Source organism: Dendrobates tinctorius, unplaced genomic scaffold (genome assembly GCF_039654945.1).
Source record: "Dendrobates tinctorius isolate UK_male_01 unplaced genomic scaffold, ASM3965494v1 ptg000189l, whole genome shotgun sequence".
NCBI classification, from domain to species: Eukaryota; Metazoa; Chordata; class Amphibia; order Anura; family Dendrobatidae; genus Dendrobates; species Dendrobates tinctorius.
This window is the reverse complement of record NW_027361856.1, coordinates 6,450,068-6,662,140: the sequence shown is the minus strand read 5'-3', so window position 1 is coordinate 6,662,140 and position 212,073 is coordinate 6,450,068. Positions and strand designations below refer to the sequence as shown.

The following is a 212,073-nucleotide window of genomic DNA, read 5'->3' as shown; positions in this document are numbered from 1 at the left end:
TGTTACTTATGGTAGGCCTTGTTACATTGGTCCCAGCTCTCTGCAGTTCATTCACTAGGTCCCCCCCGCGTGGTTCTGGGATTTTTGCTCACCGTTCTTGTGATCATTCTGACCCCACGGGGTGGGATTTTGCGTGGAGCACCAGATCGAGGGAGATTATCAGTGGTCTTGTATGTCTTCCATTTTCTAATTATTGCTCCCACAGTTGATTTCTTCACTCCAAGCTGGTTGGCTATTGCAGATTCAGTCTTCCCAGCCTGGTGCAGGGCTACAATTTTGTTTCTGGTGTCCTTTGACAGCTCTTTGGTCTTCACCATAGTGGAGTTTGGAGTCAGACTGTTTGAGGGTGTGCACAGGTGTCTTTTTATACAGATAACAAGTTTAAACAGGTGCCATTACTACAGGTAATGAGTGGAGGAAAGAGGAGACTCTTAAAGAAGTTACAGGTCTGTGAGAGCCAGAAATCTTGTTTGCTTGTTTCTGACCAAATACTTATTTTCCACCATAATATGCAAATAAAATGAAAAAAAAAACAGACAATGTGATTTTCTGGATTTTTTTTTCTCAGTTTGTCTCCCATAGTTGAGGTCTAGCTATGATGTAAATTACAGACGCCTCTCATCTTTTTAAGTGGTGGAACTTGCACTATTGCTGACTGACTAAATACTTTTTTGCCCCACTGTATATTCTGGCCGACGCCACATTACACCCCTCCAGGCCAGAATATACCCCCTGCCCGGGGGGTGTAAAATAGCCTGGGCTAGACTATGCCCTAGGTTAAAGTGGCCTAGGCCAAAGTATACCCCGGGTATATTCTAGCCTAGGCTAAACTATATCCCTCCAAGCCCAAATATTGGTGTGTTTTTCCCGCTATAGTTCTACAGAATAACTACAAAGACACAACGTAGGGCTACACTAATAGTATGTATTGGAGTTGCATTACAGTGACAGTAGATGGCGCTGTTCCATCAGTGCATAGTTAATATTATGTTGTATTGTAACTTGGTACTTACGTTTCTCTTTGCGCTCTATAATATGCACTCATTTCTCCAGTGTGAGTTCTTCTATACTAATAAGATATGTCATTTGGGTAGGTGAGCAGGAAAAACACCAATTTTCAGGCTTGGAGGGGTATAGTTTAGGCTAGGCTACAATAAACCCTGGGTATACTCTGGCCTAGGCCACTTTATCCCCGGGCATAGTCTGGCCAGGCTATTTTACACCCCCAGGGGATATATTCTGGCCTGGAGGGGAATAATGTGGACTAGGCCAGAATATACCCCAGGGTATACTTTGGCCTAGGCCAGAATATATCTCGGGTATACGCTGGCCTAGGCCACTTTAACCCTGGGCATAGTCTGGGATGGGGTATATTCTGGCCTGTTACATCAGGTCCAACATGAAAAAATATCCTGATCCAGAAGTATGGAAACAAGGGTGCTGAAAACGGTGTTCAAACAAGCGCTGAACAAGCTGGGAACAAATGAATGATGAGGCAATGAGGTACAAGTACTGTCCCTAAAGATGCCTGCATAACGACGCCCATGCACACAAAAGGTAGCCAAAACTGCTAACTTTGAATATTAGGTCGACCATCATTATGATATATGCAAGTGATCGATCATTCCTTTGTAGTAGACGCTAGCCTGTCTGCCAAAAATGTGATGTCGGGCAAGTTTTTGTCTGGTTTCAGATGAAAATATAAGCATATGGCACTATCGAACAAATGTGGCTGAATGATTGCCACCTTGATAGTAGATCCAATGGACCAGTGATCAGATACCTTGTGGCCACTCATGGTCCTGTGTGTATAGCCAGCTTTAGAACCACACTCTGGAGTCATATACATAGACCATCGTCATCAAAGGCAGATATCGTTAGTTAGACTCAGCTTGCCTTACACACAACATAGCTTTATTATGAAGAATGAGATCTTTTTTGGATCCTTATTTCCTCAATGCTTGTTCCAGGCAACCATGAGAGGACAATGACAGCCTGGTGGAGGCCTCGTAAGTCTGATTGCTTGTATGAACATGCTCGATACCGATCATTCCTATGTAATACTGGCATTAGACAGATGACATTCTCATGGACAGAGCCGAGTGATTCACGCTGCACAAGACTTCCCTGGGTGTGACAATAATAAATATATTACACAATACAAATGCTCCGTCTCTGACAATGTCCTTTATTAAACCACTTTAAAGGGATTGAACAAAATGAAAATCCAGCAGGTAAGTGACGATATACCAGACATGGTCCTCATGTGACAGGAACATCCCTGTGTGATGAGGAACTATTTCCTGAGAGAAAAAGTCAACTGCCATGCAACATCAGAAGACATGTCTGCAGCCATATAAACAGATGATCCTTACCAATCCGTGATTAGCACTGCATCTGAAGTAATGGAAATGATCCATCCCGACCAGGCGATTGTTCACCACAAAGCGTAACCGTGCCTTTGCCAAACAATCTGTTGTGAAAATGAGCGCAACTAGTCCATCCCTGCAGACAATCACAATAACTGGTCTATTCTGACCAAACACTCATTACAGAGAGCACAACTGGTCCATCTCGACCAGACGCTTGTTCACTACAAAGCGTGACCATCTATCCTGACCAGATGACTGTTAGCCACAAAGCATAACCAATGCATCCCGACTAGACGATTGTTCACCACAAAGCGTAACCTACCCATTCTTACTAGACAACTGTTCACCACAAAGCATAACAGGTCCTTTGCCAAACAATCTGTTGTAAAACGGAGCATAACCGGTCCATCCCTTCAGACAATGTTATCACACATAGCGTAAGCAGTTCACCCCGACCAATCTGTCATCACACTGAGTGTAACTGGTCCATCCTGACCAGACAGTTAAAGGGGGCTTTACACATAGCGATATCGCTAGCAATATTGCTAAAGCGTCTCCGATTTTGTGGCGCAGCAGCGATATCGCTACATGTGATACTTACCTCCGACCGGCTCCCCCACTGGCTATGGCTGATTGCGCGAGATCGTCCTGGGCCGTTTCTCGTCGGCGGCTTCCTGCTGGTGCCGACGAGCAACGCGTGGACGCGGGCGGAGGACGTCATCGCTGCGTCTGACAGGTAACGACCGCTGCTGTGTCGCTGGTGAGATCTGCCTGTTTGGCAGCTCACTAGCGACCATTTAGCGATGCACCAGCGATCCTGACCGGGTCATATCGTGGTCGGGATCGCTGGTGCATCGCTAAATGTAACGGGGCCCCATCACACAGAGCATAACCATATAGACAAAAGAGAGAGCAGCATCCAATCCGGGTGAAAAAAGTGACCATAAATTTATTCTGCCATTACCAAATACAACGTTTCGGCCATGTTGTGGCCTTTTTCAAGTAGTTGAAAAAGGCCACAACATGGCCGAAACGTTGTATTTGGTAATGGCAGAATAAATTTATGGTCACTTTTTTTTTACCCGGATTGGAAGCTGCTCTCTCTTTTGTCTATATGGATTTTTCTGTTCATCTGGGTTCCTGAACTTGGAGCGTGCATCCTCAATATCCCTGCTGTGCTGTCGGCTGTCTTTTTATATACAGAGCATAACCAGTCTATTGCGAACAGAGAATCTGTCATCACACTGTGCGTAACCGGTCCATCCCGACCACACAATCTGTCATCACAGTGAGCAAAACCAGTCCATCCCGACCAATTTGTCATCACACTAAGCATAACCGGTCCACCATGGCCAGACAATTTGGCATCACACTGGACATCACTGGTCCAAGCCTCCAGGCAATCAGTTATCACAGAGCGTAACCGGTCTATTCTGAAGACATTCATTACAGTGAGCGTAACCGGTCCATCCCAACTAGACATTCTGTCGCCACACTGAGCAAAACCAGTTCATCCTGACCAATCGGTCACTATGCTGAGCGTAACTGGTCCATTCCGACCAGACGATGTCATCACAGAGACCGTCACTGGTCCATCCCTGCCAGAAAATATGTCATCACGCTGAGCGTAACTGGTCCATCACCACCCATACAATCATTACAGTGAGCGTAACTGTCCCTCTCGACCAATCATTATAGCGACTGGGTCCCTTCCAACGAGAAGCGGTCATTACTGGGAGCGAAGCAATCCATCCTTGCCAGTCATTACATTGAGCACAAGCAGTTAATTCTGACCAGACAATGTGTCGTCACACTGAACGTATCCTATATACACGAACTAGATGAGCAGTCATTACACTGAGTGTAACTGATCCACTGCCAGTAAATAGGTGATTATACGGAGTGTCATCAATCTGTCATCACACTGAGCAAAACCATATGGGCACAAACCAGAAAAGCGATCAATACGGTTACATTGAGAATTCGGACATCTTCTTTCAGTTGGTAGTCATGATGGTTCCTTCGCTAATGATTCCAGTGTGAGGTAAGTCATGGGACAGTGTCAGAAACAATCGTTATTCCCGATTTCTTTTCTCTAGATCAGGGGAATGACCTAGGGGTGCTACGTTACACAACCTTCACGGCAGTGCCCCTGCTTCTAATGTAAAGGTTGCCACACACAATCAGACTGCTTACGCCCCCTGGTTTTGGCAAGTGTCGAGAAAGAGAAGCATCAATCAGTTGGATCTTAACATAGCCAGTCTACATGTTTTTTGGGGAGAAAAGTATCTGGTGATTTGTGGCTGCGGCTTACTCCCTATTCTGAACATATGGATACCATGGCGATCCGAACATGTGAGGAGGTACTGATTGTTGGGCCAACAGGTATTCCTCAGCAGCTGTCTAGTTACTTCATGATGGACAGCTGCTCCGCTGATTAGGGTTGAGGACAATGCGACTGTGGCTGAATGGACACGTGTATCATGGTCACTTCTGTCTTGGACAATCAGACTTGATCTGTTGATCTTTAATTTGGACAGCTGCTTTGGTCGTGGATTATCCTCCAATCTCCTGCGCTGAGTGGCAGGGTGCCATGTTCACAGCTGGCCACAGTCTAATTTACATAGATTACAAAGGTCACCCTGCTGGGAAGGAGCCCCCTCATAGTCAGCGGGTAATACGCAATGTGCTTATCATCCAAAATCACCCCCTCACACGTTTATCGTTACTTAAACCCATTACAGACACAGGCTACATGCACTGTAAATTGATTTAGGCTTTCTCCCTCCCCTCTCCTACTCGCTGTTCCTGCCACATTTGCCCCTACTCTTCCCATTTCTCCTTATTGCCTTTGCTTAAATTTTCTCCTAGACGCTTTCACTTCATTAGCGGCTTCAACCTCATTAGCCTTTTTCTCTCTGCTTCTGCCTTCTTTACATTCTCCCCCCTCCTCAGTTGTCCCCTCCTCCTAACAGCTTCTGCCTCGTTAGCTTCCCTCCTCGCCGCTTCCACCTTATTAGCCTCCTCCTCGCTGATTCCGACTTATTTGCCCCTTCTCCTCCTTGCCACTTCCACATTGTTTGCCCCTTCTCCTCCTTGCTGCTTCCACCTCGTTTGACCCCCTCTCCTCCTGGCCAATTCTGCCTTGATTGATCCCCTCACCGCTTCCGCCTGTTTTGCCTTCACTTCCTCACTATTTGTGCCTCATTTGTCCCCCTCCTCACTGCTTCAGCTTAGTTTGTCCCCCTCTCCTCGACGTTTCTGCCTTGTTTGACCCAGTCTCCTCCTCACTGCTTTCGTCTCTTTTGACATTCTCGCCTCCTCACTGCTTCCGTCTCATTTGACCCCTCTCCTCCTTGGCACTTCCACCTTGTTTGACTCCTCTCCTCCTTGCCGATTAAGTCTCGTTTGACCTTCATCTTTTCCTCACAACGTGTGCCCTCGATCTCCAACACCATTTCCGACTCTTGCCCCCCTATCCTGCTCGACGCTTCCGCCTCATTTCACCCCCTCTCCTTCACTGCTTCTGCCTTGTTTGCGCCCTCTTCTCCTCACAGCTTCCACCTCCTATGTCCCCCTGTCCTCACCATATGTGCCTCGTCTGTCCCCCTCTCCTCCTCACCATTTGAGCCTCGTTTGCCCTCCATCTCCTCTCTATTTCCACCTTTTACTCCCCTCCTCACCACTTCTACCTTGTTTGCCTTCCTCCCCATTTGTGCCTTCTTTGCCCAACTATCCTCTGCACCACATCAGCCTAGTTTGACCATCTTGTCTCCTCACCACTTGCACCTCTTTTGCCCCCTTCTCCTCGCTGCTTCCCCCTTATTTGACCCCCTCTCCTTCTTGCCAATTCCACCTTGTTTGACGGCCTATCCTTCTCACCGCTTCCACCTCACTTGCCCCCTTCTTGACACTTCCTCATTTGATCCCTCTTCTCCTAGCCACTTCTACCGCGTTTGACCCAGTCTCCTCCTCATTTCAGCCCCTCCTTCTCGCCGCTTCCACCAAGATTGCCTTCCTCTCTTTCTTATCATTGTGCCTCGTTTGTCCCCCACACCGCTTCCGCCTTGTTTGAGCCCTCTCCTCCTTGCAATTTGTGCCTAGTTGCCCTCCCTCTCCTCGCCATTTTCACCTTTTACTCCCCTCCTCCTCACCACTTCTACCTTGTTTGCCTTCCTTACCATTTGTACCTTGTTTGTTCACCCTGTCCTCACCATTTGCCTCGTTTCTCCCTTTGCTTCTTACGCCTCCATCTCTCCAACTACCTTATTGCCACTTTCACCTTGCTTGCCTTCCTCTTTTCCTCACCATTTCCACCTTTTTTTACCCCCTCTCTTTTCTCATCTGCCTTATTTGCCTTCCTCTGTTCCTCACCATTTATGCCTCCATTGTCCCACTCTCCTCCTTGCCATTTCCTCCTTGACTCCCTTTCTTCCTCGCCGCTTCCCCTTCGTTTGATCTCCTTTTTGCTAATTTCTCCTTGTTTGACCCCTCTCCTCATTGCCGCTTCTGTCTTGTTTTACCCAGTATCCTCCTTGCTGCTTCTGCCTTGTTTGACCCCCCTCTCTTCCTCACCATTTGTCCCCCTCATCATTTATGCCTTCCAACTTGTTTTCCTTCCTCACCATTTGTACCTTGTTGGCCCACCCTCTCCTCACCTTTTCCGCCTTGTTTTCTCCAGTCTTCCCTTGCTTCTTATGCCTCCCTCTCTCCAACTGCCTCATTGACTGTCGCCTTGTTTGCCTTCCTCTTTTCCTCACCATTTATGCCTAGTTTGCCCTCTGACTCCTCACCATTTAAGCCTTTTTTACCCCCTCCCCTCATTGTCTCGTCTGCCTCATTTGTGTTCCTCACCATTTGTGCCTTGATTGTCTCACTCTCCTCCTCGTCGCTTCCCCCTTGTTTGACCCCTGTCCTTCTCGCCGCTTCTGCCTCCTTTGACCTCTCTTCCTCACCATTTGTGCCTCGTTTGTCCCCCACACCATTTGTGCCTCATTTGACGCCCTCTCCTCTTTTAACTTGTTTGCCTTCCTCACCATTTCTGCCACGTTTACTCGCTCCCATCTTCCCTTGCTTTTTACGCCCCTCTCTCTCTCTCCAACTGCCTCATGTCCTCCCTGGGCTACAGAGACAATTATTGTATCTAATCTAACTTTCCATTAAAATCTCTCTGATTAGTTACCGTTAAGCCGCCTCAGAATGTAAGAGCTGGGGATGAGGGCCTCATGGAAACCCTGTGCAGTGGGATATATTAATTGTAGCGCCCTAAAGCTGCCGTCCAGAATAACACACAGAGTCGTGTCTAGAGGCAGACACTACAGAATGTGGAGCATTATACCCAGACCCCACAGTGCCTTTGAGCCGAGAACAAGCAGGTGAGTGGCCAAATCTGGATGTACAGGATGGAAACAAAACAAAGCCAAAGGAATGTTTAATGTGAAATGTTGGATGCACACGACAGGTGGAAGGAACGTTTAATGTGAAATGTTGGATGCACACGACAGGTGGCGGCACACTTTCTAGGACACGCGCTCCACCTTCATTATATTGGTGTAACCCGATCCCGGTCTCCAGCCAGTCAGGATGATGACAATGTCGTCCTTGTGCAGGAATCCTCGCACCTTCCCTGTCAGATAATTAAGCAGGTGAGTAAGAGGCAGCAACAGAGGTCCACCTTGTGCAAGCTTATATTGCCAACATTTCTGCCCCAAACCGAAACAAAGCCCCGCATTGCTCTGCCCCCCCCCCCCCCCCCCAAGACGGGATCAAAGCTCAGCCTGCTCTGGCCCCAAGACCGAATCAAAGCTCAGCCTGCTCTGCCCCCAAAGCCCCGCTTGCTCTGCACTCACAGCTCCGCCTGCTCTGCCCCCAGACTGAACTAAAGCTTTGCCTGCTCTGCCATCGCAGCTCCGTCTGCTCTACTTCTAGACCAGGGGTGGGCAATTAATTTTGCAAAGGGGCCACATAAGAAACTGGGACTGCTGTGGTGGGCCAAACCAGTTGGCTGATCAGAATTCTCCTTAAGGCGATGTTCACACGCAGCGTTTTGTTTCTGAAGCCAAAACCTGTTCTCTTGGCAGGAAAAATAGTGTTCAAGACGCCAGTTTTGCTGCATTTTCTTGGGTGTGGATTACAAGTGTGCTTTGTCTACATAACTTGTTTAATAAAGTTGGTTTTATTTCCCAAAAATGCTTAAAAAGTGCTGCTAAAACAGTGCGTATTTTGCAGCATTTTTGCACTTTCTCATATCTTTCCGTGGGTGACACAGTGGGAAACGCTGAAAGAACTGACATGCTGCAGACTAAAATAACGCTGCCGTTCTCAAATTCTCATCGCTTCGGCTCGTACTGTAAAATGCAGCTTTTAATTTGCATTAAAAAATCCCACTATCCCATATCCCATATGAACATAACTCAACACTGATTTTATCAGTTTATAAAAAGCGGTAAGTTATAGGTTTTTAATTTGCTGCTAAGACCCATAGTAACATGTATTAGCCGTTAATTAAAGGGGTTTTCAAATTTCAGAAAACCCTTCTCACTAGCTGCAGTTTTAGAAAAGTTTTTGCCTCCCCCTCCCAGGACCAGCGCTGAGTCTCTGTGACAGTTCCTGGTGCCTATTTTTGTCTGATTTGTTGCAGCCAGTCGGTGAGCTCATGGGCTGTAGGCGACTCATGGCGTCAGCCCACGTGAAGCTGCTGAGCTCAGGTATTGGATCCAGAAGTGTAGACATGGCGTCAGTTGTGCAGAAAATAACAGGCACCGGAATCAGCGGCTGAACCTGGGAAGGGCGAGTAAGAGGCATTCAGACGGACGGTTTATTCATGTATCAGAAGAACAGTCCTTGTTTCCTCAGTGATTCTGTTCAGACTTTCATCAGATCTTCCACAATGTCAACATTTCATCTGAGTTTGGTCTGAGTTTCATCAGTTTTTCTCCAATGAGAAACATCCCCCCTTATAGTTTCAAACATCCCCCTTACAAGGTGACTAATTACCAGGTACATATGTGCAAAAGCTGCTGGGGCCAGGCAGCGATGCTACAACAGCTGCTCTGCTGTGAGTGATCTCAGCAGCTCCTCACCTACTCCAGCAGAAGCGCTTCACCAATAGTAAGACATCAGGGCAGGGCTAATACCAAGCTGTGAGCTCACATGTAAGGTCCTGCACTTTCAGTGTTTCTGTCTGGGGGCCGGACAGAAACAACCAAAGGGCCGGATGTGGCCCACGGGCTGCAGTTTGCCCACGTCTGCTCTAGACAGAACCAAAGCTCCACCTATTCTGCTATCAAAGCCCTGATTGATCTGCCCCCAAGACCAAATCAAAGCTCAGCGAGTTCTGCGTCCAAAACCCCATTTGCTCTGCCTTCACAGCTCCACCTGCTCTGCCACCACACCATGCCCGATCTTCCCCGAAAGCCCCACCAACTCTGCCTCCAAATGTCTTTCTGCTCTGCTTCCAGATCGAACCAAAGCTCGACCTGTTCTGCCACTAAAGCCCCGATTTCTCTGCCCCAACACCAAATCAAAGCTCAGCCTGCTCTGCCCCAAAACAAAGTTCCACTTGCTCTGACCCAAAGCACCGCATGCTCTGTCCTCAATCTCATCCTTGTGCAGGAATCCTCGCACCTTCCTTGTTAGATAATGATGCAGGTGAGTAAGAGGCAATCATGGAGGCCCTCCTTGTGCAAACTTATATCGCCCACTCTTCCCCAGACCGAACCAAATCCCCACCTACTCTGCCCTCACAGCTCCGCCTGCTCTGCTTCCACAGCCCAGCCTGCTCTGCACTCACAGCTCTGCCCCCAAAGGTCCGCCTGCTCTGCTTTTAGACCGATCAAAGCTCTGACTCCAAGACCGAATCAAAGCTCAGTCAGCTCTGCCCCCAAATATCCTCCTCCAAAGCAATGTCTGCTCTGCCTCCAAAGCCATGCCTGCTCTGCCTCCAAAGGTGTAATGATAATGTAAAGTATCATGTATTTTTCCCTATTATCACACCTTCTGGAACATTCCAGAATTTTCTACTCACATACTGAACTCTGCTGTGCCAGTTGAGAGAGCTTGACCCTCCCCCCCTCCTTTCCTTAGCCTGCCAGCAGCTGCGACTTTCACTCACAGCCTGTGGTACTGTCCACCCACCTTTCTCCCCCCCTCAGCCTTCACAAACACTCATTGCAACCTGAGATACCAGTGCGTGATTTCCCTCCTCCCAGAAGGGAGTCCCTTTGTCTTTCCCATGTGCTCTGACTTCTCAGACTATAAATCGGAATCTAATCATTTGGTTAAAAAGCGACGTGAATTTATGATAGAAATGTGAAAATTACATATCCGGGACGTTCTTCGACGGGACTATTTAGCCAGTGTTTTTCCAAATTCTAGCTTCAGCGGAATCCGATAAGTGGATTCCTGCACAGCCGGGGCAGCCCGATGTTTCTTGTTTGGTTTTGAATGAACGCCAGCGACAAGCTGAATAAGATGATACTATGTGCGTTTCCATACGAGGTACCCTCTGCGAGATATGATTATTATAGTTTTCTTAGCCAGATTGTAACTCTGGAAGCAGGGGGAGGACTGCCACAAACTACAATATGCCCCTGCGGTAAAATGTTAGGGCAAGACTAGCTTGCTGTTTTTCATCACAGTGTGGCAGTAGTGGGACAACTAAGATAAGCCCCCCTGCGCATGTGATAGCCGTGTGCCGACCGAAGGTCACCCCCCTGATCGTGACAAAAGGTCTGCCTGCTCTGCCCCCAGACCGAACCAAAGCTTTGCCAGCTCTTCCCTCACAGCTCTGCTTTTAGACCGACCAAAGCTCCACCTGTTCTGTCACCAAAGTCCAGATTGCTCTGCCCCCAACAAAAAATAAAAGCTCAGGTTGCTCTGCTCCCAAAACCGAAAAAACAAAGTTCCACTCGCTGTGCCCCAAAGCAAGTCGTCCATGTGCAGGAATCCTTGCATCTTCCCTGTCAAATAATGGAGCAGCCTGCTCTGCCCTCTCCATCTGCTCTGCCTCTATACTGGACCAATGCTCCACCTATTCTGCCACTGAAGCCCTGATTGCTGTGCCACCAAGATCGAATGAAGGCTCAGTCAGCTCTGCCACCAACGGTCCACCTGCTCTGCCTTCAAAGCCCCGCCTGCTCTGCACTCACAGCTCCACCTGCTCGGTCCCAAAAGCCCCACCAGATCTGCCCTCAAAGCCCCGCCAGCTCTGTCTCCAGCCTGAACCAAAGCTTCACTTGCTCTGCCCTCACAGCTCCGCCTGCTCTGCCTCTAGACCAAACCAAAACTCCACCTGTTCTGCCACCAAAGCCCCAATTGCTGTGCCCCCAACACTGAATCAAAGCTTAGCCTTCTCTGCCCCAATACCGAAACAAAGTTCAGCTTGCTCTGCCCTCAAGACTAAAATAAAGCTCCACCTTCTCTGCCCCAAGACCAAACCAAAGCTCCGCCTGCTATGCCCCCAAAGATCCACCTGCTCTGCCCCCAGAGAGAACCAAAGCTCTGCCTGCTCTACCCCAAAAGCTCTGCCCCCAAAAGCTCCACCTGCTCATCCCCAGACTACACCAAAGAGCCGCCCTCCCCACCCCCAGCTATGCCTGTTCCAACCCCAGACTACACCAAAGCTCTGCCCCCAGGCCGAATAAAAGCTCCATTTGCTCCACCCCCAGATTAAATCAAAGCTCCGTTTGCTCCACCCCAGACTACACCATAGCTCTGCCCTGACCAAATCAAAGCACTGCCTGCTATACCCTCAGATTACACCAAAGCTCCGCCTGCTGTGCCCTAAGATTACACCAAAGTTCTGCCTTCTACGCCCCAAAACTACACCAAAGCTCCTTTTTATTATTTTGTCTTTTTGTAGGTTTTGTGTGCTTTATGGCCAATGTCAACATGCGTTTATATGTTGCATGTATACCATCTCAAACCAAGCTCAATTTTTGTGTTTTTTCTTTGTATTTTTGCATTCTGTGCAAGCCGGGGTGTGGCCTCCCTCTCCTGAGCTGGAAATTGTATTTAAAGGCTTCCCCTGACTGCTATTAACAAAAATAAAGTGCAATCATATAATCCCTTTAAAAATATGAAACTTTAATAAATTGAGGTAAAAAACACCCCCCTAGAGCAATAACACAATTAACAAACTCTATACAATAATAACCTATGATAGCCCTACACTAGCCTGCTATCCCTTCCTGACAGAGGAGGTTGGCACCCTAAAAGATACGATTTGGCGCCCCCACTCCGCGGCGGCTGTCCCAGACTCGCCCTGCTATTAACAAAAATAAAACAGAATTTTTTGTAAATGCGGCTTTTTACCGCTGGCCCAAGTGGATCACTATACTTATTTACTCATTTTACTATTTGTTTGGCTATGTGATTCTCACTTTGTTATAGTGGGAAATTTATTTATTTTTCCCTCAGTGGTTTCCACCAAGAAAATGTAACATCATTGTCGTAACTGTGTTTTTTATTTAACGCTAGCCTATGTGACTTGATACATTCATGGACTTTAATATGTGATATCCACTTTGTGCCAGATGAAAATGTTTTTGTTTTTTACTCTTTGCTCGGTTTCATGGCTGCTATAATGAATATATAATACCATGCGTATTCTATGCACAGCTAAGATATGCTCTTGCTTCTATGTCATGTGAAATTCACATTCTTGATTTTAATCATGTCTGTCTTCACCTGTCAGTTATTTGTGTCAATTAGTTATGCTAATTGTTTTTTTCTGGTGTGTTTTGGACTTCAGTATAAAAGTACTTTGCTAAGAAATGCTTGTTATCATGACTAAGGGTGCTGTGATACCTAAAACGCGTTGATAACGCAATTTTTTGTCCGTACTATGCTGAATTTTATCCTCTATTTGTGCAAAAATCTGAGTGAATAAAGAATTGTTTTTTCACTTCATCGTTGAGCTGGATTTTCTCTTCATTGACATCTTCAGACCCAAGGCGATACACCTTCCTATAGAAGCGCGCGTCATCACCATCGTGTCATGGCTTCCTATAGAAGCATGTGTCATAATTCATCTTCAGACCCATCGTTCCACACCTTCCTATACGAGCGCGCTTCATGCCACATCGTCAGACCCGTGGTTTCACGCCTTGCTATAAAGTGCATATCATGCCACATCATCAGACCCTTGGTTTCACGCCTTGCTATAAAGTGCGTTCATGCCACATCATCAAACCCGTTGCCTCACGCCTTCTTATACGATCGCGCGTCATGCCCTGTCTTAAGACCCGTGCATTCACACCTTGCTATACAAGTGGGCGTCTGCATCATCTTCAGCCCTATTGCCTCACGCCTTCCTATACGAAAGCACATCATGCCCCATCGTCAGACCAGTTGCGCCATGCATTTCTATACGAGTGGGCATCAAGCTCCATTTTCAGACCTGTGGCTTCAAGTGTTCCTATACGAGCACGCATCATGCCCCATCGTCAGACCGGTGGTTTCATGCAATCCTAAACAAGTGTGCATCATCCCCCAAGACCAAACCAAAGCTCTGCTGCCCAGTCTGCTTTGCCCCCAAAGCTCCGCCTGTGTTGGTCTTGGGGGCAGAGTAAAGTATCGCTTGCTCGACACCAAAGCACCACCTGCTCTGCCCCCACAGCCCAGCCTGCTCTACCCCAAAGCTCCACCTGCTGACCCCAGAGAGAACCAAAAGCTCTACCTGCTCTTCCCCTCAAAAGCTCCACCTGCTCTGCCCCCAAAAGCTCCACGTGCTCTGCGCCTAGACTACAGCAAAGTTCCACCCGCTTCAGTCCTAGATTACACCAAAGCTACGCCTGCTCCAACCCCAGACTACACCAAAGCTCTGCCTTCAAAGTTCTGCCTGTTATGCCCCCAAAAACTCCACCTGCTTGGCCCTCAGACTACACCAAACATCCACCTGCTCCACCCCCAGATAATACCAAAGATACGCCTGCTCCAACCCTAGACGAAATAAAAGCTCCAACTGTTCCACCCCCAGATTACATCAAAGCTGTTTGCTCCACCCCCAGACTACACCAAAGCTTCGACCCAGACCAAATCAAAGCTCTGCCTGCTACACCCGCAGATTACGCCAAAGTTTCACCTGCTCCACCCCAGACTACACCAAAGCTGCGCCTACTCCACCCCCAGATTACACCAAAGTTCTGCCTGCTCCACCCTCAGACTATACCAAAGCTCGCCTGCTCCATTCCCAGAGTACACCAAAGCTCCGCCTGCTCCACCCCAAGATAACACCAAAGTTCTGCCTGCTCCACCTCAAACTACACCAAAGCTCCGCCTGCTCTGACGCAGACAACAAAGCTCTGCTTGCTCCACCATCAGATTACATCAAAGCTCCGCCTGCCCTCATTTCTTTAACCCAATATAGCTCCCTCTTCTTGCATTATATTCATGCGTTATCTTCAGACCCAAGGCGTCACACCCTCCTATAGAAGCACGCTTCATGCACCATAATGTCACGCCTTCCTATAGGAGCGTGTCATGCATCATCTTCAGATCCATCGCGGCACGACTTCGTATACGAGCGCGCTTCATGCCACATAGTCAGACCCGTTGTGTCACGCCTTCCTATACGAGCGTGCACCATGCCCCGTCATAAGGCCTGTGCCTTCACACCTTGCTATACGAGTGCGCATCTGCATCATCTTCAGACCTATGGACAAATGCCTTCATGCCCCATCGTCAGACCAGTCACGTCACGCCTTTCTATATGAGTAGGCATCATGCCCCATCGTCAGACCCGTGGCTTCACACATTCCTATTTGAGCACACATCATGCCCCATCATTAGCCCGGTGGCTTCACGCCTTCATTTACAACAGGGGTCTGGAATCTTTTTTCTGCCAAGGGCCATTTGGATATTTATACCATCCTTCGGGGGCCGTACTAACTCCGCCCACAAAGTTCATCCTGACTTTGGCACTGGTGCATCATGCTCCAACATCAGACATGTAGCTTCATGAGTTCCTACACAAGAACGCATCATGTCCTATCGTCAGACTCGTGTTTTCACGCTTTGCTACACAAGTGTTTATGCCATAGTCAGACCCATGGCTTCACGCCTTCCCTTACAAGCACACATCATGCTCCGTCATCACAAACGTAGGTGCACGCCTTTCTATACAAGAGCACATCACGCCCCATCGTCAGACATGTGGCTTCACAAGTTGCTGTACAAGTGTGCATCATGCCCTATCGTCAGACCCGTGGCTTCATGCGTTCTTATACGAGCGCACATCATGCATCATCCTCAGACTAATTGCTTCATGTGTCTATATACGAGAGCACATCATGCCCCAACATCAGACCCGTGGCTTCACGCCTTGGTACACGAGCACGCATCATGCCCCAACGTTAGACATGTAGGTTCATGAGTTCCTATACAAACACGAATCATGCCCTATAGTCAGACCCGTGGCTTCACGCTTTGCTACACAAGTGTGCATCATGTCCGTGGCTTCACGCCTTCCTTTACGAGCACACATCATGCCCCATCCTCACACACGTGGCTTCATGAGTTCCTATACAATCCTTGGGGCTTCATGACCCCATCGTCAGACCTGTGGATACAGGCGCTCCTATACAAGGGTGTAACATGCCCCATCGTCATGCCCGTGGCTTCATTCCTTCCTATACGAGCACACATCATACCACATCGTATGATGAGTTCCTATATGAGCATGCATCATGCCCCATCATCAAACCCGTGGCTTCACGCCTTCCTATACGAGCGCGCATCATGCTCCATCGTTAGACCCATGCCTTCACGCCTTCGTATACGAACATACATCATGCCAAATTGTGAAACCTGTGGTTTCATGCCTTCCTATATGAGCTCGCATCATGCAAAGTCACATTAATAACTTAACATGAATCACGCCCCAACGTCAGACCCGTGTCTTCATGCATTCCAATTCAAGCAAACATCATGCCCCATTGTCAGACCCGTGGCTTCATGAGTTCCTTTACAAGTGCGCTAATGGATTCACACGTTCCTATATCAGCACGCATCATGCCCCATCATCAGAATTATGGCTTCACATGTTCCTTTATGAGCACACATCATGCCCCTTTGTCAGACCAATGGCTTCATGAGTTTCTATACAAGCATGTATCATGCCCCTTCGTTAGACCCGTGGCTTCATAGTTCCTATACGAGTGCGCATCATGCCCCATCGTCAGACCCGTGGCTTCATGAGCTTCTATACAAGCATGCATCAAGCCCCATCGTTAGACCCCATGGCTTCAAGTCTTCCTATACGAGCACGCATCATGCCCTATCATCAGACTAATGGCTTCATGCTTTCCTATACGAGCGCGCATCATGCCCCATTGTCAGACCCATGGCTTCACGCCTTTCTATATGAGCACGCACCATGCCCCATCGTCAGACCCGTGGCTTCATGTGTTCCTACACGAGAGTGAATCATGCCCCATCATTAGACCCATGGCCTCATGCCTTTCTATACGAGTGTACATTACTCCATGAAGACCACATGTCTGGCTAAAGTGATTCTTACCAATTTCAATTCCGAACTGCACCCTCCGGTCCACGTCGTCGGCCCAGATCTCCTGCAGTGACTCTCGATACAAGACTGGAAACACCCCTCGGTTCAGGTGAGCTTGACGTGCTACCTGCTGGCTACGGGTCACTGCTATGATGGGGGCGCGAGGGCGATAACGAGAGAGAAGCTGAGCAGATCTGGGAAGATTGAGGCACGACAACATCAACTTGTGACAAATCGTGACAGCTACAGCATGAAGTGGATGGGGGAGAGGATGCCTCACCTGCCTGATGTGGTAAGAACAATGATGGCTCCAGCACAACATTTAAAGGAGGCCTCCACTGCTCCAATAGCCGTCACCTCTGTGGGGTCCTGAGTCAGAGGGGTCACTCTGCGCAACTCCTCAAATAACTGCTGGTTGTAGATGGCAGCTTCTGCCTCCCGGGCGATCTGCGAAGAGAAAAAGGTGAGGAGAATGAATCACTACAGGTATAGTACACCCCTGTGCTTATAGAATAGTACACCACTCACCCCTGTGCCCTGTGTATAGTACATCCTTCGGCCCTGTGGTTAGTGTATAGTACATCCCACACCCCTGTGCTCAGCGTATAGCACATCCCTCAACCCTGTGCTCAGCGTATAGCACATCCCTCAACCCTGTGCTCAGCGTATAGCACATCCCTCAACCCTGTGCTCAGCGTATAGCACATCCCTCAACCCTGTGCTCAGCGTATAGCACATCCCTCAACCCTGTGCTCAGCGTATAGCACATCCCTCAACCCTGTGCTCAGCGTATAGCACATCCCTCAACCCTGTGCTCAGCGTATAGCACATCCCTCACCCCTGTGCTCAGCGTATAGTACATCCCTCACCCCTGTGCTCAGCGTATAGTACATCTCTCACCCCTGTGCTCAGCGTATAGTACATCCCTCACCCCTGTGCTCAGCGTATAGTACATCCCTCACCCCTGTGCTCAGAGTATAGAACATCTCTCACCCCTGTGCTCAGCGTATAGTACATCCCTCACGCCTGTGCTCCGTATATAGTACATCCCTCACCCCTGTGCTCGGCGTATAGTACATCCCTCACCCCTATGCTCAGCGTATAGTACATCTCTCACCCCTGTGATTAGTGTATAGTACTACCCTCACCCCTGTGGTTAGTGTATAGTACATCCCACACCCCTGTGCTCAGCGTATAGCACATCCCTCAACCCTGTGCTCAGCGTATAGCACATCCCTCACCCCTGTGCTCAGCGTATAGTACATCCCTCACCCCTGTGCTCAGAGTATAGTATATCTCTCACCCCTGTGCTCAGCGTATAGTACATTCCTCACCCCTGTGCTCAGCGTATAGTACATCCCTCACCCCTGTGCTCAGAGTATAGTACATCTCTCACCCCTGTGCTCAGAGTATAGTACATCCCTCACCCCTGTGCTCAGAGTATAGTACATCTCTCACCCCTGTGCTCAGAGTATAGTACATCCCTCACCCCTGTGCTCAGAGTATAGTACATCTCTCACCCCTGTGCTCAGAGTATAGTACATCCCTCACCCCTGTGCTCAGCGTATAGTACATCCCTCACGCCTGTGCTCCGTATATAGTACATCCCTCACCCCTGTGCTCGGCGTATAGTACATCCCTCACCCCTATGCTCAGCGTATAGTACATCTCTCACCCCTGTGATTAGTGTATAGTACTACCCTCACCCCTGTGGTTAGTGTATAGTACATCCCACACCCCTGTGCTCAGCGTATAGCACATCCCTCAACCCTGTGCTCAGCGTATAGCACATCCCTCACCCCTGTGCTCAGCGTATAGTACATCCCTCACCCCTGTGCTCAGAGTATAGTATATCTCTCACCCCTGTGCTCAGCGTATAGTACATCCCTCACCCCTGTGCTCAGAGTATAGTACATCTCTCACCCCTGTGCTCAGAGTATAGTACATCCCTCACCCCTGTGCTCAGAGTATAGTACATCTCTCACCCCTGTGCTCAGAGTATAGTACATCCCTCACCCCTGTGCTCAGAGTATAGTACATCTCTCACCCCTGTGCTCAGAGTATAGTACATCCCTCACCCCTGTGCTCAGCGTATAGTACATCCCTCACGCCTGTGCTCCGTATATAGTACATCCCTCACCCCTGTGCTCGGCGTATAGTACATCCCTCACCCCTATGCTCAGCGTATAGTACATCTCTCACCCCTGTGATTAGTGTATAGTACTACCCTCACCCCTGTGCTTGGGGTATAGTACATCCCTCACCCTTGTGCTCAGAATATAGTATATTTCTCTACAAGGTGCTCAGAGTATAGTACATCCCTCACCCATGTGCTCAGGGTATAGTACATCCCTGCCCCCTGTGTATAGTACATCCCTCCCCCCTGTGGTCAGTGTATAGCACATGGGGCAGACCATGGGGCAGATAAAAGGGATGATTGTGAGGTGCATGTTATTGGGGCACTCTGCTCACCTCATGCTGCATGTGGACCGCCTCCACAGGATACAGGCCCTTGGCCGTCTCTCCAGATAACATGATGCAGTCAGCTCCGTCCAGTACAGCGTTGGCCACGTCACTGCTCTCAGCGCGGGTGGGCCGAGGCTTCTTGATCATACTTTCCAGCATCTGTGAGGAGGGAGACTCCTGTAATTATACTGCCCCTCATGTGCTGCCCGAAGAAGAGAAGCTGCCTCCTGGGCGCAGCTATACCAGTATGTTCACACTTGTCATTTATTTGGTGTTTTCCATGTTTTTCAAAAGTAAGTCCCATACAAACAACTTTGGAGTTTTATTCTCGACCATCAATTCAATAAGTAACGGGCAACTGACTAACGAGAGATGCGAGTGTTAACTGTGGTGAAAGCCTCACACAACCCGTATGTAGGTGGAGACCCCAGCATAGATACACATGTGAACATCCCTGACTGCTTGAAGCAGTTTATGGATCCCAGAATGGTGGAATAGTGCAGTGACAATACTAGATATTCTCACCTGGGTGGCACAAATGACTGGTTTCCCAGCTCGGTTGCACTTTCCAATCATCATCTTTTGGGCCAGGAAAACCTTTTCTGCAGGAATCTCTATACCAAGGTCTCCACGGGCCACCATGATCCCGTCACTGGCCTCCAAGATTTCATCAAACCTTCATTGCATAGAGAGGGGTGTGAGCCGTAAAATGGCAGAGCAGTGTGGAGAATATGGGGAACACTCACCTCTTCACCCCCTCATGATTTTCTATCTTGCTGATGATCTTGATATTACGCCCCTTCTCACCCAGCTCCTGGCGAATGGCCAACACGTCCTGTGCTTTCCGGATGAACGATGCAAACACAATGTCCACACCCTGCTCAATGCCAAATTTAAGATCCAAGCGATCCCTTTCCGATAAGGCAGGAAGATCCACCTCAGTTCCCGGAAGATTCACCCCCTTCCTACTACACAGGTTACCTCCATTCTCTACCTCCGCAAGACAGTAATCAGGACCTGGCCAAGACAGATGACATAACGTTACCATCTGCTCGGAGAGTCACCAAGGTGTCCTATATTCATTCTCCAAGATGACCACCTACCCACCCACAAAATAGTCTACCCAAGTCCAACCACAGTCCTCCCTAAACATCCCATGCAGCCTTTCAAATGGTTATGATCCTAACATTATAAGCTTCTGCCACCCCCATTCCCCCTCCAATATGGACACATCCCAGCGACTCACCCATCTCTCTGACCAGCAGGGACATAAGACCGTCATCCACGAAGATCCTGCTCCCGACCTTCAGGACCTTACACAGATTTTTGTAGTCCAACCACAGTATCTTGTTGTCACACTTGTCCTGATATGCAGGGTCAGTGGTCACCTTCACGATCGTGCCCTTCACCAGCTCAACTTCCGCATTCTCCCCCTGTAGGATAAATGTGGCATGAGAGATGTACGCACTTCTTAAATAGGTGCCCGTCCCCCACATACCATGCCGATGACTCCTGTGCGAATCTCGGGTCCTTTGGTGTCCAGTGCGATGGCAACCGGACGGTAAAACATGGGATTGGTGGCAAAGCTTTCCGTGGCTTCTCGCACATTCTGGATGGAGCCTGCATGATACTGGTGGGAGAGGATGGTGTTAGGAAGACATGATAGATATGAGGGGCACAGACGTGGGGGTGCTCACCTCGTGCGTCCCATGGGAAAAGTTCAGACGAGCAACGTTCATTCCAGCTTTTATCATCTCTTTCAGCATATCCACGGAGCGAGAAGCCGGGCCTGGGACACACAACAGGGCAAATTACTGAGGGGCCTGGAATAATTTCAGGGGTGCTGTACTGAGGGGCCTTGAGTATGACTGTAATGTGCCCATAGTGGGGGCAAAGAGAGAGATGGGACAGCAGTAATCAGCTACAGAGGCGTTATACTGAGGAGCACCGAGTATGGCTGTAATGTGCCCATAGCGGAGGCAAACCGGGAGAAAGGAAAGGGGTAACCAGCTACAGGAGCGTTATACTGGGGACACCCACCACCTACAGGAGAAATATACTAGGGAGGAGAAGATAACCAGCTACAGGAGCATATACTGGGGACACTCACCTCCTACAGGAGTAATATACTAGGGAGGAGATGAAAACCAGCTACAGGAGCGTTATACTGGGGACAATCACCTCCTAGAGGAGTAGTATACTGGGGAGATGATAACCAGCTACAGGAGCGTTATACTGGGGGCTATCAACACCTACAAGAGTAATATAATGGGATAAGATGATAACCAGCTACAGGAGGGTTATACAGGGGACACTGACCTCCTTCATGAGCAATATACTGGGAGAAGATGATAACCAGCTACTGGAGCGTTATACAGGGGGCAATCACCTCCTACAGGAGCAATATAATGAGGAAGAGAAAATAACCAGCTACAGGAGAGTTATACTGGGGGCAATCACCTCCTACAGGAGTAGTATACTGGGGAGATGATGATAACCAGCTACAGGAGCGTTATACTGGGGGCAATAATCTCCTACAGAAGTACTGTAATATAATGGGAGAAGATAACTAGCTACAGGAGCGTTATACTGGGGGTAATCAACACTTACAAGAGTAATATAATGGGATAAGATGATAACCAGCTACAGGAGCAATCATCTCCTACAGAATTAATATAATGGGAGATGATAACCAGCTACAGGAGTGTTATACTGGGGGCAATCAACACCTATAAGAGTAATATAATGGGATAAGATGATAACCAGCTACAGGAGCGTTATACAGGGGACACTCACCTCCTACATGAGTAATATACTGGGAGAAGAGGATAACCAGATACTGGAGCGCTATACTGCGGGGCAATCACCTCCTACATGAGTAATACAGTGTCTACAAGTAGTATTCAAACCCCTGCAGATTTAGCAGGTTTACACATTCGGAATTAACTTGGCATTGTGACATTTGGACTGTAGATCAGCCTGGAAGTGTGAAATGCACTGCAGCAAAAAAGAATGTTATTTCTTTGTTTAATTTTTTTTTAAATTGTGAAAAGTTTATTCAGAGGGTCATTTATTATTCAACCCCTCAAACCACCAGAATTCTGTTTGGTTCCCCTAAAGTATTAAGAAGTATTTCAGGCACAAAGAACAATGAGCTTCACATGTTTGGATTAATTATCTCTTTTTCCAGCCTTTTCTGACTATTTAAGACCCTCCCCAAACTTGTGAACAGCACTCATACATGGTCAACATGGGAAAGACAAAGGAGCATTCCAAGGCCATCAGAGACAAGATCGTGGAGGGTCACAAGGCTGGCAAGGGGTACAAAACCCTTTCCAAGGAGTTGGGCCTACCTGTCTCCACTGTTGGGAGCATCATCCGGAAGAGGAAGGCTTATGGAACTACTGTTAGCCTTCCACGGCCTGGACAGCCTTTGAAAGTTTCCTCCCGTGTCGAGACCAGGCTTGTCCGAAGAGTCAAGGCTAACCCAAGGACAACAAGGAAGGAGCTCCGGGAAGATCTCATGGCAGTGGGGACATTGGTTTCAGTCAATACCATAAGTAACGTACTCCACCGCAATGGTCTCCGTTCCAGACGAGCCCGTAAGGTACCTTTACTTTCAAAGCGTCATGTCAAGGCTCGTCTACAGTTTGGTCTTGATCACTTGGAGGACTCTGAGACAGACTGGTTCAAGGTTCTCTGGTCTGATGAGACCAAGATCGAGATCTTTGGTGCCAACCACACACGTGACGTTTGGAGACTGGATGGCACTGCATACGACCCCAAGAATACCATCCCTACAGTCAAGCATGGTGGTGGCAGCATCATGCTGTGGGGCTGTTTCTCAGCCAAGGGGCCTGGCCATCTGGTCCGCATCCATGGGAAGATGGATAGCACGGCCTACCTGGAGATTTTGGCCAAGAACCTCCGCTCCTCCATCAAGGATCTTAAGATGGGTCGTCATTTCATCTTCCAACAAGACAACGACTCAAAGCACACAGCCAAGAAAACCAAGGCCTGGTTCAAGAGGGAAAAAAATCAAGGTGTTGGAGTGGCCTAGTCAGTCTCCTGACCTTAACCCAATTGAAAACTTGTGGAAGGAGCTCAAGATTAAAGTCCACATGAGACACCCAAAGAACCTAGATAACTTGGAGAAGATCTGCATGGAGGAGTGGACCAAGATAACTCCAGAGACCTGTGCCGGCGTGATCAGGTCTTATAAAAGATGATTATTAGCTGTAATTGCAAACAAGGGTTATTCCACAAAATATTAAACCTAGGGGTTGAATAATAATTGACCCACACTTTTATGTTTAAAATTTATTAAAATTTAACTGAGCAACATAACTTTTTGGTTTGTAAGATTTATGCATCTGTTAATAAATCCTGCTCTTGTGTGAAGTTTGAAGGCTCTAACTTATTTGCATCTTATCAAACCTGCTAAATCTGCAGGGGGTTGAATACTACTTGTAGGCACTGTATACTAGGGAGGAGAAGATAACCAGCTACTGGAGCGTTATACTGGGGACACTCACCTCCTACAGGAGTAATATACTGGGGAGAAGATGATAACCAGCTACAGGAGCGTCATACTGGGGGCAATCAACACCTACAAGAGTAATATAATGGAATAAGACGATACCCAGCTACAGGAGCATTGAACAGGGGACACTCACCTCCTACATAAGTAATATACTGGGAGAAGATGACCAGCTACTGGAGCGTTATACTGGGGACACTCACCTCCTACAGGAGTAATATACTGGGGAGAAGATGATAACCAGCTACAGGAGCGATATACTGGGGGCAATCATCTTCTACAGAAGTAATATAATGGGATAAGATGATACCCAGCTACAGGAGCATTATACAGGGGACACTCACCTCCTACATGAGTAATATACTGGGAGAAGATAATAACCAGCCACTGGAGCGATATACTGCGGACACTCACCTCTTACCAGAGTAATATACTGGGGAGGAAAAGATAACCAGCCACAGGAGCGTTATACTGGGGCCAATCATCTCCTACAGGAGTAATATAATAGGAGGAGATGATAACCAGCTACAGGAGTGTTATACTGGGGACATTAATATCCTACAAGAGTGATACAATTGAGAAACTGGGTCTGAGCAGAAAAAGTAAATTAATGTGCATGCAAAATGTAATTGCATATGAACACATGACCTTTACACAGAGAAAACCAAAATCAAAACACAAAACAAATATCCTGGAATAAAAAAGTAAAAAAATATAATTGCAAAAATTGCATGAAGGTAGTAATAATAGTAATAATAAGGGTATTTAGTTAACATAATTTTGATCAAAATAATGTAGAAGCCATCCCGCCACGTCACGGCAACCCTTGTGGGACAGTCCTAACTCTTGTATTTAAAACCTTTCCACTTGTCAAGTGACGTAAATGTGAACAAGGACAGAGGGACTGAACCACCAGTAATAGTATAGGCCAGACAGGATGGATTTTCCAACTCAGAAACAGGGCGGTCACACCCTTATATGCACAGAATGCACAATGAAACAAATGAGAAACTGGGTCTGAGCAGAAAAAGTAAATTTAGGACACTCACCTCCTACATAAGTAATATACTGGGAGAAGATGACCAGCTACTGGAGCGTTATACTGGGGACACTCACCTCCTACAGGAGTAATATACTGGGGGCAATCATCTTCTACAGAAGTAATATAATGGGATAAGATGATACCCAGCTACAGGAGCATTATACAGGGGACACTCACCTCCTACATGAGTAATATACTGGGAGAAGATGATAACCAGCCACTGGAGCGTTATACTGCGGACACTCACCTCTTACCAGAGTAATATACTGGGGAGGAAAAGATAACCAGCCACAGGAGCGTTATACTGGGGCCAATCATCTCCTACAGGAGTAATATAATAGGAGGAGATGATAACCAGCTACAGGAGTGTTATACTGGGGACATTAATATCCTACAAGAGTGATACAATGGAGGAATATTCATCATATACAGGAGCGATACACCGGGGGGGGGATATTCAGCAGATACTGGAGCAATATACTGTGGATATATACCAGATACAGGAGAAATACATCTGGAGGATATTCATCACATACACCGGGAGGATATTTATCAGATACAGCAGCGATATAATGGGGATATACACTGGATACAGGAGGGATATTCATCTTATACAGGGGCGATACACCAGGAGGAAATATACATCAGATACAACAGCGATACACCGGGAGAATATTTATCAGATACAGGAGTGTTAAATCAGAGGGATATACACCAGATAAAGGAACAATACACAGGCGTGATATCCATCATAAACAGGAGTGATACATTGGGGGAAATATACCAGATACCGGAACAATACAACGGGTGGATATTCATGAGATACAGATCCGATACACCGGGGGAATATTAATCAGATATAGGAGCGATATACCAGGGGGATATTCATCAGATACAAAAGAGAAACCCTGAGGGAAAATATACATCAGATACAGGAAAAATACACCGGATACAAGAGTGATAACCGGGGGTATATTTATCATATACAAGAGTGTTACACCGAGATGATATTCATCAGATGTAGCAGCGATATAATGGGGATATAGACTGGATACAGGAGTGATACATCGGGCGGATATTCATCAGATGCAGCAGCGATATAATGGGGATATAGACTGGATACAGGAGCGAAACATCAGCGGGATATTCATCAGATACAGGAGAGATACACTGTGGATATATACAAAACCTACAAGAAGCAAAATAAACATAAACCCTACTGTAACAAAATAAGTAAAAAGCATAAATGCATTTAACCCTTCTCTAACATCTGATGTGCTATCCCGTCCATGTGCCCTGGAACAATTTGACCACGGACAGGATAGCACGTCATAGCGATCGGCCACGCACTACGGGAGCAGGCAGAGGGCTGACAGCGGGGTCCAGATCGCTCCCATGGTAACCCGATGTCGTCATGACGACATCCGGGTTACCAGAGCTGAGAAACTTCCTGTCATGCGCAGTGCATGTCAGGAAGTCTCTCAGGTCAGTGTGCACGGAGTGCAACGCTGAAACGGTCAGACTGAAAAAAAAAAAAAAAGAGTGTCTCATAGTGGGACTAAGTGTAAAAACTAGAATGAAGTAAAAAAATTTTTTTTAAATAATTGTAAAAATAAATAATCAATATTTATTCTATCATTAAATCAATATTTAATACAAAAAAAACTAAAAAATTAAAAAGTACACATATTTGGCATCCCCAACGACCCGACCTATAAAACTGTTGCGCTATTTAACCTCTTGAGGCTATGTGCCCACGTAGCGTTTTATTCTGGTCACTAAAAACCAGACTCCTTCCCAGAAATCGCGTGTTTTTTACCGCGATTTTCATCTGCGATATTCAAGCACTTTCCAAGCGATTTGAAGCATCGCTTGGAAAGTGATTGACAGGTTGGTCACACTCGTCAAACATAGTGTTTGACAAGTGTGACCAGCTTTTTACTATTGAGGCCGCCTATGCAGCTTCAATAGTAAAAGATAGAATGTTAAAATGCTAAAAAAAAAATACAAATCGGGGTATATTTACCTTCCGACGTCCCGCGCTGCCATCCCGGGCCTCAGCGTTCCCAGCGATGCCTTGCGAGACCTGTGATGACGTTGGTCTCGCGTTACTATAGCGATCTCGTGAGACCACGTCATCACAGGACCTTGCCGCAAGGCATTACTGGGAACGCTGAGGCCGGGAATGCAGTGCGGGACGTCGGAAGGTAAATATACCCCGGTTTTTTATTTTTTATTCTTTTTTTTTTTTTTTACAGGGTATGGTACCCAGGGCCTGGAGGACAGTCTCCTCTCCTCCACACCGTGGGTACCATCCGCACATGAGACGCTTAACTTCGCGCATGGTGGGCATAGCCACATGTGGGAAGTAAGCGATTCTCATGCATTCCTATGGGTGCGGAATCGCGGCAATTCTTTGCGATTCCGCACAAAAGAATGATCATGCTGCGATTTTTTCCGCGGTGTAATTCCGCCGTGGAAAAAAGCGCAGCATTAGCACCGCATGTGCGGAATGCCATAGGAATGCATGGGGGGCGTTCTGTACACGATTTTTAAACGTTTTCACGCTAAAAATCGCGGCAAAAACGCTTAAAAATTGCATCGTGGGCACATAGCCTGAGTGAACACCATAAAAAAACAAGGCAAAAACCAATGCTTCATCACCATACAGCTCCATTACCAGAAAAATAAAGTTATAGTTCTCAGAATAAAGTGATGCAAACATACAGTAATTATTTTTTTTATTTAAAATTGTTTTTATTACATAAAAGCACCAAAACATAAAAAAAATATAAATGAGGTATCGCTGTCATCGTACTAACCCGAAGAATAAAATCGCTTTATCAATTTTACCACACGCAACAAAATAACTTCATTAAAGGGAATCTGTCACCCATTTTTAGTGATATCCGGTAAAGATATCACCCAATGGTGCGTCCCATAAGGATTCTAGTAGTACCTTTCATAGCCCCTGACCCCGCACCTTTGATGCAAAAATACCTTTTTAGGCTGAGTGCAGACGGAGTTTTGAGCCCTGCGGATTTTTCCGTGCAGAATGGAAGAAAACCGCAGGTCAAATGACCTGCATTTTTCCTGCGGATTTCTTCCATTTTTCACGCGGTTTTCATGCGGTTTTCCATTGCGGTCTTCCCCCTGCGGATTTGGTGACAGGGGAGATAGAAAACCGCACAAAAGAAGTAACATGCTGCGGATTTTGTACCGCAGGAAAACCGCACGGAAAAATCCGCAGTGTCTGCACAGCGTTTTTTTTTTTCCATTCATTTTAAAGGTACTGTACATCACAATGTGGATATGCAACGTTTCTGCGCGGTAAAATCCGCTGCGGAAACGCTGCATATCTGCATCGTGTGCACATGGCCTTAATCTGTCTTTTGATGTATGCAATACGCACTTGTTTCTTCTTATTAACCGGTTTGCTATCCGAAGCTTCCGGTGTAATGTGCAGGGCTTCAGTAAGATTTCCGGCACCAATGAACAGACAGCTTGCCTTGGAACACTTCCGGGGCATAGAAAGTGATGCAAAATACCGGCACATGCGCAATACTAATTTTATGATTTGCCCACAGTTGGGCAAAGCATACTGCGCAAGAGCGAGGGCCCTTTTCAATGCGCAAGCGCGGAAACCCTACATGAACACAGTAATAAGAACAAACAAGTGCGTAGGGCAAGACAGGGGGGGAGAAAAAGCCCCGCCCATCGGACCGGACTGCGGCGATTTACATACATCGAAAGACAGATTAAAAAGGTATTTTTGCATCAAAGGTGGAGGGTCAGGGGCTATGAAAGGTACTACTAGAATACTTATGGGACGCACAATTGGGTGATATCTTTATCTAATATCATAAAAAATGGGTGACAGATTCCCTTTAATTGCTAGTTTTTGCTCATTCTGTCTCCCAAATATCAGAATAGGAAAAGATCAAAAAATGTCATGTGCCCGAAAATGGTACCAATAAAAACGCCAGCTCGTCCCGCAAAAAACAAGACCTCACATGACTCGGTGGGCCAAAATACGGAAAAATTATCGCTCTCAAAATGTGGTGATGCAAAAACTATTTTTTGCAATAAAAAGCGTCTTTTTGCGTGTGACAGCAGCCAAACAGAAAAACCCGCTGTAATGCCTCTTTCACATGTCCTGATATATATTTCTGGTACTGGAGATGTCAGTGTCCGTGTGTGTAAAACTTGCGGCACAAATGTCGCATGTGTGTGCCGCATCAGTACCACATGAATGGGCGTGAGGGAAGAAGCGTTGCAGTAAGCGCTGTTCCCCGGTGTCGGGTGCTGAACACGGCTCTCGTCATTCTCCCCTGCTCTGCCGGCGATCGGCGCGAGCAGGGGAGAATGAGGAGTTACATTTAACCCTTTAACCACCACCAGTATGCCTTTTAACGGCGGCAGTTAAGGGTACTTAAACCACTGCGCCGATTTTTAACGGAGCTGAGGTTTAAGGATATAGCACCCCCCAGCATTGGAATTTCTCTGGGGTCTCGGTTGCCAGGGGTAGCCGAGACCCCAGAGAACATGATTAGGTTCGGTTTTTACCGACCCCGGTGTTGCGATCGCCGTTATTAACGGTATAATAGCGACTGCAAAAAAAAAAAAAAGTCAGATTTTCAATTTCATTTCTTCCTCCTTTGATGTAATCACACATCAGAGGAGAGAGAGAAATAGGGTCCCCCGGTCCCCCCCACCGGTACCTCCGTTGTCCCTGCAGGCCCCACTAAAGTCCCTCGGGCCGCCAGCTTCTTCTTCCGGTAGAAAATGGCAGGCACCTGCGTAGTGCGCAAGCCGAGATATGCCGTCCGGCACCCGGCAACAATAAAATATTTATTACCATTTTCTCATTAGGGATAGAGTGGGGCTAAAGTGAGTTGGGCTAAAGTTAAGGTTAGGGTTGGGGCTGAAGTTAGGGTTAAGGTTATGTTTGGGGCTAGAGTTCGGGTTAGGGCTAGAGTTGGGGTTAGGTTTAGGGTTAGGGGTGTGTTGGGGTTAGGTTTGTGGTTAGGGTTATGGTTAGGATTAGGTGCGTGTTCGGGTTGGAGTTAGAATTGGGAGGTTTCCACTGTTTAGGCACATCAGGGGCTCTCTAAACGCGACATGGCGTCCGATTTCAATTCCAGCCAATTCTGTGTTGAAAAAGTCAAACGGTGCTCCTTTCCTTCTGAGCTCTGCAGTGCGCCCAAACAGTGATTTACCCCCATATATGGGGTATCGGCGTACTCAGGACAAATTGCACAACAAATTTTGGGGTCCAATTTCTCCTGCTACCCATGGAAAATTAAAAATTGGGGGCGAAAATATCATTTTTGTAAAAAAATATAATTTATTATTTTTATGGCTGTACGTTATAAACTTCTGTGAAGCACTTAGGGTTCAAAGTGCTCACCACACATCTAGATAAGTTCCCAAGGGGGTCTAGTTTCCAAAATGGTGTAACTTATAGGGGGGGGTTTTCCATTGTTTAGGCACATCAGGGGCTCTCCAAACGCGACATGGCGTCCGATTTCAATTCCAGCCAATTCTGTGTTGAAAAAGTCAAACGGTGCCCCTTCCCTTCTGAGCTCTGCAGTGCGCCCAAACAGTGATTTACCCCCATATATGGGGTATCGGCGTACTCAGGACAAATTGCACAACAAATTTTGGGGTCCAATTTCTCCTGCTACCCATGGAAAATTAAAAATTGGGGGCGAAAATATCATTTTTGTAAAAAAATATAATTTATTATTTTTATGGCTGTACGTTATAAACTTCTGTGAAGCACTTAGGGTTCAAAGTGCTCACCACACATCTAGATAAGTTCCCAAGGGGGTCTAGTTTCCAAAATGGTGTAACTTATGGGGAGGGTTTCCATTGTTTAGGCACATCAGGGGCTCTCCAAACGCGACATGGCGTCCGATCTCAATTCCAGCCAATTTTGCATTGAAAAGTCAAACGGCGCTCCTTCCCTTCCGAGCTCGGCCATGCGCCCAAACAGTGGTTTACTTGCATATATGGCGTATCAGCATACTCAGGACAAATTGTACAACAACTTTTGGGGTCCAATTTCTCGTTACCCTTGGTGAAATAAAAAAAAAATTGAATCTGAAGTAAATTTTTGTGAAAAAAAGTTAACCGTTCATTTTTTTTTAAACATTTCAAAAATTCCTTTGAAGCACCTGAAGAGTTAATAAACTTCTTGAATTATTATTATTTATTTATATAGCACCATTGATTCCATGGTGCTGTAGATAAGAAGGGGTTACATACAAATTCCAGATATCACTTACAGTAAACAAACTAACAATCACAGACTGATACAGAGGTGAGAGGACCCTGTCCTTTCGGGCTTACATGCTACAGGATGGTGGGGAAGGAGACAGCAGGTTGGGGGTTGCAGAAGTTCCGGTGTTGGTTGAGGTGATATCTCCAGTAGTGGTGAGGAGGTAGTGGGGTCATTGCAGGCTATAGGCTTTCTTGAAGAGGTGGGTTTTCAGGTTCCGTCTGAAGGATCCGAATGTGGTTGATAATCGGACATGTTGGGGCAAAGAATTCCAGAGGATGGGGGCTATTTGGGAGAAGTCTTGGAGGCAGTTGGGTGAGGAGCGAATATGTGTGGAGGAGAGAAGGAGGTCTTGGGAGGATCGGAGATTACGTGAGAGAAGGTATCAGGAGATTAGTTCAGAGACATATGGGGGAGACAGGTTATAGATGGCCTTGTAGGTCAGTATTCGTAATTTGATCTGGACACGCTGAGGGAATGGAAGCCAGTGAAGATATTTGCAGAGGGGAGAAGCGGATGAGTAACGAGGAGAGAGATGAATTAGTCGGGCAGCAGAGTTAAGGACCGACTGGAGAGGTGCAAGGGTGTTAGCAGGGAGACCACAGAAAAGGATGTTGCAGTAGTCGAGGCGGGAGATGATGCGGGCGTGCACAAGCATTTTAGTAGATTGAGGGTTGAGGAAAGGACAGATTATGGAAATATTTTTGAGCTGGAGGCAACAGGAGGTAGAAAGAGCTTGGATGTGTGGTTTGAGGACAGGGTAGAGTCAAGGGTTACTCCAAGGCAGTGGACTTCCGGTACTGGGGAAAGCGTGATGTCATTAATTGTGATAGATAGGTCAGGTAAGGAAGATCTGTGAGATGGAGGAAAGATGATGAGTTTGGATTTGTCCACATTGAGCTTGAGGAAGCGAGAGGAGAAGGAGGATATGGCTGATAGACACTCCGGGATTCTGGACAGCAGAGAGGTGATGTCTGGGCCAGAGAGGTAGATCTGAGTGTCGTCAGCATAAAGGTGGTACTGGAATCCATGGGACTTTATGAGTTGACCCAGGCCAAGGGTATAAATTGAGAAGCGTAGGGGTCCTAGAACAGAGCCTTGGGGGACTCCAACAGAGAGAGGTGGGATGAGGAGGTAGTGTGGGAGTGGGAGACGCTGAATGTGCGGTTTGAGAGGTATGAGGAGATCCAGGATAGGGCGAGGTCTTTGATGCCAAAGGAGGAGAGGATCTGTAGTAGGAGGCAGTGGTCAACTGTGTCGAATGCAGAGGACAGGTCTAGAAGCAGGAGTATTGTCCGTTTGCTTTGGCTGTAAGTAGGTCGTTAGTAATTTTGGTCAGGGCTGTCTCAGTGGAGTGATGGGGGCGGAATCCAGATTGTAGATTGTCAAAGAGCAAGTTAGATGAGAGGTGGGAGGAAAGTTCAGCGTGGACGTGCTGCTCCAGGAGTTTGGAAGCGAATGGGAGCAGTGATATTGGGCGATAGCTGGACATAGCGGTTGGGTCGAGGGTTGCCTTTTCAAGGATAGGCGTGATTGTGGCATGATTAAAAGCAGAAGGGAAGGTACTGGACGTTAGCGATAGGTTGAAGAGGTGGGTTAGGGATGGGATAAGTGTGGTAGTGAGATTGGGGAGGAGGTGGGATGGGGTCAAGTGCACAGGTTGTGAGGTGCGATTTGGAGAAGAGGCGATTAAGCTCCCCTTCAGTGATTTTGGAGCGGGAGGTTATGGGGTTTTCTTGAATGTGGTTTTGAGCACCTTCAGGGGTGCAGTTTTTACAATGGTGTCACTTTGGGGTATTTTCTATCATATAGACCCCTCAAAGTGACTTCAAATGTGGTGTGGGCCCTAAAAAAAATAATGGTGTTGTAAAAATGAGAAATCGCTGTTTAACTTTTAACCCTTATTACTTTCTAACCAAAAACAAATTTGGTTCAAAAATTGTGCTGATGCAAAGTAAACATGTAGGAAATGTTATTTATTAAGTATTTTATGTGTCATATCTCTGTGATTTAGGCTGTGTGCCCACGTTGCGTTTTTTTAAGCGTTTCCGCCGGCTCAGACGCTGCAGAAATACTTAAAAGAAGCTTCACATGAAATTGCATGCGTTTTTGGCTTTTTGTGCCAATGCATGCGTTTTAAACGCTCAGGAATCGCTTAGCGGCTAAAAACGCAGCATGCTCATTAATTTCCGCATTGCTGAGCGTTTTTAGCCTTTTCCAATGTTCCCAGAAAACGCTGGGAAAAAACGCATCAAAAACGGGCGTTTTGTGTGCAAAAAAACGCGCGGTAATAAAACACGCGTTTTCTGGGAAGGGGATCAGTTTCCCGAGCGTTTAAAAACTCTGGTTTATGCACTTTTTGCTTTTTACTTATTTAGTTACAGCAGGTTTATGTTTATCTTGCTTCTTGTAGATTTTGCATGCTTTATGGGCAAAGCGAACATGCGTTTATGTGCTGCATGGATAGCAACTTAAATCCAGCTCAATTTTTGTGTTTTCTTTTCTGTGGATGTATACCAGACACAGGAGCGATACATCGGGGAGGGACGGTATTCATCAGTTATAGGAGAGATACATCAGGATGGATATTCATCAGATACAGGAGCGATACACTGTGGATATACATCAGATACACGAGAGATACATCGGGTGTATATTCACCATATATAGGAATGATACAACGGGGGATACTCATCAGATACAGGAGCTATATACCAGGCGGAATATTCATCAGCTACAGAAGACCTGAGGAAGACGGCTGTGACCGTAGAAACGCGTTGTGGGTATTGGAGGAAGTATAAAAGCTGAGTTTTAAACCCCTTTTTTCTGGTTTCTGCCTCTCGTTTAGCGCTCCTATAGACCGCTTTTTTTGTTGCTTCACATTGAATTTTCCTCTCTGAGGATTAGCGGCAGGAGCAGCTTGGAGGGCAGTTGCTTGTGGGAGAACCTGCGATTGCTGGGCGGTGCTGGGAAGCTCCTGGACCCTTGGTGTTCACTTACGGCTGGGATCGGTCTCAACACCACGTCCGGAAGCCGGTGAGAAGGACTGACCAGGAGAGCGGAGGTTGCTGACAGCCACATGCAGTGCCCTTCTGGGCTGCGAGGACACGCTCCCCAACTACCATTCACGTTCACACCGTGTTTGTGCAAGGGTGGCACAACCCTGTAAGGTGAGCACCCTGTTGATTCAGTTAGGGAATTTAATTTTAACACAGGTACACTCATTGCGCCTCTCTTTGCATTTTATTTTTCTTGCGAAAGTATTTGGCTCCCTGGAACAATTCAACCTCTTCCCACATATCATGCTTCAAACATAAAGATACCAAATGTAAATTTTTGGTGAAGAATCAACAACAAGTGGGACACAATTGTGAAGTTGAACAAAATTTATTAGTTATTTTACATTTTTGTGGAAATTCAAAAACTGAAAAGTGGGGCGTGCAAAATTATTCGGCCCCTTTACTTTCAGTGCAGCAAACTCACTCCAGAAGTTCATTGTGGATCTCTGAAAGATCCAATGTTGTCCTAAATGACTAATGATGATAAATATAATCCACCTGTGTGTAATCAAGTCTCCGTATAAATGCACCAGCTCTGTGATAGTCTCAGGGTTCTGTTTGATGCACAGAGAGTATCATGAAGACCAAGGAATACAACAGGCAGGTCCATGATACTGTAGTGGAGAAGTTTAAAGCCGGATTTGGATACAAAATGATTTACAAACCTTTAAACATCCCAAGGAGCACTGTGCAAGCAATCATATTGAAATGGAAGGAGTATCATACCACTGCAAATCTACCAAGACCCGTCGTCCCTCTAAACTTTCATCTCAAACAAGGAGAAGACTGATCAGAGATGCAGCCAAGAGGCCCATGATCACTCTGGATGAACTGCAGAGATCTACAGCTGAGGTGGGACAGTCTGTCCATAGGACAGCAATCAGTCGTACACTGCACAAATCTCGCCTTTATGGAAGAGTGGCAAGAAGAAAGCCATTTATCAAAGATATCCATAAAAAAAGTGTCATTTAAAGTTTGCAACAAGCCACCTGGGAGACACACCAAACATGTGGAATAAGGTGCTCTGGTCAGATGAAACCAAAATCGAACTGTTTGGCATTGGCTTTACAGGCAACACAGCTCATTACCCTGAACACATCATCCCCACTGTCAAACATGGTGGTGGCAGCATCATGGTTTGGGCCTCCTTTTCTTAAGCAGGGACAGGGAAGATGGTTAAAATTGATGGGAAGATTGATGGAGACAAATACAGGACCATTCTTGAAGAAAAGCTGTTGGAGTCTGCAAAAGACCTGAGACTGGGACAGAGATTTGTCTTCCAACAAGACAATGATCTCAAACATAAAGCAAAATCTACAATGGAATGGTTCACAAATAAATGTATCCAGGTGTTAGAATGTCCAAGTCAAAGTCCAGACCTGAATCCAATCGAGAATCTGTGGAAAGAGCTGAAAACTGCTGTTCACAAACGATCTCCATCAAACCTCACTGAGCTCGAGCTGTTTGCCAAGGAAGAACGGGCAAGAATTTCAGTCTCTCGATGTACAAAACCCAAGCGACTTGCCGCTGTAATCGCAGCAAAAGGTGGCGCAACAAAGTATTAAGTTAAAGGGGCCGAATAATATTCCACGTTCCACTTTTTGAATTTCCACAAAAATTTAAAATAACCAATAAATTTCATTCAACTTCACAATTGTGTCCCACTTATTGTTGATTCTTCACCTAAAATTTACATTTGGTATCTTTATGTTTGAAGCATGATACAGTGGGGCAAAAAAGTATTTAGTCAGTCAGCAATAGTGCAAGTTCCACCACTTAAAAAGATGAGAGGCGTCTGTAATTTACATCATAGGTAGACCTCAACTATGGGAGACAAACTGAGAAAAAAAAAATCCAGAAAATCACATTGTCTGTTTTTTTTTCATTTTATTTGCATATTATGGTGGAAAATAAGTATTTGGTCAGAAACAAAATTTCATCTCAATACTTTGTGATATATCCTTTGTTGGCAATGACAGAGGTCAAACGTTTTCTGTAAGTCTTCACAAGGTTGCCACACACTGTTGTTGGTATGTTGGCCCATTCCTCCATGCAGATCTCCTCTAGAGCAGTGATGTTTTTGGCTTTTCGCTTGGCAACACGGACTTTCAACTCCCTCCAAAGGTTTTCTATAGGGTTGAGATCTGGAGACTGGCTAGGCAACTCCAGGACCTTGAAATGCTTCTTACGAAGCCACTCCTTCGTTGCCCTGGCGGTATGCTTTGGATCATTGTCATGTTGAAAGACCCAGCCACGTTTCATCTTCAATGCCCTTGCTGATGGAAGGAGGTTTGCACTCAAAATCTCACGATACGTGGCCCCATTCATTCTTTCATGTACCCGGATCAGTCGTCCTGGCCCCTTTGCAGAGAAACAGCCCCAAAGCATGATGTTTCCACCACCATGCTTTACAGTAGGTATGGTGTTTGATGGATGCAACTCAGTATTCTTTTTCCTCCAAACACGACAAGTTGTGTTTCTACCAAACAGTTCCAGTTTGGTTTCATCAGACCATAGGACATTCTCCCAAAACTCCTCTGGATCATCCAAATGCTCTCTAGCAAACTTCAGACGGGCCCGGACATGTACAGGCTTAAGCAGTGGGACACGTCTGGCACTGCAGGATCTGAGTCCATGGTGGCATAGTGTGTTACTTATGGTAGGCCTTGTTACATTGGTCCCAGCTCTCTGCAGTTCATTCACTAGATCCCCCCGCGTGGTTCTGGGATTTTTGCTCACCGTTCTTGTGATCATTCTGACCCCACGGGGTGGGATTTTGCGTGGAGCACCAGATCGAGGGAGATTATCAGTGGCTTTGTATGTCTTCCATTTTCTAATTATTGCTCCCACAGTTGATTTCTTCACTCCAAGCTGGTTGGCTATTGCAGATTCAGTCTTCCCAGCCTGGTGCAGGGCTACAATTTTGTTTCTGGTGTCCTTTGACAGCTCTTTGGTCTTCACCATAGTGGAGTTTGGAGTCAGACTGTTTGAGGGTGTGCACAGGTGTCTTTTTATACTGATAACAAGTTTAAACAGGTGCCATTACTACAGGTAATGAGTGGAGGAAAGAGGAGACTCTTAAAGAAGAAGTTACAGGTCTGTGAGAGCCAGAAATCTCGATTGCTTGTTTCTGACCAAATACTTATTTTCCACCATAATATGCAAATAAAATGAAAAAAAAAAACAGACAATGTGATTTTCTGGATTTTTTTTTCTCAGTTTGTCTCCCATAGTTGAGGTCTACCTATGATGTAAATTACAGACGCCTCATCTTTTTAAGTGGTGGAACTTGCACTATTGCTGACTGACTAAATACTTTTTTGCCCCACTGTATGTGGGAAAAGGTTGAAAAGTTCCAGGGGGCCAAATACTTTCGCAAGGCACTGTACACTCGATACAGGAGTGATACATCGGGGAGATATTAATCAAATACAGACGCGATACACGGGGTAGGATTTTAATCAGAAACAGCAATGATACATCCGGGGGAGTTATTCATCAGACACAGGAGAGATACACTGGGGGATATTCTTCAGATACAATATGGATACATGGGGGGGGGGATATTCATGAGATACAGGAGCGATACACTGTGGATACACACTGGATGTAGGAGCAATACATGGGGGGGGGGATATTCATGAGATACAGGAGCGATACACTGTGGATACACACTGGATGTAGGAGCAATACATCGGGGGGGGATATTCATCAGATACACTGGGCATATACACTGGATATAGGAGCAATACAGTGGGGGGGATATTCATCAGATACAACAGGGATACATGGGGGGGAATATTCATCAGATATAGGAGCGATACATCGGGAAATATTCATCATATACAGGAGTAATACACTGTGGATTTACATCAGATACATGAGAGATACATCGGGGGGATATTCATTATACTTAGGAGCTAAACACCAGAGGCATTTTCATCAGATACAGGGGAAATACATGAGGGGGATATTATATACCGGGGGATGTTCATCAGATACAGGAGCGACACATTGTGAGTGTACACTTACATCGGAGGTATAGTCATCATAAAGAGGAGTGATACACAGGGGATATATTCAGAGATATACAGGGGAATATTCATCAGAATAGAGTGATACACAGGGGGGATATTCATCAGACACAGGAGTGATTCACCGGGGAGATATTCATCAGACACAGGAGTGATATTCATCAGATACTGGATAGATACACAGGGGGGATATTCATCAGACACAGGAGTGATACACCGGGGGGATATTCATCAGATACTGGAGTGATATTCATCAGATACTGGAGATATACACAGGGGGGATATTCATCAGATACTGGAGTGATATTCATCAGACACTGGAGAGATACACAGGGGGGATATTCATCAGACACAGGAGTGATACACCGAGGGGATATTCATCAGACACAGGAGTGATACACCGAGGGGATATTCATCAGATACTGGAGAGATACACAGGGGGGATATTCATCAGACACAGGAATGATACACAGGGGGGATATTCATCAGACACAGGAGTGATACACCGAGGGGATATTCATCAGACACAGGAGTGATACACCGAGGGGATATTCATCAGATACTGGAGATATACACAGGGGGGATATTCATCAGATACTGAAGTGATATTCATCAGACACTGGAGATATACACAGGGGGGATATTCATCAGATACTGGAGAGATACACAAGGGGGGATATTCATCAAACACAGGAGTGATACACCGAGGGGATATTCATCAGACACAGGAGTGATACACCGAGGGGATATTCATCAGATACTGGAGAGATACACAGGGGGGATATTCATCAGACACAGGAGTGATACACCGAGGGGATATTCATCAGACACAGGAGTGATACACCGAGGAGATATTCATCAGACACAGGAGAAATACACAAGGGGGATATTCATCAGATACAACAGGGATACATACTGGAGAGTTACACAGGGGGGATATTCATCAGACAATCGGAAGATACACGGGGGGGGATATTCATTAGACACAGGAGTGATACACCAGTGGAATATTCATCATATACAGGAGTGATACACCGGGGGGATATTTATCACATACAGGTGCGGTAAAGTGGCGGTATAGTCATCAAATACAGGAGCGATACACTGGGGGAATATTCATCAGATACAGGAGAGATACATTGGAGGCATATTCATCAGATACACTGGGGAGAGGGGGAAGTCACTTACCAATGGTGCAAACAATGCTGGTGTTCCTTGCAGTCAGTGGCTCAGAGTCAATGTCCAGAAGACACAGATGTTCCAGGAATGTGTCGGCCATGGAGGCGCTGAGTTGCTGCTTCTGAAAAAACGCTGGACCAAGATCCTGTGCTAACTGCGCCATATTCTCAGAGAAACGTCTGCGATTGACTAATATGGAAGAAAAGAAATGGCACTATATAAAGCTGTGCAACTCCTGGACAGCATGAGTTGAAATACAGTCATTAACTGGAACAGAAACAGTTGTGACAGACGAGTAACACTGAGTGAAGTCCAGCTAAAACTGCTATAAAGGTGAAGTTGTGGAAAAGAGTATCATGTCAAACACCATGGCAAGACTGAGCACAGCACCAAGACACCAGGTAGTTATACTACATCAGTAAGGTCTCATCCAGGCAAATATTTCACAACAGTTTCAGGATGTGCCGTTTTGAGAAGCATCAAGAAATGGGCAATGTTTAGGACCATAGACGTAGTGGTCAGCCAAGGAAACCATCTCAGTCTCCTGACCTCAATTTCATTGAGCCACTCTGAGGAGATCTCAAACGCGCAATTCATGCTAGACAGCCCAGAAATTTACAGGAACTGGAGACTTTTTGCCAAGAAGAGTGGGCAGCTTTACCATCTGCTGAAATAAAGAACCTCATCCACAACTACCACAAAAGACTTCAAGCTGTCATTGATGTTAGAGTGGGCAGTACACGGTATTAAGAAATGGGGTGTGTGAACTTCTGATCAGGGTCATTTGGATGTTTTGGGTTGTCATTATGATTTAAAAAGAGAAACCACAGTAGTTTGACAATAATTGGCTTCCCCAATCAATAACCATGATTGGAGAAAAAGTTATGGTATTATTCATATTCTGTGGAAAAAGGCCAAGAAAGCTAACATTTTGCTGGGGTATGTAAACTTTTGAGCACAACTGTATATCAGGATAGCCCCCACATAGTTCCTATATTTCAGGATACATCATATAGCCCCTATATCAGGATAGTCCATATATATCAGAATATACAATACAGACTATATATATCAGGATACACCACACAGTCCATATATATCAGGATTCACCATGCAATCCCTATATATCAGTATTAGTGATGAGCGAGTACACTCATTGCTCGAGTCTCCCCGAGCATGCTCGGGTGGACTCCGAGCATTTTGACGTGCTCGGAGATTTAGTTTTCGTTGCAAGAGCTGCATGATTTGCGACTGCTAGACAGCTTGAATACATGTGAGGAATGCCTGTTAGGGAATTCCCACATATATTCAACCTGTCAACAAGTCGCAAATCATGCAGCTGAGACAACGAAAACTAAATCTCCGAGCACGCCAAAATACTCGGAGATCACCCGAGCAATCATGCTACTCGCCCATCACTAATCAGGATACATCATACAGACCCTATATATCAGGATACCCCTTACATTACCTATATACCAAGATATCACCACATACAGTCCCTATATATCATGATACTCCCCATTAGTGATGGGCGAGCAGCATTGTTGCTCGGGTTTTCGTTGCCTCAGCTGCATGATTTGCAACTTGTAGACAGGCTGAATACATGTGGGAATTCCCTAACAAAACAGGCATTCCTCACATGTATTCAAGCTGTCTAGCAGTCACAAATCATGCAGCTGAGGCGACAAAAACCAAATCTCCGAGCATGCCAAAATACTCGGAGACCACCCGAGCATGCTCGGGGGAGACATTAGCAATGAGTATACTCGCTCATCACTACTTCCCATACAGTCCCTATATCAGGATACCCCCATACAGTCCCTATATATCAAGATACCTCCCATACAGTCCCTATAAATCAGAATTTTCCATGCAGTCCCTATTTATCAGGATATACCCCATACAGACCATTATATTAGAACACTAACAAATACAGTCCATGCATATACAGTTCCTGTACATCTGGACAGCCCCCATATACAGTCCCAATACATCCGGATAGCGACCATACAGTACCTATACATCCGGATAGCCCCCATACAGTCCCTATAAATCAGGAAAGCCCATATACAGTCCCTATAAATCAGGATAGCCCATATACAGTCCCTATAAATCAGGATAGCCCATATACAGTCAGTCCGTATAAATCAGGATAGCCCACATACAGTACCTATAAATCAGGATAGCCCTTATACAGTCCCTATAAATCAGGATAGCCCTTATACAGTCCCTATAAATCAGGATAGCCTCCATACAGTCCCTATAAATCAGGATAGCCCATATACAGTCCCTATAAATCAGGATAGCCCATATACAGTCCCTATAAATCAGGATAGCCCATATACAGTTCCTATATATCAGGATGCACCATACAGTCCCTATATATCAAAATATTACCCCATTCCATCACTATATATCAAAATAATACCCCATACAGTCCCTATATATCAGAATACTTCTCATAAAGTCCCTGTATATCAGGATAGCTCCCATACAGTTCCTATATATCAGGATTCACCATGCAGTCCTTATATATCAGGATAGCCCCCATACAGTCTCTATACATTAGGATACACTATACACACCCTATATATCAGGAAAGGCCCCATATAGTCCCTATATATCAGGATTCACCATACATTCCCTATATATTTGGATAACTCAAAAGAAAAAAAAAAACCCTCTAAGACAGGGGTCCCCAACCTGTAGCTCGCCCAAGATTTGTGGCTTTCGGCTAGCTTCCAGCTTGGTGCATTACAGCAACCAGCTATGAAGAGAAGGTCTCCAGATGTTGACTTCTATGAGTAGCCCCACACAGAAGAGAAGAGCTGGATGTGCATGTTGTAAACTTATGGAGGATGAGGGGGAAAGACAGAAATATAGTAAGCTAGAGTTGATCGTATTAGTTAGAGGGAAGCTTGACGAATACCAAATGAGGTTAAAGTGGTAACTCTTGGATGGTATTATTCTGCCTATATGGGCACAAGGCCTCTGTATGCTTTCTGTGGGGAAGCTTTGGCTGTCATTATCTCTGTAATGGTGGGCTTTGCGTGTCACTACTGTGGGTTTGCTTGCCGCAATGTGGTTGCGACCATCTCTCAGATTCAAATGTGGCTCTCAAGGTAAGAAAGGTTGGGGACCGCTGCTCTAAAATACACCTTTCATTTAATAATTTCTAATAAAGCATCTATCTCCATAGACTAATCTCGAAGGGATGAACATAAGGTCAGATGGCAAGTACAATGTCTGCTTTTTGGTCAGCATTCACACTAGAAACATTCTAGGGAAAAGAGGCTGATTGTCCGTTCCCCTACCTGCCAGCGGAGGTTGGCTGCCTATGGAAAATGGCTTTGGCGTTCCCGCTCCTCGTCGGCTCACCCTAACTGACCCCGATAGGGATTCCCTTCAAAAGCCACCAACACCAGTATAAAGTGCTTAAGTGCTACACCAAGGTTCTTGAGACCTACTGCTATATGTAGCTGTGTGAGTGCTCGTACAAAGTACAATAATAAATATATGAGATCACTTGGTGTATTAGATCAATCTCTTTCTGATAGGCTTCTTCTGTGGCAATAAAGCCTATGACAGATACTTCAGGTGTTCTGCTCTCAGATGACACCACACAATGGTGGGTTTGCTTGGCTTATCCACACGTGACACTTTCTTATAAGCATCTATGTGCAGGCAAAAGCTCAGAAATAACACTAGATGTAGGCCCTTCGGTCTGTCTGTAATGGAAATCCCACCTCGCTGATTGTTCGCGGCAGTTAGGCCGCGACCAATCAGCGACAGTCGCTTCGTTGTCGGGCAAAACGGCCGCATTGCTTATTGTACAGGCACATTACAGCCGTTAAAGGCATCACTGCTGCGTCGCTCATTACACAGGCACAGTCCTGTACATATTCTGGAGTACAATACATTAGGTAATTAGGTAACAGTAGAACAGTGACTGCAGATCTGGGTGTAACTTGCGTACAATACATTAAGTGACAGCAGAAAAGTGAATGCAGCTCTGGGTGTAACTGGAGTACAATACATTAGGTAAGATCTGAACAGTGACTGCAGCTCTGGCTGTAACAGGAGTATAATACATTAGGTAAGAGCAGAACGATGACTGCAGCTCTGGGTGTAACTGGACTACAATACATTAGGTAAAAGCAGAACAGTGACTGCAGCTCTAGGAGTAACTGGAGTACACTACATTAGATAATAGCAGAACAGTAACTGCAGATCTGGGTGTAACTGGAGTACACTACATTAGGTAACAGCAGAACAGTGACTGCAGCTCTGGGTGTAACAGGAGTACATAAGGTAACAGCAATTGCAGATCTGGGTGTAACTGGAGTACAATACATTAGGTAACAGCAGAACAGTGACTGCAGCTCTGGGTGTAACAGGAGTACATTAGGTAACAGCAATTGTAGATCTGGGTGTAACTGGACTACAATACATTAGTTAACAGCAGAACAGTGACTGCAGCTCTGGGTGTAACTTGAGTATAATACATTTGGTAAGATCTGAACAGTGACTGCAGCTATGGCTGTAACAGTAGTATAATACATTAGGTAAGAGCAGAATGGTGACTGCAGCTCTGGGTGTGACTGGACTACAGTACATTAGGTAAAAGCAGAACAGTGACTGCCGCTCTGGGATTAACTGGAGTACAATATATTAGATAACAGCAGAACACTGACAGCAGCTCTGGGTGTAACTAGAGTACAATACATTAGGTAACAGCAGAACAGTGACAGCAGCTCCGGGTGTAACAGGAGTATAATACACTAGACGGTGGTCCGATTCTATCGCATCGGGTATTCTAGTCTCTAATAAAATAAAAAATAGTTATATACTCACCTTCCGACGACCCCCGGACTCCGTCCCTCCTCTCACCACGCTCCCGGCATCTTCCGGTCCCAGTAATGCTTAGCAAGAAGGGCCGGAAATGACGTCATTCTCGCGAGAGCGCGACATCATCAGCGGTGTTTCGTGCTAAGCATTACTGGGACCGGAAGATGCCAGGAGCGTGGTGAGAGGAGAGAGTCCGGGGGCCGTCGGAAGGTGAGTATATCACTATTTTTTATTTTAACAGAGACTCTAGAATACCGGATGCGATAGAATCGGTCCACCATCTAGTCTACTATATAATTATCTAATTCTGTCTGTCTGTCTGTAATGGAAATACTGCCTTGCTGATTGGTCACGGCAGCAGTTGCTTTTTTTTTATGCGTTTCCGCCGCTGTGTAAATGCTTAAACAATGCTAATAAAATGCACCACCATGCATTCCTATGGGATTCCGCAGTTACTGTGCCAATGCTGCAGATTTTTCCGCTGCGGAATAGCATAGCGGTAAAATACACAGGATGTCCATTATTTCTGCGGAATCGCCGCGATTCCGCTGCCACGGGATTGCATTGAAACGCTCACTTTATGCATGTGTTTATGCCCATCATGCGTAAAGTGAGCGCTTCATGTGCGGATGGTACCCATGGTCTGGAGGAAAGGAGATTCTCCTCCAAGCCCTGGCTACCATAATCCTGTAAAAAATAGAATTAAAATAAAAAATAGTGATATACTCACTTTCTGGCGGCCCCCAGAATCCTCCCGCCTCTCAGCCACACTGCCGGCCTCTTCTAGTCCCTGGGATGCATTGCACGAATCACCTCTGATGACGTCATGCTCTCGCGTGATGCTACGTCATCAGAGGTCATTGTCGCTGCCAGCGTCATGAGGGCCGGGAGGGCTCCAGGGGCCAACAGAGGGTAAGTATATCTCTATTTTTTGTATTATTTTTAACATTCTATCTTTTACTGTTGATGCCGCAAAGGCAGCCTCAATAGTAAAAAGGTGATCACACCACTTGTCAAGCGCTATGCTTGTGTGTGACCAACCTGTCAATCACTTTCCAAGCGATGCTACAGATGGCTTGGAAAAGCTTGTTTGCCGATGATATGATACTAACCCTATCAGACCCCCATTAATTCCACTGCTTCTCTTCTAAAATTAACCCCTTAAGGACCGCTGATACGCCTTTAACGGCGGTAATTGAGTGTACTAAAACCACAGTGCCGTTTCTCCACAGCGCCGTGAATTAAGTACATAGCGCCCCCCAGTGTCGGATTTTCTCCGGGGTCTCGGCTGCCAGGGGTAGCCGATACCCCAGAGAACATGAATCGGTCGGTTTTTACCGACCCCGCTTTTGCGATCGCCGTTATTAACCCTATAACAGCGACCACAAAAAAAAAAAAAGCCACGATTATGCATTAAATTTCTCTTTCCTCTGATGTGATCGCACATAAGAGAGAAATAGGGTCCCCGATCCCCCCCGGTACCTCTCCGTGGTCCTCTGTCTCCTCCCGGTGGTCCCGTGTCCCGCCGGCGTCCTCCGATGGGTGCCGCCATCTTGAAAATGGCGGGCGCATGCGCAGTGCGCCCGCCTGGAATCTGCCGGCTCCGGCTGGCAGATTCCATTCATTATTTTGATCACTATGATAAATGATCATAGTGATAAAAATAAAAAAAATAGTACATAACCCCCCCGTTTATCACCCCCTTATATAGGGTTAGGGTTGGGCTAGGGCTAGGGTTAGGGCTCGGGTTAGAATTAGGGTTAGGGCGAACTAGGATTAGGGTTAGGCTAAGTGCACACGTACCGGAACTCTCGCGGAAATTACCGCGAGAATTCCGGAATTCCAGTCCGCGGGAAAATCGCATTTTAAATTCCCGCGATTTTCCCGCGGAAAAACTAGCATTTTGCAAGCGTATTTAGCTTGCAAAATGCTAGCGTTCTCCAAGCGATCTGTAGCATCGCTTGGAGAACTGATTGACAGGTTGGTCACACTCGTCAAACATAGTGTTTGACGAGTGTGACCAACTTTTTACTACTGAGGCCGCTTATGCGATGACGTCGCGCGAATTACCGCGAGACTTCGCGATCCCGCGAGATCGGACGCCATCGCGGGCATTTTCGCAAAGGACTACTGGGAACGGGAGCGTGAAGAGAAGCGGGAAGCCTGCGCGGGACGTCGGAGGGTAAGAATAACAATATTTTTTATTTTAAAATCTATTTTTTACAGGGATATGGTACCCAAAGCCAGGAGGACAGTCTCCTCTCCTCCGGACCATGGGTACCATCCGCAATTGTTCTGCTTACTTTCCGCATGGTGTGCACAGCCACATGCGGGAAATAAGCGGAACAATGCATTCCTATGGGTGCGGGATCGCAGCGATTCCGCAAAATAATGAGCATGCTGCGGTTTTTACCGCGAAGCGATTCCGCCGCGGTAAAAACCGCAGCATTAGCACAGCATTGCGGAATCCCATAGGAATGCATGGGATGCTTATTTTTTGCGCCACGTGTGAACTCAGCCTTAGAATTAGGATTAGGGTTGGGATTAGGGTTGGGATTAGGGCTGGAGCAAGAATTGAGGGGTTTCCACTATTTACCAACTTTGGGGATCTAAAAATTGGGGTCTAAAAAAATCACTTTTGTGGAAATAAAAAAAGACTTTATTTTCACGGCTCTGCGTTTATAAACTTCTGTGAAGCGGTTGGGGTTTCAAAATGCTCATCACACATCTAGATAAGTTCCTTAGGGGGTATAGTTTCCAAAATGGGGTCACTTGTGGGGGGTTTCCACTGTTTAGGCCCATCAGGGGCTCTGCAAACGCAACATTATGCCCGCAGACCATTCCATCAAAGTCTGCATTCCAAAATGGCACTCCTTCCCTTCTGAGCTCTCCCAAGCGCCCAAACAGTGTCCCCCCCACATATGGGGTATCAGCGTACTCAGGACAAATCGCACAATAACTGTGGGGGTATGATTTCTCCTGTTACCTTTGTAAAAATAAAAGTTTGGGGACGAAAAGATCATTTTTGTGGAAAAAAAATGGATTTCTTATTTACACGGCTCTACGTTATAAACTTCTGTGAAGCACTTGAAGGTTAAAAGTGCTGACCACACATCTAGATAAGTTCCTTAATGGGTCTAGTTTCCAAAAGTGGGTCACTTGTTGGAGTTTTCCACTGTTTAGGCACATTAAGGGCTCTCCGAACGCAACATGGCATCCGATCTCAATTCCAGCCAATTCTGCGTTGAAAAAGTCAAACGGCGCTCCATCCCTTGCGAGCGCTGCCGTGTGCTGAAAAAGTGGTTTACCCCCACATATGGGGTATCGGCGTATTCAGGAGAAATTGTACAACAAATTTTGTGGTTGATTTTCTCTTTTAACGCTTGTGAAAATAAAAAAAATTGGTTCTGAAGTAAATTTTTTGCAAAAAAAAGTTAAATGTTAATTTTTTCCTTCCACATTGCTTTAGTTCCTGTGAAGCACTTAAAGGGTTAATAAACTTCTTGAATGTGGTTTTGAGCACCTTGAGGGGTCTAGTTTTTAGAATGGTGCCACTTTTTGGTATTTTCTGTCATGTACACCCCTCAAAATTACTTTAAATATGATGTGGTCCCTAAAAAAATGGTTTTGTAAATTTTGTTGTAAAAATGAGAAATCGCTGGTCAACTTTTAACCCTTATAACTTCCTAACAAAAAAAAATTTTGCTTCCAAAATTGTGCTGATGTACAGTAGACATGTGGGAAATGTTATTTATTAAGAAATTTGGGTGACATCTCTCTGATTTAATGGCATAAAAATTTAAAATTGCAAAATTTTCGCCATATTTCCGTTTTTTTCATAAATAAACACAAGACTTATCGAATAAATTTTATCACTAACATGAAGTACAATATGTCACAAAAAAAAAATCTCAGAATCAGCGGGATCCATTAAAGCGTTCCAGAGTTATAACTTCATAAAGGGACAGTGGTCAGAATTGTAAAAATTGGCCTGGTCATTAAGCTGCAAACTGGCTCTGTCGCTAAGGGGTTAATAGATTTGTTCTGTTCAATTTCTTTTTTCAAAATAAACAGAAAGAAATCAAAACTGGTACAACTCAACTTAAGCGACCATATTAACAAAATTTTGAAAAGATTAACAGACTTCACCTGGGAAGAAGAAAGGATTTCTTACCTTGGAATTCTTTTCGCTAAAAAAATCACACTCTACTATAAAAGCAAATTGTGATGCCATCTTAGATACTATTTCAAAAGATTTCCAGTCCTGGAGCAAAACTGGCCTTACATGGACAGGCAAAATTCTAGCAGTCAAATCAATTGTACTCCCTAAAATCCTGTGTGTCTTTAGGGCACTACCTTTAATCTTCCTGACCTCTTATTGAAACAATGGCAGGCACGGTACCGCATAGGGAACGGGCCTCGGACTACGTAGCCCCTATGGCAAAGTTAGGAGAAAACACCGTGTAGTGCCATTCCCTCCTCCCACTACTCCCCCAGGTGATGTTTAGGTGGGATGCCCAGCTGACCAACAGGAAGGAAGAGGAAGGGGCGTCTGGCCACACCCACAAGGGTTAAACCCAGTCGCCGGGGTCTGTATCTTCCTCATTCTCCCCAGCTGACCCCTTGGAGGCAGTTGTCCTCATTCTCCCCGGCTGACCCCCTTGGAAGCAGTTGTCCTCATTCTCCCCGGCGGACCCCCTTGGAAGCAGTTGTAGCAGTCGCCCCGGACCTCCCGATAACCATGTCCGAAGCTATGATCGCAACCCTGCGGCAGAGAGCAGCACAGGAAGGTGAGCAATGGGTTATAGACCTCTTATCTGGCCTGGATGCTCACCCTCCTGTGCCCCCTCGCGACCCCCTAGCCCACCCTCAGGCCTCCCCATCGTCCCCCGGGGCTCCTCTCCCATCCTGTTTTCGGGTCACACGGGGAGTTTCTCCAGATCTTCCTCTGCCCCCTCCACGTAACTGCCAGTCCTCCCCCCTTCGGGCGAGTACTTGCCTCCGTCCAGCACCGAGACGACAGGCGGTTCATCCGCAACCGACTGGTCCAGGGTGACCGACCGTCGTGCCCCGCAACCGATGCAGTACGTATCAAGCATGCGCACAGTCGCACGCAACAGGAACACCCCAATAATAAACGGTGCCCCGCCAACTCCCCCACTCAGTCTCAAATCGGTTACAGTCCTACGCCCTCCCAAGCCCCCTCTGTCACACCCCACACGTCCCGCCCCCCGCTTCAGCGCCATCACGCCCCACACCCCCAGTCGCATACCACGACCAGCGCAACGCCCCCCCCTCCCTTAGCACCGAAAAAACTGCCACCAACACATTCCCTAACCACGACAGTCGCAGGCATATACGCCGCAGACCGTCCCCATCCTCCTCCGGAGACTCCTAAAACCACGTTCGCCGCCCCTCTAACTCCCAATATTCCCCCCGGCGACGCAGATGTAGCACACATAGGTACCACCACAGGTCCCGGTCCAACAGGTGGCGCTCACCGTCCACGTCAGGTTGGTCCGACAGTTCCGGGAGCCACAATAGGCGGTACCGTAGAAGACGGCGGTCGTCCCGAGGACGCATCGCCGGGGCCGGAGCAACACCATCCGCGGTAACCGTTCAGGCACACGACGAGCCCCCGCTGTCACGTGCCCCATCCGCAGCTGCCGGCAGGGGATACCCACCCTCATCTCCCCGGGCCACCGGCCAACATTAACAATCCGCTGCAACGGGAGCCCAGGCGTACAGCTGCCTACAACCTGGTGCTGCGTCAGTGGCTACCTGCCAGGGAACCCCATCTCCACCTCCCTGGGCTTCCTGCACACAAGTCGCCACGACGACGGGAGTCGGAGTCCCTCCACCACCGGGAGACACTCAGCCTGCGTTAGACAGCGGTAAGTGTTCCGAACTCAGCGAGCACCACGCCATACACATCGCAGGAGAAGGCGAATTAGCTTCCACCATCAGGGCGCTAGTCCACCAGCTGACTCGCCCTGCCGGATCAACCGACGCAAGGACAACTCAATCAGCTAGCCTTCACAAAGACGCTTTTTTCTGCGGTATTAGCCCCCTAGGTACACATGTAGATCTAGAGATAAAACAGAAAATATGGGACAACGATTACGTGGATATATGGTCGCTATTATCGGCAGACAAACAGTCCATAGTCAAGGAGAGGGGGACAGGGTACGAAAGAAACAGACCAAAAGTAGCCCAAACAATGAACAACTGGCTCCAGGCCTTCGCAGTCCTAGGCTGATAATTCATATAAGTCTCACGGCGGTTCAGCTTGGAAGCGGTACGACGAAGAATTCCGCAGGCGGCTGGCCATGCAACCTGACCTCGGCTGGGGCGTAAAAGCGACGGACGTTTGGTTAAGACTCATGCTATCCCAAAAACAGCCCCCCTTTTCGCCGTCGGCCACTAATTACCCAGCCACCGCAGGCCAAAATTCAGTGGTCATACGGAGACCAGGGGCCTGCCTGCTATACAACGAGGGGTACTGCTACTTCCACGGGGCCAGTAAATATAAGCACGACTGCTCCGCCTGCGGAGGCGGACACCCCGCAGCAAGATGTACACGCCACGCATCTAAAAGGCATAACCCTGGTGAACAACCCCTGGCTAAGCCTCTACCCCGATAGACAGGCAGCGCAGCACCTTGATCACGGTTTCAAATTCGGTTTCTTTATCCCTTTTAATTTTAGTCGCGCTCCAACATCGGCGAATAACCTGAAATCCGCTCGCGAATTCCCCAAGATTTTACGGCAAAAAATCGAGAAGGAAGTAGAACTAGGCAGGATGGCGGGCCCATTTACATAGCTGCCATTCAAAAATTTCAGAATCTCACCCCTAGGCAACGTCCCCAAAAAAGAACTGGGAAAATATTGGTTAATACATCACCTCTCATACCCCAAAGGAAACTCGGTTAACGACTCAATACTCCCGGAAGAAGCATCCGTAACCTATGCTTCATTTGACAGGGCAGTCGAACTCATGCGATCAGCTGGGCCGGGTGCCCTGCTGGCAAAATCGGACATAGAGTCAGCATTCCGCCTACTACCCGTTCACCCCGAGTGCTTCCACCTTTTAGGTTGTAAGGTAGACCAGCTCTTTTTCTTTGACAGGTGCCTACCGATGGCCTGCTCCATCTCCTGTCATTATTTCGAGCTTTTCAGTACCTTCCTGGACTGGGTAGTACGTTACGAAACCGGCAGCAATTCTACGGTTCATTACCTCGACGATTTTTTGTTCGTCGGACCAAAAGTCTCCAAACTTTGCTCCTTCCTCCTCCAAAAATTTAAGTTCCTAACCAGTCACTTCGGCGTACCGCTCTCTACCGAAAAAACAGTCGGCCCGTGCAATGTGCTGCCTTTCCTCGGCATCGAAATAGATACCATCGCAATGGTTTTTAGATTGCCAGAGGATAAATTGAAAAGAACTCGGCAAATGGTAGAAGATTTCTATGGCGTTAAAAAAGTCACCCTTCATGAGATGCAGTCCCTGATAGGGTTACTCAATTTCGCTTGCAGTGTAATGCCGGCGGGCAGAGCCTTTTCACGCCGTTTATCCCTGGCAACGAAAGGCATCTCCCAGCCAGGCCATAGAATTAGGCTCACTCGCACACTGAAGGAAGACTTGCTAGTCTGGAAAACATTCCTAAATTTCTACAACGAACATACCTACGTCATGGCTCGAGAAACGCTAAGCAAAGACTTAGGACTAGCAGCAGGAGGAACTCTCAGAGATGGTTTTGTGGCAATCTACCAAGACCAGTGGTGCAAAGGCAGCTGGCCAGCACTATGGATCACAGCCGGCTGGGGCCGCGACCCAGCACTGCTAGAAGTCTTCGCAATAGTAACAGCAGTTGAGCTCTGGGGCGCACAACTAGAGAACAGAAACATCAGATTCTTAACAAAACCCCCCAGCACAGCAAAGAGCTTAAACAGCATGTCTTCTGCATCCCCACCTTTACTTGCTCTCCTGCGCCGCAAAGCATTACTATGCTTAAAACACGTCTGGTGTCGCGCCACAGTAACGTTAGCGGTCGATGATAACCTTGTTAACTCTTTGCTATTTTCCAACTGGCAGGCCTTCAAAGCTCTCCTACCCAATGCGCAACCATCGGGCGTCCAGTGTCCAGCACTCCTCTTGGACACAGTAGCCAATCAATGATGCCATTGATCCGCGCATCGGTTACTCCAGCTACCTGGCAGGGTTACGGTAAGGCGTGGCACGAGTGCTGCTCTTTAATTAACGGAAGACCGGTCGATAAGTGCGATCGGGCAAGATGCGAGGTGCTGGTCGACCTCTTGAATCTGCTCAAAGAGGCGCATCAGAACGTCTGCGCAGCGGCATCTTTCGGGAATAGCCTTTTTCTTCCAGCTAATAGGGTGGGCAGACGTTACAAAATATTTTTTCATCAGACAAGCCGTTAAAAGGCTGGAATAGACTTCATCCTAGTCAGGAGTGTCGTCGTCCCATTTCTTTGAGGCTTTTGCATGATATAATTGCAATTTCCCCATCAGTTTGCAAATCCTAATAAGAGTCATTCCTATTATCAGTCGCGTTCGCCATTGCCTTTTTCGGAGCGCTTTGTATTAGCGAGCTCGTGCCGCGGTCTAAAACTTCGTCGGAAGGCGGCCTAATCAACGAAGACCTCGTCGTATGCAGCGACGCACTGCGCATTAGGGTGTGCAAATCCAAATGCGACCCCACGGGTAGAGGGACGTGGGTCCTCGTTAAGTCGGAGGTTGGTTCCGTATGCCCACCTAACATAGTAAAACGTTACATGGCAGTAAGAAACGCAAGTAGATTCTTTCTGTCACATACAGACGGGTCCCCCCTTACTAAATACCAGTTTCACACAATTTTCAATCGGTCTCTCAAGACAGTTGGCGTCGACCCGTCGGAATACGGCACACATTCCTTCCGAAAAGGGCCGCTACCGAAGCAGCTAAGGCCGGGATTCCAGAGGCCGAAGTGCAGCGATTGGGTCGATGGATATCCGCATGCTTGCCAGATACATAAGACCCAACTTGCTCAATTAACATATCGTGTCTCTTTCAGGCGTCCAAAAACCAGTAGTTTGGGTGGTCGGACACTCGTACGCCCACTGGGCTAAGAAAAGGACCGAGCATCGGCTGGGCGGCATGAATTTAGGCTTCCGGAACGTAGAGATCAACGGGAGAGGGATAAGAGGGCTACAATGGCAAAAGATCTTCCCAGAAGTAGTCGGCATCGCTAAGAGGGCTAAAGCGCCAGCGATACTAGTCCTGCACGCCGGCGGAAACGACCTGGGTAAACGGAGATGTGTCGAGCTCAGTTCAACGATGACTGCTGACATCGAGCATTTTTTCTATCTGCTACCGGAGATGATATTGGTATGGTCGGAGATACTGCCACGAGCTGTCTGGCACGGAGCCAAGGACCCAAAAGCAAGATTCATAAAGGCAAAATACGGCATCGTAGTTCGCCACCACCAACTGGAAGGCGACAATTCAGGGTTACTAAGGTCCGATGGCATTCACCTCACGGACATCGGGCTCGACATATTTTTGTCAGGACTGCAGGACGGAATCGAACAGGCCCTGATGCTGATGGGTGGGGGTCGGAGTCACGTGTAGGTAGTACACCTGATCCTCCATGGCGGAATTTGAGGGAGGGGCAAAGGTTCGTAGCCGCTCATTGGCTGCCCGCCTGTCCGTCGCGGACTGGGCCCCCGGCGGTGAGCACGTTGCGAGATGTAATTGCCCCTCCCCGCTTATCAAATTAATAAACTGTGACCGACCTGCTTCAACCCATCTAGGCCTGTTTTGCGTTGTCAATTTGGGATTGGTGGGATGGGGGAAGGCACCGTTTACGACACACGGGTCTCCGCAGTCATTCCAATCCTCTGTGTTCTCTTTAGTCTGGAACGGGAAAAAGGCAAGGGTGGCCAGGGATGTTCTTTTTAAGAGCAAATCCAATGGGGGGCTTGGATTACCAAACATACAGGCATACTTTTGGTTGAATCTAATAAAACAAAGCATATATTGGGTAAGGGAGAACACACTTCAAGCTTGGATTGAACTAGAAAAGTTTCATGTCAATTAATCATATTTTCCAACTAAATCGTTATAAATTACTTCATCCTATCTTCCAACCCAAGCATGGGACAAAATTGCTAGACCACCTAAGAAACATAATAAACTGGCTAGCTTAAATAACTTCCCACTCTCCCTGATTGCAACCATTTATAAATTTCAAATCCCAGAGAGATGGACCCAAACAGGCTTTAAAAAAAAAAAACAAAACACGGTGATATTTATGTCAACAACAACTTTGTTAGTTTTAGCGACATTAAACTAAAATTTAATATTCATCCATCGGACTTTATGCACTATTGTATTCTGAAAGAACACGTTCAAAACTTTATCCATAAAGTGCCTACAAAGGCAGAAGCTGTACACTTATTACTCAGTAATATAGGGCATGGGGTCTTCTGGAGCACCAAATACTTATACAACCTTTTCAATAAGGACAATAAATTCCAAAAAAATATCTATATGTCCAGATGGGAAACGGATCTACAGATCTCAGCAGGTCCAGATCAGTGGGAGGATGCTATAAAATACACATACTCCTCTAACATATCCCTACCCCTTCATGAATCCTTTTACAAGATGTTAACTAGATGGTACTTCACCCCAGTAAGACTATAACGCATCAACAGCGACCACTCACACTTATGTTGGAGGGGATGTGGTTCCAGAGGAGACCTGCTCCACATTTTCGGGACCTGCCCAAAGATAGCACTATTATGGAATCAGGTTTCCCTACTTATCAATAATTTCCTTAATAAAAGACTACCCTCTCACTCCGCAAACAGCCTTGCTATCTTTGGGACTAGAAAACATTCATCCTTCCATGAGATACGTTTTGATACATATCCTTCTAATAGTCAAAAATCGGATCGCCTTCCACTGGAAACAACCTGATACCCCACAAATTGCTGACGGTGTCGACAGACTTCACATCCACAACTCTTTGGACCTCAAATTCGCTAGGATCAACGGCTGCAGTAATACATATGAAAAGAAATTGAGCCACTGGAATTCAATGTTTCCCAAACCCTAAACATAACCTTAATCCTTTTACGGGCTTCAGGTGCCTCAGGATACTTTATTCAAAAAAATGTTTGTTTGTTTTTTCACTTGTTTAATATGTGTTGCCTAGAATATGTAAAGTTATTTATTCTGAGTTCTCTACCCTCAACCCAGTCCCTTTTACTCTTCAATTACCCTTTTTCCCAAAGACCCTTCCCATTTCCCTTCTGCACAAATCATCTAGAACAGATATAAGGCGAAAATGTCAATACGCTTTGATAAAATTAATTTGTTGACTGTTAAAATATACAAAATGTTAATAAAAATTTTGGAAAACAAATTTTAAAGAAGGAAAAGCGCTAGCATTCTGCAACTAAAAACGCTTGTGTTTTGTGGGAAAAGGCATGCGAATTCCGCCGGTATTTTACCCGTGGCGGGAAGTTGCGGAAATACTGTGGACATTTCCGCAGCATTTTGGCAACGTGGGCACTTAGCATTAGGGAGCCAACCTCCGCTGGCAGGTAGGGGAATGGACAATCAGCCTCTTTTCCCTAGAATGTTTCTAGTGTGAATGCTGACCAAAAAGCAGACATTGTACTTGCCATCTGACCTTATGTTCATCCCTTCGGGATTAGTCTATGGAGACAGATGCTCTATTAGAAATTATTCAATAAAAGGTATATTTTAGAGCGTTGCTTTTGTCTTTTGGTTTATTACTAATAATTAGACCCTATCTATCTTCTTTTTGTCCGTTCCATATCAGGATACCCCTCAAAAAGTCTCTGTATTATCAGGACACACCATACAATCCATGTATATCAGAATAGCCCCCATACACAGTCCCGATATATCAGAATACACCATACAATTCCTATATATCAGGATACCCCCCATGCAGCCCCTATTTATCAGGATTCACCATATAGTCCCTATATATCAGGATAGGCCCCATGCAGCCCCTATCTATCAGGATTCACCATATAGTCCCTATATATCAGTATAGGCCCCATCAGCCCCTATCAGGATTCACCATATAGTCCCTATATATCAGGATACCCCCCATGCAGCCCCTATTAGGATTCACCATATAGTCCCTATATATCAGTATAGGCCCCATGCAGCCCCTATCTATCAGGATTCACCATATAGTCCCTATATATCAGGATACCCCCCATGCAGCCCCTATCTATCAGGATTCACCATATAGTCCCTATATATCAGGATACCCCCCATGCAGCCCCTATCTATCAGGATTCACCATATAGTCCCTATATATCAGGATACCCCCATGCAGCCCCTATCTATCAGGATTCACCATATAGTCCCTATATATCAGGATAGGCCCCATGCAGCCCCTATCTATCAGGATTCACCATATAGTCCCTATATATCAGTATAGGCCCCATGCAGCCCCTATCTATCAGGATTCACCATATAGTCCCTATATATCAGGATACCCCCCATGCAGCCCCTATCTATCAGGATTCACCATATAGTCCCTATATATCAGTATAGGCCCCATGCAGCCCCTATCTATCAGGATTCACCATATAGTCCCTATATATCAGTATACCCCCCATGCAGCCCCTATCAGGATTCACCATATAGTCCCTATATATCAGTATAGGCCCCATGCAGCCCCTATCTATCAGGATTCACCATATAGTCCCTATATATCAGTATAGGCCCCATGCAGCCCCTATCTATCAGGATACCCACCCCCCCATACTGTCCCTGTGTATTCGGATACCTGTCAGGCAGTCCATAGTGATACCTGTCAGGCCGTAATCAGTATCCGGCCAATGAGCTGTGAACGTCAGTATAGCCGGAAACCACGTGATGGGCACAGAGAGGGCAAAGGTCCAACCAAGACTCAGGAAGTAGCGACCCTTCCCCAACTGCAGGACGTCACTTACTGATGCCATCATTCACTACAACTCCCAGCACCCTCACAGGCAGAGGATGGGGGTAATGGAAAGAAAATAGCAGAACCTTCTTGCATTGCACAGAATGGAGAAAATCCTGAGCATTATAGTCCATATGATGACCCCCATTATCACATACACAATTACATGCTGTACCAGAGGCCCCAAAAACTGGCAGAAGAGAGATCACTTGGAGTGTAAAGACGTACCCTCCAGCACCTTACACACAGACACGCCAGTATCTAATACACAAAGACCCCCCAGCACATTCCCACAGCACCTAATACAGAGACCCCCAGTACAGTCCCCCAGTATCTAATACACAGAGACCCCCAGTACAATCCCCCAGCTCCTAAAACACAGAGACCCCAAGTACCTAATACACAGAGACCCCCACTACAATCTCCCAGTATCTAATACACAGAGACCCCCAGTACAATCCCCAGTATCTAATACACAGAGACCCCCAGTACAATCCCCAGTATCTAATACACAGAGACCCCCAGTACAATCCCCAGTATCTAATACACAGAGACCCCCAGTACAATCCCCAGTATCTAATACACAGAGACCCCCAGTACAATCCCCAGTATCTAATACACAGAGACCCCCAGTACAATCCCCAGTATCTAATACACAGAGACCCCCAGTACAATCCCCAGTATCTAATACACAGAGACCCCCAGTACAATCCCCAGTATCTAATACACAGAGACCCCCAGTACAATCCCCAGTATCTAATACACAGAGACCCCCAGTACAATCCCCAGTATCTAATACACAGAGACCCCCAGTACAATCCCCAGTATCTAATACACAGAGACCCCCAGTACAATCCCCAGTATCTAATACACAGAGACCCCCAGTACAATCCCCAGTATCTAATACACAGAGACCCCCAGTATCTAATACACAGAGACCCCCAGTACAATCCCCAGTATCTAATACACAGAGACCCCCAGTACAATCCCCTGTATCTAATACACAGAGACCCCCACTACAATCCCCCAGTACAATCCCCCAGTACCTAATACAGAGACCCCAGTACAATCCCCAGTACCTAATACACAGAGACCCCCAGTATCTAATACAGAGACCCCCAGTACAATCCCCTGTATCTAATACACAGAGACCCCCAGTACAATCCCCTGTATCTAATACACAGAGAACCCCAGTACCTAATACACAGAGACCCCCAGTACAATCCCCAGTACCTAATACACAGAGACCCCCAGCACAATCCCCCAGTACCTAATACACAGAGACCCCCAGCACAATCCCCCAGTACCTAATACACAGAGACCCCCAGCACAATCCCCCAGTACCTAATACACAGAGACCCCCAGTATCTAATACAGAGACCCCCAGTATCTAATACAGAGACCCCCAGTACAATCCCCCAGTATCTGATACACAGGGACCCCCAGTACAATCCCCATCTAATACACAGAGACCCCCAGTATCTAATACACAGGGACCCCCAGTACAATCCCCAGTATCTAATACACAGAGACCCCAGTACAATCCCCCATCTCCTAAAACACAGAGACCCCCAGTACCTAATAAACAGAGACCCCAGTATCTAATACAGAGACCCCCAGTACAATCCCCAGTATCAAATACAGAGACCCCCAGTACAATCCCCCAGTATCTAATACAGAGACCCCCAGTACAATCCCCAGTATCTAATACACAGAGACCCCCAGTACAATCCCCAGTATTTAAAACACAGAGACCCCCAGTACAATCCCCCAGCTCCTAAAACACAGAGACCCCCAGTACCTAATACCGAGACCCCCAGTACAATCCCCCAGTATCTAATACAGAGACCCCCAGTACAATCCCCCAGTACCTAATACAGAGACCCCAGTACAATCCCCAGTACCTAATACACAGAGACCCCCAGTATCTGTACTGGGGGTCTCTGTATTAGATACTGGGGGTCTCTGTGTATTAGATACTGGGGATTGTACTGGGGTCTCTGTATTAGGTACTGGGGGATTGTACTGGGGGATTGTACTGGGGGTCTCTGTATTAATCTCCAGTACCTAACACACAGATACCCCCAGTACAATCCCCAATACCTAACACACAGATACCCCCAGCACAATCCCCAGTGCCTAATACAGAGACTCCCAGTACAATCCCAAGTACCTAATACACAGAGACCCCCATCAAAATCCTCAGTACCTAATACAGAGACCCCCAGCACAATCCTCAGTACCTAATACACAGAGATCCCCAGTACAATCCCCAGTACCTAATACACAGAGATCCCCAGTACAACCCCCCAGTATCTAATACAGAGAGACCCCCAGTACAATCCCCCAGTACCAAATACACAGAGACCCCCAGCACCATCCCCAGTACCTAATACAGAGACCCCAGTACGTAATACAGAGAGACCCCCAGCACAATCCTCAGTACCCAATACAGAGACCCCCAGTATAATCCCCAGTACCTAATACACAGAGACCCCCATTGCAATCCCCAGTAACTAATACACAGAGACCAAAGGACAATCCCCCAGAACCTAATAAACACACACACCCCCAGGACAATCCCCCAGTACCTAATACAGAGACCCACCAGTACAATCTCCAGAAAATAATACACAGAGACCCCCACTACAATCCCCCAGTATCTAATACAGACACTCCCAGTACAATCTCCCAGTATCTAATACACAGAGACCCCCAGTACAATCCCCCAGTATCTAATACAGAGACCCCCCAGTACAATCCCCCAGTATCTAATACACAGAGACCCCCCAGTACAATCCCCCAGTATCTAATACACAGAGACCCCCAGTACAATCCCCCAGTACAATCCCCAGAAAATAATACACAGAGACCCCCACTACAATCCCCCAGTATCTAATACAGAGACCCCCAGTACAATCCCCAGTATCTAATACACAGAAACCCCACTACAATCCCCCAGAACCTAACACACACACCCCCAGGACAATCCCCCAGTACCTAATACAGAGACCCCCCAGTACAATCCCCAGAAAATAATACACAGAGACTCCCACTACAATCCCCCAGTATCTAATACAGACACTCCCAGTACAATCTCCCAGTATCTAATACACAGAGACCCCCCAGTACAATCCCCCAGTATCTAATACACAGAGACCCCCCAGTACAATCCCCCAGTATCTAATACACAGAATCCCCCAGTACAATCCCCAGAAAATAATACACAGAGACCCCCACTACAATCCCCCAGTATCTAATACAGAGACCCCAGTACAATCCCCAGTATCTAATACACAGAGACCCCCAGTACAATCCCCAGTATCTAATACACAGAGACCCCCAGTACAATCCCCTGTATCTAATACACAGAGACCCCCAGTACAATCCCCAGCATCTAATACACAGAGACCCCCAGTGCCTAATACAGAGACCCCCAGTACAAACCCCTGTACATAATACACAGAGACCCCCAGTATCTAATACAGAGACCCCCAGTACAATCCCCAGAAAATAATACACAGAGACCCCCAATACAATCCCCCAGTATCTAATACACAGAGACCCCAGTACAATCCCCCAGTATCTAATACACAGAGACCCCAGTACAATCCCCCAGTAACTAACACACAGAGACCCCCAGTGCAATCCCCAGTACCTAATACACAGAGACACCCAATACCTAATACAGAGATCCCCAGTAGAATCCCCAGTGCCTAATACAGAGACCCCCAGTACAAACCCCTGTACATAATACACAGAGACCCCCAGTATCTAATACAGAGACCCCCAGTACAATCCCCAGAAAATAATACACAGAGACCCCCACTACAATCCCCCAGTATCTAATACAGACACTCCCAGTACAATCTCCCAGTATCTAATACACAGAGACCCCCAGTACAATCCCCCAGTATCTAATACAGAGACCCCCCAGTACAATCCCCCAGTATCTAATACACAGAGACCCCCCAGTACAATCCCCCAGTATCTAATACACAGAGACCCCCAGTACAATCCCCCAGTACAATCCCCAGAAAATAATACACAGAGACCCCCACTACAATCCCCCAGTATCTAATACAGAGACCCCCAGTACAATCCCCAGTATCTAATACACAGAAACCCCACTACAATCCCCCAGAACCTAACACACACACCCCCAGGACAATCCCCCAGTACCTAATACAGAGACCCCCCAGTACAATCCCCAGAAAATAATACACAGAGACTCCCACTACAATCCCCCAGTATCTAATACAGACACTCCCAGTACAATCTCCCAGTATCTAATACACAGAGACCCCCCAGTACAATCCCCCAGTATCTAATACACAGAGACCCCCCAGTACAATCCCCCAGTATCTAATACACAGAATCCCCCAGTACAATCCCCAGAAAATAATACACAGAGACCCCCACTACAATCCCCCAGTATCTAATACAGAGACCCCAGTACAATCCCCAGTATCTAATACACAGAGACCCCCAGTACAATCCCCAGTATCTAATACACAGAGACCCCCAGTACAATCCCCTGTATCTAATACACAGAGACCCCCAGTACAATCCCCAGCATCTAATACACAGAGACCCCCAGTGCCTAATACAGAGACCCCCAGTACAAACCCCTGTACATAATACACAGAGACCCCCAGTATCTAATACAGAGACCCCCAGTACAATCCCCAGAAAATAATACACAGAGACCCCCAATACAATCCCCCAGTATCTAATACACAGAGACCCCAGTACAATCCCCCAGTATCTAATACACAGAGACCCCAGTACAATCCCCCAGTAACTAACACACAGAGACCCCCAGTGCAATCCCCAGTACCTAATACACAGAGACACCCAATACCTAATACAGAGATCCCCAGTAGAATCCCCAGTAAATAATACAGAGACCCCCAGCACAATACCCAGTACCTAATAAACAGAGACCACAGTACAATCCACCAGTATCTAATACAGAGACCCCCAGTACAATCCCCCATTATCTAATACACACAGACCCCCAGTACAATCCCCAGTACCTAATACAAAGAAACCCCCACTACAATCTTCCAGTACCTAATAAACAGAGACCCCAGTACAATCCACCAGTATCTAATACAGAGACCCCCAGTACAATCCCCCATTATCTAATACACACAGACACCCAGTACAATCCCCAGTACCTAATACAAAGAGACCCCCACTACAATCTTCCAGTACCTAATACAGAGACCCCCAGTACAATCCCAAGTAAATAATAGAGACCCCAGTACAATCCCCAGTACCTAATACACAGAGACCCCCAGTACAATCCCACAGTACCTAATACACAGAGACCCCCAGTACCTAATACAGAGACCCCCAGTACAATCCCCAGTAAATAATACACAGAGTCCTCCACTGAAATCCCCCAGTACCTAATGCAAAGAGACCCCCAGTAGAATCCCACAGTACCTAATAAACAGAGACCCCCAGTACAAACCCCAGGTACCTAAAACACAGGGACCCCCATTACAATCCCAAGTAAATAATACAGAGACCCCCAGCACAATACCCAGTACCTAATACACAGAGACCCCAGTACAATCCACCAGTAGCTAATACAGAGACCCCCCCGTACAATCCCCAGTACCTAATACAAAGAGACCCCCAGTACAATCACACAGTACCTAATACACAGAGACCCCCAGTAGAATCACACAGTACCTAATACACAGACCCCCAGTATAATCCCCAGGAAATAATACAGAGACCCCCACTACAATCCTCCAGTATCTAATACACAGAGTCCTCCACTAAAATCCCCCAGTATCTAATACACAGAGACCCACAGTACCTAATACAGAGACCCCCAGTACAATCCCCCAGTATCTAATACACAGAGTCCTCCACTGAAATCCCCCAGTACCTAATGCAAAGAGACCCCCAGTAGAATCCCACAGTACCTAATAAACAGAGACCCCCAGTACAAACCCCCAGTACGTAAAACACAGGGACCCCCATTACAATCCCAAGTAAATAATACAGAGACCCCCAGTACAATCCCCAGTTTCTAATACACAGAGACCCCCAGTACCTAATACACAGAGACCCCTAGTACAATCCCCAGTACAATCCCCCAGTACCGAATACACAGAGACCCCCAGTACAATCCCCCAGTACCTAACACAGAGACAGCTAGTACAATCCCCAGTAAATAATAGAGACCCCAGTACAATCCCCCAGTATCTTATACACAGAGACGCCCAGTACAATCCCCAGTAAATACACAGCGACCCCCACTACAATCCCCCAGTATCGAATACACAGAGACCCCCAGTACAATCCCCCAGTACCAAATACACAGAGACCCCCAGTACAATCCCCCAGTACCTAATACACAGAGACCCCCAGTACAATCTCAGTACCTAACACACAGATACCCCCAGTACAATCCCCAATACCTAACACACAGATATCCCCAGTACCTAATACAGAGTCCCCCAGCACAATCCCCAGTGCCTAATACAGAGACTCCCAGTACAATCCCAAGTACCTAATACACAGAGACCCCCAGCAAAATCCTCAGTACCTAATACAGAGACGCCCAGCACAATCCTCAGTACCTAATACACAGAGATCCCCAGTACAATCCCCAGTACCTAATACACAGAGATCCCCAGTACAACCCCCCAGTATCTAATACAGAGAGACCCCCAGTACAATCCCCCAGTACCAAATACACAGAGACCCCCAGCACCATCCCCAGTACCTAATACAGAGACCCCAGTACGTAATACAGAGAGACCCCCAGCACAATCCTCAGTACCCAATACAGAGACCCCCAGTATAATCCCCAGTACCTAATACACAGAGACCCCCAGTACAATCCCCAGTATCTAAAACAGAGAGACCCCCAGTACAATCCGCCAGTGCCAAATACACAGAGACCCCCAGCACAATCCCCAGTACCTAACACACAGAGACCCCCAGTACAATCCCCAGTATCTAATACAGAGAGACCCCCAGTACAATCCCCCAGTACCAAATACACAGAGGTCCGCAGTACAATCCCCCAGTATCTAATACAGAGAGACCCCCAGCACAATCCCTAGTACCTAATACACAGAGACCCCCAGTACCTAATACAGAGACCCCTAGCACAATCCCCCAGTACCTATTACACAGAGACACCAGTACAATCCCCAGTACCTAATACACAGAGACACTAGTACAATCCCCAGTACCTAATACACAGAGACCCCCAGTACAATCCCCCAGTACCAAATACACAGAGTCCCCTAGCACAATCCCCCAGTACCTAATACACAGAGACACCAGTACAATCCCCAGTACCTAATACACAGAGACCCCCCAGTACAATCCCCAGTACCTAATACACAGAGACCCCCCAGTACAATCCCCAGTACCTAATACACAGAGACCCCTAGTACAATCCGCAGTACAATCCCCCAGTACCGAATACACAGAGACCCCCAGTACAATCCCCCAGTACCTAACACAGAGACAGCTAGTACAATCCCCAGTAAATAATAGAGACCCCAGTACAATCCCCCAGTATCTAATACACAGAGACGCCCAGTACAATCAAATACACAGCGACCCCCACTACAATCCCCCAGTATCGAATACACAGAGACCCCCAGTACAATCCCCCAGTACCAAATACAGAGACCCCCAGTACAATCCCCCAGTACCTAATACACAGAGACCCCCAGTACAATCTCAGTACCTAATACACAGATACCCCCAGTACAATCCCCAATACCTAACACACAGATACCCCCAGTACAATCCCCAGTACCTAATACAGAGTCCCCCAGCACAATCCCCAGTGCCTAATACAGAGACTCCCAGTACAATCCCAAGTACCTAATACACAGAGACCCCCAGCAAAATCCTCAGTACCTAATAGAGACCCCCAGCACAATCCTCAGTACCTAATACACAGAGATCCCCAGTACAATCCCCAGTACCTAATACACAGAGATCCCCAGTACAATCCCCAGTACCTAATACAGAGATCCCCAGTACAACCCCCCAGTATCTAATACAGAGAGACCCCCAGTACAATCCCCCAGTACCAAATACACAGAGACCCCCAGCACCATCCCCAGTACCTAATACAGAGACCCCAGTACGTAATACAGAGAGACCCCCAGCACAATCCTCAGTACCCAATACAGAGACCCCCAGTATAATCCCCAGTACCTAATACACAGAGACCCCCAGTACAATCCCCAGTATCTAATACAGAGAGACCCCCAGTACAATCCGCCAGTGCCAAATACACAGAGACCCCCAGCACAATCCCCAGTACCTAACACACAGAGACCCCCAGTACAATCCCCAGTATCTAACACAGAGAGACCCCCAGTACAATCCCCCAGTACCAAATACACAGAGACCCCCAGCACAATCCCTAGTACCTAATACACAGAGACCCCCAGTACAATCCCTAGTACCTAATACACAGAGACCCCCAGTACCTAATACAGAGACCCCTAGCACAATCCCCCAGTACCTATTACACAGAGACACCAGTACAATCCCCAGTACCTAATACACAGAGACACTAGTACAATCCCCAGTACCTAATACACAGACCCCCAGTACAATCCCCCAGTACCAAATACACAGAGACCCCTAGCACAATCCCCCAGTACCTAATACACAGAGACACCAGTACAATCCCCAGTACCTAATACACAGAGACCCCCAGTACAATCCCCAGTACCTAATACACAGAGACCCCCAGTACAATCCCCCAGTACCAAATACACAGAGACCCCTAGCACAATCCCCCAGTACCTAATACAGACACCAGTACAATCCCAAGTACCTAATACACAGAGACCCCCAGTACAATCCCCAGTACCTAATACACAGAGACCTCCAGTACAATCCCCAGTACCTAATAGACAGAGACCCCCAGTACAATCCCCAGTACCTAATACACAGAGACCCCCAGTACAATCCCCAGTACCTAATACACAGAGACCCCCAGTACAATCCCCAGTACCTAATACACAGAGACCCCCAGTACAATCCCCAGTACCTAATACACAGAGACCCCCAGTACAATCCCAAAACCTAATACACAGAGACCCCCAGTACAATCCCCAGTGCCTAATACACAGAGACCCCCAGTACCTAATACACAGAGACCCCCAGTACCTAATACACAGAGACCCCCCAGTACCTAATACACAGAGACCCCTAGCACAATCCCCCAGTACCTAATACACAGAGACCCCAGTACAATCCCCAGAGACCCCCAGCATAATCCCCCAGTACCTAATACACAGAGACCCCAGTACAATCCCCAGAGACCCCCAGCACAATCCCCAGTGCCTAATACACAGAGACCCCCAGTACCTAATACACAGATCCCCAGTACAATCCCCAGTAAATAATACACAGAGTCCTCCACTGAAATCCCCCAGTACCTAATGCAAAGAGACCCCCAGAACAATCTCCAATACCTAATACAGAGATCCCCAGTACAATCCCCAGTACCTAATACACAGAGACCCCCAGTACCTAATACAGAGATCCCCAGTACAATCTCCAATACCTAATACAGAGACGCCCAGCACAATCCCCGTACCTAATACACAGAGACCCCAGCACAATCCTCAGCACCTAATACAGAGACCCCCAGTAAAATTCCCCAGTACCTAATACACAGAGACCCCCAGCACAATCCTCAGTACCTAATAGAGACCCCCAGCACAATCCTCAGTACCTAACACAGAGACCCCCAGTAAAATCCCCCAGTATCTAACACACAGAGACCCCCAGTACAATCCCCCAGTATCTAATACACAGAGACCCCCAGCACAATCCCCCAGTATCTAATACACAGAGACCCCCAGTACAATCCCCCAGTATCTAATACACAGAGACCCCCAGTACAATCCCCCAGTATCTAATACACAGAGACCCCCAGCACAATCCCCAGTGCCTAATACACAGAGACCCCCAATACAATCCCCCAGTACCTCGGGCAGCTAAAACCACAAACCAGGAAATCACATAAGTTACTTCAGATCCATCAGCGCCCCCTGCTGGAAGCCACACCCCTCGCTCCTCCCTCTAAGCGGCCATGTCATGTGATCCATCACCGAGCTGTGCTCGCTGCCTCTGCCATATCTGTCCTTATTACTACACCCCCAATACTGAGCCTCTGCCATATGTGTCCTTATTACTACACCCCAATACTGAGCCTCTGCCGCATGTGTCCTTATTACTACACCCAATGCCCCAATACTGAGCCTCTGACGTATGTGTCCTTATTACTACACCCGATACCCCAGTACTGAGCCTCTGCTGTATGTGTCCTTATTACTACACCCGATACCCCAGTACTGAGCCTCTGACGTATGTGTCCTTATTACTACACCCGATACCCCAGTACTGAGCCTCTGCCGTATGTGTCCTTATTACTACACCCGATACCCCAATACTGAGCCTCTGCCGTATGTGTCCTTATTACTACACCCGATACCCCAGTACTGAGCCTCTGCCGTATGTGTCCTTATTACTACACCCGATACCCCAATACTGAGCCTCTGACGTATGTGTCCTTATTACTACACCCGATACCCCAGTACTGAGCCTCTGCCGTATGTGTCCTTATTACTACACCCGATACCCCAATACTGAGCCTCTGCCGTATGTGTCCTTATTACTACACCCGATACCCCAATACTGAACCTCTGCCATATGTGTCCTTATTACTACTCCCCAATACTGAGCCTCTGCCGCATGTGTCCTTATTACAGCACCCGATACCCCAATACTGAGTCTCTGCCGTATGTGTCCTTATTACTACACCCGTTACCCCAATACTGAGCCTCTGCCGTATGTGTCCTTATTACTACACCCGATACCCCAATACTGAACCTCTGCCATATGTGTCCTTATTACTACTCCCCAATACTGAGCCTCTGCCGCATGTGTCCTTATTACAGCACCCGATACCCCAATACTGAGTCTCTGCCGTATGTGTCCTTATTACTACACCCGTTACCCCAATACTGAGCCTCTGCCGTATGTGTCCTTATTACTACACCCGATATCCCAATACTGAGCCTCTGCCGTATGTGTCCTTATTACTACACCCCAATACTGAGCCTCTGCCGCATGTGTCCTTATTACTGCACCTGATACCCCAGTACTGAGCCTCTGCCGTATGTGTCCTTATTACTACACCTGACACCCCAATACTGAGCCTCTGACGTATGTGTCCTTATTACTACACCCGATACCCCAATACTGAACCTCTGCCATATGTGTCCATATTACTACACCCCCAATACCGAGCCTCTGCTGTATGTGTCCTTATTACTACACCCCCAATACTGAGCCTCTGCTGTATGTGTCCTTATTACTACACCCCCAATACTGAGCCTCTGCCGCATGTGTCCTTATTACTACACCCGATACCCCAATACTGAGCCTCTGCCGTATGTGTCCTTATTACTACACCTGACACCCCAATACTGAGCCTCTGACGTATGTGTCCTTATTACTACACCCGATACCCCAATACTGAGCCTCTGCCGTATGTGTCCTTATTACTACTCCCGATACCCCAATACTGAGCCTCTGCCGTATGTGGCCTTATTACTACACCCCAATACTGAGTCTCTGCTGCCGTATGTGTCCTTATTACTACACCTGATAACCCAATACTGAGCCTCTGCCGTATGTGTCCTTATTACTACACCTGATACCCCAATACTGAGCCTCTGCCGTATGTGTCCTTATTACTACACCTGATAACCCAATACTGAGCCTCTGCTGTATGTGTCCTTATTACTACACCCCCAATACTGAGCCTCTGCCGCATGTGTCCTTATTACTACACCCGATACCCCAATACTGAGCCTCTGCCGTATGTGTCCTTATTACTACAACTGATAACCCAATACTGAGCCGTTGCCGTATGTGTCCTTATTACTACAACTGATAACCCAATACTGAGCCTCTGCCGTATGTGTCCTTATTACTACACTCCAATACTGAGCCTCTGCCGCATGTGTCCTTATTACTACACCTGATACCCCAATACTGAGCCTCTGCCGTATGTGTCCTTATTACTACACCCGATACCCCAATACTGAGCCTCTGCCGTATGTGTCCTTATTACTACACCCCAATACTGAGCCTCTGCCGCATGTGTCCTTATTACTGCACCTGATACCCCAATACTGAGCCTCTGCCGTATGTGTCCTTATTACTACACCTGATAACCCAATACTGAGTCTCTGCTGTATGTGTCCTTATTACTACACCCCCAATACTGAGCCTCTGCCGCATGTGTCCTTATTACTACACCCGATACCCCAATACTGAGCCTCTGCCGTATGTGTCCTTATTACTACACCTGACACCCCAATACTGAGCCTCTGACGTATGTGTCCTTATTACTACACCCGATACCCCAATACTGAGCCTCTGCCGTATGTGTCCTTATTACTACACCCGTTACCCCAATACTGAGCCTCTGCCGTATGTGTCCTTATTACTACACCCGATACCCCAATACTGAGCCTCTGCCGTATGTGGCCTTATTACTACACCCCAATACTGAGTCTCTGCTGCCGTATGTGTCCTTATTACTACACCTGATAACCCAATACTGAGCCTCTGCCGTATGTGTCCTTATTACTACACCTGATACCCCAATACTGAGCCTCTGCCGTATGTGTCCTTATTACTACACCCGATACCCCAATACTGAGCCTCTGCTGTATGTGTCCTTATTACTACACCCCCAATACTGAGCCTCTGCCGCATGTGTCCTTATTACTACACCCGATACCCCAATACTGAGCCGTTGCCGTATGTGTCCTTATTACTACAACTGATAACCCAATACTGAGCCTCTGCCGTGTGTGTCCTTATTACTACACCCAATATCCCAATACTGAGCCTCTGCCGCATGTGTCCTTATTACTACACCTGATACTCCAATACTGAGCCTCTGCCGTATGTGTCCTTATTACTACACCCGTTACCCCAATACTGAGCCTCTGCCGTATGTGTCCTTATTACTACACCCGATACCCCAATACTGAGCCTCTGCCGTATGTGTCCTTATTACTACACCCCAATACTGAGCCTCTGCCGCATGTGTCCTTATTACTGCACCTGATACCCCAATACTGAGCCTCTGCCGTATGTGTCCTTATTACTACACCTGATAACCCAATACTGAGTCTCTGCTGTATGTGTCCTTATTACTACACCCCCAATACTGAGCCTCTGCCGCATGTGTCCTTATTACTACACCCGATACCCCAATACTGAGCCTCTGCCGTATGTGTCCTTATTACTACACCTGACACCCCAATACTGAGCCTCTGACGTATGTGTCCTTATTACTACACCCGATACCCCAATACTGAGCCTCTGCCGTATGTGTCCTTATTACTACTCCCGATACCCCAATACTGAGCCTCTGCCATATGTGGCCTTATTACTACACCCCAATACTGAGTCTCTGCTGCAGTATGTGTCCTTATTACTACAACTGATAACCCAATACTGAGCCTCTGCCGTATGCGTCCTTATTACTACACTCCAATACTGAGCCTCTGCCGCATGTGTCCTTATTACTACACCTGATACCCCAATACTGAGCCTCTGCCGTATGTGTCCTTATTACTACACCCCCAATACTGAGCCTCTGCCGTATGTGGCCTTATTACTACACCCCAATACTGAGTCTCTGCTGCCGTATGTGTCCTTATTACTACAACTGATAACCCAATACTGAGCCTCTGCCGTATGTGTCCTTATTACTACACCTGATACCCCAATACTGAGCCTCTGACGTATGTGTCCTTATTACTACTCCCGATACCCCAATACTGAGCCTCTGCCGTATGTGGCCTTATTACTACACCCCATTACGGAGTCTCTGCTGCCGTATGTGTCCTTATTACTACACCTGATAACCCAATACTGAGCCTCTGCCGTATGTGTCCTTATTACTACACCTGATACCCCAATACTGAGCCTCTGCCGTATGTGTCCTTATTACTACACCTGATACCCCAATACTGAGCCTCTGCCGTATGTGTCCTTATTACTACACCTGATACCCCAATACTGAGTCTCTGCCGTATGTGTCCTTATTACTACACCCGTTACCCCAATACTGAGCCTCTGCCGTATGTGTCCTTATTACTACACCCGATACCCCAATACTGAGCCTCTGCCGTATGTGGCCTTATTACTACACCCCAATACTGAGTCTCTGCTGCCGTATGTGTCCTTATTACTACACCTGATAACCCAATACTGAGCCTCTGCCGTATGTGTCCTTATTACTACACCTGATACCCCAATACTGAGCCTCTGCCGTATGTGTCCTTATTACTACACCTGATACCCCAATACTGAGCCTCTGCCGTATGTGTCCTTATTACTACACTCCAATACTGAGCCTCTGCCGCATGTGTCCTTATTACTACACCTGATACCCCAATACTGAGCCTCTGCCGTATGTGTCCTTATTACTACACCTGATACCCCAATACTGAGCCTCTGACGTATGTGTACTTATTACTACTCCCGATACCCCAATACTGAGCCTCTGCCGTATGTGGCCTTATTACTACACCCCAATACTGAGTCTCTGCTGCCGTATGTGTCCTTATTACTACACCTGATAACCCAATACTGAGCCTCTGCCGTATGTGTCCTTATTACTACACCCGTTACCCCAATACTGAGCCTCTGCCGTATGTGTCCTTATTACTACACCCGATACCCCAATACTGAGCCTCTGCCGTATGTGGCCTTATTACTACACCCCAATACTGAGTCTCTGCTGCCGTATGTGTCCTTATTACTACACCTGATAACCCAATACTGAGCCTCTGCCGTATGTGTCCTTATTACTACACCTGATACCCCAATACTGAGTCTCTGCCGTATGTGTCCTTATTACTACACCCGATACCCCAATACTGAGCCTCTGCCGTATGTGGCCTTATTACTACACCTCAATACTGAGTCTCTGCTGCCGTATGTGTCCTTATTACTACACCTGATACCCCAATACTGAGCCGCTGCTGCCGTATGTGTTCTTATTACTACACCCGATACCCCAATACTGAGCCTCTGCCGTATGTGTCCTTATTACTACACCTGATAACCCAATACTGAGTCTCTGCCGTATGTGTCCTTATTACTACACCCAATGCCCCAATACTGAGCCTCTGCCATATGTGTCCTTATTACTACACCCCAATACTGAGTCTCTACCGTATATGTCCTTATTACTACACCCGATACCCCAATACTGAGTCTCTGCCGTATGTGTCCTTATTACTACACCTGATGCCCCAATACTGAGCCTCTGCCGTATGTGTCCTTATTACTACACCCCAATACTGAGCCTCTGCCGTATGTGTCCTTATTACTACACCCGATACCCCAATACTAAGCCCCTTCCGTATGTGTCCTTATTACTACACCCGATATCCCAATACTGAGCCTGTTCCTTATGTGTCCTTATTACTACACCTGATGCCCCAATACTGAGCCGCAGCCATATGTGTACTTATTACTACACCCCAATACTGAGCCTCTGCCGTATTTGTCCTTATTACTATACCTGATACCCCAATACTGAGCCTCTGCTGTATGTGTCCTTATTACTACACCCGATACCCCAATACTGAGCCTCTGCTGTATGTGTCCTTATTACTACACCCGATACCCCAATACTGAGCCTCTGACGTATGTGTCCTTATTACTATACCCCAATACTGAGCCTCTGCCGTATGTGTCCTTATTACTACACCCCAATACTGAGCCTCTGCCGCATGTGTCCTTATTACTACACCCAATACCGAGCCTCTGGCGTATGTGTCCTTATTACTGAAACCTGATACCCCAATACTGAGCCTCTGTTGCATGTGTCCTTATTACTACACCCAATGCCCCAATACTGAGCCTCTGCCGTATGTGTCCATATTACTACACCCGATACCCCAATACTGAGCCTCTGCCGTATGTGGCCTTATTACTACACCCCAATACTGAGTCTCTGCTGCCGTATGTGTCCTTATTACTACACCTGATAACCCAATACTGAGCCTCTGCCGTATGTGTCCTTATTACTACACCCGTTACCCCAATACTGAGCCTCTGCCGTATGTGTCCTTATTACTACACCCGATACCCCAATACTGAGCCTCTGCCGTATGTGGCCTTATTACTACACCCCAATACTGAGTCTCTGCTGCCGTATGTGTCCTTATTACTACACCTGATAACCCAATACTGAGCCTCTGCCGTATGTGTCCTTATTACTACACCTGATACCCCAATACTGAGTCTCTGCCGTATGTGTCCTTATTACTACACCCGATACCCCAATACTGAGCCTCTGCCGTATGTGGCCTTATTACTACACCTCAATACTGAGTCTCTGCTGCCGTATGTGTCCTTATTACTACACCTGATACCCCAATACTGAGCCGCTGCTGCCGTATGTGTTCTTATTACTACACCCGATACCCCAATACTGAGCCTCTGCCGTATGTGTCCTTATTACTACACCTGATAACCCAATACTGAGTCTCTGCCGTATGTGTCCTTATTACTACACCCAATGCCCCAATACTGAGCCTCTGCCATATGTGTCCTTATTACTACACCCCAATACTGAGTCTCTACCGTATATGTCCTTATTACTACACCCGATACCCCAATACTGAGTCTCTGCCGTATGTGTCCTTATTACTACACCTGATGCCCCAATACTGAGCCTCTGCCGTATGTGTCCTTATTACTACACCCCAATACTGAGCCTCTGCCGTATGTGTCCTTATTACTACACCCGATACCCCAATACTAAGCCCCTTCCGTATGTGTCCTTATTACTACACCCGATATCCCAATACTGAGCCTGTTCCTTATGTGTCCTTATTACTACACCTGATGCCCCAATACTGAGCCGCAGCCATATGTGTACTTATTACTACACCCCAATACTGAGCCTCTGCCGTATTTGTCCTTATTACTACACCTGATACCCCAATACTGAGCCTCTGCTGTATGTGTCCTTATTACTACACCCGATACCCCAATACTGAGCCTCTGCTGTATGTGTCCTTATTACTACACCCGATACCCCAATACTGAGCCTCTGACGTATGTGTCCTTATTACTATACCCCAATACTGAGCCTCTGCCGTATGTGTCCTTATTACTACACCCCAATACTGAGCCTCTGCCGCATGTGTCCTTATTACTACACCCAATACCGAGCCTCTGGCGTATGTGTCCTTATTACTGAAACCTGATACCCCAATACTGAGCCTCTGTTGCATGTGTCCTTATTACTACACCCAATGCCCCAATACTGAGCCTCTGCCGTATGTGTCCATATTACTACACCCGATACCCCAATACTGAGCCTCTGCCGTATGTGTCCTTATTACTACACCCGATACCCCAATACTGAGCCTCTGCCGTATGTGTCCTTATTACTACACCCGATACCCCAATACTGAGCCTCTGCCGTATGTGTCCTTATTACTGCACCCGATACCCCAATACTGAGCCTCTGCCGTATGTGTCCTTATTCCTACACCCCAATACTGAGTCTCTGCTGCCGTATGTGTCCTTATTACTACACCTGATACCCCAATACTGAGCCTCTGCCGTATGTGTCCTTATTACTACACCCGATACCCCAATACTGAGCCTCTGCCGTATGTGGCCTTATTACTACACCCCAATACTGAATCTCTGCTGCCGTATGTGTCCTTATTACTACACCTGATAACCCAATACTGAGCCTCTGCCGTATGTGTCCATATTACTACACCTGATAACCCAATACTGAGTCTCTGCCGTATGTGTCCTTATTACTACACCCAATGCCCCAATACTGAGCCTCTGCCATATGTGTCCTTATTACTACACCCCAATACTGAGTCTCTACCGTATATGTCCTTATTACTACACCCGATACCCCAATACTGAGTATCTGCCGTATGTGTCCTTATTACTACACCTGATGCCCCAATACTGAGCCTCTGCCGTATGTGTCCTTATTACTACACCCCAATACTGAGCCTCTGCCGTATGTGTCCTTATTACTACACCCGATACCCCAATACTAAGCCCCTTCCGTATGTGTCCTTATTACTACACCCGATATCCCAATACTGAGCCTGTTCCGTATGTGTCCTTATTACTACACCTGATGCCCCAATACTGAGCCGCAGCCATATGTGTACTTATTACTACACCCCAATACTGAGCCTCTGCCGTATTTGTCCTTATTACTACACCTGATACCCCAATACTGAGCCTCTGCTGTATGTGTCCTTATTACTACACCCGATACCCCAATACTGAGCCTCTGCTGTATGTGTCCTTATTACTACACCCGATACCCCAATACTGAGCCTCTGACGTATGTGTCCTTATTACTATACACCAATACTGAGCCTCTGCCGTATGTGTAAATATTACTACACCTGATACCCCAATACTGAGCCTCTGCCGTATGTGTCCTTATTACTACACCCCAATACTGAGCCTCTGCCGCATGTGTCCTTATTACTACACCCAATACCGAGCCTCTGGCGTATGTGTCCTAATTACTGAAACCTGATACCCCAATACTGAGCCTCTGTTGCATGTGTCCTTATTACTACACCCAATGCCCCAATACTGAGCCTCTGCCGTATGTGTCCATATTACTACACCCGATACCCCAATACTGAGCCTCTGCCGTATGTGTCCTTATTACTACACCCGATACCCCAATACTGAGCCTCTGCCGTATGTGTCCTTATTACTGCACCCGATACCCCAATACTGAGCCTCTGCCGTATGTGTCCTTATTCCTACACCCCAATACTGAGTCTCTGCTGCCGTATGTGTCCTTATTACTACACCTGATACCCCAATACTGAGCCTCTGCCGTATGTGTCCTTATTACTACACCCGTTACCCCAATACTGAGCCTCTGCCGTATGTGTCCTTATTACTACACCCGATACCCCAATACTGAGCCTCTGCCGTATGTGGCCTTATTACTACACCCCAATACTGAGTCTCTGCTGCCGTATGTGTCCTTATTACTACACCTGATAACCCAATACTGAGCCTCTGCCGTATGTGTCCATATTACTACACCTGATACCCCAATACTGAGTCTCTGCCGTATGTGTCCTTATTACTACACCCGTTACCCCAATACTGAGCCTCTGCCGTATGTGTCCTTATTACTACACACGATACCCCAATACTGAGCCTCTGCCGTATGTGGCCTTATTACTACACCCCAATACTGAGTCTCTGCTGCCGTATGTGTCCTTATTACTACACCTGATACCCCAATACTGAGCCGCTGCTGCCGTATGTGTCCTTATTACTACACCCGATACCCCAATACTGAGCCTCTGCCGTATGTGTCCTTATTACTACACCTGATACCCCAATACTGAGCCTCTGCCGTATGTGGCCTTATTACTACACCCCAATACTGAGTCTCTGCTGGCGTATGTGTCCTTATTACTACACCTGATACCCCAATACTGAGCCGCTGCTGCCGTATGTGTCCTTATTACTACACCCGATACCCCAATACTGAGTCTCTGCCGTATGTGTCCTTATTACTACACCCAATGCCCCAATACTGAGCCTCTGCCATATGTGTCCTTATTACTACACCCCAATACTGAGTCTCTACCGTATATGTCCTTATTACTACACCTGATACCCCAATACTGAGTCTCTGCCGTATGTGTCCTTATTACTACACCTGATGCCCCAATACTGAGCCTCTGCCGTATGTGTCCTTATTACTACACCCCAATACTGAGCCTCTGCCGTATGTGTCCTTATTACTACACCTGATGCCCCAATACTGAGCCGCAGCCATATGTGTCCTTATTACTACACCCCAATACTGAGCCTCTGCCGTATTTGTCCTTATTACTACACCTGATACCCCAATACTGAGCCTCTGCTGTATGTGTCCTTATTACTACACCCGATACCCCAATACTGAGCCTCTGCTGTATGTGTCCTTATTACTACACCCGATACCCCAATACTGAGCCTCTGACGTATGTGTCCTTATTACTATACCCCAATACTGAGCCTCTGCCGTATGTGTCCATATTACTACACCTGATACCCCAATACTGAGCCTCTGCCGTATGTGTCCTTATTACTACACCCCAAAACTGCGCCTCTACCGCATGTGTCCTTATTACTACACCCCAATACTGAGCCTCTGCCTCATGTGTCCTTATTACTACACCCAATACCGAGCCTCTGGCGTATGTGTCCTTATTACTGCACCTGATACCCCAATACTGAGCCTCTGTCGCATGTGTCCTTATTACTACACCCAATGCCCCAATACTGAGCCTCTGCCGTATGTGTCCATATTACTACACCCGATACCCCAATACTGAGCCTCTGCCGTATGTGTCCTTATTACTACACCCGATACCCCAATACTGAGCCTCTGCCGTATGTGTCCTTATTACTGCACCCGATACCCCAATACTGAGCCTCTGCCGTATGTGTCCTTATTCCTACACCCCAATACTGAGTCTCTGCTGCCGTATGTGTCCTTATTACTACACCTGATAACCCAATACTGAGTCTCTGCCGTATGTGTCCTTATTACTACACCCGATACCCAAATACTGAGCCTCTGCCGTATGTGTCCATATTACTACACCCAATGCCCCAATACTGAGCCTCTGCCATATGTGTCCTTATTACTACACCCAAATACTGAGTCTCTACCGTATATGTCCTTATTACTACACCTGATACCCCAATACTGAGTCTCTGCCGTATGTGTCCTTATTACTACACCTGATAACCCAATACTGAGTCTCTGCCGTATGTGTCCTTATTACTACACACCAATACTGAGCCTCTGCCGTATGTGTCCTTATCACTACACCCGATACCCCAATACTAAGCCCCTTCCGTATGTGTCCTTATTACTACACCCGATATCCCAATACTGAGCCTCTGCCAAATGTGTCCTCATTACTACACCTGATGCCCCAATACTGAGCCTCTGCCGTATGTGTCCTTATTACTACACCTGATGCCCCAATACTGAGCCGCAGCCATATGTGTCCTTATTACTACACCCCAATACTGAGCCTCTGCCGTATTTGTCCTTATTACTACACCTGATACCCCAATACTGAGCCTCTGCCGTATGTGTCCTTATTACTGCACCAGATACCCCAATACTGAGCCTCTGCTGTATGTGTCCTTATTACTACACCCGATACCCCAATACTGAGCCTCTGCTGTATGTGTCCTTATTACTACACCCGATACCCCAATACTGAGCCTCTGACGTATGTGTCCTTATTACTATACCCCAATACTGAGCCTCTGCCGTATGTGTCCATATTACTACACCTGATACCCCAATACTGAGCCTCTGCCGTATGTGTCCTTATTACTACACCCCAAAACTGCGCCTCTACCGCATGTGTCCTTATTACTACACCCCAATACTGAGCCTCTGCCGCATGTGTCCTTATTACTACACCCAATACCGAGCCTCTGGCGTATGTGTCCTTATTACTGCACCTGATACCCCAATACTGAGCCTCTGTCGCATGTGTCCTTATTACTACACCCAATGCCCCAATACTGAGCCTCTGCCGTATGTGTCCTTATTACTGCACCCGATACCCCAATACTGAGCCTCTGCCGTATGTGTCCTTATTACTACACCCGATACCCCAATACTGAGCCTCTGCCGTATGTGTCCATATTACTACACCTGATACCCCAATACTGAGCCTCTGCCGCATGTGTCCTTATTACTACACCCCAATACTGAGCCTCTGCCGCATGTGTCCTTATTACTACACCCAATACCGAGCCTCTGGCGTATGTGTCCTTATTACTGCACCTGATACCCCAATACTGAGCCTCTGTCGCATGTGTCCTTATTACTACACCCAATGCCCCAATACTGAGCCTCTGCCGTATGTGTCCATAATACTACACCCGATACCCCAATACTGAGCCTCTGCCGTATGTGTCCTTATTACTACACCCGATACCCCAATACTGAGCCTCTGCCGTATGTGTCCTTATTACTACACCCCAATACTGAGCCTCTGACAAATATGTCCTCATTACTACACCTGATGCCCCAATACTGAGCCTCTACCGTATGTGTCCTTATTACTAGACCTGATGCCCCAATACTGAGCCGCAGCCATATGTGTCCTTAATACTACACCCCAATACTGAGCCTCTGCCGTATTTGTCCTTATTACTACACCTGATACCCCAATACTGAGCCTCTGACGTATGTGTCCTTATTACTACACCCCAATACTGAGCCTCTGCTGTATGTGTCCTTATTACTACACCCGATACCCCAATACTGAGCCTCTGCTGTATGTGTCCTTATTACTACACCCGATACCCCAATACTGAGCCTCTGCTGTATGTGTCCTTATTACTACACCCGATACCCCAATACTGAGCCTCTGACGTATGTGTCCTTATTACTATACCCCAATACTGAGCCTCTGCCGTATGTGTCCATATTACTACACCCGATACCCCAATACTGAGCCTCTGCCGTATGTGTCCTTATTACTACACCCCAAAACTGCGCCTCTACCGCTTGTGTCCTTATTACTGCACCCCAATACTGAGCCTCTGCCGCATGTGTCCTTATTACTACACCCAATACCGAGCCTCTGGCGTATGTGTCCTTATTACTGCACCTGATACCCCAATACTGAACCTCTGTCGCATGTGTCCTTATTACTACACCCAATGCCCCAATACTGAGCCTCTGCCGTATGTGTCCTTATTACTGCACCCGATACCCCAATACTGAGCCTCTGCCGTATGTGTCCTTATTACTACACCCGATACCCCAATACTGAGCCTCTGCCTTATGTGTCCTTATTACTACACCCCAATACTGAGCCTCTGCCGCATGTGTCCTTATTACTACACCCGATACCCCAATACTGAGCCTCTGACGTATGTGTCCTTATTACTACACTCCAATACTGAGCCTCTGCCATATGTGTCCTTATTACTACACCTGGTGCCCCAATACTGAGCCGCAGCCATATGTGTCCTTATTACTACACCCCAATACTGAGTCTCTGCCGTATTTGTCCTTATTACTACACCCGATACCCCAATACTGAGCCTCTACCATATGTGTCCTTATTACTACACCCCAATACTGAGTCTCTACCGTATATGTCCTTATTACTACACCCGATACCCCAATACTGAGCCTCTGCCGTATGTGTCCATATTACTACACCCGATACCCCAATACTGAGCCTCTGCCATATGAGTCCTTATTACTACACCCCAATACTGAGCCTCTGCCGTATTTGTCCTTATTACTACACCTGATACCCCAATACTGAGCCTCTGACGTATGTGTCCTTATTACTACACCCCAATACTGAGCCTCTGCTGTATGTGTCCTTATTACTACACCCGATACCCCAATACTGAGCCTCTGACGTATGTGTCCTTATTACTATACCCCAATACTGAGCCTCTGCCGTATGTGTCCATATTACTACATCCGATACCCCAATACTGAGCCTCTGCCGTATGTGTCCTTATTACTACACCCCAAAACTGCGCCTCTACCGCATGTGTCCTTATTACTACACCCCAATACTGAGCCTCTGCCGCATGTGTCCTTATTACCACACCCAATGCCCCAATACTGAGCCTCTGCCGTATGTGTCCTTATAACTGCACCCGATACCCCAATACTGAGCCTCTGCCGTATGTGTCCTTATTACTACACCCGATACCCCAATACTGAGCCTCTGCCGTATGTGTCCTTATTACTACACCCCAATACTGAGCCTCTGCCGCATGTGTCCTTATTACTACACCCAATGCCCCAATACTGAGCCTCTGCCGTATGTGTCCTTATTTCTGCACCCGATACCCCAATACTGAGCCTCTGCCGTATGTGTCCTTATTACTACACCCGTTACCCCAATACTGAGCCTCTGCCGTATGTGTCCTTATTACTACACCCCAATACTGAGCCTCTGCCGCATGTGTCTTTATTACTACACCCGATACCCCAATACTGAGCCTCTGCCATATGTGTCCTTATTACTACACTCCAATACTGAGCCTCTGCCATATTTGTCCTTATTACTACACCTGGTGCCCCAATACTGAGCCGCAGCCATATGTGTCCTTATTACTACACCCCAATACTGAGTCTCTGCCGTATTTGTCCTTATTACTGCACCCGATACCCCAATACTGAGCCTCTGCCGTATGTGTCCTTATTACTACACCCGATACCCCAATACTGAGCCTCTGCCGTATGTGTCCTTATTACTACACCCCAATACTGAGCCTCTGCCGCATGTGTCCTTATTACTACACCCAATGCCCCAATACTGAGCCTCTGCTGTATGTGTCCTTATTACTACACCCGATACCCCAATACTGAGCCTCTGCCGTATGTATCCATATTACTACACCCGATACCCCAATACTGAGCCTCTGCCATATGTGTCCTTATTACTACACCCCAATACTGAGCCTCTGCCATATGTGTCCATATTACTACACCCCAATACTGAGCCTCTGCCATATGTGTCCTTATTACTACACCCCAATACTGAGCCTCTGCCATATGTGTCCTTATTACTATACCCAATACTGAGCCTCTGAGCTATGTGTCCTTATACTACACCCGATACTCCAATACTGCGCCTCTACCGCATGTGTCCTTATTTCTACACCCCCAATACTGTGCCTCTGCCATATGTGTCCTTATTACTACACCCAATACCCCAATACTGAGCCTCTGCCAAATGTGTCCTTATTACTACACCCGATACCCCAATACTGAGCCTCTGACGTAAGTGTCCATATTACTACACCCGATACCCCAATACTGAGCCGCTGCTGTATGTGTCCTTAGTACTACACCTCAATACTGCGCCTCTACCGCATGTGTCCTTATTACTACACCCCCAATACTGTGCCTCTGCCATATGTGTCCTTATTACTACACCCAATACCCCAATACTGAGCCTCTGCTAAATGTGTCCTTATTACTACACCCGATACCCTAATACTGAGTCTCTGCCGTATGTGTCCTTATTACTACACCCGATACCCCAATACTGAGCCTCTGCCATATGTGTCCTTATTACTGCACCCGATACCCCAATACTGAGCCTCTGCCATATGTGTCCTTAGACTGCGGAGACCCGTGTGTCGTAAACGGTGCCTTCCCCCATCCCACCAATCCCGAAATGAGAACGCAAAACAGGCCTAGATGGGTTGAAACAGGTCGGTCACAGTTTATTAATTTGATAAGCGGGGAGGGGCAATTACATCTCACAACGTGCTCACCGCCGGGGGCCCAGTCCGCGACGGGCAGGCGGGCAGCCAATGAGCGGCTACGACCCTTTGCCCCTCCCTCAAATTCCACTGTGACTTAGTAATAGTAGTATTATTATCGTTGGTTTTAAATTTCAAGTGTTAACACAAAAAGGAAAAACAAAAGCAAACAACATTTCTCATTATCCTAACGAACACAAAACATCGATGAAATATGTAAGGGAGGGAGGGTGGGACAACTGCTTCCAAGGGGGTCAGCCGGGGAGAATGAGGAAGATACAGACCCCGGCGACTGGGTTTAACCCTTGTGGGTGTGGCCGGACACCCCTTCCTCTTCCTTCCTGTTGGTCAGCTGGGCGTCCCACCTAAACATCACCTGGGGGAGTAGTGGGAGGAGGGAATTGGCACTACATGGTCTTTTCTCCTAACTTTACCATAGGGGCTCCGCAGTCCGAGGCCCATTCCCTATGCGGTACCGTGCCTGCCAGACTGCGGAGACTCGTGTGTCGTAAACGGTGCCTTCCCCCATCCCACCAATCCCAAATTGACAACGCAAAACAGGCCTAGATGGGTTGAAACAGGTCGGTCACAGTTTATTAATTTGATAAGCAGGGAGGGGCAATTACATCTCGCAACGTGCTCACCGCCGGGGGTCCAGCCCGCGACGGGCAGGCGGGCAGCCAATGAGCGGCTACGACCCTCTGCCCCTCCCTCAAATTCTGCCATGGAGGATCAGGTGTACTACCTACACGTGACTCCGACCCCCACCCATCAGCATCAGGGCCTGTTCGATTCCGTCCTGCAGACCTGACAAAATTATGTCGAGCCCAATGTCCGCGAGGTGAATGCCATCGGGCCTTAGTAACCCTGAGTTGTCGTCTTCCAGTTGGTGGTGGCGAACTACGATGCCATATTTTCCCTTTACGAATCTTGCCACTCTCAGGTTGACCTTTCTTCTTGAACATTCTATGGCTTTTGGGTCCTTGGCTCCGTGCCAGACAGCTCGTGGCACTATCTCCGACCATACCAATATCATATCCGGTAGCAGATAGAAAAAAACGCTCAATGTCAGCCGTCATTGTTGAACTGAGCTCGACACATCTCCGTTTACCCAGGTCGTTCCCGCCAGCATGCAGGACTAGTATCACTGGCACTTTAGCCCTCTTAGCGATGCCAACTACTTCTGGGAAGATCTTTCGCCATTGCAGCCCTCTTATCCCTCTTCAGTTGGTCTCTACGTTTCGGAGGCCTAAATTCACGCCGCCCGGCCCTTTTCTTAGCCCAGTGGATGTACGAGTGTCCGACCACCCAAACTACTGGTTTTTGTATGCCTGGAAGAGACATGATATGTTAATTGAGCAAGTCAGGTCTTATGTATCTGGCGAAGCATGCGGATATCCATCGACCCAATCGCTGCACTTCGGCCTCTGGAATCCCGGCCTTAGCTGCTTCGGTAGCGGCCCTTATTTGGAAGGAATGTGTGCCGTATTCCGACGGGTCGACGCCAACTGCCTCGAGAGACCAATTGAAAATTGTGTGAAACTGGTATTTAGTAAGGGGGGACCCGTCTGTATGTGACAGAAAGAATCTACTTGCGTGTCTTACTGCCATGTAACGTTTTACTATGTTAAGTGGGCATACGGAACCAACCTCCGACTTAACGAGGACCCACGTCCCTCTACCCGTGGGGTCGCATTTATATTTGCGCACCCTAATGCGCAGTGCGTCGCTGCATACAACGAGGTCTTCGTTGATTAGGCCGCCTTCTGACGAAGTTTTAGACCGCGGCACGAGCTCGCTAATATGAAGCGCTCCGAAAAAGGCGATGGCGAACGCAGCTGATAATATGAATGACTCGTATTGGGACTTGTACACCGATGGGGAAATTGCGATTATATCATGTAATAGCCTCAAAGAAATGGGACGACGACACTCCTGACTAGGTTGGAGTCTCTTCCAGCCCTTTAATGGCTTGTCTGATGAAAAAATATTTCGTCACGTCCGCCCACCCCATTAGCTGGACGAAAAAGGCTATTCCTGAAAGATGCCGCTGCGCAGACGTTCCTGATGCGCCTCTTTGTCTGAGTAGATTCAAGAGGTCGACCAGCACCTCGTATCTTGCCCTATCGCACTTATCGACCGGTCTTCCGTTAATTAAAGAGCAGCACTCGTGCCACGCCTTACCGTAACCCTGCCAGGTAGCTGGAGTAACCGATGCGCGGATCAATGGCATAATTGATTGGCTACTGTGTCCAAAAGGAGTGCTGGACACTGGACGCCCGATGGTTGCGCGTTGGGTAGGAGAGCTTTGAAGGCCTGCCAGTTGGAAAATAACAGAGTTAACAAGGTTATCATCGACCGCTGACGTTACTGTGGCGCGACACCAGACGTGTTTTAAGCATAGTAATGCTAGGCGGCGCAGGAGAGCGAGTAAAGGTGGGGATGCAGAGGACATGCTGTTTAAGCTCTTTGCTGTGCTGGGGGGTTTTGTTAAGAATCTGATGTTTCTGTTCTCTAGTTGTGCGCCCCAGAGCTCGACTGCTGCAACAATTGCGAAGACTTCTAGCAGTGCTGGGTCGCGGCCCCAGCCGGCTGTGATCCATAGTGCTGGCCAGCTGCCTTTGCAACACTGGTCTTGGTAGATTGCCACAAAACCGTCTCTGAGAGTTCCTCTTGCTGCTAGTCCTAAGTCTTTGCTTAGCGTTTCTCGAGCCATGACGCAGGTATGGCCGTTGTAGGAATCTAGGAATGTTTTCCAGACTAGCAAGTCTTCCTTCAGTGTGCGAGTGAGCCTAATTCTATGGCCTGGCTGGGAGATGCCTTTCGTTGCCAGCGCTAATCGGCGTGAAAAGGCTCTGCCCGCCGGCATTACACGGCAAGCGAAATTGAGTAAACCTAGCAGGGACTGCATCTCATGGAGGGTGACTTTTTTTAACGCCGTAGAAATCTTCTACCATTTGTCGAGTTCTTTTCAATTTATCCTCTGGCAATCTAAAAACCATTGCGATGGTATCTATTTCGATGCCGAGGAAAGGCAGCACATTGCACGGGCCGACTGTTTTTTCAGTAGAGAGCGGTACGCCGAAATGACTGGTTAGAAACTTAAATTTTTGGAGGAGGAAGGAGCAAGGTTTGGAGTCTTTTGGTCCGATGAACAAAACTCGTCGAGGTAGTGAACCGTGGAATTGCTGCCGGTTTCGTAACGTACTACCCAGTCCAGGAAGGTACTGAAAAGCTTGAAATAATGACAGGAGATGGAGCAGCCCATTGGTAGGCACCTGTCAAAGTAAAAGAGCTGGTCCACCTTACAACCTAAGAGGTGGAAGCACTCGGGGTGAACGGGTAGTAGGCGGAATGCTGACTCTATGTCCGATTTTGCCAGCGGGGCACCCGGCCCAGCTGATCGCGCGAGTTCGACTGCCCTGTCAAATGAAGCATAGGTTACGCATGCTTCTTCCGGGAGTATTGCGTCGTTAACCGAGTTGCCTTTGGGGTATGAGAGGTGATGTATTAACCGATATTTTCGCCAATGTTGTAGCGCGACTAAAATTAAAAGGGGTAAAGAAACCGAATTTGAAACCGTGATCCAGGTGCTGCGCTGCCTCTCTATCGGGGTAGAGGCTTAGCCAGGGGGCCATTGCGGTTACGTTCGCTGGGGTTATGCCTTGTAGGTGCTTGGCGTGTACATCTTGCTGCAGGGTGTCCGCCTCCGCAGGCGGAGCAGTCGTGCTTATATTTACAGGCCCCATGGAAACGGCAGTACCCCTCGTTGTACAGCAGGCAGGACCCTGGTCTCCATACGACCACTGAATTTTGGCCTGCGGTGGCTGGGTTATTAGTGGCCGACGACGGAAAGGGGGGGAGCTGTTTTTGGGATAGCTTGAGTATTAACCAAACGTCCGTCGCTTTTACGCCCCAGCCGAGGTCAGGTTGCATGGCCAACCGCCTGCGAAATTCTTCGTCTTACCGCTTCCAAGCTGATCTGCCGTGAGACTTATATGAATTATATACTAGATCCTGGTAGATGAATAGCTCGGAACAGCGTTCCGGGTGTTTCTGACCCATAATGCAGCCTAGGACTGCGAAGGCCTGGAGCCAGTTGTTCATTGTTTGGGCTACTTTTGGTCTGTTTCTTTCGTACCCTGTCCCCCTCTCCTTACACTGTGTTCCAAATTATTATGCAAAAAGAGTTTCGGAGTGATAAGGTTAGAATTTTTTTGTTTGTTATTTAAACTCATTGATGGTGATGTGTGTCAGGGCTCTTTATATCACTGAAAGCAATTGCAGATACCTGTGCAAGTTAGTTTGGCAGGTGTGTCCAAATAAAGGCAAGACTACTTAAGAAGGCTGTTCCACATTATTAAGCAGCCTACATTTTTGGCTAAAATAGGAAAGAAAAAGGATGTGTCGGCTGCTGAGAAGCAACAAATTGTGGAGTATTTAGATCAAGGCATGACTACAATCAACATTGCCAAGACACTTCATCGTGATCAGCGCAGATGATCAAGAAGTATGTAGCTGATTCCCAGCACACACATGTGCGTGCTGATAAGGAAAAATTGAGGACTCTTTCCAACAGGCAATTGCGTCAGGTTAAAAGAGCAGCTGCAAAAATGCCTTGTCATAGCAGCACACAAGTTTTTGAAGCTGCTGGTGCCTCCAACGTCCCCCGAACAACAAGATGCAGGGTCCTTCAGAGGTTTGCAGCTGTGTGTAAGCTATCCTGTCGACCACCTCTATCCACTGCACACAAGCAGAATCGGCTCCAGTGGGCCAAACGATACATGAAGACTGACTTCCAAACTGTTTTGTTCACCGATGAGTGCCGTGCAACGCTCGATGGTCCAGATGGATGGAGTGGAGGATGGCTGGTTGATGGACACCCCTGAAAACACGCCAACAAGGAAGAGGTGGAGTAATGTTTTGGGCTGGAATCATGGGGAGAGAGATTGTCGGCCCATTTAGGATCCCTGAAGGGGTAACGATGAACTCCATAATCTATGTGGAGTTTCTAAAACAGCACTTCCTGCCGTGGTTCAAGAGGAAGAACCGTGCTTTCCGCAGCAAGATCATTTTCATACATGATAATGCACCGTCTCATGCTGCAAATAACACATCTGCATCTCTGGCTGCTATGGGCATAAAAGAGGACAAACTTATGGTGTGGCCACCATCTTCCCCTGACCTCAACCCCATTGAGAACCTCTGGAGCATCATCAAAAGGAGTGTCTATGATGGCGGGAGGCAGTTCATATCTAAGCAACAGCTCTGGGAGGGTATTCTGTCCACATGCAAAACAATTGAAGCACAAACCATCCAAAAACTAACATTCAATGGACGAGAGTTCAGAAGCTTCTTTCCAACAAGGGGTCCTATGTGCAAGTGTAACATCACCTAGAATAAAGTTTTGACTTGAAAACTGTTTGATTTCATTTTGTAATAAGCTGATAATGCTTATAATTTCACAATTGACCATTTTTTTGTTCAAAATAAAAATAAAAAGGTTGAAAACTCTGCTGTGCATAATAATTTGGAACATGCATTTTGAGCGTTTCTTATTTTTAAAAATATACTGTTTTCATAGGCAGTTTGTTCAAAAACATTGCAATTATACTAGAATAGTAGATGACTGGAAAATAACAATGACTGCAATTCATATAGGTAATTTAGAGAAAATATGAGGAAATATTATTTGCATAATAATTTGGAACACAGTGTATCTACAGACGGTTGGTCTGCCGATAATAGCAACCATATCGCCACGTAATAGTTATCCCATATTTTCTGTTTTATCTCAAGATCTACGTGAGTGTAAGAAACCATTGCTGTCATAAGTGGGATCCGAACCCACGCCTCTAGGAGAGACTGCTGCGAAAAACTTTCACAGGACTTGAACTCACATTTTCTATTCCATAAACCAGAAACTTAACGATTCAGCCATCAACTCATCAAGGGGGGAAATAGGATGTGGGATCTGACCCACGTTTTCTATTCCATAAACCAGTTGCTTAACCACTCCGCCAACAGCTTAACAGGCTGGGCTAATACCGCAGAAAAACATCTTTGTGGAGGCTAGCTGATTGGTTGTCCTTGCGTCGGTTGATCCGGCAGGGCGAGTCAGCTGGTGGACTAGCACCCTGATGGTGGAAGCTAAATCGCCTTCTCCTGCGATGTGTGTGTCCTGGTGCTCGCTGAGTTCGAAACACTTACCGCTGTCTGACGCAGGCCGAGTGTCTCCCAGTGGCAGAGGGACTCCGACTCCCGTCGTCGCGGCGACTCGTGTGCAGGAAGCCCAGGGGGGTGGAGATCGGGTTCCCTGGCAGGTAGCCACTGATGCAGCGCATGGTTGTAGGCAGCCGTACACCTGGGCTCCCGTTGCAATGGATTGTTGATGTTGGCCGGTGGCCCGGGGAGATGAGGGTGGGTATCCCCTGCCGGCAGTCGCGGATGGGGCACGTGACAGCGGGGGCTCGTCGTGTGCCTGAGCGGTTACCGCAGATGGTGTCGCTCCGGCCCCGGCAGGGCGACCGCCGTCTTCTACGGTGCCGCCTATCGTGGCTCTCGGAGCAGTCAGACCATCCAGAGGTGGATGGTGAAAGTCACCTAGCCGACCGAGACCTGTGGTGGTACCTATGTGTGCTGCGTCGCTGGGGGGAATATCAGGAATTAGAGGGACGGCGAACATGGTTTCGGGAGTCTTCAGAGGAGGATGGGGAAGGTCTGCGGCGTATATGCCTGCGACTGTCGTGGTTAGGGAATGTGGCGGGGGCGGTTATTTTGGGGCTAAGGGGGGGTGCTCCGCTGGTCGTGGTGCGTGACTGGGGTGACTGGGGAGGGCATAAAGGTGTAGTCGCTTTGAGACTGATTATTGGGGGTGTTGGCGGAGCGCCGTTTATTGGGGTGTTTGTGTCGCGTGCGACCGCGTGTTTGCTTCGTACTGTATTGGTTGTGGAGCGCGATGGTCGGTCAGATTGGACCGTCATTGTGCTCCACGACCGCGTTGGTGGATGTATGGCTTGACCCCGCTGCCCCCCCGTGCGGATGTTGCGGACACGTCCGCGGGGGGGCGTTGCGGGCCGAGTCGTGGACGGCTAGCGGCCTGAGCTGGGGTGGGGGCTGGGTGAGCGGGACCTGAGGCCTGCGGGAGATGGCTGGGGGGGTCGTGGGACATGGCCTGTGCTGCGCCACACCGGGTGGGAAGGGCGGAGCTCCGCCAGCGCGCTGTGCCCCCAGGTTGGATGCTCTGGCCTGAGGGAGTGGGCCGTAAGATGATGGGCCGAGGAAAGGGGCTTGATAGCGCGGTCTGTGTGCGGTCCGAGGTAATGGAGTGGAAGTGGGCGGGGCTTCCCTGGCTTGTGCTGTGCCCTGGGTGGCAGCGTGTGCCTGTGGGCTGGAAGTGGGTGGGGCCTCCCAGGCTCACGCTGAGCTCTGGGTGACGGTGCGGGCCTGTATACCGGAAGTGGGCGGGGCTTTCCCCGCACGTGCTGAGCCCCGACTGGAAGTGACCGGGGCCCACGCAGCCGAGGAGGGAGCCAGGCGCGGGCCCGACAGCCGGTAGTGGCGCCCGGCGTAGACCCCGCGGTGTCTGCCGCGCCCCCAGAGCAGTGCGATGGGTTGCAGGAGCGCAGTGACTTGGGAGCGCCGGCCCCCCCGCCGACACGTAGGCGCTCGGGAGGGCGGGAGGAGTGCGCTGAGTATCTGCCTGGCGGTAACGTTGTCGGTGGCCGAGGATGGGGGCCCCTGCGTGGCGGTGGAGGATCGGTTGCCCATCGCCTCTGCGGTGGATAGCGGTGAGTACCTGGCCGGGGGAGGGATGACTGGCAGTCCAGAAGAGGGGGAGGTGGGAGCAATGGAGACGCTGCCCGTGTGCCTAGAAAAAAGGATGGGAGAGGACGGAGCCCCGGAGGACGACGGGGAGGCTAGGTGGTCGCGAGAGGGCACAGAAGGGTGAGCATCCTGGCCAGATAAGAGGTCTATAACCCATTGCTCACCTTCCTGTGCTGCTCTCTGCCGCAGGGCCGCGATCATGGCTTCGGACATGGTTGTCAGGATGTCCGGGACGACAACTGCTTCCAAGGGGTTCAGCCGGGGAGAATGAGGAAGATACAGACCCCGGCAACTGGGTTTAACCCTTGTGGGTGTGGCCGGACGCCCCTTCCTTCCTGTTGGTCAGCTGGGTGTCCCACCTAAACATCACCTGGGGGAGTAGTGGGAGGAGGGAATTGGCACTACACGGTGTTTTCTCCTAACTTTACCATAGGGGCTCCGCAGTCCGAGGCCCGTTCCCTATGCGGTACCGTGCCTGCCATTACTACACCCAATACCTCAATACTGAGCCTCTGTCATATGTGTCCTTATTACTACACCCCAATACTGAGCCTCTGCCGCATGTGTCCTTATTACTATACCCAATACTGAGCCTCTGGCTGTGTCCTTATTACTGCACCCGATACCCCAAAACTGCGCCTCTACCGCATGTGTCCTTATTACTACACCCGATACCCCAATACTGAGCCTCTGACGTATGTGTCCTTATTACTACACCCCAATACTGAGCCTCTGCCATATGTGTCCTTATTACTACACCCGATACCCCATTATTGAGCCTCTGCCGTATGTGTCCATATTACTACACCCGATACCCCAATATTGAGCCTCTGCCGTATGTGTCCTTATTACTACACCTGATATCCCAATACTGAGCCTCTGCCGTATGTGTCCTTATTACTACACCCGATACCCCAATACTGAGCCTCTGCCGTTTGTGTCCTTATTACTACACCCGATACCCCAATACTGAGCCTCTGCCGTATGTGTCCTTATTCCTACACCCGATACCCCAATACTGAGCCTCTGCCATATGTGTCCTTATTACTACACCCCAATACTGAACCTCTGCCGTATTATTATTATTTATTGTTATAGCGCCATTTATTCCATGGCGCTTTACATGTAAGGAGGGGTATACATAATAAAAACAAGTACAATAATGTTAAACAATACAAGTCATAACTGGTACAGGAGGAGAGAGGACCCTGCCCGCGAGGGCTCACAATCTACAAAGGGTGGGTGAGAATACAGTAGGCGAGGGTAGAGCTGGTCCTGCAGCGTTTTGGTCGATCGGTGGTTACTGCAGGTTATAGGCTTGTCGGAAGAGGTGGGTCTTCAGGCTCTTTTTGAAGGTTTCGATGGTAGGTGAGAGTCTGATATGTTGTGGTAGAGAGTTCCAGAGTAGGGGTGATGCGCGAGAGAAATCTTGTATGCGATTGTGGGAAGAAGAGATAAGAGGGGAGTAGAGAAGGAGATCTTGTGAGGATTGGAGGTTGCTTGCAGGAAAGTACCGGGAGACGAGGTCACAGATGTATGGAGGAGACAGGTTGTGGATGGCTTTGTATGACATGGTTTGGCTTTTGTACTGGAGTCTCTGGGCAATGGGGAGCCAGTGAAGGAATTGACAGAGGGGAGAAGCTGGGGAATAGCAGGGGGACAGGTAGATTAGTCGGGCAGCAGAGTTTAGAATAGATTGGAGGGGTGCGAGAGTGTTCGAGGGGAGGCCACAGAGCAGGAGGTTGCAGTAGTCAAGGCGAGAGATGATGAGGGCATGGACTAGGGTTTTTGCAGATTTTTGGTTGAGAAATGAACGGATTCGTGAAATATTTTTGAGTTGAAGTCGGCAGAAAGTGGAAAGGGCTTGGATATGTGGTTTGAAGGAGAGATCAGCGTCAAGGATTACCCCGAGGCAGCGAGCTTGTGGGACTGGGGAGAGTGGGCAGCCATTTACTGTAATGGATAGGTTTGTTGGGGGGGTCACGTGAGATGGGGGAAAGATGATGAATTCTGTTTTGTCCATGTTAAGTTTCAGAAATCTAGCGGAGAAGGATGAAATAGTGGACAGACATTGAGGGATTCTGGTTAGTAGGGAGGTGATATCTGGTCCAGAGATGTTGATCCGTGTGTCATCAGCATAGAGATGATACTGAAAGCCATGAGATTCTATCGGCTGTCCCAGGCCAAAGGTGTAAATGGAGAAGAGCAGGGGTCCTAGGATTGAACCTTGTGGGTATCATGAGATCCAGGATAGGGTCAAGTCTGTGAGGCCAAGGGATGAGAGGGTCTGTAATAATAGGGAATGGTCCACTGTGTCAAAGGCAGCCGACAGGTCCAGGAGGAGGAGGACAGAGTAGTGTCGCTTGCTCTTGGCGGTTAAGAGGTCATTGGTGACCTTAGTAAGGGCAGTTTCAGTGGAGTGGTGTGACTGGAAGCCAGATTGTAAGCGGTCGAAGAGGGAGCAAGAAGAGAGATGGGAGGACAGTTCAAGGTAGACGTGTTGTTCCAGTAGCTTGGAGGCATAGGGGAGAAGTGATATAGGGTGATAGCTAGATACAGAGGATGGCTTTTTGAGGATAGGTGTGATGGAGGCATGTTTAACCCCTTAGCGACAGAGCCAGTTTGCAGCTTAATGACCAGGCCAATTTTTACAATTCTGACCACTGTCCCTTTATGAGGTTATAACTCTGGAACGCTTTAATGGATCCCGCTGATTCTAAGACTGTTTTATCATCACATATTGTACTTCATGTTAGTGGTAAAATTTCTTCGATAAGTCTTGTGTTTATTTATGAAAAAAACAGAAATATGGCGAAAATTTTGAAAATTTTGCAATTTTAAAACTTTAAATTTTTATGCCCTTAAATCAGAGAGATGTGTCACACAAATTTCTTAATAAATAACATTTCCCACATGTCTACTTTACATCAGCACAATTTTGGAAGCAAAATTTTTTTTTGTTCGGAAGTTATAAGGGTTAAAAGTTGACCAGCGATTTCTCATTTTTGCAACAAAATTTACAAAACCATTTTTTTCAGGGACCACATCATATTTAAAGTAATTTTGAGGGGTGTACATGACAGAAAATACCCAAAAGTGGCACCATTCTAAACACTAGACCCCTCAAGGTGCTCAAAACCACATTCAAGAAGTTTATTAACCCTTTAAGTGCTTCACAGGAACTAAAGCAATATGGAAGGAAAAAAATTAACATTTAACTTTTTTTTGCAAAAAATTTACTTCAGAACCAATTTTTTTTATTTTCACAAGTGTTAAAAGAGAAAATCAACCACAAAATTTGTTGTACAATTTCTCCTGAATACGCCGATACCCCATATGTGGGGGTAAACCACTTTTTCAGCACACGGCAGAGCTCGCAAGGGATGGAGCGCCGTTTGACTTTTTCAACGCAGAATTGGCTGGAATTGAGATCGGATGCCATGTTGCGTTCGGAGAGACCTTAATGTGCCTAAACAGTGGAAACCGTCAACAAATGACCCCATTTTGGAAACTAGACCCATTAAGGAACTTATCTAGATGTGTGGTGAGCACTTTGAACCCCCAAGGGCTGCACAGAAGTTTATAACGTAGAGCCGTGAAAATAAAAAAAATCCATTTTTTTTCCACAAAAATGATCTTTTTGCCCCCAAATTTTTATTTTTACAAGGGTAACAGGAGAAATCATACCCACACTGTTATGCGATTTGTCCTGAGTACGCCGATACCCCATATGTGGGGGGGGAACCACTGTTTGGGTGCATGGGAGAGCTCGGAAGGGAAGGAGTGCCATTTTGGAATGCAGACTTTGATGGAATGGTCTGCGGGCATCATGTTGCGCTTGCAGAGCCCCTGATGAGCCTAAACAGTGGAAACCCCCCGTAAGTGACCCCATTTTGGAAATTAGACCCCCTAAGGAACTTATCTAGATGTGTGGTGAGCACTTTGAACCCCCAAGCGCTTCACAAAAGTTTATAAACGCAGAGCCGTGAAAATAAAAAGTCTTTTTTTATTTCCACAAAAGTGATTTTTTAGACCCCAATTTTTAGACCCCCAAAGTTGGCAAATAGTGGAAACCCCTCAATTCTTGCTCCAACCCTAACCCCAACACACCCCTAACCCTAATCCCAACCCTAACCCTAGTTCACCCTAACCCTAATTCTAACCCTAGCCGTGACCCGAGCCCTAACCCTAGCACAACCCTAACCCTAGCCCAACCCTAACCCTAATGGAAAACTGAAAAAAAAAATATTTTCTTTATTTCATTATATTGGCCTATATAAGGGAGTGATAAACGGGGGGGTTATGTACTATTTTTTTTATTTGGATCACTATGATCGTTTATCATAATGATCAAAATAATGAATGGAATCTGCCAGCTGGAGCCGGCAGATTCCCGGCGGGCGCACTGCGCATGCGCCCGCCATGTTCAAGATGGCGGCGCCCATCGGAGGATGCCGGCGGGACGTGGGACCACCGGGAGGGGATGGAGGGCCACGGAGAGGTACCGGGGGGGATCGGGGACCCTATTTCTCTCTCCTCTGATGTGTGATCACATCAGAGGAGAGAGAAATTAAATGTAAAATCGCGGCTTTTTTTTTTTGCGGTCGCCGTTATAGTTAATAACGGCGATTGCAAAAGCGGGGGTCGGTTAAAACCGACCGATTCATGTTCTCTGGGGTCTCGGCTACCCCTGGCAGCCGAGACCCCAGAGAAAATCCGACACTGGGGGGCACTATTCACTTAAATCACAGCTCACGGCGCTGTGGTTTTAGTACCATTAATTACCGCCGTTAAAAGGCGTATTGGCGGTTGTTAAGGGGTTAAAGCTTGAGGGAAAAACACCAGTTGTTAGCGATAGGTTGAAGAGATGGGTTAGGGTTGGGATGAAGACTGTGGTGAGGTGTGGGATGGGATCTGGTCAAGTGCACAGGTGGTGAGATGTGATCTTGAGAATAGAGAGTCGATCTTCTGTAATGGTGGAGAAGTTGGTTGTGGAGGGCTGGGAAGTCGGGAGGAGGGGCTCTGGGGGTTGTTGACCAAAACTGTCTCTGATGTTATCAATCTTCTGCTTGAAAAATGAGGCAAAGTCTTCAGCTGAGATGAGTGGGGAGGGAGGAGAGAATTGAAGGTGTTGAATAACTGTTTAGGGTTGTGAGACAGGGAGGATATGAGAGATGAGAAGTAGGTTTGCTTAGCTGTGGCGAGTGTGGTCTTGATAGTAGTGAGGGACTGTTTGAATGCGATGAAGTGCTCGGTGGAGTGGGATCTTTTCCAACTGCGCTCAGCAGCCCTGGAAGCTCGCCTCAGCTCTTTGGTCAGGCTGGTGTGCCAGGGCTGTCTGTTGATTTTGCGAGTTTTGGTATGTGTAAGTGGGGCAGCAGATTCCAAAGCTACAGCTATTGTGGTGTTATATAGAGAAGCAGCGTCATCCGCATTGTGTAAGGAACTTATATCTGTGAGAGGGAGGAGGGATTCAGAGAATGAGTGTAGATCAAGATGTTTAAGATTTCTGCGAGGGTGTGAAAGTTTGTGGGGTGGGGATTGTAGACATGGAGTGGAGAGGGAAGAGAATGTGAGAAGGTTGTGGTCAGAGAGGAAGAGGTGAGTTAGAGAGGTTAGATAGGGAGCAGAGGCGGGTGAAGATGAGGTCCAGTGTGTGGCCATCTTTGTGGGTGGCTGTAGAAGACCATTGAGTGAGGCCGAAGGAGGAAGTGAGAGATAGAAGTTTAGTGAAAGCTGAGAGGGAAGTGTCAATGGGGATGTTGAAGTCGCCCATGATGATAGTAGGGATGTCCGCGGAAAGGAAATGAAGTAGCCAGGTGGTGAAGTGGTCAAAGAAGGTGGTGGCTGGCCCTGGGGGGCGGTAGATGACAGCCGGTTGGAGGGGGAGTAGATGCGCACAGAGTGCACCTCAAAGGAAGGGAGGGTAACAGAGGGTGGCAGTGGGATTGGGGTGAAGGAGCAGGTACCTGACAGGAGAAAACCAACTCCTCTGTCATGTTTGCTGCTGGGGCGGGGGGTGTGAGAAAGGTGGAAGCCACCATAGGAAAGTGCAGCAGGAGAGGCTGTGTCAGAAGGGGTGAGCCAGGTTTCGGTGATGGCGAGGAAGGAAAGTTTGGTAGTAACAAAAAGATCATGGATGTAGGAAAGCTTGTTGAAGACAGAGCGAGCGTTCCACAGAGCTCCTGTTAGTGGGACTGGGGAAGCGGTGGCTGGGTGAATGGGTATAAGGTTGGAGTGGTTATGGAAGGTTGTGATAGAGCGTGGATGGGAGGTAGAAATGACTGTGGGAATGTGGTGAGGAGGACCAGGATTTGGAGAGATATCACCAGCAGTGAGAAGGAGCAGAGAAAGTGTTAGCAGGTGGGAGCAGGCGAGGGAATGAGGGGGCTGTCTGTGTTTGGAGACAGAGGATTGTATGTTAAGGAACAGTTTTGAGGAGGAGGTGAGGTGTATGGGGAGGACTGAAGAGATGAACAGTTCCTTACTAGGATTAGGGGAATTAGCAGAAAGTGAAGGATTATAGGAGTGAAAGTGAAAACAAACATTGTTTACAGTGACTGTACAGTTACCTTCAGTTTCATTCTGGTTTTAATTCTAAAATTTATCTTCACACTTCTAGAACACACTTATAGGAATCACACTGCAGACTGAAGTCTATACAGACTTGAGCTATGCAATATATGTACAACTAAGTGCATTCAAGTGTGAAGCAGAGAGGAGTGGTCTCTGCTCATCTAGGTCAGACAATTAAGAGTGGACCAGATGCATATGATCCAGCCAGAGTAAACAAGGTAAATAAAGGTAAATAGCTCTGGGGTAAGCTGGGATTAGCTGAAAGGCATACCATGTGAATGCGAGGTGCAGAGGCAAGTCTATGTGCAAAGCTGGGTGATGTACTAGTGTAATGACAAAAATTTTTTTTATATGAAACCATGTGCTATGGAGGAACTTTTATGGGTTATTTAAGAATAAGTATTGCTTTTTTTGTTTTTTACAAAAAGTTCCCCATTTCATTCAAATGAAATAAGGCAAAAATAGTTTTTTCCCCCAAAAAAGGACATGCAATTTTGCATTATTGAAACGATAATAGTAATAACTAAGCAACTTCTATTATTCGTTTTTTAACAAATACGGTATAAAACAGTTAATTATAAGTACAATATGTACAAAAGAAGTGTTTAAAAATTATTTTTTCCTATGAATTTTAGATTCAAAAATTCAATTTTTTTCGATTTCGCATGTAGTTCCTCCATCAGTTTTACAGCATGTTCAGCATTTTGGTTAGATCTGGGAATGTCAATTAATGACTCCTCGACCAACCAGTGCGCCTTCAAACACTTAATTGCCTACTTGCACTGTGTCTTGGTGAGTGAGGTTAACAGTTCATTGAAGGATGCTTCGTTGTAGTGTTGCGACTGGAACCAGGCATTTGCCCATTCATAGCAGATGAAGTCGCATGCTATACCGAGGACGCGGCGCCACTCTGGTATCAGAAAAAATGCTATAACAGCATATACGGCTCGCGAGTTCCATCTTGCCATGTGCAGGTTTGGGAGTTTCTTCCAACTGATTCGAGGCCAACGTGATGTTGTTTTGTAATGACGATATGCCTGACATAGTTCATATAAGAACTTGAAATCATCTCGCCATCCAGGATTCTCGCCTGTGTTGACATCATCTGTTGCAACTTGGTGGTAATCAATCTGAAGTGAGGCATAGTTTTCTGTTAATTTGTCAATGAAGAAATAGAGTTCTGGTTTCTTCGTTGACTCTGGAATAAGGAAATTCATGACGTGCTTCAGTAGGAGGTCGAGTACATGGTGTTGACAGCCAATGTATTGTGGCTTCTGAAAGCCCTTTCTCAAGACATCATCCTGTATCAGCGTTACAATCCTGTTCAAACGGCCAGTATTTACTGCTGCCGTGTCACAGATTATCATGCGAATATTTTCCCACGCGTCGTATTCATCAATTAGCTGATGTAGTTCCTTGTGAACAGCTGTGGCAGAACCATTCTCACATTTCAGAATACTGAGTTTGATTTCGGTTGTGGTATTTTTCAGCAGAACTACTTGATACTCTTCCTCTTGGATTCTTTTACCATCAAAGTGGAGACAATAGGGATTTTTGATTTGAAGTTTTTCAAAAATTTTGGTTTTCATTTTGTGTCCTTCTGAGATTGTTCGTCTCCAGACACCCGACTGACTTGGGACCGGTACATCATGACCTTGTTCAGCAATGGTTGCAAGCACTTTATTTGCTTTATGTGTAGAAATGTTGTTTTTCAGTACCAGTAAACTCGCTGTTGTAGTGCTTACTCTTTTGTATTTCGGTGTGCGTTCAGGAGAAGATGACGCGGAAGAAGAGGTTGGCTTTGGAGTCTCGGGTAAAGATTCAGAGGGTTGCGATTGCGAAGTGCTGGCTTGAGCTTGAAATATTGATAGTCGGATTCGTTTTCTTGGATGAATTGATTCCAAAGGAGCTATTTTGAGCGTCGAAAAACCAACCTTGCCTCCACTCTCAACTTGCCTCAGGTAGAGCTCTTTATCCTCCGAGTTTTTCCATTCTCCATTAACGTTGGTGACATCAAATAACTGAGAAAGTGTTGCAGTGAATTTATCAGAAGGTTTCTTTTTGTTTTTGTCATTTAGATCAATCAGACGATTGAGTTTCTTTCTGATGAGTGCACTGGATAAAAGTGGGAAGTCTAGAGTTTCCCTCCAGAGCAATTCTATATCCATTATCATATTTTTTATTCGATCCAGTCGCTGTTTCTCGCTGTTGAACAGAAAACTGAAGTTTCCAAGAATTTGGCAGTTCGTTGGCATCCGCGTGAGATTGGAGAGCTTTTCAACATATGGAATACTTGGACCCCTTTTATGTTGAGAATAGGAGGGCAGATTCCTCGTCCAGATAGACCTGTTTGCCTTTACACTATTGCTGGAATTTCCAGAAGACCTTTTCTGAATGACCTGTCCTGCACTTCTTGATCGTAAAACTTGAAGCTTTGCACTGAAAATGAAAAGATAATACTAAATTACAAAATATTTTTAAAATTCCAGAATGTTCTAGATGTGAATAAAATACCACTTTTTGTTACAACTTAGAAAGATATTTTCTTTATAGATTAAAATTAAAACATGAAAAATCTTTTTTTTTTAAATTTTGAAATGAAAAAGAGGGGGAACTTTTTTGAATATTTTACAAATTTGATAAACTAATGTCATTTGTATGGAATTGTTCCAATGTAAGGGGTTTCATTTTCGTTTTGCAAAATTTTTAAAATAGTCATCACCCTAATGTGCACATCATGCCGTATGTGTCCTTATTACTGCACCCGCTTTGGTGCAGCTCCTCTCCTGTTGAGCACACACATACAGCAGTGCCTCCACTCTGGTGCAGCTCCTCTCCTGTGGAGCACACACATACAGCAGTCAGTCCAGCAGTGCCTCCGCTCTGGTGCAGCTCCTCTCCTGTGCAGCACACATACAGCAGGCAGTACAGCAGTGCCCCAGCTCTGGTGCAGCTCCTCTCCTGTGGAGCACACACATACAGCAGTCAGTACAGCAGTGCCTCCACTCTGGTGCAGCTCCTCTCCTGTGGAGCACACACATACAGCAGTCAGTACAGCAGTGCCTCCGCTCTGGTGCAGCTCCTCTCCTGTGCAGCACACATACAGCAGGCAGTACAGCAGTGGCCCAGCTCTGGTGCAGCTCCTCTCCTGTGGAGCACACACATACAGCAGTCAGTACAGCAGTGCCTCCGCTCTGGTGCAGCTCCTCTGTGCAGCACACATACAGCAGGCAGTACAGCAGTGCCCCCGCTCTGGTGCAGCTCCTCTCCTGTGGAGCACACACATACAGCAGTCAGTCCAGCAGTGCCTCCGCTCTGGTGCAGCTCCTCTCCTGTGCAGCACACATACAGCAGGCAGTACAGCAGTGCCCCCGCTCTGGTGCAGCTCCTCTCCTGTGGAGCACACACATACAGCCGTCAGTCCAGCAGTGCCCCGCTCTGGTGCAGCTCCTCTCCTGTGGAGCACACACATACAGCAGTCAGTACAGCAGTGCCCCTGCTCTGGTGCAGCTCCTCTCCTGTGGAGCACACACATACAGCAGTCAGTACAGCAGTGCCCCCGCTCTGGTGCAGCTCCTCTCCTGTTGAGCACACACATACAGCAGTCAGTACAGCAGTGCCTCCGATCTGGTGCAGCTCCTCTCCTCTGGAGCAGACACATACAGCAGTCAGTACAGCTGTGCACCCGCTCTGCTGCAGCTCCTCTCCTGTGGAGCACACACATACAGCAGTCAGTCCAGCAGTGCCACCGCTCTGGTGCAGCTGCTCTCCTGTGGAGCACACACATACAGCAGTCAGTACAGCAGTGCCTCCGCTCTGGTGCAGCTCCTCTCCTGTGGAGCACACACATACAGCAGTCAGTACAGCAGTGCCCCCGCTCTGGTGCAGCTGCTCTCCTGTGGAGCACACACATACAGCAGTCAGTACAGCAGTGCCCCCGCTCTGTTGCAGCTCCTCTCCTGTGGAGCACACACATACAGCAGTCAGTACAGCACTGCCTCCGCTCTGTTGCAGCTCCTCTCCTGTGGAGCACACACATACAGCAGTCAGTACAGCAGTGCCCCCGCTCTGGTGCAGCTGCTCTCCTGTGGAGAACACACATACAGCAGTCAGTACAGCAGTGCCCCCGCTCTGGTGCAGCTGCTCTCCTGTGGAGCACACACATACAGCAGTCAGTACAGCAGTGCCTCCGCTCTGGTGCAGCTCCTCTCCTGTGGAGCACACACATACAGCAGTCAGTACAGCAGTGCCTCCGCTCTGGTGCAGCTCCTCTCCTGTGGAGCACACACATACAGCAGTGCCCCCGCTCTGGTGCAGCTCCTCTCCTGTGGAGCACACACATACAGCAGTCAGTACAGCAGTGCCCCCGCTCTGTTGCAGCTCCTCTCCTGTGGAGCACACACATACAGCAGTCAGTACAGCAGTGCCCCCGCTCTGGTGCAGCTGCTCTCCTGTGGAGCACACACATACAGCAGTCAGTACAGCAGTGCCTCCGCTCTGGTGCAGCTCCTCTCCTGTGGAGCACACACACATACAGCAGTCAGTCCAGCAGTGCCACCGCTCTGGTGCAGCTCCTCTCCTGTGGAGCACACACATACAGCAGTCAGTACAGCAGTACCCCCGCTCTGGTGCAGCTCCTCTCCTGTGGAGTACACACATACAGCAGTCAGTACAGCAGTGCCTCCGCTCTGGTGCAGCTCCTCTCCTGTGGAGCACACACATACAGCAGTCAGTCCAGCAGTGCCCCCGCTCTGGTGCAGCTCCTCTCCTGTGGAGCACACACATACAGCAGTCAGTACAGCAGTGCCTCCGCTCTGGTGCAGCTCCTCTCCTGTGGAGTACACACATACAGCAGTGAGTACAGCAGTGCCTCCGCTCTGGTGCAGCTCCTCTCCTGTGGAGCACACACATACACAGCAGTCAGTACAGCACTGCCTCCGCTCTGGTGCAGCTCCTCTCCTGTGGAGCACACACACACACACATACAGCAGTCAGTACAGCAGTGCCCCTGCTCTGGTGCAGCTCCTCTCCTGTTGAGCACACACATACAGCAGTGCCTCCGCTCTGATGTAGCTCCTCTCCTGTGGAGCACACACAGCAGTCAGTACAGCAGTGCCCCCGCTCTGGTGCAGCTCCTCTCCTGTGGAGCACACACATACAGCAGTGACCCGCTCTGGTGCAGCTCCTCTCCTGTGGAGCACAAACATACAGCAGTCAGTACAGCAGTGCCTCCGCTCTTGTGCAGCTCCTCTTCTCTAAACAGACACATACAGCAGTCAGTATAGCAGTGCCTCTGCTCTGGTGCAGCTCCTCTCCTCTAAACAGACACATACAGCAGTCAGTTCAGCAGTGCCCCCGCTCTAGTGCAGCTCCTCTCCTGTGGAGCACACACAGCAGTCAGTACAGCAGTGCCCCCGCTCTGGTGCAGCTCCTCTCCTCTGGAGCAGACACATACAGCAGTCAGTATAGCTGTGTCCCGCTCTGGTGATGCTCCTCTCCTGTGGAGCAGACATACAGCAGTCAGTACAGCAGTGCCCCCGCTTTGGTGCAGCTCCTCTCCTGTTGAGCACACACATACAGCAGTGCCTCCGCTCTGGTGCAGCTCCTATCCTGTGGAGCACACACATACAGCAGTCAGTACAGCAGTGCCCCCGCTCTGGTGCAGCTCCTCTCCTGTGGAGCACACACATACAGCAGTCAGTACAGCAGTGCCTCCGCTCTGGTGCAGCTCCTCTCCTGTGGAGCACACACACATACAGCAGTCAGTACAGCAGCGCCCCTGCTCTGGTGCAGCTCCTCTCCTGTTGAGCACACACAGAGCAGTGCCTCTCCTGTGGAGCACACACATACAGCAGTCAGTACAGCAGTGCCTCAGCTCTGATGCAGCTCCTCTCCTCTGGAGCACAAACATACAGCAGTCAGTACAGCAGTGCCCCCGCTCTGGTGCAGCTCCTCTCCTGTGGAGTACACACGTGCAGCTCCTCTTCTGTGGAGCACACACATACAGCAGTCAGTACAGCAGTGCCCCTGCTCTGGTGCAGCTCCTCTCCTGTGGAGCACACACATACAGCAGTGACCCAATCTGGTGCAGCTCCTCTCCTGTGGAGCAGACATACAGCAGTCAGTACAGCAGTGCCCCCGCTCTGGTGCAGCTCCTCTCCTGTGGAGCACCCACATACAGCAGTCAGTCCAGCAGTGCCCTCGCTCTGGTGCAGCTCCTCTCCTGTGGAGCACACACATACAGCAGTCAGTACAGCAGTGCCCCCGCTTTGGTGCAGCTCCTCTCCTGTTGAGCACACACGTACAGCAGTGCCTCCGCTCTGGTGCAGCTCCTCTCCTGTGGAGCACACACATACAGCAGTCAGTACAGCAGTGCCCCCGCTCTGGTGCAGCTCCTCTCCTGTGGAGCACACAAATACAGTAGTCAGTACAGCAGTGCCTCCGCTCTGGTGCAGCTCCTCTCCTGTGGAGCACACACGTACAGCAGTGCCTCGGCTCAGGTGCAGCTCCTCTCCTGTGGAGCACACACACATACAGCAGTCAGTACAGCTGTGCCCCCGCTCTGGTGCAGCTCCTCTCCTGTGGAGCACACACATACAGCAGTCAGTACAGCAGTTCCCCCGCTCTGGTGCAGCTCCTCTCCTGTGGAACACACACATACAGCAGTCAGTACAGCAGTGCCCCCGCTCTGGTGCAGCTCCTCTCCTGTTGAGCACACACATAGAGCAGTGCCTCCGCTCTGGTGCAGCTCCTCTCCTGTGGAGCACACACAGCAGTCAGTACAGCAGTGCCCCAGCTCTGGTGCAGCTCCTCTCCTGTGGAGCACACACATACAGCAGTCAGTACAGCAGTGCCTCCGCTCTTGTGCAGCTCCTCTTCTCTAAACAGACACATACAGCAGTCAGTATAGCAGTGCCTCTGCTCTGGTGCAGCTCCTCTCCTCTAAACAGACACATACAGCAGTCAGTTCAGCAGTGCCCCCGCTCTGGTGCAGCTCCTCTCCTGTGGAGTACACACGTGCAGCTCCTCTTCTGTGGAGCACACACATACAGCAGTGCCCCTGCTCTGGTGCAGCTCCTCTCCTGTGGAGCACACACAGCAGTCAGTACAGCAGTGCCCCCGCTCTGGTGCAGCTCCTCTCCTGTCGAGCACACACATACAGCAGTCAGTACAGCAGTGCCCCCGCTCTGGTGCAGCTCCTCTCCTGTGGAGTACACACGTGCAGCTCCTCTTCTGTGGAGCACACACATACAGCAGTCAGTACAGCAGTGCCCCCGCTCTGGTGCAGCTCCTCTCCTGTGGAGCACACACAGCAGTCAGTACAGCAGTGCCCCCGCTCTGATGCAGCTCCTCTCCTCTGGAGCACAAACATACAGCAGTCAGTACAGCAGTGCCCCCGCTCTGGTGCAGCTCCTCTCCTGTGGAGTACACACGTGCAGCTCCTCTTCTGTGGAGCACACACATACAGCAGTCAGTACAGCAGTGCCCCTGCTCTGGTGCAGCTCCTCTCCTGTGGAGCACACACATACAGCAGTGACCCAATCTGGTGCAGCTCCTCTCCTGTAGAGCAGACATACAGCAGTCAGTACAGCAGTGCCCCCGCTCTGGTGCAGCTCCTCTCCTGTGGAGCACCCACATACAGCAGTCAGTCCAGCAGTGCCCTCGCTCTGGTGCAGCTCCTCTCCTGTGGAGCACACACATACAGCAGTCAGTACAGCAGTGCCCCCGCTTTGGTGCAGCTCCTCTCCTGTTGAGCACACACGTACAGCAGTGCCTCCGCTCTGGTGCAGCTCCTCTCCTGTGGAGCACACACATACAGCAGTCAGTACAGCAGTGCCCCCGCTCTGGTGCAGCTCCTCTCCTGTGGAGCACACAAATACAGTAGTCAGTACAGCAGTGCCTCCGCTCTGGTGCAGCTCCTCTCCTGTGGAGCACACACGTACAGCAGTGCCTCCGCTCAGGTGCAGCTCCTCTCCTGTGGAGCACACACACATACAGCAGTCAGTACAGCTGTGCCCCCGCTCTGGTGCAGCTCCTCTCCTGTGGAGCACACACATACAGCAGTCAGTACAGCAGTTCCCCCGCTCTGGTGCAGCTCCTCTCCTGTGGAACACACACATACAGCAGTCAGTACAGCAGTGCCCCCGCTCTGGTGCAGCTCCTCTCCTGTTGAGCACACACATAGAGCAGTGCCTCCGCTCTGGTGCAGCTCCTCTCCTGTGGAGCACACACAGCAGTCAGTACAGCAGTGCCCCAGCTCTGGTGCAGCTCCTCTCCTGTGGAGCACACACATACAGCAGTCAGTACAGCAGTGCCTCCGCTCTTGTGCAGCTCCTCTTCTCTAAACAGACACATACAGCAGTCAGTACAGCAGTGCCTCTGCTCTGGTGCAGCTCCTCTCCTCTAAACAGACACATACAGCAGTCAGTTCAGCAGTGCCCCCGCTCTGGTGCAGCTCCTCTCCTGTGGAGTACACACGTGCAGCTCCTCTTCTGTGGAGCACACACATACAGCAGTGCCCCTGCTCTGGTGCAGCTCCTCTCCTGTGGAGCACACACAGCAGTCAGTACAGCAGTGCCCCCGCTCTGGTGCAGCTCCTCTCCTGTCGAGCACACACATACAGCAGTCAGTACAGCAGTGCCCCCGCTCTGGTGCAGCTCCTCTCCTGTGGAGTACACACGTGCAGCTCCTCTTCTGTGGAGCACACACATACAGCAGTCAGTACAGCAGTGCCCCCGCTCTGGTGCAGCTCCTCTCCTGTGGAGCACACACAGTAGTCAGTACAGCAGTGCCTCCGCTCTGGTGCAGCTCCTCTCCTGTGGAGCACACACGTACAGCAGTGCCTCGGCTCAGGTGCAGCTCCTCTCCTGTGGAGCACACACACATACAGCAGTCAGTACAGCTGTGCCCCCGCTCTGGTGCAGCTCCTCTCCTGTGGAGCACACACATACAGCAGTCAGTACAGCAGTTCCCCCGCTCTGGTGCAGCTCCTCTCCTGTGGAACACACACATACAGCAGTCAGTACAGCAGTGCCCCCGCTCTGGTGCAGCTCCTCTCCTGTTGAGCACACACATAGAGCAGTGCCTCCGCTCTGGTGCAGCTCCTCTCCTGTGGAGCACACACAGCAGTCAGTACAGCAGTGCCCCAGCTCTGGTGCAGCTCCTCTCCTGTGGAGCACACACATACAGCAGTCAGTACAGCAGTGCCTCCGCTCTTGTGCAGCTCCTCTTCTCTAAACAGACACATACAGCAGTCAGTATAGCAGTGCCTCTGCTCTGGTGCAGCTCCTCTCCTCTAAACAGACACATACAGCAGTCAGTTCAGCAGTGCCCCCGCTCTGGTGCAGCTCCTCTCCTGTGGAGTACACACGTGCAGCTCCTCTTCTGTGGAGCACACACATACAGCAGTGCCCCTGCTCTGGTGCAGCTCCTCTCCTGTGGAGCACACACAGCAGTCAGTACAGCAGTGCCCCCGCTCTGGTGCAGCTCCTCTCCTGTCGAGCACACACATACAGCAGTCAGTACAGCAGTGCCCCCGCTCTGGTGCAGCTCCTCTCCTGTGGAGTACACACGTGCAGCTCCTCTTCTGTGGAGCACACACATACAGCAGTCAGTACAGCAGTGCCCCCGCTCTGGTGCAGCTCCTCTCCTGTGGAGCACACACAGCAGTCAGTACAGCAGTGCCCCCGCTCTGATGCAGCTCCTCTCCTCTGGAGCACAAACATACAGCAGTCAGTACAGCAGTGCCCCCGCTCTGGTGCAGCTCCTCTCCTGTGGAGTACACACGTGCAGCTCCTCTTCTGTGGAGCACACACATACAGCAGTCAGTACAGCAGTGCCCCTGCTCTGGTGCAGCTCCTCTCCTGTGGAGCACACACATACAGCAGTGACCCAATCTGGTGCAGCTCCTCTCCTGTAGAGCAGACATACAGCAGTCAGTACAGCAGTGCCCCCGCTCTGGTGCAGCTCCTCTCCTGTGGAGCACCCACATACAGCAGTCAGTCCAGCAGTGCCCTCGCTCTGGTGCAGCTCCTCTCCTGTGGAGCACACACATACAGCAGTCAGTACAGCAGTGCCCCCGCTTTGGTGCAGCTCCTCTCCTGTTGAGCACACACGTACAGCAGTGCCTCCGCTCTGGTGCAGCTCCTCTCCTGTGGAGCACACACATACAGCAGTCAGTACAGCAGTGCCCCCGCTCTGGTGCAGCTCCTCTCCTGTGGAGCACACAAATACAGTAGTCAGTACAGCAGTGCCTCCGCTCTGGTGCAGCTCCTCTCCAGTGGAGCACACACGTACAGCAGTGCCTCCGCTCAGGTGCAGCTCCTCTCCTGTGGAGCACACACACATACAGCAGTCAGTACAGCTGTGCCCCCGCTCTGGTGCAGCTCCTCTCCTGTGGAGCACACACATACAGCAGTCAGTACAGCAGTTCCCCCGCTCTGGTGCAGCTCCTCTCCTGTGGAACACACACATACAGCAGTCAGTACAGCAGTGCCCCCGCTCTGGTGCAGCTCCTCTCCTGTTGAGCACACACATAGAGCAGTGCCTCCGCTCTGGTGCAGCTCCTCTCCTGTGGAGCACACACATACAGCAGTCAGTACAGCAGTGCCCCAGCTCTGGTGCAGCTCCTCTCCTGTGGAGCACACACATACAGCAGTCAGTACAGCAGTGCCTCCGCTCTTGTGCAGCTCCTCTTCTCTAAACAGACACATACAGCAGTCAGTATAGCAGTGCCTCTGCTCTGGTGCAGCTCCTCTCCTCTAAACAGACACATACAGCAGTCAGTTCAGCAGTGCCCCCGCTCTGGTGCAGCTCCTCTCCTGTGGAGTACACACGTGCAGCTCCTCTTCTGTGGAGCACACACATACAGCAGTGCCCCTGCTCTGGTGCAGCTCCTCTCCTGTGGAGCACACACAGCAGTCAGTACAGCAGTGCCCCCGCTCTGGTGCAGCTCCTCTCCTGTCGAGCACACACATACAGCAGTCAGTACAGCAGTGCCCCCGCTCTGGTGCAGCTCCTCTCCTGTGGAGTACACACGTGCAGCTCCTCTTCTGTGGAGCACACACATACAGCAGTCAGTACAGCAGTGCCCCCGCTCTGGTGCAGCTCCTCTCCTGTGGAGCACACACAGCAGTCAGTACAGCAGTGCCCCCGCTCTGGTGCAGCTCCTCTCCTGTGGAGCACACACAGCAGTCAGTACAGCAGTGCCCCCGCTCTGGTGCAGCTCCTCTCCTGTGGAGCACACACAGCAGTCAGTACAGCAGTTCCCACTCTGGTGCAGCTCCTCTCCTGTGGAGCAGACACATACAGCAGTCAGTACAGCTGTGCCCCCGCTCTGTTGCAGCTCCTCTCCTGTGGAGCAGACATACAGCAGTCAGTACAGCAGTGCCCCCGCTCTGGTGCAACTCCTCTCCTGTGGAGCACCCACATACAGCAGTCAGTCCAGCAGTGCCCCCGCTCTGGTGCAGCTCCTCTCCTGTGGAGCACACACATACAGCAGTGCCTCCGCTCTGGTGCAGCTCCTCTCCTGTGGAGCACACACATACAGCAGTCAGTACAGCAGTGCACCGGCTCTGGTAAAGCTCCTCTCCTGTGGAGCACACACATACAGCAGTCAGTACAGCAGTGCCCCCGCTCTGGTGCAGCTCCTCTCCTGTGGAGCACACACATAGAGCAGTGCCTCCGCTCTGGTGCAGCTCCTCTCCTATGGAGCACACACAGCAGTCAGTACAGCAGTGCCCCCGCTCTGGTGCAGCTCCTCTCCTGTGGAGCACACACATACAGCAGTCAGTACAGCAGTGCCCCTGCTCTGGTGCAGCTCCTCTCCTGTGGAGCACACACATACAGCAGTCAGTACAGCTGTGCCCCCGCTCTGGTGCAGCTCCTCTCCTGTGGAGCACACACATACAGCAGTCAGTACAGCAATGACCCGCTCTGGTGCAGCTCCTCTCCTGTGGAGCACACACATACAGCAGTCAGTACAGCAGTGCCCCCGCTCTGGTGCAGCTCCTCTCCTGTGGAGTACACACATACAGCAGTCAGTCCAGCAGTGCCCCCGCTCTGGTGCAGCTGCTCTCCTGTGGAGTACACACATACAGCAGTCAGTACAGCAGTGACCCGCTCTGGTGCAGCTCCTCTCCTGTGGAGCACACACATAGAGCAGTGCCTCCGCTCTGGTGCAGCTCCTCTCCTGTGGAGCACACACATACAGCAGTCAGTACAGCAGTGCCCCCGCACTGGTGCAGCTCCTCTCCTGTGGAGCACACACAGCAGACAGTACAGCAGTGCCTCCGCTCTGGTGCAGCTCCTCTCCTGTGGAGCACACACATACAGCAGTCAGTACAGCAGTGCCTCCGCTCTGGTGCAGCTCCTCTCCTGTGGAGCACACACAGCAGTCAGTACAGCAGTGCCTCCGCTCTGGTGCAGCTCCTCTCCTGTGGAGCACACACATACAGCAGTCAGTACAGCAGTGCCTCCACTCTGGTGCAGCTCCTCTCCTGTGGAGCACACACATACAGCAGTCAGTACAGCAGTGCCTCCGCTCTGGTGCAGCTCCTCTCCTGTGGAGCACACACATACAGCAGTCAGTACAGCAGTGCCTCCGCTCTGGTGCAGCTCCTCTCCTGTGGAGCACACACATACAGCAGTCAGTACAGCAGTGCCTCCGCTCTGGTGCAGCTCCTCTCCTGTGGAGCACACACATACAGCAGTCAGTACAGCAGTGCCCCCGCTCTGGTGCAGCTCCTCTCCTGTGGAGCACACACATACAGCAGTCAGTACAGCAGTGACCCGCTCTGGTGCAGCTCCTCTGCTGTGGAGCACGCTCATACAGCAGGCAGTACAGCAGTGCCCCCGCTCTGGTGCAGCTCCTCTCCTGTGGAGCACACACATACAGCAGTCAGTACAGCAGTGCCTCCGCTCTGGTGCAGCTCCTCTCCTGTGGAGCACACACATACAGCAGTCAGTACAGCAGTGCCCCTGCTCTGGTGCAGCTCCTCTCCTGTTGAGCACATACATACAGCAGTCAGTACAGCAGTGCCTCCGCTCTGGTGCAGCTCCTCTCCTCTGGAGCAGACACATACAGCAGTCAGTACAGCTGTGCCCCCGCTCTGCTGCAGCTCCTCTCCTGTGGAGCACACACATACAGCAGTCAGTCCAGCTGTGCCACCGCTCTGGTGCAGCTCCTCTCCTGTGGAGCACACACATACAGCAGTCAGTACAGCAGTGCCACCGCTCTGGTGCAGCTCCTCTTCTGTGGAGCACACACATACAGCAGTCAGTACAGCAGTGCCCCCGCAATGGTGCAGCTCCTCTCCTGTGGAGCACACACATACACAGCAGTCAGTACAGCAGTGCCTCCGCTCTGGTGCAGCTCCTCTCCTGTGGAGTACACACATACAGCAGTCAGTACAGCAGTGCCCCCGCTCTGGTCAGCTCCTCTCCTGTGGAGCACACACATACAGCAGTCAGTACAGCAGTACCCCTGCTCTGGTGCAGCTCCTCTCCTGTGGAGTACACACATACAGCAGTCAGTACAGCAGTGCCCCCGCTCTGGTCAGCTCCTCTCCTGTGGAGCACACACATACAGCAGTCAGTACAGCAGTGCCCCCGCTCTGGTCAGCTCCTCTCCTGTGGAGCACACACATACAGCAGGCAGTACAGCAGTGCCCCCGCTCTGGTGCAGCTCCTCTCCTGTGGAGCACACACATACAGCAGTCAGTACAGCAGTGCCTCCGCTCTGGTGCAGCTCCTCTCCTGTGGAGCACACACATACAGCAGTCAGTACAGCAGTGCCTCCGCTCTGGTGCAGCTCCTCTCCTGTGGAGCACACACATACAGCAGTCAGTACAGCAGTACCCCCGCTCTGGTGCAGCTCCTCTCCTGTGGAGCACACACATACAGCAGTCAGTACAGCAGTGCCCCGCTCTGGTGCAGCTCCTCTCCTGTGGAGCACACACATACAGCAGTCAGTACAGCAGTACCCCCGCTCTGGTGCAGCTCCTCTCCTGTGGAGCACACACATACAGCAGTCAGTACAGCAGTGCCTCCGCTCTGGTGCAGCTCCTCTCCTGTGGAGCACACACATACAGCAGTCAGTACAGCAGTGCCTCCGCTCTGGTGCAGCTCCTCTCCTGTGGAGCACACACATACAGCAGTAAGTACAGCAGAGCCTCCGCTCTGGTGCAGCTCCTCTCCTGTGGAGCACGCTCATACAATAGTGGTGTATCTCACTGGTGACGTCACCGTTCTGTTTACTCACACCTCTTTGCCGTTATCTGTACTGCGCATGCGCTGACGTACTAGCGAGCGCTTGGGAGTCGCCGCAGGACCCGGTAGTGACTGAGGACGGGCCAGCAGTGTCAGCCAATCAGCGGTCAGTTCCAGCTGCTTTTCAGCGTGCACCGCTCCTGTCCTCATTCAAAGACGCCAGTCCAGTATCAGCTGCTCCTCCGGGTGTCGCTGTCTCCGCAGTACTGGCCAGGTAAGACTGGAAGTACGGAAGCCTAGAGAGTAGAGACACCCTGGATGCTGTATGAGAGAGCGGTGTGTACAGAGCAGGGCGCCGATATATCCTGCAGTCCCCTATATACAGAGCAGGGTGCCCATATATACTGCAGTCCCCTTTATACAGAGCAGGGTGCCCATATATGCTGCAGTCCCCTATATACAGAGCAGGGTGCCCATATATACTGCAGTCCCCTATATACAGAGCAGGGTGCCCATATATACTGCAGTCCCCTTTATACAGAGCAGGGTGCCCATATATACTGCAGTCCCCTTTATACAGAGCAGGGTGCCCATATATACTGCAGTCCCCTATATACAGAGCAGGGTGCCCATATATACTGCAGTCCCCTATATACAGTGCAGGGTGCCCATATATACTGCAGTCCCCTATATACAGTGCAGGGTGCCCATATATACTGCAGTCCCCTATATACAGAGCAGGGCGCCCATATATACTGCAGTCCCCTATATACAGAGCAGGGTGCCCATATATACTGCAGTCCCCTTTATACAGAGCAGGGTGCCCATATATGCTGCAGTCCCCTATATACAGAGCAGGGTGCCCATATATGCTGCAGTCCCCTATATACAGAGCAGGGTGCCCATATATACTGCAGTCCCCTATATACAGAGCAGGGTGCCCATATATACTGCAGTCCCCTATATACAGTGCAGGGTGCCCATATATACTGCAGTCCCCTATATACAGTGCAGGGTGCCCATATATACTGCAGTCCCCTATATACAGAGCAGGGCGCCCATATATACTGCAGTCCCCTATATACAGAGCAGGGTGCCCATATATACTGCAGTCCCCTTTATACAGAGCAGGGTGCCCATATATGCTGCAGTCCCCTATATACAGAGCAGGGTGCCCATATATACTGCAGTCCCCTATATACAGAGCAGGGTGCCCATATATACTGCAGTCCCCTATATACAGAGCAGGGTGCCCATATATACTGCAGTCCCCTTTATACAGAGCAGGGTGCCCATATATACTGCAGTCCCCTTTATACAGAGCAGGGTGCCCATATATGCTGCAGTCCCCTATATACAGAGCAGGGTGCCCATATATACTGCAGTCCCCTATATACAGAGCAGGGTGCCCATATATACTGCAGTCCCCTTTATACAGAGCAGGGTGCCCATATATACTGCAGTCCCCTTTATACAGAGCAGGGTGCCCATATATACTGCAGTCCCCTATATACAGAGCAGGGTGCCCATATATACTGCAGTCCCCTATATACAGAGCAGGGTGCCCATATATACTGCAGTCCCCTTTATACAGAGCAGGGTGCCCATATATGCTGCAGTCCCCTATATACAGAGCAGGGTGCCCATATATACTGCAGTCCCCTATATACAGAGCAGGGTGCCCATATATACTGCAGTCCCCTTTATACAGAGCAGGGTGCCCATATATACTGCAGTCCCCTTTATACAGAGCAGGGTGCCCATATATACTGCAGTCCCCTATATACAGAGCAGGGTGCCCATATATACTGCAGTCCCCTATATACAGTGCAGGGTGCCCATATATACTGCAGTCCCCTATATACAGTGCAGGGTGCCCATATATACTGCAGTCCCCTATATACAGAGCAGGGCGCCCATATATACTGCAGTCCCCTATATACAGAGCAGGGTGCCCATATATACTGCAGTCCCCTTTATACAGAGCAGGGTGCCCATATATGCTGCAGTCCCCTATATACAGAGCAGGGTGCCCATATATGCTGCAGTCCCCTATATACAGAGCAGGGTGCCCATATATACTGCAGTCCCCTATATACAGAGCAGGGTGCCCATATATACTGCAGTCCCCTATATACAGTGCAGGGTGCCCATATATACTGCAGTCCCCTATATACAGTGCAGGGTGCCCATATATACTGCAGTCCCCTATATACAGAGCAGGGCGCCCATATATACTGCAGTCCCCTATATACAGAGCAGGGTGCCCATATATACTGCAGTCCCCTTTATACAGAGCAGGGTGCCCATATATGCTGCAGTCCCCTATATACAGAGCAGGGTGCCCATATATACTGCAGTCCCCTATATACAGAGCAGGGTGCCCATATATACTGCAGTCCCCTATATACAGAGCAGGGTGCCCATATATACTGCAGTCCCCTTTATACAGAGCAGGGTGCCCATATATACTGCAGTCCCCTTTATACAGAGCAGGGTGCCCATATATACTGCAGTCCCCTTTATACAGAGCAGGGTGCCCATATATACTGCAGTCCCCTATATACAGTGCAGGGTGCCCATATATACTGCAGTCCCCTATATACAGTGCAGGGTGCCCATATATACTGCAGTCCCCTTTATACAGAGCAGGGTGCCCATATATACTGCAGTCCCCTATATACAGAGCAGGGTGCCCATATATACTGCAGTCCCCTATATACAGTGCAGGGTGCCCATATATACTGCAGTGCCCTATATACAGAGCAGGGTGCCCATATATACTGCAGTCCCCTATATACAGAGCAGGGTGCCCATATATACTGCAGTCCCCTATATACAGTGCAGGGTGCCCATATATACTGCAGTGCCCTATATACAGAGCAGGGTGCCCATATATACTGCAGTCCCCTATATACAGAGCAGGGTGCCCATATATACTGCAGTGCCCTATATACAGTGCAGGGTGCCCATATATACTGCAGTCCCCTATATACAGAGCAGGGTGCCCATATATACTGCAGTCCCCTATATACAGAGCAGGGTGCCCATATATACTGCAGTCCCCTATATACAGAGCAGGGTGCCCATATATACTGCAGTCCCCTATATACAGAGCAGGGTGCCCATATATACTGCAGTCCCCTATATACAGAGCAGGGTGCCCATATATACTGCAGTCCCCTATATACAGAGCAGGGCGCCCATATATACTGCATTCCCCTATATACAGAGCAGGGCGCCCATATATACTGCAGTGCCCTATATACAGTGCAGGTGCCCATATATCCTGCAGGTACCCTATATGCAGTGCAGGGTGCACATATATACTGCAGTCCCCTATATGCAGTGCAGGGTGCCCATATATACTTCAGTGCCCTATATACAGTGCAGGTGCCCATATATCCTGCAGGTACCCTATATGCAGTGCAGGGTGCCCATATATACTTCAGTCCCCTATATGCAGTGCAGGGTGCCCATATATACTGCAGTGCCCTATATACAGTGTAGGGTGCCCATATATACTGCAGTACCCTATATACAGAGCAGGGTGCACATATATGCTGCAGTGCCCAATATACAGTGCAGGGTGCCCATATATACTGCAGGGTACCCTACATACAGTGCAGTGTGCCCTATGTACAGTATTTTTATTAATAAGTAGCTGAAGAGCCCGGCGTTGCCCGGGCATAGTAACTAACTGTGATTAGTTATAACAAATTATAATGATTATCCTCCATCTCATAGTCCCATGCCCATGTACCCATCATACATATCCTCCATCCCATAGTCCCATGCCCATATACCCATCATACATATCCTCCATCCCATAGTCCCATGCCCATATACCCATCATACATATCCTCCATCCAATAGTCCCATGCCCATATACCCATCACACATCCTCCATCCCATAGCCCCATGCCCATATACCCATCACACATCCTTCATCTCATAGTCCTATGCCCATATACCCATCCTACATATCCTCCATCCCATAGTCGAGTGCCCATATACCCATCATACATATCCTCCATCCCATAGTCCCATGCCCATATTCCCATCATACATATTCTCCATCCCATAGACCCGTGCCCATATACCCATCATACATATCCTCCATCCCATAGTCCCGTGCCCATATACCCATCATACATACCCGCTATCCCATAGTCCCGTTCCCATATGCCCGTCATACATATCCTCCATCCAATAGTTCTTTGCCCATATACCCATCACACATCCTCCTTCCCATAGTTTCGTACCCATATACCCATTATAACATCATCTTCGCCATGGCAACCTTTTATGACATTATCAGCACCATGGCAACCGTTATGACATAAATGTCACCATTGCAACCCATCATGACATCAGCATCGCCATGGCAACCATTATGATATCATGCGGGGCGAGGCTTGATACACACACACATACACTCAGCTTTATATGTATAGACTAGCTGAAGAGCCCGGCACTGCCCGGGCATAGTAACTAACTGTGGTTAGTTATAACTAATTATAATTATCCTCCATCCCATAGTCCAGTGCCCATATACCCATCATACATATCCACCATCCCATAGTCCCATGCCCATATACCCATCATACATATCCTCCATCCCATAGTCCCATGCCCATATACCCATCATACATATCCACCATCCCATAGTCCTGTGCATCTATACCCATCATACATATCCTCCATCCCATAGTCCCATGCCCATATACCCGTCATACATATCCTCCATCCCATAGTCCCGTGCCCATATACCCATCATACATATCCACGATCCCATAGGCCCGTGCCCATATACCCATCATACATATCCTCCATCCCATAGTCCCGTGCCCATATACCCATCATACATATCCGCCATCCCATGGTCCCGTGCCCATATACCCATCATACATATCCGCCATCCCATACCCCCGTGCCCATATACCCGTCATACATATCCTCCATCCCATAGTCTCGTGCCCATATACCCATCATACATATCCACGATCCCATAGGCCCGTGCCCATATACCCATCATACATATTCTCCATCCCATAGTCGAGTGCCCATATACCCATCATACATATCCTCCATCCCATAGTCCCGTGCCCATATACCCATCATACATATCTGCCATCCCATGGTCCCGTGCCCATATACCCATCATACATATTCGCCATCCCATAGTCGAGTGCCCATATACCCATCATACATATCCTCCATCCCATAGTCCCGTGCCCATATACCCATCATACATATCTGCCATCCCATGGTCCCGTGCCCATATACCCATCATACATATTCGCCATCCCATAGTCGAGTGCCCATATACCCATCATACACATCCTCCATCCCATAGTCCCATGCCCATATACCCATCACACATCGTTCATCTCATAGTCCCGTGCCCATATACCCATCATACATGTCTGCCATCCCATAGTCCAGTGCCCATATACCCATCACACATCCTCCATCCCATAGTCCCATGCCCATATACCCATCATACATATCCTCCATCCCATAGTCCCGTGCCCATATACCCATCATACATATCCACCATCCCATAGTCCCGTGCCCATATACCCATCATACATATCCACCATCCCATAGTCCCGTGCCCATATAACCATCATGCATATCCTCCATCCCATAGTCCCGTGCCCATATACCCATCATACATATCCTCCATCCCATAGTGTGGTGCCCATATACCCATCATACATATCCTCCATCCCAAAGTCCAGTGCCCATATACCCATTACGACATCATCATCACCATGGCAACCGTTAAGACATAACCGTCACCATTGCAACCTATTAAGACATCGTCACCATGGCAACCATTGTGACCGCATCTTCGCCATTGCAATCTATTATGACATTGGCGTCGCCATGGCAACCATTATGACATCATAATGAGGGGCGGGGCTTGATACACACACACACTTTTTCCCCATTATGTAGATAGGGGCAAAATTGTTTGGTGAATTGGAACACGCGGGGTTAAAATTTCGCCTGACAACATAGCCTAGGACACTCTCGGGGTCCAGACGTGTGACTTTGCCAAATTTTGTGGCTGTAGCTGCGACGGTGCGGATGCCAATCCCGGACATACACTCATACATACATACATACACACACTTGAGCTTTATATATTAGATTGGGGGCACTGCTGTATGTGTGTTTGTGCTCCACAGGAGAGGAGCTTGACTGCTGTATGTGTGTGCTCCACAGGAGAGGAGCTGCACCAGAGCGGGGGCACTGCTGGACTGACTGCTGTATGTGTGTGCTCCACAGGAGAGGAGCTGCACTAGAGCGGAGGCACTGCTGTACTGACTGCTGTATGTGTATGCTCCACAGGAGAGGAGCTGCACTAGAGCGGAGGCACTGCTGTACTGACGGCTGTATGTGTGTGCTCCACAGGAGAGGAGCTGCAACAGAGCGGAGGCCCTTCTGTACTGACTGCTGTATGTGTGTACTCCACAGGAGAGGAGCTGCACCAGAGCGGAGGCACTGCTGTACTGACTGCTGTATGTGTGTGCTCCACAGGAGAGGAGCTGCACCAGAGCGGAGGCACTGCTGTACTGACTGCTGTATGTGTGTGCTCCACAGGAGAGGAGCTGCACCAGAGCGGGGGCACTGCTGTACTGACTGCTGTATGTGTGTGCTCCACAGGAGAGGAGCTGCAACAGAGCGGAGGCACTGCTGTACTGACTGCTGTATGTGTGTGCTCCACAGGAGAGGAGCTGCACCAGAGCGGAGGCACTGCTGTACTGACTGCTGTATGTGTGTGCTCCACAGGAGAGGAGCTGCACCAGAGCGGGGGCACTGCTGTACTGACTGCTGTATGTGTGTGCTCCACAGGAGAGGAGCTGCACCAGAGCGGAGGCACTGCTGTACTGACTGCTGTATGTGTGTGCTCCACAGGAGAGGAGCTGCACCAGAGCGGGGGCACTGCTGTGCTGACTGCTGTATGTGTGTGCTCCACAGGAGAGGAGCTGCACCAGAGCGGAGGCACTGCTGTACTGACTGCTGTATGTGTGTGCTCCACAGGAGAGGAGCTGCACCAGAGCGGAGGCACTGCTGTACTGACTGCTGTATGTGTGTGCTCCACAGGAGAGGAGCTGCACCAGAGGGGGGCACTGCTGTACTGACTGCTGTATGTGTGTGCTCCACAGGAGAGGAGCTGCACCAGAGCGGGGCACTGCTGTACTGACTGCTGTATGTGTGTGCTCCACAGGAGAGGAGCTGCACCAGTGTGTGTGTGGTGTGACGGTGTTCCCCTGGTGATACAGTGCAATAGGTTCCTACCAGCAGCAGTTTCCATATTGAGACACCCATCACTTGTGTGTCCCAATATGTCGGTTGGTGAACTTCCTCCGCTTGGAATTCTGGGATTCGGTGACATCTGGACAGAACAGGAAAAGAAAACATTACAAGACAATTATACAAATAGAAATACGGTATATACATACACAGCTCTGGCAAAAATTAAGAGACCACTGCAACATTTTCAGTTTGTCTGACTTTTCTCTTTATAGGTATATTTTTGAGTAAAATGTAAATTGCTCCTTTTATCTATAAACTACTGACAACATGACTTCGAATTTCCAAGCACTAAATTTTGCATTTATTTTCAGAAAATGAGAAATGGTCAAAATAACAAAAAAATGCAGTGTTTCCAGACCTCAAATAATGCTAAGAAAACAAGGTCATAATCATTTAGAAACAACAATACTAATGTTTTAATTCAGGAAGAGTTCAGAAATCAATATTTTGCGGAATAACCGCGATTTTTAATCACAGCTTACATGTGTCTTGGCATGTTTTCCACCAGTCTTCCACACTGCTTTTGGGTGACCTTATGCCACTTCTGGTACAAAAATGTAAGCAGTTCTTCTTTGCTTTATGGCTTGTGACTATCCATCTTCCTCTTGATTACATTCCAGAGATTTTCAGTGGGGTTCAGGTCTGGAGATTGGGCTGGCCATGACAGGGATTTGATGTGGTGGTCCTTCATCCACACATTGATTGACCTAGCTGTGTGGTAAGGTGCATTGTGATGCTGGAAAACACAGTCCTCAGAGTTGGGGAACATTGCCTGAGCAGAAGGAATCCACTGTTTTTCCAGGATAACCTTGTATGCGGCTTGATTCATACGTCCTTTGCAATATTTACCCTGCCCAATTCCAGCCCTGCTGAAGCATCCTCAGATCATCACAGATTCTCCACCAAATTTCACAGTGGGTGCAAGACACTGTGGCTTGTACGCCTCTCCAGGTCTCCGTCTAACCATTAGACGAACAAGTGTTGGGCAAAGCTGAAAATTAGACTCATCAGAGAGGATTACCTTACTCCAGTCCTCTATGGACCAATCCTTATGGTCTTTGGCAAACTTCAGCCTGGCTCTCCTTTGCTTCTCATTGATGAAAGGCTTTTTTCTACCTTTCCATGACTTGAGCCCTGCCTCTAGGAGCCTGTTAAGAACTGTTCTTGCCGTGCACTTCACCCCAGCTGCCATTTGCCATTCCTTTTGTAGGTCACTTGATGTCATTCCTGACATTGGAAGGTAAATATACCCCGATTTTTTATTTTTTATTCTTTTTTTTTACAGGGGTATGGTACCCAGGGCCTGGAGGACAGTCTCCTCTCCTCCACACCGTGGGTACCAACCGCACATGAGACGCTTAACTTCGCACATGGTGGGCATAGCCACATGCGGGAAGTAAGCGATTCTCATGCTTTCCTATGGGTGCGGAATCGCGGCAATTCTTTGAGATTCCGCACAAAAGAATGAGCATGCTGCGATTTTTTCCGCGATGCGATTCCGCAGCGGAAAAAAGCGCAGCATTAGCACAACATGTGCGGAATGCCATAGGAATGCATGGGGGCGTTCTGTACATGATTTTTAAACGTTTTCGCACCGAAAATCGCAGCAAAAACGCTTAAAAATTGCATCTTGGGCACACAGCCTGAGTAGAATGAGGTGTACTCTGGTTGCAATTCAACTGACGCTGGAATGGAATGGCTGTCAGACATGGAGAGATGGTGATTTTTATAAAACTGCAGTGGTCTCTTGTATGTGTATACACATACAGACACTGCAGGCCGTATACAATGCATGACGCCATATACACAGTGCATTCCGTATACAGTGCAAGATGCCCATATATAGTGTAGAGTGCACGAATACAGTACAGTGCCCTATATACACATGGCAGGCCGTATACAGTGCATGGTGGCCATATACAGTTCAGTGCCCTATAAATACAGTAAAGGCCGTATACAGTGCAGTGCTTTATATATAGTGCAAGATGCCCGTATACACTGCAGTTCCCTATATATACACTGCAGGCCATATACAGTGTAGGGCACCCTATATACATTGCAATACCCAATATACAGTGTAGAGTTCCTGTATACAGTGCAGCACCTTATATATACAGTGCAGGGCACCCTATATAGAGTGCAGTGCCCTATATATACACTGCAAGCTGTATACAGTGTGCATATACATTATATATTACAGCCCTACATTACACACATGTACGGTGTAGAGCTACACTATACATATACAGTATATATATTACTCACTGCCCTACATTACACACATGTACGGTGTAGATCTACACTATACATATACAGTATATATATTACTCACTGCCCTACATTACACACATATACAGTGTAGAGCTACACTATATATATACAGTATATATATTACTCACTGCCCTACATTACACACATGTACAGTGTAGAGCTACACTATACATATACAGTATATATAACTCACTGCCCTACATTACACACATGTACAGTGTAGAGCTACACTATACATATACAGTATATATTACACACTGCCCTACATTACACACCTGTACAGTGTAGAGCTACACTATACATATACAGTATATATATTACACACAGCCCTACATTACACACATGCACAGTGTAGAGCTACACTATACATATACAGTATATATATTACACACAGCCCTACATTACACACATGTACGGTGTAGAGGTACACTATACATATACAGTATATATATTACACACAGCCCTACATTACACACATGTACAGTGTAGAGCTACACTATACATATACAGTATATATATTACTCACTGCCCTACATTACACACATGCACAGTGTAGAGCTACACTATACATATACAGTATATATTACACACAGCCCTACATTACACACATGTACGGTGTAGAGCTACACTATACATATACAGTATATATAACTCACTGCCCTACATTACACACATGTACAGTGTAGCGCTACACTATACATATACAGTATATATTACACACTGCCCTACATTACACACATGTACAGTGTAGAGCTACACTATACATATACAGTATATATATTACACACAGCCCTACATTACACACATGTACGGTGTAGAGGTACACTATACATATACAGTATATATATTACACACAGCCCTACATTACACACATGTACAGTGTAGAGCTACACTATACATATACAGTGTATATATATTACACACAGCCCTACATTACACACATGTACGGTGTAGAGGTACACTATACATATACAGTATATATAACTCACTGCCCTAAATTACACACATGTACAGTGTAGAGCTACACTATACATATACATTATATATTACACACAGCCCTACATTACACACATGTATGATGTAGAGCTACACTATACATATACAGTATATATTACACACTGACCTACATTACACACATGTACGGTGTAGAGCTACACTATACATATACAGTATATATATATTACAGCCCTACATTACACACATGTACGATGTAGAGCTACACTATAAATATACAGTATATATATATTACACACAGCCTTACATTACACACATGTACGATGTAGAGCTACACTATAAATATACAGTATATATATATTACAGCCTTACATTACACACATGTACGATGTAGAGCTACACTATACATTTACAGTATATATTACACACAGCCCTACATTACACACATGTACGGTGTAGAGCTACACTATACATATACAGTATATATATATTACACACAGTCCTACATTACACACATGTACGGTATAGAGCTACACTATACATATACAGTAGATATATATTACACACAGTCCTACATTACACACATGTACGGTATAGAGCTACACTATACATATACAGTATATATTACACACAGCCCTACATTACACACATGCACAGTGTAGAGCTACATTATACATATACAGTATATATTACACACAGCCCTACATTACACACATGTACGGTGTAGAGCTACACTATACATATACAGTATATATATTACACACAGCCCTACATTACACACATGTACAGTGTAGAGCTACACTATACATATACAGCATATATTACACACAGCCCTACATTACACACATGCACAGTGTAGAGCTACACTATACATATACAGTATATATTACACACAGCCCTACATTACACACATGCACAGTGTAGAGCTACATTATACATATACAGTATATATTACACACAGCCCTACATTACACACATGTACGGTGTAGAGCTACACTATACATATACAGTATATATATTACACACAGCCCTACATTACACACATGTACAGTGTAGAGCTACACTATACATATACAGCATATATTACACACAGCCCTACATTACACACATGTACGGTGTAGAGCTACACTATACATATACAGTATATATATATTACACACAGTCCTACATTACACACATGTACGGTATAGAGCTACACTATACATATACAGTATATATATATTACACACAGTCCTACATTACACACATGTACGGTATAGAGCTACACTATACATATACAGTATATATATTACACACATGTACGGTGTAGAGCTACACTATACATATACAGTATATATTACTCATTGCCCTACATTACACACATGTACGGTGTAGAGCTATACTATACATATACAGTATATATATATATATATATATATTACACACAGCCCTACATTACACACATGTACAGTGTAGAGCTACACTATACATATACAGTATATATATATATTACACACAGCCCTACATTACACACATGTACAGTGTAGAGCTACACTATACATATACAGTATATATTACACACAGCCTTACATTACACACATGTACAGTGTAGAGCTACACTATACATATACAGTATATATTACACACAGCCTTACATTACACACATGTACAGTGTAGAGCTACACTATACATATACAGTATATATTACACACAGCCTTTACATTACACACATGTACGGTGTAGAGCTACACTATACATATACAGTATAAATATTACACACAGTCCTACATTACACACATGCACAGTGTAGAGCTACACTATACATATACAGTATATATTACACACAGCCCTACATTACACACATGCACGGTGTAGAGCTACATTATACATATACAGTATATATATATTACACACTTGTAATGTGTAGAGCTACACTATACATATACAGTATATATTACACACAGTCCTACATTACACACATGTATGGTGTAGAGCTACACTATACATATACAGTATATATTACACACAGCCCTACATTACACACATGTACAGTGTAGAGCTACACTATACATATACAGTATATATTACACACAGTCCTACATTACACACATGCACAGTGTAGAGCTACACTATACATATACAGTATATATTACACACAGCCCTACATTACACACATGTACAGTGTAGAGCTACATTATTCATATACAGTATATATTACACACAGCCCTACATTACACACATGTACGGTGTAGAGCTACATTATACATATACAGTATATATTACACACAGCCCTACATTACACACATGTACGGTGTAGAGCTACACTATACATATACAGTATATATATTACACACAGCCCTACATTACACACATGTACAGTGTAGAGCTACACTATACATATACAGCATATATTACACACAGCCCTACATTACACACATGCACAGTGTAGAGTTACACTATACATATACAGCATATATTACACACAGCCCTACATTACACACATGTACGGTGTAGCGCTACACTATACATATACAGTATATATATTACTGCCCTACATCACACACATGTACAGTGTAGAGCTACACTATACATATACAGTATATATTACACACAGCCCTACATAACACACATGTACAGTGTAGAGCTACACTATACATATACAGCATATATTACACACAGCCCTACATTACACACATGCACAGTGTAGAGCTACACTATACATATACAGTATATATTACACACAGCCCTACATTACACACATGCACAGTGTAGAGCTACATTATACATATACAGTATATATTACACACAGCCCTACATTACACACATGTACGGTGTAGAGCTACACTATACATATACAGTATATATATTACACACAGCCCTACATTACACACATGTACAGTGTAGAGCTACACTATACATATACAGTATATATATTACTCACTGCCCTACATTACACACATGTACAGTGTAGAGCTACACTATACATATACAGTATATATATATTACTCACTGCCCTACATTACACACATGCACAGTGTAGAGCTATACTATACATATACAGTATATAACACACAGCCCTACATTACACACATGTATAGTGTAGAGCTACACTATACATATACAGTATATATATTACACACAGCCCTACATTACACATATGCACAGTGTAGAGCTACACTATACATATACAGTATATATATTACACACAGCCCTACATTACACACCTGTACAGTGTAGAGCTACACTATACATATACAGTATATATTACACACAGCCCTACATTACACACATGTACGGTGTAGAGCTACACTATACATATACAGTATATATATTACTCACTGCCCTACATTACACACATGCACAGTGTAGAGCTACACTATACATATACAGTATATAACACACAGCCCTACATTACACACATCTACAGTGTAGAGCTACACTATACATAAACAGTATATATATTACACACAGCCCTACATTACACATATGCACAGTGTAGAGCTACACTATACATATACAGTATATATATTACACACATGTACGGTGTAGAGCTACACTATACATATACAGTATATATAACACACAGTCCTACATTACACACATGTACGGTGTAGAGCTATACTATACATATACAGTATATATTACTTACTGCCCTACATTACACATGTACAGTGTAGAGCTACACTATACATATTCTGTATATATTACTCACTGCCCTACATTACACACATATACAGTGTAGAGGTACACTATACATATACAGTATATATATTACACACATGTACGGTATAGAGCTACCCTATACATATACAGTATATATAACACACTGCCCTACATTACACACATGTACGGTGTAGAGCTACCCTATACATATACAGTATATATATTACTCACTGCCCTACATTACACACATGCACAGTGTAGAGCTACACTATACATATACAGTATATATTACTCACTGCCCTACATTACACACATGCACAGTGTAGAGCTACACTATACATATACAGTATATAACACACAGCCCTACATTACACACATCTACAGTGTAGAGCTACACTATACATAAACAGTATATATATTACACACAGCCCTACATTACACATATGCACAGTGTAGAGCTACACTATACATATACAGTATATATATTACACACAGTCCTACATTACACACATGTACGGTGTAGAGCTATACTATACATATACAGTATATATTACTTACTGCCCTACATTACACATGTACAGTGTAGAGCTACACTATACATATTCTGTATATATTACTCACTGCCCTACATTACACACATATACAGTGTAGAGGTACACTATACATATACAGTATATATATTACACACATGTACGGTGTAGAGCTACCCTATACATATACAGTATATATAACACACTGCCCTACATTACACACACATACGGTGTAGAGCTACCCTATACATATACAGTATATATATTACTCACTGCCCTACATTACACACATGTAGAGTGTAGAGCTACAATATACAGTATATATAACACACAGCCCTACATTACACACATGTACAGTGTAGAGCTACACTATACATATTCTGTATATATTACACACTGCCCTACATTACACACATATACAGTGTAGAGGTACACTATACATATACAGTATATATATTACACACATGTACGGTGTAGAGCTACACTATACATCTACAGTATATATAACACACTGCCCTACATTACACACATGTACGGTGTAGAGCTCCCCTATACATATACAGTATATATATTACTCACTGCCCTACATTACACACATGTAGAGTGTAGAGCTACAATATACAGTATATATAACACACAGCCCTACATTACACACATGTACAGTGTAGAGCTACACTATACATATACAGTATATATATATATTACACACAACCCTACATTACACACATGCACAGTGTGGAGCTACACTATACATATACAGTATATATTACACAGCCCTACATTACACACATGTACGGTGTAGAGCTACACTATACATATACAGTATATATAACATACTGCCCTACATTACACACATGCACAGTGTAGAGCTACACTATACATATACAGTACATATATTACTCACTGCCCTACATTATACACATGTACAGTGTAGAGCTACACTATACATATACAGTATATTTATTACTCACTGCCCTACATTACACACATGCTCAGTGTAGAGCTACACTATACATATACAGTATATAACACACAGCCCTACATTACACACATGTATAGTGTAGAGCTACACTATACATATACAGTATATATTACACACATGTACAGTGTAGAGCTACACTATACATATACAGTATATATATTACACACAGCCCTACATTACACACATGTACAGTGTAGAGCTACACTATACATATACAGTATATATATTACTCACTGCCCTACATTACACACATGCACAGTGTAGAGCTACACTATACATATACAGTATATAACACACAGCCCTACATTACACACATGTATAGTGTAGAGCTACACTATACATATACAGTATATATATTACACACAGCCCTACATTACACACATGTACGGTGTAGAGCTACACTATACATATACAGTATATATTACTCACTGCCCTACATTACACACATGCACAGTGTAGAGCTACACTATACATATACAGTATATAACACACAGCCCTACATTACACACATGTACAGTGTAGAGCTACACTATACATATACAGTATATATATTACACACAGCCCTACATTACACACATGCACAGTGTAGAGCTACACTATACATATACAGTATATATATTACACACAGCCCTACATTACACATATGCACAGTGTAGAGCTACACTATACATATACAGTATATATTACACACAGCCCTACATTACACACCTGTACAGTGTAGAGCTACACTATACATATACAGTATATATTACACACAGCCCTACATTACACACATGTACGGTGTAGAGCTACACTATACATATACAGTATATATATTACTCACTGCCCTACATTACACACATGCACAGTGTACAGCTACACTATACATATACAGTATATATATTACACACAGCCCTACATTACACACATGTACAGTGTAGAGCTACACTATACATATACAGTATATATATTACTCACTGCCCTACATTACACAAATGCACAGTGTAGAGCTACACTATACAACACACAGCCCTACATTACACACATGCACAGTGTACAGCTACACTATACATATACAGTATATATATTACACACAGCCCTACATTACACACATGTACGGTGTAGAGCTACACTATACATATACAGTATATATATATTACACACAGTCCTACATTACACACATGTACGGTGTAGAGCTATACTATACATATACAGTATATATTACTCACTGCCCTACATTACACATATGTACAGTGTAGAGCTACACTATACATATTCTGTATATATTACTCACTGCCCTACATTACACACATATACAGTGTAGAGGTACACTATACATATACAGTATATATTACACACATGTACGGTGTAGAGCTACACTATACATATACAGTATATATAACACATTACACACATGTACAGTGTAGAGCTACACTATACATATACAGTATATATTACACAGCCCTACATTACACAGATGTACAGTGTAGAGCTACACTATACATATGCAGTATATAACACACAGCCGTACATTACACACATGTGCAGTGTAGAGCTACACTATACATATAAAGTATATATATATATTACTCACTGCCCTACATTACACACATGTACAGTGTATAGCTACACTATACATATACAGTATATATATTACACACATGCACAGTGTAGAGCTACACTATACATATGCAGTATATATATTACACACTGCCCTACATTACACACATGTACAGTGTAGAGCTATACTATACATACACAGTATATATTACACACAGCCCTACATTACACACATGTACGGTGTAGAGCTACACTATACATATACAGTATATATATATTACACACAGTCCTACATTACACACATGTACGGTGTAGAGCTACACTATACATATTCTGTATATATTACACACAGCCCTACATTACACACATATACAGTGTAGAGGTACACTATACATATACAGTATATATTACTCACTGCCCTACATTACACACATACAGTGTAGAGGTACACTATACATATACAGTATATATATTACACACACGTACGGTGTAGAGCTACACTATACATATACAGTATATAACACACTGCCCTACATTACACACATGTACGGTATAGAGCTACACTATACATATACAGTATATATAACTCACTGCCCTACATTACACACATGTACAGTGTAGAGCTACACTATACATATACAGTATATATATATTACACACAACCCTACATTACACACATGTGCAGTGTAGAGCTACACTATACATATAAAGTATATATATATATATATATATATATATATATTACTCACTGCCATAATAATAATAATCTTTATTTATATAGCGCCAACATATTCCGCAGCGCTTTACAGTTTAACAGTTTCAAGACACAAGTCATAAGTAACAACGCTAACAATACAATAATTAAAGCAAAATAAGACGAAATAAGACTACATTACACACATGCACAGTGTAGAGCTACACTATACATATACAGTATATATTACACAGCCCTACATTACATACATGTACGGTGCAGAACTACACTATACATATATAGTATATATTACACACAGCCCTACATCACACACATGTACAGTGTAGAGCTACACTATACATATGCAGTATACATATTACACGCAGCCCTACATTACACACATGTACGGTGTAGAGCTACACTATACATATACAGTATATATATTACACACATGTACGGTGTAGAGCTACACTATACATATACAGTATATATATTACACACATGTACGGTGTAGAGCTACACTATACATATACAGTATATATATGTTACACACAGCCCTACATTACACACGTGTACAGTGTAGAGCTACACTATACATATACAGTATATATATTACACACAGCTGTACATTACACATATGTACGGTGTAGAGCTACACTATACATATACAGTATATATATATTACACACATCCCTACATTACACACATGTACGGTGTAGAGCTACACTATACATATACAGTATATATTAAACACAGCCGTACATTACACACATGTATGGTGTAAAGCTACACTATACATATACAGTATACATTACACACAGCCCTACATTACACACATGCACAGTGTAGAGCTACACTATTCATATACAGTATATATATTACACACAGCCCTACATTACACACATGTACAGTGTCGAGCTACACTATACATATACAGTATATATTACACAGCCCTATATTACATACATGTACGGTGTAGAGCTACACTATACATATATAGTATATATATTACACACAGCCCTACATCACACACATGTACAGTGTAGAGCTACACTATACATATGCAGTATATATATTACACGCAGCCCTACATTACACACATGTACAGTGTAGAGCTACACTATACATATAAAGTATATATTACACACAGCCCTACATTACATACATGTACGGTGCAGAGCTACACTATACATATACAGTATATATATTACACACATGTACGGTGTAGAGCTACACTACATATACAGTATATATATTACACACATGTACGGTGTAGAGCTACACTATACATATACAGTATACATTACACACAGCCCTACATTACACACATGTACGGTGTAGAGCTACACTCTACATATACAGAGACACAACAAGAAAACATAAAATAACAAATTTGAAAAAATACTCTGCAGTAAAAACATGACAGTAATCAGCAAGTGCTGTATAACAAATACAGGGTATTTAGTCGATACATTTTTTGCAAAAAATATATACCAAGCTGCTTTACCACGTCACGGTAACCCTTCACGAAGTAGTCCCTATCTCATGTATTTAAAACCTGAACATCTGAACAGTGTCTAAAACGAACAGGATTCGGACAGGCGCTTCCTGGAATGGGCTTGTGGTGCAAGACAGCTCATTTATGTGCATGTTACACAGGAGAGGGGTGGGGTCTCCCAAACCATGCTGAGCACGGAAAAAACGGATTAACATATAAAATATATATATTACACACATGTACAGTGTAGAGCTACACTATACATATACAGTATATATTACACACAGCCCTACATTACACACATGTATGGTGTAGAGCTACACTATACATATACAGTATATATAACACACTGACCTACATTACACACATGTACGGTGTAGAGCTACACTATACATATACAGTATATACAGTGGGGCAAAAAAGTATTTAGTCAGTCAGCAATAGTGCAAGTTCCACCACTTAAAAAGATGAGAGGCGTCTGTAATTTACATCATAGGTAGACCTCAACTATGGGAGACAAACTGAGAAAAAAAAATCCAGAAAATCACATTGTCTGTTTTTTTTTTCATTTTATTTGCATATTATGGTGGAAAATAAGTATTTGGTCAGAAACAAAATTTCATCTCAATACTTTGTGATATATCCTTTGTTGGCAATGACAGAGGTCAAACGTTTTCTGTAAGTCTTCACAAGGTTGCCACACACTGTTGTTGGTATGTTGGCCCATTCCTCCATGCAGATCTCCTCTAGAGTAGTGATGTTTTTGGCTTTTCGCTTGGCAACACGGACTTTCAACTCCCTCCAAAGGTTTTCTATAGGGTTGAGATCTGGAGACTGGCTAGGCCACTCCAGGACCTTGAAATGCTTCTTACGAAGCCACTCCTTCGTTGCCCTGGCGGTGTGCTTTGGATCATTGTCATGTTGAAAGACCCAGCCACGTTTCATCTTCAATGCCCTTGCTGATGGAAGGAGATTTGCCCTCAAAATCTCACGATACATGGCCCCATTCATTCTTTCATGTACCCGGATCAGTCGTCCTGGCCCCTTTGCAGAGAAACAGCCCCAAAGCATGATGTTTCCACCACCATGCTTTACAGTAGGTATGGTGTTTGATGGATGCAACTCAGTATTCTTTTTCCTCCAAACACGACAAGTTGTGTTTCTACCAAACAGTTCCAGTTTGGTTTCATCAGACCATAGGACATGCTCCCAAAACTCCTCTGGATCATCCAAATGCTCTCTAGCAAACTTCAGACGGGCCCGGACATGTACAGGCTTAAGCAGTGGGACACGTCTGGCACTGCAGGATCTGAGTCCATGGTGGCGTAGTGTGTTACTTATGGTAGGCCTTGTTACATTGGTCCCAGCTCTCTGCAGTTCATTCACTAGGTCCCCCCGCGTGGTTCTGGGATTTTTGCTCACCGTTCTTGTGATCATTCTGACCCCACGGGGTGGGATTTTGCGTGGAGCACCAGATCGAGGGAGATTATCAGTGGTCTTGTATGTCTTCCATTTTCTAATTATTGCTCCCACAGTTGATTTCTTTACTCCAAGCTGGTTGGCTATTGCAGATTCAGTCTTCCCAGCCTGGTGCAGGGCTACAATTTTGTTTCTGGTGTCCTTTGACAGCTCTTTGGTCTTCACCATAGTGGAGTTTGGCGTCAGACTGTTTGAGGGTGTGCACAGGTGTCTTTTTATACTGATAACAAGTTTAAACAGGTGCCATTACTACAGGTAATGAGTGGAGGAAAGAGGAGACTCTTAAAGAAGAAGTTACAGGTCTGTGAGAGCCAGAAATCTTGATTGCTTGTTTCTGACCAAATACTTATTTTCCACCATAATATGCAAATAAAATGAAAAAAAAACAGACAATGTGATTTTCTGGATTTTTTTTTCTCAGTTTGTCTCCCATAGTTGAGGTCTACCTATGATGTAAATTACAGACGCCTCTCATCTTTTTAAGTGGTGGAACTTGCACTATTGCTGACTGACTAAATACTTTTTTGCCCCACTGTATTACACACAGCCCTACATTACACATATGTATGGTATAGATCTACACTATACATATACAGTATATATAACATACTGCCCTACATTACACATGTACGGTGTAGAGCTACACTATACATATACAGTATATATAACACACTGACCTACATTACACACATGCACAGTGTAGAGCTACACTATACATATACAGTATATATTACACACTGACCTACATTACACACATGTACGGTGTAGAGCTACACTATACATATACAGTATATATATTACACACATGTACGGTGTAGAGCTACACTATACATATACAGTATATATATTACACACATGTACGGTGTAGAGCTACACTATACATATACAGTATATATTACACACTGACCTACATTACACACGTACGGTGTAGAGCTACACTATACATATACAGTATATAACACACTGACCTACATTACACACATGTACGGTGTAGAGGTACACTATACATATACAGTATATATTACACACAGTCCTACATTACACACATGTACAGTGTAGAGCTACACTATACATATACAGTATATATTACACACAGTCCTACATTACACACGTGTACAGTGTAGAGCTACACTATACATATACAGTATATATATTGCACACAGACTTACATTACACACATGTACGGTGTAGAGCTACACTATACCTATACGGTATATATTACACACATGTACGGTGTAGAGCTACACTATACATATACAGTATATACATTACACACATGTACGGTGTAGAGCTACACTATACATATACAGTATATATTACACACAGCCTTACATTACACACATGCACAGTGTAGAGCTACACTATACATATACAGTATATATTACACACATGCACAGTGTAGAGCTACACTATACATATACAGTATATATAACACACTGCCCTACATTACACACATGTACGGTGTAGAGCTACATTATACATATACAGTATATATATATTACACACTTGTAATGTGTAGAGCTACACTATACATATACAGTATATAACACACATCCCTACATTACACACATGTACGGTGTAGAGCTACACTATACATATACAGTATATATATTACTCATTGCCCTACATTACACACATGTACAGTGTAGAGCTACACTATACATATACAGTATATATTACACACATCCCTACATTACACACATGTACGGTGTAGAGCTACACTATACATATACAGTATATATATTACTCATTGCCCTACATTACACACATGTACAGTGTAGAGCTACACTATACATATACAGTATATATATTATACACTTGTAATGTGTAGAGCTACACTATACATATATAGTATATACATTACACACAGCCCTACATTACACACATGTACAGTGTAGAGCTATACTATACATACAGTATATATATTACACACAGCCCTACATTACACACATGTACAGTGTAGAGCTATACTATACATATACAGTATATATATTACACACTGCCCTACATTACACACATGTACGGTGTAGAGCTACACTATACATATACAGTATATATATTACACACAGCCCTATATTACACACATGTATGGTGTAGATCTACACTATACATATACAGTATATATATTACACACAGCCCTACATTACACATATGTACGGTGTAGAGCTACACTATACATATACAGTATATATATTACACACAGCCCTACATTACACACATGTATGGTGTAGATCTACACTATACATATACAGTATATATTACACACAGCCCTACATTACACACATGTACGGTGTAGAGCTACACTACACATATACAGTATATATATTACACACAGCCCTACATTACACACATGTACGGTGTAGAGCTACACTATACATATACAGTATATATTATACACAGCCCTACATTACACACTTGTAATGTGTAGAGCTACACTATACATATACAGTATATATATTACACACAGCCCTACATTACACACATGTACGATGTAGAGCTACACTATACATACAGTTGTGGCCAAAAGTATTGACACCCCTGCAATTCTGTCAGATAATACTCAGTTTCTTCCTGAAAATGATTGCAAACACAAATTCTTTGATATTATTATCTTCATTTAATTTGTCTTAAATGAAAAAACACAAAAAGAATTGTCCGAAAGCCAAATTGGATATAATTCCACACCAAGTATAAAAAAGAGGGTGGACAAAAGTATTGGCACTGTTCGAAAAATCATGTGATGCTTCTCTAATTTGTGTAATTAACAGCACCTGTAACTTACCTGTGGCACCTAACAGGTGTTGGCAAAAACTAAATCACACTTCCAGCCAGTTGACAAGGATTAAAGTTGACTCAACCTCTGTCCTGTGTCCTTGTGTGTACCACATTGAGCAGGGAGAAAAGAAAGAAGATCAAAGAACTGTCTGAGGACTTGAGAAACCAAATTGTGAGGAAGCATGAGCAATCTCAAGGCTACAAGTCCATCTCCAAAGACCTGAATGTTCCTGTGTCTACCGTGCGCAGTGTCATCAAGAAGTTTAAAGCCCATGGCACTGTGGCTAACCTCCCTAGATGTGGACGGAAAAGAAAAATTGACAAGAGATTTCAACGCAAGATTGTGCGGATGTTGGATAGAGAACCTCGACTAACATCCAAACAAGTTCAAGCTGCCCTGCAGTCCGAGGGTACAACAGTGGCAACCCGTACTATCCGTCGGCAACCGAATGAAAAGGGACTCTATGGTAGGAGACCCAGGAAGACCCCACTTCTTACCCCGAGACATAAAAAAGCCAGGCTGCAGTTTGCCAAAACTTACCTGAAAAAGCCTAAAACGTTTTGGAAGAATGTTCTCTGGTCAGATGAGACAAAAGTAGAGCTTTTTGGGCAAAGGCATCAACATAGAGTTTACAGGAGAAAAAAAGAGGCATTCAAAGAAAAGAACACGGTCCCTGCAGTCAAACATGGCGGAGGTTCCCTGATGTTTTGGGGTTGCTTTGCCGCCTCTGGCACTGGACTGCTTGACCGTGTGCATGGCATTATGAAGTCTGAAGACTACCAACAAATTTTGCAGCGTAATGTAGGGCCCAGTGTGAGAAAGCTGGGTCTCCCTCAGAGGTCATGGGTCTTCCAGCAGGACAATGACCCAAAACACACTTCAAAAAGCAGTAGAAAATGGTTTGAGAGAAAGCACTGGCGACTTCTAAGGTGGCCAGCAATGAGTCCAGACCTGAATCCCATAGAACACCTGTGGAGAGATCTAAAAAAGGCAGTTTGGAAAAGGCCCCCTTCTAATATCAGGGACCTGGAGCAGTTTGCCAAAGAAGAATGGTCTAAAATTCCAGCAGAGCATTGTAAGAAGCTCATTAATGGTTACCGGAAGCGGTTGGTCGCAGTTATTTTGGCTAAAGGTTGTGCAACCAAGTATTAGGCTGAGGGTGCCAATACTTTTGTCTGGCCCATTTTTGGAGTTTTGTGTGAAATGATCAATGTTTTGCTTTTTGCTTCATTCTCTTTTGTGTTTTTTCATTTAAGACAAATTAAATCAAGATGATAATACCAAAGAATTTGTGTTTGCAATCATTTTCAGGAAGAAACTGAGTATTATCTGACAGAATTTGCGCGGGTGTCAATACTTTTGGCCACAACTGTATACAGTATATATATTACACACAGCCCTACATTACACACATGTACAGTGTAGAGGTGCACTAAACATTTATAATATATATTACACAGCCCTACATTACACACATGTACGGTGTAGAGCTACACTAAACATTATAATATATATATATATTACACACCCCTACATTACACACATGTACATTGTATATAGAAATATCCATTACTTCACATTTAGCAGGAGAAATAAGTATTGAACACGTCATCAGTTTTTCAAGTAAATATATTGGCAAAGGTGCGTTGACATGAAATTCTCCCCAAATGTCATTAACAACTCATCCAATCCACACAGGGAACGAAACATCTCATGATGGGTAAAACCAGTGAACTGTCTCAAGACCTTCGCAAACTTATTGTTGCAAAACATACTGATGGCATTGGTTACAAAAAAATTTCAAAACTACTGAAGGTTTCAGTGAGCACCGTTGGGGCCATAATCCGGAAGTGGAAAGAACATCATTTCATCATAAACCGGCCACGATCTGGGGCTCCCCGCAAGATTTCAGAAAAAGGAGTGAAAACCATGATCAGAAAAGTTATCCAAGAGCCACGGACCACCTGTGGAGAGCTACAGAAAGATCTGGAATCAGCAGGAACAATTGTTTCAAAGAAAACGATTAGTAATACACTCAGCCACCATGGCCTGTATGCACACTCACCACTCAAGAGAATTATGTCCACAAGAGGAAGAGTTGGATCCAAAATGCCAATTTGTCGTCATGGGAACAAGTCCAAGCAAGTCGACTATTCAGAAAAACAAGAGGTATAATATGTAGATATAGATGTTGGGTTGTGGATATCGAGGAATTATATGTCAGGGTGTAGATTTAGCGGTATTACATGTAGGTTGTATAGAGACATATGGATGGGTGTAGATATAGCAGTATTACATGTAGGTGTATAGAGTTATTTTACCTTGGGGGTGTAGATATAGCGGTATTACATGTAGGAGGTGTATAGAAGTATTATATGTCTAGAATATAGATGAAGACATTTTATATGTAGATGTAGAGTTATTAGGAGGGTGGTCTCTTCTGGTTGAGTATATGATCTGGCCTCGGGGTGGTCTGCTCTTGCTCTAGCATTCTCTTTCCCCGCAGGACTGGACTATGAGCTCAATGGCTGGGACTTTCGCGTTTGATGAGCGACAGGAGTTCTGCGGTTTCTTTGATCAGATTGTGCAGGATCTGACTGCGGAGGATTGGGGTCACCCTGAGATTGGCGATGCGGTTTCGCGCTTACGGCAGGTGAGATTCTTGATTCGTTCTTGCGCGGAGATCGCTTTCCATGGTCCTTCTGTGTCCTACATGGTGGTTTATTGTGCAGGTACTGGAGTATAACGCTGCTGGGGGTAAGTGTAATCGCGGGATGACCGTCTTGGCCTCGTATCTGGAGTTGGTGGGTCCCGAGTTGCAGAAGGATGAGAATATCCAGAGGGCATTGACGGTGGGCTGGTGTGTGGAGCTGGTAGGTGTGTTGCCCTGTGGCTCTTGCCCAGTTATTCGCGGACCTCTCCATCCTCATCGTCTCTTCTTTTAGCTCCAGGCTTTTTTCCTGGTTGCTGATGACATTATGGATAACTCTGAGACCCGTCGCGGGCAGCCATGCTGGTACAGGAGGGTAGGTGGTTATAGAGAGGAGGGGGATATGCTGTTACACGATGGATATGCTGATCATACTTCTCCTCCTGTAGGCCGGCATCGGACTGGACGCCATCAATGATTCCTTCCTACTGGAGGCCTCCATATACCGTGTCCTGAAGAAGCACTGCCGACAGCAGCCATATTACCTCAGCCTGCTGGAGCTTTTTCTGGAGGTGAGAAGGGACCTCCGATTGTCACCCTCAGATCTTGGGAGGCGCTGTGCCTGGCAGCACGTTCCACTGTGTGTGATGGGTGTTGTGCCTGGGTGTACATCCCACTGTGAGGGGGGAAATATACCTAACGACATGTTTCACTGTGTGGGGGTGGTGGTAGGTTTGCTGTGCCTGGGTGTACAGTACAGACCAAAAGTTTGGACACACCTTCTCATTCAAAGAGTTTTCTTTATTTTCATGACTATGAAAATTGTAGATTCACTCTGAAGGCATCAAAACTATGAATTAACACATGTGGAATTATATAATTACCACAAAAGTGTGAAACAACTGAAAATATGTCTTATTTTCTAGGTTCTTCAAAGTAGCCACCTTTTGCTTTGATTACTGCTGTCTGGTTTGTATCTGAATTTTTTGGAGGATTTTTTTTCCTCTTTTTGAGGTTTTCATGTTAGAGTAGGACTGGCAAGTGTAAGGAACTTTGACGCAGTTTGCCATCTTCCATATTAAGGCCTTAATATCAACGAATACCTTACATATATTCATATGTTTTTTGTGCACTTTTTATATTTCTTTCTAGGTGCAGTTGGGCCCAAATGGTTCTGCAAACTTGTGGCCTCTGTTCACACGGGATGCATTCTAGTTGGCACTGGGCAGCCCCCCTATATGGTGTTACTAAGAGGTTGTGAACCAGAAGCCCTGCATTCCCTGTGTGAACACTCCCACATGCGGATTATTTCTTTTGCACTGGTGTACCACACGGCCAATCCCTGATTGTAGGCTGGCTGTTTCATTTGGTATTTATGCACCTGTGCAGCTGCCATTATACTTGGGTCCGCTGCACCCTGTATTAGTGCAGATGCATTTAGGCCTGTCTGGTTTGTATTTGATTACTGCTTTGCACACTCTTGGCATTCTCTTGATGAGCTTCAAGAGGTAGTCACCGGAAATGGTTTTCACTTCACAGGTGTGCCCTGTTAGGTTTAATAAGTGGGATTTCTTGCCTTATAAATGGGGTTGTGACTATCAGTTGTGTTGTGCAGAAGTCTGGTGGATACACAGCTGATAGTCCTACTGAATAGACTGTTAGCTGCTTTTTTTCTTGCCATAATACAAATTCTAAGTAAAGAAAAACGTGTGGCCATCATTACTTTAAGAAGTAAAGGACAGTCAGTCCGAAAAATTGGGAAAACTTTGAAAGCGTCCCCAAGTGTAGTGGCAAAAACCATCAAGCGCTACAAAGAAACTGGCTCACATGAGGACTGGCCCAGGAAAGAACCAAGAGTCACCTCTGCTGCTGAGGATAAGTTCATCCGAGTCCCCAGCCTCAGAAATCGCAGGTTAACAGCAGCTCAGATTAGAGATCAGGTCAATGCCACACAGAGTCCTAGCAGCAGACACATCTCTACAACAACTGTTATGAGGAGACTTTGTGCAGCAGGCCTTCATGGTAAAATAGCTGCTAGGATACCACTGCTAAGGACAGGCAACAAGCAGAAGAGACAGGAATGGACATTAGACCAGTAGAAATCTGTGCTTTGGTCTGATGAGTCCAAATTTGAGATCTTTGGTTCCAACCACCGTGTCTTTGTGCGATGCAGAAAAGGTGAACGGATGGACTCTAAATGTCTGGTTCCCACCGTGAAGCATGGAGGAGAAGGTGTGATGGTGTGGGGGTGCTTTGCTTGTGACACTGTTGGGGATTTATTCAAAATTGAAGGCATACTGAACCAGCATGGCTACCACAGCATCTTGCAGCGGCATGCTATTCCATCCGGTTTGTGTTTATTTGGACCATCATTTATTTTTCAACAGGACAATGACCCCAAACACACCTCCAGGCTGTGTAAGGGCTATTTGACCAAGATGGAGAGTGATGGGGTGCTACGCCAGATGACCTGGCCTCCACAGTGACCAGACCTGAACCCAATCAAGATGGTTTGGGGTGAGCTGGACCGCAGAGTGAAGGCAAAAGGGCCAACAAGTGCTAAGCATCTCTGGGAACTCCTTCAAAGACTGTTGGAAGACCATTTCCGGTGACTACCTCTTGAAGCTCATCAAGAGAATGCCAAGAGTGTGCAAAGCAGTAATCACAGCAAAAGGTGGCTACTTTGAAGAACCTAGAATATAAGACATATTTTCAGTTGTTTCACACTTTTTTGTTACTTATATATATATATATAGAATTCCACAAGTGTTAATTCATAGTTTTGATGCCTTCTGAGTGAATCTACAATTTTCATAGTCATGAAAATAATGAAAACTCTTTGAATGAGAAGGTGTGTCCAAACTTTTGGTCTGTACTGTACATACCACTGTGAAGAGGTGGTGTACCTGGATGTATGTACCACTGTGCGAGGGAGGTAGGAGCGTTGTGTCTGGCAGTACGTACCACTATGCGATGTTTCCGGATGTGTGAACCACTGTGTGTGTGTGTGTGTGTGTGTGTGTGTGTGTGTGTGTGTGTGTAAGGGGGGGGGGGGGCGTTGTGCCTGGCGCTGGCAGTATGTACCACTGTGGGAAGGGTGGGATGTGCCTGGGTGTACATACCACTGTGAGGGGGGCGGTGTACAGTGGGTTTGGAAAGTATTTAGACCCCTTTAAATTTTTCACTCTTTTGTTTCATTGCAGTCATTTGGTAAATGCAGAAAAGTTCATTTTTTTTCATTAATGTACACTCTGCAACGCCATCTTGACTGAAAGAAACAGAAATGTAGAAATTTTTGCAAATTTATTAAAAAAAAAAAGAAAAACTGAAATATCACATGGTCATAAATATTCAGACCCTTTGCTCAGACACTCTTATTGAAGTCACATGCTGTCCATTTCCTTGTGATCCTCGAGATGTTTCTACTCCTTCATTGGAGTTCAGCTGTGTTTAACCCCTTTATCCCCAAGGGTGGTTTGCATGTTAATGACCGGGCCAATTTTTATAATTCTGACCACTGTACCTTTATGAGGTAATAACTCTCAAACGTTTCCATGGATCCCGGTGATTCTGACATTGTTTTCTCGTGACATATTGTACTTCATGATAATTGTAACATTTCTTTGATATTACTTGCGTTTATTTGTGAAAAAAAACAGAAATTTGGCAAAAATTTTTGAAAATTTTGCAATTTTCAAAATAGTTAATTGTATGCCCTTAAATCAGAGAGTCATATCGCACAAAATGGTTAATAACTTTTCCCCCATGTTTACTTTACATCAGCACAATATTGGAACCAAGTTTTTTTTTTTTTTTGTTAGAACGTTATGGGACAATCATTTTGTGTAGGCTGATCTCTTATATGGCATGCAGATGAAGCAGCATCTGCATGCCATATAAGCTGTCAGCGCTGCAATCCCTGCACGCTGACCTGAGAGAATTCCTGATCATTCACTGCGCATGACAGGAAGTTTCTCGGCTCTGGTAACCCTGAAGCCGTCATGACGACATCTGGTTACCATAGCAGTGATCGGCATCCCGCGACACGCCGTGGGGTCTCCGATCCCAAGGCAGAGGGGCTCTCAGCCCGTGTGCCGGCACCGGAATGATGCGATTGTGTTTGATCATAGTGTTTTGGGGGTTAAAGTGCCGGAAGCGGACAGTGTCCGATCCTGGCACTTAGTACCGGGTGTCAGCTGTGAGAATCAGCTGACACCAAGCCGCAATCGACCGCGCTCCCCCTGTGAGTGCGGCCGATTGCCATGATGTACTCTCCTGTCCATGGTCTAATTGTGCTGGGGCACATGGACAGGATAGTACGGCAGATGGCAGAAAGGGGTTAATTAAACTGATAGGACTTGATTTGTGAAGGCACACTCCTGTCTATATAAGATCTCACAGCTCACAGTGCATATCAGACCAAATGAGAATCATGAGGTCAAAGGAACTGGCCAAGGAGCTCAGAGACAGAATTGTGGCAAGGTACACATCTGGCCAAGGTTACAAAATAATTTTTGCAGTACTCCAGGTTCCTAAGAGCACAGTGGCCTCCATAATCCTTAAATGGAAGAAGTTTGAGACCACCAGAAGTCTTCCTAGACCTGGCCGTCCAGCCAAACTGAGCAATCGTGGGAGAAGAACCTTAGTGAGAGAGGTAAAGAAGACCCCCAAGATCACCGTAGCTGAGCTCCACAGATGCAGTAGGGAGATGGGAGAAAGTTCCACAAAGTCAACTATCACTGCTGCCCTCCACCAGTCGGCCCTTTATGGCAGAGTGACACAACAGAAGCCTCTCCTCAGTCCCAAACATATGAATGCCCGCATAGAGTTTGCTAAAACACACATGAAGGACTCAGACTATAAGAAATAAGATTCTCTGTTCTGATGAGATGAGGATAGAACTTATTGGTGATAATTTTAAGCGGTGTGTGTAGAGAAAACCAGGCACTGCTAATCACCTGCCCAATACAATCCCAGCAGTCAAACGTGGTGGCAGCATCATGTTATGGGGGTGTTTTTCAGCTGCCGGGACGGGAGGACTGGTTACAATTGAAGGAAACATGAATGTGGCTAAGTACAGATATATCCTGGATGAAAACCTCTTCCAGAGTGCTCTGGACCTCAGACTTGGACAAAGGTTCACTTTCCAACAAGACAATGACCCTAAGGCCTGTTTCACACTTCCGTTTTTTCAAATCCGTCAAAATCCGTTGGTTTCCGTAAAAAAACGGATCCGCCATTTTTTGCAGGATCCGTTTTTTTTGTCCCATAGACTTCCATTAGTGGTTACCGCGGATCCGTCAAAAAAACGGATCCGTTTTTTTAAAAACGGATCCGTTTGCATCAGTTTCCGTCAAAAAAACGGAAACGGATCTGTTTGGCGGACACAAAAACGGAAGTATGAAACAGGCCTAAGCATACAGCTAAAATAAAAAAGGAGTGGCTTCAGAACAACTCTGTGACCATTTTTGACTGGCCCAGCCAAAGCCCTGACCTAAACCCTATTGAGCATCTCTGGAGAGACCTGAAAATTGCTGTCCACCAGCGTTCACCATCCAACCTGACAGAACTCGAGAGGTTTTGCAAGGAAGAATGGCAGAGGATCCCCAAATCCAGGTGTGAAAAACTTGTTGCATCATTCCCAAGAAGACTCATGGCTGTACTAGCTCAAAAGGGTGCTTCTACTCAATACTGAGCAAAGGGTCAGAATGCTTATGACCATGTGATATGTTAGTTTTCCTTTTTTAAGAAATTTGCAAAAATTTCTACATTTTTTTTTTTTTTTTTTTTTTTTTCAGTCAAGATGGGGTGAAGAGTGTACATTAATGAGAAAAAAATTAACTTTTTTTAATTTACCAAATCGCTGCAATGAAACAGAGTGAAAAGTTTAAAGGGGTCTGAAGTCTTTCCGTACCCAATGTACCTGGCGGCACGCTCCACTGTGAGGGGGGCGATGTACCTGACGACACGTTCCACTCTGAGGGGGAGGTGTGCTGTGCCTGTGCGTACATACCACTGTGTAGGGGGTGTCAGGGATTTAATTGTCTATCCCACTTTCCAGTTCCGGTTAGGAACTTTTAGCTCTCTGGCGCCCCCTTATCCTCAGGTGAGTCAGGGAACTACATCTAGGGTAAGTAGTCGCCAGAAAGGCTGCTTTTGCCGTGTACAGGCTTTTTGGCATTCTGCAGTGAGGGCGGTATGTATATCCCCAGTTTCAGGCTGGAAATACCTAGAAACCTCCGTTCCGTCACTGCCAGGGTCTCTCAAATCCCCCAAAACACTTTCTGCCACCAGCTCCTCGTTTGACATGAAAACCAATATCTGGTCAGGAGCCCACCCACAAGGTAGCGTAATTTAGCGCGGGAGGTTGAGGCAGTTCGTTCTTACAGCAAGGAAAATGAAACTAGTAAATTTTATAGATTTACTCCAGAAAATATAGGCAGTGTTTGCAAAAATACAAAAGATGTTACAAAAGAGACAAAATACAGTATATACAGACAGAAATAAGAACTTCCACATCTCGGTCACTGGTATGCCGTGTGGATGGGAGGGGGGAAGCTTCCCAGAACAAAGGACACAATTGCACAGCTTCCTGCAGCTGATTCCCCAGGCAAAAGACAACTTCCTAATCTAGCATCCTAGATTTATACCTTTCCCTTGCTGACCTCACTGGGGGGGCTGAGCTAGAGGATATCCGCCCCCTTTTAAAAAGTTCTTAAAAACTTCTATTTGTCATAACTCTGGGTGAAAACCTCAGAAAGAGACGACGGGGGAATCATTTTTCTTTTTACGATATTATCTTTTATTCAAGACAAGACATGACGAGTCTGGGTGGTGCCGGCAGGCAGAAATCCTTTTCTCAGTTTCTGGCGTCCGCATAAGCTACAAAACGCTGCTATGAATAGCTTAACTTTTGCAGACTCCATAAATATATTTGTCCTACCTCTGTGACTATTCTGTGATATTAAATTTAAGTTTGAAGGAACAAAGAAACGTGCTTAAACAAAGCCAGATTTACCAGTCAGGAGCTCACATTACACAAAGCTGGTTGTTGTGAATTCTCTGGCTCTGACTTCTGAGCCGAAGCTCCCTCTGCTCCCTCCGGTGGTTACTGGAGGTAGTGGAGCTGGCCAGATTGACAGAGGTTTGCCATCTGAGGAGGATGATGATTGGAGATCTGGGGTTACTGATTGGAGTATTTAAGTCTGCAGACTTCCTGCAATCTCTGCTGGTGATTGCTTTCCTGTGCATTCAGAGGTCTGATGTCTCCTGCCCTGGTCCTGCATTATTCAGCTAAGTGGTTCAGTTGCTAATCCTTTGCATCTGATCTGGTTTTGTCTCTCTCTGCTTGTTGTGTGGGTTCAGCTTGCTCCTCTGGGGGCTGTGCTGGACCACCGCTCCATATGTTACAGCCTGTGTCAGTTTGTTTAGTCCCCTGTTATATAGGTCTCTTTTGCTTTGCTTCCAATTGATACCGGAGTGCTGATATAGTGGGGGCGAAGTCGTGTGACTTCAGTGTTTTTTTTTTGTACATCAGACGTGTTGGATTTTTCAGGGTTTTTGCGTGATTGCAGACAGTGTCTTTCCTTTCCTGTCCTGTCTAGTCAGTGTGGGCCCCATCATTTGCTCAGTCTATTTTTCTGCCTGCGTTTGTGTTTCATCTTGTCTCACCAACAATATATGTTTGGGGGCTATCTATTCCTTTTGGGGTCTGCTCCGGGGCAGTTTAGATTTCACCTTTCTTGCTTTATGCTTAGTTAGCTCTCCGGCTGTGCCGAGGCGTCTAGGGCATCGTAGGTACGCTCCACGGTTACTGCTAGTTGTGTGAACAGGATCAGGGGTCTGCAATCCGCTTAGTTTCCAACCTCTCTGTTTTTTTGGTGGCTTAGCCCATTCCTGCCATACTCCTCGGTGACCCATTCATAATACTGGTTTACCTGCAGAGAGAGGCGAGTGGACATTCTATCAGGGAGAATGAGAGATCTGGTGCAGCTGTGAGGGGGATGTTTGTGAGCTGTGCCTGCACCTGGAGATTCGTGTGTACACTGCCCAGACCTAACGGGGGAGGGGCAGCATGTCCTTTAAAAACCAAGGCGATGCAGCAGGAGGTTTTGGATAGGTGATTCGGTTATTTATGGAAAAACGCATATTTTCCGGACACCTCTCTCGTTTGTAGTGCGCTATGGAGGCTGGACCTCTCGGTACTCCTAGGGGCGCATCTCTGTGGACTTGCCCCGCCGGGAAAAGCCGTCAGCGTTGCTATGCTCGCTGCCCTTTTTATGTCTAACGGTAAAGTCGTATTGCTGGAGGGCAAGACTCCAGCTTAGCAACCTTCCATTGGTACCAGACATGGTCTGCAGCCAACTCAGGGGGTTGTGGTTGGGCAACACGGTGAAGGTGCGTCCGTACAGGTAGGGCTGCAAACATTGCAGCTGCCCAAACCATGGCCAGGCACTCCTCTATGGTGGAATAGGCCAGGTACTGGCTCAGGTATAACACGGGGTGCTCTTGGTTCCTCGAGTCGACCTAGTTGAGCTCAGCACCGAGGCCAAACTCACTGTCGTCGGTCTGTACTAAGAATGGCCGACTGCTGTCGACTGCCCTTGGCACAGGAGAGATGCTCAGATCTGTTTTCAAAGCGCTAAAAGCCACCTCACCGTTGTTTGTCCAATTGACTGTATGGTGTAGCTTTTTCCGGGTGAGTTCCATCAAGGGTTTTGCAAGGCTACTATAGTTTTGTACAAAGCGCCTATAGTACCCTGCAGTTCCCAAGAAGGACATCATCTGCTTCTTGATCCTGGGGGTGGGCCAGGACGCAATAGCGTCCACTTTCTTAGGCTCTGGCCTCATAGAACTCCCCCCGCCTACCCGGTGTCCCAGGTAGTGAACCTCGCTCATGCCCATCTGGCACTTTCCCGGCTTGTGGGTCAGGCCTGCTTGGTGGATGCGCCCGAGCACCTCTGGAGATGCTGAAGGTGTTTTTCCCAGGTTGAACTGAAGACGGCAATGTCATCCAGATACACCACCGCGCACCTCTCCAGTCCCTCAAGCAGGTGGTTTACCATCTGCAAGAATGTGACAAGGGCATTCTTCATGCCAAAAGGCATGACCGTGGACTCGTACAGTCCGAACAGGGTGATAAAAGAAGGAATTCTGTGCCTCGACTCAGATCCATAATGGACAGAGAGTGCGCGCCAGCTAACCGCTCAAGCAGCTCCTCGATGCGTGGCATTGGGTGCGCATCGGAGGCTGGTATGGCATTGTGCCCCCTGTAGCCTGCAGAGAACTGGGTTGTCCAATCCTTCTTTGGCACCAGGAATACAGGTGAGGCCCATGTGCTCTTGGACCGCTTAATCACCTCCAGCTGCAACATCTCATCGATCTCCTGGTGGATGACGTACTGCACCTCATCCAAGATCCGATAGGATGTCCACCGTAGAGGGGCATGATTCCCGGTGTCTACCTCGTGTACCGCTATCTCAGTCCTTCTAGGTCTGTTGGTAAACACGGCCCTGAAGTTTTCCAGTGTGGATCGCAACTGCGTCCGCTGGTGTGCGGGTAGCAAGGTGCTTACCTCCACTTCCTCTATGGACCCTGCCGGCTTTAGCTTGGGCCAACATGTCCAGGAGGGGGTCCTCCTCCCCATCCTCGGGCAGGTTGCGACCGGAAAGATGCAGGCTCCAAGTTCTTGATGGGCTTTTATCATATTGACGTTGAAGGCCTTCTGCCCACTATGAGCATGGTCGAGAGTGACCACGTAGGTGACTGGGTTGAGCTGTTGGTGTACGACGTACGGGCCTTCCTAAGCCGCCTGAAGCCTATCCCTTGGTACGGGCACCAGCACCCACACCTTCTGACCTACCTGGTAGGTCCGCTCCCCTTCACTCTGGTCATATCAGTGCTTCTGGTTAGCCTGGTCCTGCGCCATGTTGTCATGTACCAACTGCGTCAAGGTCTGCATCTTGTCACGGAAGCGTATGACATATTCCACGATGGACGCTTCTAAAGTGCTTGGCTCTTCTTCCCAGGATTCCCTTACCAACCCAACGGGTCCCTGGATTCGCCTGCCGTACAGGAGGCCTGCTGAACCTCTCAGTAAGCGAATAGCAGGTGTGGGAGGTACCGCTCCCAGTCGCATCCTTAGGTCTCAACCAGCATTCTTAGCATCTGTTTGAGTATACCGGTGAAGCGCTCGCACAAAACATTGGTTTGGGGGTGATACGCGCTTGATACCAGACGCTTAACCTGCATTTTCTTACAGAGAGCCTCCATTAGGCGAGACATGAATTGAGTTCTCTGGTCGATAAGCATCTCCCTGGGAAATCCTACTCGTGAAAAGATGGCCATCAGGGCATCCGCCACCTTATATGCCCTAGTTAAGGACAGAACCACTGCCTCCGGGTACCATAGTCTACCACAGTAAAGATGTACTGCTTTCCAGAGCTGCTGGGTATAGCCAGTGTCCCACAATGTCCACAGCGATCCTGTGGAAAGGCTCCTCTATCGCTGGCAAAGAGATCATGGAGCCTTGGGAGCAGGCCCTGACTTCCCCACTCTTTGACAGGTGATACAGGAGCGGCAGTAGTTTGTTACATCTGTCCGCAATTTGTACCAGTAGAACGGTTGAGACAGTCGGGTCTTAGTTTTAGAATCTCATGGGCAATCCATAACAAATCACCCCTAAATTGGTACGGGATGACCAGCTGTCATTCCCTCAACGACTCCTTTTGGGATCTACTGAGAACTCTCCGGATACGACCTCCCTTGTTCCCACAACACCCTAATCTTATCAGTCTTGGAGGTGGGCTTCTCGGCGAGGTTTCTCAGGGCCTCCAGGCTCGCATCTGAGTGCAGAGCAGCCTGGAACTCCTGGCTGGAGGCATCCAGAAGCAATGTTAAGGTCCCTTCCTCATGGGGACCCTCTGGGACCTGCTCTGGGTCCGCCTCTGGTTCAGTCATCCCTCTGAAGAGGGACCTGAAGGCAGGGCATTACCTTCACTTTGGGCACTCTGCCTGTGGGTGACAGCAGCTATGTAGGCCATCTCCCCGGGGATTACCACACTCCCATCAGCCTGCTCGGCTATGGGTACTACCTCCCCATTCAGCTCTGAGGGGGATGTTTGTGAGCTGTGCCTGCACCTGGGGCTTCGTGTGTACACTGCCAAACCTAATGGGGGAGGGGCAGCATGTCCTTCAAAACCTAAGGCGATGCAGCAGGAAGTTCTGGATAGGTGCTTTGGTTATTTATGCAAGAATGTATATTTTCCTGACGGGGCGATGTACCTGGCTGCACTTTCCACTGTGAGGAGAGCGTTGTACCTACTTGGTACGTTCCACAGTGCGGGGGTGGTGGGAGGGGTGTTGTGCCTGGGTGAAAATACCAATGTGAGAGAGGCGATGTACCTACTGGCACGTTCCACTGTGCGGGGGTGGTGAGAGGGGTGTTGTGCCTGGGTGTACATACCACTGTGTGGGAAGCAATGTACCTATTGGTATCTTCCCCTGTGCTGGGGAGGTGCTCTGCCTGGGTGTGCATGCCACTGTTAGGGGGGTGCTGAACCAGGGGGTATGTACCACTGTGCGGAGACAGGGGTGCTATGCCTGACATAATGTACCACTTCTCTTCTGCTCGCAGACCTATCATACGGAGCTGGGGCAGGCGGTACATACCACTGTGCGGGGAGGGGGCGCTGTGTCTGGCAGTCACGCTCTCTCTTCTCGCAGACCTCCTATCAGATGGAGCTGGGGCAGACACTGGACCTGATCACGACTCAGCCGGGGAAGGTTGATTTGGATCGGTACACAGAGAGCAGGTGAGTGACGCCCCGTTTTCTTGCCCTGTTTTTTCCTTCAGCATCTCACACCTGTATCTCTTTTAGGTATAAGTCCATTGTGAAGTACAAGACTGCCTTCTACACCTTCTATCTGCCGGTGGCTGCCGCCATGTATATGGTGTGTATATGGGGCTGCTGCTCCGACGGAGGATCGGGCAGTCAGATGTTACCCGTCTTCTCTCCTCTTAGGCCGGGATAGACGGCGAGGACGATCACCAGAACGCCAAAACTATCCTGCTGGAAATGGGCGAGTTCTTCCAGATCCAGGTGAGGTGGGTGATGGTGGGGTGTGGTGACCTCAATATCTATGGATATTAATGTTCTTGTATGTGGCCAGAATGATTATCTGGACTGTTACGGGGACCCCAATATCACAGGGAAGATCGGGACCGACATCCAGGACAACAAGTGCTGCTGGCTGGTGGTGGAGGCCCTGAAGAGAGTGACCCCTGAACAGCGGGACGTCCTCCAGGTATAGAGGGGCGCAGTCAACCCTGCCACAGACTACATCACAACCCACCAGATAGCAGCCATCACCTCTGCCATACACTACGTCACACCCCACCAGAGAGCAGCCGTACATTACGTCACACCCCACCAGAGAGCAGTCGTCTCCTCCGCCGTACACTACGTCACACCCCTCCAGAGAGCAGCCGTGTCCTCCGCTGTACACCACGTCACACCCCACCAGAGAGTGGCCGTCTCCTCCGCCGTACACTACATCACAGCCCACCAATTATCAGTCTTGGTGGCCTTCACGCCATCTCCCATTCTGTGCATTAACCCTTGCTTTTGTTACCAGGAGAACTATGGGCAGGATGACACAGAAAAGGTGCAGCGGGTGAAGCAGTTGTATGAGGAGTTGGACCTCTCGGGCGTCTACACGCAGTACAAGGAGGACAGTTACCATAGACTGCAGACCCTCATCTCTCAGCATGCCAATAGTCTGTCCAAAGAGATTTTCCTGGGGCTGGCACGTAAAATCTACAAAAGGCAGACGTGAAGCCAATAACTGTATATAACCCCCCAACCAGAGAGGCTTCTCCGGCAGGTCCTGTATGATGTCCTCTGCCATGGCTGATGGCTGACATCGGGAGAGGGGGGCTGTGCCTGCGGCATGTCTCTGTATCAGTGTTACACCTTGATATTCTGGGAGATTCAGAACTGCTCTCTGTTCTGAAGACCCACAACACTGAAGATCACGTCTGTAAATAGTTGTAGCTGCAACTCCTGCTGGGTTAGATGAGAATGAGGAAATAAAAAACATAGGTTTTCTACAAGAAGTATGAGGCCATGTCTTTTGCAACATTCATCAGCCCACAATAGGGCTAAGAGCCAATGCCACCCATCACATACTGTATACTGAGCCCAGAAGTTGTCAGTAGAGCCACCGATCACATATACTGAGCCCTGAAGACATCACTAGTGCCACTGATCACATACACAGAAGTAGTCACCATTACCACCGATCACATATACTGAGCCCAGAAGTCGTCACTAGTAGCGATGAGTGAATTTGTTCGGAAAACGATCGCCAAACATAAATTCGGCACAAATATGGCACATTTGGATTCGTGATCGTAAACACGAACAAAATTTTATAAAATCGGTAAAAATTGGTAACATTTAGTAAAAGTGCAGGAAAATGTGTTGCCACAAAAATATTTTCAGCACTTTAGCAACGATAAAGGTCTACAAAAAGTATTTTTTGTAATCATCGCAGGTGACATTGTACTTTTGTGAATCATCTTTTTGTCCTGATTTCAAAAATGTATATACCGTATATACTCGAGTATAAGCCGAGATTTTCAGCCCATTTTTTTAGGCTGAAAGTGCCCTTCTCGGCTTATACTCGAGTCATTGTCCCGGGGTTCGACGGGGGAGCGCGGCTATCAGATCATACTCACCTTTTCCTGGTGCAGTCTCTGCAGTCCCTGCTTCTCAGATGGTCTCTGGAGCCGCAGCTCTTCCTGTGTTCCGCGATCACATGGTATTGCTCATTAAAGTAATGAATATGCGCATATTCATTACTTTAATGAGTGGTACCACGTGACCGCTGAACACTGGATGGAGCTGCCGGCGCCGGAGACCAGCAGAGAAGCATGGACTGCAGAGATCGCACCAGGAGGGGGGTGAGTATGACTGGGAGGATGGGGGGAGCCATGTGATATTCACCTGTCCCCGTTCCACTGCCGCGTGCCGCTGTAACGTTCAGGTCAGAGGGCGCGATGATGTGGTTAGTGCGTGCCCTCTGCCTGAACAGACTGTAACAACCCTGCCGGCATCACTGCATGGCCTCCCATCCCCCACACACCACCTTACTCACTGCTCCAGGCCATACTGTGAGTTCTGTCTGCGGCCAGCTCTATGCTGTGTGCCCCTTGCTTCCAGCATGCTTCCTGGCTGTGTGCATAGGGGGACGTTGCCAGAACTCTCTGGTTCTTATGGAATCAGGGTGCACCTGTCTAATGTGTCCCTGGCCAATTACCAAGAGGCCTCTAGTATTTAGGGCAGCTCCACCCAGTGGAACTTGCCTGTGCAGTGTCTTAACTCGGTGTCTTGCTGCTGAGATGCCAGGTCTTGTTCTGTGTTTTGCCTTCTCTGGAGGCTTGATTCCTAGCTTTGCCTTGTTCCTGTCTGCCCTCCAGGAGGCAGAATATCCTGGTCTCTGTGCTATTGCTTCTGACCTTGTTTCGTACTTGTCCTTGCCGCCCTCCAGGAGGCAGAATATCCTGGTCCCTGTGTCTTTGCCCCGTGCCTTGTCTCGTACCATTACCTTGTCTGTACTCAGTCTTACCTGTCTCTCGGTCTCCTTGTCTGTGGCTACTTTCCCTGCTGTGTCTAGCCTTGTGTCCTCTCCGTACTCTTGCGGCTCTGCTTGTGCTCTGCACTCTTGCGGCTTTGCCTGTGCTCTGCACTCTTGCGGCTCTGCCTGTGCTTTGTACTCTTGCGGCTCTGCCTGTGCTCTGCACTCTTGCGGCTCTGCCTGTGCTCTGCACTCTTGCGGCTCTGCCTGTGCTCTGCACTCTTGCGGCTCTGCCTGTGCTCTGCACTCTTGCGGCTCTGCCTGTGCTCTGCACTCTTGCGGCTCTGCCTGTGCTCTGCACTCTTGCGGCTCTGCCTGTGCTCTGCACTCTAGCGGCTCTGCCTGTGCTCTGCACTCTAGCGGCTCTGCCTGTGCTCTGCACTCTAGCGGCTCTGCCTGTGCTCTGCACTCTTGCGGCTCTGCCTGTGCTCTGCACTCTTGCGGCTCTGCCTGTGCTCTGCACTCTTGCGGCTCTGCCTGTGCTCTGCACTCTTGCGGCTCTGCCTGTGCTCTGTACTCTTGCGGCTCTGCCTGTGCTCTGCACTCTTGCGGCTCTGCCTGTGCTCTGCACTCTTGCGGCTCTGCTTGTGCTCCGCACTCTTGCGGCTCTGCCTGCTCTGTGCTCTTGCATCTCTGCCTGTGCTGCGTACTCTTGCGCCTCTGCCTGTGCTCCATACTCTTGCGGGTCTGCCTGTGCTCCGTACTCTTGCGGCTCTGCCTTTGCTCTGCACTCTTGCGGCTCTGCCTGTGCTCCGCACTCTTGCGCCTCTGCCTGTGCTCCGCACTCGTGCTTCTCTGCCTGCTCTATACTCTTGCGGCTCTGCCTGTGCTCCGCACTCTTGCGGTTCTGCCTGCTCTGTACTCTTGCGGCTCTGCCTGTGTTCCGTACTCTAGTGGTTTTGCTTTGTTCTGCTCTACAGCTCTTCTCTGCAGCCTTGCGGTTCTCCTCCTGTGTGAACAGTTCCAAACCTGTTACTTCATACTCCATTTCTTCCTGCCAGTACCTGCACCTGCACCTGAACAGGACCCTACCTATTCCATACACCACTCCTTCCCGCTGTGCTCACCTGCCTGTCTGCTACTCGTGCCTGTCACCCATACCGTCTCCCCAAGTGGGATCAGCAGCCACAGCCAGGCACCACCCTGGAGTGGCACCTGGCAGCTGCCTGCCGCACAAGCCTGACCTCACCATCAGAGGCTCCAGTGGACACCAAGGCAGCTGTCTTAGTCATGCCCCTTCCAGGGCAGTCTGGTTTGTGGCACAGTGGGGCCACAACCCCCTGGCTCATGCCCACCAGTCAGGGCGTGAGCGTGACACAGTCAAGACCCGGAAGACAGAGCGGTGGAAAGGGGACAGGTGTATATCGCAGGTGCCAGGGCCTGAGCCAGCGGAGACATCGACACGTGGCCCCCATAGTGCGTCGGTGTCCCCGCCTGCTCAGGACACCGGCACCTGGCATATGGGGCATTTTATGGGGCCATAACTTTTATGGAGCAGCGTATGGGACATATTCTATGGAGCAGCGTATGGGGCATATTCTATGGAGCATCTTATGGGGCCATTGTCATGCTGCCGCCGCCTCCAGCTCCTGTCATGCCGCCGCTGCGGCCACCTCCTGCCTCTCTGCCGCTGCCTGCATCCATCGCGCCGCCTCTCCCCGAGCCCCGCTGTACTCACCGGCTCTCGGCGTCCCGGCGCGCGCCCGCCCTGGCTCCTGCTCCTGTCATCCGTCGGGGGCACGCACGCACTGAGTTCAGTGGTACACGCGCACCCCGTTGCTAGGCAACCACACCTGTCAGCCCAGCCTCTTCCCCAGCCTGCTCCATGGCTTGGAGGTTCTTGAACCCGAAAGTGCTCTGCGCACTCTGCTTATCAGGCTGCCTCTTCCTCCGGGCTGTGCCTGACCGTCATTTGTGCATTACAAGTGATTCTGGCCCCACGTCCTCTGTCGCTCCTTGCCTTCTCTATTGCTAGCCCTGTCGCCTTATCTGTGTCCTCACGCCCTCCGTGTGCTTTCTCCTAGTGCCTGCTCTCCAGTGTCTTCGTATCCTGCCCGTGTTTCCGTACCTGTGTTCCAGCCGTGTCTTCCTGACAGTGACGACCATCTGTCAGTGTTCCTGTGTCCTAGCCGTGTCTCCCTGCCAGTGTCTCCACCCTCTCCGTGTTCCCATGTCGCAGCTCTGTCTGCCACCAGTCTGCCTTGTCCTTCGCTGAGGTCTCTTGTTCTGTCCCCGGGTACCTGCTGCCGTGGTGATAGTCTCTCTCGGGCCTGCCCCTAACGCTCCCTGTATAGGGGGTGGTCCACCTGGTCCGCTCACCCGGGGGAGGTTCGTTATCACGGGCCAGCGGGTCCACCCTTGGAGGTCCATTCATCCTCACAGTACGGTCAGGCCATGGACCCCGCTGGTACCTCTGCCCCTGCCCAGAAGGAACTGCTGTTCCTACGGGAAAACCAAACCCGGATCATGGCTTTTCTAAAGTCCATGGAGTCCCGTATTTCTGTGTAACAACCCACGGATCCAGGGAACACGTCCCAGCTGGCTAGTCTCCAGCAGGAACTGGCCCAACAACGCGACACCCAGGCCCACATCCTAAATTACATGGCTTCCGTGGATAACTGTCTTTTATCCCTGCAGTCCGCCGCCTCAATACCTGTCGAGTCTCCTGCGCCACACCCACCACTCCGCCTGGCCAGACCTCCGCGGTATAGCGGAGATCCCAAATTATGTCGGGGGTTCCTCAATCAGTGCCAATTGTACTTTGAGTTACTGCCACTACAATACCCCACCGATCGGGCTAAGGTGGCCTTTGTAGTGTCCCACCTGGAGGGCGAAGCTCTGACCTGGGTGAACCCCCTCTGGGAGCGAGATGACCCTCTGGTCTCCCAGCTCGCCACTTTTCTTGAGACTATTCGCAAAGTCTTTGATGAGCCTGGACGCGTGGCCTCTACCACCGAGTCCCTTTTTAATCTCCACCAGGGCACTCTCTCGGTTGGCCAGTACGCCATTCGCTTCCGTACCCTGTCCTCCGAGCTGGGATGGAATAATGAGGCCTTGGTGGGAGCTTTTTGGCACGGTTTGTCTGCCCGGATCAAGGACGAGCTGGCAGGTCAGGACACGTCAATGTCTTTAGAGGACCTAATTTCCCTGGCAAAGCACATTGACTTGCGTTTCCAGGAACGCTCCCGTGAAGCCGCCAGGGAGAGGAGACCTTCCCGTTTATCCTTGGTCACACGCAGTCCACCCTGTCTGCGACTCGCTTCTGCCTCCTCGGCAACTGAACACATGCAGGTAGACCGTCTCAAGCCAGCAGAGCAGAGAGAGAGTCGTTCAGGGTCTCTGCTTCTACTGTGGCAGCGCCGCCCATCTGCTACGTTCCTGTCCAGAGAGGCCGGGAAACGCCTCCGCCTAGGTCAGGTAAGAGAGGCCTCCCTAGGTGCCACTGATACCTCTCTACCCTTAGCCCTCTCTGTTGTATTGAATCTGGGCTCTTGTCGCTTCTCGGAGGTCGCCTACATTGATTCTGGGGCAGCAGGGAACTTCATTCAGCTCGAGGCGGACAAAAGACTCTGGATTCCTGTCAGATCCTTGGAGACTCCTCGGCAGATAGCTTCGGTTGACGGCAAGCCTTTGCGGGAAATTGTCACCCAGGTCACCGAAGAGGTGGAACTACAGATCGGACCTTTACATCGGGAGAACATAGCCTTCTACGTGCTCCCCTCGTTGTCTCATACATTATTATTAGGTCTTCCATGGTTGAGAATCCACGAACCCATCCTTGATTGGTGATCTGGTGACATCCTACGCTGGGGTCAACCGTGCCAAACCAAGTGCATGCTTTCCGTTCGGCTGTTAAAATATCCTCCCTCCGCCTCGGTACCTGCCGATTTACCTCCACCTTACTGGTCCTTCGCTGACGTCTTCAATAAAAACGAAGCTGAGTGTCTGCCGCCGCATCGTCCTTATGATTGCCCGACCAATCTGCTCCCAGGCTCCACTCCGACCAGAGGACGCATTTACCCGTTAAATCTTCTTGAGTCCCAAGCCATGACCGAGTATGTCCAGGAAAATCTGGCCAAGGGTTTTATTCGGAAGTCTTCATCACTCATTCAACTATCCAGACATTTGTTGGGAATCTCTCTCAGGCAAAACTAACAGATCAAGGAAATTCTTATCCTCTCTTGCTGACAACTTTATCTTCCAAAAGGTAAGGGAGAAAACAAGGGGAACTGCTACCTTGGATCTAATCCTTATAAACAGGGAGGAAATGGTTGAGGAGGTAAAAGTGGCTGGGACCCTAGGAGGTAGCGACCATGCTATTTTAGAATTTTGGATAACTAGAGGCGGAAGACCTGTGAAGACTCAGACGTCAAGGTTAGATTTCAAAAAGGCAGATTTTAAGGGATTCAGAAAGAGAATTGGAGGGATCCAATGGCTGGATATCCTTAAAGACAAAAATGTCCAGGAAGGATGGGAAATCTTGAAAAATGAAATTCTCAAAGCACAGTTGTTAACAATTCCGAAAAGAGGGAAGAATAGGAAGCAGTTAAGGAAACCAGGATGGATGAACACAGAACTTAAGCACATGCTAAAAAGGAAGAAAAAAATGTTTATAAAATGGAAAGAGGGAGGCATATCTAAAGAAGAATATAATGCTGTCTGCAGAACCTGCAGGGCACAAATCAGATTATCTAAAGCTGAAAATGAATTGAGGCTTGCAAGAGATGTCAAAAGCAATAATAAAGGATTTTGGGGATATGTCAAAAGTAAAAGAAAAGTCAAAGATGCTATAGGATTTTTACAGGATGAAAATGATGAAATGGTAAGACAGGATGTTGAGAAGGCTGAACTTTTAAATTCCTATTTTGCATCTGTTTTCTCTCAGAAAGGAAATGTAACATCAACTGTTATTCACTGTCCTATTAAGGGAATAGAAGAATCCAGGATATCTATAAACAGAAAGATAGTGAGGAAACACTTAGCTAGCCTAAATGAATTCAAGTCTCCAGGTCCAGATGAATTACACCCCAGAGTACTGAAGGAGATAGCAGAAGAAATTTTTGAACCCCTCTCTATAATCTTTGAAAATTCTTGGAGAACAGGAGAAGTGCCAGAAGACTGGAGAAGAGCAAATGTTGTTCCTATCTTCAAAAAGGGGAAGAAGGTGGACCCAGGTAACTATAGGCCGGTGAGTCTGACTTCTATACCAGGAAAGATCTTTGAACAAATTATTAAACAACATGTATGTCAATACCTGAATAAGAATGAAGTGATTAAACAGAGTCAGCATGGGTTTGTAACTAATAAGTCATGTCAGACTAACTTAATTTCCTTCTATGACGGTATCACTGATTGGGTGGATCAAGGAAATGCTGTAGATATAGTATATCTTGACTTCAGCAAAGCATTTGACAAAGTCTCTCATACAATCCTTATTGAAAAAATGATTAAGTATGGAATGGACAAGGCAACTGTTAGGTGGATTCATAACTGGCTTAGTGATCGGACCCAAAGAGTGGTCGTAAATGGCTGCACATCCAGTTGGAAGAATGTCTCAAGTGGGGTACCACAGGGCTCTGTCCTGGGCCCTGTATTGTTCAACATCTTTATCAACGATTTAGATGAAGGAATTGAGGGTAAACTGATTAAATTTGCTGATGACACAAAGCTAGGAGGGATAGCTAATACTAGAGAAGAGAGAGAGAGGATTCAAAAAGATTTAAATAAACTGGAGAAGTGGGCAGCAACTAACAGAATGGTTTTTAACAGGGAGAAATGCAAAGTACTACATCTGGGCAATAAAAATGGAAAAAGCATATATAGAATGGGAGGAATAGGGCTAAGTGACAGCACATGTGAAAAAGACTTGGGTATACTAATAGATCACAGACTGAATATGAGTCAACAGTGTGATGCAGCAGCAAAAAAGGCAAATGCAATTCTAGGATGTATTAACAGAAGCTTACAGTCTAGATCACGTGAAGTCATTATTTCCCTCTACTCCTCTTTGGTCAGACCTCATCTGGAATATTGTGTCCAGTTTTGGGCACCACATTTTAAAAAAGACATCAACAAACTGGAGCAAGTTCAGAAAAGAGCGACCAGAATGGTGACCGGTCTGCAAACCCTGTCTTATGAGGAAAGGTTGCAGGATTTGGGAATGTTTAGTTTGCAAAAGAGAAGACTGAGAGGAGACTTAATAGCTGTCTACAAATATCTAAAGGGCTGTCACATTGTAGAAGGATCAACTTTATTCTCATTTGCACAAGGAAAGACTAGAAGCAATGGGATGAAACTGAATGGGAGGAGACACAGATTAGATATTAGAAAAAACTTTTTGACAGTTAGAGTGATCAATGAGTGGAACAGGCTGCCACGAGAAGTGGTGAGTTCTCCTTCAATGGAAGTCTTCAAACAGAGGCTGGACAGACATCTGACTGGGATGATTTAGCGAATCCTGCTTTGAGCAGGGGGTTGGACCAGATGGCCCAGGAGGTCCCTTCCAACTCTACGATTCTATGATTCTATGATCACCCGCAGGTGCGGGGTTCTTTTTTGTCAATAAGAAGGATGGGTCTCTTCGCCCCTGCACCGACTACCGGGGTCTCAACGCTATTACGGTAAAGAACAAGTATCCGCTCCCCCTCATTCCAGATTTCGACCGGCTGTAGGGAGCACGAATCTTTACCAAACTGGATCTCCGTGGAGCCTACAATCTTATCCGTATCCGTTCCGGTGATGAATGGAAGACTGCGTTCAACACCCGGGACGGCCACTACGAGTTCCTGGTGATGCCCTTTGGATTGTGCAATGCCCCCCGCAGTGTTCCAGGAATTTGTGAATGATATTTTCTGAGACCTGCTGTATTCGTGTGTAGTGGTATACCTGGACGATATTTTAGTTTTCTCGCCTGACCTGGCTACCCATCGAAGGAACGCTCGTCTAGTACTGCAGCGCCTGAGGGAGAATCGCCTCTATGCCAAGCTTGAAAAGTGCGCCTTTGAGCAATCGTCTCTTCCGTTCCTGGGGTACATCATATCCGACTGCGGCTTGCGCATGGACCCGGAGAAAGTGTCCGCCATGCTCAATTGGCCGCGTCCTCATGGTGTCAAGGCGATTCAGCGATTTCTCGGCTTCGCGAATTACTATCGACAGTTCATCCCTCACTTTTCCTCGCTGACTAGTTCCATCTGCTCTCTAATCCGCAAGGGGGCCAATCCTCACGCCTGGTCATCAGAGGCGGAAAGTGCCTTCTTGTCTCTGAAAGAAGCCTTTGCCACAGCACCTGTCCTCCACTGTCCTGAGGCCAACAAACCTTTCATTCTGGAGGTAGATGCCTCAGCCACCGAAGCCGGAGCGGTAAGAAGTCTACCACCGGTCGACTTGTCTCCTGCATTTTTTTCTCCATATCCTTTTCCTCCTCGGAACGGAACTACTCCATTGGTGACAGAGAGCTGTTGGCCATCAAGCTGGTGTTGCAAGAATGGAGGTACCTACTGGAGGGGGCCGTACATCCTTTTAAGATCTTTACGGACCATAAGAACTTGGCATATATCCAGTCGGCACAGAGACTTAACCCCCCGGGAAGCTAGATGGGCTTTATTCTTTGCTCGTTTCAATTTTGAGCTCCACTTCCGTCCCGGCAACAAAAACCTCAAAGCTGACGCACTGTCCAGGTCCTTTGTCGGTGGATACCGAGGAGGAGCCCACGCACATCTTGGACCCTTCCAAGGTCATCACACTAGCACCCATCAGTTTGACCTCCCTGCCTCCGGGTAAGACCTTTGATCCCGTGAACAACAGAAGGTGAGTCCTGCGCTGGGGTCATGCCTCCAAGCTGGCAGGTCATGTAGGTCTCAAAAAGACTATCACCCTCATGCCCCGCCACTACTGGTGGCCGACCCTTCCCCAAGATGTCTGTAACTTCATCGCCTCCTATCCGTCTTGTGCCAAGAACAAGGTCCCTCGACAGCTTCCCTCCGGTCTTTTACACCCGCTTCCAGTTCCCTCGGCTCCTTGGCAGCACATTGCTATGGACTTTATTATCGATCTGCCTCAGTCTTTGGGCTGCACTGTCATCCTTGTAGTAGTGGACAGGTTTTCCAAGATGGCTCATTTCATCCCGCTTCCAGGTTTACCCTCAGCACCCGAGCTAGCGAAGATTTTCATTCACCATGTTTTTCGCTTTCATGGGCTTCCTCAACATACACTGTGTTCCAAATTATTATGCAAAAAATATTTCCTCATATTTTCTCTAAATTACCTATATGAATTGCAGTCATTGTAATTTTCCAGTCATCTAATATTCTAGTATAATTGCAATGTTTTTGAACAAACTGCCTATGAAAACAGCATATTTTTTAAAATAAGAAACATTCAAAATGCATGTTCCAAATTATTATGCACAGCAGAGTTTTCAACCTTTTTATTTTTATTTTGAACAAAAAAATGGTCAATTGTGAAATTTATAAGCATTATCAGCTTATTACAAAATGAAATCAAACAATTTTCAAGTCAAAACTTTATTCTAGGTGATGATACATTTGCACATAGGACCCCTTGTTCCAAAGAAGCTTCTGAACTCTCTCGTCCCTTGAATTTGTCAGTTTTTGGATGGTTTGTGCTTCAATTGTTTTGCATGTGGACAGAATACCCTCCCAGAGCTGTTGCTTAGATGTGAACTGCCTCCCGCCATCATAGACACTCCTTTTGATGATGCTCCAGAGGTTCTCAATGGGATTGAGGTCAGGGGAAGATGGTGGCCACACCATAAGTTTGTCCTCTTTTATGCCCATAGCAGCCAGAGATGCAGATGTGTTATTTGCAGCATGAGACGGTGCATTATCATGCATGAAAATGATCTTGCTGCGGAAAGCACGGTTCTTCCTCTTGAACCATGGCAGGAAGTGCTGTTTTAGAAACTCCACATAGATTATGGAGTTCATCGTTACCCCTTCAGGGATCCTAAATGGGCCGACAATCTCTCTCCCCATGATTCCAGCCCAAAACATTACTCCTCCTCCTCCTTGTTGGCGTGTTTTCAGGGGTGTCCATCAACCAGCCATCCTCCACTCCATCCATCTGGACCATCGAGCGTTGCACGGCACTCATCGGTGAACAAAACAGTTTGGAAGTCAGTCTTCATGTATCGTTTGGCCCACTGGAGCCGTTTCTGCTTGTGTGCAGTGGATAGAGGTGGTCGACAGGATGGCTTACGCACAGCTGCAAACCTCTAAAGGACCCTGCATCTTGTTGTTCGGGAGACGTTGGAGGCACCAGCAGCTTCAAAAACTTGTCTGCTGCTATGACAAGGCATTTTTGCAGCTGCTCTTTTAACCTGACGCAATTGCCTGTTGGAAAGAGTCCTCAATTTTTCCTTATCAGCACGCACACGTGTGTGCTGGGAATCAGCTACATACTTCTTGATTGTGCGATGATGTGTCTTGGCAATGTTGATTGTAGTCATGCCTTGACCTAAATACTCCACAATTTGTTGCTTCTCAGCAGCCGACACATCCTTTTTCTTTCCCATTTTGGCAAAAAATGTAGGCTGCTTAATAATGTGGAACAGCCGCCTTCTTAAGTAGTCTTGCCTTTATTTGGACACACCTGCCAAACTAATTTGCACAGGTATCTGCAATTGCTTTCAGTGATATAAAGAGCCCTGACACACATCACCATCAATGAGCTTAAATGACAAACAAAAAAATTCTAACCTTATCACTCCTAAACTTTTTTTGCATAATAATTTGGAACACAGTTTATTGTTTCGGACAGGGGAGTCCAATTCACTTTGCGGTTCTGGAGGGCTCTCTGCAAGAGTATGAACATCATGCTTGACTTCTCGGCTTACCACCCGAAAACCAATGGTCAAGTGGAATGCACTAACCAGACTCTGGTAACCTATCTCCGACATTTCTCTAACGCCCACCAGGACGACTGGACCGACTTACTCCCGTGGGCCGAATTCGCATACAACAATCACGGCTGCGAATCTTCATCCAAGTCACCCTTCTTTGTCATCCACGGGCAACATCCTGGTGTACCCCTGCCGGTGCCTCCTGTCTCTGGTGTGCCAGCTGCTGATTTTCTGTCCAGGGGGTTCTTCTGGCAGGAAACCAGGACCGCTCTCAAACAAGCTCGGGACATAATGAAGAGACATGCGGACAAGATCCGCCTAGACTCTCCACTATATCATCCGGGAGATAAAGTCTGGCTCTCTTCTAAATTCATCTGCCTAAAGATCCCTTAACATAAGCTGGGTCCCCGGTACATTGGACCCTTCGAGGTCTTGGCGCGCATCAATGATGTGTCTTACAAGTTGAGGCTACCCGCCTCAGTCCGTATCCCTAATTCATTCCACGTTTCTCTTCTAAAACCAGTCATCCTCAATTTCATGCTTCTACCACTCTTTCGCCTCTACCGGTCTCTGATGATGTTTTTGAGGTCAAGAACATCCTCGCCATGAAAAAGCGAAGAGGCAAAACCTTTTTTCTGGTTGATTGGAAGGGTTTTGGCCCTGAGGAGAGATCTTGGGAACCCTGGGAAAATATCCAGGCGCCTCGAATCCTGGTTAAGTTTCTTTCCAACTGTAGGGGGGGCGCGTAAAGAGGGGGGTACTGTCATGCCGCCGCCGCGGTCGCCTCCAGCTCCTGCCTCTCTGCCGCTGCCTGCATCCATCGCGCCGCTTCTCCCCGAGCCCCGCTGTACTCACCGGCTCTCGGCGTCCCGACACTGAGTTCAGTGGTACACGTGCACCCCGTTGCTAGGCAACCATGCCTGTCAGCCCAGCCTGCTCCATGGCTTGGAGGTTCCTGACCCGGAAGTCCTCTGCGCCCTCTGCTTATCAGGCCGCCTCTTCCTCCGGGCTGTGCCTGACTGTCATTTGTGCATTACAAGTGATTCTGGCCCCGCTTCCTCTGTCGCTCCTTGCCTTCTCTATTGCTAGCCATGTCGCCTTGTCTGTCCTCACACCCTCCATGTGCTTTCTCCTAGTGCCTGCTCTCCAGTGTCTCCGTATCCTGCCCGTGTTCCCGTACCTGTGTTCCAGCCGTGTCTTCCTGACAGTGACGACCATCTGTCAGTGTTCCTGTGTCCTAGCCGTGTCTCCCTGCCAGTGTCTCCACCCTCTCCGTGTTCCCGTGTTGCAACTCTGTCTGTCTGCCACCAGTCTGCCTTGTCCTTCACTGAGGACTCTTGTTCCATCCCCGGGTACTAGCTGCCGTGGTGATAGTCTCTCTCGGGCCTGCCCCTAATGCTCCCTGTATAGGGGGCGGTCCACCTGGTTCGCTCGCCCGGGGGAGGTTCGTTATCACGGGCCAGCGGGTCCACCCTTTGAGGTCCACTCATCCTCACAGCCATTAAGATATATGGAGCAGCATATGGGGTATATTCTATGGAGCATCTTTTGGGGCCATAACCTTTATGGAGCAGCATATGGGGCATATTTTATGGAGCATCTTATGGGGCCATAACCTTTATGGAGCAGCATATGGGGCATATTATTCTATGGAGCATCTTATCTGGCCATCAACTTTTATGGAGCCGCATATGTGGCATATTATTCTATGGAGTATCTTATGGGGCCATAAGCTTTATGGAGCAGCATATATGCATATTCTATGGAGCATCTTATGGGGCAATAACCCTTATAGAGCAGCATATGGGGCATATTCTATGAAGCATCTTATGGGGCCATAACCTTTATGCATTATATGGGGCATCTTATGTAGTCATCAACCTTTATGGAGCAGCATATGGGGCATATATATCTATGGAGCATCTTATGTGCCCATTAACCTTTATGGAGCAGCATATGTGGCATATTATTCTATGGAGCATCTTTTGGCACCATTATTAACCTTTGTGCAGCATTATATGGGGCGTATTTTGTATGCAGCATCTTATGGGGCCATCACGAACTGTATGGAGCATTATTTGGGGCTCCTGATTCAATATGGATATTCAAAAACATTTAACCTATTGATGTCTCAATTAGTTTTACTTTTATTGGTATCTATTTTTATTTTTTAAATTTATCAGTAGCTTCTGCATTTCCCACCCTAGGCTTATACTCGAGTCAATAAGTTTTCCTAGTTTTTTGTGGCAAAATTAGGGGGGGGCTCGGCTTATACTTGGGTCGGCTTATACTCGAGTATATACGGTAGTTTTTCTGTAGCATGTATAGTTTTCATGAAGCAGCATCTTTATTATAAGGTATAGGAAATATACTGGGGACATTAAAGTGAATCTGACATCACATTTTAGGCTTATCAGCTAAAAGTATCATTGGATTGAGTGTCAGCTATGCATTTCCCAACTACTTTTGATAGCCCTTGACTCCCCATGTATCACCCTTAAATACCTTTTTTTTATTTCACCCGCGCTATATGATAATGAGTTTAGTCCTGTCTGATGGGCGTTGTCTTTGGTCCTTCACTCCACCCCTCCTTGGCTGCTGTACGCAATATTTCTTGTAAATTTCGAAGTTCGCAGCCATATTTCGTGCGTGCGCATTGCAATGTTCTCTCACGCGTGCGCAGTGTGCTTTGCCCAACTGCGGGCATAGCTGGAAGTAAAAATGAATACACAAAACCACGGATAAAAACACCTATGTCACAATACTACCAGGTAAGTAACAGGTAAACTCCCATAACAATAATTGAAGACAGCAAAGAAAAAGAGCAATAAAACCTCAATTGAATAATATCAAATATAATATTTTATTTTATTATTTCAATTATTAAATTATGTAAACATTGCATCATATGAACATAAAAAATCATCGAAGGACACAGACAATGAGACTCTGAGGCAACAGAAATATGTATATATGGACCAGGTAATGAGACCAAAATTTTATATAATTTCCAAGCCATTAAGACAATTATGTGTATGTATATATGTCTACTGCATATAGCAACCAATGCACTCACATATATACTATCCTGCACATATAGTCCAGCTAACAGGTACCCAAAAACCGTCAAAGGTCAGTAGAATGAGGCCAGTATATAGAAAATAAAATAAAAGGTCATACCACAATAAGTCCACTGTGCCGTCAGACGTCGCAGCCACAACGCGCGTTTCGTGTGGGCGTCTTCAGGGGGCTGTAATGCAATGTAATGACTATATGTGCAGGATAGTATACATGTGAGTGCATTGGTTGCTATATGCTTAATGGCTTGGAAATTATATAAACTTTTGGTCTCATTACTTCATCCACTACAAATTTATGTTAAGAACCTATAACGCTGCCCTTCACCTTGCCAAACAGACCTACTTCACCCTGATCTCCTCACTAGCCAACAACCCCAAGAAACTTTTTGACACTTTTCACTCCCTCCTCAGGCCAAAAGCACAAGCCCCTATCACAGACATTTGTGCTGATGACCTGGCTTCCCACTTTACAGAAAAAATAGATAATATCCATCAAGAAATCTGCTCCCAACCACCAAGTGCTGTGACTCCCATCCCTTCCTACATCTCCCCTGGCTCACTCTCCACATTTGATCCCATAACAGAAGAAGAAGTCTCCAGACTCCTCTCTTCTTCTCGTCCGACTACATGCACTACCGACCCCATTCCCTCACATCTCCTCCAGTCTCTCTCCAGTCGTCACAACCCACCTAACTACAATCTTTAATCTCTCCCTCTCCTCGGGCATTTTCCCATCCTCCTTCAAACACGCCATCGTTACTCCACTACTAAAGAAACCTGCTCTCGACCCATCCTGCACAAACAACTACAGACCAGTCTCCAATCTCCCCTTCATCTCTAAACTTTTGGAACGCCTAGTTTACTCCCGCCTTACCCGTTACCTCTCCATTCACTCCCTTCTAGACCCTTCACAGTCTGGCTTCCGCCCCCTACATTCGACTGAAACTGCACTCATCAAAGTGACCAATGACCTTCTGACAGCAAAACGTAACGGTGACCACTCTCTGCTCATTCTTCTTGACCTATCTGCAGCTTTCGATACTGTTGACCACCATCTCCTACTCTCTAGGCTCCAGTCACTAGGCATTAAGGACACTGCACTCTCCTGGTTCTCTTCATATCTCTCTGACCGCTCCTTCAGTGTTTTGTTCTCTGGCTCCACGTCATCTCCTCTTCCTCTTGCTGTCGGGATACCTCAGGGCTCAGTCCTTGGCCCCCTTCTTTTCTCTCTCTACACAGCCCCAATTGGACAGACCATCAGCAGATTTGGCTTTCAGTACCATCTTTATGCTGATGACACACAACTATACACGTCTTCCCCCGACCTTACCCCCACAGTACTACAGAACGCCAGTGACTGTCTGTCCGCAGTCTCCAATATCATGTCCGCTCTATATCTGAAACTCAACCTCTCCAAAACTGAACTTCTTCTGCTCCCGCCGTCTACTAACCTCCCTAAATCTGACATTTCCTTCTCCGTGGGTGGTACCACAGTAACACCCCGGCAGCAGGTGCGCTGTCTGGGTGTTATGTTTGACACCAATCTCTCCTTTACATCCCATATACAATCCCTTGCCCGCTCTTGCCGCTTACACCTAAAGAACATCTCTAGAATCCGCCCTTTTCTCACTATGGAAACAACAAAAACCCTCACTGTTGCATTGATCCACTCTCGCCTGGATTACTGCAACGCTCTATTAATTGGCCTCCCTGTCACTCGACTATCCCCTCTCCAGTCCATACTCAATGCAGCAGCCAGGATCGTCCATCTGGGTAATCGGTACTCGGACGCGTCCGCTCTTCGCCAGTCCTTACATTGGCTGCCCATTCATTATAGGATCCAATTCAAAGTACTTGTTCTCACCCACAAAGCTCTCCACAGTGCGGCACCCCCTTACATCTCTTCTCTCATTTCTGTCTATCGGCCTAGCCGATCGCTGCGCTCTGCAAACGACTTTCGACTAACCTCTGTACTAATCCGTACCTCCCACTCCTGACTCCAAGACTTCTCCCGTGCTGCTCCTATCCTCTGGAATGCTCTACCCCAAGAAATCAGGACTATCCACAATTTGCATAGTTTTAGGCGCTCCCTCAAAACACACCTGTTCAGAGCGGCCTATCACATTCACTAATCAAAGTCATTCTCTGTGTAAGTGTGCGTGCGTAGCCCATTCACTATCTCCATCCATCCTTCACTCCTGCAAGATGGCTGGACCATCATTGTAAATACAACTTTGTAAATACACACCTGTACTCTGTATCTCCCTCACCTCATTGTAGATTGTACGCTCTCACGAGCAGGGTCGTCTTATTTCGTCTTATTTTGCTTTAATTATTGTATTGTTAGCGTTGTTACTTATGACTTGTGTTTTGAAACTGTTAAACTGTAAAGCGCTGCGGAATATGTTGGCGCTATATAAATAAAGATTATTATTATTATTATTATTATTATTATTGGTCCATATATACATATTTCTGTTGCCTCAGAGTCTCACTGTCTGAGTCCTTCGATGATTTTTTATGTCCATATGATGTAATTTTTACATAATTTTATAATTGAAATAATAAAATATTATATTTGATATTATTCAATTGAGGTTTTATTGCTCCTTTTCTTTGCTGTCTTCAATAGCTGGAAAGTAAGTAGGGCGCATGCGGAACGGAATCAATGATGGTTTGGGGAGCCATGTCATCTGCTGGTGTAGGTCCACTGTGTTTTATAAAGACCAAAGTCATCACAACCGCCTACCAGGAAATTTTAGAGCACTTCATGTTTCTCTCTACCGACAAGCTTTCTAGAGATGGAAATTTAATTCTCCATCAGGACTTGGCACCTGTCCACACTATCACTGTGCTTGATTGGCCAGCAAACTCACCTGATCTTAACCCCATAGAGAATCGATTCTATGGGGGTATTGTCAAGAGTAAGGGGCCCGTCACACACAGCGAGATCGCTGATTTTGTGACGCATCAGCGATCTCGCTGTGTGTGGCACGCATCAGTGACCGGCCCCCCTGCCGGGTATCGCTGATCGTGCAGGAATGTCATGGGCCATTTTTTGATCGTTGGTCTCCCGCTGGCCTCCCGCATTGCGTGTGGCAGCGGGAGACCAACGATCAGCGAGCTCCCAGCGCTGTAAGCAGACGCTGGGAGCTGGTATCCAAGGTAAATATCGGGTAACTAAGCGCTCACGGTGCTTAGTTACCCGCTGTGTACCTTGGATACCAGCGTGCTCGCACTGGGAGCTGGTATCCAAGGTAAACAGCGGGGTAACTAAGTGACGTGCGCACTTAGTTACCCGATTTCTACCTTGGATACCAGCGTCCTCGCTGGTCCTGATCGCTGGTGTGTCTGCCTGTTCGACATGTAGCAATGCTTTAGCGATCCTGACTAGGTCGTATCATCAGGATCACTGGTGCATCGTTTGGTGTGATGGGACCCTAAGATGAGATGCCAGACCCAACAATGCAGACAAGCTGAAGGCTACTAGCAACCTGGGCTTCCATAACACATCAGCAGTGCCACAGGCTGATCGCCTCCATGCCACGCCGCATTGATCCAGTAATTGATGCAAAAGGAGACCGACCAAGTAATGAGTGCATTTACTGAACATACATTTCAGTAGTCCAACATTTCAGATTTTAAAATCAGTTTTCAAGTTGATGTTATAAAGTGTTCTAATTTACTGAGATAATGAATTTTGGGTTTCCATTGGCTGTAAGCCATAATCATCAACATTAACAAAAATAAACACGTGAAATAGATCACTGTTTGTAATGACTCTATATAATATACAAGTTTCACTTTTTGTATTGAAGAACTGAAATAAATTCACTTTTTGATGATCTACACTGTGTTCCAAATTATTATGCAAATGATATTTTCAATCAAATCAATCAATCAAATCAAATTTATTATCGCCAAGTACATATTACATATATACAAGGAATTCTTTGTGGCAAAGAGGCAACATAATATATAACAACAGATACAACAAGTAACATCTAACAAGACAGATACAGTATATAGTCTACACATGACGATTTAATTGTTGAACAGAGAGTGGATAGAAGCTGTTCATATGGCGGTTGGTGCTGCATTTGGGGACTCTGAAGCGACGTCCTGAAGGGAGTAGTTGGAATGAGGAGTGTCCCGGGTGAGAGGGATCGGATGAAATTTCCAATGCGTGGGATCGAATACTCATCATAAAGATCCTGGATTTTAGGCAGGGGGAACCTATAATTCTCGCTGCTGTTCTGAAAGTCCTTTGTAAGCGGAGTTTGTCATGCGCAGTGGCTCCCCCATACCAGACTATCAGAGAGGAACAAATCACAGATCTGACGACAGCATTAAAGAATAAGATCAGCAGATTCTTAGACAAACCATATCTTTTCAGCTGATGCAGGAAGAACATCCTCTGTTGTGCTTTTCTTATAACAGCATCCACGTTTTTCCCCCATTTAAGATCATGAGAGATGATAACACCAAGGAATTTGGTCTCTGTGACCCTAAGAACCACTTCGTCATGGATGTAGATTGGAAGTATCTCATGTTGATCTTTCCTAAAATCCACAACCATCTCAGCAGTTTTTTTAGTGTTGAGTACAAGATTATTGGCTTTACACCAGTCACATATTCTTTTCACCTCACTCCGATACAAGTCTTCAGTATTTCCCCTGATGAGACCAATCAGTGTCATATCATCGGCAAATGTCAAGATTTTTACTGAGTCTGCTGAAGAGATGCAATCATTCGTATAGAGAGAAAACAGTAACGGGGACAAAACACACCCCTGAGGTGCCCCGATGTTTGTGACCAAGGTGTCCGAAGTGAATGGTCCAACTTTTACACTCTGTATCCTGGCTGTCAGGAAGTTATAAATCCACAAGCATAAGTTGAGAGGGACTCCAAGAGCTACCATTTTCTTATGAAGTAAATTCGGATCAATGGTATTGAACGCTGAGCTAAAGTCCATGAAAAGAATCCGGACATATGAGTGCAGTTCATCTGTATGATCCAAAATGTACTTCAGTGCCAGATTGTTGTTTGCCGAACGATTCTCCTTATAGGCAAACTGAAGTGGGTCCCATAGCTTCTGCGTGAATTTTATCAGGTGGGACATCATAATTCTTTCGAAGACTTTCATAGCTACAGATGTGAGTGCTACTGGTCTATAGTCGTTCAACTCAGAGGATCCCACTTTCTTGGGGACAGGGATAATTGTGGAACTTTTCCAACACTGAGGTACAACGCACTCTTTCAGTGACACATTGTATATATTTGTCAGTATAGGGGCAAGCTGGGTAGCACATACTTTCAGACACATTGGAGATACACCATCAGGGCCAGGTGCCTTTTTGACCTTAAGTCCCTTCAGGATGCGTATCACCTCTGCCTCGGAGATCACTACTTGGGAGTTGCACAATGAATGATCTTTATATGAACAGACTGAGGAGCTTAGAGATGAATAGCCACTGTGTGTAGAGCTTGCCTCAAATCTGCAGTAGAATTCATTTAACTCTGCTGCCAGACTTCTGCTGGGGTTCACTATAGTGGGGTGGCTTTTATAATTGGTGACCTCTCTTAATCCTCTCCATGCAGATCTAGTATCTTTTGATGAGAACCTTTCCTCCAGAATCTTTGCATACTCGTGTTTGGCTAACTTGATCTCTTAAGATGGCGAGTTCCTAAGTTTCTTGAATTCAGTAATATCGCCTGCTTTATAAGCCTCCTCTTTTCTCTTACGGATCAACCTGACTTTATTTGTAAACCACGGCTTGTTGTTTCCCCGAAAGTGGACAGATTTGGATGGAATAAACGTGTCTTCACAAAAACGGATATATGAGGACACTGCATCAACCCATTCATCCAGACCCGAGCATGTTTCCTGGAATACCTCCCAGTCCGTGCATTCAAAGCATGCTTGTAGTTGCAATTTTGCTTCCTCAGACCATGTCTTCTTTGTATAAACTGTAGGTTTGGATGTTTTCAACCTTTGCCTGTAGGCTGTCATGTCGGACGCTGTTCACACCACAGCATCCGGCAGGCAGAGGTAGTTCCACCTCTAGCCACTATAGCCTCAGTGGCGCCGGCCTGATCTTCAGGCTCTCGGGGGTTAATCCTGCTGGAGACCAGGTTGGATGGTTAGTCACGCCCACGGTCTTTAAATAGTCATGCTGGCCTATGGGCGTCGCCGATTATAGCTTGTGTTTCATACCAAGTGGTTCCGGTCTGGAGTGGAGGTGTTGCAGAGAGAGAGATTCGTATCTGGTGTCGTATGATCCGTTGTTATCCTTTCTCCTTCCCATATTTGTGTTTAGTTGTGCCCTGTTCACATTACTGTATAGTCCTGTGTGTATGCGGCGCGGTGCAGTTTAAGTTCTCCCTGTCTGTCATTATTTGTGTGGGGGCTTTGGTGGTGTGTCTCCTCACTGGGTGGAGGGTTAAGTGCAGGGCTGAGCAGGAGACAAGGAAAGGGTGGAGGCTCAGGCATTTGCACCATCAGCAAAAACCCTGGGTTGAGGGTCAGACAGGGTTTCCCCTAGTTATAGGGACATCACAGGGCCCCCGGGTATTACAGCCTTAGTGGGACTAAGCCCCCCGTGACATTATAATCGGCCCACATTTTTTCAGGAGTCCATGGATCCATTAGATTCCATAACCCGCCAGTTGGCGGCGCTGTCCTTACAGGTCTCCGAGTTGAAAGGGGCAGTTCAGCAGCAGGGCCTGGTAGTAGCGAAAGTGCAAACGGTATCCGCTGCCAGAACGTTTTTCAGGGGATCGCAGCAAATTTGTCGTATTTCGGGAGGCCTGCAAGTTATACTTCCACATGCGGCCAATCTCCTCAGGTAATGAGGCCCAGAGGGTAGGGCTGGTGTTGTCATTACTGAGTGGTGACCCCCAAGCATGGGCATTTTCCTTACCAGCTGACTCTGCTACATTTCTTTCTGTTGATAATGTTTTTTCTGCCCTCTGACTCATTTACGATGATCCTGACCGACTGGCTCTAGCGGAATCTAAAATCCGCGCCCTCCGCCAGGGGGAGCGCTTGGCAGAGGACTATTGTTCGGAATTTCGCCGCTGGGCCGTAGACACACAGTGGAATGACCCAGCGCTGCGGAGCCAGTTTATGCATGGGGTGTCAGGGAGGGTTAAACAAGCCCTCCTGATGTATGAGTCTCCGGCATCGTTGGAGTCTGCCATGAGTTTGGTGATACGTATTGATCGCCGTTTTCGTCAGGGGGCACAGGAGACGCTACCTCTGGGGGAAAGCAGAGGTGCAAGTGTGGTTGAAGTAGATGAGTCCCCTGAACTTATGCAGATTGCTGGCGTGGCACAGGTTAAGCGTCGCGCTCCGGGATTCCGGAAGCCCGGAGCATGTTTCTACTGTGGTAAAAGAGGTCATTATATTAACGTTTGCCCGGTACTACCTAAGTGGGTCACTTCGGCAGAAAACTGTTAAGCTCAGAGGGTATGGAGGAGACCCAACTGAGCGTATGCATATCCTCCATGATGGTATCTCAATGTATGCTCCCTGCCAAGGTTATTATCGCGGGCAGAGAGCTACCAATATCAGTGTTTGTGGATAGCGGTTCCGCCACCAATCTCATAGATGAGGAGTTTGCACACACCGCCGGGTTTAAGATTGAAAAACTTCCTCACCCCATACAGGTGGTGACCATTAATGCTGTTCCCCTCCCTCAAGGGGAGATTACGGAGTTTGTGGCAGAGGTGAAACTCCACATTGGGGTCCTACATTCTGAGTCGGTTACATGTAGGGTCCTCCGTAATCTCCCAGCACAAATGGTCCTGGGTTTTCCATGGTTGTCCAGACACAACCCGGTAATTGATTGGAAAACTCAGGACATAGTACATTGGAGTGGTTTTTGCCAAGACAATTGCTTGGCCACATGTGTGTCCGCCGTGACGCCCAGCCTGCCGGAGGCTTTGCAGGATTTCGCAGACGTTTTCTCTGAGAAGGGTTGCTCAGAACTGCCTCCACATAGAGCCTATGACTGTGCGATCAGGTTAAAACCCGGGGCCAAATTACCTAAGGCCAGGATGTTTAATATTTCTGGTCCTGAGAGACAAGCTCTGAAAGACTACATCGCGGAGAGTCTGAGCAAAGGACACATCTGGCCTTCGTCCTCGCCTGTAGCCGCGGGGTTTTTCTTCATTAAGAAGAAAGATGGGGGGTTACGCCCGTGTCTGGATTTCCGAGAGTTAAACCAGATTACTATCCGTGATCCTTACCCTATGCCGTTAATTCCGGATTTGTTCAACCAGGTAGCGGGGGCGAAATGGTTTTCCAAGCTGGACCTCAGGGGGGCGTATAACCTCATAAGGGTCCGTCAGGGGGATGAGTGGAAGACGGCGTTTAACACTCCTGAGGGTCATTTTGAGAGTCTGGTTATGCCGTTTGGGTTGACCACTGCGCCTGCCGTTTTCCAACATTTTATTAATGATGTATTTGCTCATGTCCTGGGGAGATTTGTGATTGTATACCTGGATGATATCCTCATTTATTCTAGCGATCGGGACACTCATTTGGAGCATGTCAGGCAGGTGTTACAGTTGCTCCGGGAGAACCAGCTCTATGCTAAGCTGGAAAAATGTTTATTTTTTGTCCAGGAGTTGCCCTTTTTGGGATATATTGTGTCCGCAGCTGGCTTTAAGATGGACACCGCTAAGGTGCAAGCGGTGCTGCAATGGGAGAGGCTGGAGAGTCTGAAAGCAGTCCAGCGGTTCCTTGGGTTTGCGAATTATTATAGAAAATTTATTAAACACTTTTCGACTATCACCAAACCGCTCACGGACATGACAAAAAAAGGTGCCGATCAGGCGAGCTGGCCTGAGGTGGCTATACGTGCATTTGAGCGTCTGAAGAATAGTTTTGCTTCAGCCCCCATTCTGGTGCAACCAGACGTGTCTAAACCTTTTGTGGTGGAGGTTGATGCGTCGGAGGTGGGAGTGGGGGCAGTACTGTCTCAAGGCTCGTCCTTGAGTGAGATGCATCCATGCGCCTACTTCTCCAAGAAGCTGTCGCCGGCCGAACGGAATTATGATATCGGCAACAGGGAGTTGTTGGCCATCAAACTGGCTTTTGAGGAATGGCGACACTTCTTGGAGGGGGCGGCTCACCAGGTCACAGTCATCACCGACCATAAGAATCTGCTCTATCTGGAGTCGGCTAAGCGTCTGTCTCCTAGGCAGGCTCGCTGGGCATTGTTTTTTACTCGTTTCAATTTTCTGGTGACTTACCGTCCCGGGGTTAAAAACACCAAGGCCGATGCTTTGTCTAGGTGTTTTCCGGGGGGAGAACCTGGGGAAGAGCCGGTACCCATCCTCCAGAAAGGGGTAGTGGTCTCGGCTCTCACGACGGAGGTAGAGGCGGAGATTGCCGAGGCCCAAGAGGAGGTACCACCAGGACTTCCCGCCAACAAATCATTTGTACCCCTGCATCTTCGGCTTAAGGTGTTGAAGGAACACCACGACTCGGTACTGGCTGGTCATCCAGGGGTGAGGGGCACCTTAGAGCTGGTATCGCGTCGTTTCTGGTGGCCCAAAATCCGGCAGGACGTGGTCTCGTACGTGGCAGCTTGCATCACGTGCGCTAGGGCTAAGTCACCCCGTCCCCGTCCTGCTGGCACGCTACAGCCTCTGGGGGTACCCAATAGGCCATGGACAGAAATCTCCATGGATTTCATCACTGACTTGCCAGCCTCGGCGGGGAACACGGTCATCCTGGTGGTGGTTGACCGTTTTTCAAAGATGGCGCATTTTGTGGCGTTGTCTTCATTGCCCAATGCTAAGACGTTGGCTCAGGTATTTGTGAAGGAGGTGGTCAGACTCCACGGAGTACCGTCGGACATAGTATCGGATAGGGGTACGCAATTTGTGGCGAGGTTTTGGAAAGCTTTTTGCTCACGTTTGGGGATCAAGTTGTCACATTCATCGGCGTTTCATCCACAGTCTAATGGACAAACTGAGCGCATGAACCAAAATCTAGAACAATATTTACGATGCTTTGTGTCCGACAACCAGGAGGAGTGGTCTACTTTCCTTCCTCTGGCCGAATTCGCGTTAAATAATCACCGCCAAGAGTCATCGGGAGAGTCTCCATTCTTTTGTGTGTACGGTCAACATCCTCAGTTTTGTACCTTACGTCAGGGTGACTCGGGGGGTGTCCCGGAGGAGGATCAGCTAGGAGCCCAATTGTCATCAGTCTGGAGGCGGGTGAAACAGCGTTTGTTGAGCATGAGTGCCAGGTACAAACGGGTGGCTGACAGTAGACGTGTGCCAGGTTCGGACCTGTGTGTGGGTGAATGGGTGTGGTTAGCTACGAAGAACATAAGCCTCAAAATTCCATCTTTAAAACTGGGTCCAAGGTTTATTGGGCCTTTTAGGATTTCTGCCATCATTAACCCAGTGGCGTATCGGTTGGAACTTCCTGCGGTGTACAAGATACACAACATGTTTCACAGAGCTTTATTGAAAAAGGTGGTAGGCTCTGTGGACGTGACGCCGATGCCACCTCCAGTCATGGTGGATGGCGATTTAGAGTTTGAGGTCGCCAAGGTAGTGGACTCTTGAGTAGTATGCCGTACTCTTCAGTATTTGGTGCTCGGGTGGGGGTATGGTCCGGAGGAGAGGTCTTGGGTTCCAGCCTCAGACATACATGCGGATCGACTGGTCAGTTCTTTTCACCGTCGTCATCCGGACAAGCAGGGTCCTATGAGTCTTGAGGGTCCGGAGGTCCCTCGTAGAAGACGGGGTAATGTCATGTTGGACGCTGTTCACACAGCGTCCGGCAGGCAGAGGTAGTTCCACCTCCAGCCACTATAGCCTCAGTGGCGCCGGCCTGATCTTCAGGCTCTCGGGGGTTAATCCTGCTGGAGACCAGGTTGGATGGTTAGTCACGCCCACGGTCTTTAAATAGTCATGCTGGCCTATGGGCGTCGCCGATTATAGCTTGTGTTTCATACCAAGTGGTTCCGGTCTGGAGTGGAGGTGTTGCAGAGAGAGAGATTCGTATCTGGTGTCGTATGATCCGTTGTTATCCTTTCTCCTTCCCATATTTGTGTTTAGTTGTGCCCTGTTCACATTACTGTATAGTCCTGTGTGTATGCGGCGCGGTGCAGTTTAAGTTCTCCCTGTCTGTCATTATTTGTGTGGGGGCTTTGGTGGTGTGTCTCCTCACTGGGTGGAGGGTGGAGGGTTAAGTGCAGGGCTGAGCAGGAGACAAGAAAAGGGTGGAGGCTCAGGCATTTGCACCATCAGCAAAAACCCTGGGCTGAGGGTCAGACAGGGTTTCCCCTAGTTATAGGGACATCAAAGGGCCCCCGGGTATTACAGCCTTAGTGGGACTAAGCCCCCCGTGACATAGGCTGGAATTAAATGAATTAGACAATGATCTGAAAAGCCCACTGCTGCTCTCCTCACTGCCCTGTAGGCCCCTTTTATGACTGTATAGCAGTGATCAAGCGTATTGTTCTCTCTCGTGAAGCAGTTTATATGTTGAGTAAATTTGGGGAGATCCAGGTTGAGTTTTCCTTTGTTAAAGTCCCCCATTACGATCACAAATGCTTCTGGAGATCCTTTCTCCCATTCTGATATTTTGCAAGCTAATTCACCAATAGCAGCTTTAACAGATGCTTGAGGGGGAATATATACTCCAACCACAACCATAGATGAAAACTCTCTTGGAGAGTAAAATGGACTACAATTGAGTGCAAGGTACTCTAGATCTAGATCCAGATTTTTCTCTGATTTTCCTAAATAGTCGGTACAAATGACAGTCAGTCTAATAAAAGTCATCACTAGAGTTGAGCGACTTTTGGTTTTTTAGGGTCGCGTTTCGTTTCGTGAAACCCGACTGTTCCAAAAGTCGGGTCGAGCAAGATCGTCCGATTATAGGGAAAAGTCGGGGTCGTCCCGAAACACGAAACCCAATGTAAGTCAATGGGGAATAAAAGTCGGCAGTGAGAGGAGGACAGGAAACACACCAACAGTGCCCATTTGAATGCCAAAAGCATCAATTCTTCTTACTTAAGCTTGTCAACCTTAATTAACTTCATAATACAAGTTACACACTGAAAAATGGGGGTTATTTGGCTACAGTTGTGGGGGAGGGAGGGCTGGCTCCAGGTTTTCATGTGCCCTGGGCGAAAGAGCGCCCCTTTAACACATACCACAACTCATCATGCTCCGATACGGCAGAGAAATAGCGGTATAGTACAATGAAAAATACTTCACTTTTTACATCTCATGACGAGGCCCATCTATTTCTCCATACAGAATCATTGGTCCCATATAATGTTTGAAACAGTATATGATGAGCTCCACATAATGCTACAGTATATGTTGGGTCCCCATGGATGAAGCTCCACTGTCTTATGGGCCCAAATAATGCTCCAAACATAATGGGCCCCATTTCTAATGCTCTAGTGTATAATGGGCCCTGTAAATGCTGCTCCAGTGTCTGATGTCCACCTTTGGAATGTTCCAGTGTATGGTGGGCCCCATCTATCATTCTCCAGAGTATAGTGCTCCCCAAAAATTGCTGTCCCAACATTGAAAACAATCAAATAAGTCTCCTCGCTAGGGAATCCCTGTACTTGTCTGGACTCCTCGTCGTCCCCATCTTCCATCTCACTGCACAGTATTTCAACTTTGCAAGTGCTGTGATCCTGAGCAAGCAGGGGGGGCCCACTCGTTGGCGACGGCACTGGCACAGGGCCCCTGATAGTACGGTGGTGTGTCTGATGGCGGGTGGGCCGAACCTGCACTTTCATCTGCAGCTTCCTCTTTGTCACCGTGTAAGATGGAACTGTATATGGGAAGGGTAACCTGAGTTTCATCAGGGTCAGATTCAGGCCGTGTAGCGTGCGAGGGGAATGTAGTGGTCTGGGTCAATGTACCAGCAGATTCATCGAGCAGTGGCTGGGCATCAGTGCACTTGTGTCGCCCCCAGGAGTACGGTCGCCACAGTGGCATTACCTTCTTCCTAGGGAGTGTAATGTCATGCTTGGGAGCAACGAACGATCTCTCTAGCAGGTTAACTGATTGGGCGGCGTTATTCCCACGAGTCATGACCCTCCAAACAGCGTTCATGAAGGCAAAGTGTTTGTTTTACGTGGGCAGTATGGTTGCAAAGCTGAACCTTAAAGGAATGTCCAGAAGGGCACCACCAGGAGTGGAGCCTACGGTTAAATTCGACTCCACCTGGGAAACCTCAACCATGCCAGCTACAGAACAGATGCACACATTGCAAGCTTAATTCCGTTAACGAACGAGACTCCGTCATTCCCCGCGGTCCGAGTCCGGCTTACTAGAGGGACACGTGAGGCTCTGGCACATGAGATTGGCCAATAACTGGTGTGTCATGCCCTTACATGTCCGTGGCTGCATGTGCGCTACACTGAAAAGGCCAGCGTTTGTCGCTTACAGGTGCAGATAACCCGCTGAACAACGTTAGTGATGGGGATCACTGATTACAATTATTACCCGCGAACAATGATTTCCCAGTAAGTGCAGGTCAACCGCAGTTCCGGAATTAGGCCTAACCATCATTCCTGAAAAAATGAAAAACTTACGTGTGCAAACCACAGGTGCTGTAGCTTGCTTAACAGCTCGCCAGCCGTTCTCACGCCCAGTATGGATTACACGTGATTGCACAAAGGTGAGAAAGGGTACCGTATCCCCAGATAACATGTATGGATAGCGTACACATTCAAAATATATGTCTATACATCAGGAGGCAGGCTCAGACGGTGTTAGGCCCAGTATGGATTGCACGTGATTGCACAAAGGTTAGAAAGGGTACCGTATCCCCAGATAACATGTATGGATAGCGTACACATTCAAAATATATGTCTATACATCAGGAGGCAGGCTCAGACGGTGTTAGGCCCAGTATGGATTGCACGTGATTGCACAAAGGTTAGAAAGGGTACCGTATCCCCAGATAACATGTATGGATAGCGTACACATTCAAAATATATGTCTATACATAAGGAGGCAGGCTCAGACGGTGTTAGGCCCAGTATGGATTGCACGTGATTGCACAAAGGTTAGAAAGGGTACCGTATCCCCAGATAACATGTATGGATAGCGTACACATTAAAAATATATGTCTATACATCAGGAGGCAGGCTCAGACGGTGTTAGGCCCAGTATGGATTGTACGTGATTGCACAAAGGTTAGAAAGGGTACTGTATCCCCAGATAACATGTATCGATAGTGTACACATTCAAAATATATGTCTATACATAAGGAGGCAGGCTCAGACAGTATTAGGCCCAGTATAGATTGCACGTGATTGCACAAAGGTTAGAAAGGGTACCGTATCCCCAGATAACATGTATGGATAGCGTACACATTCAAAATATATGTCTATACATCACGAGGCAGGCTCAGACGGTGTTAGGCCCAGTATGGATTGCACGTGATTGCACAAAGGTTAGAAAGGGTACCGTATCCCCAGATAACATGTATGGATAGCGTACACATTCAAAATATATGTCTATACATCAGGAGGCAGGCTCAGACGGTGTTAGGCCCAGTATGGCTTGCATGTGATTGCACAAAGGTTAGAAAGGGTACCGTATCCCCGGATAACATGTATGGATAGCGTACACATTCAAAATATATGTCTATACATCAGGAGGCAGGCTCGGACGGTGTTAGGCCCAGTATGGATTGCACGTGATTGCACAAAGGTTAGAAAGGGTACCGTATCCCCAGATAACATGTATGGATAGCGTACACATTCAAAAGATATGTCTATACATCAGGAGGCAGGCTCAGACGGTGTTAGGCCCAGTATGGATTGCACGTGATTGCACAAAGGTTAGAAAGGGTACCGTATCCCCAGATAACATGTATGGATAGCGTACACATTCAAAATATATGTCTATACATCAGGAGGCAGGCTCAGATGGTGTTAGGCCCAGTATGGATTGCACGTGATTGCACAAAGGTTTGAAAGGGAACCGTATCCCCAGATAACATGAATGGATAGCGTACACATTCAAAATATATGTCTATACATCAGGAGGCAGGCTCAGACGGTGTTAGGCCCAGTATGGATTGCATGTGATTGCACAAAGGTTAGAAAGGGTACCGTATCCCCAGTTAACATGTATGGATAGCGTACACATTCAAAATATATGTCTATACAGCAGGAGGCAGGCTCAGACGGTGTTAGGCCCAGTATGGATTGCACGTGATTGCACAAAGGTGAGAAAGGGTACCGTATCCCCAGATAACATGTATGGATAGTGTACACATTCAAAATATATGTCTATACATCAGGAGGCAGGCTCAGACGGTGTTAGGCCCAGTATGGATTGCACGTGATTGCACAAAGGTGAGAAAGGGTACCGTATCCCCAGATAACATGTATGGATAGCGTACACATTCAAAATATATGTCTATACATCAGGAGGCAGGCTCAAACGGTGTCAGGCACAGTATGGATTTGACAGCCCAGACTACACAGCGGAGGAGCAGGGAGAGGTAAAGATTGCAAATGCTGGGGCCCTGCCCAAGCAAGGGGGGGGCCCACTCGTGGGCGTCGGTACTGGCACTGGGCCCCTCATAGTACGGCGGTGTGTCTGACGGTGGGTGTGCACCACCACCGTCAGAGACACTTGATTGCACTATGAGGGACCCTGTGCCAGTGCCCACGCCCAAGAGTCGGCCTACCCACCTGTCCAGGGCAACGGCACTCGCACGGTGTCGTGCGCTAGGTGGTGACCCCGGCCATGGGGGGGAAGGCAGCACAGTTAGGGAGTTTTAGAAAGTGGCATATGTTGATGTTGGACATTCAGCTGATGCAAAAGGTGAAATAGGTCAAGTCCCAGGAAGAGGTGGACCAAAGCAAGCCATTTTTCTGTCACCCTATGTGTCATCAGGGGAAGGTGGGACAAAATCCTTGGAAACCCATGCGTGGTTCATTTTAATGAAGGTTAGATCATCCACATTTTGGGTTGACAGACGGGTCCTTTTTTCTGTCAGGATTGATCCAGCTGCACTGAAGACTCTTTCCGATAGCACACTTGCAGCTGGGCAAGCGAGCTCCTGTAAGGCATATTGGGCCAATTCAGGCCAGGTGTCCAGTTTAGCAGCCCAATAGTCAAAGGGGAATGACCTGTGTGGGAGAACATCGATATGGGAGGAAAAGTAGTTTGCAACCATAGTTGACAACTGCTGTCTCCTGTCACTTTCCATCGATGCAGTATTACCAGTTGTGTGAGCGGTACTTGAAAAACCACAACATTGTCATGAAACCCCTGTCTCCAACGCCGCTTCTGCTGTGTGCACCACGAACACCTGTGCCAAGCTGACCCCGGCCCGTACGGCTCGTGTGAGAACCATCACCGCTGCTGTGTGCTGGGAATGCCTCAAGCAACCGATTTACCAGAGTTGCTTGTTTATTAGCCAATATTAGGTCAAGGTTCTCCTGTGGCATGATGTTTTGTAATTTGCCCTTATAGCGTGGATCCAGGATGCTGGCCAACCAGTAGTCGTCATCGTTCATCATTTTGGCAATGCGGGGGTCCCTTTTTAGGATCTGCAAGGCATAATCTGACATGTGGGCCAATGTTCCCGGTGTCAATGATGCACTGCGAGTGCTGGTTGGAGGAGCACTTTCTGGCAAATCCACATCCCTCCAGTCATGCACAAACCCTGTACCAGACCTTGCCACGCCAACATTTTCACTTGCCCCACGAGATGCATCCTCCTCCCCTAAGTAATCATCCCCATCATCTTCCTCCTCCTCCTCCTCTTTTTCCTCCACCTCGTCCAGGAGAGGTCCCTGAGCAGACAATGGCTGAATGTCATCAAGGATTCCCTCCTCCTCTTCCTCCTCATCAACATTGGCTGCAGACGCCTGCTCCTTAAGGTGCGTCAAAGTTTGCATGAGAAGACGCATAAGTGGGATGCTCATGCTTAGGATGGCGTCGTCTGCGCTTACCAGCCGTGTGCATTCCTCAAAACACTGAAGGACTTTACAGAGGTCTTTCAGCTTCGACCACTGCACACCTGTCAACTCCATGTCTGCTCTCAAAGTGCCTGGCCGTGTATCCTCCCACAAATGCATTATGGCCTGCCTCTGCTCGCACAGCCGCTCCACCATGTGCAGGGTGGAGTTCCACCTTGTTGCAATGTCGATAATGAGGCGGTGGTTGGGAAGGTGGAGCAATCGCTGCAGCTTCTGCATACGAACGGAATGTACAGGTGACCGGCGGATGTGCGCGCACAGTCTTCGCACCTTCTTAGCAGGGCTGTTAACTCCGGATAATTTTTGAGGAAGCACTGCACCACCAGGTTCAAGGTGTGAGCCAAGCAAGGTATGTGGCTGAGTTTTGAAAGGGCTATGGCTGCCACAAAATTACGGCCGTTATCACTAACTACCTTGCCTGCCTCAAGATGTACACTGCCCAGCCATGACTCAGTTTGTCGCTTCAAGTACTCGGCCAGCACCTCGGCGGTGTGTCTGTCGCCCAAACACATCATCTGCAACACAGCCTGCTGACGCTTTCCACTAGCTGCTCGATAGGGGGACACCTTGTGTGCAACAGTGGCAGCTGCAGATGGAGTGCTCGTACGACTGCGCTCTGTGGACGAGCTTTTGCTTCTGGAGGAGGAGGAGGAGGAGGGTCGAACGCCTACAGCCAACTGTTTCCTATACCGTGGGCTAGGCAGCACTGTCCCGCCACCGCTGTCCCCTGTGGACCCTGCATCCACCACATTAACCCAGTGCGCAGTGATGGACACGTAACGGCCCTGGCCATGCCGACTGGACCATGCATCAGTTGTGAGGTGCACCTTTCCGCTCACTGACTGCTTGAGTGCATGGACAATGCGGTCTTTCACATGATGGTGGAGGGCTGGGATGGCTTTGCGAGAGAAGAAGTGGCGACTGGGTAGGTCATAGCGTGGTACTGCATAGGCCATGAGTTCGCGGAAAGCTGCGCTTTCCACCAACCGAAAGGGCATCATCTCAAACGAGATTAGTTTGGCAATGTGGGCGTTCAAACCCAGTGTACGCGGATGAGAGACTGAGTACTTTCTTGACCTACTCATAGTGTCTGGGAGGGTGAGCTGGACTTGAGAGCTGCATATGGTGGAAGTAGCGGTGGACAGGGCGGACTGAGAGAGGGTTGATGATGGTGATGGAGTTGGTGTTCTTTCTGATGGCTTAGAATCAGTCTTTCGTTGATATAACAGTGGGATTCCCTGACTGCTGTGGCCTTGCAACGACACCTCAACATTTGCTGCTGTGCTAACCGGTGGGCTTACAGTGGGGGAAACAATGTAGCATTGCTGACTACCTTCGTTGTGATCAGTTGCACATGTGGCACTTGAGGTTTGGTGTTGTGTCCACGCTTGTAAGTGCATGGTGTTTAAATGTCTAAGCATGCAACTGGTATTCAAATTTTTCAGATTTTTCCCTCGGCTAAAGGTCTTTGCGCACTTCTTACAGATAACCTTGGCCTGATCATGAGGATTTTGTTTAAAAAAGTGCCACACTGCACTCTTCCTACTTTGGCAGACATTTTTCGGCCTAGCACGCTGTGATCTTTTGACCCTCTGGACAAGCTGTCCAGCAACTCTTTTGATTTTTGGAACCTGTCTTTGGAGTGCTTCGGGCCTGCCAGATAACAGCTGTTGCGATGTCGATGTCTGCTGTGGATGCACCCTCTTCCCCCAATGGATGCCAATCTGGGTCAACAACTGGGTCATCCATCACCTCCTCTTCAATGTCATGTGCACCTTCCTCTGTGTCACCGTGTATGGTGGTATAGTGTGCGGGAAGGGGCACCTGAGTCTCATCAGGGTCAGAATCTGGCTCTGTACACTGCGAGGACAATGTAGTGCTCTGAGTGAATGTACCAGCAGAATCATCCATCAGCGGCTGTGCATCAGTGCACGCCATGTCAGATTCATCATGGCCTGGGTAATTCACCATTTGACTTGATAATCCAGGCATGGTATGTGAAAACAGCTCCATGGAGTAATCAGTAGTATGGCCTGCGTCATCCTTCAATCTTGGTTGGGGTGAAGGACACAAGGAAAGGTGTGGTTCATGAACATGAGCCTCCAATGACGACTCAGTGCTTTTACTTTTTACAACTGAAGAAGAGGAGGCGATAGAGCTGGAGGCTGAGTCAGCAATGTAAGACAAAACTTTTTCCTGATGCTCTGGCTTTAAAAGCGGTTTGCCAACTCCTAGAAAACTAAGCCTTCGAAGCCTTATGGAGCCAGACGATGACGCAGGCTCAACACCTCCTGCATTCGGTCCTATTTTGCTCTTGCCACTACCATCAGATCCACCACCAACACCATCATTACCAGCTGCCAACCCCCGCCCAATTCCACGGCCTCTTCCACCAGACTTCCTCATTTTTGGTAGAAATGTAGACAAAATCCAACAAACTATATAGTAATGTAACACAAGGTACAAGGTGTCTATAGGACAGGGGAGATTTTGAATTTCTGCTCACACTAGTGGACACTGGACACTTTTGGATTGTGTGAGGCCCACTGAATATCTGAGCGCTATGTCACAGGCTCGATGGCACAGCTGTGACCAAAGTGACTAGAGGATAAGTGAGATTTTGAATTTCTGCAGACACTTGTGGACACTGGACACTTTTGGATTGTGTGAGGCCCACTGAATATCTGAGCGCTATGTCACAGGCTCGATGGCACAGCTGTGACCAAAGTGACTAGAGGATAAGTGAGATTTTGAATTTCTGCAGACACTTGTGGACACTGGACACTTTTGGATTGTGTGAGGCCCACTGAATATCTGAGCGCTATGTCACAGGCTCGATGGCACAGCTGTGACCAAAGTGACTAGAGGATAAGTGAGATTTTGAATTTCTGCAGACACTTGTGGACACTGGACACTTTTGGATTGTGTGAGGCCCACTGAATATCACAGCGCTATGTCACAGGCAGAAATTGGCTAGTGTATCACAAACTACAAGGTGTATGTAGAATTGGGCAGAGTAGGAATCTCCCTAGAGTGCAGGTCTGTAAGAACGGAACATGTCCTCGACTTATTCTCACAGAGTGACATAGATAGCTTCACTGTGGCTGTGATAACAGCCGTTACACGGTACTGTGTGAGGAGCGTACACCGCTGTATGGTGTGAAAAAATGCACGCTCAGTACCTCAGCAGGACAAAAAAAAAAAATTGGGATTGCTTTTAAAAAAGCAGTTTGCAGCTCAGTACCTCAGCAGGACAAAAAAAAAAAATTGGGATTGCTTTTAAAAAAGCAGTTTGCAGAGCAGTGGGTAAACGGCAATGCAGCTGTCAGGAAGCCTTAGGCTACTTTCACACATCAGGTTTTCGGTGTCAGGCGCGATCCGGCGTCGTGCCGGAACGCCGGATCCGGCAAATGTTTAGTAAAACCTGATGTGACGGATCCGGTTTTCTGCCGGATCCGTCTTTTTCTTGACAGACAAAACCGGATCCGTCTCATCCGGTTCATCCGTTTTTCTATCCGTTTTTCGACGGATTACGCCGGATCCGGTTTTTAAAATTGACCCTTGTGGCCTTCCGAACGGGATTGGCTACTGGAAAACTATATATAGCATGTTCCTACAGCCCTTCTTTGACAGGTTGTAGAGGAGAAAGTGCAGGTTGGAGAGAAGAGCAAGTACTGGCGAAGATGGATGTTGTCATTGGAAATATTTTGAAGAATTTGGCGGATTTTACAGCGGAGGCAAATCGTTTGAGGGTGATTGTTCTGGAGAAGGAGAGAGCGAGACAGCAGCGCATCAGGCATCGTAGACGACGTTTGTGGATCCACCCCATCACAGCCAAGAGAATGACGCGTGGGGTCTATTCTACACTATGCATGGACCTTCGACGAAACCCGGATACATTTTTTGGATATGTTAGGATGAAAATGGAGAATTTTGATTACTTGGTGGAGCGCATTGCACACCTCATAAGAAAAGCGGACACCTATTGCCGCTTCTCAGTTTCACCCGCAGAGCGTCTGATGGTGACTTTAAGGTAAGCCACATTTATTGGATATGATTGCATCAGAGCACACTTTCACTGCAATCTTGTTGGTGGTAATTTGTATCTCCAAGTGTTATAGGTCAGTTTTGGTATGTAATGCTGTGATTTAAAACTAATTTATTGTTTGTTAATTCCCCACAGATTTCTTGCAACTGGAGAATCCCTTTCGTCACTGCATTTCCAGTACAGACTCGGGATTTCCACCATATCTGGAATTGTGAAGTACACATGCCGTGCACTGTGGGACTCCTTAGCTGAAGAGTTTTTACCAGAGCCCACAACAGAGAGGTGGATTGAAATTGCTGACAAGTTTCAACAGATATGTCAGTTTCCAAACTGCTTGGGCGCTGTGGACGGGAAACATATCCGCATTGTAAAGCCAGCTGGATCAGGATCGGAATATTTCAATTACAAGAAATATTTTTCAATTGTCCTCATGGCCATCGCTGACGCGGAATACAAATTTATTGCGGTTGATATTGGGGCCTATGGCCACTCCAATGACTCTCAAGTTTTCAAACTGTCTGCCATGGGGCGTAAACTGTATGGAAACACCTTCCAGTTCCCACCACCTAGACCGCTGCCGCAAACATCTGGTCCACCTATGCCATTTGTCTGTGTAGGGGATGAAGCCTTCCAGCTGTCAGAACACCTTTTGAAACCGTACTCTAGCAGAGGATTGACAAGACCAAAACGCATTTTTAATTACCGCCTCACAAGAGCAAGAAGAATGGTTGAATGTACCTTTGGTATTCTGACAGCCAAATGGCGGGTCCTATTGACTGCGATCAACCTCAAGACAGAAACTGTGGACGAGGTGATCAAAGCGTGCGTGGTACTCCACAATTTTGTTATCTGCAAGGAACCCATTTCCATTGAGGACACCTCTGAAGAAACCACCTTGCAAGATTACCATGACATTACCACTAGAAGTTCTGTGACGGTTTCAGTAATGAGGGACAATTTTGCACTATACTTTATGTCACCTCAAGGCAGAGTACACTGGCAGGATGACAGAGTGTGAAAGATTTGTGCCCTAACCAAACTTGTGTACCTTCTGTACCAACAGTTCTGTGTACCAACAGTATATACCTTTGCCAACCAAAGTTGGCTATCTTGTCATGGTCTCTATTTTTAGCTTTAGGCCACAGGTGTGTACCTGGTTGTGTTTTATGCAAAGTATTTCACCTTTTAACAAAAGTTGTGTACATTGTTAGGAAATCACCAACAATAAACACAACTTTTTAGGTGAAATACTTTGCTTCAAACACAACCAGGAACACAACTGTGGCAAAAAGCTAAAATTTACCCACAGTTATATACCTAGTTTTGAATACCATTTCACCTTTTAAATACCCTGTATTTAACCTTTTTCGCCGCAGAAAGAAATGACAGACAACCAGTGTAAAATAATTTAACTTTTATTGAAAAATGTTTTTTTTAGTAAACTTTTTTAAAATTTTAATAAACATGTTTAATAAAAATTTGAAACTATAAAACTGAAACCATAAAACTGGTCATTTTTATTTAAATACACACATTATAATTCGGTGTAGTGTGTGGTGGAAATACTGCTGTAGGGGCTGCGGGACACTTCGACACTGGGAGTGTGGAGAGAGGACTGGGATCGTGGTGGGGAAGGAACAGTTAGAGGTGACGGTGTGGAAAAAACTACAGAATGGGTGGACATGTGGGAAGCAGAAGTGGTGGTGTGTGGTGGAGTGGAGGGTTGGGCAGGGACTGTAGGAGCAGATGATGTTGATGGCAAGTTGTATGGGGAAGGAGTTTGGTACGGGGCAGGTTGCTGGAAGTGGGGAGATGTCTGGTACGGGGCAGGTTGCTGGAAGTGGGGAGATGTCTGGTACGGGGCAGGTTGCTGGAAGTGGGGAGATGTCTGGTATGGGGCAGGTTGCTGGAAGTGGGGAGATGTCTGGTACTGGGGAGGTTGCTGGTACTGGGGAGTTTGCAGGTACTGTGGAGGTTGCTGGTGCTGGGGAGGTTGCTGGTGCTGGGGAGGTTGCTGGTGCTGGGGAGGTGGATGGTGCTGGGGAGGTGGATGGTGCTGGGGAGGTGGATGGTGCTGGGGAGGTGGATGGTATGTAATAGGAGGGGGAGGATGGAAAGTGGCTGGAGGTGGATGGTATGTAATAGGAGGGGGAGGATGGAAAGTGGCTGGAGGGGGTGTAGATGTAATAGGAGGGGGAGGATGGAAAGTGGCTGGAGGGGGTGTAGATGTAATAGGAGGGGGAGGATGGAAAGTGGCTGGAGGGGGTGTAGATGTAATAGGAGGGGGAGGATGGAAAGTGGCTGGAGGGGGTGCAGGTGGAGGAACTACTGTGGTGGGAGGAGGAGGAGGTTGGGAGGTAACTTGCTGGAGAGCAGCGTGGCATGAATGCATTACATGCATCTGCTGGGCAGGAGAGAGCGTTTCCATGCGCTCCACAACAGACCTGAAAAAGGTGTGGTTTGGCGAAGATCTTGCTTCTGAATGCATGGTTTGCAGAAGTGTCTTCACCTCCAGAATGCTGGAGTTGATCTGCTGATAGCCTGCGGAGATTTGCTCTGACAAGACTTTTAGACAGTTCTGGAAAGATGCATTCAGATGCAAGAACTCTGGCGCATAAGTCTTTTCCTGACCCCTCTGCCGCTGCCGCCCAGTACCCGCAGGTGTACTAGAGGTGGCAGGGGCAGAAGGGTGGGGTAAAGGGAAAGCGATCTCCTCACCAGCAGCTTCATGTAATGTAGGCGGCCACGATGCTCCTGTGCTGGTGGATGGGACAGATGGGTCGAATGTGTGGGAAGGCTGGGAAGGTGCAGATGTACCGGGGCGGTCGAAGTGTCCCTCGGTGCCGGTCTCCTCAGGGATCGCCTCAGAAGGGTCCAATCGTGCCGGCTCCCGAGTGCTGCTCACCGTGCTGTGGAATAAAGAGAAAAAAAAACAATTAAAATACTGACATGGTATGGCCCTGGCTGAAAAAAAAATTTACATCTAACATTTTTTTTCACATGTGGTGTGTAATATTTACCTTCTGGTGACCATTGTTTCCCGGAGGAACGACAGGGCTTCTGCGTACTTGTACTTGCTCCTGCGTCCTCCAGATCCACTCGGGGCCCGCATCTCTTTATTGAACTCCTTCTTGAAACGATCCCTCACAGACCGCCACCGATTCACAATTCTGTTCCCTGAAACAAGAAAGGAGTGGTTAGTATACAACATCAGTGTTTCCCAAACTCCAGTCCTCATGGTCCCCAGGGGTCATGTTTTCAGGATTTCCATAGTAAATAGAAATCCTGAACACATGATCCGTGGGGACCACGAGGACTGGAGTTCGGGAAACACTGGTTTAAATCAAGCAACCGGTACTGTATATACTTACGCTCTGTAATCTGGGCCCGAACATCGAGGTCCTCCCAGCGGCCCACAAGGAGCGAACAGATTTCCTCCCAGAGTCGTCGGGTAACGATCAGGTCAGCGTGGCGGCGGTCAGCCATATTCCAGAGCGGCTCCCTTTCTCTGACGAGATCGATGAGGCGGTCCACATCAATCCCTCCATCCTCAACGTCAGAGTCGGGAGCACGCTGTGAAGGCTGTTAAAGAAAAAGACAAAAATAACATAATTAGCCTCCACAAAAGAAATTAAATAAAAAGTGCAAAAAAACAAAGCAAAAATATTTATACTTACACGCTGGTGACCGCCGCGTTGCTGCCGCCGACGACCCTGGGAGGCACTGCGAGGACCTCTTGGCCAAGCACCAGATTGGGAAGACTAGAGAAGAAAACAAAAAAGTTATGTCTTTGGATGTAGGCATTTGTTTGCTGTGTGTGGTCTGCAGAACATTGTTTTCTATGTGTTGTGTGTAGTGTGATGTTGTGTTTCTGCGTTTGATGCAAAAAACTTACGAATTGTGAGCCCACTCCAGGTGTCTGTCCACCCCTTCCTTCTTCTTCTGGGAGCTCCTCTTCATCTTGTGATTCCTGTTTTGAAATAAAAGGCCATGAATAGACATATATTACAGAGAAGATGGATTTTGGAAATAAAAACACCGTCAAACGCTGACGATGCGAGGGAGGGCTCCCAGAAGATGATGTGCTGTCTTCCTGGTGGCCACACTCCATGCCTGTGGGTGGTGTTCCAGCTGCTGCCATTGCTGCTGCTGCTGCTGCATCTATTGGGCGGCTGTTGAATAAAGAGAAACAAAGGGCCAATGAATATCTTGATATTCAATAGCCCTAGTTTGGAGGAATGGGTGATTTGATAATTACCGTCTCTCATCTGCTGCTGGACTCCCCTCCCGTTGTTCAGCATGCTGCTCCAATTGGGGTGGTGCTGATGGTGCTGCTGCAGATGTCTCCTGCCTTCTCCTGCGCCTGGTTGCTGTCTTGGGTGGCATGTTGGGTGTGGCTGTGGGTCCCACTGTCTTGCTTTTATATATGTCTTGTGGGCAGAGCTACTGAGCATGCTCAGACCAAAAAACCGGATCCGGCCGCCGGATCTGGCTTTCGCCGGATCCGGCGCATTGCGGCGCTCATAGGCTTTCATTGTGTGAAAAAGCCGGACGCGCCGGATCCGGCGTGTCCGGCTTTTTCGCCGGAGACAAAAAACGTCGGATCGCGCCTGACGGCGAAAACCTGATGTGTGAAAGAGGCCTTAGAAGGCAGCCCAACAACCAACACCACTGATACACCACAATATAGCCTCCCCTTGCATTGCACACAGTGACTGGTGTGTTGTACAGGCACAATCGCTAGCAGCAGAAGCAGTTTTTTTTTCTTCTTCCCTGCCTAACACTCTCCCTACAGAATCAGCAGCAACCTCTCCCTATGCTAAGATCGGCAGAAGTAAGATGGCGGTCGGCGTGCACGCCCTTTTATACCCCCTGTGACGCCCACCAAAGCAAGCCAATCACTTGCATGCCCTTCTGAAAGATGGTGGTGACCCGTGCCTATGTCATCACGTTGCCCACAGTGTCCGTGGATCCTGATTGGCTGAAAAAGAGCGCAAAACAAACTTTTGAAACGCGACTTTGGCGGGTAAGTCGCCGACCTCGTGGCCGACCTCATCCTAGAGTCGGGTTTCGTTTCATGAAACCCGACTTTCTCAAAAGTCGGCGACTTTTGAAATTTTTCAACCCGTTTCGCTCAACTCTAGTCATCACCCGTTAGAGTATACATCGAATTTTATTGAAGAAACCTCCCAATGATAACAGTATAATCTCCAAAATGAATAAAAACTCAAATTGCACTGTTCCAAATTATTATGCACAGTAGAATTTCTAAACATTTGATATGTTTTAAAGAACAGAAAATGCTCATTTGTGGAATTTGCAGCATTAGGAGGTCACATTCACCGAACAAAAAAGCTATTTAACTCCAAAACATCCTAACAGGCCAAGTTACATGTTAACATAGGAACCCTTCTTTGATATCACCTTCACAATTCTTGCATCCATTGAACTTGTGAATTTTTTGGAGAGTTTCTGCTTGTATTTCTTTGCATGAAGTCAGAATAACCTCCCAGAGCTGCTGTTTTGATGTGAACTGCCTCCCACCCTCATAGATCTTCTGCTTGATGATACTCCAAAGGTTCTCTATAGGGTTGAGGTCAGGGAAAGATGGTGGCCACACCATGAGTTTATCTCCTTTTATGCCCATAGCAGTCAATGACTCAGAGGTATTCTTTGCAGCATGAGATGGTGCATTGTCATGCATGAAGATGATTTTGTTCCTGAAGGCATGTTTCTATTTTTTATACCATGGAAGACAGCTGTCAGTCAGAAACTCTATATACTTTGCAGAGGTCATTTTCACACCTTCAGGAACCTTAAAGAGCCCTACCAGCTGTTTCCCCATGATTCCGGCCCAAAACATGACTCCTCCACCTCCTTGCTGACGTTGCAGCCTTGTTGGGACATAGTGGCCATCCACCAACCATCCACTACTCCATCCATCTGGACCATCCAGGGTTGCTCAACACTCATCAGTAAACAAGACTGTATGAAAAATAGTCCATGTATGTCTGGGCCCACTGCAACCATTTCTGCTTGTGAACACTTTTTAGGGGTGGCTGAATAGTAGGTTTATGCACCACAGCAAGCCTTTGAAGGATCCTACACTTTGAGGCTCGAGGGACTCCAGAGGCACCAGCAGCTTTAAATATCTGTTTGCTGGTTTGCAATGGCTTTTTAGCAGCTGCTCTCTTAATCCGATGAACTTGCCTGGCAGAAACCTTCCTCATTCTGCCTTTATCAGCACAAACATGTCTGTGCTCAGAATCAACCACAAATCTCTTAACAGTACGATGATCACGTTTAAGTTTTTGGGAAATATCTAATGTTTTCATCTCTTGACCAAGGCATTGCACTATTTGATGCTTTTCAGCAGCAGAGAGATCCGTTTTCTTTCCTAAATTCCTTGAAACCTGTGCCTTGCTTAATAATGTGGAACATCATTCTTAAGTAGTTTTCCTTTAATTGGGCTCACCTGGTAAACTAATTATCACAGGCGTTTGAGATTGATTTCAGTGATCCAAAGAGCCCTGATACACAATACCATCTATGAGTTTATTTGAAAAACAAAAAATTACATCTTTATGACACTTAAATCCAATTTGCATAATAATTTGGAACGCAGTGTAATTTTGTGAGAAGCACCTGTACATTGAAAATGCAGAAATAACGTAATAACAAAAAGCATATTTTTGGAATCCACACATCAAACTCCATAAAACAGACCTATTACCTTTGCTGGTGATTGTTTTGTGTTGACCATTGTAATGGTGGTGTATCATGAGCGTTTGGCACGTGTTTGATGAGGGGAGGGGGTTTGCAGAGCTCAGAGGCGCAGCATTCTTGTAAGCACAGCAGTCATTTTTTTTCCCCCTAACTTTATGTGTGCACATTGCAGCTAGCCAATCAGGGTGTAGGGAACACCCACAATGTCCTGACACAACGGCTTGTGTCATTGGCTGCTGAAATCACATGTCCCTCTCCATATAAATAGCGGACATCTTGTTTTAGCTCCATTTTGACACTGTAACAGCGTAGAGAGGCTGCTCCTGACACTGCCACTGTTAACAGCAAGATTTTAGCTAGTTAGCTAGGTGGTTGTATTGCAGTCAGATAGTGTAACTAGATAGTGTCCAGTGTGGCTGTAAAATTTACCCTCAGGAATTTTTTTTTTTTTTTGGATTGGGGGGGGCATTACTGAGGTTCACAGACAAAGCCGGCAGGGCACATGTCCTACAAGTGTGTTGTGCACTGCTTCTATTGTGCTCCATGCACAAGTATAGCTAAATGTGAATAAGCTTGCTGTATCCCACATTTCAGCTACTTAGATAGGTGGTTGTATATCAGACAGATACTGTAGGTAGTGTCCAGCGTGGTTGTTAAATTTACCCTCCAGCACTTTTTCTTTTTTGGCCATACTGAGGTCCACAAAGAAAGCGAGCAGGGCACGTGTTGTGCACTGATTGTATTGTGCTGCATACACAAGTATGTTTAAAAATATAGGAAAATGTGGTTTTCTCTGCGCTGCTGAATCACTGTAGTCCAAAGGTATTAAAAATAGTGGTCTTTATTCAACGCGTTTCAGAGTTTCACAGAACTCCTTCATCAGGAATTACCACATAGGAATGTCAATACATGTCAAAGAGATCTTTAGGGTATGTGCACACGCTGCGGAATGCTCTGCAGATTTAGTAAAATCCGCAGGTTAATCCGCAGGTCAAAAGACCTGCGGATTAGCCTGCGGTTTTGCCCTGCGGTTTTTCATTTCCACAATGGAGGAGATGGCAAACCACAGCGGAATCCGCAGAAAGAATTGACATGTCAATTCTTTCTGCGGTTTTGAAACCGCAGCAAATCCGCGCGGAAAATTCCGCAGCGTCTGCACAGCGGTTTTTTCCATAGGTTAGAATGCTACTGTATACCGCAGCAAAAACTGCTGCGGATCCGCAGCATGTACCCACACCCTTAAATAGATAGACAGTTCAAACACAATTCAAAAAACGGCGCCAATAAGGTCACCTAATCGGAGATGTCAAAGTTCATTGTCCAGACATATGATAGACCGATATTAAATCAGATATATACAGCATATTCCTAAAAAAAAAAGGTAAAATTCTCATCTACATTTTATAAAACAAAAATTATTTGATTGCATCATTAACCCCTTAGTGACAGAGCCATTTTGCAGCTTAATGACCAGGCCAATTTTTACAATTCTGACCTCTGCCACTTTATGAGGCTATAACTCTGGAACGCTTTAACGGATCTCACTGATGACTTGATTATGAAAAAAACAGAAATATGGCGAAAATTTTGCAATTTTCAAACTTTAAATTTTTATGCCATTAAATCAGAGAGATGTATCACACAAATTTCTTCATAAATAACATTTCCCACATGTCTACTTTACATCAGCATAATTTTGGAAACAAATTTGTTTTTTGTTAGGAAGTTATAAGGGTTAAAAGTTGACCAGCGATTTCTCATTTTTACAACAAAATTTACAAAACCATTTTTTTATGGACCACATCATATTTAAAGTCATTTTGAGGGGTGTACATGACAGAAAATACCCAAAAGTGACACCATTCTAAAAACTGGACCCCTCAAGGTTCTCAAAACCACATTCAAGAAGTTTATTAACCCTTTACTTATTTCACAGGACCCGAAGCAATGTGGAAGGAAAAAATTAACAACTTTTTTTGCAAAAAATTTACTTCAGAAGCAATTTTTTTTTCATTTTCACAAGTGTTAAAATAGCAAATGAACCACAAAATTTGTTGTGCAATTTCTCCTGAATACGCTGATACCCCATATGTGAGGGTAAACCACTTTTTTGGCGCATGGCAGAGCTCGCAATGGAAGAAGCGCCGTTCGACTTTTTCAATGCAGAATTGGCTGGAATTGAGATCGGACGCCATGTTGCGTTTGGAGAGCCCCTGATGTGCCTAAACAGTGGAAACCCCCGACAAGTGACACCATTTTGGAAGCTAGACCCCTTAAGGAACTTATCTAGATGTGAAGTGAGCACTTTGAACCTCCAAGTGCTTCACAGAAGTTTATAACGTGGAGCCGTGAAAATAAAAAATCATTTTTTTCCACAAAAATGTTCTTTTCATTTTCACAAGGGTAACAGGAGAAATTAGACTCCCAAAGTTGTTGTGCAATTTGTCCTGAATAAGCCGATACCCCATATGTGGGGGTAAACCACTGTTTGGGTGCACGGCAGAGCTCAGAGGTGAAGGAGCATCGCTTGACTTTTTCAATGCAGAATTGACTGGAATTGAGATTGGATGCCATGTCGCATTTGGAGAGCCCTTAATGTACCTAAACAGTGAAAAAACCCACAAGTGACACCATTTTGGAAAATAGACCCCATAAGGAACTTATCTAGATGTGTGGTGAGCACTTTGAGCCCCCAAGTTCTTCACAGAAGTTTATAACGCAGAGCAGTGAAAATAAAAAATCATTTTTTTCCTCAAAAATGATTTTTTAGCTCTCTATTTTTTATTTTCACAAGGCTAACAGGAGAAATTGGACCACAAAAGTTGTTGTGCAATTTGTCTTGAGTACACTGATACCCCATATGTGGGGGGAACCACTGTTTGGGCGAATGGGAGAACTCGGAAGGGAAGGAGCGCTATTTTGGAATGCAGACTTTGATGGAATGTTCTGCGGGCGTCATGTTGCGTTTTCAGAGCCCCTGATGTTCCTAAACAGTAGAAAACCCCCAAAAGTGACCCCTTTTTGGAAACGACCCCCCAAGGAGCTTGTCTAGATGTGTGCAGAGCCGTGAAAATAAAAAATCTTTTTCTTTTCCACAAAAGTGATTTTTTTAGCCCCCAATTTTTTTATTTTCCCAAGGGTAAAAGGAGAAATTAGACCCCAAAGTTGGTATGCAATTTGTACTGAGTACACTGATGAACCATATGTTTGGGTAAACCACTGTTTGGGCACACGTCTGGGCTCGGAAGGGAGGGAGCACCATTTGACTTTTTGAACACAAAATTGACTGGAATCAATGGTCGCGTTATGTTGCGTTTGGAGACCCCCTGATGTGCCTAAATAGTGGAAACCCCTCAATTCTAGCTCCAACCGTAATCCTAATCCCATCCCTAATCCTAAACCTAATTCCAACCGTATTTCTAATCCTAATTCCAACCCTAATTCTAACTCTAACCTTAATCCCCACCTTAATTCCAACCCTAATTCTAACCCTAACCCTAATGGAAAAATGAAAATAAATATATTTTCTTTATTTCATTATATTTCCCTAACTAAGGGGGTGTAAAGGGGGGGTTATTTACTATTTTTTATATTTATAGGGTTTATCACAGTGATCAAAATGTACATTGAATGAATGGAATCTGCCGGCCGGCAGATTTGGCGGGCGCACAGCGCATGCGCCCGCCATTTTCTTTCCAGACAAAGATGGCGGTGCCCACTGGAAAATGCAGGAGGGCCCGTGGACCACCGGGAGGTACTGGGGGGATTGGCGACCCTATTTCTCTCCACTGATGTGTGATCACATCAGAGGAGAAAATAAATGCAAAATCGCTGCTTTTTTTTGCTGTCACCGTTATACGGTCAATAACGGCGATCGCAAAAGCGGGGTCGGTAAAAACCGACCCGAATCATATTCTCTGGGGTCTCAGTTACCCCTGGCACCCAAGACCCCGGAGAAAATCCGACTCTCGGGGGTGCTATACACTTTTTAATTAACGGCGCTGTGGTTTTAGTACCCTTAACTACCACTGTTAAAAGGCGTATCAGCAGGCGTTAAGGTTATAAAAGTGAGAAAAAGAAGAAAAAAACAGAAAGAGAAGGACACGAACCCATTTTTTCTCTCGCCGTTTTTTTTCTTTTTCTCACTTTTAATGCTGCAATCAAATAATTTAGTTTTATAAAATGTAAATTTGAGAATTTTACCTTTTTTAGGAATATGCTGTATACCTGGTTTAATATCGGTCTATCATATGTCTGGACAATGAACTTTGACATCTCCGATCAGGTGACCTTTTTGGCACCGTTTTTTTAAATTGTGTTTGAACTGTCTATCTATTTAAAGATCTCTTTGACATGTATTGACATTCCTATGTGGTAATTCCTGATGGAGTTCTGTGGAACTCTGAAACGCGTTGAATAAAGACCACAATTTTTAATACCTTCAGACTACAGTGATTCAGCAGCGTAGAGAAAATCACATTTTGCTATCATTTTAACACAACAGCTGGTCCCTTGTGGGTCCTTGGCTCTGCAGCAGCAAATCTTTCCAATGCTTCATTCAAAGCTACGTCTGGTGAGTATATTGTATTAATACTCACTCTCGGATAAGACCCTATCTCCTCAACAGATTTTTTAGCGTACACGAGTATCATTCTAATTAATATGTTTTCACTAGCTAAATGTGAAACAGCCTGCTGTATCCTCTCTTATTTAGTGCTGTGGTGATATGAAACTGCAGACCTAAGGCACATTAAAAAAAATTATTATTTTTTGTGTTGCTGAATGTGATACAGCCTGCCGTATCCCACATTGTCATTTTGTGGAGGTCGTATGAAGTGGTCAGCAGCCCTCAAGCACATTAAAATATTTATTTTTTTCTGTTGGTAACCGTGATACAGCCCGTTATATCCAACCTTTTCATTTAGTGGCATTGAAATTGTTCTGTATACAGGGCTGTTGTACATTAAAATTAATTTATTTTATTTTACAAACGCGATACAGCAGCTGAGATCTGAGTTTGTAATTGTTTTGAGCCTATCTTTTAGATTATGTGCATCTTTGGCATCCAATTTCTCATGGGCATCCTTTATACCTAGCATGATATACTCATTTGTTACATCTACCTTCTGATGAGCATCAAACGCTCTCTGGTAATTTGTGTTGGGTAGATGAGTAATAGTTGTAGGCTGGATCCTGGATTTCGCACTTAACATAGCCGCCCTGTTATTGATCCTGTTGTACATTCCTATTTCCGCCCCCAAAAAATTTTTCTGTTACTATCGTCATACAGTAGTTGACATGTGACTTTGAAGTTGCTTGTAAGATTGAGTAGATGCTATACAGGCTTTATCGACAGGCCCCCCAAAAGTCTTCTGTTACTAACGTCATACAGTAGAGGACATCTCACTTTGAAATTGCTTGGAACATCTAGTCAGGCCTCATCCACACAAAAAAAATAAACAAGAAAAAAAAAATCTGTTACTAATGTCATTCAGTAGGAGACATCTCATTTTTAAATTTTTTGTAGCAGATCATCTTTGTCATACAGGCCTCATCGACACTGAAACAATTCTTTCTGCCATGAGTAACGTGATTTATCACGCCATATTTCACCTTCTAATTTTGTGTCGCTGAAATTCAGCTGTGTGCAGAGGTTGTGCAGAGTAAAAAATCTAACTAATTTTTAATTGCTAATAGTTTGCTCCTAGCACACTATCTGAGCAACATGACTGGGAAAAAGCGAGATCGTGGAGGAAGGGGGATTAGGCTTGGTGTTTGAGGTGTTATTGTTTCTGAAAGCATTAGTGAACCACTAACGTGACATCCTATCCAAAGACAACTGACAACTTCTGTTACTGAATGTTGAAGTTTTTAGTGTGCTGCATTGTTCCTGCGTAATTGCAGTCTCTGATATCTTTAGTGGGGCTTATGTGCCTGCTGTTGCTGGAGATGTCAACATTAATTAGTCGAAATGTGAGCAGTCCTGCTTGCGTGTCCATCTGCTGGGTTGGGTGTTGTGGAATACCTGTCAGTCCCTATTATACTTTTTCTACTGTGGTAAAATTGATGCCACTATGTTAGTGTCTGACACTAATTTTTGTAAATGTGTAGATCCCGCGTTGGGTTTCCTTCATGTGTGTTGGCTGTAGCAGTAGGCCTCCGATACCGACAGTCCTCAACTGTCTTTGAGTCAACTACTCGTGTTACTATCCTTACATTTTTCTAACAATAGTAATCTACAAAACTGATATGTGTGCCACCTGAGTGTTGCTGAGCATAACTTTCAATTTTTGGGGGGGTTTTATGACTTATATAGCACCAATAATTCAACATTCTCTTTACAGATATTACTGGCACTGTCATCATTGTTACTAAAAATCTAAATGTACTATCTGTATGTCTTTGTAGTGTGGGTAGAAAACTAATTACTGGGAGTAAACCCTTGCAAACTCGGGTAGAACATAGAAACTCTTTGCAGATGCTGTCCTTGGTGGGGGTGTAACACAGGACTGCAGCGCTGCAAGACTGCTAATGTTTTTGCGTTGACAACTGAACGTTTCTGTGTTTGGAAAGCTATAACTGCAATTCAAACTGCGTACATCACTGCTGTGTTGTGGAAAACCACTGTCAAGATGGTCTTCCAGCATGTTCTGATACTGCAGCATGAGTGTGTCCCTTTCAAGGGGGGAAAGCAACAAGCAAAATTTACTTTTGTGTTGTGGCTAGAACACACTGGCAACCCAGTAGTCAGCATTATTTGGAATCACAACTATACGGGTAACAATCATGCTGCAGATAGTGCTGCAAGAAGTCGTTCATGGGTCGGTCTCTTTCGTGAGGTCCAACTCCACAGTGTGTTGGTATAATTCTCAAGCTTTCTTCCTCCATCCCCTCCTGACAACCACGGATAACATAGAAGGGATCATTATCGTCTTCATCTCCTAACTGTTGCGCGTCAATCACCTTTTCCTTCTCGTCCTTTTCATGGTCTTTCTCCATTTGTTGCTCCCATGGCAAACGTCTGTGAGACGACAAAACTGAACTTATAGATATTGTTAACGTGACTTGGGGTTGCGCCTGCAATGGTTAATCTATCTCCTCTCACTCAGTCCAGCATTCAACCTCTGTTCTATGCTGCAGTGGGAGCATAAATCACACCCCGCTCATACACGCTGCCACCTCTCACCGAACACACGGGCGATGAGTCCTGGAAGTACTACTACTACTATGTGCCAATCACCAGGAGCACACACTCTAAGGCTATGGATTCCTTAGAGCAACAAGGTTCAGACTTATTAAAGTTTTAAGCCTTAATATAAAAGGTACAGTGCTTACAATAAAATGGAAATAAAAATAGAAATAAAAAGTGACATACAAATATGCAAAAACAGTGATAAAATAAAAGGGAGAAAACTTACAGAAATATTGAACTTTGCATTATGGTATTCTGTCCCCAATTAAGTGTGTGTGGGGGGGGATATGAAATAGAGCACACAACAGCTAGGTTGCCCCTCACTGTGAACAGGTTTCTATGTGTACGGGCCTAATTTATAGATTAACTGGGAGATCAGATTTCTAGACCAGCCTCTCATGTTAATATTCTAATCCTTGGTTTGTGACTGGACCATGGTTATTTTACCAATGAATACATTATTTTCTTTGAACACTATTTGTGTGACCTTTCTCATAGATAGTGTCAGGCTGCAATTGACCTCTCCATCAAAGACACTAAGAGGTGTGAAATGTTACCACTGTGTGGTTCTCAGTAAAGCCCCCTGGTGAGATTGGAGACAGGAGACTGCCTTCCCGCGATAACATGAGGTCATGACCTGTGTGGAGAGCTGCAGTGTAAGGACAGATGTTAATTTACTGCCGGTCATACATGCATACATATACATATTTCACTACACCTCCCTCCTTATGAACGTGCATGGGGGTTGACTTACAGGTCAGCTCCCGAGCACGTATCTGGTTCTGCCTCACCTTGGCGAGATAGGCCATCAGCATTGCCATGATCAACTCCTTTCTTATGTTGAATTGTAAAATCATATTGCTGTAACATCAGGCTCCTTCTAAGCAATTTCCCGTCAAGCCAACTCGATGGGTTATGATCTGTTATCACGGTGAAGTTGCGCCCATAGAGGTATGGTTGCAGTTTCTGCAGAGCCCACACAATTGCCAAACATTCCTTTTCAATGGTGGCATAAGCCACTTCTCTTGGTAGAAGTTTCCTGCTTAGGTAGAGAATTGGGTGCTCCTCACCTTTCTGGCTCACCTGGCTGAGAACCGTGCCTAGCCAATAGGTGCTGGCATCTGTCTGCACTACAAACCAGCGAGTGAAATCTGGGGCCTGAAGGACAGGTGAGCTAACCAATGCTGACTTTAGGGCAGAAAATGATTCCTCACACCGAGGAGTCCAGGAAATAATCCAGGGAAGCCTCCTCCTGGTCAGATCAGTTAATGGCTTGGCCACAGTGCTGTAGTTTGGTACAAACCTCCTCTAGTAGGCGGCTGTACCCAGGAAGGACAGTACTTACTTCTTGGTTCGTAGGGTGGGCCAGGCTATAATGTCTTCTACCTTCTATTGTTCAGGTTTTAGCTGGCCTCCCCCCACCCGAGTTATTGTACTTCACACATGGCTACATGACACTTCCCCGGCTTGACCATAAGACCTGCAGTGTTAAGCCTTTTCAACACCTGACAAAGATGTACAAGGTGTTCTTCCCAAGAATTACGGAAATGGCTATATCATCAAGATAAGCAACGGCAAAACCATCAAATCTTTCCAATAAGTGATTAACCAACCTCTGGAAGGTGGCAGGGGCATTTTTCATACCAAATGGCATCAATAGGAACTCAAACAGCCCGAAAGGCGTTATAAAGGCAGACCTCTCCTGAGCTTCTTTGGTCAGGGGTATCTGCCAATATCCCTTACTTAAGTCCATGATAGTGAGGTACGATGCATTAGCTAGCTGCGTTAACAGCTCGTCTGTTATGAATGGGTCACCAAGGAGGATAGCAGGCCCAGGCTAAGCCACAGAAAACCAGAGAGGTTGGTAACTAAGTGGATTGCAGACCCCTGATCCTGTCCACACAACTAGCAGTAGCCGTGGAGCGTATCTACGATGATCCTAGACGCGTCGGCACAGTCGGAGAGCTAACTAAGCCTAAAGGAAGAAAGGGGAAATCTAAACTGCCCTGGAGCAGACCCCAAAGGAATAGATGCAGGTGCTGCAGCCACATCCACAATTACTTGCTGAAAAGGCAGACACATGGGATCCAGGGACCTAGAGGTTATTCCCTCCAAGATCCAAGTTTGCTGGCTTGGGACACTGTTTGTGAAGGTGCTGGAAGGAGGGAGGAAATCAGCACAGGGAGATGGCCAGAGAAGGAACACACAGAAGGGAGTTCTGGAAAGGTGTTCTCCATCTGCCTGGGAGTTTGCTGGACCCCTCATCTGAAGGATGCAGCGCCAAGCGGGCACGTGCATGCAACTGAACTGTGAGTAAAGCTTTGGAACTCCTCTGAATTCTTTTGTTTTGTTTTCAATGTTTTATTTATTGAAACAATAATGGTAAGGCCTGTTTCACACTTCAGAACCGCAGTCCGGGGACGAGAGAGAGAGATTTTTTTTCCACTGCCAGAAAGGATTTCAGGGTTAAATTCCCGGCTGACTTCCTTTCTCCGGACATGCGCACTGTAAAATGCGGATCCTACAGCAAAAAAACGTTGCAGGGTCCGTCCAGGCATGCCGGCGGACGCAAACATTTTGGCGGATCCGCAAAAAAACGGATCCAACGGATGGCCATCCGTCAAGATCCGCCGGTAATGCAACTCAATGGGGAAAATAAATGGATCCGCCAAAAAAAATGGCTGATCCGTTTTTTTTCAAAAACTGGCGGATTTTGACTGATGGTCAAAAACGGAAGTGTGAAAGAGGCCTAACTTGACAGCAACGCAACAGATACAACAATGCAGGTATGTTACATCACAAATAATACAATATAGTGTTCAAAGGACTCTTTCGATCTCAAGAATGGTAATGAGTACTAGAGGATGTCCATATCTATAGGGATGTAAACACCCACATCTTTGTCGAAATATCGTTACCTTGAAAAAAAGACGATTAAGTCTTACTTGTTATCAACAAATTAGACATACATTTGGGACAGGACCTGGGCCCAATGTTGAATAACAAACCTTCACGTGAAACAATTAGCTAAGTAGGAACCCAGTCTGGTCCCAAGAAAATGGAGAGAGTAAACCATAGGGTTCTATCAATAAACCGGGTGGGGGAGGGGGTCGAGAAGAAGGGGGGGGAGGCAGAGGTCTGCAAACATGATGCTCAAGTCCAGAGTTTAAGATGTAGGGTTAGGTGTATACATAGAAATGAATTTTTCTGATTTCCTGTACGATACCCAAAGACTCCAGACATGCAAGAAAGCGGAAAAGCTATGTGTAGAAAGTGCTACCAATTCTTCAGCATGGTATAACTGGTCAATTTTAGTTAATAACTGGCTCCTGTTTGGGATGTTGGACGTAAGCCAATATGAAGGCAGAAGGAGCTTCCCGGCTGTCAGGATGAAGGACACCAGTTTCGATATGGCTTTGTTATTTGGGATACTTGGGAGAATGAGGAAAACATGTTCCGGTGTGAACTTTATGTGGGTACGTGCTACTTCATCTAAAACTTGGGATACCATGTTCCAAAATTTTTGTATTATGGGACAGGCCCACCAAATATGAAGATATGACCCTCTGTCCATCTCGCATCTCCAACACAAGTCCGACAAAGTGGGGAACCATTTATGTAGCATAAGTGGCGTCGTATACCAATGAGTTAGCATTTTATAGCTATTTTCTTGGGCTTTCACACAGTGCGAGGGTCCATATGAAGACTTGTATATTAAATTAATTTGGGAGTCAGAAAAGGAGCGGCCCAGCTCTCTCTCCCATCTCCGCACAAAGGCTCTTTTTTGAGAAACTTGTTGTATAAGCAGCATACTATAGAGGGCGAAGAGCACTTTTTTCAGAGTTTTTGTTTGGGAACATAGTGTTTCAAACGTAATTAAAGGTCTTGCAAGGTCGCCTTTGATCATGGCTTGGCGCAGCGACTTCCTTAGGGATTCATAGTGTAGGAAGGTGCAATTAGACATTGTAGGTAGTTTTTCCATATCTTGAAAGGATATAAAGAACCCCTCTTTATATAACTGATCTAATAGAGGTGATTTGTCAGTTGATGACGGATTCGTCAATTCCGAAGCCATAGTATCCGAGACCTTAGCTAGCAGTGAGGGGGTTGGCGCTAAGTAAATTGCCACTGATTTCCAGCATTTAATCGCCGCCCGAGTAAGTAGGTTCGGATAGGTAATTTTAGGTGTCGTTATAGGGGAGAGGATAACAGAACGTAATTGAATCGAAGCCATCTGTTCTTCAATAATGAGCCAGGGTTTCTCTCCAGTCCTCCTGACCCAATCAACAGTCCTTGACAGGACAGCAGTCAAATAGTAAGTGCGATTTATTATTCTGGAATCATCAGCAATTTCTCATGGACTCCCCTTCTTGGAGCATGATTGCTAATTCAACAATTGAGTACATAAAATCCATTACTTCTGTGAAACCTGTGGAGGTATACTGCAAGAGAGGTAGGAGAGGAGGAGTCCTGGCACGCCTTCGGAGGAGAGGGTTCAGAACAGCTCTTCCTTCACTCCACTTGGCTAATGTCCGTTCCTTATCTAACAAAATGGAGGATCTGAACTTACTTTGTAACATGAGATCTGATATGGCCAATTCAGCTGCTCTTTGTTTTATTGAGACCTGGTTGAATGAGACCATCCCTGATTGTAGTCTGGATCTACCTGGTTTTGTTATCTACAGCGCTGACCGTGATTGTGTAGCTTCAGGTAAACAAAGGGGGGGTGGGGTATGTCTCTACATCAACACTAGCTGGTGCTGTGATGTTAACATACTGGGAAAAGGCTGCTCTCCAGATCTAGAGTACCTTGCACTCAATTGTAGACCATTTTACTCTCCAAGAGAGTTTTCATCTATGGTTCTGGTTGCAGTATATATTCCCCCCCAAGCATCTGTTAAAGCTGCTATTGGTGAATTAGCATGCAAAATATCAGAATGGGAGAAAGGATCTCCAGAAGCATTTGTGATCGTAATGGGGGACTTTAACCAAGGAAAACTCAACCTGGATCTCCCCAAATTTACTCAACATATAAACTGCTTCACGAGAGAGAACAATACGCTTGATCACTGCTATACAGTCATAAAAGGGGCATACAGGGCAGTGAGGAGAGCAGCAGTGGGCTTTTCAGATCATTGTCTAATTCATTTAATTCCAGCCTACAGGCAAAGGTTGAAAACATCCAAACCTACAGTTTATACAAAGAAGACATGGTCTGAAGAGGCAAAATTGCAACTACAAGCATGCTTTGAATGCACAGACTGGGAGGTATTCCAGGAAACATGCTCGGGTCTGGATGAATGGGTTGATGCAGTGTCCTCATATATCCGTTTTTGTGAAGACACGTTTATTCCATCCAAATCTGTCCACTTTCGGGGAAACAACAAGCCGTGGTTTACAAATAAAGTCAGGTTGATCCGTAAGAGAAAAGAGGAGGCTTATAAAGCAGGCGATATTACTGAATTCAAGAAACTTAGGAACTCGCTATCTAAAGAGATCAAGTTAGCCAAACACGAGTATGCAAAGATTCTGGAGGAAAGGTTCTCATCAAAAGATAATAGATCTGCATGGAGAGGATTAAGAGAGGTCACCAATTATAAAAGCCACCCCACTATAGTGAACCCCAGCAGAAGTCTGGCAGCAGAGTTAAATGAATTCTACTGCAGATTTGAGGCAAGCTCTACACACAGTGGCTATTCATCTCTAAGCTCCTCAGTCTGTTCATATAAAGATCATTCATTGTGCAACACCCAAGTAGTGATCTCCGAGGCAGAGGTGATACGCCTCCTGAAGGGACTTAAGGTCAAAAAGGCACCTGGCCCTGATGGTGTATCTCCAATGTGTCTGAAAGTATGTGCTACCCAGCTTGCCCCTATACTGACAAATATATACAATATGTCACTGAAAGAGTGCGTTGTACCTCAGTGTTGGAAAAATTCCACAATTATCCCTGTCCCCAAGAAAGTGGGATCCTCTGAGTTGAACGACTATAGACCAGTAGCACTTACATCTGTAGCAATGAAAGTCTTCGAAAGAATTATGATGTCCCACCTGATAAAATTCACGCAGAAGCTATGGGACCCGCTTCAGTTTGCCTATAAGGAGAATCGTTCGGCAAACGACACTGTCAATCTGGCACTGAAGTACATTTTGGATCATACAGATGAACTGCACTCATATGTCCGGATTCTTTTCATGGACTTTAGCTCAGCGTTCAATACCATTGATCCGAATTTACTTCATAAGAAAATGGTAGCTCTTGGAGTCCCTCTTAACTTATGCTTGTGGATTTATAACTTCCTGACAGCCAGGATACAGAGTGTAAAAGTTGGAGTATTCACTTCGGACACCTTGGTCACAAACATCGGGGCACCTCAGGGGTGTGTTTTGTCCCCGTTACTGTTTTCTCTCTATACGAATGATTGCATCTCTTCAGCAGACTCAGTAAAAATCTTGAAATTTGCCGATGATATGACACTGATTGGTCTCATCAGGGGAAATGCTGAAGACTTGTATCGGAGTGAGGTGGAAAGAATATGTGACTGGTGTAAAGCCAATAATCTTGTACTCAACACTAAAAAAACTGCTGAGATGGTTGTGGATTTTAGGAAAGATCAACATGAGATACTTCCAATCTACATCCATGACGAAGTGGTTCTTAGGGTCACAGAGACCAAATTCCTTGGTGTTATCATCTCTCATGATCTTAAATGGGGGAAAAACGTGGATGCTGTTATAAGAAAAGCACAACAGAGGATGTTCTTCCTGCGTCAGCTGAAAAGATATGGTTTGTCTAAGAAGCTGCTGATCTTATTCTTTAATGCTGTCATCAGATCTGTGATTTGTTCCTCTCTGATAGTCTGGTATGGGGGAGCCACTGCGCATGACAAACTCCGCTTACAAAGGACTTTCAGAACAGCAGAGAGAATTATAGGTTCCCCCCTGCCTAAAATCCAGGATCTTTATGATAAGAGTATTCGATCCCACGCATTGAAAATTTCATCCGATCCCTCTCACCCGGGACACTCCTCATTCCAACTACTCCCTTCAGGATGTCGCTTCAGAGTCCCCAAATGCAGCACCAACCGCCATATGAACAGCTTCTATCCACTCTCTGTTCAACAATTAAATCGTCATGTGTAGACTATATACTGTATCTGTCTTGTTAGATGTTACTTGTTGTATCTGTTGTTATATATTATGTTGCCTCTTTGCCACAAAGAATTCCTTGTATATATGTAATATGTACTTGGCGATAATAAATTTGATTTGATTTGATTTGATTTGAATGTTGGGGGCTCCCATGCCACCTTTCCCTCTAGGTAATAAAAGTGTATGGGAGTTAAGTCTCGGCCTGTGTTTATTCCATATGTACCTAAAGATAGAACTATTGATCTGGGCCAGGAACGATCTGGGCAAATCTATAGGCAGCATCTGAAACAAATAGATTAATTTAGGTAAAAGGATGCTCTTAACCAGATTTTTTCTGCCTATCCAAGAAATGTATGGGGCCCTCAATTTTTTAGTGTGGTCTGCAACCAAGTTAAGCATTGGCTTATAATTCAAGTTGAATAAATCTTTAAAGGACGAACTGATTTTTATACCCAAATACTTTATATAATTGCCCGGCCAATGGAAGGGGAAATGAGATTTGAAATCATCTATAGTCTATAGTGCTAGCAGGTATATTTATGCCCAGTGCTTCGGACTTAGATGGGTTAATTTTGAAATTGGACAAAGAGCCATATCTCTCTAGGATCCGCATCAGGGCTGGTATACCTCTATGAGGGCAAGTCATGGTGACTAATAAGACATCAGCGAAGGCCATAGTTTTATGCAAAGTACCCTGAATGTTCACTCCCTCTATATCTTGACACATTTTTATAGCTTTGATGAGGGGTTCCATCACTGCTATGAATAGTAATGGTGAGAGAGGGCACCCCTGTCTTGTTCTGTTATGAATCTCAAAGGAATTGGTAAGGGAGTTGTTAAGTATAATTCTGGCTGAAGGGTGTGAATACATTTTCAATATGGCCTATACCAACAGAGGAGGAAAATTGAAGTTAAGGAGGGTTTCCTGCAAAAAGATCCAATCCACTATGTCGAAAGCTTTTTCTGCGTCTGTGCCTAATAGCACCAAGGGTATCTTATGTAAGCTAGAATATTGCATCAAATGTAGAACTCTCCATGCATTTAGTTTGCCTTCTCTACCTCTAATGAAGCTGGTCTGATCAGGGGAGATCAGTTTGGGTAAATACTCCGCAATGCGCCTTGCAAGCATACTGGCATAGATTTTCAGATCCACGTTCAGTAATGATATGGGTCTGTAATTGCTGCAAAGCTCTGGGTCTTTGCCCTCCTTATGGATTAGAGAGATATGAGCTTCCAAGGATTGGGGAGGGAAGGGTTTGCCTCAAAGTATTTCATTACAGAGAATAAGAAAATAGGGTTCTAGGATCTCCGAAAAGGTTTTATAATATATAACAGGAAGACCATCGGGGCCAGGAGCTTTCCCGGAGGGGCTATTCGACAGAGTGGATCGGACCAACCCCTGAGTGAAGGTGCTAGTCAGAGATTTTTGTTGTTCTGATGTGAGTTTGGGGAGCTTGAGGTCGGCTAAAAAGGACTGGCCTTCTGTTTGTTTTCGTAACCTGTCGGCGTCCGATTGACCAGGTTTCAGATTATAAAGGCTTGAATAATATTTTAAAAATTCCTGAGAAATCTGGTCAATATCAGACGTTTTACTGCCATTAGAAGTTTTCAGGGAGTGAACATAGGTCTTAGCTTGTCTAACTTTGATTAATGACATCATAAGTCTGGAGGCCTTATCGCCATGTACAAACATACGATTTCTCCAACTAATATACTGCTTTGCAGACTGCTTATTCAGTAGATCTTTTAGTTGTAAGCGTTTGGCTGTAAGTGCCTCCAGATTCCGACGTAAGGTTCTTTTGTGTTGCTGTTCTAAATTAACTATCTCTTCATATATATCTTGTATCATCTTTTTGCGCTGTTTATTGAGGTGTGAAGCTATAGATATTAGTTCACCTCTGACCACTGCTTTGTGGGCCTCCCATATTGTTGGGAAACTCACCTCTGGGGAGACATTATTCTTGAAATAGTCTTTTAAAGCATTCCTGATTCGTTGTTTATTAGTGTCTGAGATTAGAATTGAGTCGTTTAGTCTCCATGAGCGTACTGGGGTTTTGAAGTTGAAAAGCGCACTGCGACTATCGAGTGGTCTGAGTGTACAGTACTGAGGGGAGAATTTCTGCTTTAAAAAGATTCGGTAACAAAGATCTTGGTAGGAAGACATAATCAATTCTGTGGTAGGAATTATGGGTATGAGAATAAAAAGTGTAATCAAGATCATTAGGGTGCATGTGCCGCCATCCATCGATTAATGAAAGACTATGTAGGGATTTTTTTATCCTAATAATGTTTTGATATCTGACATGTTTTCGTGGACGAATCCAAGATTGGGTCTAGAGGAATATTCAGGTCCCCTCCAATAAGCGGTACACCTTCTAAGAAGGAGCGGAATTGGTTTAGCTTGGATGTAATGCATTTAATTTGCTTCTTGTTGGGGGCGTATAGGTTGCCAATAGTGACCAAGGTTCCTCCCAGTAGGCCTTTTATAAAAATATATCTCCCCTCTATGTCAACCAACGAATCAGATAGTAAAAAAGAAGTATTCTTATCAAATGCAATTGACACCCCTCTAGAACTCTTCTGGGGGGGAAGTGGCGTGGTACCACTGGTTGTAATATGAATTCTCAAAAGAGGGTAGTTTCTCAATTTGAAAATGCGTTTCTTGCAAAAGAAGAATATTAAAATTTTCCTTTTTCAACCAATTTAGTGTGTTCTTGGTATGGGTGAATTTAGGCTTTGCGTGTTAAAACTTGCTAATTTTAGTGTACCTTGTTTAGCTTCCATACGAGTTGGAGTGGGTGGGTAGGCCATTATTCTGAAGTGCGACCTCACAGGACCAACCAGGGAAAGACGGGGATAAGAACAAGGGGTAATTAGTGTATAAAGGTGATAAGGTTACTTTAACTGGGGTAGTACACTGGTCGAGGCCAGTGCTAAAAACAGTAACACAAACCATATTATGTTGAAACAATTAACATTTCAAAAGAGGGGAATGAGTAGGATGGCGCCAATGTCACGGGCATCATGAATAAACAACTCTTTCCCATCTCCTGAGACAATGCCCGCCCCCCCACTTGCAGACAGTATACATTGAAAGTGGAGCGAGCAGGCCCCCCCGAAAGAGAAAACAGCAATACATTGTTCCGAGTCATATTCTACTCACACATGGCGTCCATGGGATCTGCCATATATAAACGATTGATGCCGCAGCTCGATCTTTCTACCTGAAACCAAAAATTAAAACACACAAAAGAACACAGGTATACATTAAAGTCAAACTAAGCGGCCTCTAGATGACTCTATCATTAGTGATCGGCCATGACTGACAAGCAGTCTCTATATCATGGACAAGTCTTTGTCCTGGGCTGCCAGTTCTTCAGTTATCTTCATCCGGATGGTTAGAATTTAGCTTTGCTGCTTTACGTCGGTTTCGAGTGGATTTTGTAGACTGGGCCATACTCCAAGGCTCGGGCCGGGCGAGAGGGTACAGTGAAGGGACTGAATGGTATACCTCTATATCTGGATACTTTTCCAAGGTGATCCCCAGCTCCTTGCACGCTTCTTGAATTTCCGCCGAGGTCCTGGCCTGGATGCGTTTGTCCTTGGAGGATATTGCAATGCCAAATGGGTACAACCAGCAGTATTGGTTCTGTCGTAAAGCCTCAGTAAAGGGTTTCAGAAGACATCTCTTATTTAATGTCGATGTTGCTAGGTCTTGAAAGATCAAGACTGGGGAATCCTCAAATGTAATAACTTCTGCTTCTCTTGACCGTCTTAATATTAAGTCCATAGTACGATAATCCAAAAAACGGCAAATGACATCCCAGGGAGGGTCTCCCATTTTGGGTCGTGGCTTTAGCGACCTATGGGCCCTAACCATTTCAATTTGCGAGGGGTCGTCTTGAGACAGCAGTTTAGAAAATATTTCAATCAAGGTTGCGATCAATGCTTCAGCAGCTACTGATTCAGGGATACCCTTTATCCGCAGGTTATTCCTTCTTTCTCTATTCTCGTGGTCCTCAAGGATAGAATATATTTGGTTAATATGTACCCCTTGGCTCTGGGAGCAAGTTATGACCTCATTGGTTTGCTGAATTATGGTGGAATTGGAGGCCTCGAGTGTATCCACCCTATGGCCTATTTGAGATATTTCTTGCTTAATGTCAGATAAGTCTTTTACCACCGGTTCAAGAGATTTAGTAAGTATCCTCTTTATGAAGGATCTAGAGACAGGCTGGTACCCCATAGTACTATCATCACCCATGTCGCTCATATCAGAATCAAGGTCACCCTGCGAGTGTTGATCCATATGTACAAGGGGTTTTGATTTAGTTGTGGTGGCTTTAATTTGTTTTTTATTACGGAATTTATTCATGTCTACTTGAGTTAGAGAAGCCTTATGTCCTGAAGAAACTGAAGTGGATCTACCAATCTTGACCATCATTAGACGTTGAAATTCAGCGTTGTCTGGCAGCTATTTTAACACCATTCACACTCCCCCCATATAAATTTTCATGAGCAAAAATTACATTTTTAAAGGATGTGCAGAAGGATAGGCTCGTCTCTCATTTTGAGACAATTGGGTGCTGATTTTAAAATGGCCACTAGGTGTCGCTTTTAACCCAGCAGTGAGTCAGACTCCAAAGAGAGTGTCCTGGAACT

General features: G+C 46.8%; 2 protein-coding genes across 5 annotated transcripts; one reads left to right on the top strand and one right to left on the bottom strand.

Moving 5' to 3' along the window:
• Positions 1-7,786: 7,786 nt before the first annotated feature.
• On the bottom strand, positions 7,787-67,464 carry PKLR (pyruvate kinase L/R). Of its 3 annotated transcripts, none has more exons than XM_073552342.1 (11): positions 57,173-57,362; positions 39,494-39,673; positions 21,045-21,136; positions 20,846-20,977; positions 20,594-20,780; positions 20,094-20,364; positions 19,873-20,023; positions 19,354-19,506; positions 17,162-17,328; positions 16,894-17,075; positions 7,787-7,998 (listed from the first exon to the last, which is right to left on the bottom strand). In XM_073552342.1, exons 1-11 carry the CDS (start codon positions 57,348-57,350, stop codon positions 7,892-7,894), a joined length of 1,800 nt encoding a protein of 599 aa, XP_073408443.1. In that variant the 5' UTR covers positions 57,351-57,362; the 3' UTR covers positions 7,787-7,891. The 3 variants fall into 3 exon arrangements, with proteins under 3 accessions (XP_073408443.1, XP_073408444.1, XP_073408442.1); XM_073552343.1 differs by lacking the exons at positions 7,787-7,998; positions 57,173-57,362 and adding exons at positions 9,723-10,003; positions 67,333-67,464; XM_073552341.1 differs by lacking the exon at positions 7,787-7,998 and adding an exon at positions 9,723-10,003.
• On the top strand, positions 22,321-150,822 carry LOC141055666 (farnesyl pyrophosphate synthase-like). 2 transcript variants are annotated; one of them, XM_073552344.1, is made up of 11 exons: positions 111,448-111,632; positions 136,754-137,224; positions 137,562-137,708; positions 137,788-137,928; positions 138,001-138,081; positions 138,155-138,277; positions 149,430-149,518; positions 149,585-149,657; positions 149,729-149,806; positions 149,877-150,011; positions 150,342-150,822. In XM_073552344.1, the coding sequence occupies exons 2-11, from the start codon at positions 136,769-136,771 to the stop codon at positions 150,540-150,542; spliced, it is 1,524 nt and encodes a 507-aa protein (XP_073408445.1). In that variant the 5' UTR covers positions 111,448-111,632; positions 136,754-136,768; the 3' UTR covers positions 150,543-150,822. The 2 variants fall into 2 exon arrangements, with proteins under 2 accessions (XP_073408446.1, XP_073408445.1); XM_073552345.1 differs by lacking the exons at positions 111,448-111,632; positions 136,754-137,224 and adding an exon at positions 22,321-22,954.
• The last annotated feature ends 61,251 nt before the right edge of the window (positions 150,823-212,073 follow it).

Coding starts and splice junctions, on each gene's coding strand:
- PKLR (XM_073552341.1), bottom strand. CDS start 57,350: ATGATGGCATCAGTAAGTGACGTCCTGCAGTTGGGGAAGGGTCGCTAC. Junction 20,781..20,845: donor GCACAGGAGTCATCGGCATG/GTATGTGGGGGA, acceptor TTTATCCTACAG/GGGGAGAATGCGGAAGTTGA. Junction 10,004..16,893: donor GCAGTTCGGAATTGAAATTG/GTAAGAATCACT, acceptor ATTATCTAACAA/GGAAGGTGCGAGGATTCCTG.
- LOC141055666 (XM_073552344.1), top strand. CDS start 136,769: ATGATGGGTAAAACCAGTGAACTGTCTCAAGACCTTCGCAAACTTATT. Junction 138,082..138,154: donor AGCCATGCTGGTACAGGAGG/GTAGGTGGTTAT, acceptor CTCCTCCTGTAG/GCCGGCATCGGACTGGACGC. Junction 149,519..149,584: donor GATCGGTACACAGAGAGCAG/GTGAGTGACGCC, acceptor TATCTCTTTTAG/GTATAAGTCCATTGTGAAGT.